General features: G+C 54.3%; 1 protein-coding gene and 2 long non-coding RNA genes across 3 annotated transcripts; all 3 read right to left on the bottom strand.

Annotated features, from left to right (window-relative positions):
* Window positions 1-94,903: 94,903 nt before the first annotated feature.
* Window positions 94,904-104,736, bottom strand: LOC119245319 (uncharacterized). Its single transcript, XR_005125268.2, has 3 exons — window positions 104,536-104,736; window positions 95,848-95,929; window positions 94,904-95,340 (listed from the first exon to the last, which is right to left on the bottom strand). It is a non-coding gene; the product is annotated as an uncharacterized LOC119245319 (long non-coding RNA).
* Window positions 104,737-111,070: 6,334 nt separating this feature from the next.
* On the bottom strand, window positions 111,071-112,136 carry LOC129145805 (uncharacterized). The gene is made up of 3 exons (XR_008551884.1): window positions 112,079-112,136; window positions 111,788-111,919; window positions 111,071-111,140 (listed from the first exon to the last, which is right to left on the bottom strand). It is a non-coding gene; the product is annotated as an uncharacterized LOC129145805 (long non-coding RNA).
* Window positions 112,137-129,363: 17,227 nt separating this feature from the next.
* RBM19 (RNA binding motif protein 19) lies at window positions 129,364-237,287 on the bottom strand. Its single transcript, XM_037511111.2, has 25 exons — window positions 237,124-237,287; window positions 235,078-235,260; window positions 233,397-233,522; window positions 233,210-233,248; window positions 232,734-232,926; window positions 231,442-231,692; window positions 230,376-230,453; window positions 227,479-227,557; window positions 227,035-227,106; window positions 226,556-226,759; window positions 225,671-225,801; window positions 224,825-224,946; window positions 224,352-224,448; window positions 223,656-223,766; window positions 222,906-223,106; window positions 221,962-222,091; window positions 213,312-213,481; window positions 212,991-213,051; window positions 210,321-210,400; window positions 207,860-207,915; window positions 205,222-205,341; window positions 164,075-164,180; window positions 152,287-152,407; window positions 134,716-134,828; window positions 129,364-134,023 (listed from the first exon to the last, which is right to left on the bottom strand). The coding sequence occupies exons 1-25, from the start codon at window positions 237,157-237,159 to the stop codon at window positions 134,015-134,017; spliced, it is 2,889 nt and encodes a 962-aa protein (XP_037367008.1). The 5' UTR covers window positions 237,160-237,287; the 3' UTR covers window positions 129,364-134,014.
* Window positions 237,288-284,092: the final 46,805 nt, after the last annotated feature.

Here is a 284,092-nt window from a genome sequence, read left to right as displayed (position 1 = left end):
TTTACTTGGGAATATACATCGTAAAACCTAGAAACAAAGAGTTTTAATTCAAAACAAAGGGTAAGAGATTGGATTTGCAGAGCTGTGAATAGTAGGACAGACAAAGGCGGGAGGGGGAGGTGAGTGGGTGTTGCTGGGAGGAGTGGGGAGGCTTCGCAGAGCATGAATGCTGAGCTTAGCAGAGGGGAGCACTCTCGTAGTGGAGGGAGGAGCATGCAGACCATCCTTCAAGGATGACGAGTTGACTGCTGAGGCTTCGTAGGGGTGTGATGATGGAGCATGGTGGAGAGAAAAGACTGGAAAGGCAGAAGCATGCCCAAGAAATGTCTTTGTTCGTGATTTTAGAGCAGTTCCTATGTGCCAGGCACTACTTTACATGGATTAAGACACTGAGAATCATGAAACCCCCAAGGAGACATTACTTTAAGCCCCTTTGTGCAAGGAGGAAAGGAAAATCATAGAAATGTCAGAAGATTTGGTTAAAGTCTCTATAGCTGGCAGGTGGTGGAGCTGGGACTTGACCCTGACAGCCTGGCTTCAGAGTCCTCATTCCTTGGCACAACTCGACTCTGTGAACACTTTGGAGATTTTCTCTTTGCAGTAGGAAGTCATAGATGGTTTCAACAGAGAATTAAAGGGTGACTTCAGTCAAATGAGAAGGCTGTCTGCACATCAGAATAATTGCCTTCCCTTTCCTTCCCATTCCAAAAGATTTTCAGGGAGAAATCAAAGGTCATCTAATAGCCAGAGACTAGTAGACTTGAACCTCACCCTTCAACCCTGACTCTTCAGAAGAAGCAAAACAATTCCATTCTCTGCTGCAGACGTCTGGTCTTAATAAAGATAGAGCTGGGGGAGAGAGAGGGAGGAGTTTCTAATTGGGGAAAAAACCCTGAAATTTTATCTCAGCCCTCAGTAGAGATCAGTCATGCCAAAATATCTGTATTATTGATAACAATAACGATGGTGATTATTATATTTTATTTTTCAATTGTGGTAATTATTGTACATTAAATCATTAGCATTCATTATTCCTACAATGTGTAATTAGGACAATGGTGGATAGATTGCTCTTGACTGTAATGAAGTTTTTATAATTGTAATTTATTGGCATCAAATTACCTTTCTTAAAATGAATCTGAACATCACACTCTTAATTCTGGGGAGGGGGTGGCAATTATTTTTAATTAATGTTTCTTGTTTGCGCCACACAGGGGGAGCTGTCTGACCAATCCACTTCTCTGTGGCTGTGAGGAAGTTAACCAAGAATATCAAAGGCGTTCTTGAATCAGTCATCTATCACAAAACATTTTCCTCCCCCGCCTCCCTCACCCGGCTGCCATCATCTCCCCTCCTCCTGAGCTGTGGCCACAGGGAAAAAAAATACCAACCATTTACCAACATGATTAGCTGAGGAGACAAGAGATGGTGATGCAGATTATTTAAGCCAATTTGTTGCTAAGTGTGAGGAGAATATCTTTTTTCTCCTTCAGAAATAGCTGAATAGGAGGACACGGACATTGGGGGTGTTTTTTGGTTTTGTTGTCCATAAATGTTATTGTGAGGTTTAATATGAGGGGACGTGTCCCTCCTCTCTATAGCCCCCCCCGCTCCATGCGATAATTGACTAAGGGGGCCTTTCCAGAAACAGAAATTTACATCTTGTTTCTGGAAAGACGGTGAAGTCTCAGGGCATTTGTTTTACTGTTGTAATATGAAATTGCCTATATTTGACTGACTTTGACCTACAAAGGTGGCAATTTAATAGCTCAAATAAATCTATCCGTTGGGATGGTAATCAATTAAGTGCACCTCCCCAAAGACGATGATTAAAGAGGAGAGAAATATCATATTTTAGGTGGTTGGGTGTATATGGAGGAGAGGATAAGGAGATGGGAGAAGAGGGCAGACCGAGGACTGCGCGGTGAGGAAGTGGCCGCAGAAAGGACCTCTTCTTAGCACATCACCCTCCGGGGACCAAGCATCTAGGGGAGGTCTTTTCTGCACACCTGCTCACGGTGGTGAGAACATCCATTCAGAGCTTCTCAAATTCCCAAACACTTGCATGCATGTCCTGCTGACCCCACCCCACCTCACCCCCATCATGAGATGAATTCTATCAGTCATTCACACCGTAGACAAGACCCAAGACAGACCTTTTGTCTCCTGCACTTGACCTTTGTCTCCCCCTGCCCCAGAAAGTGAAGTTGATTGGTTGAGTTGGGGCGGGGGGATGATATTGGGTTCTGAGGTCCTAATCTCTACTGCCTCTGAAATCCAATCAAGGAGGCAGATGTCTATTTCATCTATGAATGAGGGCTTCCTCACTCTGGTTTGAATAGGCAGCATGTTCCCTTTGTCCGGGAGGGACTTGGAGCCATTTCTATGCTGAGCTTCCAGGACAACACAACCTCTGACACCCTCTATGTACATGGGACAGGTTTGAGAGGTTACCAGCTGCCTGGCAAACATTGTAAAGGGGGACTGAATTCAGAGTCGACCCCTCTAGATGATCAAGATGTGAGGAATCCTGGCAAATTACTGAAACCAGTACTTTGGGTCCAAATGAATTAGTAGGCAGGTATCATGTAAAGAGATGCTGCCTTCAAAGATGCTGAGAGCCATCTGACTCCATCCAGGTCTGCTTCTGAGCGTCTGAGAGGGGCATTGGCTCTTTCAGCACCAAGGACAGAGGTTGAGTTGGGCACTCCCCTCTGACCAGGACCAGCACCAGGGGACCTTCTAAGGCGAGAGCCACACCCAACTCCAGCACTTCTGAGGTTCGCGTAGGGTCATCTTGTCCAATCCCCTGCCTCGTCAGGTGGCATTTTTCTTTCTTGTCTTTCAGGACAAGAACTTTGATCCTTTGACATTGTCTGGGATCTTATTCTTAGCCCTGCCACTTAACTGAGAGAACTTGTGAAATGGCTGAACAATAATCAGGTTGCTCGGAAGATGAAAGAAATTGTGCCTGTAAGAGGGCACAGCACCATACTTGGCTCAGTAAACTCAGTAAGGGACAATTGCAGTTATTGTTCTGGGAACTGGGGAATAACTGTTATTAATAATAACGACAACAACAACTTGTATTTACTGAGCACTTACTGCATGCTAGGTTCTGTCTGAAATGCTATGGGTGCATTATCTCACTCAGCACCCTCGGCAACCCTGTTACAGATGGGAAGTTGAGGCACAGAAAGGTTAAGGGTCTTGGCTAAGGTGACACAGCTGGTGAGCGGCAGGCCTGGGATGTGAACACAGCTGGTTCCGTGGCAGAGCCTCCATGACACCATGGACTCAAGTGACTTGCTGTGGCTCACTGGTGGGCTCTCTGCAACTGGAAACTGGTATCAGGATGGTTCCCCTATTCCTGTTATTATTTCTCTTCCTTCTCCAGTGCATTCAAACAGTAGTTTGACCATGAAACAGATGGGCTGAAGAGGAAGGTGTCAGGAGGAAAGAAAAGGACCCCCAGAGGAAGACATGAGCTTCGTGCCCCCCACCCTGGGAGGAAGTAGAGTTGGTTCCTATCTTTGGGGTGCTTCTGGGCTAGCTGGGGAGTACACAGGTGCACAAATAACCATGGCCTCAGGAGTAGGGAATCAGGGGTAAGAAACCAACACTGGAGAGTCAGGGAGGAGAGTGGTTTTCAGCTGGGGAGGAACTTTATGGAAGTCTTCGTGGAGGAGGAAGCCCCGGTGCCAGCGTGCAGAGATGAAGGGGGCCGGGACGGTGGGTGGCAGGGGGTGCTGGGAGGGTCCTCTCCTGTCCTGGCTTCCTTCCCTCCTCCTCCTTTTCTCTAATTTCCTGTCTTTGTCCCCTTTCTTCACTGCTTTCTCCTCCTGCTCTAATTTTCCTCTTCCTCCTCCGCGTCTTCCTCCTGTCTTCTTCCTCCTCTGCCCCTCTTCTTCTTTCTTTTCTTCCTCCTCCCTCCCTGACTTATTTCCTAATAATGGTTGACTCACCAGGGAATCAACCAGAGCCTCAGACCATGAACCCAGCAAGGCTTCCTCCTACCTCTTGCTTTCAAGCTCCAGACTTGGCATTGAAATAAAAATTGGCATAAAATCTGTTGTGGGTGAGGCAACACCTCTATTGAGGACAAAAGCTCAACACCCAGCCGGGGTGGTAAAGTGAGGAGCGAATCTGCCCAGGCCGACTTCAGGTCACACGTGCGGGTGTCATAGGTGAGCACGTGACCTCCCACGAGCAGCTCCATGTCTGTTTCTGCAAATGTTCTCTTTTCCAGAATTGCCACGAGGGTTAAATGAAATAATCTAAGTGAACATATCTAGCATAATACCTGGCACATAGCAGATGCTGAAAAAGTTCACTTCCCATCTCCGTTAATTAATGAATCTCTATATTTAAAATGGGGTCTGTGGTTCCCGGGCAATATCAAGTCGTGGCGGAGCTGTGCCCGCAGAAGGGGTGGAGGCAGGAAAGAGGATCTCATTTGTGATGGGGTGAAGATGGGCAGTGTAAATCTAATTTCTCAGCAAAAGCTGTGATTTGTCAGCCCTTTTAATTATTATTTTTTATTATGGATACAAATTAAAAATAAACTGTGTGTCTCAATCACAGCAGGGATTAAAATTGTTCCCTAATTGTTATCTTTGAATCAATCTAGCTTCCATTAGCTCTGCTTCCTGAGGTATAATTGAGGTGTGTGTGTGTGTGTGTGTGTGTGTGTGGTTGGTTTATAGAGAAAGCACCTACCTCTATTTAATGTGTGTCTTCCAAACGCCCACTTGATTTTTCCTTTCTTCTGCTGAAGATTTTGAGGGGCATCAGGGATGGAGTTGAGGGGATTTGACCATTATTCCTCAAGTTTTTATTTCAAAACCAACATACAGTGTGTGATATATACTGCATTTTTTGATTGGGCAGGTGTGGGAGTAGTGATGTAAAGTCAATGCATGGAGAACAGCTATGGTCAGTTTCTTCTTAATGATAGAGATTTGTAGACTGTCAACTCAAGGGCAGATCCTTGTCTGTCTTCCTCACTGTGTATTCCCAGAACCTAGAAAAGTGCTGGTGTCTGGTCAGTTCTCATTCCAGAAGAATGTATTAACTCACGCACGTTATAAGCAGTGTATATTATACACACAAACACACACACACTCACACAGTGCACACTACATAGTCGGTGGCAGTGCTCAGTAAAACAGCTCCTATTGTTTTCATCACCGATGTCCAAGCCCAGTGGACCATCCTGAGACTATATTCTACCCTTTTTTAGTTTTTATTTTTGTGTTGAAGAATTAGGGTGTAGACCAAAGTGTGGAGCTGAGAGGATTCACCAGAGAAAGTGGGGAGCAGAACAGGCAGATCTACTGAAGTACACTGCTGAGGGGAGCAGCGGGCGAGACAGGAAAGGTCTGCTGCGCCATGTGGGTCAGCTCCTTGGCTGGAGATCGAACTTAGGCCATAGATGTGACAGCGCTGAGACTTAACCCTTAGGCTGTCCCTTAAATTATATTTTAACTTTCACAGTCTTACTAGTTGCAATTTATCAAGCCCTTGCTTGAATTTTGGGTGGAAAATGAAGGCTTTGTATCCAATAAAATAAGTTCACATGTAGCCCCCAGAATTGGCTGCATGGTGCTCCAGCGACAAGTTTAGCTGCGATTGTATAACTAGAAAGGGGTTAAGCCCCAAGCTTGGAAAAAATAGAGCATTTATTCATTCATACTTGACACAAATATTTTTTAAGTACCTGTGGTGCCTTGGGCCTGCAGGGGGTCCTCCCAGACTCTAACTTTAGGAGTTTATGATATAGCAGGGAAGAGAGAGTTATTAAATTATTCACATACATATATGATTATAAAGTGTGGAAAGATGTAGGAAGAGAAATACTGGGGGATCCAAGAGACTATAACATGGGGACAAGATATCAGTGAGAGGTGGATCGTGTGTGTGTTCTGGAAGGCTTTGCTGGGAAATAGTGGAAGAGGAGGCATTAGCTAGATCATAAGCCTTCTAGGCAGAGGGCACAGAAAAGCTGGTATGAATGGAGCTGAGAGGTCACGGGGACAGGGGTCTGGTTGGCTGGGCCAGATCCACAGGCCTTGGGGCCAGGAGGTGGTGGCACTGTGACTCGATGAAAACCTGGAAGCAGGGGATGGTTTGATTGGACTTAGGTTTAAAGGATTGATCCTCCTGCTTCCTGGAGAGCCGAGTGGCTGTGGGTGGAGAGTGGAGGAAGGGACACCAGTGAGGAGGCAGCTGAAACTGTCCAGGTGAGATACAATGGCTGCCTGACCTCTGGGGTGCAGTGGAGGTGGGGAGAAGATATCAGAGGTAAACCTGTTGGATGCTGTAGGGTTGAAGGAGAAGCATTAAGGTCCAAGAAGAATAGCTGTGTATAAAAAAAAGCATAAACAGGAGTCTCACAGTAGCATGGGTGAAAAAAGCCAAATTTAAATGAGTAGGTACTCCTCCGGGTCCACTCACACCAGGTTCAAGAACAGACCGAACAACTCAATGATAACATACAAGTCAGAGTAGTGGCCCTATTAACTGGGGTACATCTGGAGATTAGAGAACCTAGGGTGTAGGGCACAGGGGTCTTGTGGGCACAGGATGTTTCTATAGCTTCATCTAGGTGGTGATTACATGGTTGTGTGCATTGGTGAGAATTTATTAAGCTGGACCTTTAAAATAACTGTGCAAGTTATATGATAAATAAAAGACAATGACAAATAAAAACAGAAAATATAAGTAAATGAGCTGAACTATTTCTATTTGCTAAGCAGAATGAAAAGAAGTAATGAAAAAATAAAGAGTAAATTAAAGAAAATGTGATTTTAATCATTAAAAATGTAGAAAAGTACAAGAGAAAAATATGCTTGAAGGTTACAATGCCCAATTAACGACACTGAGATCAGCTCTTCTAGTATAATCTATGGAATCCATTTTGAAATGAAAGGTAAGGATCTGTTCCCTTATAGCTACCAGGTCATCTGGGCAGGAATACCTTTGCTATTGTTAAGGAAAGAATAGGGGGTCAACCCCAAGGAAAGAATTTGAATTGCAGATGATGCCTTAGAATGATTTTCATTTTATTATTTGTGATAGTAAAACTCCAGAAATGATCCAAATAATTTTCAGTGGAGGAATGGTTAGGGTGGAATGCTATACAGCCCCTGGGAGTAAAAGTAAAAGACACAGAACTTTATTTTTTAAAAATATTTATGCACTTATACAAACTGGGGTACAGGCCAGAGGTGGGGGGGTGAGAGGACTCACCAAATACAGAGTGGGGACAGAACAGGTGGATCTACTGAAATACACTGCTGAGGGGAGCAGCAGATGAGACAGGAGAGGTCTGCTGCGCCATGTGGGTCATCTCCGTGGCCGGGGATCGAACTCATGCTGCAGTAGGTTGGCAATAGCTTGATAGCACTGAGACTTTAACCCCTGTACCACCAGGGAGGCCCCAAGACACAGAACTTTATATATGGATAGGGACCTCCGTATACAGAGGCCGAAGATGGGCATGCAATGGGCGAAGAGGTCACTAATGATCCATTCCAGCAAATGAGATTATAAATAAGCATTTTTTGTGCTTTCCTGATTTGTATACTTTCTGCAATAACTCTGATATTTTAGAATTTTTTAGAATTAGAATCTATTTTTTTAGAATCAGTACAACTATTGCTATAAATTTTAAAATATTTAATTGGAATCTTGATAAAAGACAAAAGGTCACATGAAGATTTGTCATGTGAAGTGAAGAAATCAGGGTGCAAGATTGTACATAGAATAAGGTAAAATGTGACCATGTCTGCGTGGGAATAAAAAAGACTGAAAGGAAATATGCAAAATTGTTAATAGCAGGCTCTCTGGATGGTAGAATTTAGAAAGCTATCTACAAATTTCCTTTATTTCTGGATTTACCAATTTTCTATAATGGGCACATATTCATTTCTTAATAAGAAACATAATACTTTAAATCTGATGCCAGTACCAATATCTTGATCCACTGTAAAATTCCTCTACCTCCCTTCTCCGCTCTCATATATTTTATTACCATATAAACTTGTCCTTCTCATAAATTGAGTGGTTCTAAAATAGAGCCCTAATTTTGACTTAGTGGTTCTAAAATAGAGCCCTGCCTTGACTTAGTTCTCAAAAAAAAAAAAACCAAAAAAAAAAAAAAAAAAAAAACCAAACAGAAACACATGATTCCAGGCTTCTTGAAGAAAATGAATAGAACCATATTGTTTTCACTCAAAAAAATTAAAATTATTACAGTGCAGACACACAAACCCAGCTGAATGCCAAGAACCACCACCAACACAGCCACGAGGCTTCACGAGCACATTCTGTGAATTGCCAGAACCACTGGCTGCTCCAGAAGAACAACATTTCCTTCAAAGTTGCCCATTTTTTCCAAAGATGTGATCCTAGGGTTGACACTTTCCAGACTGGGCGAGACTATTGTAGGGAAGCAAAACTCTGCACCCCCAAATAAGTCTTGATTTTCAAAGATTTATTTTATGTATACAAGAGCTGGGGTACAGGTCAGATGTGCAGGAGGGTGAGAGGATTCACCAGAGACAGAGCGAGGAACAGAACAGGCAGACTGACGAAATACACTGCTGAGGGGAGCCGTGGGCGAGACAGGAGAGGTCTACTCGTCATAGTGGGTTGCTCCGAGGCCGGCGGGGATTGAACTGGCACTGGAGAGGCTGCGGACAGCTTCACAGCACTGCCTGCGCCACCAGGGAGGCCCCCCAAATAAGTCTTTTTGACAAAAAGTTGATTTCATGGGAAGGGGTCTGAAGGCTGGGTGGACCTGTGAACAAGATACGTGCAGGTGAACTTCTGTAATGCCAACTACTAGAGATGCCAAATCTCCTTGTCCCTTTTCAACAGAGAAGACAGGAATTACATCTGCATACCTTTGTCTACTGTGCCTTCCTTGGTAACCTCCCCCTCGACCCTTCTCCTCCCCAGCTCTCAGGGAAGCTATTTAAAATGACAGCTGAAGGCATGTGTGGGAGCTACCCAGTCATGCCTGGCCTCTCCCCTGTCCACAGGAAATAGACTTGTTATTATTAAACTTTTCTTTTGTTTGTTTTAATTTATTGAGCATAGACAAAAGATTTCTTTTCCTTTTTCTTTTTTTGTTTATTGAGGTAACACTGGCTTACAACACTACATGATCTAGGGAAACAGGTTCGCCATTCCTCATCAATCACATCATCAAAGTACCCATGGTCCTTTACCATAGACCATTGATTCTTAAACTTCTTTTCGCCTTTTTTTCTCTAATCAATCTGTCTGATGCTTGTTGGATCATTTGCCAGCCTAGAAGAACTTAGAGGGGTAGGGCATAGTATCCTTTGTGCCCTGACAATGTTGAAGAGAAGGCGAATCACCTGTGTATCCCTAATACCCAGAACCTCTGAGAGTGTCTGGCACACAACAGATACTCATTCTTAATGTTTGTTGAGTGAATGAATAAACTAATGGGAGAAATCCAGGTGATCCTGCATGGCCCACTCCACACGGTGGCAGGAGGACCCTCCAGTGCCATTTTCATGGCCTCTGGTGACTGGTCCCTCTGCCCCAGGGCTGAATTAGGACATTCATGTGCTCCTTCTTCCATTCAAACTTTTAAAATTATATTTTCAGACTGTGTTGTTTTGTCTAACACTGTTTTGCTCCAGCGTTGACAGATGCCCAAAGAGATGACACTAAGAATCAGCTTTCCTCTGTGTCATTTTGCTTAAAGTTGCCATATTCAAGATGCTCAGAGAGGATGCGCCATATAATCTGGCTGGATTCATGATGACATACAAAGTACTTCTATATTCATTTTTCCTTTTGAGTATAAAAGAAATTAACATTAAAACATTTTCAAGAACCCAAGAGGTATTGTGGGCCCTTAGCATTGCCTCCCCTCTGCCTACTGAAGAATCAGCCTGGTTCTGATCCAGTCCTTTGTATGTTCATTCATTCATTCACTCACTCACTCATTCATTCAGCAAGAATTAAGAAAGCAACTCCTCCTGGGGAGACCTCCAGTCTCTGGAAGTATCTTAGGATCCCATGGAGGGGATAAGCAGCCACTGCTCCCTGCCTTCACACCCCTGCGATTCTAGCAGAGGAGACAGATGCTGACAAGTGTGTCAAGAAATAAGTGTGCAATCACTGGGCTTGACATGTGAGGTGGTTCAGGGGAGCAGGTGGGTCAGTTTGGGAATCTGAGCTACAAGTTACCTCTGCCAGGAGGGTGGAGCTCACATCCAGGGAAGTCCTGGCTTGAGCAAAGGTCCTGAGGCAGGATCTTTGGTAACCAGCGGGAAGCCAGAAGTTTGGGGGAGACAGAAGGGGCGGGCAGGAGCCTCAACTACTTCTTGAGCCCCATTAGGAAGCTACAAGTGTCCCTGGGCACCCCTGTCCCCCTCAGCTGGGGTTCTCACTTTCGCACCCCATCCCAAACCACCGGCAGCTTAGGCCAGCAGGCTCTGGGCACAGAGCAGGGATCGGGGAGGGCTGGTTTGATTAGCTCACTGTCAGCAAGGGACGTGAGGTTAATTGCTATTCTCTTTGTGGGCCCGGCTTGGTCGGGGCGCGAGCTGCGCGGTTGCGTGTGCACCGAGTTAGGCCTGGGGCCTGGGGGAGGCGCAGGCCTGGGGTGGGTTGCACAAGATTTCTCTGCGAGTTCAGAACCTTGTCTTGTCTGGTGTGCAGCAAAGAGAGTACTTAACAAGCATTAAGGGACACAAATAATTCCCCTTTTCTCCTCTCCGCCTATTCTTCCCTCTCTCTTTTCTTGTAAATCCCGTCCCTTGCATGTGAATAGGGGACCGGCTTCATCTGGGACCTTTAATCAGATCCCTGGTAGGCACTAGGAGGGCAAAGTGCCCGAGGGATTACCTTTTATTTTAGGGTTTTTCTCCCCTAGTTTTGCCATCCCCCGCCCCTCCCCCCGTCGTGTTTTCCTCTTTGCCATTTGTTCTCGGGAGAAGTAAGCAAGGCAGGCTTAAAGGGCGGGGGAGGGGGGCTTACAAACTTAAGGGGATCGGGCCCTATTCAGCCGGGCTTGTCCACAGTCTTTCTGCTTTTGTTCCCTGCCTATTCTTCAGCTGATTTCTTCACTCCAGTAAAAGCACTTTAATTCCCTTTTAGATACGGAGAATCCGTCCTCTTCCCCTGGCCACCTCCTCCCTCTCTCCACCCCACACACCCCATTCCACTTTCTCAGACCCTTTATGCTGCGTCTTCGTCGGCCCCAACAAAGACCTGACATCCTCGCAAAGTATTTCTTTCACGGGCCAGGCGGAGCTGCGGGGCGGGCGGAGCGTGAGGGGGGGGGGGACAGGGATTCTGGGGACAGGACCTCCACGCCCCACCCTGGCCCACACCAGGCCTGGGGACACCCCCGGCTTCAGACCCGGCCCCCATCGGTGCCCGCGGTGCTTTGGATCGCAAGGAGAGGCGTGGACGCGGCACGTGTGCGGGGAAGGCCAGAGCGCGTGGCTGTGTGAGCGTGACAGGGGCAATAGAGACATCTGAGGCTTGGGCTTGGTCAGCGCTTCTGAAAGGAGCCGGAGGAGTCCTGGAGAAAGTCCTTGCAGGGAGCTGACCCTGGGCCTTCAGCTCTGTCAAAGTCCCGCAGACCTCTGGGGTCAGCCCTGCAAAACTTCCAGCGGGCCGGCAGCAGAGCCCCCAGGAAGCAGACCTGCAGGAAGGTGGCGGCGGCTGCATTTGAAAAGTAACCCCTAACTCAGATGCGGAGATGCTTTTGCGTTCGTATTAAGGTCTCTGGAGGTATCTCAGGTCAGCTGCACTAATTGTTCAATGCAACATCCACCAGTATTTCATTGCCCATTGCCGGGGGAAACAATTTCTGGGGTAGGTTTTCTTTTCTTTCCACACGTGACCTGATTCCCTCCCGCCTTCCTTCCGGGGCCTGTGAGGCGCACCTGTGAGCCTGCCCAAGCCTGGAACGTGAAGTGGACCTTCTCCCTGGGGGCCCTGCCTTCTTCCAAGCTTCCCTTCTTGCAAGAGGGAGCCAGCTCCTAAGTTTTGTCTTCTCCATCAAAAATCATTTGCATCTCATATTTACACCCCTGAACCAGCACACCTTTCGTTTTCGTCCAGACTTTTCTCACCCTGTACGAAGCTCCCAAGCCTGCTGGACAGGGCCAGGCCCTCCTGTCCAACTGCCAATTCCTTCGTTCCTTGCCATCGACTGACTTGCAAAAGGAAAATGTGAAAAATCCTTTTAGGGCAAAACCAGTGCCTCGTTAGGCTCTCAGTAGCTGTTGAGTGACGGGGAAGGCGCCTTCCAGGTGAGTGTCTAGATGCCTGCTCACAGCCCCAGATGGGCCAGGGGGGAGCCCCACGGTCATTGTGGACTTTGGCCGGGCTGGCAGGTAACAGCTTGGTTTCCCCATCTATGCAATGGGAGCAGCGGATAAGCTGTTCGTGGAGGAGCAAGTGTGGGGGCGCGAGCAAGAGGCAAGCCCACTGCCCCCCACCCCGGAGGGACAGGTGAGCTTTCCTGCCTTCTCTCTGTCTGAGATGTGGGAAAGATGACTCCCTCCTCGCATGTCCGCACACGCCACGGGGCCATTTAAGAGAAAGCGGGCCGGCTTGTAATAGCCCAATTGGGAGTCTGAGCAGCAGAAGGGCTGGCTCCCTCGCCATGCCAGAGCATGGGCAATTACTGCCAGGCATTTTTCGGGCAAAATAGAAGGCAGAGAAATAGCAGGTAGGAGCCTCAATTATCGGGAGTCATTCTCAAGACGAAAATGCTGCCTCATTCTCCCGCTGCAAAAGGCCGTCGTGAAACTGGGCACTTAGAGTGGTTAGGAGAGAAGCGGCCGCAGGGATAATGTCTGGCCTTGCTCAGCGCCAAGGTTGGGCTGAGGGAGGAGAGGAGTGGGTGGAGGGTCTGGGGAGCTAGAATGGATTGCTTTTCCCTCCTGAGCAGCAACAGAAAGGCCCATGCGCCTCTGGCCACCAGGAGGGTTTTGGGCAACCGTGTGCTGGTGACCGGTGACGCCCTAACCAACAACCGGCTCTCAAGCCTCCTCTTCCTCCCACTCCAGGGTCCGAGCCGGATGAGCTTGCTCTGTGAGATTCCCCCCCCCCCCCCCACACACACACACACACACACACGACGCAGGTCCCTCCTTTCCTTCCAAGGCTGGGGGGAAGCCTTGCAAGTTTCTGGGCAAAGCTGTCTGCTCAGGGAAAAGCTGGGTGGAGTCCTGTGGAAACTTGAGTTAGAAATGGCCCTGGAGGGCCTCCCTGGTGGGACGCAACCTATGAAGCAGTCTGCAGCCTCTGCAGCACGAGTTTGATCCCCGGCCAGGGAGGAGACCCACATGGCGCAGCAGACCTCTCCTGTCTCACCCGCTGCTCCCCTCAGCAGCGTATTTCAGTCAGTCTGCCTGTTCTGCTCCCCACTCTGTCTCTGGTGAGTCCTCTCACCCCCGCACTTCTGGCCTGTGCCCTAATTCTTATATGCATAAATGAATAAATCTTAAAAAAAAAAAAAGAAGTGGCCCTGGAGGGTGGATGTGAGAACTCAGGGTTCTTCCCACCCTCCCTGTGCAGAGAAACCCTGAAGTCCAGTACTGGGAGGCATGTGTAGCCAGTGGCACCCCAACATTGGAGCAGAGGTGCTAGAGCAGGAGACCTGGACTTCAGGCAGCCTGTGCCTTCCCGGGGTGGGCGCCTCCACTTCACTCTAATCATAGATGTTTTAGGGGGCCATTTGGAAGATGGGGTAAACGGAGGCTCTGGACAGGTAGCTCCACAGTCCTCAAAAGGCCCGATGTTGGACTCCCCAAAGTCCACCTCCTGCTGGGCTGCCCTGCATCCTGCGTTCAGTCCCCTGGGGCCCTCATGGGCCTAGCACCTCAGGGCCTGGCGGTGAAGGGGCTGCTGGCCGCGCTGGGTCACAGAAGGTGCTGGCAATGATGCCCTTGCGCCACAGGACCACGAAGACAACATAGTAGCAGTCGCCATAACACTGATTTTATTTATAAAATAAATACTATAAAAAGTTATATTTATGAATATAAATAGATATTATTTATAATTATAAAAACAATACTATTTATTAAGCACTTGTTAAGTGCCAGCCACTGGTCTGGGTGCTTCAAACTATTAACTCAGTTATTTCACACGAAGTTTACAGCATGCATGGGGCGGGCAGGGGACAGGTAAAGCTCTGCGGGCAGGCTGCGCCCTTGTTCTTAGAAGAACGCTCTGTGGGAGATGGCTGAAGGTACAACGAAGACAAGAGAGTGGAGCTAGAGAGAGTGAGGGACACAGACAGATGATGCCGAGAAAGCACGTATATCCTGGGGACAGAGGGAGTCTAAAAGGCATACAAGTGTTCACGGGGTTATCATCCTCGCAACTTTTCCATTGGTTTGAAACTTTTAAAAATAAAAACGAAAAACGAGGTGGCATTATTATTGCCCCCATTTTACAGATGAGGAAACTGAGGCACAGGAACGTTCGTCTCCATAGTGCTTGCTCTAGAAGCATTAGCTGGTTACTTTGATGATGAGCTGCAAGCCTAGAGATGTCATGTCGCCTCTTCACCATCACACAGCACGAACATGGGGAGACTCCGGCTTTGAAGGACCCCAACTGTCTCACCCTCGACGGCTCTGTGGACCTCGGGTTCGGAAGAGGCAGGGGCAAGAGTGGGCTCTCTCCATGGCAGTGAGCTCAGCCCCAGGGCGATGCCCTTTGGTGGAGCCCCTTTGCTCTCCCCGGCACCCCCTCAGGATCATCCCCTGGGAACTCTTCAGTCCCCCTTCCGCAGCTCTCCCATCCTCTTTGCATCAGCAGCCCCAGTGGGGGGCCTGGCAGGCTGGGGGATATTTGCCCACAAATACAAGATGTGTGTTAAACACTCTGCCGGCAGCTTCTCCCCACCCGGCCATGTTTGCTCAGCAAACATCACTAATTCCCCCTTTTCTCTGCCTGGCTCTGCCTGGGGGCCCAGAGCAAAGCCTGTTCTCTGTCAGCCCCACTGACAGCGCCTGCATCCCAGCTGAGCTGGCTCTCCTCCCGCCAGGTCCCAAGAAGACCTGGGGAGACAGGCTGCTTCTGTGGTTTGCTGGGCTCTCCAGGCCCCCGGCTGCTTCTCCAACAAGAATTTCTCTCTTCTTGGGATGCTGGGATGTGGGGGAGGAGGCTGGGATGGGCCGGGGCTCTCTCTCCTAGTCTCTGTCAGTGCATCCTCCAACATGTAGGAAGCCAACTCTTTCCAACCCACTTTCATCGATTCATTCAACGAGGGTGTTTAAGATGCCTACTGTGTGCTGAGCAGAGTGGGTACTGGCGCAGCAGCCTGTACTACTACCTCGACCAGCAAACTTTTCTGCCCTGCTGAAGCTGACACAATAAAGCAGCTAATGGATAAAGCAACGGCCATCAGAGAAAATGAAGAAAATGATCTAGGAAGATGATGTAGGGGGCACTACTCGCAAACGGGGACAGACCTGCAGATGTAGGAGGGACATACAGCCAGTGGCTTCTCCTGCCTCAGGCTCAGTATGGTTCAGCTGTGCCATTCGGGACTTCATCTTTATTTTAAAGAGTATCTTGTTTGTCACAGATTTTAAAAAATTGAAATAATACATAACAAAATACTCATAACCATCCATTTCAAGGTGTACACCTCGGGCTTTTTAGTGCATTCATAGTGTTGTGCAACCACATCTCAACCCAGAACCTTTTTGTATCACCCAGGAGGAAACCTGGTGTCCAGCGAGCAGTCACCCCCACCCCCTTGAACCTCTGCTAGCTGCTAATTACTTTTTCTCTGGCTTTGCCTGTTCTGGATGCACGCAAATTCAGTATGTAGTCCTTGGGGGGTCCAGCTTCTTTTACTTAGCATGTTTTCCAGGCTGTAGTCTGCATCAATAATCTATCCCTTGTTAGGGCTGAGTAATATTCCACTGTCTGGACAGCCCAAGTTTTGTTTCTCCATCTATGAGTTGGTGGACATTTGGCTTATCATGGACTAAACATGATATTAAATTTGATTTTTCAAAATTTTATTTATGGGGTACCCAGTTTTTTTAGCCTCCTAAATTTTGGACCCAGCACTTTCCCTAGTCTCTGATCTAGTAGAAGAGGGATTCAGAAAGAAGTAGGAAAGCCTGAGGGCTCTGAAGTGGGACTGGGCTTGAAGCTGAGTATTCATGGGGAGGGAGCATCAGGCAGAGGAAGCAGCAAAGCCAAACACTCTGAGGCAGGAATACACCCTGAGGCAAGAATACAATGGGGAAGTTTGAGGGGCAGAGGGACTGGATTGGCTGGAGAGGGTTGGGGAGAGGAGTTGAGACTAGGTAAGTGTGGAGGGAGATGGGGGAGGCATGGTAGGTGGTTAGATCCCTTGGGGCCTTGGGTTTTCAATTTTAGAAGCTCACCTGGTATGTAGTGGTGGGCAAAACAGGGGACCCTGGAGGGGCCTGTGGAGAAAGTGAAGGTGAGATAAGATGAGACCTGCACCAGGGGGGTGGCAGCAATAGAGAGCTGCAGCCTCAGAGTCTGGACATATAGAGAGATGATGTATCTCTTAGTCATTTGGCAAACAATTATTGAGTGCCAACTATATGCAGACAGAGAGAGAGGGAGAGAGATGATGAGAATAGCAGTGGGGGAACAAAGTTAGATAGAATCTTCAGGGAGCTGGGAGACATGAAACAAGAAACTACAGACATGATCATGCATTAAGGGAAAGACAACATTTTGGCTCCTAATGACCTGTGACTCTTTCCAAAAATGGAATCCACGGGTCAGAGGAAGCCATCGACTTAGTGGGAGACAGATGGGCCAGAGGAAATCCTTTCTCTGAATATGTTGTCAACAGAGAGGTGGTCCCCCTGTCCCTTGCTACAGCAGCGTCCTGGGCAGAATTCTGTGGCCTCCCGAGGGGACTGCTTTGAAGGGGGAGCACCCCGTTTGGATGGTTGAGTTCTGGATTGTGTTAAAAAGGAACCAGGACTCTGAGTCTGTGGCCTCCCTCTCTCTGGTCTCTCGAGGAAATCGCGAGGCCTGCGGGGGCGGATGGAAGAGCCCCATTAGCTCTCCCAGATCCTCCTTCCTAGGGCTCCAGGCGGCCATCTCCCCCGTGACTGATGATGAGTCATGGCAGGGGGCTGATTTGGAAGAAACGAGGCCAGGAGACCCCTCTGCTCTTGCACGGGAGACACCCCATTAATCTTTAACAAACAGGAAGTTCCATGAGGCCGGGCCCTCAACTAATGAGCCCTGGTTCCCAGGACTCTCCTGGGGAGAGGAATTAACCATCAGAGAGAGGTGCTGTGAGCAGGGAGTAATTCCCTGAAGGAAGAAAGGCAGGTTGGTTCCCAGCCTCACTCGTGTGGGGTCACCTTGACTGTCCGCCATAGACTCTAGCCATAAATATCATCATTTCCTTCCTATGTCTCCAGACAATCACGTTTAAAAACAGTTTCATTGAGGTGTAATTGACATGCAATAAATTGCATAAGCTGCAAGTGGACAACTTAATAAGTTTTGATATATCATGCACCCCAAAACCATTACCACAGTCAAGGTAATATGCATACCTGTCCTCTGCAGAAGTTTGCTCTTTCTAAGTTTCTCACCACCTTCCCATGCCCAGGCAGCCCCAGATCTGCTTTCTCTCGCGCTGGATGAGTTTGCATTTTCTAGAATGGAATCTTACTGTGGGTGTTCTTTTTGGGCCTGCCATGTAATCATGCTTTGGAGCTTCATGCTTGGGAGGTTCATCAACACTGTTGCCTATTGTTCATTACTACCGAGGAGTCATAGTCTGTGGCTGGGAGACAGCAGTTTGTTGATTGCGCTGTTGATGGACATTTAGAAACCCTTTCTTTTCTTCTTTTGAATAAACTTTGAATTTTAGAATAGTTCTAGATAGACAGGAAAATTGCAAAGATAGTACAGAATTCCCATCTACCCACACCCAATCTCTCCTGTTATTATCTCCCATGGGCGTGGAGTACTAGGACGCCATAGCCTGTCATTAGCTGAAGTCATACTTGATTTTGATTTCCTTAGTTTTACCCGATGTTCTTCTGCTGCCTCGGAATCCCACCCGTGACACATTACAATCACTCATCGTGTCCCTTTAGATTTCTCTTGGCTGGCGTGTATTTCTACCTGTAGGACCCGAACACGCATGTCTCTGGGGAGTCTGGTTCTTTTTATTGGAGAATGGTCTTAGAAACCAAGATTTGGGTGCCAGGTATGCTCATAACTATGGGGGTTTTAATTTTTCTCTGGCAGAGCAGAGATGAGAGTGTGTACTGATCCTGTTACATTCGTAAATTTCTCTACCGTTGTGTAACCATCTGTATATTAAGCTGAATGGAAGTTTATACTGATGCCTCCAATTCAAATCCATACTCCAGGGATCATTTTGCCTCTTCCCCTTGCTTATCTGAAGACTTTCACTCCAACAGCAAGAAATCTGGCTCCCATCCTCTGCCAAACATTGACTTACCTGTTTAGGTCCGGTATCGATTTCCAGGATACAGTGGTTCAGAACTGTTACCCCCTACCCTTGGGGCAAACAACTTTATCAACGAGAGTGCCATGACATGTACATTTCCCTTAAACTTATAGACTCCATTCATTGCCAGAGTTACTTGGATCAGCTTGCTCGCTCACCCAATCCTTCAGAGATACTGTTTCTTATTTTATAATAAAGCTAGACTATCTATCTAGTCATAGCCCTCATGCCACCTTGCAATCCCTGATCTCCTAAATGACTTTCAAAAACTTGGCTTGCACTTCAGCTCACTCTGTGTGTTGTAAAATCCTAAAGGATTTGGCAAACGCAAAGTTTCAAGTAACCTCCACTATAGGATCACATATTGCTTCACTGCTCCCCCAAATTCCTTTGCTTCACTGACTAAACCCTCACCTTGAGCCCTGAACCCCTGGCAGCCACTGATCTCCTCATTGTCTCTCCAGAAAGTTACATGCATGGAAAGTTAGATCCACAGTTTATAAGGATCTCAGACTGGCTTCTCTCTCACAAAGCAATATGCATTTAAGTTTCCTTCCTTCTTGTCTTGTGTGGCTCGAGAGATTATTTCTCTTTGTCACTGAATACTATTCCATTGTGTGGGTGGGCTACTATTTATCTGTTCCCTATTGAAGGGCATCTTGGTTGCTTCCAAGTTTCAGTCATTATGAATAAAGCTGCTATAAACATTCACAGGTTGGCTAAGGCGTAAGACTATGCTGGGCTTTGTAGAAGCTGCCGAGCTGACTTACAGAGTGATTGCCCCATTCTGTACCCCCAGCAGCAGTGAGCGAGTTTCCCCTCGCTCTGCCTCCTTCCCGACAATTGGCATCATCAGAGTTCTGGATTTTAGCCATTCTGGTAGGTATGTTGTACGATCTCATTGTTTGAATTTGCATTTCCCTGAAGACAGATGATGTGGAGCATCTTTTCATGTGCTTATTCGCCATCTGTATATCTTCTTTGGTGAGTGTCTGGTAAGGTCTTTGGCCGATTTTTAAATGGATTGTTTTTTTATTGTTGCGTTTTGAGTTTTTTTTTTGGTCTATTTTGGGTAATAGCCCTTGATCAGAGGTGTCTTTTGCAAATATTTTCTCCCAGTGTATGGCTTGTCTTCTTATTACCTTGAAACACTGCCCCCCTCCCCTCTTTGATTGCATTAGAAAAAGACATTCTTATTTGCTTATATCTCTGCTGTGCTGGGTCTGTTATAGGGCAGCCCCGATATTGAACGGGTTCCTGGCTGTGGGTCCTCACCTGCGCGCTTACAAGGGACTTATGAATACTCCACTACAGACACACACAAAAGGTTCATAAAAGGTTTATTTACAAGGGAAAAGGAAAGAAGGAAAATGTACAACTCAGGGAGAAAATAGGGAAATAAAGTCTTTAATGCGTCCTACCTGATCCACCGACCTGGAAACCCAAAGTCACTCTCAGAGCTGGCCGGACGCTGCGAGCTGGCGGAGAGCCAAAATGGGGGCTCCCCAAAGCCCACGTGTCTGCCTTTTATATCAACCTGGCTGCTGAACCCCACCCTCAGGTCCCAGCTACCTTCCCTTTGGTGGTGATGGGATTTGGAGTCCCCAGCGTCTTTGGCTTTGGCCTGGGGTAGGGGTGGAGTCCACAAAGCCTGTATGGAATTAGCTTTAGGACAGCCTTTTCCCCCTAACAGGTCCACTTCAGTGACACAGTAAGCTGATCATTCTGCATCACGATTGCTGGAGAGTAACCACTGCCTTTGCTAGGAGGTTAGATAGGATGACCTCTAAAGTGTCTGGGTCTGATATCTTGGGATTCCAAAAGTCTATCATTCTAAGTCTTTAAAATATAGTAATTCCCACACTATATATTTTATTCTAATATTCTATAAGTTTAATATTAAAAAAGTCTATGCTTCCTTGAGCTTACACAATTCTAAAATTCCAAGGACATAAGCTTGTTTTTATAAAGTCATTTGTGTTAATATTCTAGAGTTTTCTAATTCCGAGATTTTACTCATTAAGTTTTATAAAAAGTAATGGTGCTTAGATCCTATGTACTAGGGCTATAAGATTTTAGAGGTTTACTTTTAAAAGATTTCTCTCATTCTGAAATTCTATGGTTGTAAGTTCCTATAGAGTTAGACTTAGAATCTCTTAGTCTAAAATTTAGACTTCTATAATTTTAGAATTCTAAAATTTTGAGATGTTGTTGAGTATCCTAAAATCTAAAGTCACATGGTTGTACATTTCTCTACCATTCTCTGTTACTTGAATATTCTAAGACTTGAGCTTGGGCCTTGAATAGAATCCACTGCTGAAGAGACATCTCTGAAGCCACTGGTCACTTTCCCAGGCATTGGTCTCCAAACAGCCAGCTCCATCTTAGTTTCCTGGGACTGACTAAGATGCACCTGGCCCTGGAATAGTTTGAAGATCGAAAGTTCTAGATGTTTCCTTCGCAGGCCATACTTGGGGCAGAATTTCCCATTTTATCATCCCACATCAGGATACCAGTGGCTCTGCCAAAGCATTGAGTCTGGCACCCCGAACCCCTTTCTCACAGGTCGGAGGCACTGCCTGCTCAAATGAAGAACCGATCCCTGGTAGGTGACAGTCCTTGAGAGGACACAGGGCCCATAACTTGTGCTGAAGCTTGCTTAGCTGGTGGCTCTTGCACCTGGTGCTTCTTCAGAATCTTTTCTACTTTTACTATTTTGAAATCTTTCCTGGACTCAGTCCTTGCTAAAGGCCAATTTTCTTCCCTGTCTACTTACAAGCTACGCTTCTTTGAGATTGCTATCTTTGCTGGGTAATAGAGATGAGAGAACAAGGTGGGTGATCATCTTGGAGCAAGGGGAGAAGTCAAAGCCATTTTCCCTGGTCCTCCCCTCTTCTGCTCACATTCCGTACAGCTCTTGGAAAGGTGCGTAGGGCAAGGCTTTTTCAGTTGCAGATGCAGAAAGCTGCTCTGCCAATAGGATTGTGTTTGGTTGCATGTAACAGAAATGCAAACACGATCGCTTCATCAGCAAGGGGTTATTTTTCACAGGCGACCAAAAATACAGAGATCAGCATTGCATTTCTAATCCAGGCAGCAAAAAGATAGAAGGGCTGAAAGCAAAGGGAAAAGGGCCTTCTCCCAGGGGTTTGTCTTTTTTTGGGGGGTGGGGCGATGACATTTCCCCTGGCACTGCCACTCATCTTGTTGTCTCATGACCACCTGGAGCTGTAAAATGTCTTGCTAAGTATTTCACTGTAGCTGCATTGTTGCCTTAAACAAAATCAGGATTCTGTTGATAAGGAAGAGAAGAAGAATAGATAACGATAGGTGACCAGCAACACCTGCCACACTAATTAAAATGTAGGTGACTTAAAAAAAAAGAAAAAACCAACAAAAAATCCGGGTATAAATAGGCTTCAGGCACAGCTGGATCCAGGGGCTTAAAGCAGGTTGTCATTGTTAATCTCTGGGGTTTCACACCTGGCGGTAAAATGGTGACTTCAAGCTGATCTTCTATCAGGTTAGCGATCCCAAGAAAGAATACTTCTTTCCTGATAAGTCTTGCAGCACTGAGGTCTTTTGTCCATCTCTGGATGTTCCACTATGGCTGGAGACAGGACTGGTGGTGGAAAATATACTCTTTAGGCTAAGGCAGCGTCCCTCTCCTGGAGGGACAGTCCCAGTGAAATGACATGGATGTAGATGGGGTATGTGGGGTCAGGCACAAGTCGGGGAGGGATAGCAGGCAGGTAAAGTCACCTGTTTCTACTTTGTGATGGGCTTGGGCTTTGTCTATTACTCCTACTCAGCATCAACAGAGGATTAGTCAGGTAAGTGGATCCTGAGTCATAAAACATAAGATTTGGGCTTCATTCATTCATTCATCAAATAGCCCTTACTCTCCCTGTGTAATTTCAAGCTCACCATATCCCCTTTTAAAGGCCTAGCATCCCTTCTAGGAAAGGGGCAGACTCTCATAAAATCCCATAATTGCTGAGTTGGGGTCAGTCACCTCCATTTAATGCCAGGATCTATGACCTTGGGCCAGTCACTTTTCCAGCTGGAACAACAGTTTCCCCAATGTCCATAATCCCAGCCGTTCACAAAACTGTTGGGATAAGGATGAACGAGATTATGCACGTAAAGCACGAAGCCAGGTGCCTGGCCCATAGTGAGCATTCCGTACATGGGGACAGGTGTTATCATCATCATCATCATCATCGTCATCGTCGTCATCATCGTCGTTATTATTACCTGCTCAGGCCCCTGCTCCAGGAAGACTCCCATAAAGTCACCAAGCATCCTAATAATTAAAAACAAGGCCCCAACCACTAAAGCTCAGCTCCCCTGCTACCCCACGTCCCACCCCCAAAACAAATCTCCCTTTCCAGTTTTTGCTGGGGCTACGAGAAGGGGCTTCCCCTAATAGGGGGTTGGGGGACAGCACACTGACCCCTTCTTTAAATTCATCTCCCTCTGTGTTCCAGGCCATCCCTGTTGGAAAAAATGACTCTCACAAAAGATCCCTCAGCAGCAATTATCTAAATGGGAGGCTGGGAGGGGGAGAACCATTTAGAATCCACTTCATTTCGGGATTAGCTAATTAATTAACGGTTTCACTGACAACTCGTTGGAGAAGTGTGTGTTAAACAGGAGCGCAGTGGGGCGTGATTTATACACTCTGACACCCCCCATCCCCGGCCTCTCCAGCCGAGCTCCCTCCCTCCCACCCACTCCAGGGCCCCCACCTTCTGCTCACCCCCAGAACAGGGAAGCCTGCCGGGACCCTCTCTGGCGATACCTCTGGAGTCCCAGGGCTGGGCTGCTGGCTGAGGGGGCCACGTGGAGCTGACAGAAGGGCGGCTGGGCAGTGGGGAGGGGGGCTGGGACGACAGGGAGACAATGACGAGATAACAAGGCAGCTGAGGCTCCAGGGGTGGCTGCATCTGCCCCTTGTCCCCAGCCCAGGGCCACTCCATCTGTGCCCATCCTGCACGCGGGGCCCCGAGGACACCTGCTTGGCCGTGGCTGCTTCCTGCCTCCCCAAGAGTTCGGGGTGTTTCAGAGTCCCACAAGCTAGGCGAGGAAAAGAGAGCACTGCTTAGGGAGCCCAGAGATTTGCCTTCAACCTTCTTTGGGTTTTCTGAGGATTTCAAAGAGGGTGCAGGCTGGCAAGGGAGAAGAGACAGGAAGTGAGGGCAGTAAGCATTTGCGGGACCCCGACTTGGGCTCCTCCAGGCTTGCCCCACACAGGGGTACCAAGCCCCTATCACACTGCAGTGTGGGGCCCCAGGGGATGCCCAATTAACAGCCTGATTTTGAATGCCAGGAAGACTCCAAAGCCTGTCTTCTCAATGTGCTGCAGGAGAAAGGCGTATTTGGTGGGTTTTATTTATTTATTTATTTATTTATTTATTTATTTATTTATTTATTTTTATGCATACAAGAGCTGGGGTACAGGCCAGAGGCACAGGAGGGTGAGAGGATTCACCAGAGACAGAGTGGGGAACAGAACAGGCAGACTGACGGAAGTACACTGCTGAGGGGAGCAGCGGGCGAGACAGGAGAGGTCTGCACTCCATGTGGGTTGCTCCCTGGCCGGCCGGGGATCGAACTCATGCTGCAGAGGCTGCAGATTGCTTCATAGTGCAGTGCTTAACCCCTTGCGCCACCAGGGAGGCCCAGAAGGGCGTATTGGCCCACACCTTGAACACGGCAAGGCCGGGCCCTGCATTCCCTCTTCAGGTTCTTTTTGCTCCCACAAAGGCTGTGAGCTAGACTTTGGGTGCGTAGGAGGCTGGGGACCCTCCTGAGGTTGCCAAGTAAGTAACTGCATGTAGCCAGATGGACAGTGCTCTTGGGAGAGGGTGTGGAGCGCCCACAGAATCTAAAATGGGTGTGTGACCCCAGAGGAGGTTAAGTATCTTCAAACAAATTGCTGTGAGTTTCAGGTCCCCTTTCATGATTCTGCAGGATTGGGTAGAGACGGGCAAAACCTCCAGCAGAGGAACAGGCGCTCTCCAAGACCCGCGTGAGGCCTCCGAAGGGCATCTTCTCTTCCTTCCTCCCTTGCTCTCCCTCCCACCAGCACTTGCCTCAGGGACCCCACTTCTCCCTCAGAAGGGGCTTGTTCATCAGCAGCTGAGGCGGGAGCAGGGGGAGCGAGGGGGGTGTCCCCTGAGGAGGTCTTTCTCTGAGGAGATGGACTATTTCACAGGGACCTCGACAGAAACCACCCTGTCAAGGACAAAGATGGACAGAAAAGAGAGGGGTCCATGCCTCTCAGAGCCCAGCACAGAACCTTCTAGAAGAGAAGATGCAATCCATGATACCCAGAGAAGCAGAACGCATGGTCCCCATTTTACGAACGAGATGTGTGAGGATATGAAGTAACAGTGAGTAGTGGATTCGGTAACTATTACACATGATGTCACACATGTATCCTGTAGCTGTGTCCCATGTGTGACAGTAGAAGTGTATTATGCATAGAAAACACCTATCATAAAATTAGGATAGTTGCGGCCACAGAATGAGGAGTCAGAAATGTCACCGTGGTCGTTACGCTTTAGGTGTAGTGACATCCGCATACACACCGCCCCCCAAGAGCCTGACCCCTCACTCCCTCTTGTCCTCACTGGCTCTGAGTCAGCAGTTTATTTTATTTTATTTTTTTAAAGATGTATTTATTTATGCACACAAGAGCTGGGGTGCAGGCCAGAGATTCAGGAGGGCGAGAGGATTCACCAGAGACAGAGCGGGGAGCAGAACAGGCAGACTGATGAAATACACTGCTGAGGGGAGCAGCGGGCCTGACAGGAGAGGTCTGCAGGGCCATGTGGGTCTCTCCCTGGCCGGGGCTCGAACTCGTGCTGCAGAGGCTGCGGACAGCCTCAGAGTGCGGTGCTAAACCCCTTGGCCACCAGGGAGGCCCTGAGTGGGCAGTGGATTGCGCGGACCAGAGACGAGAAAGGCACAGAGAGGCCGGCGACCTCCCCGGGCGCACACAGCTGACACCGAGGGCGCTGGGTTTTCTCGCGGTGGGGGAGGCTGGTGGCTCAGAACCTGGGGTTCCCGGAAGCCCGAGACCCTCATTCTGCTCCCGGCCTCGGAGGGCGACCCGGCGGGCCGGTGGGGGTGGGGGGGCGGCTGGGGCGGGGCTCGGCGGGCCGGGACTTGGGGGGCCGGGACCTGACGGCCGCGGGCGCGCAGCGGGCCGGGCCGGGCCGGGCGGGGCGACCTTGACCTCGGGCGCGGGGCGGGCGGCGGGGCTCGGGCGCGGGGCTCGGGCCCCCGGGCCGGGGCGGGGCGCGGCGCGAGGGAACAGATTTCCCGTTTCACACGCGCACAAAGGCCGCGCTCAAAGGCGCGCCGCGGGCATTGTTCGGCCCGGCGCCCGCGCGTCCTACCTCCGCGCGCGAGTTAACCCCGTCACCCCGCCTTTGTCGCCGCGCACTTCGGGGCGGCCACAAAGGCGCCAGAAAGCCCGGCGTGGGCGGGGGGCGGGGGGCGGGGGCCGCGAGGGGGCGGCGCGGGGCCCGCGGCTGGGCGGGAGGGGCGCGGCCACCGGGGAGCGGCTGGGGCGCGGCGCGGTGGGGGGCGGGAGCGAGGGGTGGGGGTCCCCCGGCAAGGTGGGGGCGCCGGGGCCGGGGTGGGAGGGAGGCGGGCGCACGGCGCGTCCTGGGCGGCGTGGCCGGCGCGGGGCCGCCGCTGGGGCTCGGGCGGACCGCGTCCTGCGCCCTCCGTGCGCGGGGCCGGGGGCGCCTCCGCGCCGGGCCTGTGCCTGCCTGGACCGTCCTCGCCCCGGGAGGGTCTCTCCGCCGGCTGCGGTTCTCCTTCCTCTCCCCGCGGCCTCGCAGGCGCTCCCCACCTCTCAGATCCTGGGCTGTCCGGCTCTGAGGTCTCAGGCTCTGCCTCTGGCATCTCCGAGGCGCCCTGATGATCCGGCTCCTCCTGCTTCTCCAGCGCTGCCCTCCGTGCCCCGTCGGCTTATCTCTTTGTCTCACTGTCGCTGATCATCTGTCTCCCCCTGTGTCTCTTTGCCTCTTATTCTGTCTCTGTGTGTCCATCTGTCTGTCTCCAGGACAAAGGAGGGTGCCCTTGGCAGAAAGGCAGGGCTCCTGCCCTTGGACTGCCCCCCGCGGTCCCCCACAAACAGTTCTGTGGGCACCTGGAGAAAGAAGGCTTGGTGGGGGCTTCATGGAGCTGGGGGGGGGGCCCACGGTAACCTGGTAACCCCTGGCTGGAGGGGCGACTCCACACAGGGACTGGGATCAGACAGCCCCGTCCTTCCCCAGGTTGGAGCTCTTGGTCATCACCCAAGCCTGTGTGAGCACACGTGCGTGCAAACACACACACACACACACACACACACAGAGTTCCTCTTGCTCTGTGGGGAGTGGCACCCATGGCTAAGGGGAGCAGCCACCCCACAGGGTCAGACCTTGCTTCTCAGGCCTTGGCCTCCCCTGCGGGAGGAAGGCAGCCAGGCCCCCGAGGAGGGACCCGCACTCCTAGATGTCCTCTGGAAATCAGCCAGAGCACCCCAAACCAGTCCAAACCTCAGCCAGGGCCACCCCAAACCAGTCTAAACCTCAGGGGCCTTTCAAGATCCTCCTCTACCACCTTCTCCAAAGACTGGGGCCCACCGCTGCATTTGATCCCTTTTCCAGGGACAGGGGTTCACTTCCTGGGTCTAACCTACCCCCCTCAATCAGCACAGCACCTGTGACCTGGTCTCGGGTCGGGGACTGACTCGCCAGCAGAAGCTAGTGATGTGCACAGCCAGATGGCATCTCCTGTGCCGGGCAGGGCGGGGGTGGGGTGGGGTGGGATGTGTGTGTGTGTCGAGGAGCTCCTTTTCCTCATTGCTACCCTGTTAGGGGAACCCCATGTTATGGATGGGGAAACTGAGGCACAGAGTGCTTTCAGTAACTTTCCAAGGCAAGGTATACCACTGATGGCATAAATAGGGGAAGAAGATCTGGCTCCAAAATGTGTAGACGGCTGTCTAGATGTGTGTGTGTTGGTGTTACTTCCAGGTCCGATCTGGTGGAGTAGCGGATGGGTTCTTGCGCGCATTTCTGCCCTTCGAAGCGTCACGACCAGCGCCACACAGATGTCAAGGGATCACAGACACACATAGGAAGTCCTCTCCGCCACTTCCCAGCCACGGCGGCCCTAAGGCCCCCAGCCTGACCCTTGAAGGAAAAATCAAATCATCAGATTGGAAGGTCATTGAAGCTGCCCCTCCAGCTCCCCTTGGCAGCTTACTAAGAGAGGGCTGGATGATGGGGGACCCCCTGGGGCAGGAGGGCTTCATACCAGCACCCAGCGAAGCCCAAGGGATCCTTTGTAATGAACAAGCATGGTTCTCTTATCGCACCCACTCCTTGGAGCCCCGAGTAGGCAGGCCTTGGGGTTCCTGCCATCTGACGGAGGTTCCCCAGAGGTAGAGGACGTGTCCAAGCTGACCAGGCAGTGAGTGATTTCAAGCCCAGATCCTTCGAGCCCCCACTATGAGCGGCGAGCTCCATGTGGCCCCGTGCTCATATCCATGTCATTGACTCTCTGGGGGGTTACCTGCTGAGCTGAGCTTGGCGGCCCGCCTGTAAAATGGGGAGGAGTGTGGGGCTTATAGCACCCGGTGAGCTTATAGCTCAGTGGGCAGAGCCTGGGGTGTCCTGCAGGCGCGTTGGGCTGGCCCATTTGCTGTTGGGTCGCCTGGGTAGGCAGGACCCCCAGCTCCCCAGCCTTCAGCCTCAGGGAGCATGCTGTGCCCCCCCATCCCCAAGGTCACCATCCCCTGCTCAGCCATTCATGTCTCTGAGTCAGGTCCTCCCCGTGTCTGGAATGGTCCTTCTCTGGGCCTCAGGATGCAGGGGGTGGGGCAGGTAGGGGGCAGGGCGAGGGGGGCGCGCTGACTCCTCTGTATCGCCAGCTTCCGCCCTTGGAGAGGCGGCCCCGGCCAGGCCTGCTGCGGGTTAGATAAGGGCCGGAGCCACACAGCTCATCCTCTTTTTTTGTAATCTCCTCCTCCACCACCACCCCTCCCCAGCGCCGACTCCCCCACTTTTTTTTATATCATCTTTATGGCTTTGGAATTATCTGGGCTGACACTGCATTCATTCAGCCAAGGGCAGGTGGGGTCGCAGGAGACAACTTACTCATACGTGTACTTGTGCTGGCCGCCCGGCCCCTCCCCTGCGCGCTGGGGAAGAGGGATTTGGGGACCGGCTGGAGGAGAGGGTGGGGACACAAGTGACAACCAGTTTGGGGCGGAAAAAGGATTTGGAGGGCCAGAAACACTGCTGTGGTCGAGGCCGGTTCTTAGACAACCATGGCCGAACTGACGCCCCTGCTGGCCCCGGGCTTTGCCCAGGAGCCCGTCCAAGGTGGAAAGGGCTGCTGAATGGGAAGGACCCGGATTTGATCTCAGCATGTGCTCTCCTCCCGCCGCCTTCTCTTTTCCTGTCCTGCCTTCCCCATTTCCGAATGTGAGTCGACTCCTGCTTTGAGTCGGCTCTTGCAGTGTGTGACGCTGGCAAGTGGCTTCACCTCTCTGAGCCTCAACTTCCCCATCTGCAAAATGGGTCAACCATGAAGCCCGCTTCGTGGAGTGTTATGCGGATCACGTCATGAGTTAATGAAGGGGGCCTCCCTGGTGGCGTCAGGTTGAGCGCAGAGCTGTGAAGATGTCCGCAGCCTCTGCAGTGCGGGTTCGATTCCCGGCCAGCCAGGGAGATTCCCACATGGCGAGGCAGACCTCTCCTGTCTCGCCCGCTGCTCCCCTCAGCAGTGTATTTTGGTCCTTCTGCCTGTTTTGCTCACCACTTTGTCTCTGGTGAATCCTCTCACCCTCCTGTGCCTCTGGCCTGTACCCCAGCTCTTGTATAAATAAAAAAAAAAATCTTTGAAAAAAAAAAAAAAAAAGAGTTAATGAAGGGGTCTGGAGACGCCCGAGGGCACGGCAAGGGTGGAACCGCTGTGCCCAGCTTTGCTTTAATTGCTTCTTGGGCAGGGGTTGGGGGGTACACAGAGACCTGCAGCTTGGCCTCTGCCCTCGTGGAGGCTCGTGACAGGAGCCCCCGAGAAGCAACCCCAAGTTCGGTTTTGAAAATGGTATTTTATTGCTAGGCAGGAATACAGACGTGCTCGTGGTGCTTGAAAGAAAAGTGATACTGAACTTATGAAGCAGATAAATTAGGGGTGATTATTCTCACACAAAAGGATGCACTACAGGGATTCTGTAAGTGACGAGTCCTCTAATGTTGGAAGCCCGGAATGTTCCTGCGTGCTCTCTGCCTGGCTCTCCCACAGAGCAGCTAATGGTGGTGAAATGAGACAGGGCCTGGCCTGACTCAGTTCTGGGTTCGCACCTCACTACCAACAAGCTGGGCAGCCCGGGCAGGTGGCTTCTCTGAGCCTCGTTCCCCCACCTGCCTGATCAGGCTGCCCCTCCTTCACTTAGCCACCCTTCTTTCCTGCTCCCCTGGACTAGCGTCCCCTACTGCACCCTTTTGTCCATATCACAGCCACAGGCATCTTCCCCAAACCTAAATCCATTTCCCCTGCTTAAAACCCTCCACAGGCCTCCCCTTGTGCTCAGGTCTAAGTCCTGACCTTGGCCTTCCAGGCTCTGCAGAGCCTGGCCCTGTTCACCTCATCTCCTCTCACTCCCTGCCTTGCGCACACAACTCTAGCCTCTTAGCTCTTTCCTGCCACAGGGCCTTTGCACATGCTGGTCCTGACCGGGAAGCAGGTTTCTCCGCTCTCTCTTGTCCTGAAGTTGTCACTTGACCCCCCAGTCTAGCAGAGCCCTAATACCCTTCTCCCTTTGTCTTCTCTGTGTGACCTCCCTCTTCTCAGCACTCTCTGTTGTTGCTTGTCTGGTGCTGGTCCCTCCGCCTCGATGGCCAACCAGGGACAAGGACTGGGTCTCGTCCTGTTCAATTTGCTTCTTAGCAGGGCCTGGGGCAGGCACAGGCCTCTGAGTATTTGTCACATTCATTGTTGGGCCTCGATGCTTCAACACCCTCGTTCTGGTCCATTTTGTTATTCTCAAGTGAGTGAGAAGCATCCTGACTTTTGAAAAATACAACGTGGTCTACATTGGGTCTTATAAAAGTATGCTGCTGAGCGCCTGCTGGCCAGCAGGCAAAGGAGTGGGGTTTCAGGACCCTCACCAGCCCACCCTGACAGAGCACTGGGTAACCTCCCCTGAGGTTTGCGATTTTGACAGCAAGTTCCTGTCCCCCTCGGCAGCTCTGCTGGACTGGTCAGGATCAAGGCCTGTCCAAGCCCCGCCTTGGAAAAATGGTCACCGGCAGCTGGCCTGTGGCTCCACAAGCCAACAAGGGCGCACGGATCCTTGAGTGACTACAGACTCCCAAAGAGTCACCTGGGACATGCTGATAGGAAAGATCTGGGAGGACAAGACTGGGATGACGTGGGGAAGGAGTAGGCAGAGAGTCTGGGTGTGCAGGTGTCCTGTTTGGGGAGGCGAGGATCTCCGATTCCACTCATTTCTAAATCAGAGATCATCACCTGATGACCTAGAAATGATCATATTGAAACCAGTGTGGGAGGGGACCGATATTTGAAGGCCTGCGGAGTCCCGGCCCCACATGACATATCTCCACACCGGCGCATGGCAGCCAGGTAGTGGCCTCCTCATCTCAGACACGAGGTAAGAGGCTCAGAGAGGTTAGGGGACCTCTGGAAGGACACACAGCTAGTAAGTGTTGCAGCTGGGGTTCGAACCCAGCTGTCCGACTTCAGAGCCAGTGCTTGCTTTTTTCATTAAATCATCAAGATGTGCCCTAAACTCAAGGATGAAGACAATGAGGTGCTGGGGCAGGAGAGGGGGGTGGAGAGACAGAGGAGGTGCAATATGGCTTGATATGAGAATGGCGTTGAGATTTTGGAGCAGAAAGTACCCCAAGGAGGGTTGGATGGAGCGGGGTTTGGCTCCAGCAGTGGTGTTCCTCCTGCCCGCCGCCCCCCAGCTCTCTCTGCCCCAGCCTGGAGCCTCTGGTGGGGGCGGGGGGAGGGGAACTAAGCATCATGTAATTGCCCTGGCTCTTCTGTGAAATTTGTTTCGGGACACATTAGTTCCAGTGAATTTAGCTGAACAGCGGGGAGCCCTGAGAAATGATTTGCAATTAGCCGAAGCCCCAAGGCCCCCCGTTGGGACGTGAGACTCTGGCACGAGTGGGGAATGGCCAAGGGGGTGGAGCTGCCGTCCAGCGCTGGTGCCCGGGGCACACCGGGGTGGATTTCCTCCAGCATCTCTGAGCCCTTCTTGTCCTGAGCCTGACGGGAACCTACTTTGGGAGCCTTTAGTCGCTCAAGGGGTTCAATAGGGGCCAGGTGCCCTCCAGTTGTCAAGGCCAAGACTTAACCAGGCCAGAAGGACAGTGGGAAAGATCAAATCTAATCTCCTCCTTTGCAGGAGGGGGCTGGATGGATCCCCAGCCGGGTGCTCTGACCCTGGACACCCCGCCTTTGTGGGCTGGGGACCTGGCGCAGTTCCTGGCAATCGCTGAGCCCGCGTCCTGGACACCTGCTGGTGCGTCCTCTCTGACCATAATTCCTCCTGATCCTCCTGCCCACTGCAGAACGGGGAGGATCCCCCAGTTTGCTGGAAAGAAAAGCACCCAGAGAGGTTAAGGGATTCTTGAAAGTTCCCCCAGGATGTGGCTACCTCCTGCCATGGTCTCGGGGAGGTGGGACAGGGTGGCCGGGAGGCTCTAGAGTCGGGGCAGCTGGTACAAGTGTCAGCTCTGCCACCTTCCTGCTGTGTGACTGGGGGGCACTTCACTTCTTTCTGAGACCTGCTGTCCTCATCTGAAAAATAAGAATACCTCTGTCCCCATCGTGTTTGTAGAATTAAGTGAAAATATAAAGCACTGTGGCAGCAGGAAGGGCTCACGGAATGACATTATTATCGTTGTTATTATTGCGTCCTCATTAGGCCGAACTGAGGGCCGAGATGAAGGTGGGGCAGGATCCCGGGGGTCCTGCTGGTGCACCTGCCCTCCCCAGCACATGCAGCCCCTGCCCTCTGCCCCGACCAGCTCAGGTGGGTGTGGAGATAACCAAGCAGCCCTGACCTCAAGAGCACCCCCTGAGGCTTCTGGAGTGGGCTGGGCAGGGAGAGCTGTGGGCCTTCTTGGCACAAAGAGCCCTCTGTGGATGGGACTGGTCAGGGAGGGCTTCCAGGAGGGGGTGGCCTTGCTTCATAGTGCACTACCCTATGGAGTGCCCTTCACTCCATCACAGTGTGATCCAGGCCATGCAAAGTAGGCCCTGTTCTAACCCCCAATTTCCAATGTGGAGGAAAATCAAGCAAAGAAAGCTGAAGAACGTTCTTTGTCCGTGGTCACACAGCAAAAGATGTTCCTGGATTCTGCCTGTTAGCTTGTTCTAGAATCACCCTAACCACTGCATTTCCTGCCGTCTCCCCCGTGCCTTTCTCTCTCCCTTCTGGAGTCACTAGAGTGTTCTGTTCTCCCCATGAATAAAGTCAGCAGGACAAGAATGTCCAGTGGACTCTGGTGGGACGTGAACCCCAGCTGGTACCAGGTGCGGCAGTGACCCCATCCCGGCATCTGACCTGAAAGCCAGCTGCTTCATTTTGGGTGGGGGGAACGGCCAGGCTTTTGGCTTAGGGAGCCTAGGGCGTCTCAGCAGAGAAGGGAGAGGTGGTAGCTGAGGGGGCAGGTGCTGACTGTCAGTGGCCACTCCTCCCGCAGCCCTGCTCAGTGCCTGGGACGTAGTAGACTTCCAGAAAAGAGAATTTGGCAATTTCAGGGGAGACCTTTCCCACATACCCAGGTATCTGAGAGACTGGCCCAGCCCCAAGTGGCAGCAGTTATAGGAAGCCCATGATTTCCACGCAAACGTGAAGGAAGAAAAGCAGCATTTCTTAAATTGGTTACTCTGTTGTAACCTGGTTCTTAAACAAAGAACCAGGCAGGTGGAACTTCACGGCACATAGAACTGGAGTGGTCAGGGAGGGCTTTTGGGAGGAGGTGACCTCCATCCAGCATTGTCCTGGGGCAATGATCTTGGGCTCCACAGTGCACAGCTCCAGGGGGCTTTCACCTTTTCCACCCTGGCCAGAGAGGTAGGTGTCATCTTTCTTGGGGTTTTACCGATGATGAATCTGAGGACCAGTTGTCCAGCGTCAGGCAGTTGTAGCGTGGGATGACCACCATCCTGACTTGCCTCAACTGTGGGGTTTCAGCATAAAAATTCCTGCCTCCAGGAACTCCCTGGAAAAGCAGAATAGGTTTTAGCAACTGGGCTGGTATTTGAACCCAAGCCTGGCGAGCCCCACAGCCCCTCGGCCCTAGCACCAGCCTGCATTTTCCATCCTGCGCCTCCTCCTGCTTCCGAATGCATTAGCTCTGGCCCCCGGTCCCCGGAGAACTGCCCTGTCCCACGCCTTCTGTGGATTTCCCCAATGCCCAGGGCTGCGCTTGCTCTCCCTTCTGGCTCCTTATCTTTCCTTGTCTTCTTGTGGAAGAACAGATAAAAGTAATTCTTATGGCTGCTCCGGCACCAGCCCCGGCCCCCTCCTGCTGTATTTCCCTGGCCCGGCCAGATAAAGGGTTAGGCCTAAGCGCGTGTCATTTTCTTTGTGTGAAATCAATATTCAGCAAAGTTTATCTGCCCGACATAGCAGGAAGTGCTAATTTCATCCGCGTCAATTATTTTGATGAATGTTCATAATGCCCAGGGTGTGAGAAGAAGATAAAAGAATTACTGGAATAACGCACACGCACTCCTCACACGCACACGCTCAGCCAGGGGTTCACACGGGGGCACACACAGACCGGGCGGGCGGAGGCGGGACTGACAGCTGTCCCGTGCAGCCAGACTGCTGACAACGCAGAAAGGCGTTGGGGGAGCGGGAGCAGGAGGGGTCTGCAGCAGGGTGCCCTTAGTCTCTGATTTTTGGGGTAGACCAGTTCTGGACTAGGAGGCGTTTAGCAAGGTCTGGGGATGTTTTTGGCTAGGGGAGGGAAAATGCTCCTGGCATCTTGTGGGTGGGAGTCAGGGGTCTTGTTAAACATCCCACAATGCACAGAACAGTCCCCCAACACACACACACATGCACACACACACACACACACACACACAGAGTGATCTAGCCCACATATCAGTAATGTTGAGATGGAGAAATCCTGGAAACACGTTTTATTTTATTTCTAAAAGGGTTCCTCTGTTGGGCCTCCCCTGGTGGCGCAGGGGTTGAGCGCTGGGTTGCAAGGCTGCCCGCAGACTCTGCAGCGCCAGTTCGATCCCCTGCCACCGGCGAGGGTCCCACCAAAAAAAAAAAAGGGTTCCTCTGTTAAACAGGGGTCTCCAATTCCTAGGACAGCTGGCAAAGAAGTATGTGTGGGTTTATCCACTTATTTTTAAAAGATAGAATGAAGGGGGCTCCCTGGTGGCCTAGGGGTTAAGTCTATGGCCTGAGTCGATCCCTGGCCAGGGAGCTGACCCACATGGTGCAGCAGACCTCTCCTGTCTTACCTGCTGCTCCCCTCAGCAGTGTATTTCAATAGATCTGCCTGTTCTGCTCCCCACTCTCTCTGGTGAATCCCCTCACCCCCTGCACCTCTGGCCTACACCCCAGTTCTTGTATGCATAAATAAATCTTTAAAAAAATAAATAAGCTTAAAAACAGAAAGAATGAAGAAATGTGAAATCAGATACTAAGTACTAGAATGAAAGTGGACACATTTACTAGTTCATACCATGTCCTGGGATGCCCTACGAGATAGGAAAAAAATAGAATGAAGACAAATCTGAGTTTTAAAATAGTGGCCTGATGGAGAGTCTCACGGTCAGTAAGCCCCACACCCCAGAAATGCCCTGGCTCTACTCTGGAGGCTCCAAGAGTGTTCTGGAGGGGTTGGGGGGCCCCACCTGCTCCTGGTGTCCCTGCCTGGGAGGGTGGAGTCAAGCAGGGTCACATACCCTGCTGAGTCTGATTCTTGGGTTCAAGGCTTGGAGTCTTGACTTACTTTGGGCACTGCTAATTTTTTCTGTTTATTTTTTATTGTCTGCTTCTCCCTGTTAGACATAATTTCCACCTAGACAGGGACCTTTATTTTGTTCCGTTGCTGTATCCAGAGCTCCTAATGGGGCCTGCCATAGGTAGTAGCCCTTAACACGGGGGTATTGCTTGAGTGCATGTGTGGCAGTGTCTTTACCTGTGAAAACTGGGTCATGTCAATGTCATAGGGTAGTTTAAGAGCTGGATAAATGTTGATGGCGATGATGATGGCCACTTCCACTATTACTACCCTCCTCTACCTCTCTATTTAGCCTCTGTGCATGTTGTTCTAGTTATACTGCTGCTGACTGAGTGCCCACTCTGTTGTGGCTGCAAACAACCCCAGATTCTGTGGGGTGTGGATTCAGATCTGAGCACAGTGAGAACAGCCCCTCTCTGCTCCATGATGTCTGGGATGTAGTCGGGGGACACTTGGAGGCCTGGGGTAACATGAAAGCTGGGGGCTAGAATCGTCTGGGGCCACCTCTGTTCCCATACCTGGAGTTTCCTGAGCAGAGGAAGTCTCTCAAAGGGAGCCCCCGGAAAGGCCCTCCCCACGTGAGTTGAGCTTCCTCACAGCATGGTGGCCACAGGCGTTCTGACTTCCCACGTGGCGGCCACTGCTTGAACTTCCATGACCCACCGAGGCAATTGCACAACATCACGTCTGCCACACTGGCTTGGTCAAATGGGCACAGATTGAAAAAGGTCACAGACCCCACCTTTCAGTGGAGAGATGTCAAAGAATTTGGGGACCATGTGTTCAAACACCCACTCAAGGTCACCCACATAAACACAATGTTTAATCAGTATCATTGCCCCAGGACTTGAGCATGAAACCAAATGCCTTTTCTACTTATCCAACCTATACCACATGTCACAGCTGAGGAGCCTCAGGCAGCTGAGTTTGGGGCCTTCCAGCTCCATTCACATCAGCCTCGGGACCTGGAGGAAACATCCCAGCTTCTAACTAAAGTTGGCAGTATTTTTTTTTTAAACCAATATATCTGAGGACGCTCCTTCTAGGAGGAAATGCCAAGTGTCGATCACATAATCTATGATGTTGTGAGCAGATGTCATGATATTATATGATAAAATATTATGAGCAGATGATATGCTATTTATTATGAGCAGGTGATATATGACGCTATATTACGATTATGGATGATGATGTATTGTGTATCCTGGCATATGCGGAAGATTATGTATTCACCCGCTCTGGCGTGAAGATTCTGATTTAAGAACTCCCTTTGACTCTCCGAGCTCTGGCCCTGCCAATCAAAGCCCCCTTCGCTGCGTGGGACAAAGGATTGAAACTCTTCCACGCTTGGGATGAAGCCATTTGCGGACTTGGGATTTCTGGAGAGTTTAGGTCCATGAGTCACACATTTTGAGCATCTGCCATCTCTCCAGGGCTTTGAGTCTGCAAAAGTTGGTTCTCAGCTGTTTGTGGCATGAGTAATATTGAGATTGAAATTGCCACTGGCCAATGGCCGGTTCTAGGTACATCAAGAAAAAAGCTGGGGCCTCCCTGGGGGTGCAAGGGGTTAAGATGCAGCACTATGAAGCTGTCTGCAGTTGCTGCAGGACGAGTTCAATCCCTGGCCAGGGAGCAGCCCACATGGCATGGCAGACCTCTCCTGTCTCACCCACTGCTCCCCTCAGCAGTGTATTTCTGTCAGTCTGCCTGTTCTGCTCCCTGCTCTGTCTCTGGTGAATCCTCTTACCCCCTACGTCTCTGGCCTGTACCCCAGTTCTTGTATGCATAAATAGAAAAATCTTTAAAAAAAAAATAAAGTTTTGTCATTTACTTTTACTCCCAGGGGCTGTAGAGCTGTATAGCATTCCACCCTAACCCATCCTCTGTTGAAAGGAAAACACATACAATTATTGTTTATAAAACAACACACAGAGATTAGAAGTATAGAGGGCAAGTCTGTCCCATGTCCTGGGGTGGATTCAGAGCTGATAACACCACAGCACTGGGGTCAAGGTTACCTTTCTGAAATATTCTCAGTGTTGTTAGTCTCACTCAAAGACCAAATTCTCATCCTAGCCCCTTAACTTCTTTGTTCTGGGGATCCCCAAACCAGCACTCTGTTACCCCATAGACCAAGAGCATCCTGGGAAGTCCAAAGACCACAGCATTTTCCTATTAGTTTTGTTGTTATTGTTGCCCTATTTTTTCAAATCAGGGAATGACAAATGTCATACAAATTACACAATTAGTACAGAATGTAGTTTTAGCCCCCAAACAACACTTGACGCTGACAAAAAAAAGAAAGAAGAGAAACTCAACAGTCTACTGAAGAGCAATTTAATTTAGCAGATAATTTAGAATCTTGTAATTATTTTCTTAAAACCAAAAAATGCTAACAGTATTTCAAAGATCTTATTGCTGTTACTAACTAGGAGAGTGTTTGCATAATTAGCAATGTGGCTCTTTGCAACAGCAATATGTCCCTCTTATTTGGAAAGAGGAGAATGAATTCTCTGTGGTGTCTTGTTTGTTGATGTAGGTTTTTTTTTTTAAAGCATCGCCACTAATATGTTTCTGGACTTGGGCCAGATCCTGTAATGCTTGGCAGCCGTTTGGTGTGGGCAGGGAGGCGGAAGTTTGGTGAAAGGCTGGAATTCTTTCTGTAACCCTTGGTGTTGGCTGGTGAGGACTGGCTGAGTCTTAGTTTCCCAAGAGGTGCCCACGATTGGCCAATGTGTTGGATCACTGTGTTGGGTCACAGTCTCAATATGGGGTGAAGTTCTTGGGCCACAGGAAGGTCCAGGGTCTTGGTGTGTCCAGGACTAATCATTCCTTCAGTGGTATGAAGCGCAGGGTCAAATAGGAACAAGCCTAGATTCTGTTTCTAATGTGTAGCCTTTAGGGAGGAGCAGTCAGGAGGAGCGTCATCAAGTTGCTGTAACAAATAGTCCCATGATCTCATGGTTTAATGGTGAAGGTTCATTTCTTGTTCATCCCACTTGTCCATAGAGGTCGGATGGTATCTGCTCAGTCATACAGTGGCCCTGTGGAGGAGCGGCCACCATCTCCATCTATGTTTCCACAATCTGTGCAGCAGAGGAAAAGGACAGCAGAGAGGAAGCACCAGCAGTTAAATGCACTGGTCAGGACACACCACCGTTTCTTTTGATCATCTTTAATTGGCCAAAACCAGTCACATGATCACACCTAATTCAAGAGGAAGAGAACTTATAACCCCTGAACCTGAAAGTAGAGAGCTTGATATTGACAAACACTACAGATATTCACCACAGGGACCTGGGAATGTCGGTGGTAGGGAATCAGAGATTTCTGGGGTCTGAGCAATTGGATGCCCAAGAGCAGCTTCCTCTGGAATATGAAATTTATTAGTTGTTATTCGTGGCAACATCTCCACCACCATCTTTATTGCCTTTCTACCTCTTTATTTTCTACAAAGGGTATCCACAAACATCTTACTTAATCTCTTCAATAATCATAATCGACATAGGTGCTTTACCAGTCACATCACACGGGGACTGTATAGAAGTTCTCGCCTAATGCTCAGTGTCACTATATTGCTATGAATCCCCATTTTTTTTAAAAAAGATTTATTTATTTATTTATACAAGCACTGGGTAGAGTCAAGCGCGGGAGGGTGAGAGAATTCACCAGAGCCAGAGCGGGGAGCAGAGCAGGCAGAGGGACCGAAGTACACTGCTGAGGGGAGCAGCGGGCGGCAGGAGAGGTCTGCGCGCCATGTGGGACCCTCCTCTGGTGGCCGGGGAGCAGCCGGGGATCGAACCAGCGCTACAGAGGCTGCGGGCAGCTTCGCAACCCAGCGCTCAACCACTGCGCCACCGGGGAGGCCCTGAATCCCCATTTTATAGGCAGAGCAACAGAAGTTCAGAGAGGTTAAGTGATTAGCCCTAGAGGCACAGCTACCAGGAGGCTGAATTAAGATTTGCACCCAGATAGTAAGTAGCCCCACTGCCAGCTCTGGTCACGCCTTTCTGTTACAGAGGGGGAAAAGGATGAAAAGAGACTGAAATGTCTGGTCTTGTGAAACTGGACAGGTATATAAGTTAGCAGGAAAACCTCTTATTTGAACAAGTAGATTCTGTGAGCACTTTGGGAGAAATCTTAATTCCCACCCCATCTCCCGTCTTCCCTCCCACCTGTCTCTAGTGTGAGCGTCCGGAGACAGAGCAGGGTGTGGGGTGGTTTTCTGGATTCGTGTGATGAGGAGGGGGAAGAGGCCTTAAAGAGATGGGAGCAGCCCTGACCTTGGGGAGACTGGGAGACAGGAGCAAGAGGGTCTTCTCTTTAAGGCTCCAGAGGTGGAAGGGGCCCGTGGTGAGCTTGCAGCCCAGAGGTGAGGCACCACCTGCCTCACTGCAGCCCCAGCCCGTCTGTCTCCCTGTTGTCTCCAGAGGCTGCTGACCCGATCCCTTTCCCCAGCACTTAGAGGAAGGAGTTTTGAAACATGCTGTGTCAAAGCACCCCCAGCCCCAAATTGACAGAAATGCTTTAGAACAAGGTCGTTCCACAGAACTTTCTGCAATGTGGGAGTTGTTCTGCACTGTCCGGTATGGTAGCCATGTGGGGCTCTGGCGCACTCGGAATACAGCTAGTGAGGCTTGAGAAGCAATTTTTTCATATCGCTGAATTTCAATGAATGTGAAGGCAAATAGCCCCATGGGCCTATGGCTACCACGTCAGCTCTTGGTCAGCTGGGCCCAAAGAACACGACACTCTCAGGAGGTCACAGGCACAGCTTTCCAAGCTAGTGAATCACACGGTGAGAAGCGAGTCTCCTGTTGTCTTCTCCTCCCCCTACCTTGGCATCCAGGAGAAAGTGCCCCGATGCTGATGGGACTTTAGCTACTTTCCTTTGTCATGAACAGAGAGCAGAAGCTGGTCTGGACGCTTCCCCAGGTGAAAGTGGTGGATTTCCACTTAGTACCACTTAGTATTTTGTTCTTGTTCTTATGTTTAGGGCTACCGTCGAGTTGTGGCGAGAGAAGCTGGTTTTCCCTGTATGATCAGGATCGAGACCTGTCTTTTAAAATAGAAGTTTAGAAGGAAAAAATAGTGACTTCAGGAGCATAGTGACGATTGTTAACAGAAGTGTGCTGCGTACCTGAGCGTCACTGTGGGAGTAGAACTTCAATGTTCCCGCCACAAAACAACAACAGCAAAATGACAATGCGTGAGGTGAGGGATTCCTAACTGACCTCCCTGCAGTAAACATTTGCCTTCTCCACGTCTGTCAAATCGTTGCCAGCTACACTTTAAACTCACTCACGCAATGTCGTATGTAGGAGGAAAACAGAACAGAGAACTAGACTGTAAAATAGACACATTGGGCCTCCCTGGTGGTCTGGGGTCAAGTCTCAGCGCTATTACAGCTACAGTCTGAGTTTGATCCCCGGCCAGGGAACTGACCCACACGGCGCAGCAGACCTCTCCTGTTCACCTGTTGCTCCCCTCAGCAGTGTATTTCAGTCAGTCTGCCTGTTCTGCTCCCCACTTTGTCTCTGGTGAATCCTTTCACCCCCACACCGTTGGCCTACACCCCAGTTCTTCTACGCAAAAATAAATAAAATCTTTAAAAAATGAAATAAAATGGACACATTGTATTCATGCGTTCTATACAATATGGAAAATTCACTCTAGCACCCGCCAGAAGGAATCTCAAAAATTTAATTTTGAACGAAAGAAATGGCAGATGTGAAATGCAAATCCAGAAGGTTGCCTTTATGTAAGGGTTAAAAAGAGGCAAAATTGTACCACTTATAGGTTGGCATGCAAGCGGGGATTTAAAAGGAAAAGAAAGGGGAAGACAGTAAATGTGGACGCTCAGGGGTTAGGAGCTACAAGGGATAAAGAAAGTTCTTTAGAATTGTTGATGGTCAATACCTATAAGCTGGCTGGGAGGAGTCAGACCGTCAACAGACTGTACACACACGTGGAACCTATTCTCATTCATGTTATTCATATGTTAATTACAAACCAATCAAGACTTCAAGTGTATAAAAGAGTTCACCTAAAGGAAAATATCCTCGGTGGGAAAATGAACAAACACGTGGTGTAGAGAGTTGAAAGGTTTCTCCCAAAGGCAATATTGCTGCTGTTTTCAAATATACCTTTTATTTTGTAGTAACTTTAGGTGTACAGAAAAGTTGCGAAGACAAGTTGTGGATTCCCGTAGACCCTTCACCTGGCTCCCCCTGATGTTAACTAACATCTTCCATAACCGCAGCAGTTACCCAGAAATTAGTTCAGAAGTGAATGTTGGTAAAATCCCATTAACTAAACCCTCGGCTTTAGTTGGATTTCACCAGTTTCCCCACTCATATCCTTTCTCCGTTTCAAGGTCCACCCCAGGCCACAACATTGCATTTAGCTAAGTCAGTCTCCACCCTTCAGCCGCCAGAATTCTGGGCCTGTAAGAGGAGGAGATGCTGGAACCAGCTCAGAAGCCCCCCTGTAAGCCCCACAGCCGCAACCTAACATTGGCACAGGGGGTTTCATGGTACAACACAGGTTCAGGACCCTCAAGACTGAAAACGAAAACTTGCCTTTGTTGATCCCCATGAGCGACCATCTGGTGATGATTCTGATCCATCCTGACCAGGGGCCGTTGGCTGGGTTTGTTTGCTTTTTTTCTATTTCCAGAGTCACCAGTTTTGAGGACCCACAGAACCAGACTTTGCATTTATCCCTCTGACATTCACTTTGGTGCATTCAGGAGAACCCCAGGAAACCTCTGCTTTTGGTGAGGGAGGGACATCTATGGGCAGGACTAGTCGGGAAGCCTCTCAGGAGAATGAGCTGCGTCTTAGAAGCTGGTAGGTTCTGGATGAGAAGAAAGAAGCCAAGAGTGTTTTTCTGGGGCTGATGCAAGCTCCTGGAAAGGGAATCTTCATTTTAGGAAGTATTTCATCCCCACGTACTTATCTCTGCAAATCTCTGCTTGCATGCCACCAGGAATGGGGAGATCACTCCCGCCTAAGGAAACACCTCTCATGGATAGCATGGTATTGGGTTCACGGGGTTGTCTCGTCCCTGCTCATTGTCCTTCTTCCGAGTAACAGCCTTTTATATCTTTCAAGACGAAAATATGTTTTCTGAGAGCTTCCCATTTCCAGGTAATCTGCAGAGTTTTGTTCTTTTGTTGCTCCTTACAGAGCAAGTGCTACCCTTGGTTGCCAACATAACAGGGCACAGTGACTGAGGTTAACAAGGGGTCAAGACTGGGAGGGAGGCCTGAAGGGGTGTAGCAATCTGGGCAGGCATCCTGGAGGAGGTGTCCCTGAAGTGTAACCAGAAGCTTGTGAAGAGTAGGGCACTGGGAAGGTTCTCTAGGGCCCAGCAAGTGCAAAGACCCCAAAAGGAATATTGGGCAGAGCAAGCCCAACCTCCTGAAGTACATCTAGAATGAAAGAGAACATAGCAGATGTGGGTTCACCAGTTCAGAGCAGAACAGTGGTTCCAAACCTGGGGTGATTTTGCTTGAATTACTAGAAGGAGGAGCACATAGCACTTAAAACATGTGCAGGGCATGGTCCTAGTTGTTCACATTCAGAGGCTATTTTATACCTCATGAAAACTTGGAGGTGGGTATTATCATCATTATGTCCATTTTACCGATGAGGAAACTGAGGCCTCCAGTTGTGGGGTCACATGACATGGAAGTAGAAAGCGAGGCTGGCTCTTGGCACTGGGTCCTCTGGCTCCAGAGTCTGTGCTCTTGAAGCCACACCAGCCTCCTGGATTTCTGTCTCCCTCCCTGCGGCCTCTCCCTGGCCCATTCTCTACTGAGCTCACCAAAGTGATCTTGTAAAAATGCAAATGGGATACTGTTTGTCACTTCTCTGCATCAAATCCTCCTGTGGCTACTTCTGCACTTCTGATTTAATAAAGCGTGGATGGCAGTTCCCCCCTGCTGTCCAACCTGACCTCCCATGGTCTCCCTTTGTGTCTCTGCTCCTTCCTCTCTGCTTCTCAAACACATCAGCAACATTCCTCTTGGGGTCTTTGCACTTGCTGGGCCCTACCTAGAGAACCTTCCCGGTGCTCTACACTTCACAAGCTTGGGGTGACACTGCAGGGACACCTCCTCCAGGATGCCTGTCCAGATTGCTACATCCCTTCAGGCTTCCCTCCCAGTCTTGACCCCTTGTTAACCTCAGTCACTGTGCCCTGTTGATGTCCCTTATCTCAGTCTCGCAATATGTCCTCATTTTGTGTATTGATTGTCTTTCCTGCTTGTGGCTTAGCCCCCTAGGACTCTGGGGGCTCTGAGAGGGGGCGTGGTGGGGGGGGTGGTGGGAGTTTGCCCACAGCTGTTTCCAATCCCAAACACCCAGCACAGTGATTGCCCGTACCAAGTAATCATAAAATAATAATAACGGCAACAACAAAATGAAGCAGTCATTGTTATTTCTGATTCCATGTTGAAATTTGAGGTTCAGAGAGGTTAAGTAACTCCTCCAATCACAGACAAATAGCATGTGTGTGTGTGTGTGTGTGTGTGTGTGTGTGTGTGTAGGGGCAGAAGGTCTATAGTGGACTTCCAAACTTCAACCCTTAGGCAGGACTGCCTCATCTAGAACATTCGGCCTGTACAGTTTACTCCTAACACACCAGAAAAGCCTTGGCTCAGAAGACACTGGGGCAGAGCAGAGCTGGAAAGGCCCAAGACCCAGCTAAGAAAGGACATGAGGTTGGCCGAATTTGGGGCGTGGGGAGGAGATGGTGGGAGGGGATATTGGGGGGGGGATTTTTCCCATCAATTAACACAGGCTTCATAGAAACGGAAAGTATTCCTGGCAGTCTTGCCCTCTTAATACATCATATCTCTAATCCGCGGCGCCCTCTGACCTTACCCATAATCCCCCCTCTTTTGTGCTGCTGCCTAAAACCTTCCTGCCCCAGGACCCCGTGTTCCCTCCCTGGCGAGGTCTGAGCAGAAGAAAGACGGTGGCCAGGAGCGGGTGGGGGCAGGGAGGTGGAAGAATACATTCTCCCAAGTGTTTGACCAACAAAATCTAGCTAAATTCCCCAGCCCGAGCAGTAAACTGTTCTTCTGAAAGGCCGGGAGCCTCGCGGGGTCCTTGGGAGCCCCCCACCCCCTCCCCTTCTCTCCCTGCTCCCCTGCCGTTGCGGAGACACAAAGCTGGGCCCTGGATTATCTTAATTTCCATATGGAGAGCTGTGTAAGCCAGTTCAATGCATGGCCAGTCATTTTGTTCACAACTTTGCAGCAAGCAGGAGCAAAAGCCGCTGGGAAATTAGCCATTCATCCTATCTCACCTTGTGTGTGCATGCATAGATCAGTAAATAGGCAGGCACGGGAAATCGAGGCGCCTTTGTTAATTACCGCCTCGGCCGGCGCGGGGGCCGCTTCCCCTGACAGCCCCTGCGAGTCTCGATTTTAAAGGGGGGAAAATATATATATGTATATATATTAATATTTTTGCATTTGCTTTTCAGCAGCTTTGGGGCAATACGGCGCATGCATTTGTGTTTCTGGGAACTGGGCAGCAGGAGTCCTAGTGTCTCGGCTGTCTGGCTCCCTTCTATGTAGAAATCCTCCACCCTGCCCCTCCTACACGTCCTCCTCTTACACACACACATGCACACACACGCACACGCACACACACGCGCATGCACACAGGGCTCCTCCCTTCCCCTCTCCCCATCCGCTAAGCCTCTGGTTTGGCTTTTGCCCGCGGGCAGTGCCTCTGGGCCTCTCTCCTGACCCGTGAGGTCTCCCTTCTTCCCTGACACCCTGGGGCTCCTCTTCCTGGCATCATCCCAGCGGGCACCTGTCCCGGAGACCTCCCGGGTCCCCTCAGGCTGGCCTCACAGCCCCCCCTGCTGTCTCCTAGCTTCCCTGCACCTCATGGGCCCCTCTGCCTCCTCCCACCCTCACTGAGCCCCAGCGAGCCGCCTCCCGGGGTGTCTGCCCAGGGCCTTGTCTTCCCCGCCCTGCCAGCCAGCTGGGGACCAAGTCCAAGTGCCCAGGAAGGGGAGAAGAGAGCGAGCAAGGGGAGTTTTCAGGGAGAGGAGGGGAGAAAGGGGGAGAGAAGGGAGGCTGGCTAAGAAAAATAAATCACCCAGAGGGAGGCACTGCCCGGGAAAGCTCCAGGGGGTCCGGAGAGGCTGAGCCAGAAGGAGGAAGGAACAAAGGAGGGGCGCGCTCAGATGGCCTTCTGGGTGGCTGTGAGAGGCCCTGGGGGAGACACTCCATGTCATCCATTGGGGTGAAGCAGGTGGCTTCCTGCCATCACTGGGGCTCCATCCCGAGGCTGGAGAGAGGCCCTGAGCGGCCACTGGCTCCACGGGCCCCTGCGCCCAGGTCACCACTTACCTCATCTGAGAAATGGGCCAGGACAGCACCTCCCTTGGAGGGCGCCTGTGAGGTTCCAGCCAGCAAGTGGCTGGCACGTGGCATGGTCAGTGAACAGGGGAGAAGAGGTGGCGCATCTGCAGCACAGGAAGGCATGCTCGCTGCACTGCCTGCATCCAGCAGGCGCTTAAACACCAAGAACAATTACTGTGGTGGCTGTGAGAGTTAAAACTGCTACTCTGATACTTCTGCTACAGTACATCGCCTGGTGTATAATAGCTGCTTAATAAAGGTAGCTAATACCTGACTGTTGATCAGGAAACCCAGGAAAATGGCTCCAGCACCAGGTGCCCTAACACAGGGTAAAAATGACCCTGGGGACTGGGGAAGTGGGCAAGCCAACCAGGGCAGTTTCCCAGGGAAGTGTCCCAGGGCACATCTCTGTTGGGTCCTGCAGGATGAGTAGGAGTTGACCAGCAAAGGGAGGCAGGGAGCCTCACCCATGTGTGTGGCTAGGAGGACAGGACAAGGTAAGACCAGCTGGGGCCTGGGGGAGGGAGGAGCTTCCACTGTGGCTGGAGGGGGAAGACTGGCTCAGGCCTTGCCCCTCTCCCACCCAAACCACTTCCAAGCAAGGAGGACCTCTGCTTTTGCAGCAGCCAAGAGTTTGGGCTCTGTGGTCAGAAACCTGGCAAGTGACTTTGCCTCTCCGAGCCTCGGTTTCCTCATCTGTAGAATAGGGATGATAAGGGGACCTCTCTGATAGGGCGATGGAAAGAGACCAACAGGGCTGGTGCTATAAAGCACGGAACCCAGGTTCTGGAGCCAGGAAATACAGAGCGGTGGTGTCCTAACTCTGATATTGACCAACTACCCCTATCCCCCAAGAATACCCCATTTGAGAATTTCTGTGCTGACTCATTCATGAAGAGTCAGCACCCCTCATCCTGCACGGCTGATCCACAAACCCACCCACTGCAGAGAACCCCCTATCCTTCTGCTCCCCACCTGGCACCCTCCACTCCACCCCCTGCCCACCTTGCAGGGCCTCTGTCTGGAACACCATTTTCCCCCTCTTCTCTCTCAGATTTGCTCTGCCTCATGCTTGGGTCTGGCTTAGATGCCAGCTGTCCTCGGAAGCCTTCTGGGCTCTGCAAATTAAGGGGTTCCAGGCTCTCCTGGTAGCCCCTGCAGCTCATGCTTCCCATCAAATAGGTGTGACTGTCTCAACTCCGAGCAATAAAAGGCTGGGAGCACACAGTAGGTGCTCAAGAAAACAATGCGCAGGTGGGCACCTGATCCCTGAGGAGCATTTCAGGGATTCTGGACGCCTCTCCACAGACCCCACATAGTGAGCTCAGAGTAATGGCCAGAATGCTTCAGGTTACTACTCTTCCCTGGAGCTCTGTGAAGCTAAACAAGATGCTTTTGAGTCCCCTGTTTGACTTTCGCATCATCTCCCATTCAGCCACCCCCCACACCTCCTCCAGGAAGCCGTCCCTGATGCCCTCAGTGGCATGTACTTGAGTTCCCCGATCTGCCAGAACCTGTTGGTGCGGGTTATGGGTGGTAATAATTCTTCACGCCCTAAGTAGGGGCCTTCCCAACTGACCCTCCCTTGGGAGACCGTGAACTCAGAACAGACAAGAGGACTCTCAGGCCAGGTAATTCTGTGTCTCACTGTTTCTCGAGTTGGAGAGCCAGGACACAGTCCTGGATGGCCTACTTATGGCATCAGAGACCTACGAGGCTACTTACTTAACCTCTGAGTGCCTTGGTCTTCTCATCTGCAAAATGGGGATAATGGCCCCATCTGGAGGACAGCTGGAGATGACTGAGCTCATGCAGACAGAAGGGCTCCCGGCGAGACTCTGGCCACTATGAAGTCATCTTACAGCACGTCAGACAAAGTCTAGCATACAGCAGGTGCTCAATGAATGCCGAAAGAATGCACAAGAAGGAATGTATTATTTTGCTAGGCAGATGATCTTGGGCAAAGTTCTGAGCCCGAATTTCTGCATCTGTAAAATGGGAATGGCAGCTGTCCCTGCCTCGCTGGGCTCAGTTGTTGGCACGCACGGCATAAAGTGAAGAAAACCTCGGGCCCCAGCAAGACCAGAATGAAGAAAAATACCTGCTACTTATAGGACACTCTCTCAGGGCCAGTGCCAGCATGCAGTGGGTGCACCCAGCCATTCACGAGGGAGGGACCATCATCCTCTCAGCTAAGGAAACCGAGGCTCAGCGAAGTCACAGTCATATAGCTTGAGTGGCAGAGTCGAAAGGCAAACCAGGTGTCCACTGCTCGCTGCCTGCCATGATAAATATTCCTTTCCTCCTAGACCGCCAACTCCAGGGTCATGGGGCAGGGGTGGTGGTGGTGGAGTCTCTTATAATAACTGCATTCTCCACGTCTACAAGGTGGGCCTGAAGGCCTCAGACCACATCCTGTGTCCTGATCGTGCCTAACACATGACTGTCCTGCAGGAGAAGTTCTGGGAAATAGCAATAGCATCACTGGGCTTGGGGCAGACAGACCTGGTTGAAGTCCCGGCTGTGCCTCCACTGTGCTGTGTGACCCACGACAAGTGATTTCGCCTCTCTGAGCCTCAGTGTCATGCTTGCAAAATGGGATAGAACAAGCCACTTTCTCTGATAGAACGGGAGCGCCGAGGCTTTTGGCACACCCAAAGAGCCAGAGCCAGCCCCTGCCATTCTGGCTGCACAGAGCTGGGCCCCTCATCCTGGCCAGGCCCGTATGCGGAGGGCCAGGGTGGAGATTCCGAGAGTGGCCTGGCGGGCTTTCTGGCTGCCGCCCGCAAGGTGTCAGGCGGCGGGTGATGGATCGGCTCGGACACACTCCACAATAGCTCGCAGACACTCTATTACCCGGTGATTGTCTGCCCGGCGGCCCCACTCGGGCCGCGCTGCCACAGATAATGGCCCAGAACAAAGATGGCAGCTGCTTTGTAGGGGAACAGATTTGTGGCAAGTTGAGATAAAATAAAGAGGAAGGAGAAAGAGGAGAGGAGCCTGCAGGGGGGTGGGTGGGGGGCAGGGGGCAGAAAACATAAAAGGCAGAGAGAGGGAGTGAGGGGAGGGGGAGAGAAGGGAGGGACCGAAGCCAGGATGTTGCAGGAAGAAGGGCGCTGGGGCTCAAGCTGGTGAAAGAAACCGCAGCCTGGCTTTGTCCAACAGTAATGCCGATAATGACAGCGGTAATAATAATAATGAGGCTAATATGCCCAAGCTCTTGGTGCTGTCCCGGACAGTGCACCCGCAGCTCCGGGAGCCCACCATTGTCCTGCGTCCCGAGGGGCAGCTCTCTGGCCGCTTGCCTGGGGCCTCTGCAAGCGGTGGGGAGGTCCCACCCGTGTGAGGACCCTCTGCCAGGATGAGAGCTCACTTCCCGCCCACCAGCCTCAGTCTAGACCCAGCAAAGGTGGCAGGAGGGGTCAGGGTGGGGTAGGTGAAGAAGCTCTTTTCCATGGGTTTCCAGAGCCCCCTACTCTGCGGCTTTGGCTGACATCTCACGGGCCAGTCTGGCTGTAAGGAAAGCCAGGAAAGGTATTCTTCCTGCTGGCCCAGTACTTTCCAGAATAAACCCAGGTTCCTTAGCAAGGAAGGCGGGGTGATGGCTCCTGCTAGGCGATTAGTGGTCTCCAGCACAGGAGCTTCCCAGTGAGTGTTTATCGAGCATGTACTATGTGCCTGCGAATGCTTCCCCTGGCAAAGAGGCAGCAAGGCCTCCCATGCTGCTGATAGAGCTGCTGAGGCTCAGAGAGTTGCTGCGGCTGCCCAAGGTCACACAGCAGAGGCAGTGCTCGAACCCAGGACCATCTCATGCCAAAGTCTATTACTATCGACACAGTGTGCTTCAGATTTCTGCTGCGTTTCTCTTCAGATGTCCAAAGAAGCTCCGGGTGAGGTCCCCACCTTAATGTTCAGGGCTGGGTGAGAAAATGGGTTTTATGCTTTAAGCGGGAAAAGGGAAACAGCAAGCTGGGCAGAGACAAGGTGCAGCAGTGGGTTGAGGGAACAGCAATGACAGTAATACCTGCTAATCACATTTACTTTTCACATCGCTTCCTGAATACTATCTTGGTTAAGTGTGCAGCGGCCTGAGTGTGAGCCAGGGCAGCTGTTAGCAGCTCTGGTGAACAGATGGGGAGCCGGCAGCAACATGCACGGACCTGCATCTGTCCCTGCGGTTTCTTCTGCTTCACTCTCCTCCTTCAAAGCCAGGTGGGGTGCCCCTTCCTCCAGGAAGTCCTCCCAGCTCCCTCTGCTCCCTCCTGGGTTTGTCCTATTGAGTGAGCAGTGGGCCTGGAGAAGGGCTGTGTGCACCTGAACGGCAGAGATTATGTCTCATTTCTCTTGTGTTCCCATGCCCGCCCGGCCTGCACAGCCCCGGTCCCCAGGGTGGGATAGATCACCTTCCTGATGGTGACTCAGGGACACAAGTCCCACACGCAGGGCGACCTCTGGCATCGCTTCACCAACCTGAGCCTGTTTCCTCTTTGTGAGGATGAGATGAGGGGAGCAGTACAGCCCAGGACTGGCACATGGCACGATAAACACCCACTCTGCTGTCACATGGGCACGAGACTCACCCCACTTCTCAGGATGTGTGGCTGAGCCAAGGAGCCCAGCAAATACGAGCTGGGGTGGAGCCTGGCCACGAAAGCATTCCTGGCGGTCTTGCCCTCTTAACACATCATCTCTCATCCCCAGCACCCGCTGACCTTACCCATAATCCCTTCCTAAAACCTCCCTGGCCCAGGACCCCGTGTTCCCTCCCTGGCGAGATCTGAGCAGAAGAAAGACGGTGGCTGGGAGCGGGCGGGGGCAGGGAGGTGGAAGAATACATTCTCCCAAGTGTTTGACCAACAAAATCTAGCTAAATTCCCCAGCCCGAGCAGTAAACTGTTCTTCTGAAAGGCCTGTGGTCTCGCCCATTCCCCTGGGCCCTGCAACCTGAGCTGCCCGAGGATGGGGTCTGCCCTGAAGGGCCCCCGGAATGCCACCTCTGGGTCCCGGCCTCACCGTCTGGGCCTTTTGCTAACCTTCAGGCCAAGCTGGATCTTGACTCCTGGGCCAAATTCCCTTCGTTGGCTTCACTTCTCAGCGAGCACATGCGTGCAGGGGTCACCTGAACATCCATGGTACCCCGGACCCAGATTCTAAAGCAGCCCCCCCAGAGAACAATGGAACGGAAGTCACCTCCCAGAACCCAGGTGTTTTTTTTTTAAACAAAGTAAAGGAAACAGGTGCAATTCATCTGAAAAATAAGCTTGACGGAACCCAGAAGGGCCCACATATCCTCATTTCAATCTATAATCAATCTTTCATGTTCTTGCCTGATCGTTTTTTTCCCTTCCGACAAAGTTTTCAAAATCCAGTGTGTGTTTTGTGTTTATATCTCAAAGTAGTTCCCCTCATACCTGTCAAGCCCTGGGGACCCACAGCTGGAGAGGGGTGAGCTGAGAGGGGGCTGGGGGGCCCTTCTAGACGAGAATGGTGTTCTCACCGGCCATCGGCCAGCGAGGTTTTGTATGGTTTTTTAATTTTAATTTTTTTAAAAGCAAGTGCTGCAACTGATCTCTGTCCTTTCTGCCCTCCTCTCTTTCTCGCTGTCTCTGTCTGTCTGTCTGTCTCTCTCCCTCTCTCTCTCTCTCTCTCTCTCACACACACACACACACACACACACACATACACACACACACTCTGAGCCACACACACTCAGCCACATATGTATCTAAGCGATGGAGCCAGAACCTTCTTTGAACTGACCCTGATTTGTTTGAGCAATTTCCTAGTCCCAAACAGTGGGCCACTGGGCCACATTCAAGAGAAATTGGGGTGCCCTTGTTACCCCAGAGCCTGAGCGCAGAGCCTGCCTCCTCTCTGGAGAAAAAGATATATAACGCCGAACGCTGTGAAATTTGCCGCTGTGAGAACAGCTAATTTTTCACACCCAGACGAACTGGCTGGGTTTGTTAAAGCCCAAGATAATCAAATAATCATTATAACTCATCTTCGCCCCTCCTGTCTTTCGCTCTTTGTACCATTAATGTCCCAGTGGGGAGCAGCGCTGGTGAGTTCAGACCTCGCTTATTTAGATAACCTTCCGGTTGGTGTTCTGAGAGCAAAATACCCCTCCTGGAGGATCTTACAACAAATGAACCAAGCCTCTAATCTCCTTATCGCTGTAGCCTCTGCTCCAGGCCTGGTTATCTCCCTGGCTTGCAAAAGAGGGAAAGAGAGAGATTTATACATATATATTTATGGTTTATAGCAATTTCTATAAATATATGTATGTGCATGAAATCGTCAAAAGGAGCGGCCCGGCACGGAGCGGGGTTCTTGCCTCGCTCTCTCCAGCGAGGCCCGCCCGTCCACCAGGAGGCCGTGGGGAAGCTTGACAGACCCACGTCTCCTTCCACCTGCTGGGCAGGGCTGGAGTGAGGGCTGGGCAGGTGGCCAGGGCTGGGGCCAGGGCTGGGCAGGTGGGCAGGTGGGCAGGGCTGGGCAGGTGGGCAGAGCTGGGGCCAAGGCTGGGCAGGTGGGCAGGGCTGGGGCCAGGGCTGGGCAGGTGGCCAGGGCTGGGGCCAGGGCTGGGCAGGTGGGCAAGGTGGGGCCAGGGGAGTGAGTACCTCCTTGCAGACAGGGTCTGGGGGTCTGGCCTGGTCAGCGGGTACAGGGGGGTCTGGCACCAATGGGGGGAGCCCCCCTGGGGACTAGAATCCATTTGGCACGAAGGTCCCCCACATTTGGGTCCGCTCATCTGTTCCCCCTTCTTCGTGTCTGCTCCTCTCTCATTTCTGAGTTTTTAAAAAGCTCTCTGGGGCTCGGCCTCCTCCAACTTCTCTCTCGAGCTCCCCGCTCCCCACTTCGTGTCTCCCTGCGCTCTGTCTTTGTCTCCTTCCCTCTCCCGTGTCTCCCGCTCCTTTTCCTGTGTCTCCTTCTTTCTTCCTCTATCCTAGTGCCCCCCTTTTCTCCCATTTTCTCTCCCTCCCTCCCCACCCTCTCTGCCAGCACCTCCCCGGGGTCTCCTCTTATCTCTCCCTCTTCGTCCCCCTCCCGTCCCCACCGAGCCCCCCTCACCACCAGCATCTCCTCACCCACACATCCTCTCCCTCACCTCTCCCCGCACCCCCTCTCACCGGCCCCCGCCGGTGTCACCTCCAGTCCTCTGCCAACCTTAATTTCTGATTAATATGTTCTTAGCCAAGAAATGAGGGGGGGCGGGGGAGAGAGAGAGAGAGATCTTCTAAATAAATCATCTCGTCATGTGGAGAGCTAATCTGCAAAGGACGGTCGCTATTTATCGAGTTTTTAGCAGTGCATGTTAAATAGTGATATGGAGCCTACATTCTAAAAACTCCATCAGCGCCTGGAAAGGGATTTTTTAACTTCATTGCCCAGAAAGAAAAATGGTGAAGACAGAAAAGATAAGAAAGCTTCGAAGCTTTGGTGCTGAGCCATTAGTGGGAGCAATTAGCAGGCAGGGGCAGGGCGTGGGGGCCGCGCTGCTCCCCAGGTCTGGCTCTCCCCCACGTCTGTTTCACAGGTGAGAGCCCAGGCTTGGCGGCGGAGAGGCGGGCTCCGGACCCCAGCCGCTACCGTCGTGTGTCTCACTGGACAGGAAACGCTCCTTCTCCGTGCCTCAGTTTCCCTGAGCCCTCAAACAGGGTGCTTGGCGTTTGCTGGAAAGCAAGTGGTTAGCTCTGATCGATGAAGAGGGACTTTCAGAATCCAAATGGAGGCTACTAGCCAACGCAAAATTACAGAATTCCTCCCAAATTATTTTTCACGGAAAATTGTCTTTAATGCAGGATGTGGGTGCATTTTAATGTATGGGAGATGCGGGCAGGGGGGGCTCCTAGGGCCCCTAGAGTTCTTCAAATAGCCGCGAGGCTGCCACTGCTGATAATAATAATAAAAGTAATAACGATAATTGTATCTGCTTCCCTGTTTATGAGTGTGGGCCACGTGCTGGGGACTTTGCGCTTTATATGAGCTTTTTAATGTGATTTCAGCTTATTTCCTTGCCTCTCCACCTGTCCCCTAAGAGATTAGGTTGAGTTTTTGGTGCCTCACAGGTGTGGAATTGACAAGGGGAGAGATCACTGCTCAAAATGACCCACCTGGGAAGGCCTGGCCAGTGCCGGGTTCTGGTTCTGGGGGTCCGAAGCTGGGTGGGCGGCCAGGCTTGGCGAACACCCAGAGCTGCCATGTGGTGAGCAGGCTTGCTTTGCAAGGTGGGGAGCTTCCCGTCGGCTGGAGGCAACCAAGCTCAGAGGGCCAAGCAGGAATTCCTACATTAAGCATGGAGGTGGGTTAGACTTGGGCCAGACTGATTGGGATTTGAATCCTGGCTCTATTCCGTGCTTGGGGAAGACATTTAAGCTTGCCTATGCCAGTCTCCTTGACTACAAAATGGCTGTGCTGACACCGAGCAGGGAGGGCAGTTGCTAGGGCTAGAGGCGGCTGACACGAAAGGCTCGATGAATGGCAGCGATCATTATTTCTAGGTCTTTCCTCTGCAGGCTGGCCCCCAAGTTTAGTGGAAGGCACAGTGACTGACCCTGATGCATCTAACCTGAACTTTTGGCTCCCACTTGCCCTGGGATCATGCACCTGCTAGACCTCAAGTTCCTCATCTGCAAATTGGGATCATCCTCTGTAAAGTCTGTACTCATGGGATGGGAGGGCCACTGATAGGAATAGTATTAACACCTACCACTTACGGTACATGGGATTTGCAGGTGCAGGCTAAGACCCTGGGTTCATGTCATTGCACTGCTACTTGCTGCTGTGTGACCTTGGGCAAATCACTTTACCTCTCTGTGCCTCTGGCCTTCATCTGTGAACTGGACCTGCCTCATCTGTCTGTTCAGGGTGTTTGTATGGGATCCTTACTGGAGCCTCTGCTCCAGGAGGCACGGCCTAGGTCTTGGACTTCTCTGCATTACTCAGGGCTCAGGGTCAGGGTTAACAAATAGAGTGTTTGTCAATTGACTATTGAAAATATGTGAATAGTGACAACAACCAGAAGCTATTGATTGTCTAGCAAAGCACTTGGCCCACCTGGGCAAGTCCGAGGATAGTTCTTTAACATGCTCATGGCCTCCTGCCTTCGACACCTGCCTCTCTCTGCCTGGGGCAGACAGCCACAGGTGTGAACACGGGCCTCACCAGGGCAGGTCAGTAGTGCCAGGAACTTATGCCCACAGTAGCAACCCTCAATCACTGAGTGATAGGAGTGTCCAAACCAAAGTCCCAGCTTCCTGTCCCTCAGAGGCAGGCTGGGTACAGCCTCCCCCACGGGCTCAGAAGGGCTACACCCCTGCTCTCCCCTGCAGTCACCTGCTCAATGCATCTGTGTTGGTTTTCTTTTTTGCCTTACCTAGCTGTCTCCCTCTGTCCTTCATGCCTCTTGGGATCACCTCCCAAAGAAACTGCCTGCTTCCAAATTTGGTCTCAGGATTTGCTTTGTGGGGAACCAAGCCAAGGACAGTAGCTGACATTTGCAATTCAAATACTCCTAAATTCACCCATTAACAAAAAATATTTTCTCACGTTTTTACATTTGCAACTCTAATTAGTGCTGTGAAGAGATAAGAAGGAGGCTGAGAACTTCTAAAATGTAGCTCTGTCCTGGTCTCAGGCCTGGTCCCCAAAGGGAATAATTTTGAATAGAAATCTGAAGGGAGAGCAGGAGTGTTTGAGGGATTGGGTAAAGGGCATCCCTGACCCATGCACCCTGAGTGGTAGCTTGGAGGAGCAGCCTGTGCAAAGGCCCTGTGGTGGGCGGCACATGGCGCATTTTTATCAGAGAATTAGGGGGACAAGTGCCCCCCAATGTTCTGTATGACCTCCAGGAAGTCACATCCCATTCCTCAGTCTCAATTCCTTCATCTGTCAAATGCTCCAAAGTCACCTGCTCCCTCCCATCACTTCTGCAGAACGGGAATTGGGAACATAGAGGTTCAAAGTCATAAAAGTAACCTGGAAAGTGACCCAGTAATGACAGTTCATGCTCTTTCAATACACTGGCTGAACACCTGTCATTGAGGCACTGTGAAGGTCCTGCCTTGTTCCCTGTTTTGTCTCCAAAGACTTTGTATTCATGGAGTGACATTCTAGTGGAGGAGGGTGTCAAAGAAACACATACACAAATGGCTGCAAAATATTAGATATGCAGTGATGAATTCTAGGAAGGAAAATGGAGCAGCATAAGCATGCAATGGGAGAGAGGGGACTTATTTTAGAAAAACTTGCTGGGAGCAGAGACTTGCAGCAGGTGGAAGAGCCACCATGCAAATATCGGGGGAAGAAGAAGCCAGGTAGAACGAGCAGCACGTGCAAAGGTCCTGGGGCAGAGTGACTTGGTGGCAGGATAAACAGGGCACTATGTTGCTGGGACTCAGCAATGAAGGTGGGAAGGGGGGGGCAATTGGAGTGGAGATCAGAGAGGTTGTGGTAGGTCAGGCCTCACAGGACATGTGGGCCCAAGGTGAAGAGTTTGGCCTTTAACCTGGGTGAGCCAGGATCTAGTAGTCGAAGCCAGGGAATGACATCATCTGGTTTATATTTCAGATCATGCAGCCTGCTGTACGGAGACTACTAGCCTGTGGTGGGGGGGGCAAGGATGGGCACAGAAAGGCCACTGATGGCCCCTCCCCACCCACTCCCCCCTCTGCCACATTGAATCCTGCTTCCCACACACATGTCCTTCCAATGCCCATTCCCAGGCCTCGCGCCGACCAGGGAGTGATGGGCTGAAAATGAGTGGGCAGGCAAGCGCCTCTAATTTCCACATGTGCTGTGGGTAAAGGCTGTGGCGATATGCAATTAAGCTCTGAGCTTTAAAAACATGGTAATAAGGGGATACGGGCCGAGGAGGCAGCCTGGTAATTTAAATGATATCCAGCTCGAATATGGAGTGTCTAAATGTTCTCTTCCTGAGATTTATATCAGCATAGACCTGCCTCATTCATTTATTTAGTTAACTAGCTACTTATGGGCATGTCCTCCAAGTCGCTGTCGGGGGAAGAGACAGAGGCCTGGTGGCTGATGGAGGTGTCTCCATGCAGGGCTGGCCACAGGGTAATGGCACAGTGATCACTGGTCTGTGCTGAAGGCCTACTATGTGCCTTGCGTTTGAAATCTCGAGGGTGAGAATTAGAAGCGATGGTGTGTGTGTGTGATGAAACTCCTGGCACACAGGAGGAAACTGAGGCACGGGGCCAGGAGATGACTTATTCACGATCACACAGCTTGGAGGTGGGCTAGGATGCAGGTTTACAGCCACCAATATCATCTAACATGGAGTGAGTGCCCGTTCCTCGCTTCTGGTCCTGGCATGAGCCACGGTTTCCCATCTAGTGCTTGCCCAGCTCTCAGAATTTCTCCTGGGCATTCTGTGTGCAGACTCACTCCCTCACTTAGACTCTCCAACCTGGTGGAACTTCATAAATCATGCAGTCCAGGCTCTCGACTCAGATGCCTCTGGGGGTGAGGAGGCTACCTAAGAGGGCCATGTGAAGAGAAAAATCAGTGAATTTCTTAGCCTGGCCCTCTTTTTATTTTTCAGTTTGACTAGAGAATAGAGATATAAGATATTTGTCACTTTCACCCTCACCTAAGAAAACAGTACTGAAAGTACAATGGAAGTGGGACTTACCCTCACCCTCAGTGAACTGCTATTGGAGAGGCAATAGGGAGTGGTAGGGACTGTGGCATCCTGGTGGGCCTATGCGGGCTGCTGGCGATGTTCTAGCCAATTTTGCTCCCTGAAATGTGCTGCCCGAACTTCAACTTCTGGAAAGATGCTGGTAATTGCAAAACTTCCTCTTCTTCTTCTTCTTCTTCTTCTTTTTTTTTTTTTTAAAGATTTATTTATTTATTTATACAAGCACTGGGTACAATCAGAAGCACGGGAGGGCGAGAGAATTCACCAGAGCCAGAGCGGGGAACAGAACAGGCAGACTGATGAAGTACACTGCTGAGGGGAGCAGCGGGCGGCAGGAGAGGTCTGCGCAGCATGTGGGACCCTCGCCGGTGGCCGGGGATCAAACCGGTGCTGCAGAGGCTGCGGGCAGCTTCGCAACCCAGCGCTCAACCACTGCATCACCAGGGAGGCCCTTCCTCTTCTTTATTGTCAGATTAACCTGTTAAAAGATTCACCAAATAAAAATATGTCTAGTCTGATTTCAGCTTAAAGGAACACTGTTGTGGAATATCTAGTGTAGCCTAAAATCTGCACGTTCCAGATTTGTTGGCTGAGGGCTGGCAAGGGGATGCGACCTCCCCAAGGTCACCAAGTGACAGTAGAGGTAGAGCTTGAAACTAGCACCAGGGCCCCTTTCCCCTGTTCCACACCTGTCAAGGAGCCTTACTCCACTGTGCCCTTATCTCCCTGGCCCTCACCCAGCCTTCCAGGTCCAGCTTATGTTCCTCTTCTCTCAGGAAACCTGCCTGGCCTCCAAGATCCTACACCACTGCCTCCAACCTTACTCATCTGGGAATTTCCTTCCTGACTTTGACTCTGCAAATGCTACCTGCATTATTATAGACAAAACCTCTTTCTAAATGAATTAAAAAAAAAACCCTCAAGTACATTATTTCAAATGAAAACTTAAGAGAACGGATTGTCACTTTGCCATAAAGAGAAGGTAGAAGACAAATGACATACAGTGAAACCAAACCAATATTATTATATTCTAACAAGATGTGGTTTGGCAAAGGTGCCAAAATTCAGCCCTGTTCTCTCGTTGTTAAAAAAGAACTAAGCAAACGTACGCCTACCCAAAGGGCAGCAATTCCACACCTGGTAAAGCCAGCTGACATAAGCTCTCCAAAAGATGCGCACAAGGATATTTATGGAAACTTTATGGACAACAAAGTCACACTGGAAGCTATCCAAATATTCAGCAACAGGATCATGGGCGGTGTCATTTGGTAGAATATTATACAGCATTGAAAAAGAATGAACAGCAAACACACCATAGTGTGGATGAATTTCACAGACATAATATGGAGGAAAGGAGAAGGAGACCCAAGAAAGGTAACCCTTATCCAGCCACTGATGAATGGGTCAGTCAATATAACGTGGTCTAGCTATATGATGGAATATTATTCAGTCGTGAAAAAGAACGTAGTACGGATACATTCTATTAATAAGACATGGGTGAACCTTGGAAGTATGATGCTAAATGAAAGACGTCCGACACAAAAGCTCACATGTTGCAAGGTCCTATTTACGTGGAATATCCAGATCAGACTAATTCAAAGACACAGAAAGTAGGTTCCTGGTTGCCAGGGGCTGCGGAACACGGGGCAGTTTGTGGCAGGGATGATGGCTGAAGTTATGGGGCTTTGAACTGCTAAAATATTCTAAAAGTGATTGTGGTGTTGTTTATGTTACACTGTGAATATAATAAAACACTATTGAATTGTATGCTTTAAATGGGTGAATAGTGTGGTGTGTGAATTATATCTCAAAGCCATCTTTTTTAAAAAAAAGTGTTACATTTGATAGGATTCCACATGGCTAAATTTCAAGATGAGGCAAAACTAATCTTTGGGGAACAGAAGTCAGAATAGTGGGTATGCTTGGTGAGGATATTGCCAGGGAAGCCATGAGGGGCCCTGGGGACCGGCTTTACCCAGCCGACCTTATGTCAGCTGGCTTTACCCAGCTGTGGAATTGTAAGACATCACTGAGCTCTACTTCTAAATTTGTGCACTGACTGAATTTAAGTCACATCTCAATCTGAACAAAAAAAGAAAAAAAACTAGAAGGTGTTGGGGATATAAGAAATACGTCTATCAGATGAGTCATTCTCTTGGGGGACAGAAGGAGAAAGAGCAATGTGAAGGAATCTCCTTGTCTGTCACTCAGTATTAGTTAATACGCCTAAAGTACCTGGCTCCTGCCCCACACGGGAGAGACTCCCACAGGAAGCACCGGGGCTGGGGGGCGTGGTGTTCTCTGCTCCTCATCTCATTTCACCCCTTCAAGGTAGTTGCCATGATCCTCACTGCACAGATGAGGAAACTGAGGTCAGGAGACTGAAGAACTGGCCCATGACTGAGTGACGGAGCTGGGGTTCGCGTGCCTCTGTCACCCCTCCTCTAGAGGTTGGATGCTTCACTAGAGTGCTGCCAACTGCCAGGATGTCTCACCCCCCCTCCAGGCGGATGTGCTGCAGCTGGATACGGAGCGTCCCCACGGCTTCCGTGTGCCCTGTGAACTCTGGCTACTCCTGAGGAGTCACTGATTCTAGAAGTGACCGATTCTCCCAGCTGGGTGGAGAGAGCCTGCTCTCCTCCCAACAGACCCGGCGGCCACGTCCAGCCCAGGCCCCCCGATGCCGCTCCACCTCCTCCATCTCCTCCTGTCCCCTCGATTCTGCTGCTTCCTGGCCTGAGCAGGGAGTACCTTGTGTTGAAACTGACATCCCCGTAGCCTCCACCCAAGGTCTGGAAACTTGGGGACACCCGGAGGAAGCAGAGCCGAGGTCCCATGTGGAGTCCCTCTGCGTGCTTAGATGAGCCCTTTGCATCACAGAACGGCTTCCCCTTCCAGGCCTGTTCTCTTACCTGGAGCACGAGGGTGAGAGAGGCAGCTTTTTCAACTGTGAGGGTCAGAGGAGGTCTCTGTGGGGCAGGACCGCATAACCTGGCCAGCAGGGAGTGCTGATGGCGCCACTGTTTTAGCTGCAGCAGCAGAGCTGAGACCCTGAGATCTGGAATAAGATGGACCTGGCTCCGTATCCCCTGCTGTGTCTGGGGGCCAGTGGGCGCTCAGAGAGGATTTGCTGGGAAAAGGCCTGGTCAGGCCTCAGCCCCTCAATAGCTGTGTGACCTCAGGCCAGTTATGAACCTCACTGAGCCGTAGTCTCTATGGAGACAGTGAGGTTAGCTCTGCTACACTTGTGTGAGGCTTAAACCTAATGCCTTAAAACGTCCACCTGGGCACGAATCAGCTGTTTTGTTTTGAATGAAGCTCCGGGTGGACTGAGACTGGGCATTTCTAACCAGCTTCCAGGGATGCTGAGGTTGCAGGTCCGTGGACCACACTTTGACATGAAGGCACCTGGTGGCACATTGCGAGTGCTTAACAAAGGCAAGAGGCTTCAGCCAAGACGGGGCATCTTGCAAGCCTTACGTTTTTGTCACTGTGGAGCCTGCCCCCTGCCCCCTGCTCCCTAATTCTCCTCCCTGAAGGACAGTAGGCGCCCTCCTGTTCAGAGCCCCTCCGCCCCGTCCTGCCCGCACACGCTTGCTGGCCCCGTCTCACACCGCCAGCCACTGGGGCAGGTTCCTTCTGCCCGGAGATGCCTCGGGTAGGCTTTTAGGAACAGCTGCCAGCAGCAGAGATATAATGACTGCCTGGAGAGTCGTTAGGAGATAATTAATATTTGCAGCACAGAGCTGTGACTGCTAAGTTGCTCCCGCCCACAGAGCGGGGCCTCCAGCCCTTCTCGGGCACAGGACCCCAGACCCACAGGCAGCAGCATCCTTGGGGCAGTGGGAGGACCCTTGATGCAGGGACCCGAGTGTGGCCAGTGGGGTCTATTTTGGGGGGTGGGTGCTCTCCCTACACCCAGCTGCTAGGGTTGGTGATTTCCAGAGGCTGCCAGGCTGGACACGTCACTGAGTGGTCAGAGGGCACCAGGGCCAGGGCTCAAGGTTGGCCAGGCCCCTCCTCGCACCTGAGGCCAGCTGGCCTTTGGCGGTTGCCATGGTGACGGCCGTCCCCAGCAGTTGGGCAAGGACGTTGCAGCAGCAGCCGCAGCAGCTGTGCATGAGTGTGCGAGAGAAAGACAGTCTGCATGGGCTCCCCTCCGGCTTTCCATCTGTGAGGGGCAGGCAGCTCAGCCACCCCGAGTCGCCCCCCTCGTGTCTGGTCACTGAGTTGGCCTTGGCGGGAGGCTTGGGTGCGGGTCTGCCGGGGGCACTGACTCTGCCAGACCCCAACTGCTTTCCCAGCTCAGATGCTCAGCAGCCTTGGGACCCCGGCAGACTACCAGGCTCTGCAGGGTTCCAGCATCCAGGTCTATAAAATGGGCTCGTTGTCCTGCTCAGGGGGTGTGGTTAGGATAAATGAGACCACAGCAAGTTGAACGCGTGGTTCTCCCTGGAAACAGGACCTCGTTGCTCCCAGGTGATGGGTCCTGGAAGTTCAAAAGGGAAGGAACTCCTTGTACAGAGTGGACTCGTGCTGTTTATTAAGCACTTACTGTATACCAGCACTCTGCTCCCTTGTGACCAATTCCTCCCTGGACCTGAGGTGTCTCATCTAATTCTCACACAAAGTTGCCCTGATCAACTGAAGAAACTGAGGCTCAGAAGGTCAAGCTGCACATACCCTCAAGGTCACCCACGGAGGACAGTGTAAAACTGGCGTCCAACACCCAAACCCACACTTTGTGCGCCATGTGATGGTTCTACGTGGCCTCCGGACTCCCAGGCTGACCTGCCCTCTGGTCCTGCCCCGACCACGTCCTGGCTGTGTGACCTTGGCCAGACAAACTTCATGACACTCGGCTCCCTCTCTGTAGAACGGGGACCCCACTTTATAGGGCTGCTATGTGGCTTCAGCTAAAAGTATGTGGCTTGCAGTAAACACCGCCAGCAGCCACTATTATTTTCACTGTTGTGATCATTATTATTTCTCTACCTCTGGGGGATCAGACCCCATCACTGCCTACTTCCCCGCTCAAGCCCCCAAGCCCACACAGGGATGGGAAGCCCCTGGTCTGCAATGGTTTGGAGTCCAGGCTGGCTCCCGTGGCTGGTGGGGGGCCCTTTCAGCTCTCCTCTCAGCCTGCTTTCTAATCATCTGCCTGTTCCTGCCACGCAGCATTAGTCTGGGTGTGTGAGCATGGAGGGGGGCCGGGGAGCGAAGGGGGGCGGCTTTCCCTGGGAGGCTGCCTTCTGTCGCTAGACAAACAAACACGCAGCACCCACGCACGCTTGGAAATGAAGCGAGGTATTAAATACAAGCAAATAGCGGCGGCCAAGGCTGAGGGCCGGCTTCCTGGACTTCCTGAGACCTTGCTGGCTGCTGCCGCTGGCTCCAGCCACTCGAGAAGCCACTCATGTTCCCCGGTGCCTCTGCCAGCAGCCCAGGCTGACCCATCCCTGCTCCAGACAGCGAGTGGGGCTTCCTGAGAGCTGCGGTATTTGCCTGGCACCTGCCACTGTCCTGCAGAGAGCAGTGAGGGGCTTCCTGAGGTCACTAGGTCCCCCACTTATAAGCACCTTTCCAGACTGGGGAGCATAGCCCTGCAGCATGGCTCACCCATCCTCACACAGCCTGGGGAGAAATCCCATGCTGGAGACAGGCCTGGATCTCACTCCTGAATCTGTCATGTGGATGCTGTGTGACCCCAGACAAGTCACCTGACCTCCCTGAGCCTTCCAAACCTCCCTCTTTGTGAAAAGGCAAGTGTAATAGTATCTCTGCACTGGGTATTAGGGGGATTGAAAAACCAGGAGGTAGAGTTCCTGGCACATAGGTAGGCTTGATCGATGATGTCAGTTAGAGGGATGGTTTTTATTCAAGACGTGATCTCACACAAGTCCCAAACCTCGATTTCCAAATCTGACTGAGGAGGCTAATTACATACATACCCAGAGCAGGTGTTGAGCCCATGTCGCTGAATATATTTTCAATTTATCTACTCCCTCTCCTTGGAAAAGTAGCGGGGTAATAATAACGATAGCTCGGATTCTGCAACACTTATATTGACCTGGGTCTGTGCTGTCCAGTAAGCAGCCATTGTGGCTATTTAAATTAAAATGAAATAAAATGAAGAATTTAGTTTCCTGTCACACGTGCTCAATGGCCACCTGTGGCTCGTGGCCACTGTGTTGGACATCAAAGATGTAAAACATTTCCATCACTGCAGAAAGCTCTTTTGGCCATCGCTGGTTTAGACCTGCACGCCTCAAACGGAGTGCATCCCCTGAGGTTTAAATGCAGATTCAGGTTGGGGAGGTCCGGGGTGGGGCGCGGGACTCTGCATTTCTATCTCCCAAGGTCTGTGGACCAGACTGAATAGCTGCCCACTAGGGCTCTTGAAATACGGCGTGTCCAACTTGGGCTGTGTGGTCTTCAACACACGCTGGGTTCAAAGACAGAGAGCCCAAAAAAAAGTAAAATATCTCATTAATACATTTTACAAATGATCCTATGTTGAAATAATATCTTAGATATACTGGGTTGAATAAAATACATTTTAAAATTTCATTTCATTTTACTTTTTCTTTTCATACGGCCCATGGAACGTTTGGGATTACATATGTGACTCCCATCTTTCTGTTGGACGGACCCACATATTTCTGTGGGTGTCGGGCCTGTGGGTCTTGGCTGGGACCATCTCTTTTCAGATGGATAGTTTTAACCAGTATGACTCCACCCTTGCCCATCCTGTTGCTTTTTTCCCCCTGCCCCTGAATTGTTTCCTGGGTATTTTTCATTCTGACTGAAGGGTAGAAGCCTTGCCAGGAGGGGGGCATCTCCCCCTTCCACCCAGCAGAGCACAGAACTTCGCATCCTCTGTGGGTCCAGAATCACCGGCTCCCCCTAAAATACAGTACCTTGATCTTCCATTTTGGAGCTCTGTCCACCTCCACCACCTCCAAGGGACCTCTTTACAGCCACTCTCCCGCCCCCTTTTCTCCCCGCCTTGGGCAACCACAGATCTCCTTTCTGTCTCCGTGGATTTACAGACACGGGTGGTTCAGATACACGGGCTCACACGACATGTGGCCATTTGTGTCTGGATTCTTTCACTTAGCCCCAAGTTTTTGAGGTTCACACATGATGTAGCCTGTATAGTTTTATGTGCTGATTAACCAAGTTTTGGTCCGTAAACCAGGTGCTCCCTGTGGCTTCCCCACCTGGCCCAGGTGTGTGTGATCACACCCCCTGGTGCTTGCACAATGATGGCATCACCTAGCAACTCATTTCTCAGAACGGATCTCTGTCCTAAAGCTGCACATGACTAGATCAGTACTTTATCCTTTTCACAACTGAATAATATTCCCTGGCCCGGGAACACACATTTTCCTTATTCATTCTCTATTAATGGGCATTGGGCTGTTTCCCCCTTTTGGTTCTTGTGAATAATGCTGCTCTGAACGTGTGTACGTGTCCTTGCGTACCTGTTTCAATTCTTTTTTTTTTTTTTAAAGATTTACTTACTTATTTATTTATTTATACAAGCACTGGGTACAGTCAGAAGCGCGGGAGGGTGAGAGGATTCACCAGAGCCAGAGCGGGGAGCAGAGCAGGCAGAAGGACCCAAGTACACTGCTGAGGGGAGCAGCGGGCGGCAGGAGAGGTCTGCGCGCCATGTGGGACCCTCCTCCGGTGGCCGGGGAGCAGCCGGGGATCGAACCAGCACTGCAGAGGCTACGGGCAGCTTCACAACCCAGTGCTCAACCGCTGCGCCACCGGGGAGGCCCAATTCTTTTTTTTTTTTTTTTAAAGGCATTCTTAAGAAGGAGACCCTCTTTTTTTTTTAAAGATTTATTTATTTATGCAAGACTTGGGGTACAGGCCAGAGGCATGGGAGGGTGAGAGGATTCACCAGAGACAGAGTGGGGAGCAGAACAGACAGATGGACCAAAGACACTGCTGAGGGGAGCAGCGGGTGAGACAGGAGAGGTCTGCGGCGCCACAAGAGTTTCTCCCTGGCTGGCCAGGAATCGAACACACGCTGCAGAGGCTGTGGACAGCTTCACAGCCCTGTGCTCAACCTGCTGTGCCACCGGGGAGGCCCCTATTTCAATTCTTTATGGTCAATCTATAGGAGGGGAACTGCTGGGTCCTACGGTGAGTCTAGAAATATAAATTTACCAAACTGGAACTTTGCAACTATTTCCCACAAGGCAGGATCTTCAAGCCCCTCTGTGGCCACAGCCAGGTCCCTGAGCTAGGTTGGTCTGAGCAGTGGGTGTATTCGGTCAAAGGAGAAAGAAGCGAGAGGTCAAAGAAAGAAAGGGTCAATTCCGAATCCCACGACCTCATTCATTCATTCCACAGATACTTCTTGCACTCTATTCAACAGGAGACACCTAACAATGACCCAGGCAGAAAGCTGCTGACCTCCCCGAAATCATATTCCAATTGCAGGGAGAGAGATCACTTCAGAGTTGCACATACCATGGGAAGAATAACCTGAATCCCATGAGAGCTGATGTTTTGGGGGTTGTGAGGTGAAGGGATGCTTTTGAGGGTGGTGACCTTTAAACCAAGACCAGCAGGGTGAGACAGAGCTTGCTGAGAAGACCTGAGGAAAGAACCTTCTAGAAAGTGAGGATGAAGCCAGAGCCAAAGTTGTGAGACTGGGAGTCCTTAACTTCCTCGGACGTTCAAATTCCTGTGCTATTACTAGTCCCCCCAGAGCAGCCTCAGTTTCCTTTTCTGCAAAGTGGGTATCATAGCCACAATCTCCCCCACCTCCCAGAGCTATTATGAGAACAGAGAGAGGCCGGGATGAGAAGTCTTGTGCTCCAGGCAGTCACACCAGGCGTGGGAGGGGCACAGGAGGCTCTATACTGGGCAATGATGGGGATGAGGGGAGGTGGGGACCTCCATGGTCACCCTGGAAACAGCCTCTGCAGCGTGAAGGAGGCCCTGAGGACCTGAGTCCCTGCCTCCGCCAGAAGGAGCGGAGGTTGTGAATCACCACAAAGGGCAAGTCCAGGCCAGGGTGGAGCTGAGTTTCCTTGATTTTAAATAATGCAAGTGGAGAGCTAGCCGCCTATTACAAGGTGCTTGGTACTGTTTTAAGCATCGGGCACACCTTCTATCGGGGTAATGCTAACCTTGTGGAAAGAGGTACGGCAGTCAGCCCATTGTCCAGAAAGGCGGGGGGCTTATGCCCTCCCGCCCTCTCACCTGATGCATCAGCTTGCCCATTTGGTGGCCGCTAAGAACAGGGACCCTCCCTGGTTTTCGTCCAGCTGCATGCCTGCTCCTAACTGTCTTTGTGCCTGTGCAACCTCGATCCATCTCCTCCACAAGAGTGGCAGCTCTCTGAGGGCAGGGATCTAGTCTCTTTTGTTCATCTCTGTGTTCCCAGCACCTAGCATGGTGCCGGGCACAGAGAACATGCTCCATCAGTACTTGTCAAATGAGAGATTGTACCTCCTTGGCTGAGTTCTTACTGATGGCAGGAGCGAGGTCCTTCAGCCTGTCCCTTTAAGAGCCATGACTTCCCTTCCCCCTTCTTGTCCCCGAAGTTAATTAAGCGTCCTGCCTCAGCAGGGTTAATCCTGTTATCTGCTGCTGGACACACATCAGCCTGTGTTTACCTGTTTATGGTCTGTCTTCCTCCACCCCCAATTAAAGGCAAGGATGCATGGCTGTATCCCAGGGCCCAGCACATAGTAGGTGCTCAATTCATCCATGGCAAAAGAATGGCATCTCCCTTCTTACACACCCCTGCAAGGAGGAGCAGAGCCCCTCACCTGAAGTCTCCAGGCTGGGATGAAGGGAGAGGATCCTCCGGTCCGGTCCGCACAGCAAGCTGGGATTGGATTCTCTGTCTGGGGAGGGGTGCACGACTTTGAGGGGCGCCCCTCGCCCTGACCTAGTGAGAGGCGGGAGCTGACGGAGTGGGGGCTGCATTCCTTCTTCAGCCCAGCACATCCTGCTGGGGGGACGCCATCAGCAGAGCTCTTCTTTCTGGCTGTGACCTTTAGAGCCAGCAGCCCCGAAGCATCGTGGCCGTTTGTGGTGTTGGCAGGTGTCCTTGGTGCAGTGGGACTGCCGGACGCAGCTGCCCCGAGCTGGGGGGAGCCCAGGCCTCCATGTGCCCCGTGCCTGCTGGAACACAGAGTCCCTGGAAGTGGAAGGCCAGCTGGCCCCACCTGATGCGGACTGGGTCCCTCGGCCACCTGAGGCCCTGGCCTGCCAGGCCTGAGTGTGGGTGCTAATGGCCTGCCCCCCAGCCTCTCCTCTTCTTGGGCCTCCTCCCCGGCCTCTGCTTTCCCTGGGACCTCATCCCAAGGGCAGGTCGAGCGTCTTTGCAGGAGCAGGGCTCCGTGACCCAGGGCTGCAAGTCCATACTCTCCTGGGGTGCATCGCTGCACAGGCTGCTGGGAGTTCTCAAGCCGACCTGCTCAGCCCATGGCGGGCCTGCCCCTGGCCGGTGCCCTGCCCCATGCCTGACAGGCATGGTGTCACGTGCCCATGAGCTGTGAAGCTCATCCTCCAGCGCTCCTAGAAGCCAAACCTGGGACACCCATGAGCTACCAAAGCCTGGATGAGGGAGGCCCAGGAAGGACAGGGTAGGGGCTGAGCCAGGCATGGCTCCCCCCAGGGCCAGATCCCTCTGGGGCTCTGGAGCATAAATCGACCCCAGTTTGTACCTCTTTGGGGAAGGTGGCCAGGCTTCCAGACACCCATGTCTGCGGGCCTGTGGCTGCTCCAAGTTGGGGGGCCCCCCCATCAGCTGGGGCAAGTGTCCTAGAAGCAGGCAGCCCTGGGGGCAGCTGGGGGCTAATGGGTCTACTAGCAGAGTGGATGCATCGCCTCCCTTCTGCTCAGGGACAGGTGTCCATACCGAGGAGGTGCCTGGGTTTGGGTCAAGAACTGATGAAAACAGGGGTGGGGGGAGGCATGGTGGCAGAGAGAGGCTCTGACCATTCCCACAGAGCTCCTTTATCTTCAGTGTGACATCCCTGGTCATGCAGGCGGCCCTCAGCCTCTCTTGCAGTGACCCCCAGAGCCCTGCCCTTGAGCCACTGCAGCTGCCTTCCAGGAGGGGCTTTGGAAGAACACCAGTCACCCCCATCACCCAGGGGGGCTCATTCCTATGTGTGGGGGTCAAAACTCCATTCCTTCCCTCAAGCTGGTCAGAGCTCCCAGGCGCAGACCGATGCTAGACTTTACTTCTATTGTGTCTTTGCTGGCCTCCCTGCCAGGCCTTCTCAGCTCTGGGGTTCCATCCGAGACCCTCTATCGTGTGCATAAGAAGCCCCTGGAAGTCTGCTTCAAAGGATCATGCTCAGGGTGCCTGAGACAGGGACTTGAGACAAACCCTTGGATACTAACACATGATACAATCATAAATCGGGTCTAATTACTCTATTTTTGGTCAAGCTTCAGCTTTCTTCTCCAGGGGCCCTGACAATGTTCTGGAGCTCAGAAGCAGTTGGATGTTAACTGACCATTGCGCTGGGTCTACAGTAGGTCCTGGCAGATAATGGGGTACAATGCATATCTGTTGCATGAAAGACTGGAATGAGTAAATATTTCTAGTGCTAGGGACGAGGGGCTTCTGGGAGGCCAGAGAGGGTGCAACAGCCTTCAGGATCTGGCGCAGGCAGGCAGGCTTGCTGGAGGCAGGGTCAGGTGATCAGCTATTCATGGCTCAGCCCAGGATTAGCCTAAGAGGCTGCCAGCCCCCAGCGGAGCACCCAGGCCCGGGAGGGAGCCGTGATCACAGCAAAGATTACAAGAGCTTGTTAAACAGAAATCCCTCCCGGCAGATGGGCAGCTGGCTCTCGGGACCCAGACGTGGGAAGGAAAGCCCTTTTCCACGGGGAATCTCAGGAACCTTGAAACCAGTGGAGCAAATCGTGCCTTTGTGAGTTAACAGCAGCAGTGATAATAATGATAAAGCACTTAGTCAGCAGTTGCCCCCACAGGCACTCTGCCTGCAAGGTGTTGTTTAAGACCCCAGGAGTCCTGCCAGCGTTCCCATTTCACAGATGAGAAAGATAAGGCTCAGTGAGCGGAAGGGACATGCCCAGGTCAGCCCCACAACATGAGGTCAGAGCCTCCGCATGGCTGGCAGGTGAAGTTAAAAGGATTGCAAAGACTGGGAACAGCGAGAGGCACACGAAGCACAAAGACACTGACGGCTCAAGGGGAGACCAGCAGCGGGGGCTGCCACTGTTGGAAGCAGATGGAAGGTTCTTACTTGTTGCCTGTCGAAGCGTGAGGTGGGAGATCACAAAACTGACCCCCACTGTCCATTCATACCCACGTCACCTCCTTTGTGGGGTGATGGTATTGTCCCCAGTCACTGGTCTCTGGACTAGTCGTGCAGCTTGCTTTGGTTAATGGGGTGCTGGTAAATTCGACTTCAGTGGAGGCCAGAAACATTGGCACACTCGGGCTGAATCTAGCCTTTGGGTGGCTGGGAGGACATGCCCAGGCTGGGCTGCCTGAGGATGAGGGACAGGTGCAGGGGGGCCGAGTCACCCTGGTCACCCCAGGGCGCCATCCCAGATCAGCCAACACATGAACGTGCCCAGGGGCTGCCTGGCCCTGACCTCTGCTGAGGCTGGTGACTGCTCATTACGCAGCATCCTTGTGACCGTGGGTGGCTGATGCAGGTTGCCGCGCCCAAGAGGAAAAAAACCCATAACGTGAAGTTTAAATATATAACATACATATTTTATATATTTAATCTAGAAACTACATTCGGGTTTCCCTATTTCCCCCAGTGAGTCTTTTCCTTTCTGACGCTGATGCTTCTATTTCAGCCATATTTTTTTCCAATCAAACTCACTCAATTGCTCCTCCAAGCCCTATCTTCTCCAGGAGCTGCCCTCACCCCCGCAGTCCCCAGCAGGGCTGCCAGGCTCCGTATTTCCACAGCGAGCAGTGCTGGGCAGCTGGCTCTGACCTGGCCCTGCCTGCCATCTTCTTCAAGCCTCACCTGCTATAATCTTGCCTCTGCCCTGAGAGGAAGGTGCTCCTATTATTCTCCCCAAGTTACAGTTTCGAGACTGAGACCAGAGATAGCCAGGCCGATGCTCAAGGCCACACAGCCAGCAAGCTCTGAGATTTGACATTGCAGGTGCCTAGCTGTGCTCCGCCCACCCTGTTGGCTTCCTCAGCTCCAAGCTGGAGGAAACTCTTGTTATCTCTGCTTTGATGGCAGGGAGCCTGCTGCTGTCACTGACCCTGCCTGGGTGTGAAGAGCACATTTCCTCAGCCATCCTCAGAACAGCCGCGGAGGCAGGAGAAAACCGCCTTTAAGGGAGAAATGGCTTGGCCAAGCGCTGTGGCCTGTCAGGTGTGCCGCGGGAGCTGGGACTGGCGGCTCTGCCTCCTGGGTGCAGGACTGGTTCTGCACTCTGTGGACTGGTGCCCCTCTGTGTGGAGACCCTTGATGCACCCCCATGCCAGCCTCTTTGCCTCTGCATGGCACCCACTTCCTCCGAGTATATGGCCTTTTGTCCAGAGTGGACCAGCAGAAATTTGAGGACAAGGATGCTGGGGGACCCCGGGCATGTGTTCTTCCCTCTCTCCCTCCTCTCATTCCTTTTATCTTTTCTCCTCTCCTTCCCTCCAAAATTTATTCAACAAACATGCACTGTGCACCCCCTCTATGCCCGGGGCTCTGACCCTGGAGACAGAACAGGAGTGAAACGGACACGGGCCTTGGCCTTGATCCTGTGACGCAGCGGGGACGACGGGCCTTAGCTAACTGTACACATAATTGACTCATTGCAGCTGGGGGACAGGCTCGGGCTGTGTCAGCCCCTGGCGGGAAGCTGAACTTAGCCCTGTGCTGGGCTGGGCGGCCCCTGCTCCCTTGGCGGTGGCTCTGTGTCTCAGTTTCCCCATTTGGAAATTATGAGCATTAACAGGACACGCCGACCCAAAGCCTTTAGCGCAGAACCCGGCACCTGGGAAGTGCCCAGATCAGCGGGGTCTTCCCGATGGGTATTGTTGCCCCCGTCCTCCTCGCTGGGCCCTGGCCGCCCTCCCCCAGGGCTCCCACCTGCGTGGCCATCTTATCTGGCTGGAGGGCCGGCCTCTCCGCCTGGCTCTGGCCCTCTGAATGATAATCCATCTTTAATGCCACTGGAGGAAGGAGCTTTGAACAGGAACCAGCTCGGGCTGCTCCCGCTGTCCACCGGCCAATCCTCGCCTTTCAGCACCTGATGAGACGGCCAAATCCGCCCCAGGGACCTAATGCGATTGTCTCGCTTGCTTCTGCAGCTCTGGTGGGAAGCTGAGAAGGGGACTTCCGGCCGGGCCAGAGGCCCTGGGAGCAGGGAGACACCAGGGGGCGCTTAAGGGAGACCAGCAAGCCCAGGAACCCAGCCTCAGAGGAGCAGAGCCAGCCTAGGAGGCCTCGCATAGCCAAGCACCTACTGTGTGCTCAGAAAGATTTGGCCCAGGAAGAGACCCTTCCTCAGTGGTCTTGGGGTGGAGAGTCCAGATTCCTGAGCTCAATGCTACCCTATTGGTGGGCTTAGGACTGTCCCACGCTGGGTCTCAGTAGTTCCCACCTGTAAGTCGGGGTCTCTTTTGCAGGGCAGTATAGTTCAGTGTTTAAGAGGAAACTGGGTGCAGATCGCCTGGCTTCCTAGCCATGTAATAGCTGCGTGACCTTGAGTCAGTTGCTTCACCTCTCTGAGATGATACAGTAGCAGTTGTCCTAGTACCTGACTCTGTTGCCTACCAGTGGGAAGACTTCAAACAAGTGGCATCCCCTGAAGCCCCAGGATCCTCACCTGGGAATCAGCATCTAGGGGGATGCTCACTTTATGGGGTTACTGCTTTAAGGGAGATGGGCCAGGCAGAGGGCTTGAAACTACCCTCGGCACGGAATAGCACCTCAGTGCTGATCAACACTCCCTGTCACCTGTCCGTCCTCTCCTCCCTCCCTTCTCCTGGTCTCTGGCCTGCCACCATCACGTCCTGGACACGCGGCTCATTAGGCACCCCCAGGCACTGCAGGCCTCCAGGACTATTTTGAGAATCAAATGCCTCAAATGGGCGCGTGCTTTGGCAACCCCATGGCAGAACCACCATGGGAATGGAGAGGTGATAAATTCACACTGTGGCTCGTGGGGACTTCTTTTTAAGCTCACTCACATCTAGGGTCATTAATTTAGAGTCTTGACTGGGGGTTCTATCTTCAGTGGCTGTGGTGACGTTAATTTGATCTTCACCAGGCTCAGTTACTTGTGTGTTACCATCTTCGTAGTTATTATTTGCCGTAGCCACATGCTGCATACAACTGCACTTTAATATTTTATTAAGCATCATGCTTTGTTTTGAAACTCAGATGTAACCTTAACCTCAGCAATGCTCTCCACGAAACCATGTGCAGGCGCGCCTTAACACACACACTAGGTGATGAAGTGAAATTAAGATACCCTCTCCCCAGAGCACCCGCGTTGGCGCCCTGTCCTAACAGTGGGCTGCTCCAGTCTGCTGGACCCGCTCACTCTTCAGCTAACTGGGAAACCCTGTGATTCATTGCCTTGTCTTTACCAAGTGCTACCTCTTTTCCCCAAGGCTGGGACTTGCTGTCCTATGTGGCTGTCATGACATTAATTTGACAGTGTTGACTTCAGTGACTTGTGTGTCACCAGCATCATAATCATCATTCGACAACTGTGACTCAATAGTTTGTTGGACAACCCCCCCCTTTTAAATTTAACCTCAACCTCAGCAATTATATCTATGAAGTCCTGAGTTCAATGGGCGGGTGATGCGCTGCTTTCTAGCACCCATTAAAACAAACATTTAGCTAGTAAATAGATAAGACACCCATTGGCCAAGCCCCAAAGGGTCTTCGTGTGTGCCATATTGTAACGGGCTCCTGTCCCAGCACAATTACCCTGTGACCTTTTAGCTGGTTAGGAAACTCTTGTGACCATTGTTCATCTTTGCTGTGTTATCCCTCTTTTCTAAGTCTTGAAGTCGAGCAAGGGAAAAAGAGGTCAAGCTCTTGCTTGGGGTGACACGGTAAACCCCAAGACCCAGGATCCCTAGTCCCTAGAGTTCGTCCTGAAGCCACAGGCTACCCAGTCCTATTCAGATCTGTCTTGTGGCTCATTAAAAACCTGGGGATTCTGCTTTTTCATTCTTATCTCTCTCCTCCTGCCACTCGAAGACACAAAAAGGGTTAACATCCATCTCCCACTCTTCTTGACACATCCTACCCTGGGTTCCCATGGATAATCACCAGCTTCCCTTGAGCGATGACCTTGTCCCCCACTGTGGGGGCTATCAAGAGACAGATATAAACACCTCAAAGTTCCCAGCTAGTTCCCTTAATTGGCACCTTTCTGTTCTGCTTTAAATTAATCAAAGCCAGTCCGATATTAATACTGTAGGGGGAATTAAAATCATGCAACGCATTAAAGATGTAATTTAAAATTAATAACTCATAATTATTTATCATGGCGTATCAGTGGAGCTATGAATTTTCCCTTCTAACCCAGCACACATTCTCCTGCCTTTGCTTTTAATAGCATCTGGACCGTTACCGTGCCCAACCTCGGTTCCCGCAGACACCCAACCTAAGAGACGTAATTCATTTAATTTAATTTTGGGGTCTTAATTGTGGTAAATCACTACTTAAGAAAAGACATCTATTTGAAAGGACAAATTGGGATAATTTAATAAAAGCTGGAGTGAGGAAGCCCAAGGACTTAATGATGCGCTCTGGGTTTTGATCAGAGAAGCCCCCCTACTCTTCAACTCATCTAGCAAGAGACACTAGTTTCAGTTTCAAAGTCTTTAAAACAATGACAGCCTCCAAGTGGTTTAATAAACAATGGAAATGACCCACATGTCCATCAGAATAAGATCAAACCAATACACTATGGTCTGTCTATCCTATGGAATACTACGCAGTTGTATAAAAGAATGGGGATAGATTTTATGTATTGATATAGAAGAACTACCAGCATATATTAAGTTAAAGTTATAATAGTGAGTAGCATGCTATTGTGATAAAAGAAAAAAATCATACATAATTATATATACTGTACAATATCCCTGGAAATAAAGAAACTGCTATCCTTAGTTGGAGACAAGATTGAGTAGCTGGGAGACAGAGGAAAGAGGGAGAGTTTTTATTCTTTAATTTGGGAAGCTGTTAGATTTCTGTATCACTTGTAAGTCCAGTCATGCTTTGCTTAACGAAGGGGATATACTCTGAGATGTGTCGTTTAGGCAATTTGGTCATTGTGTAAATGTCACAGTGTAATCCACAATACCTAGAGTGTGATTACACAGAGACAGGATGGCCTACTGCACACCTAGGTGAGGTCCCGGAGCCTACTGGGGGCCCATCCAACATGTGGTCTGTTGTTGACTGAAATGTCCTGACGTGACCCACAACTGTATTATCGATCTCGCAGATAAAAAACAAAAATAGTAATAGTAGGAAGGATTAGCCAACATGGATGTCACATCCTCCATACTCTCACTCTCCCTTCCAGATGCTTCTCTGTGCTGCCTACACCATCTCTAATTATTATAATAACGTGACATGCATCCAGTGTTCTCTTGAGATGGGTTACTATGTGAGCTTCTTCCCGCCTGGTCACACAAAGCATCTAGACTGGCTGGGAAAACTGACAGAGTAAGAACCTTTAGGCCCTGAGCTCCCAGGCAGCCAGGTGTTTTGGAAAAAGAAGAAAGAATTCAACACGCAGCAGAAAGTTTGCATTTGATGAATGAAGCCATATTTTTACAGCAGGTGTGGAAATGGGTTTCATTGTTGAACCCCCCCACCGCCCCCGTTTGGTGAGGACAACCGCACCAGATGTACCTGAGCCACATCCATCTGTGACTGACTCGGGGGTTGTCGTCAGCCCCACCTCGAGGTAGCAATGGACCTGTGACTTCTTGGCCTTGTTGTCCGCGTAGGCCTGGTATTCTGCCAGACACTGCTGGCTTTGTGGGAGGCGCTCAGAGCGCCCTCCTCTGCTAAGCGTCTCCTTCTATTGTTTTTCTGTCATTTCCATGGGTTGAGACTTGGCAGGGACCCAGGTGGCCTTGGGGCTGATGGCGGAGTGCAGGCATTGGAAAGCTTTATGTTCGTGGTCCAGTCTTTGTTTGCAAGCAACTCTACCTGTACCGCCCGAGAGTCCTTGCCCTTGACCGCGTTTTATGAACTCCTGCGTTCTGATTTGGGAAAACCAGTGATTGTAAAAGCTAAGTGGGGGTACTGCAGCCTGTCCCTGCCGCCCTCCATTATTCAGAGAAGGCCCGGATTCCATGGCTCTCCTCCCTGATGATTTTGTGCCCATCTTCTTTGGGAGAATCTCCATCCTCGGCTCTCCTCACTATGGCTTGGATGGAGCTGCAACTCTGCCCTCAGCCTCAGGGTGGACATGAGAACAGTCCTGGCCAATTGGAGCAGTCCACACCCCTGTAATAACTGGATAAAGCATGTGCACATAACACACTGGACCAATGACATTCCATTCTGGTACGCTTCCTGATGAAGAGGTAGTTTTTTTCTCTTGAGTTGCTAAGCTGGAAGAACATCAACCTGAGCCTTTTGGGGGCTATTCTTATCACTATGTGAAGAAAGCCTGCGTGAGAATAAGGTCACCATTGAGGAAAGCACAGGCAAAAGTGAGATTCAGATAACAGCAATAGGGCTCCTGGATCCACATGTGCCTGAAGCTCAAACTTTTGAATTGTGTCATTCAAACAAATCTCTTATGTGCGTAAGCCCGTCTGATGTAGTTCCTGTCACTTGCCAACTAAAAAGTGTTCTGATCTATCAGTCTCAGTGGTGGCAGAGTGAGGACAGGAAGGATAAGAAAGAAAATCTAAGTTCTATCTTTAAAATCTCAGGGTAAAATCTCAGGGTAGGGAGGGAGTCTAGTGCTACTGTTGGGTCTTTTGGTTTTATGACTTGCCCCTTCACCGAATGTCCCCTACTTCATTTCTGGCGCCCATTTTATAACAGAACAACTCTGGTGGCTAGAAAATAAGGCAGAATATCCACTAGGGAGGGAGTGCAAGAAACAAGATGTAGCCTGGCTCCTCCCATTTCTGCAGTCCAGATGGCCTGTTGCAGTGGAAGCCAGATCGCGGTGCTTCCTGCTCAGAAACCCGCCGTGGCTCCCATCTCACTGCAGTGAGTGCCTCAGTCCTCACAAGGGTGCAGAAGGCCCCAGGGGGTTTTACCTGCTGCCCCTCTCTCTCCATCCCATGAGTCACTCCCCCTCCAGTCCATGCTCTTGTTAGGACCTTAGGACTCAAGCTCTGCCCCCACCACTGCAGGCACAGGCCCTCTCCTCACCCACTGCCAATGTCTGGCTCCCCCGCCTCCTCCAGACAGCTCACTCTGTCTCTTGCCTCCTCCAGATCTTTGAGGAGATGTCATCTGTGCCTCAGATGTTACCCTGTCACCCCATTTAAAGTTATTTTTTTCCTTAGCTCTTATCACGCCTGGCCTATTATGTACTTTTCTTATTTTCCCCGTGTCTCCCACAGCTGTATCCCAGTACTTAGAACAGTGTCTGGCACATAGCAGGTGCTCATTAAATATTAGGTGAATGAATCTCCCAGTGATTCAACCTCAGCATTGGGGCCTGGCACACACGAGGTGTCCCGGCCACGCTGAGGGCATAAATGACCGCGGGGTGGGCGCTGGCTTGTTTCTCTCAGGGGTCCCGGTGGTGCCCGGCCAGGCAGCCAGCATCTCTGTGGCCTGATGTGGCAGTGGAGGCTCACCAGCCCCTCTGCCACAGGGACTGTTCAGCAACACCGACACGCTCAGCCTCTCTCGACGGCCATTGACTGTGGCTGGAGGTGGAAGTGGGGAAATCAATATAAAGGGAGGAAGAGGGAGGAGCCTGAAGTCTGCTCACCTCTCAAATTAAGTCAGGGGTTTCCTGGCGGGTTCACCACTGCATCCCCGGCACCTGCGCGCTGGGCCCAGACGCGGGCAGATCTGACAAGGGGTGTGGCACCTGCCCCCCACGATACACCCCTAAACTCTGAGTAGAAGAAATTGGACTGGGAGGACTCGGGCTTGGGGTGTCGTGCGTCTGTGTGAATGAGGCCAGGAAAGGGACCAGCCGACGCTCCGGAGCAAGTGGGCCAGGGACACGCCATGTGGGCAGAGACACGCCATGTAGCCTGCAGCACTGCGCGCCAGCCCTGCCGCCCAGCTGGGGCGGAACTTCACGGGCTCTCCTTCTTCCCTGTGCCTCGCCAAGGTTGTGCGAGTCTGCCAGGTGGCCGGAACCCAGCACCACCCTCTGGGGGCCGCAAACACAGGCGTGTGCTGTGTGGCAGTATGGAGGCTGGGGGTCCAGGTGGGGTGTTGGCAAGGGCGCCCCCTTGAGGGCTGAGAGGGAGAGTCTGTTCCAGGGCTCCCCTGCTTCTGATGGGTGCTGGCAGTCTGTAGCACCCCTTGGCTTGGAGGCACATCAACTCCACCTTCCAGTCTGCGTGGCTACACCCCAGGTTCTGGAGATTGGGGCTCCACCATAAGAATTGGGGGACACAATTCAGCTCCTAACAAAGCTGTGTGGGAGCCCCACCTGGTTCTCTGTGTGGGCAGGGGCTTCCCCCCCCCAGGCTCATTGCTGGCCTGTCCCTGCCCAGACCCTCTTCCTTCCCGGACCCTCTCCCCTTCTCCCAGGCCTGCCCGGGTCTCCCAGGACACTGGCGACTCCAGCCCCTGGAACACTCTTTGTCCCAAAAAGCCTGTATCCCTAAGAAACATTAAAAAAAAAATTGAACGAAAGCAGCCCCTAATAGACTCATTCATTCATTTATTCAACCAACTAACATTCACTGAGGACCCTCTGGGGAACACACCGCAAATCTTCGCCCTCACATCACCCACATTCGCATGGGGGGGAGGCAGGGGTGTCCAGAGCAAACACAAGAAGTCCATCATATATTAAGTTAGAAAGGACGTGCTTTGTGGGGCAGGGGCAGGGCTGGCACTGGAGGCCAAGGACGGGGACTGCCAGGAAGCACGCTTTTATGTAAGTTGGCCGGGGAGGCCTCAGAAAAGACCTGAAAAAGACGGGCGAGCTCGCTGTGAGGGTACCTAGGGAAAGGGTATTCTGAGTAGAGGGAAGCAGCCAGTGCAAAGGCCCTGAGGCGGGTTCCTGGAGCAGTGAGGTCTCCGGTGGCCGGAGTGGACACAGGGTGGAAGTGGGGGGTGGGGCTGGTGGCAGATCATGTAGGACTCGGTGGGAGGACTCTGTGGGAGGACTCTGTGGGAGGACTCTGATAGTTCCTGAGGGAGGTAAGTTCCATGGGAGGGTTTTGTGTAAATGAGGGATGTGGTCTTAGAAGGTTTCGCAATCTCTCTGGCGGCTGTGGGGAGAATGGACTGAAGAGAGGCAGGCTGGGAAGTGGGGTGCCACAGAGGAAGCTACTCCACCTGTCCAAGCGTGAGCTGCTGGTGGTGAGGACCAAGCCGGTGGCGGTGGAGGCTTGGGCGGCACTGGCCTTGTTCTGGATGTTTCACCCACACTCTCCTTCATTCCCTCATCCACTCATGCCCACTCTGCCAACAAACGTTTGTTGAGAACCTCCTCTGCTAGACACCAGGGTAGTGAACACCAGCAACACACAGCTGGACCCTGCCCATGAAGTGGCGGTTTCGTGGAGAAACATAAACCCAGTAAGTTTAAAATCGATGTTCTCACGCTGCCATAGGTGCTAGGAGGAGAGACTCAGGAGTGGAGGAGGTGGGGCTGCAACCGTCTCATCCCAGGCACCCCAGTCTGGGGACCTTCTGTTCGAGCTCCTCATCAGACACACGGAGAAACTGAGGTCAAAGTGGGGTCATGACTGATTCAAGGTCACACAGCCAATCCCTAGCAGAGCTGGGAGTAGAACTCAGCATGTGCTTCCTCCCCCCAGGTCTGCCAGAAGGTGGGGGTCAGCCTCCACCCCACTGCTGAGCTGGGCCTCCCCAGGTTGCAGCATCTACCCCCACCCCCTGAGGTGGGCTCCCCAGGCTGCAGCCTGCACCCCTAATCCTGAAGAGGGGCCTCCCGGCTGCAGCCACCCGTGGTTTATGACCCCCAGAAGCTCCTCCAAGGGCCTTGGCAGCACGGCCTGGGCCCGGGAGACGGGCTGGTCCCCGTCGGGCCGGGCGGCGGCAGGTCGATCGTGCGTGTGCCGCCCTCATACTCCATCTCATTAGGCCTCCGTTTTCATCTCCCGGTTTCCTGGCAGCCTTCAAATTATCCCATAAAATTTATTTACTATTTCATGAATACATAAGCAGCAGGCAGGCACAAGCTTTTTATATATTTACACTGTATATATTTCACGGGAGACTTATAGCTGTCTCTAAGGCAGAGAGGGGGGGAGGGAGAGAGGGGGAGCAGACGGAGCCGGCAGCTGGCGGCAGAGGGAGGGAGGCTGGAGGCAGGCGCTTGGAGGACGGGCGGAGACACGGTCCTCAGGTGCCCGGGGCCACGCTGGGTCAATTCGGCCTGGCCTGAGGCTGCTGGGCCAGGGTGGGAAGGGAGGCCCTACTTCGCGAGACTCATCTGGGGAAGTGGAGGCAGGGTAGGGCCTTAGGGTCTGAGGGTTGGGGCTGAGACTGATGCTGGGCTCTAGTGATTTGGGGCATGAGGCTCCAGCTTTGGATCAGTCTGGTAAGTGGGTGCTAATGGGTCACAGGGGAATTCTGACCCTGGGCAAGGGTTAAACCTTCCTTCTGGCCCCAAAGGAAGTCCTGACTCTTGTTGCGGACAGAGTTCTGGCCCTGATGGTGGGCTGAGCCCTGATCCCAGTGACACCCTGAGCCCTGGTCCCTGAGCCTGAGCCCTTGGTGTAGTCTGAGCCCTGGTCCCAGTGACAGCCTGAGCTCTGGCCCCTGTGGCTGCCTGAGACCTGAGCACAGTCATAGATAACTCCATCCTGCCATCCACCCACCTGCCCATCCGGGCATCCATCCACGGGGCGGGAAGCTGCCCTGTGGGAGTCCAGGGTGTGGAACCTTGCAGCTCCTCTGGGCTTCAGCTCAGGGGCCTCAATGGTTATTGACATGGAGGCCTCACTTCTCTCTCTCTCTCTCTCTTTCTCTCTCTGTCACACACACACACACACACACACGCGCACACACACACTCTTCCATACCTTTTATCTGTTGTTTTGTGCTCAGACTCATCACACTCACCTCACATCATCCTCTGAAGATCTTGTGGTTTGTCGAGCCTCAAAGGATGGCGGGCAGAGCTCGGGGTGACACCCCCTTCCCATTTCACAGGTGAGAACCCTGCAGCCTGCCAAGGCTTTGCTCATTTAGGAGTCCATGGCAAGTGGGGTGCCAGGCACTGTTGGGAGCCCCCTGATGGAACCTGGGAGCTCACTCAGTGCTTCTCAGCCACCATGGAGCATAGGGGCCTCTCAGGGGGCTGCTGGACTGCTGCTTCCTGGCCAGACCCCCAGAGAAGTAAGTGAGCGGATGCCGTGCAGGGGAGAGCCAGAAAGCTGCATGTCAAATGCCCCTGCAGGCCACTGGGGGACGAAGGGTCCTCCAGCAAGAGACTTTGAGAAACACCAGCCCAGATCGAGGTGATTCAGGACAGAGGGAGGTACAGGGCCTGGATGAGGCTGAGGGGCACCGCAGCGTGTGTGTGTGTGTGTGTGTGTGTGTGTGTGTACACGCGCGTGGGGGGCTGGGGGAGGCTCCCTCCAGGGGTTTCTGGACCCAGAAACCTCCTGGTGCCTGGCCCCCTATTCCACAGCCAAGATCTGCATCCAGGCTCAGAGCTGCTTGTCTCCTGCAGGAGGATTTTCGGTGTCCGGCGAAGGCAGAGGCTGGGCCGAGTCCTCCTCCGCAGGATGCTTCCCAGTGACCTCAGCTCCCGGCTTCCACGGTGGGTGCTTGCTGCGCTTAGGAAGGACTTCATAGAGCCCCATCCTGCCATCACCTGGCTGCCGAGGACGGAGTCAGCGCCACGGGCCCCAGGGAGTTTGCCGCCGAGACGGGGCCCCATGTGCGTCTTCACCCGAGATCCTCCTGCTGCCCGAGTGGACAGGACGTGCCCAGAGGCGCTTCCGACCCCGCCGGCCAAGCCTCCAGGCCACCGATGGGACAAATGCCGTAGTCCCCCCCACATTCCGTACCTCCTCACCCCCGCCCCAGGAAAGCCAGCCTCCTGCGCCCCCGCCTACTCCCTATAACCCCCCATCAGAACTCAGCCCTGGCCCCCCCGGCGGGCGGCCTGGTCCTCGTTTCACAGACGCTGCAGCGGAGCCTCCAGGAGCTCCTGAGCGAGGCCAGAGCTTTCATCTACTAAGGGACGTGCAGACCCGGACCCCAGGGACCCGCAGGTCTGGACTCCGTTCTTCCTCGTGGCGGGGTGCAGTCTCCTCCCTGCTGGGCCCCAGTCTGGGGAGACCTGGGTCTCACCACAGGGCCTTGGAGCCCTCCTCGGGTGAGCGGGGTTACCGGCCTGGGGACCCTCACCCACAGTGCGTCCGAAGCAGAGGGGGGCTGTCTCTGGGGATGCAGGCTGCTCCCCCAGTGGCACCGCTCCTGGGAGGGGGACGCATCCGTGGAACTGACGCCCAGAGCAGTGACCCAGGACAGAACACCGGGCCAGAGGAGCGAGCGAGCGAGCAAGCGGGACCTGTCTGGGCCCAAAACCCTTCACCAGTTTCCTCTGCTGTCAGCGGGGAGGACTCAGAACAGCCCCCGCTAACCTGCAGGGCTCCTGCTCAGGAAATGAGCAGATTACAACCCACAGAGATCCCTGGGAACTCAGAGACCCGGCAAGGCCATGGCCAGCTCGGGACCTGGGACTGAAACCACCCAGTTCCGGTGCCACCCAGGCAGCATGCGTGGCCTGCAAATGGTCCCAGGCGAAGGAGATGCGGGGTCCTCTCACATAGCCCCAAACAGGGGAGCCTTATCGAGGGTTCACAAAGATGTCTTCTGGGCCAGCAGCAGTCCTGGTTCAGAGGGATGAGAAGCTGGGGACCAACAGGCAAGAGCTGCCCCCGGGGTAGGAGTCTTAGCAGGAGACGGATTTCAGCCCCGCTGGGTGATCAGGCCCAGCCTCTTCCAGCAGAGAAACGGAGGCCAGAGAGACTGACTTGCTAAATATCCTGGTCTGCTTGATCTGAGAGACACTGTTGCCAAGTGAATGCTTCCCTTTTAAAAAAAACTTCTTTTTTCAGAGGGAAACTTACCTCTGTCCAGCCCCGATGGAAATGATATTCAAAAGTGATTTCCATCGGAGATGTTGCTTTGATGATTTATCATCTGCAACAGGAAAGCAAATCCTTCCCAAGCCCTTTGACTGTCCAAAATACATCCATGCACCTATCTATCCTTCCGTCATTCACCCACCAAACGTCACCTATTCACACATCCATCTGCACCCTCACCACCCACCCATCCATCTATCCACACACCCATCCATGCACTCATGCATCCATCCATCCATCCACCCATCCATCCATCCATCCCCATCCATCCATCCATCCATCCATCCATCCACCCATCCATCCACCCATCCATCCATCCATCCACCCGTCTATCCACCCATCCATCCATCCATCCACCCTCCATCCATCCACCCATCCATCCATCCATCCATCCATCCATCCATCCATCCATCCATCCATCCATCCATCCATTCACCCACACATCCAACAAATTCACTCACTCATTCATTGACTTAAATATCTATTGCACACCTATGCCAGACCCTCTCTAGGCACTGGGAATCCAGTGGTAAACTGTGCAGGTGAGGTCTCTGTCCTTAGGGAGTTAATATTCCCATGGGAATAAACAGATCATACATAATTCAATAAACAAGCAAGGTCATCTTAGTCTCAGTCAATGACAAGTGCCACTCTGAAAACAAAGACATGCCAATGTGCTAGAAAGGAATGAGGCCTGACTCAGACCATGTGGTCGGGGTTGGGGGGGCATGTACATGAGACTAGAGCCAGCGAGAAGCTCTTCCATGCAGGCATATCAACACATCCACATGAAACCCTGCAGAACTTTTTGTCAACCTGGGAATATTCACAGCCAGCCTCTGGTGGTTGACAGGGCCCGTCTCTCAAAGTGACAGGAAAAACACACCTCTGGTAACTATCTTGAACTGATATCAAAAACCATGTGCTGGTGATCACTGACGACGATGACATGCTCATTTGTGGGGTGGAGTGGAGCGCAGTGTGATGGGAAGATCATGGGGTTGGGTGCCCCCCTCTCCCTCTGCTGTTGCCACTTCCAATCCTTTTGTTTCAAGCCACTGACGGCACAGCCTTTAGAGATCCCAACTATAATTCCGGATCTGTCATCTACAAGCTGTGTGACTTCGGAGAAGTGACTTTGCCTCTCTGAGCCTCACTTCCTTCATCTGAAATGGAAACCTTCCTCTGTCCTTGATTCTAAAGTTGCATTCCCCACCCCCCACCCCCATTTTAATGATTTCAAAATCAAGCTAGGTCTTCCAGTGCACTTTCCCTGGCACTGGAAGCTGGGAGCTTGTCAAGTTGCAGATTCTGGGATGGGGCTCAGATTCTGCATTTCTGCCAAGTTCTCGGTGACAGCAGAGTCTGCTGGCCAGCGGACCACCTTTTGAGTAGCCAGGAAGCGGTCGACTTACACATTTAATGTGGTCGTTATTAAATAGAAGGGGCAAAGCTACAGTTGATGGAATTTTCGATTTCAGGAAACGCATTAACCCTGTGTTTCATTTTATTCCCCCAGTAACCCTATAAAAATGTTTGTAAAACACCCAGCACACAGCCCGGCACGTTGAAAACATTAATAGATGTTAGCTCACTCCTTTGAAAGCCTCGAGTGCCGGTGTGGGATGTGAGGCGCACGCTGGACTTTGAGGTCCATCTATAATTGGATGCGATCCCCATGAGGCCCCCCGTGTAGGAGGGGGCGGGCCGCTGGCAGGCTCTGTGGAGAGAAAAATGTTAATTCCTCTCTCCATCCACACATCCCCCAGCTCGGGGACGTGTTTGATCAGGCCTGCATCAAACGACATATTTGCAACAAGACAAAACCCAGCACAGGGGACTAGAGTTGTTTAAATTGATCCCACTCGCGCCCCAGCCAGCCTCACCGACCTCCTTCAGACAGACTCCTGCAAATGCTTGTCTCAAGGCGCAGTAACTGACGAGCACCTGGGCGCGTCTGCCTGCTGTCAGGAACTCAGCGGAGGGAAGGGGAGAAGCTGGAAGGGGGCAGCTGGGTTTTGCTTAGAGACCAGAGTCTGGGAGCAGAGAAACAAGGGCAAGAGGGTGAATTAGGAAGGAAGCTGGGAGTCAGGGGCTGGTTTATAATCCCCAGGCCACTTGTGATAAGAACGATGCCACCTTGCAAATAGCACATTCAAGTTTGTACCTTCTAGTGTAATCTCTCGCAAGATACGGGCAAGAGTGCTAGGAAGAGCCTGCTTTATCTTCCAGCTGAGGAAGTGGAGGTTTGGAGACTGGATGACACTGCCCACTTTCAAGGGGTCACCTGGACTCAGGGGATTTGGAGAGATCCTGGGTGGGGCCTGAGCCTTTGCCATTTAGCCAGCTCCAGATGATGGGGATGGGGTTGCCCCATGGGCTTGGAGCCCCAAGATGACTTTGATATTTAAGAGACACAAAGCAGGGAACTGATGTGCTTTCATGCTAGACACATCCTCTGTTTCCTCAGCCCTCGTGTATGGGGTGTTTCTCGTCTCTCAGGCACCACGTTGGGATACAACAGAGGCCGGATGAGCCTGCTCCCTGGCCTGCTGGAATTTAGACCGAAAGCAAACAAGCTGAGCCCTGACAGGTCGTAATCAGAGTGTCGGTGCTCAGCACCCACGGCAGCACATTACACCTTGGGGAAGGCTGTGATGCTGGAACACAGAGACCCTCTCTGCATACAGAGCCAGGGTGCTTGCAGGGGGGCTCAGGTGCCAGACCCCCCACTCCTGGGTGTCCCCAAGCACACGGGGCCTTGATGTGCCCATAACAGGGGTCATCAAATCAACCCAAACCATGGCATGGTTAGCGTTTCGGATCTTTCTGTTTGGGGAGGACATCCCCTACCCATCTCTGCCATCAGAATCCTCTGGGCATGTGGTTGCCAGATTTAGCAAGTAAACACCCAGGATGACCAGCTAGATGGGAATTTCAGATAGACAGTGAATAATCTTAGGGGATAGAGGTGTATTCCATGCCAAATTTGGGACGGATGTATACTGAAACAATTCTGTTGCTAGCGGAGATCCAAACTCAGCCGAGCGCCCTGTTTGGTCTGTCAACTCTACTTGGGCAGCTATAGAAAATCACCGCACCTACCCCCATCCCCCAAGATTCAGGTTCAGTGGGCACCAGCGTGGGCCAGAGCTCCCAGGCGAGTCCCATCAGCAGCTAAGCTGTAAGATCCAGTGACCTGAAAGCACAAAGGCCTTTACGCTGGGAAGAAGCCGATCCCATGTTGCAACTGCCACCTGGCCTGCCTGCTGCAACCCTGGAAGAATCTAGAATCTCCTGTGTGTGGTTTTGAAAATAGTTTTGTGGTTCAATATACGCTAGGCAATTTTTAGCCTTATGCCAGTGCTTAATAACTATTCTGATGGCCTAGCAGCTATGAATGAGGGTAAAACAGCCACCAGATCCTTGGTCTAATATATAATAATGTCTTATTGTATAAATATAATTATATATATACCCAGTCGGAAGCAAACTTGTCCTCTATTATATATAATGGGATGCCTGTTATTACTACAAATAATAATACAAATATTATTATAGCTAATATTTATTGAACCCTTACTCTATACCAGGTACTCTGCTAAGCACTTTCAAAATATGACTTTATTTATTTATTAACTGTATTACTGTTTTCCAGGTGATGTTGGTTTAAACACTGTATAAGATTTAGGGGTTTATCACACCACACCTACCGCCAAGGCACCCATAGTCTTCCACCAACTCCATTGGGTCCCTTTCCTCTTTACATAGTCTTTGTCTTTCTCTTGATTTATTTCACTTAGCAGAATCCCCTTCAGTTCCATCCGTGATGTCGCAAATAGCAAGATTTCATCTTTTTTACAGTTGAGTAGTATTCCACCATGTAGTTTATTGATTAACCCTTATAGCAACTTTATAGCATAGGCATTATTACAATTCTACTATCAAAAATGAAAACAAAAACTGAGGACCAGAGAGGTTATGCATCTTGCCTAAGGTCATATATTTCTTTAAAAAACCTTATCTCATTGGACAACCTCGTGACTGGTATGGAAAAAAATCTAAGGTTGGTAGAGAGAGGGTGTACTTCCTTTATCAACCTCCCACTGGGCCAGTTCTGCAGAAGATGGCAGTCTCTCTGAAGCTCTGGGCCTCTTGGGAGGGGTGGACAGATAATGGCAGCACCTTAATGCACAACTCTAGCCTTAGCAGCCCCAGAAGACCGACAGCAAAACACAATGTCCCAAAAAGTCTGGAGAAAAGACCGCTGGGAGAGGAAGAGGCAGCCATCTTGGCTTGGGATAGCAGGGATAGCGGGGTCTAAGGACAGGAGTGAAGGCTGTTTCTTGCATTTTTGGTAACAGTAAAAAGGAGGTGTCAAGATTCCAGGCACTGAGCCAACTCTTCCATCTTCCTTGCTCTTCCCTCCTCTCCTCCATCGACCTCCCTCCCATCCCAGGCTTCTCAGGGCCCATTCTCTGCTCCGTGCATGTGGCCTAAGGGACCAGTCTACCAGACTAAACTATCCATCACTAACTAAGTCTACTACCAAAAGCATGGACCAGGGGTTGAGAGATGTATTAGTTTCCAATTCTAACTGGACCTCAGCTTCACCTTCTGAGTCATGCTTCCTTTTTGATGAAGGACAGCACGTGTTTTCAACTGTGTAGTTTCATCAGCCCATTTCCCACCTATAGGATTTTGAGGGTCTGACAACCTTTCATTTTGTCCTCTGTCCTTTTCAGTCCAAATTGGCAATGTTTGTGGTGATATAACATTCTCAAAAACCCTGTGGGTTTCCTATGTATTTCAGAAGGATTCACTTCATTAGGCAAGAGGCTCCTCCACAGATTTCTCTTGGGCAATTTCATTTTTATTACTGGCCTCTGCTAAAAGAGTTGAAGGAATCAACAAGTTACACAGCTAATCTCTTCAAAGAGTCCTCAAGGTGCAGACTTCTGTGACTTTTTGTATCTTTTAAGGCACAAACAAAACATTTTCCTGTTACACCTGGGTTTTATCTCCATAGCATGCTTTCCTGGCAATGAATCTTGTAATTTTAGCATCTTTTGCAAATTTGTATAGTTTGAGAATTTCCCAAATCTAGTCCTGGTTCCTTTTTATTCAACAGTTCTTCCCAGAGTTTATTTCTTTCCCTTAGATTTTGCTATAAAAAGGAAGAAGAAACCATGTTGCATTTTCAACACTTTTGCTTAGAAGTCATCTCAGCCTAATGTCCAAGTTCATTACTTGAAAGGTCTACTTTCCACATGACTGCAGGACAGAGTTCAGCGAGGCCTCCTGCCCCGGTATAAGAAGGCACCCCTCCCCTCTACCTTCCAAAAACATGTTTCCTTCTTCCCTTGGAGTCCTCACCAGCCCTTAACTTTAATGTTCATATTTCCACTGACAGTCTGTTTGTGAGGATTTAGGTAGTCTTTAAGGTGATAAGGGATTTCTTCAATATTCTCCTCACTTTCTTCTGAGCTCCTGCCAGCAACAACAGTAATATCCTAGGCTTTTTCTATCATGCACCTAAAAATTCTTTCAACCTCTACCCATCCCCAACTCCCTATTTTTAAGGTCTATTTTATAGCAGCATCCCATTTCTAGTACCAAAAATCTGTATTCATTCCCTATTTTTGATGCAAAAAAAAATTACCACAAACTTAGTGATTGCAAACAACAAATAGCAATTATCTTACTGTTTTGGAGGTCAAAAGTCTAAAGCCAGCTTTACAGGGCTGAGGCTGTGTCAGCAGTGCTGGCTCCCTCTGGAGGCTCCAGCGGAAAATGAATTCCAACATTTTCTAGCCTTCAGAGGCTGTCTTGGATTTGTTGACTTAGATGTACCACCCCAGTCTCTCCTGCATCCTCACATGGCTTTGTACCCTAACTCTGACCTTCCCATATCCCTCTCTTAAAAACCCTTGTGATTACATTGGGCCACCCCACAGTTATTGAGCATAATCTCATATCAAATCCTTTTTGCCACAAAAGGTACTACCCCTAGGTTCCTTGAGGATATCTTTTGGGAACCAGGATGCAGCTCACCATAGAAGGTGATACACCAGATTATGAACTGCTTATTGAGGTTAGACCTGGGATGGGGGGTGTGTGGGGGAAGGAGTGAGAGGAAAGCAGAAGGAAGGAGCAGGAGAAAAGGAGTAAGGAAAGAAAATCCTTCTATTATAAAAAACATAGATCATGCTAAAACCAGCAAGAATGACAGGAGCCCATTCATTTAAAATTAGTTTTCTGTAAAATTAGATATGCGTGTGTGAGTTCACACACACAGTTATGTACAAAAGAATGGTTGCCAAAATGTGAATAGCTAACACGCAGGGCCATGGGATTTCAGATAACTTTGATTGCCTTCTATTTTGATGAATCATCTGAGTTTTTTCTTTTGATGAGCAGCACCTATAATTTATGTAATTAAAAAACAATAATGCTATTTTATTTGGCAAATAATGTTTCAAAAATTAAAAGTGGAAAAAATTAGATTCTCTATTCCCAACACCTGTGAGAGAATCTGATTGGGCCATCTTGATTCAGGTGCTCACCCCCGGTCCAATCACGTGGGAGGCAGGGTCACATGACAGCAACATGGCTGCCAAGGCTTCCCCCATCACAGGATAAGGGACTCAACCATTCTTAGGGAAGGCGCATTGAACCTCAAAAACATTGAGTACTTTATGTTAGGGATTTTATTAGAGGAGAACACTATACAAGGGTGGTCAAAGTATTATAATCTTGCATTTGCTATTTTTATTTCTGACCAACTCTGAGTGAAGAGCAGCCATCTTGATGGAAAGTCATCTGCGCTCCTCAGCCCCAACCAGACTCTGCTATGATTTCAGGTCTTTCTTCCTTGTTGAAAGCCTGCAGCTTCAGATGACTGATGGTTTCTGCCATCTTTCTGCTTCAATGTTTATCTTGCCCAGATGCCCTTCTGGGAGGTCAGGAGAAGAGGAGGGTGATTTTTTTCTCCAGGTAGCCTCTCTTTTATTGAGAAAAGTTATAGATCTTGGTTTTATGGAGTTACCCATTTCAGATATGCTCCTTTAATTTTTGAACTCTCCAGCACGCCCATAAGCAACTCTGGTTTCCAAGAATGCGACCCTTTTGTTTTTTCTGGATGTTGCTTTAGGGTGGAGAAGTCTGTGCTGACAGATAACCCCTGATGGGGGGTGGGCATTATCCTTTGGGTCTAGGAAGGGTCCTGAAAAGACCAGGTGGTGCCCATGGGGGTCGCAGACAGACTAGAGTTGGGGAAGGAGGCAGGGAAAGACTGGCGATGAAGAGGAGAGAGAGAGGAGAAAGAAGAGCAGAGATATTGAGAGGCAAGAGAGAAAACACCCACTAGGGGGATTGGGGGGGCATGTTTAGAGCCAGAGATAGAGCAGGGGAGAGATGTGGAGAAAGACTGACCGTGATACAGTTGGCATCCGAGGCCAGGTCCCCAGGAACGGTGTTGTGTCATCCAGATTCCTGCCCTGACTGGGCATCCTGGGTGTCCTCCTATAAAGGCTCAGAGAAGTTTCCTTGTTTCCAGTCCTGTTCCTTGCCTTACCAACTGCGACCTTGGCCAAGTCATGTAACCGCTCTCAGCCTCAGTTTCTCATCTGCAGAGTGGGACAGCCAATACCACCTTCCCAGAGGTGCTCTGAGGATGTTGAGGGGAGGGTGGTGATATACAGAAAGCATTTAGCACAGAGGAAAAACTCGATAAATAACCACTCTTCCTTCTTCCTCTTCTTCTTCCTCTGTTTCTTCTTCTTCCTCGTGTCATCACCACGAGCATTCACTAAACACTTGAATACCAGAAAACCCCACATGGGCATCCTGGATGGAGGTGCCGAGAAGACCCTTCAGAGCTGGACACCTGCCTCTCAGTGAGGGCGGCACTTGTGACGTGTGCACTTGGGCTGCAGAGTTTAGAGCAGGGTCCCGAACGTGCCCTGAGGCCAGCAGATGCCCAGCGCTGCCCAGATAGCTACAGGATTCCCGAGAGAGGGTGGAGAGTGGGGGAGGGAGGGGATCGAGGGAGGAAGAGCTGTGGGGGAGGGAGAAAAAGGGAGGAGAGAGGTTGAGTCAAGCAGGCAGGTCAGGAGAGAGGAAGACAGAGAAATGGGTGGAGAAATGGGAGACAGAAGAAGAGACTAGGAGAGACTGAGAAAGAGACCTGAGGGGGTCTCTGGCCCTTGTCCTCCCCCCAACTTTTCTGCCCAAGCCACCCTTTAATCCACCTCCCCAACTCTTCTCTGAAAGTCCCCACCCCCACCTGTCTCCACCCCATAGGCCGGGCCCTCTGCGGGCGTGCTGGCGGCCATTGCTTTTGGATCCACCCAGATTCCGTTGGCCACAAGCACCGTCCATCATCCCCGCCCCGCAGGCCTGCACCCCGGCTCCCTATCGGCCCATCGGAACTATCGGTCTCCTGCCATCACCTTCTGACTGTCCACCGCCTTTCCAGTGGGCCCAGGACCGCTGGGGCCACCAGAGGAGGCTTACGGAGTCGGGTGCTGTCGCTAAGTGACCGTCACCCCCACCCATCTGCTCGGGGGCAGCCCGGGCCCCAGGCCCTGCTGGGGCACCCACGAGGGGCTCGTGTGCTCCTCCTGGGCGGGCGGCACGGCGCTGATGGACGAGCCGCGGGCCACACTCCACCGTCGCCACACACCGCTCGATGCTTCTGGAAGTGGATCCATTTGTACTCGCTGGTAGACAGGCCCACGGGGCGGCCCTGGAGTGGACCTGGCGGCCGCTGCCGCCTCCTCGCTGGCCCGGCAGAGGGAGGAAGGGAGGGCCTGGGATGGCGAGTTGGGCTGCAGCCGTGAGGAGAGGGGGGCAGCCCCTGAACTTGGGCTCCCTGACATGCCAGACACAGGAGGGCACATGGGGGCAGGGCAGGTCAGGAAACACGCACCCCTACTGCGTGCCGGGTGCCATGCTGTGTGTCGGGGATTCGGGGATCCACTGGACACTTTCCATGCCTCTGAGAGTCTCATGGGGTGATTTTCCTTCCTGGACTTTAGGGGGTTCTGTGCCCGCAGGGAGAGCCAGCGCTTGGCCCACAGCCTAGTCCCAGACAGGTCCTGACCGGGAGGCCAGTGTAGGGCTGGATCCTGTCTGGGGTGATGGCAGCCTCACCCCCCACCAGCGATGCCATAAATTCGGAGCATGCCACTCAGGGGCCACAGGCTGTGCACCCACATCCACGGGCTCTGGATGGAGCCTGGGACGGAGCCTCCGGTGCAGCAGGAGGTGAGGCTGCCTGGGGGGCCCTGTGGTGAAGAGGTCAGAGGCTGAGTTAGGGAGCGTGTGGCTTCGAGTTCACCGTCATCTGGGACAGCACAGCTCACGGGTGACAGAGGGGAGAAGGCTAGACGAGGACCCCGTGACGTGGGGGGCGCACTGACTCCGCCTGAGGGAAGGAAGCCGTGGCTCACGGGCCTTGACGTGCCCCGTGTCCCTGCTGTGAAGGTCTCCGGTCAGTCCCTGCTCAGGGTCAGCACGACTTTGGAGAATGTCGCGTGCGTGAGGCTTTTCTCCTCAAGCCCAGAGAGGCCGTCTTACGAGAAGATTCAAGAGGCAGAAAGACCCCATTTAATCAGCAGCCAGTTGGGAGACTACCGCCAGCCCCCCTTATCCACGGTCTCGCTTTCCGCAGTTCCTGTCCCTGGGGTCAACCGCAGTCCTCAGGAGTCACAAACAGGGAGAGACTTTGAGGGAGAGACCACATTCACGTCCCTTGCCCGCCGCGCGCTGCTGGAGCGTCTAGTTCACCGCTCGTGCTGGTTGCGAATGTCTCCCTGCGCCGAGTTTATGCCTGAACACCGGAGGCAGACGGTGCAGAAGCTACGCGGCGCGTGTCGGGAATGGTTCGATCCCAGCATTCAGGCGTCCGCAGGGGCCTCGGGTGTATCCCCCAGGATAACGGGGCAGGATAACTGCTGTGAAGGCGGGGAGGGGCCAGGGCGCTGGGGACATGGACCTTCTGCAGCGCTGGAAGCCCCGTGTGGATTCAGGTCAGAACTACTTGGACCCCAGGGGCACTCAGTCCTCAGCCCCCATCTGGCCTCACGGTTCACATTGCCCTAGGGAGAGGGAGGGCCCAGGGGCAGCCGCCACTCATTCCCTCATTCATTCATCCACCAATACAAAGTGTTTTTACTGAGCAGCTAGTATGAGCCAGCGCCGGCACTGCGTGGGCACCAGCAACCCAGCAGTGCGAAGGGTGAAGTGAGATGATGTCTTAAGGCACCCAGCACAATGCCTAGGACACAGCAAGTTTCCACAAATGTTGGTGACCTTGCTGGCTCCTGGATAAGCTGCAGAAATGGTCACAACAGTTAGCAGCTCCATCCACCAAGCCATCAAGTAGAGGTGGAGTCTTCCCCTTGCACCTTGACCCTCCCACTTGGATCTGGCCTGGCCTTGTGTTGTCTCATAGAATGTGCCAGAAGGAATGTGCCAGTTCCGAGTCTGGGCTGGAAGCAGCCTTGACTCTTCTGCTGTTGGAAGACCGACTCTCACAGGTGAGAAACCCCGGGCCAGCCAGCTGGAGGATGGTGAGAGGCCCACAGCCCACCTGCCCTCATCACCTTGCTGAGAGCCGGCTGCCATCCAACCTCCAGCTGCCCACACACACGCCAGCAGCCCAGCCAAGATCAGCCGAGTCTGCCCGAACCAGGACTTCCCTGCCAGCTCAGAGCTGGGAGCAGAATAGGGGCTATGTTTTGAGCCCTAGACTTGGGGGTGGTTTGTTGTGCAGTGAAAGCACACCCAGGTTCTGCATCTTCATGTTACCCAGGTCAAGCATAGGTGGCAGGGAGTATAACCACCCCCCAAATGTCCACATCCCCCAAATGTTACCTTATGTGGCTAAAGTGACTTTGTAGATCTGGTCCAGTTAAGGACCTAGAGACCGGGAGACTGTCCTGGATTCTCCTAGTGGCCCAAGGTCATCGCGAACATTCTTTTAAGAGGAGGCGGGGGGTGGGGGTGTCTGGCTCAGAAAAACAGTTGTGAGTTTGGGAACAGAGAGAGTGGTCAAAGGAGCTGCAGGACGGAGGCCAGGACCCCGAGGCACGCGGCCTCTCCATGCCGAGCAGGGAGGCGGCGAGGCTCCCTGGCCTCCAGGAGGAATGCCCTGCCAGCACCTCGCACCTCCAGGACGGCGAGACAAGAGATGTGTGTTGTTTTAAGCCTCCCAGTCCGTGGTCATTTGTTGCAGCAATGGGAAGTGGATATAGCACAGGAGGCCTCGGCGGCTATGCGTTCCCAGGTCTGGTTAAATGCAAGCTGGGAATCCGTCTTCCTCGTGCCAGGGGACTGTTCCTGCAGACCGGCGCTGACAGCAGGCACAGCAGCAGCTAAGGGTTATAACGCACGTCGCGTGAAAGGCGTCATGTCTCATTTCATGTCACGCTCACAAAGGGTACAGAGGGAAGGAAGGGCTCTGTACGCATCCCCCCTTCACAGGTGGGAAAACTGAGGCTCAGAGAGGTTACACACGCGCCCAAGGCCACACCACTAGGGCTGGGATTCGCAACCAGCTCCCTCTGATCCCAACAAAGGACGCTTGAACCGCCCCTGGTTCCCTCCTGCAGAAAGGGCTCCTCCTTGCCTCCCCGCCCACTAGCTTCACTTCCACCACCAGCGGCCCCTCCAGCTTTCTCTCTCCTGAGCCGCCACAAAAGCCACTTCCTCTCTCCCTGTGCTGTTTCCTATGGCTCAGACAGGCCAGCATCTCTGAAAGGAACTTTATTTCCTTTTGGCTTTCCCTCAGCTTTGCCGCAGAGAAAATAGAAATTGCAAAAACACAGACATGGTCTCAGAACTGCAGATTTCTGATCCCGAGAATTCCCTCCAGCCAGGATGGGCTGGCACTGCTGACTGGCACCACGCCTGGCTTCCCTTCCTCCCAGCTCCTGCCCCCACCTGCTTGTCGCCCATCCTTGGGAGAGGGCTACCTAAAATGAACAATCCATGATGGTCTATCTGGTAGAGATCATGTGGATTCTTTAATGTTTCTTAGGTTAAAAGCACCCCACTTTTCTTTAGGGGAATGATAGCTTATTCCCTCTCAGACCAGGTTACTGATCTTACCCCCCAGCTCCTGGGGGCCAGTGACCAGGGCAGGTGGATGCAAGTACCCCATCCCTTCTTCCCAGAGTGACGGGGTCAGGCACAGGCACATGACCCTAGATGAGCCGATCAGAGCCAAGGAGCAAGGATGACCAAAGTTTGCTGATGCTATTGGGTAAAGGTTGTTCTCATTTTTGCTTTGGTTGATCTTGCAGCAGCTGGGGACCATCTTTGCCAGTGTGTGAGCAGAGGCCTTCTGAGGATAAAGCCAACACAGAAGAAAGCACAGCTTCCATATTTAAAAAGAGATAAATTCTTGATGAGAATGTTTGAGGACCTGGATCCAGCTGTGCCTGAAGTCCTAGACATAATCACAGACCATTTAGTCACTGAGAAAACAAGTTGGTTTTGCTTGAGCCACTTTGAACTGGGTGCTTATCACACCCAGCTTAGCCAACAGCAAATATTTAATAAGCACTGTCCTAGCTTGGGTTCTCCTGAGAGTAGAGCTTGAGACTTTTGCGGCAAGTGATCTCTGGATACAGGAATGAGGGGCAAGGGTGAATGATTCAGGGGAGGAAGAAAGTTAATGCAAAAGTGTATTACTGAGCAGTAATGCAGTAGCAATCTCAGGTACTGATTTCTCCAAGACCTTGTGAGGAGTGTAGAAAATGCCTTCTAGAATGATCTATTGCAGACCTGGAGGCTAGAGCATTATCCTCTGGTTGCTGTCCTGCTCTGCTAGATGGGTTGACCCCAGTGACAATAATTGTCCCACAAAGCTGTCTATGTCTTTACCCCCAGAAGCTGTGAAATGGCGGGTTACAGGCAGAGGGGAATGATGGATGAAGGATACTAATCTGCTGACCTGAAAACAGGGAGATTCTCCTGGATTATCTTGTGGGTCCAGTATAATCACCAGAGTCTTTATAACTAGAAGAGGAATGCTCCTGAAGAACAACAGAAAGATGACAGTGAGAGAAGGACAGAGGCCAACATTACTGACTTTGAAGCTGCAGGAAGGGACCATGAGCCAAGGGATGCAGGTAGGTTCTAGTCTTTAGGGAAAAAGCAAGGAAGGGATTCTCCCTTGGAGGGTCCAAAAGGGGTTCAGTCCTTGATGTGAGCCGAGCAGGCACCATGTGGGACTTATGATCCCCAGGACTGAAAGCTAGTAAGTGTGCATTGTTCCAAGTCACTGACTTTCTATTTGATACAGCAGCCATGGGAAACTCAGACAACCCTGGGTGGGCAAGCGGCCTGGGCTCGGTTGAATGGGTTCCGTGGCATCAGACCAAAACCAGATCCAGCTCATGTTTGAGGAGGCTGCTGACCACACGGACATGAACCTCAGCTTGCTGGCACAGAACATGCTCTGTGAATATGAACTGGAACAAAGGGCGGGTGAGGGGCTGGTGGCAACTGCACCAGCAGTACCCCTGTGCCTGACACTGAGGGTGCCACGTGCCATGTTTTATTTATGTCTCAAGTCAAAAGAGTTTCTCTAGTTTCCTATGGAAATCCTGGGGCCCCTAAGCTGTCTCCCTTAATGGGGTTTTCACTCCAAGGGATCCCTCTGCAGCACAGCCATGAGGAATGACTTACGGACTCTCACAAATGACCCAAAGACCTCCCCCTACCCCAGGCTGTCGGCTCCATCTGCCTCCTGGACTTTCCCAGCACTAAGACTTCAGGTGCCTCACCCCCATACATTGACAGTTTAATCTTTCAGTAATAAAAACGCCCAGTAACAGTAACACACAGAAACAGGAGCATGTCATCCTTTTCTCTGGGCCTGGAAAGTTCTCACCTGGGGTAGCAGACTTGTGATGGTGTCCCTGCCCATGGCAGGCATCACTAATCAATCCAAGCACTCTTGCTCCCTATGTCCTGACATCCCCCTCAGCAGAGCTCCAGTTGGCACCCCAGCCATCCAGGGTGGGATTCACATCCTGGTCTGTATGGTCCCCCCAAAAAGACACGGAAACCTTCTCTGGGCTACACTCTGCTCCTGCAGAAAGAACCTCTCCCCACTCCATTTGGAAGGGTCAGGACTGGTTACTTCTCGTACACCAATCTTTCTTTCAATAGCAAAACTTCAAATGCCTGTTAAAATTGAGAAGGGAAACTGGTCTTGGGCAAACAACTCTGTCTAAGGGAAATGCTACTTAAGGAATTTCAAATTCTTCCTCATTTCCCTACTACCCCCAAAACTTGCCTCTTCCTTTGGGTCTTCTGACTATTTTTATTCATGATTAGAATTGCTTCCATGTATTGAACACCTACTATATGTCAGGCATGGCTGCAGGACATTCCTGTACATTCCCACAATGAAGGTGTCAGCCTGTCTTTGTTGGTGAGGAAATGGACATCCAGAGACATTAAGTGCTTCTCACTGGCCTAGGGTGTTGGGTGTTGTCTCCTTTTTCATGGGACTCACAGTTTTGTGGGGTGGGGGGAGACCAAACACATATGCAAATAAACAAACAACAAACTTGCAGACTGTGATAAGTCCTGGGAAGGGCACAAGGAGCAGCTGTGATGGAATTGCACTGTTGACTCTTCTGAGATACCTGCTTCCCCTTTACAAATGTCTTCCCATCCAATTCCTGACACTATGGAGTAGACCATCTTTGGCCTCAGTGCCCAGTGGCATTAGGTCCATTTTCTCAAATAGCTAACCAGTGTCTGCTACCTCATCATCATTGCCGGTTCCTTCTCCCTAATCATCTGTTGGATTTCACTTCTTCCTTCCTGTTTTCTTGAAACTTGTCTTTGAGCACCTACTATGTGATGAAGACAGCTGTAGTTTCCTCAGATCCTGAGTTGCCCATCTGTTCTCCTAGGAGCCAGAGCTGTGGCGACTGAGGGGTGGGGTCTACAACCCATATGCTGGTGAATTCCTAAGTCATAAGGGTCTTGGAGGTTTTTTGCAGGGTTTGAATATGCAAATGTCCCCAGTGGTCATGCAGGAACCATGAATAAGTGCAGTGTGGCTGGGGCACATGACAAGAGGGAGTGGTGGGGCCTGCAGTAAGTGGGAGACCACACGCTCTACCTAAAAGGGAAGACTATTCATCTCCTGCAGGTGCCCACCCTGCAGAGGTGCAGGCCCAGCATGGGTAGATTTTCCTTTTTGTTAAAAAACCCAGAAATGCAAATACTTATATGAAATTTTGCAATTTTTAATGTTGGCTGCTAATGCAACTGACAATAAAAACTGAGTGGGGCAGACAACACGCATTGTGCACATGTCAATCTCACTTAGTTTTATAGACGGGGAAACTGAGGCTCAGAGCAGGGAAGTGGTTTGTTCAGGGTTTCACAAGGAGGGTCAGCCTCACCCATTTTCTTAGAATTAGAGACATGGGATGCCTCTTTTCCAGGTCTCTCCCTCCTGCCCAGGAAAGCCAGCCCCAGAGAATGTCCGTGTGGGGGAGCGAGCAAAGGGCCATGGTGGCAAGGCCCAAGCCAGGGAGCTGCCTCTTGCAGAGGCTAGAAAATGATTTGGAATGAGTGCCTGGATCTGGGAGTCCTCTGTCCCTCCGCCTCTGTGTCTCTGGGTGTTTCTTTCTTTCTTTTAAAAAAGTATCAGTTTTTTTTTTTTTTAAAGATTTATTTTATTTATTTATTATACAAGCACTGGGTACAGTCAGAAGCGCGGGAGGGTGAGAGAATTCACCAGAGCCAGAGCGGGGAGCAGAGCAGGCAGAAGGACCGAAGTACACTGCTGAGGGGAGCAGCGGGCGAGGAGAGGTCTGCGCGCCATGTGGGACCCTCCTCCGGTGGCCGGGGAGCAGCCGGGGATTGAACTGGCGCTGCAGAGGCTGCGGGCAGCTTTGCAACCCAGCGCTCAACCGCTGCGCCACCGGGGAGGCCCTGGGTGTTTCTTTCTGTCTCTGTCTTTTAGCAACAAATGTGCTGGCTCTGACTGCTCCTGGGTCTCTCTGTGCCTCCTTTTCTCTATTTCTTGGCTCCCATCCCTGTCTCCTGCCCCGCAGTCTTTCTTCCTCTCCTCCGTACCTTCTTTCTGTGTCCCTCGGTCCGTTTCTTTCTGTCTCATCATCTCTGCCCCTCTGCGCATCTCTCTCTCCCTGTTCTCTCCCCACCTGTCTCTGCTCTTTCAGCATCTCCCCCATTTCTGTCATTCTCCCTTCCTCCCCCCACGGCCCTGTCCCCCCAGGCCTCTCCTCGCCTGCCCTCCCAGTCCCTCTGGCCACCACGGAAAGGTTACTGTAAACGGGAATGAAGCCGAGGGCAAAAGTAATCAACCCCCTGGCTGACCTCCGCTCCCTGCTCCCCACGCCCCGGCTGGTGGAGCCCTCGGTCTCCGGCTGCGCCCCCTCCCTGGAGCTCCCCGGCCCCCTCCCTCCCCACCCCCAGGTCCCCTTGCTGACAAAAGGCCTATCTTCTCTCTGCCTAAATGATTTAAATTCTAATCAAACATCATTTATAGTACATCTCGGAGCCGTCTCCTGGGAGCTGCTCCCACATGAGACGTTGCCATGGCAACCGGGGGGTCTTGTTTCAGAAATGTCAGATTGTATTATTGTCTTCACACTTCTCTGATAACCTAGTGTCTCTCTCTCTCTCCCGCTCTCTCTCTCTTTCTCTCTCTCTCTCCTTTTCTCACACCATCCTCAGGATTTTCTTCTTCCTCTCTCGCTACCATCCTACCCTCCATTCAACAACCCCAGGCTCTTCCTGCCCCCCCGCCACCCATCTCGCCGCGACCCCAGGAGAAAATGGCCTGATCGATTTCATCCCGAGCCGCTCACCAGCCCCGACGCCCCCTCCGACGCTTCTGGCCCTGGGGCCTCCCCGCTTTGGGAAAGGTGTCCCCCCCACCCCTCATCTTTGGCAGACACGCTGCCACCTCTAGGGGTTTGCTGGAGTGTTCTGGTGTCATTTTATTTTGCTAGATATGAAAATGAGACATAGATTTTTCCTGGAGATGCTTGTGTGAAGTTCTAATCTGCCTTTACAGAATTTTTTTCTTTTGTGGGAGGGGGTTGTGCTGGAAGAAACCAAGCTCCTAGCAGGATCCAAAGGGAGGGGGGAGCAGGGAGTGAAGATGTGGGGTGGGGTGTGCCAGCAGGCAGGGACTTGCAGGTGTGTGCTCCTGTGCGTGCATGTGTGTGGTCTAGTGTGTGTAGGTGCATGTTTGTGTAGCTGCGTGTGTGCTCACATGAGCGTGTACACATGTGCCTGTGTGCACCTGTGTGTGTACATGCAGATGTTTTTCTGCATGCAGTTGTGTACTGCGTGTGCACACAGGCACGTGCCCGAGTGTGTGTGCAGGCGTGTTTGCACACAGGTGTGTACTGAGTGTGCACACAAGCACGTGCCCGAGTGTGCATGCTCACATGCATTGTCTGGATGTAGACGGGGCCTTCCCCAGCCTGCTGTTTCACCTACCAGCTCCGAGGATTGGGCACCGGCCTTTCTTCCCACATAGCCCTCCAGAACATAAATGGGCACATCTTGCAGAGGCATTTCACATTCAGGTCCAGCGCCTCACCTGTGTGCTGCTGAGATGCATTAACCCTGCAAATGGCCCAGAGACTTTCTAAACCCAGCAGCCCCCTCATTCTCCAGATGGGTAAACTGAGGCTCCAGCAGGCACAGCAGCAGTTTCAAGGTCTGAAGTGAAGGTAGTGTGACCTACTGGGAGGTGGCACTGGAGCCAGCCTCCCCTGCCAGGTCACCATGACGCCCACTGTGCCAGGCGGTGCCAAGCCCTTTGTAAATAAGCTGTGTGGAGGCTCTGTCATCATCCTCACTTTGTAGGTGGGGAAACTGAGGCTCAGAGTGGTGATGTGTGGGAGCCCAAGCTCGCAGCGCCAGTAAATGGCAGAAGGGGGATTTGAACCCTGAGCTCTGTGGCCCTAGAGTGCACTTTTCCATCTTCATGCTGCTCCCAGTGGGGGGAGCATCTAGAGATGGCTTTGTCCCTGGCATCTGCAGAGTCGTGTCAGGCGGCAGAAGGGGAGCTGGTGGGACAGGGGCCACCACAGGCCCGAGGAACCAAGGTGCAAGAGAGCTGGCTGGAGAGCGGGGCTCTCCTGGGCAGGGCTTTGTCCCCAGCTGCGGGGACCGGAGGAGCAGCTGGGGTGGTTGACCGGGGGCAGAGCAGCCAAAGACTAGATTCACAATCGCCCCAAGCACCTTCCCTCCCCATTTCCCGGAAGGAGAAACAGAGGCTCAGGGAGCGCCGGGAACTTGTGTGAGATCACATGGTCTCAGCGCCCATTTCCATCATGTGGTTATGAGACGGAGGACGTGCTCAAATCCCAGCTCTGCCCCTCACTGACTGGGTGAGCCTGGGCTCCTTGCCGAGCCCTCTAGAGCCTCAGTTTCCCCATCTGTGAAGCAGGTATGACGATGGGTAGGAGGATTCATTAGCCAATTCTTGGACAACACTTAACATGGTGCCTGGCCTATGGGAAGCCCTGGGGCTGTTCTGATTTGCAGTTAAGATTCTGCGGACATATGCCCTGCTCAGTTCTAGAACTTTCTTTAACCCATGGCTCCTTTCTAACAACTGCGTTTGGTCAGCACAGTCACCTCTAAGGAGTTTCAGAACCTGCGATCTCCTGCCCCTGAAATTTTGGGGGTCAAAGCTTTAAGAAATGCCACCTTCCTCCCCTCGTCCCCCTTTTTGCCAGTCTCTGTGAGCCGGCTGAATCTGGCCCTCTGCCGCCTGGACTGGTGCTCACAGGACAGGAGCTGGCAGAGTCAGTGCCAGGCCCCTGCCGTCGGCAGCACCACATCCATGGACTTACGTTTTGAACAGGCCCCCATTTTCGCTTTCCGTTGCTCCCACAAAGTAGGTCCTGGTCCTGATCGAGACACAGAGAAGGACAATCCAGCCTCTCTCTGAGTCTCTAAGGTCTCTCTGTGTGTCTCTGTCCATCTCCCCGGGGTCTGTGTCTCTCCAGATCTGCCTCCCCGGGTCTCCCTCATCTCCTGGGGTCTTTCTCTGTCTCCTGGATCTCTTTTTGTCTCTCTCTCTCTCTCTCTCTCTGGGTCTCTGTCCATCTCTCTGCCCACCCCACCCCGGGTCTCTCTCTCTTTCTGAGTCTCCTGTCTCTCTGTCCCCCCAGTCTCTGTGTCTCCCTAGGTCTCTTTCTGTCTCTCCGTCTCCCCGAGTCTCCCTCTGTCTCTGGGCAGAGACTGACCCGGGAGGCGGTACGGGGCTGCGGAGCGGGCGCGCGGGAGGAGGGCTGGGTGTTTGTCCAAGGCGTGCATTGATCCCCTGCCCGCGGCAGCCATGGGATAAATCCTGGCCGCGGTAATGAACCTCCCCACGCAGCGCTCTCAAAGCACACACCAGCCCTGGCCCCAGCGGTTAATATTTAACTGAATAAGGGCCATAAATATGGAAAATGGGACTTTTAATTAAATAAGCAGCTTTTAAAAGGGCCCTTGGGCGGGAGAGGCTTTTGTTTAAATATGATTGATTTGACATGTCCTTTCTCTCTCACTCGCCCGGCTCTCTTCCGACGACGTTCGCGCTTGGCCCCGGCCTGGGAGCAAGTTGGCGGAGGCCGCCCTGGCCTGCTGGAGGGAGAGCTTCATTGCTGGAGGAAATGGGGTGCAGCGGGAAGGAGGGGACCCCCAGCTTGGCATCAAAAACCCGGCTGCTGTGGCCACCCACATGTGGGTTAAGCCACATCAGAGACCTGAGTGTGAATTTCATCTCTGACAAAATGAGCCAGTGGGGCAACCTTTCTCCAGATCATGGGGTGCAGGTTTCCCAAGGCTTGGGTTTCACCTACCATACAACTATGCACGCTTTGGGGGTCCTTCCCTCTGTGCCTCAGTTTCCTCCTCTTTAATATGGGTCAATAACACTACCTAATTCATAAGGCTGAGTCATATCAAGTGCATTCCACAACACAGTAGGGCCACAGAATGTTCATTGCTCTCCGAGTGTTTGCAGTGATGACACCCTGAGACTGTGTGACCCCCAAGAGGTCCACAGAGGCAGCTTGGAGGGCACAATCCCCCCGACCCAGGCCTGCAGTATTAGGGGATGTGCTTATCCCCATCATGAAATTCTTAACGATCTTTGAAGAGGGGGCCCTGCCTTTTCATTTCGCACTTGACCCTGCCAAGTGCGTAGCCCTTCTGCCTGCACCCATCAGTCTTGTTGCCCGAGATCTTGGTGGTTGGGAGGTAGTGACTGACTTCAGGGGTTTGGAATGCTCCAACTCCGGGGCTGGCAGAGACCCCACAGTCAGAGGTCAGAGGTCAGAGGTCTTGTCCTGCCTCCAAGCTAACGGTCTTTAACTTTCAAAACTACCACAAAATAGGAAGCCATGTCCTATGGGCTATGAATTTAATATTTGCAACGCGCTTTCTACGGGCAGGATTCTGGGTGCGCCAGACCTGGAGCACTGGTGCTCATCCCTCTTTCTGGGTAAGGAAACAAGTCTCAGAGAGGCTGAGCCGTCAGCTTCTTAGCTGGTTGCCCAGCTAAGGGGCAATAGAGCTGGGATTTGAGCCCTGGTCCCAAATCTGAAGTCCCACGCAGCCCATGGGACTGGTGCAAGCCCATGTCCTGGAACTCATGTCTCAGTTGGTCCTGACTCCTCTGAGGTAGCATGGAAGTCACCTCCCTCGAAACTCGGCCACCCTCCATTGCCTGAGGAGGGGAGGCAAAGAGGGTGCGGTGGGGGTGGGTATTTAGTTTCCCCTGACTCTGCCCTACCTCCATTTCTTCCTCTTCCTAAGTTAAATAAGTCTTTGCTAATTCCCATTCATGGTCTCCCTCTTCCAGGAAGCCTTCCCAGATGTGCTGTGCTTGTGACAGTGTGTTGCTTTCCTAAGTCTTCCAGGTGTCTGTGCACAGCATTGCCCACACTGCTCTGGATGAATCCATCCATCCGTTCAGTCCTTCACAAAGTCAGCCACCATTTACTGATGACCTGTTCTTTTAGCCCCTCAACTTGAAGACAATATATTTTTTTCTTTTTAACGTTCTGAAACTGGGCCATGGTGCATCTGTAACACCCACTTCTATTTTCTAGAAATACTATAATTAAACAGATGGTGCTTCTTATAATTGATGGCATTTTCAGAATGTGGAAAGAAGAGTTTGAACACAGTCCCAGGCCAGGTGTTGGGAAGACGGGGAGAAATCAGACAGAGTGACTTGCTAGAAGCTTCCAGTCTAGCGCGGGTTATATTTAAAAGCACCTTTCTTTCTACTTCCTGAAAAGCCCACTTCTGACGTGTCCACTCAGCGCTTCACATGACCCTCTGCGCCCTCGTGCCCCTGTGGGCTCTTCTAAGAATCTCATATTTTGTCTCATTTAATCGTCACGCAACTTAACCAGGTGTGATTTGCGATCACAATGCGGGGTGATCACTCCCAGCTTGCAGATGAGGAAATGAGGCCCAGAGGCAGGAAGTGCCCGGCCTGGGATGGCCGCAGTCTGGTTGCAGAGGCTCCCTCCTTGGCCTCCATTCTCTTGCCCCTTCCTTTCCCCTCCCTCCCCCACCCTGGTGTCGGAGGGGTGGTGGTGTGAATGAAGGGTTGGAAGCTCACCTTCTGGGGAGACTGGGCTGGAGGCCAAGGTATCCTCTAGAGTTTGGAAGGAGTCACAGGGCTCCATCAGAGGCTGACCCGGCCCTTGGTGCCTTTGGTGGTCACGTTCACGACCAACCTTTCCTCGGTGGGATGTCCAGAGCTCAGCCCCACAGCACCAGCTCCGAGCACACGCACCCACTCTGTGGGGCAGGCAGTGGCTGGGTGGGGGTCAGCAGAATTCCCACATCACTGTGCCAGCATGCCCGTTGCCATGGCAACGCCTTGTGGCTGGGTGGGGGTGGGCGGGCAGGGCGAGCAGGGCTGAGTTAGTGCTAGTTTGGGGTGGAGACAACTGGACAGAGGCACAGGGCTGTTCCCGGTTTCTGGAACCCATGGCAGGAACTGGGGTGACCAGTGAGGCACCTGGATTCCTCTCCTGTGAGCTCAGGGCCATGTGGCACAGACCCTAGAGAAACCCCTCCCTACAGCCCTCAGCATGCCCTAAATTTCTGCCTCCCCAATTTTTCTTCTTGCTCCATTTCCCGCTGGCACCCAAATTCAGCCATTAGCGTCTCCCTCCTGGGTGAATGGGCTCCAGCTGGAAACCGCCCCCATGTATGCACGTTCTACCCAGCAGCCAGCTGAGCTTTCTCGAGTAAAACTTCTCCCTTCTGCAAGCAGCAACGCACCGTGCAGCCCCTGCTGCACTCGGTCCAGGCGCGGCCACGCAGGGGGAAGTGTGACTCCCGTCAGGCCCAGAAACCGGAAATCAGGGAGGCAGGGAGCAAAGGTCGGGGTGAGGCCAGCTCCTCTGGCATCAAAGGAGATTACGAGCCCGCTCTTGGGGCTGAGAGCTGGGCCAAAATCAGCCTGTGATCCCAAGTGAGATGAGTTCAGAGGTCGCCAGCTGGCTCCTTTGTGTGTCAATATTAGCACGAGAGTCACCTAATTGGGGTGGGTCAGCCAGTGGACACAGCCAGGGCCCCTCAGGAGAAGGGAAACGGACCTAGGACTCCTCCGGGCCCTGTGTTGGGTGCTCGACACCAGGCAGCCCATCCGTTGTCTCAATATTCCTACTGATAATACTCATGTAGAAGTAGCCACAGAGGAAAGCAGTCGCCACATGTATTGAGTGCTTTTAAATCCAGGCTTGGTTCCTGGCACTGCTAATTAAACTGTCTCTTCCAATCTCCCCATGAATTAGATGCCGATGCTGCCTCTTCCTACGGCCAACGACACGGAGGCACAACATAGGTTAAGTGAGCAGCGCGATGTCACCCCGCTTCAGTGACCTACCAGGGCTTGGCTCCAGCCAGGCTACCTCCTCCCAATGCTGGGAGGCAGAAATGACCCTCTCTGCTTTAGGGGTGGAGAAAGCAAGGATCAGAGAAGGATTGAGCCTATCCTAAGTCATACAGCAATGACGCCAGAGCCGAGCGCTGAACCCTCCAGAACCCAGGGTATCATGGCGGTGCCTTATTTTAAGCTCATCCCTCCCAGATTCTTTGGGCACTGTTCTTGCCTTCCTGGTCCCCAGGGACAGTGAAGTTTTACTGGCTGATTATTGTAAACCTGCCATCATCATGGCTCAGACTGACCACAGAGACTGACGCTCATCTCCCTTGGTTTCAGGTCAAACGGGCCCATGTGGACACTGGGATCGTGCATCCCTGTACCTGCCAGACGCCCACTTTATGGAAGCTGAGTGAGCGGAAACACCCCTGGACTGGAATGTTCTGATAAGAAACTCAGTTCAACAGCCATTAACACAACCACCATTTCTCAAGGGTCTGCTATGTGCCAGGAGCTGGGCACAAAGTGGTGAACAGAATCCCACCCTCTCCTGCCCACCTATAACTTACATCGCCTGTAAAGACACATGGAATGGATGACAAGAGTTACTAAAGGTAGAAGCAGCCAGCTGTGGCCGGCGAGGTTAGAGGAGATAGCCCTTAACAAAAGGACCCTTGAACCGCGAATCTGATAGACGAGTAGATACTAAATCAGTAAAGAGTGAAAGGAAGGGCACTCTAGGCAGAAGGAACAGCATATGCAAAGGTTTAACACATGTTCCTGTTGAAACTGAGGGAGACTTCTCATTCCTATTTTATAGATGAGAAGACTGAGGCTTGGAATAATGGGGTCCTTGCCTAAGTGCACAGCCTTGGTCTTAGTCCTGTCTCTGATGCATGAGATTCTCTCTCTGCTCTTCTACACTGTTGCTTGGAAATGATATCATGGTGGAAGGAAAGCTTCCCCCGGGGAAACAATGCAGGCTGATCTGATATTTGTATCACATTTTTAGGTTGCTGTGGTTGAAACCCAATGCAAACTGATTTAAGCAGAAAAAAAGGAAATTTATTGTCTTATGTAACAAAAACCCAGGGATAGATGGCTTCAGGACGAGCTGGATCCAGAGGCTCAAATGTCATCATGGCTTAGTGTGTCTCTTCTTTCCCTGGTCCCGCTTCCCGGATGTTGGCTACATTCTCAGGCTCCACATAAGAGCTCCTGGCAGTCCCCTGCTCAGCCCACCCTCACTGTTGGCAGTCCTGGAACCAGAGTTCTGGAACAAGAGTCCTGGAATGAGAGTCTTCTTCTCCAAACATTCCAGAAAAACAATCTTGGATTAACTCTCGTTGGACCAACTTACTTACGTTCCCATCCCTGAACCAATCTGTGTAGCAAGGGGTGGAAAGGTTCTGATTGGTTACATCTGGAACACATGCCTGTCCTGGGCCAGTCAAGAGGCCCAGCCGGTCCTAAGTCATGTGATCACCTTTGGATCCGAAGGTGGGTCAGCCTTGCCCAAGCTCTGCAGGCACAGGTGGTAGGAGGTGGTGATGCATCCACAGGAGGACAAAAGCAGGAAAGGCAAAGAGCCCATGGTTGGGTCCCCCCAAAGACCAAAGTAGAAAATGTTTCATCACCCCATAAAAGCAAGCTGGGTTTTGTAGATGGGGGACACTCACAGAGATCATTCATTTGCCCCTTCTGATGGCTCCATGAGGCCCCGTGTTTTTGCTCTTCTGGTTTTTTCCAACACCCCAGATTTATCCCCCCACCACACTGGAATTTTAGACACCCAACACCTCTGGAAGCGGCCATGTCTGCCCTCCCACCCCGATGGCTTTTCTATCTCATCTAGAAACTGGAGACCATAATGCCAGCCTTATAGATGTCAAAGGTCATGTAAATGGATTAATCCAGCCCAGCGCGTGGGTGGTCTGTCACTCATCACTAACATTACGAGCTCTCTCGCCCCGGTTTTGCAGACACATAAACCGAGATGAAAAGAAAGCCCCTCTTGCTTTAGGCCACAGTGAGCGGCGGGAGCAGACGTGGCCAGATGGGGGCTTCCAAGCCTGTGCTTTGTCACCTCGCCTCTGGAGGAGCGATTCTGTCATTTGCTGTGGTCCCCTCAGCTCCTTGACCCGATTCACAGAATGGGGTGCACTATGCCTGCCTCATTTATATAATTTTGATCTGAAGATCCCATAGACATCGATTCAGCCACTGTGGGTGAGCAGAGGAAACAGGCACCTCATTAAAAATTAATACCTTATTCTACTACGTGGACACGAGAGTCAGATCAACAGGCTCGCCCGACCATGGGTGGGAGGGAGACGCCCGCATCCCACCCCGTGAGCAAACACGCTCCAGCCTTCCGCTCTCGGCGCCTTCTGGAGCTCGGACTGAGTGCAGAGCACGGGAATGTGATCTCTGCGAACAGCCCCCCAGGGGGTCTCAGCAGGTGCGCGTGGTTGGGAGATGAAGCTGAGGCTCAGAGCAGCGCGGGGGCTTGCCCAGAGCCACAGAGAAGGTGTGGGGCAGGCATAACCCCTGCTCCTGGCAGCTTGTCCTCCTGGAGAGGGAAGGAGCTGGAGCCTGCGGCAGCAGCCAGCCCAGCAGTTGGGGTGGGGGCTGGGCCCTCTGGCCACGGTGCCAGCCACACCTACCTAGTGCTGGGCACGACCCGTCCTTGCAGCCCTCACCTGCTAGTGGTAAGTGGCTGTGATGTGCTGAGGTTGTAGCTCCACGGCAGTCAGCTCTTCCCGCAGCCCGGGAGGGAGATGCAGCCCATTTCACAGATGAAAAGGCTGAGGTTCAAAGAGGTGCTGGTGGCAGAGCTGAGCTGAACACGAAGTGGCCCCACCCAGGGGCCCCCAGCGCAGTGCCCAGGTCTTGCAACCCTCTGCTGAGCTGTCCATGGCCTTCGAGAAGGTCAGCGGTGTGGGGACCCAGCCAGCGGCAGGAGAGAGCGGCGCAGAGTCCGGGTTAATGACCTGGCATTGTCTGACATTTGGGTTTTACTCTCTGTGGGAAGTGCACTAATTACTCCTGCTCCCTCAGAAGTCCGACTTAACTACCACTGGATTTTATGGAGTTCTTTGGGGCTTCCACTGCCGCGCGGCTTCTGGGACCACGGTGGCAGAGATGGGCATGCCTCCTCCGGTGGGCGAGTCCCTGGACTTGGCCCCATGCGGGGGAAGCCCCCCATTCACTCGCTCTGCACCAGGCACGCACACCCCGGCCTCCCCTGACCACCCGGCTGGCGAACAGGTAGGAAAATGGGTTCTAAAGGCATGAATGACGGCCCTAGTCTGCCTTTCCACTGCACCTCACAGAAAGGGGGGGGGGCCGCACTCCCCTCCACCCCCTTGTTAGGTCTGCAGGGAAGGTACTGAGAGCCCCACTAGACAGGAGGGGAAACTGAGGCAAAGAGCCATACACACAGAGCTTAAAAACATGGACCGTGTGAGGCTGGACTCTGGGTTGGTAGCACGTTTCTCATGTCCAACTGTGTGAGGAGCCTCTCTGTGCCTCAGTTTCTCTATTTTTCCCAAAGGCGAATTGAAATGGCATTTTCCCATGAATGCAGGAGACTCAGGTGAAAAACTGAGGCCACACCTGCCAGGCCCAGCCAGGAGTCGCGATCAGCGGTGACAGAGCTGCCTGGGATTTCACTTGGCTGCGTCCTGAGTGCCTTTGGGGGGCGCTGCTCACGGCATGAGGTGAGACACGGCCCTGGAGGCACAAAGGGGTGGCCCTGTGTCCTTGACATGTCTGTGCTCCCATGAGTTCACGGAGGGGAGGAGAGACAGAGGTGAACTTGCTCGGGGACAAGAGCCATTGGGACCCAGGAGGAAGGCTCCGTGCCAGGTGTGTCGTCACATCTCACAATCACCGGCAGACAAATATCACCTTCCCCAACCTCATGACACAGACGAGGAAGTGGAGGCTCGGAGAGGTCCAGTAACCAGCCTGAAGTCACACAGGAAATGGTTGATGTCGAATCCAAACCCCGGCTCATCTTGTTCAAAACAGGATTCGGGATAAATGCGCGACTGCCTCAGGCGAGCTTGCGGGTCCTCTCCTGGAATGTGGCGCCCAGGACGGGCAGCGGTCACCGCGCAGTCCATCCAAGCCAGAGATGTCGAGGCAGCCTCCACCCTTCTCCTCTCTCCTCGCCTCCCCTGGGCCTGGACTGACGCTGAGCTCAGTCTCTTTGTGCTCCTCTGGCAAGTGGACATCCTGCCCCAGCAGGGGCTCTGCTTCTGCTCCGCCCCCTGCTCGCCCCCCAAATTCCAGTGGCTTTCAGGGCTCCACCAGGCCCTCCAGACAGCTGACATTTTGCACGGTCCCTGCGGGCAGTCCTGGGCGGTGGGAACAGGCTTAGGCCGGTGGAAGCAGATATCTTAATTAAACTTTGGGAGAAGAACAGTCTCCCCTCCTCATCCCAGCTCCTGGGAGGGGAGCCAGGCCCCTCTTGGCCAGGCCCTGGGGGAGTTTAACCCTCTGTCGTCAGTCCCGGCTTAGCCAAAGGCAGCGAGCATCCCTCCCTCCTCCCTCCACCGCCCCATCTTCCGGCCAGGTGGACAAAGGCGCTCACCTGGGAGAGGTGTGACTGCGGAGACCTGCGTCACACTGGAGGGACAAAGGGTGGACCAAAGTTTTTTTGTTCTCATTTAACCCCGAGAGATAGGCCCTATTATTATTCCCAGTTCACAGATGGGGAAACTGAGGCAGACAGGGCTTGCCCTTTGCCCAGCCCCACTTGGGACAGCAGGGGTCTGAACCATCCGCAACTGCTGGCTTCTTCTCCCTTCGGTGAATGGCACTGCTGCCACCCCAACCTTATGTTTTCATGGTCCACATTCTCCAGAATGTTCCCATCTGTTACTTCCTGTGTGCAGGAGGATGCAGGTGGTGAGTGAAGGAGGAAGCAATCAGCCCTGTCTTCTCAATGGGGAAACTGAGGCCCGAGGGATCATGGGTTGACCAGCTGGGGCAGGGGCTGGCCTCCTTTTTTGCCTCTGCGGCTTCCCGCCAGCCTCTCCGGGTCCCTTGATCAAAGTCCGGGCCCCTCTCCTCGCTTCCTCCCTCTCTCCTGCCTCCCCCAGGGCCTCCCCCGGGGAGAGCAAGGAGGACAGTGATGGATTTGGGCCAGCCTTCATTTTCATTCCCGAGCCTCGCCTCTCGCTGCCTCTCCCTCCCGCTCCACTCTCCTCCTGCAGACGGATGACAAGTGAGAATGCCCGTGACCCAGAGAAATTATCTTCCTTCTCTTTCACCGCATAATTTTCTGCCCTCTCGTCTGGACAAGCCTGGGTGATTTTTAGCTACAAAAAAGGGGGAAAATTATCATTCAGGAAAAAAAAAAAATAGAAGGAGGCTCCTAGCTATTCGACAGACAGGCTGTCTCTGGGTGAAAATGAGAATCTCCCATCCTGTGAACTCCGGGGGGTTTCACAGGTGTTCATGCTCGCGGGATGGCTGTGTGCACCCCGAGAATGAGGCCCGAGGCCTTAGAAGATTGCTAAGGATTGAGGCACCTGTGGGTTTTTCTGCGGGCATCCCAGTGCCTGCCCACATGTGTGCACACATTGAGGACTTTGTGGGGGACAGCATGGTTGTGGGCCACCTGGGAGGTGTCTGGCATCTCCTAGCAACCCAGTTTACTGTGCCCAGGACCTGTATCCCCTTCCCACTCCAATTTTTGACCTTCTGGAAGTTTCTCTTCCCATCCCAACACACACACACACACACACACACACACACACACACACACACACACACACACACCCACTAGCGCTGGGGTCTGGAAAAACGGCACTGCCAGATTGAGCTGCTCTAGTCTTCACTGTGCTGTGTGACCTGGGAGGCGTGGCACTGCCTCTCTGAGCGCCAGCTCCACCATCGATAAAATGGGGATAATAGCACGGAGGGCCCTTAGGTAATGTACCTTATAATGTGACTAATAACCTACCTGATAATGTGACTTAGATAATGTACCTGCAGTGACATAAGACCTCTACCCGCAGCTGCTGGCAGTGTTGTCACTGCTGCTCCCATGTGGCTCTGCTGCCTGGCCCACAGGGGCTGCTTCCTCCTTCAGGGTCTAGAAACAAATGTGGTGTTTCAGTGAAAGAAGCTGTTCTGTGGCCCCAGTCTCTTGCAGGCCTCTTTCCCTCCCTCCCTCCCTCCACCCACGGCCATTACTTTAAGGTCAGAGGCAGGCCCATGGGGTTGGTGAAGCCCCCAAATAAAGCACACACACCTCTTTTGCAGCCATGGAAAATGGCTTTCTCTCCCAGTGAAGCCAGTGGTCATGAAACTAAGAGAGTCAGAACTGCTACTGTTTTGTGTGAATTCTCAGAACACCAAGGCAGTGTTCTGAGGATGCAGGGTCCAGAGACCCTCTTAGGGACCCTGTGGGGCTCTCCCACCTTGCATCTTTGTGCAACCAGATTTCCTTCCTTCCTTCCCTCAACCAAATCATCAAGTCATGTCAGATTGAATGTAGAAGTAGGTTTGTGAATCTAGATGTTTCCTTGAAGCCAGCTGTGACAGAGAGCTGTAAAAACACCAAATGAGTACATTTATTGTTGTTATTTGGAAAATAATATTAGCTTTCCACGAAATAGGTTATGTGATTGTCTAATTGATTATAGTAGTATTTTTAAATGAATTAAATATCTTCAGATGTCTCTGTTTTAATTTCTGAACAGTAAATACCAATAGGTGGCACCCACATAAATGATAGCTGTTAGAGGGCCCCACTGCTTGAAGGTGTCCTGAGTCTGAAAAGTTTGAGAAGTGCACCCCTAGGGAAACCTACCTGGGGGTAATGAAAGAGATGGGAAACACCTGCTTCTCACCAGGGTGGGGTGCTATGGGCTCCTGTTTGCTGGGGCAGGCAGAGAAGTCTTGGGGCAGGGAAATGGGGGGGGTGAAGGAGTCTGGCTGGACAATAACCAAAGACCACCATCCCTAAGGGTCATAAAGTCCACAATGGACTTGAAATAATATGGTGAAAATAGTGTTTTCTAGAATTCCTTTTGTGGTATGGAGAGCCTTGTCTGTTCATTGATGAGATACTTGGGGTAGGCATGAGATTCCCCAGTAATTTTTTCAATGAACAAAGATGTTTTCTAAACTGCCTTCTGAGAAGCATGGGTCTGCAGTGATGGGTCACTTAACAAAGGGCTATACTCTGAAAAATGTGTTGTTAGGCGATTTTACTGTGCCAACACCAGAGAGAGCAATTTCACAAAGATGATAGAGTCATGGCATATGAGGCTCTCTATAGCCACCTGCAGTGTCTATGCAGTCCCTTGCTGACCAAAACATCTCTATGTGGCACATGACTAAGATACTAACTGCAAGGCTGAAGAGAATATGCAAGTTTGGGGCCAGAGCGGAATTGCTAAGCATCATGGAGAGACCTATCTTTTCCATCAGGGGGCTGTTTTTCTTGCCGTCTCCCATGAGACTCTCTGCTGCTCCTTAGAACAATGCCAAAAAACTTTCAACAGGTGTTGGCTTGAAGAGACACCAAAGTATTAGCCAGATGGGCAGAGAATTGGAGCTGATTGTGAAGAGAGAACAAATCGAGAAGCAGGTGGAGTCAGGAAAGGGGCAAATAAAAGCTGTGGGCAGAACACGGCTTCTGAGCCCATTGGGGTGAGTTTGTGACACTGTGAGACCCCAAGTCCAAAGTGCAAATACTGACTCTCCCCTCAGGAAGAGAAGTTTGCCCGAGATATCCCAGGAGCCATGTGGAAGGTGGAGACCCCCAGTTGGCCTCTGAAGGAGGCTGGTCAAAGGAGCAGCATTTTCTTGGCCAGTGTGACTCACTTACTACATGGAATTTTTTTCTTAATGGAATAGATTGGAGGGAGGCCAGGGCTGCTCTGAGGACAGTAGCTCCCAGGCCAGGACTGCATGAGAAACTCCATGTAGAGCCATGGATTAGCAGGTGTCCACCCTGGTTTCCAATCAAAATAACCTGAGGAGCTTAATAACATTGTTGAGGTCCTGGAGTCATTATTCTAGAATCTCTAGGGTGGGGGGTGGGTGAAGATCTAGGTAGGTGTTTTGAAGATACTCCCCAGGGAAGCTTCTGGTGCAGCCTAGCTCTGGATGGGCCACACAGCTGGCTTTATAACTGCAGGAACACTGCCTGGACACATCTATCTTAGTCTCACTACTTTCGTTTTTGCGGATTATTTATTATGCATATTTCAATGGTGTTTCACAGGTGTCAACACCTGGGTAACTACCACCCAGATCAAAATATTGAGCATTCCCAGCCTCCTCCAGCACCCCCATCAGTGGCCTTCTCCCCAGGGCAGTCACTGCTCTGACTTCACTGCTCTCCCTCATACTGGACTTCAGACCCACATACCGATATCATGTCTGGCTTCTTTGGGTGTCTATCATCTTATTTTAATTGCATTTTATTCCTTTCTCCCTTCATCTTATACCCCAAATCCAATGTCTGTTGGTAAATGTTTCAATAGCAACATGGCTCATTTAATACATGAAATCTTCTTCTTAAAGGAATAGATTGGAGGGAGGGAGGAAGGAGAGCAGGGCTGCTCCAAGGAGAAGCCTCCGGCCCAGGACTAGGTGAGAAGCTGTGGGCTGCAGTAGGAAAGGGGAGTCAGAACCCTATGGCGGTATACCCTATACCTGCAGAAGGGCCAGTCTTCTGCAGTCCGGGGCAGGGCAGCACCAAGCCCAGGGCCTCTTCCTTCAAATCGCTGTGTCCCCACATGTTGTACACAGCGCTGGGCCGTTGGCACTGCTGGCACATCTGGGGACTTCCTGACATTGAACTGTCATGTCCTGGTTGAGAGGCAGCTGGAAGCACCTATCCTCCCACAGAGCGTGGCAGATAAGATGCTCTTGGTTCTTAGTTCAGCAACCTGGACATCCATCTTTCACCTTTTATGACTCACCTTGGGTCTGAGATGACTCCAGCACCAGGAAACGTGTTCACATAGACCCTCAACAGATGTTTCCTGATTGAGCAGAAAGAGGTGGCTTCAGTATCCACGTAATAGCGTGGTCGTCCCGCGGGCCTGGCGGCTTCTCTTGGTCCCCATGGGCCTTGCTCTCAGCTGGGGTGCAATGAGGGGCAGGACAGAGACTACTCTGCTGCCCGACAGCCCCGTCCCCTCCCTTGTAATTTGTTCTTTCAACCTTCCACGTTTTTGAGGCTTCCACCCTGGGAGAAGCAGCGTTTCAGGCCATTGTGTGATTTCTGTTTCAACGCATACATTCGCTTAACAAGAATTTATGTGGGCCTCTGGAGAGAACACAAAACACCAAATAAATGTTCTTTTTTCCTCCTTGTAACATTGTGTAAAGAATTTGTCATCCTCATAATTTTTCTTTCCTATTCCACAAAACGTTTATTGTCACGATGTGCCTCAGACCCTGCAAACCCAGGGGACCCACGAGGCGCTCTTCAGAACTCGCGCAGACAAACCCCTCCTCTCTCCCACTCGAGTCTGCTCTCCTTTAACCGTCAGCCCCTTCCCCACCTAGACCCGCTGGCTCACGGATTATACCCCAGAGAGTGATCTTTCTCAGTTCGTGGTGTCTTGTCCATCAAACTTGCTTGTGGGTGAAATAAGGATCCATGTCTACCCTGATTCATTGCCATTCAGCCTTTCCCAGTAAACATGGAACTAAAGGCAGAGAGATTTAAATAGTAGGCTCATTGCTAACATCAAAGATGCCTCTCCCACATCTAGTGCTCCATTTTAGAATCTCAAGGCTACTGCTTTTGAGCTCAGTTTCATCCATATTGTTAAGTCACTTCTCCCAGCCCTATCTCTTTCTCCTTGTACCAGCCCAGGAATGCTCTTGACAAGTAACAAAAACGAACTAACTGTCTCTTAAATGAATGGGTCCCTTATTCTCACATAATGAAAAATCTAAAGAGAGGTGACTGGACTATCTTTGTGATTCTCTTGACCCTGCCCTCCACATTACAAAATGGCTGCTGCAGCTCCAGACATCACATCCAAGTTAAAGGCCAAAGTAAAGGAGGAAGGGAGTGAGCCGTGTGGGTTTGCTCTTTTTTAATCAGAAAAGAAAAATCTCTCTTGAAAATCTCCTAGCAGATTTCTCCCTTAGGTCTGATTGACTAGAGTGGTGCCTCAGACACCCCAATTTTTGACAGGGGTTGAAAAAACATGTTGAAGGCAGCACCCGTGAAGAGGAATGGAAGGAACCAGTTATCCCACAGTAACTGCCACCTCCTGTTTTCACCCCTCCTTGAACACCTCACTGTTGCATCATTTTTATGTTCTTATTTTGGTGAATAAGAGTTGCCTCTACCTGCTAAACATCTCGTGAATTCTCCACATCAACCACTGAAGTCCTCAAGGCATAGGGTCTCCCCGATCTGGACCTGAGAAGTTGCTACCATTTCCAGCCTGTGTGGGGGCTGCTTTTCAGCCCCTAAGTCTTGGCTATACTAAAAAGTGTCCTTCCCCAACCACCTCCACCAAAGCTGGCCATTTCTTGGGGCCCATTGCTGCTTGAAATGATAAAGGTATTTGTTCCTGGTTTACTGTCTGTTTTCCCACGAGACCTACAAGGTAAGAACTTTCTGTTCTGGCAGTGTGTCCCGGGCAGCCTCTCAATAAATATTTGTCTGAATGAATGAGTAAGTGAGAGGGAGGAGGGAAGCCATGCGGAGTCTAGAACTGTCCGCAGATGTGGTCAAGTGGGGACGGTGGCTGCAATAAGCCTGGAACGTTCACTGGTTACAGCGGCGCTCTGGCCAGGGGTAAATTGTGTGTGTGTGTGTGTGTGTGTGTGTGTGCACCTTCTCCAAAACAAAACAAAACCAGAAGAAAAAAGCTGACGGGTTTTGAGGCAGCTTCCCCATAGTCCTTCTGCTTAACCCCACCTCGAGGGCCGTGCGGGTGGTGGGATCACGGAATGAACCGCTCGCTGTCACCATGGTTCTCTGCTGTGAAGGCCCCGCGTGCGGCTCGTGAGCTCATGCGGACAGGCCGCAGCGGGGAGGGGCCGGCTGCACGCTGCACACAATCACAAGTGCACTCTGCTTGAGAAAGGCCAGCCTGGGAGCTACCCAGTCTGGCCGAAGGGTCTTGATGCCCGTGCGGTCCCTCGCCCAGGAAGGAGGTCCCTTCTTCACCCCCAAAACCTCCCGCCTCCATCTCCTCCTTGTAGAGGTCACCTCTGTGCAGACTCATTTCTACTAACCGTCGGCCCGCCAAGGCCAGGATGGTGCCACCCCAGGGCCCAGCGCCGCGTGGGTGCTGATGAAATGCTCATTCTCTCCCGTCGGAACCCTGCCTTCTCCCCATCTTTCAGAAGACCCTGCACCTCCCGCGTGACACTTACTCGTTCATGTCCTATTAGCCGAGTCCAAGCTCTTTTTCAGCATCAGGCCTGTGCCTCTGGCCTCAGCCCCAGCCCATGCCTGGCTCATCAGGGGCTCTGCAAACGCTTTCCCCCAGGAGAAAGGGAGGCCTGCGGGGCAGCTTCAGAACACTGGGCGCGAAGTTCCCGCTCCTGTGAACCAGAGCAAGGCAGCAAATACTTTTTAAATTTTTTAAAAAGGAGTTTAAGAAAGATGCTTAAGGACATCTCCCTCCACCCCACTTTGGATTTGAGGGATATCGGCTACGCTTGAAGGGAGACGTGGGCCAACCAAGTGGGGGAGAGAGGAGCAGGAGTCAGTCTTCAGAGACATCATCTGAATCACTCCCAGAGCCTTCTGCACAGCACCCCAGACTGCTCCATCTCCCTCTGCCCTGGACAACCTCAAGCAGTGACTTCCCCTGCTCCACACACAGTGCCCAGCCTTTCTCTGATTGCTGGTTCTTACTCATCCAGCCAAGTTTGCTTATTGGGGGCACTTACCCTCTTCCAAATTCTGCTCTGGTAACTTCTAAGGGTGTCCAGGCAGGGTGAGCTCATGCATTCGGCTCCACACTAGACCATCCCAGCGTGGACTCTAACAAGCCTGCCGCACAGAATGCAGATGTGGCCTGCTGTGCAGGGGGCAGATTCGGCTCTGCACACCTGGGGGGCCCCAGATGAGGTCCACAGGGGTGGGCGTTGCCAGGCAACCACCGTTGGGACTCCGGTGGCGTCTCCCCTCCCTGGGCTGAGAGGCCACGGAGGAGGCCCGGGCTTCTTCCCGGCAGCCGTGCCCTTATCAGAACCCGAGGAGGGGATCTGAATAAAGACAAGAGCGTTGCCCCCACCGCAGTTTCCAGGCGACACGCAGGCTGTTGCGGTCGCTGTCGTACAAACCCTTTCCCGTAAGACGGCGGGTCCCACGGGGAGAGGGGTGAAGTGGAATATTTTATCAGCCGTGTACATATGTAACCAGAAATGGGGCTGAAAAGCAAAACCTGGTTTCCCTGAATAGAGGGAAGAAGGGGGGAGTGGAAATGGCTGGCGGAGGTGGCTGCAAGGGGCTTATCTCTGGGAGGTCACCAGAGAAAACACCGAGCGGGAATTTCACCCTCCGTGCTGTCGCAGAGGAGGCGGCCGCAGAGAGGGCTGCACAGGCACTACGAGCAGAAGGCTCCTGGTTTTTTGCATTTAGAAATAGGGATCCATATACGTAGAAAGGTGAAGGGGGAGAGCATAGGAAATATTGAAAGCCCGCACGGGAACCGAGAGGGTGGGGGATTATTCGAGACCCGGGCCGGAGCTCCCCTTCCTGCTCCTGCTCCGGGCGCTGGTTCCTTGTGGAGCTGCACCCAGAAAGCCTGGCTTTCCCTTCGGGGTCTGAGGAGGCAGGAGGTTGTTCAGGCACATGGGTGGAAGGTGCAGTCTCCCGCGCCGAGCCAAAGGCAGCTGGCCCGCTCCTGTGCCGGCAGGCGTCGTCACCCCAGGATCTCAAGCACAGAGCAAAAAGGATCTACTGAAATCCTTGCTTTGCCCAGAAGTTTAGCATGAAAGTCACCAGCCTCGCCCAGGAGCACCAGGCACTGCCTGGGACGCAGCACTCACCAGGTCTGTCTGGGTGGAGGCTGGTGCCTGTGTGCCGGCTGGGAGTCTAGGGGGAGAAGCAGACCTGCCTGGGGTCCGGGGCCAGGAGCCAGGCGTTATTCTGGCAACCGGCCTGTAAGCACTTTTCCAAAGATCAGGGCACAGGGAACCGAGCTGGCCTGGCCTCCACGGCTCCGCCCGCGCCCCAGGTCGGGCTGCCGTCAGGAGTTCACTCATTGCAAAGTTTGTGAGATTATTAAAGTGAAGCAACGAGGGATGGGGAGAAAGAGAGATTGAGAAAGAGGGAGATTGAGAGAGAGAGAGAGAGGTGAGAAACGCAGAACCCATCTGGGCAATGCATCACATTGAAATTGCCCCGCATTAAAAATTCACCAGCCAGTGAATTTTCAAGGGATTTGTAGTAATTAGATGACAAAATGCTGGCAAATCTCAGGCTTGCCAAAGATGTTACTCAGGGGTCAAAGACTCGACACTTTCGGCTGGGTAATTTGTAAGTGTCAATCACTCGCAGCCATCAGAGAGAAGGGAGCCATCTAAAGGCTGCATTCTAACTAAGTCGAGGCGCCAGCCTCCAGCCGCCGTCTGCCAGCAAACCCCCAGACCCCGGCTGCTGGGCACACGGCAGCGAAGCCGCCCCGGGCTCCAGGCCACGCAGGCCACCCCAAGTTTCCAACTTTTTGCTCAGTCTGATTCCCCTTAACTCGTTTCGAAAGCACAGCTTGCAGGGAGGTGGGCGGCCCCGGCGTGGAGAGGACGTTTCCGTGGTGGCCGGTAGAGGGGAGAGAACAGAGCTGTCTGTCTATACCGTCTTCTGGCCTGTGGAGGGGGTATGTCACCTGGCAGGGGGTTCTGATGAAAGGAGGGGACCCCCGTGCTGCCCACCCTCTCAACAGGCTCAGGCACTCAGCTTGGGGTCCTGGGCGCCAAGAATGCGGCAGACACCAAGAGGACCCATCTGCCTCATGGAACATTCTAGTTGGGAAAGGGAGGCGGAGTGGACAAAGAACAAAGACCACGGTACCCACCACGTGAGAGTGCGGGCAAAGCTGGAAGGAAACGAAATGGCTTTGGGGAACACGACTTCAAACCCCGTGTGAGGGAGGCCTCCTTGAAGAGGAGACACCTGAGCCGCACCCTGGGGAAGACAAGGTCAGGGGATGCCAGCCTGGGCGCCCGCCAGGAGGATGCTGGGCCGAGGCCTGGGCATCATGAGGGACAGCGAGGTGGCCAGGAGAAGTGGGGGATTCTCTTAGGAGAAATTTCTTGAGGCTGGAAACTAGAGGGGGAGGTGGAGCTGGACCGTCCAAGCTGGATGGGTGCAACCCACCCTGGTCCAGTCTGGTCTGGTCCCTAAAGGGGATCGGAGGCTCCTGGAGACGCGCACACGTCCGTTTTCAAGGTGCTGGCGTGGAGGGCCGCTGAAGCCTGCCTGCTGTTTCTGCCGTGGAGGCCTGGGGAGGCCACCACACTGCTCTGAGCCTCAGTTTCCACATCTGGAAAATGGGCCTATGAGCCCCACTCACAGGGGCACGGACGGGCACGGATGATAAGAACCCGGCTTGCGGAGATTCTCAACAGAACCACTGCAAATGCTGCCCGTCCTGGTGTCCCAACCAGCAGGGGTGTTCTGCAGCTGCCTGGCCCGTCAGGGAGCTGGGCTGGGGCAAGCCTGTGCTCTAGAAGGGAGGAGCTGGGCTGGGTGTCTTGGGAGAGTCTGCTGCTCACTCAGTTTGCCAAACAAATGTCCAAAGTGGAATCTATACATGGCGTCTATTTATATATTTGGCGAGCCGCGCTGGGTCTGGATGGTCTACGGCTGGTGCTTGTAAATCAAGGTCACCCTGAGCGCCTCCAGGTGGGGCCTGTTTACAGCAGCACTGGGGGCGAGCACGGGGCTGGGTGCATTTATTCCCTGCCCGGCCCCCGCCCGTGCTGGCTTCCCGGGCCAGATCTCCACCCTGGGCTGCAGCTTGAACCGGACTGTGAAACCGCTCAAGGGGAAAATGAGAAACTAGCCAGTGTTTCATGGAGGCAGCGGACTGCGCCCCCGGGTGCCAATGGCAGGCCCTTGGGGCTGCAGGAGAGTGGTTGGAAGGCAGACCGGGTGGGGAGAGGGCCCGCAGCACCCCTGGGGGCCCTGCTGCACGCTCGTACATCTCCAGAGCCTGCTTGCGATGCAAATAAAAATTAGCAGCAGCAGCAGCAACAGCAAGTCGGCTCATCTCTCCCCCAAGGCCCCTCCTGAGGATCGCCCATCCTTCCTGGCCAGGGGATCTGGAGCTGACCCGGTCTCTGCTCAAGAATTGATGGGATGGATGAATGCAAATAACAGCGACATAACCACCAGGCGGGGACTGCGCTGCCTGAGCACCTACTACGTGTAGGCGCTGTGTTGAGGCCCTCGACCTTCACTCTTCTCCTCCCAAGGATCTGGGGCTTCAGTGACAGGGTCCTGAGCCGTGAGTGTGAGTAGGACTCCCCCTCTGCCCCGGTCCTCACCCGCTCCACCTGCCAGCTGTTGTCTCTGCCTGATGCCAGACGACGTAGTGACTCAGCCTCTGTCCGTCTCGGGCAAGGGTATGAGCCTGGTGACATGGGGGCTTCGTGCCCGCTCCCTCTGAGGCTCTAGAACCTGGACAGTGAAGCTCTTAGGTGACTACATGCTTGCCCCGGGCGGGTCAGGGTGGCGGGGCCCAGAGCCAGGCAGGCCAGCGAGGGACCCCCTCATCACGGGTGTCAGTGTCTTGGCCACCCTGGGCACCTGACTTTGCTGCTGGAACCCAGCCCCACCCCTTCAGCTCTCCTTGACATGCCTTTGTTACAGCTTCCGGGCTTGGAGCTGCGGCGGCGGGCTCTGGAGGATGGTGCATGCTCGCAGGGAGCGCTGAGGCTCGCCTGTTGACCGGCCCTGGTTTGGACCTTGGGCCTGGATGGGGCTGAGTGGCCCCGACAGGACCTGCTGGGAGTCCCTGGCTGCCCTGGGCCACCTGGGAGTCACAGCGCCCTGGGGTTGGGGCCATAGGGTCTGGAGCATCTCCCTGTGCCCCAAGCGGGGCCCTGCTGTTTGGGAGCCTTGTGGCCTTGGACACGTCTCTGCCCCTCTCTGGGCTGCTGACTTCCTCCTTGGAAAAGGGAGGAAGACTACTATGTGCTCCCCAGGGTGGTGTTTATGCATAAATGTGTTCATCCACACAAAGGGCTGAGGACAGGGTCAGCACCCATGAATTAGCGTCATCTGGAAGGAATGGACACTCACATTGCGGAAGCGGAATGGGGCACCTCCTGCCCACGGTGTCACTGCAAGGTGTGGCAACTCCACCTGCATTTCCGGGACAGGAAAACTGAGCAGCAGGATCAACCCCGAGCCTCCCAGGCCGACGCACCCAGAGTCCCGGCCTCACCTGGACACAACGCAGCCTGGGGCCTCTCCTCGACCAGCCCAGTCACTGTCAGCTCTGGCCTTGGCCTTGAACTTGGGGGCAGCCTGCTGCCTCATCCCTCCTGGGTCCCTCTGTATAATGGAGTTAAGGTCAAGACTCCGGGGCCGGGGTGGGACAGATGCCCCCACCGGGCGTCCACACAGGCTTGTTTGTGATGAAGATGGATGACCTCCCCACCTCCCACCTCCCCGCCTCCCGGGTCTCAGATGCTGCTGGTTTTTAAACTCCCTGTTGTGGCAGGAGGTTGCCTGGATGCTGATGAGGTGCCTGGGCCAGCAGAGATGCAGGCCCGTGCTGGGCCCTGGGCTACCGGAGGCCAAGGCTGCACCCAGACGACAGAGCCAGGTCCCGGCCTGTGAACACAAACACGCCCCCACTTGCCTGCAGAGTGGAGCCTCCTTGTGCCCCAGAGCATGCCCCCTCCTGCCTGTCGTGGTCCCTTGGGGCTCTGAGGGTCGGGGCTGTGCTGACCCCCTACCCTCTGTGGCTCCCAAGGCCCTGGGAAGAGCCAAGAAAGCTGAATGAGCAGCTGAACGAGCTCTGTCTCACAAAGCCACGGCTCGGGTAGGGATGAGGCCAGTCTCCTATCAGTGGGTGGCTGAGCTTAGTCCAGAGTGGGGGAGGCAGAGGAGAGAGACCCTCACCCAGTGCTCCCATGCCAGGGGCTCATGCCCACATGTCAGCCTCCTGAGCCACCCAGCAGATGGGGCCGGTTCACATAGCAGGGGGCCCCAACCAGGCTTGCTCCACCCATCCTGCAGTTAAGTGTTCCTGTCACCCCATTTTACAGAAGTGGAGACTGAGGCACAGAAACGCCAGGAAACCTGGTCTCGAGGTCAGAGAGTTTGTGAGCAGTGGAGCCGCTCTCCGCCCAGCCTTCCGGGCTGCTCCCGCCGAGTTCTGCGCAGTGCAGGTTCCGGCCCATGCTGCAGGGAGGGGGGTGAGCCCAGCACCCATGGGAGGAGCTCAGACGGGGGGGTTTCACCCTCAGCTCTCAGGGCCCTGCTTCAGAGATGAAGATGAGGGGAAAAACCCTGGAAATGAGGGGCATTGTCCTCCCAAACATGTCACAGTCAACCCACCTCTCTGGGGCTCCAGTTGGATTCCCCACTGTGGTCAGGGGAGCCTGGAGAGTTAACCTGAGGATCCCGCACTCGGGCCCAACCAGCTCAGGGTGGGGCTGAGCACCCCTGAAAGGCACACCTTCCCCAGCCTTTAGGCTTCTCACCTGCTGGCCAGGGCCCAGCGCCTGCTCCCGCCCCCCTAGGGCGCTGGCTGCTGCCTAGGCTGGGCCTCCCCGCAGTGTCTGGCAGCCCCCGGGGGAGCGCCGACCACCTTGCCGTCTGCAGCTCTGCTGTCAGCTTTTCCAATCTGGTCCGTCGTGCCCGCACCTGCCTGCCGCGCCACACGCCACTCTCCTTCCCAGACCCAGTTTGGGGTGAAAGCCTTGCTTATTAGTCAATCTGGATCCCACTTACTGTGAATTACCAGGCCTGATTGATATTCATGAGCGGATCCAGCTGAAACCTCAGTCAGCTGCCACGTGACTCCCTGCCTCGGGGAGGAGGCCGCTCTGGGGACCTGGGCAGCCCCGACAGGCAGCTGGGGAGAGCGCGCTGGCCTGGGAGTGGCCCTTGGCTGACAGCGGTCTGTCCCCAGCGGTGGCTGGACCTGGAGGCGCTAGGGGGGTGGCGAGAGGGGGCCAGCTGCCCGCTCCACCTCTGCACGGAGTTCCTCCTGCCTGAGCACCTCCTCCCTCTGCTGGGCCACCCCTGCCCCTCAGCAGAGACACCGCTGGGATGTCCCCAGCACGGCCCGAGCAGCCCCAGCTGCGCTCCCCTGAGCTGCTGTCCCTTTGCTGTGCACATGTTGCAAAGGAGCCCAGCAGGGTCCCGGTCGTGGCTTGGGGCTGCCGCCTGTGAGCCTGGCACCGGCAGCGTGAAGCTCAGTATCAGGCCTCCCAGTGCCAGGCCCCGGCTGCGTCTCAGCACACGAGGGCCCTGCCAGCCCTCCAGCACCCTGGGAGGGGCCGGCTCTCCTCCCTGTTTCAGAGAAGGCCGAGTCTAGGTTGTGTGATTTTTGAGCTCTGTCTTCTGGGTTAAAGGGCGAAGCTCAGGTGTCTGGGGGTGGACCCTCATCTCCAGGTGGGTCCAGCAGTTTCCTCTCCCGCAGCCGACTGTGAGACAGGGCGCAGTGGAAGTACACCCTCGTCGGTCACCCCCGAGAAAGTGCCAAGGCTGCCCATGCCCCCTGCCCACCTCCCCACCTGTTTCCTCTGCAAACGGCTTTACTGTGGGGGGCAGGGGGAGGTGGTGTTCTAAGTGGGGCGCTGCCTGGCTGAGTAAAGAGATGCAGGAATTGGGGGCTTTTCAGGTACCAGAGTTAGTCTGGGCTTCTCAGAGCAAAACTCGACCCCACCCCAAAGGAGGCGGTGCCAGCTGTGCGGCCAGGAGTGGGGTGCATGTCCCCAATTCTGGGCTGTGAGTCCAGGCAGGAAGGCCTGGGCCTGGATAGGAAGCAGAATGCTGGAAAATGAGGCAATACCCTAAACTCCTATTTCTAAATGCAAACGTTTGCCAGGGAAGACGGGGTTTGATGGTCCTGGGGACTGTAGTGACCTGGATCCTGCTATTGAGAACCAGCTCCAGGGCGGCCTGCTCGGGCCCCTGGCGGAGGTTGGTGCCCAGTGCAGGGAGCACTCACCGCCTTAGGGTGACTGGGGTGAGGCTGTCCGGCTGAGGGGAGCTCCCTGTGGCCCCTGGGCTGCTCTGACCATGATGGTCAAGCAGACCAGAGAAACATGGGAAGATGAAGAGGGAAGGACCCCATGGTCCGCGCACCCCGGGATTCTCAGGAGCGAGAAGCCCCTGAAGGCGAACCCAGGTCATTTCCTTTGGCTAAGCCAGGTTAGAGAAGTTGGTCTGCATTTCAGGGTTCACAAAATATATTGCTGCGTGTGACCTGGCAGTGAAGTGCTCATAGCCGGGGGGCTGGGCAGCCGAGCTGAGAACAGAGATACTGGAAGAGGGTGGGAGTGAAGGGGCTTGGACCCAAGCTGCTCAGCCGCACACGGGCTCCTCTGGGGGTATGGTTTGAGAACCACAACGGACCTGGTGTCCAGCTGTGTTATGTGGCCCTCCACGCACTAAGTTTCCTTCTTTCTTTCACAGAGCCACGGGGGCTGGAGAGGATGTCTAACTGGGGTGCTGGGGCCAGGTAGGTGCCTGGGAGGGAGGGCCTGCCCCTCCTGGGTTACGCGCCACGGGCAGCTCAGGGGGCTTCCCTGCCTGTGTCCTCACCTGGGCAGAGGGTGAGGCTCTGCCTTGTGCGTCCGTGGAGGCTCAGGTGAGCCGGTGACCCGGGGTGCTTTGTAGACGGCAGCGTGACACGCAGACGTAGGCGGTGGCACCGATAACGCCGCCTGGAATCTTTGCGGGTTCAGGAGAGGAGTGGGCTTCTGATGGTCCCCAGGGAAGGCAGGAGCAGCTGCCATCCAGAAATAGGCACAGCACAAAAATGTTTTCTGTTGGCTTGAGCCCAAGGAAGGCTCCACGGCCCCAGTGGGTCTTCTCCGTGAAAGCTGCAATTATGGGGAAATAGGGTTCATTAAGAAAGCTAGAGGGGCTGTGCCCTGGCTTCTGGCAATGCTCTAGTTAGACTGCAGGGCCCTTTTAGTTTTGCCGCCTGGGGAGCCTGCCTGGGCATGATGGGGGGCACTACCTATGTTGGGGGCTGGGGTAACAACAGCAAATGCTTAACAGTGCTCAGGCTTGCTCACTGAGACGTCCCACCCCCTTGAGTCCAGACTTCTGTTGCTTTCAGCTCCCAGACAGGGACCCTGAGGCACAGCGAGGTCCAGGAGCCAGCTCAAGGTCACGCTGCAGTAAGTGGCAGAGCTGGGATTCAAGCCTAGGGAGCTGGGCCCTGACTGTGCTGGTCCCCAGAGGGAGATGGCCCTGAAGACATGCCGGGGCAGCCGGGCAGAGGGAAGGAGCCGGGAGCACTTCTGCCAGGGACCAAGCCCGTAGGAGCTGCTCGCTGCGAAGTCAGCCGGGTTTGCTTTAGACCAGGGATTGGCAAACACGATGGAGAGGGCCGGCCAATAAATGCCCAGCACACAGTCTGTCGAAACTACCCAATGCTGCCGCTGCAGGAAGGCAGTCTAGACAGCATGGGAACCAATGGCCGTGCCTGCGTGCCAATAAAACTTTATTTACACCAACAGGCAGCAGCTGGATCTGGCCCAGGTGCTGTTGTTTGCTGGCCCCTGGTTTGGGTTGTGCAATCCTCTTCTTTATCACTTCTGTGTCATTATAGTCACATTCTTATCCGATTGACTATTTTTTATCTTCTCATTTCACCTCCTCTTTAAGCCATGGGGAAATCATAGGCTTGATGAGCTGGCTGTGTATTTGTATTTGTAACATGCACGTGAAAAACTCATTTTTTTTTTTTTTTTTAAAGTGTGGCCTGTAAGGGCAGGAATAACCAGGTTTTCCGATCCAGCAGACCGGGTAAAGGAGGAGTCAGAGTCCTCAGCGGTTTTTTGCAGTTCTTTTATTGGGGTTCACCAGGCTTATGGCAGGCAGGGGTGCTGGCTGGGAGGCCTGCCAGCCTCCCAGCCCCCAGCAAGTCTTCACTCTATCTGGGCTCTCTGGCTTTCGTTCTGCTGCTTCTCGGCTTCTCTTTCACTCTGCTCCGGCTTCTTCTCTTTCGGCTTCTGCTGGCGTCCCCATGACACCACCCTTAAAAGCACAGTCTTAGCCCAGGTGTACCCACTTCAGGTGCCCGCCATCAGGCATGCATTCAGGACCACAGGGTTCCCTCATCTATCCTGATGGCGGGAGGGCAGAAAAGCCTGATTTTTTTCCTTACCCTACAGGCCACATAAAGTCACCATATGTGCCATGGAGCCTTGGTTCATGCTTCACGAGACACATTGGGCCAGTGGTTTTCAAACCACTCAGGTGCTGGGGGTGATAGGTATGTAGGGGCTGGGACACACGTTCTGCTTCTGGACAGGATTCCTGTTGCAAGAGTTTGGAACTGTCTAGAAGTGGCTTCAGAACGACTTTGTAACTTCTGAGCTATGTGCCCTACATTATTTCTTAGGCTTATTAAGGAAAAACAGACAATTTCCCATTAGGCCTGTTATGCCTTTGGTCCAGCCTTCTCCTGGACTTGAGACACCTCCACCAGGAGGCCCTCTGTAGGGGCAAGAAGGCCCACTGAGCAGGTTTTCTGATCCAGCAGACCGGGTCAAGGAGGAGTCAGAGTCCTCAGTGGCTTTTGCAGGCTTTTTATTTAGATTGACCAGGCACACGGCAGGCAGGGGTGCTGGGGGGCCGGGAGCCTGGCAGGCCTCCCAGCCCCCAGCAAATCCTCACTCTATCTGGGCTCTCTCTGGCCTTCTCTCTGCTTCTCTTCTTCTCTCGGCTTCTGTTCGTTCTTGGCTTCTGCTGGCGTCCCCGCGACGCCACCCTTATAAACGCACTCTCAGCCCAGGTGTACCCACTCCAGGTGCCCGCCATCAGGCATGCATTCAGGATCACAGGGTTTCCTCATCTATCCTGATGGCAGGAGGGCAGAAAAGCCTGATACTTGTACCTTACCCTACACCCTCCGTCTCCACCTGACAGCTCATGGTCTCCTCCAACTTAAGGTGTTTAAGCCCAACTAGTTTCCCTCTGAGAGCTCCAGCAGCCACCCTATCTCAGCACCCCTCTCTTCTTCCTGAGGCTCCATCCCCAAACCATGGCATCAGCCACGCTGTGTGCACCCCAGAGCCAAACCCTATGTCCCATAGGCTCCACCTTCAACACACCCAGCACCTGGCTGCCTGTCACCTGCCCCGCAGTGGAAGACACCACCTGCCCCGGAGGCCTGCGAGGGACGCCTGTGCTGTGCCTGTGCAGTAGGCTCAGTATGCGTCCCTGGGAGGCACACCCCAAAACACTTTAGCCCAGTGGGGCTGTAATGGCAGGACAGGACACTGTGCAGGTTTCCTGATCCAGCAGACCGGGTAGAGGAGGAGTCAGAGTCTTCAGTGGCTTTTTGCAGGTCTTTTTATTGGGATTTACCCGGTACATGGCAGGTAAGGGTGCTGGGGGGCCAGGAGGCTGGCAGGTCTCCCAGCCCCCAGCAAGTCCTCACTCTATCTGGGCTCTCCGGCCTTCTCTCAGCTTCTGCTTCTCTCTTGGCTTCTCTTCGGCTTCTGCTGCTGCTGGCATCCCTGTGACGCCGCCCTTAAAAGCCCAGTCTTAGCCCAGGTGACCCACTTCAGGTGCCCGCCATCAGGCATGCATTCAGGATCACAGGGTTCCCTCATCTATCCTGATGGCGGGAGGGCAGAAAAGCCTGATATTTTTCCTTACCCTACAGGGGCCCTGTGGAGGAGGCCAAGGGCTGAGGGCTGCCCCGGCCCCCACTCTCCTCCCTGGACCCCTCAGATGCCAGGGTCATCCTGAGCCGCCACACTGGCCCCCGCGCCCAGGATTGATGGAGTGGATGGTATTAAAAAAACAAGCCCTAGCTAGACGGCAGGGGCACAGGGGCACGTTAGGGTTCATCGCAAGTAGGCGCTCAACAGGAAAAGCCTCACGGGGCGGGGCAAGACAGGGTGCATTTCCTTCTAGGTGCCTTGAGGTCAGAGCGCAGCCTCCATTCCCCTGCCCCGACTGGCCTCCCTGGCCTCACATCCCCCCCCCCCCCCTTCATAACACGAGGACGAGGAGCGGGGTAGTGCATTCACCCTCGAACACAGGCTCTGCTGTTTGTTTCTGAGTGTCCCATAAACTTCCCTCCCACCGCTGCTGGGAGCAGGATATGGGGGAGGGGGGTGTTCATTCCTTCATCAGGTATTTAAAAACCTACCGTGCCTCCTACGTGCCTCCTACTTGCCAGGCGTGGGGCTGCGCGGGCACAAACAGGCACACGCCCTGCCCTCCTCGAGCTTGCCTTCCAGGAGCAAGGACAGACCCAGGCAGCAGGTGCCTGGAGGGGCTCAGGGGTCTGGGGGGCGGCCAGCAGGGCAGCTGGCCCCGGGGGCTCGAGGGCTCCGGGAAAGCGCTGATTTCAAAGGCGGAGGCGATAGGGGAGAATCAGTGATTATTAAGCAAGTATTGCATTAATCTTTTATTATTAAACATGATATGCTGGAAAAAAATTCTTAACAGCTTACTAGGCAGGCTCGCAGGAGAGCCAGGGAGGAGAGGACCCCAGCGGCTCTCGGCAGGGGCGGGGCGCGGGCAGGCCTCCTCGGGGTACACCAAAGGGTTAAAGTCATTTTCATTAAAATTTAAATTTCAGCAGCGCTCTCTCCCTGCTCACTCTCCCTCCACCGTCCTTTGAACGTTTGACTGGCAACCATTTCATATTTCAATCTCGGCAGAACAAATTGAATTAGATGTTGAAACCAAACTCGGCTGTGCTCACCAAAGCCTGCATGCTCGGCTTGCGCTAATCCTTTCCTCCAAGCTGCCTAGCACAGCCAGGCGCTGCCGCTAAGACAAAACCCACGGAGGCAGGGGAGGCAAGCAGGGAAAGGCGGGCGCAGGCCGCTGCAAATTGCCTTCTGCCTGGGTGGGGCTGGGCCCGCGCCCCCACTTCTGTCCCTGGTCCCTGGCGCCCGGCGTGGTGCCCCGTGCCTAGGGGTGCCCGATGAGTGTTTGGGGGTGAGTGAGCGAATGGGGCAGAGGATTAGCAGTGGGCTCTGAGGACTCCCTGGGCAGCCTCTGCCCCTCCCCACTCTCCCTGCATGGCCAGGACAGCTCTCCACGCGCTCACCCTTCCCCAGAAGCTGAAGCCCCCCGGGCCCGAGTCCAGGTGCTGGTGCTGCCCGCGCCAGGGCTGGTCCAGGGTCGCCCCACTCCAGCCCCTGCCCCGAGTGCCCACCAGCAGGAGGATGCAGGATGAGGGAGGCAGCTCTCTGGGCCTGGCCCGGCCTCCACCACGTGCCCTGAGGTCACCCTCGGCCTCAGGCTTTTGCCGGTGGGGTGTTGACGGAAGCTCTTTACACAAGCGAAGTCTGCACCCCGGCCAAGGCGTGCTGACCTAGCGGCCTGAGCCTCCCAAAAAGTCAGTTCTACTATGGGAACAAGGGCACCCCTGCCCACGGGTGACCCCAGCATGGAGAGGGATAGGAGCAAAAGGCCCCCCTGGGAACAAGCTCACGTGCTGCCCAGCTGTTCACTTCAGCCGCCGGCGCCGCCGATCGGGCTGGGCCTGTCCTGGGGCTGGAGGGCCACCTCTGGGCCACCCTCCTGGATAGACTCCTTTCTACCATGACTCACCCCCTGGCAAGCTCGGTCCTGCCCTGTGTACCCCAGGCGGCCCAGGAGGCCCATGTCCTGACTTCCTCGGCACTGGGCATTAGGTGGGTGTCCTCTGCAAATGTTCCTCTAACCACTACATTTGCGGAGGGTTCAGAAGGCGTGAGACATGGCCGAGTCTCCTGCCCTGGAGTGTGGACCTTGTCTTTTAAAAAAGCCCACCCGTTTTAAGGTAGCTTTCCACCCATTTTAAGATTTGGAATCACAACAGGAGATGCTGAGACCGGTTGGCAGGCAGTGGGCCGGGCTGAGTGCCCCCTGGCCTTCTGGAGCCTTGGCCTGTGCATTCTGCCCCCACCCCTTCCGTGGGCTCCCTGTCACCCAGCTCTGTCCAGGGTGTGGCTACTGCACTCCAGCCAGGCCCCCTCACCCAGGCCTCTCCTCCCCAAGGCTCAGCCCGTGTGTGAACACCCGGCTCACCCTTCAGGCCTCCTCAGGGCCTCAGGCCTTTGGCTGCCCCAGACCACGAGGCTCCTGCCATTCTCGGGTTGCCATCTGCTGGGCCTTCTGCAGCCCCAGGAGCACAGAACAAATCCTCCCCTTCCCTCTGCTCTGCCCCTCCCCCAAGAGGCAGCTACCTGTGCTCCTTGCCCCGGGGGAGCAGGCCTCACCAGCTCCCTCCAGATGCTCAGATTCCCACTGCCTCTCCAGCAGCTCCAGAGAGGACTGTAGGCCAGAGCCAGCGGCCAGTGGAAGACAGCACCCCCAAACTGTAGGGTCTCAGGGAGGCAGTGGTATTACCAGCCAAGGGTGTGGACTCTCCATGCAGGACAAAGTGGGGGAATGTCCTGTTTCTCCCCCAAGCAACCTGGAGCAGGGGAGCCTGGGCAGGCAGGCTGCAGGACCAGAGCAGAAACCTGGGCGGGCCTCGGTCTCTTTGCCCAGCCCTGCTCCCAAGCGCTCATAGCCAGGGCCCCCACCAGAGCAGATGCCCCCTGGCCCTGTGGCCCCCGGCCTCCTGGGTCTGGCCTTTCTCCTCTTCTGGTGCCTGGCCTGGGCCAGCCTCTGTCCGATCTCTCTCAGGACTCTTTGCGGGCCTCAGACCCCTCTGGTAGTGGACGTGCCTGTCTTCCGCCCCCACCAGTTTGCTTGTGGACCAGGAAGTCCATGGAGACGGCAGCCCCTCCCTGCACGACCTCCATGGTGTGTTTCTGGAGTTTCTCTCCTAGATCCTCTGGCGTTTGATCCTCCAATGTCCTTTCATGCAAACTCAGTGCCCCGGACCCCACCTTCCTGCTGCCTGGTCTCAAAGGCTGGGCTCCCGCACTAGGGTCAAGGCGTTTCTCCTGCAATGTGCTCATGTGGCCCCTTCCCAAGGGGGGAAGGATGGGGACCCTCCTCTGGGCCAAGCTGAGTGCTTTACCCAGGCTCAGGTTCTGCTCCCTAGGATCCGGCGCTTCCTTCCAGAATCACCAGGACTACGATAGCCATGACCACAGCCGCAGCTGCTTCTCCACGGTGAGCTCTGTGCAAGGAGCAGGGCGCGGAGGGGAGAAGTGGGACAGGAGCGGGTGTGGAGCAGGTGCCCTCGGGGAAAGCGGCCTTTCTGAAGAGGACGGGAATCTCTAATGAAGATCCCAAGGGGAAAAAGTAGACAGTCGGGAGAAATGTGAATGAGGGGCGTCCCGGCAGAGGGAGGGCGGGTGCACGGGTCCGCGGTGCGTGCACCGGAAAGGTCAGAGCACTGGGCAAGGGTAGGCAGCACCTTCTTGTCACTGACTTCATTCTAAGTGTGTCCAGGGGGTGGGGTGGGGCCCTGACGGGTTTCAGGCTACAACGGACACACTCCAGTTCACGGATCTTCTGGATCCTCTGCTCGTGCAGAATGCAGAGCTCCTCGGTGAGGGGGAAGGGAGATAAGCGTGGAGGTGTCTGTGGGAGCTAGGGGTGGCATGAAGACAGGGTGATGGGGCACCCTGAAATCTCCACAGGAGTCAAATTACCTGCTCCTATCCCCCCACCCCCGCCACACACGGTGAGCCCAAGAGTAGGGGCACAGAGGCCAGGCTTGGGCAGGAAGGACTGATGGGGCTTGGGGCTGATTTGGGGCGGCCCTCTCTCCTGTTCCTGCCTCAGGTTAACAGCTTCTCCAAGACTGCCTGGCTTCCTGTTGCTCCAGAGCCTGAGGGCAAGGCTGAAAGCTTGAACCTTAAAGGCCTGAGTCTCTGGGGTCAGACAGGTCCACATCCTGCAGGCCCCAAAGCAATCTGGGCCTGCAAAGGGGGTGTTGTTAGCATCACCCCATTTTAAAGATGAGACTGAGAACTGGAAGGTTAAGTGACAGGCCCACATTCCCGAGGCTGCCCAAAACCCAGGGGGGCTTTAACGTAGAGACTGAGCTCAGCCCGCTGACACCAGGGACAGCAAATCCTGCTCTGGGAAGGTTCCAGAACCGCCACCCATCAGTTAAGTCAGTGCCATTGATGCCTCCTGATGCAGGCCCACAGGCAGGTCTGACGCTCTTACTTTGGGTGATGAAGGACCATCCCCTGGGGCACTGGTGGTGTGGACATGTGAATACCAATGTGTGGTCAGCCAGCACTGCCCACCCACAGGCCCCGAAAAAGGATGGGCAGCCGGAAGGAACTGGGTGGAGTCCAGCTGCCCTCCCGTAGACCCAGCACTGTGGAGGCCTGGTCTGGCAGGGCTTGACATTGATGCCCCGAGACACCCCCAGAAGTCTGTGGGCAACCTGCTGTCTGCAGGGTGGCCCATTACAAAGGCGGGGGGCAGGTGCTCTGGGCCTGTGCCTTCGGGGCCGAGCTGCGACTGGTTAGGAAGCATCCCAGCCCAGTGCAGTTTCCGATCTGAAGACTGGGACCTCCTCTCTGGCAAATGCATGGTCTGAGGACTCCTGGAGCCCACTGGGAACCCCGCAGGGAACCTCACCCAGTGTCCCCACAGAGGTAAACACAATGTTGATGAGTGTGTTCCCTGGGCTTTACTGGGACCCACTGATTCAGTCCAAGTGCGACCCCTGGGGCAGGCCGCGCATCACCCCCAATGTACAGAGAGAGGAGTCAAGGTCCCAGCGGGCTTGCCGGTCCAAGGCCGCAGAGCTGGGAATATCGAGGTGGACTCAGACCCCGGTCAGTGGGGCAGACCCTCCCGCTGGGGGAGGCTGACCTCCGGGATGGACAAGGCACGTGCTGGACACCCCATGCCTGGGTGAGCCTTGGGGCACTCTGTGCCGGGGACCCGACCAGCTTCACGGCTGCGGGGAGTGCAGGACGTCTGGTCAGCTGAGCCCAGGCGCAGGGACGGCGGTGGCGCGGGGCCGGGTGCTCTCCGGCAGCCGTGTCGCGGCCCGAGGTTGCCCTGCTGACTCAGCCAGGCCTGTGGTGTTGGTGCCAAGGGCGGGGCAGGGCAGAGCCCAGGCCCAAGCAGTGAGCAGTCCCTGGGAGAGATGTGGCTGGGACCTGCAGCTCAGCAGCCCTGGAGGGAAGACGAGATGAAACTTCTGGAGTCTGCCTGACGCACCCACACCGTGCCCATGTTTTTCATGGGTTATTACAGCATTTTTTTTCTCACTAGAGCCTGGTGAGGTGGGGACCAGTCAGTGAGGAGCATCTTGGCATCTGGGCTGGGGTCCCCAGCCAAGCTGGCTGGAGGAGGTGTGGGCCCAGCTCCAGGGAGATGCACTCACCCCGGTCCTAGCAGGTCTGGGCCTGGGTTGTGGGGATGCCCATGCCGTGGTGCACCCTGGAGCCCAACTTTTCAGTCAGCAGGACGGGGCCCTGTTGGCACCTCAGGGCTGCTGGGAGGGGAGGCGAGTGGGAGAACTTATGAGGGAGCAGTGAGGTGGGGCTGCTTTGTTTTGCAGCTTTGGGGGCGCCTGCTGCTCTGAGAGACTTCCAGGCCTTGTGTGGCCGCCCTGCACTTGGGCCCTCTGGGCCGGGGTGGGGGTGGGGTGTTGAACTTGCCGATGAGCGAGGTGTCGGGCCCAGGGTGCCCAGGCTGTCAGGATATTGGTCCGAGGCCCCTGCCCCCTCTGACCTTGGACCACCAAAGTCTGGGCTGCCTGGCTCTGTCCGCCGGCCCCTCGGTGTGGCCCTGCCCTCCACCCCCCGTGCAGGGAGCAAGAAGCCGGAGCGGCTGCCCCTGTCCCCAGGCCCGGGAGCACGTACCCTCTCGGTGCCAGCGCGCAGCTGAAGGGTTTGCTCCTCGCTGTCGTTTTCACTGTCTTCCAGCTGCTCCAGGATCTCGTCCAACACCACAGACCGCTTTTTCTTCGGGGGCTCTGTGGGAGCCCAGATGGCAAGAGAGGAGAAAAGAACAGCCGAGAGCGTTGGGAGGCAGGACGAGATGGCAGAGAGGGGAGGGGAAGGGATGAGCAGAACAGAGAAAGGAGAGGCGGCAGGGAGCGAGGGGAGAGGGACACAAAGAGGGAAGAGACACGCTCGGAGGAGGAATTAAGGGCAGGGAGAGTCAAGGGAGATGGGGTGCGGAGAAGGACCCTGGTGAGTCTCTGGGGTGGCCACGGGGGAGCCGCCTCCCCTCCACCCCAGAAACTCCAGCTGTCGGCACCCCCTCCCCACCCCAGAGGTTAATGAATCTCTGCTCGGCGTGGGGGAGGCCACGTCCAGTGGGAGCGATGTGGGACGTTTCCTGGGAGGGGTCCCAGAAACGCGGCTGGGGTACAGGAGGTGCTCAAGGATTCCAGAGCTCTAGCGGGGATGACAGAGGTGGCTTTAGAAAAGAGGGGTCATTTGACTTGGGCTTTGAGGAATGCAGAGGAGTTCTCAGTGAGGCGATGGGAAGGGTGCAGACACACGGCACGAAGGCATGGAAGGGCATTGGGGGGAGCTCACAAAATAGATGCCTTCCGGGTCCCAGACACTACTGGCCGACCACCTGTTAGCACGCTCAACAACCCCACAGGCAGGCACTGTTGTCTCTTACAGGTGAGCGGATGGAGCCACAGACAGGTGAGTCTAATAAGGGGACTCAGGCAGGAAGTGGCGAAGCCAGGATCAGACCCGAGTGCAACACTAAGTCTCTCCTCTGTGATGCGCAGCCTCTGACACTGGCCAGAGGGCGCCGCAGAGACACTGGGGGCCAGAGAAGCCGCCCTGGTTCTAGGAAGGGGAGGGGTGGGGTGGGGCTGCCGTCAGTTCCTCTGCTAGTCTAACCACTCGGCAGTGTCAGCGTCACCCACACACGTCACCGGATGAGTACAGAGGCGGCTGAGAGGCTGCCCCACCCCCTGCTCCCCTGCTCCTGTGTAGCCTTCTGGGGAGTCTCCCCGGTGACCTGTAGTCTCTGTCCCCACCGGGCTGGGAGCCCCCTCTTGGGGGTGGGCAGTCTTTCTCCCTGGGTCTCCTCAGAACCCAGCCAAGTGTGCGGCCCAGATGCATACCCCTGGGTCTCTCCTGGGGAGTCTGGGGGGTGCCAGGACCCGAGCTTATTTCCTCATCTCCTTCCTCCCAAGCTGGCCCCTTCTCAGCTCCACGGCTACGCCTGATTCCTTCTCACCAGACTCCCTGCCCCCGCACCCCCACCAAGAACCTTCCTTCTGGGGCAGGAACCACTTCTCTGGGGTCTCAAAGCTCTGAGAGGGACGCGCCCACGACATTGCTCGAGATGGCTTCTCCAGGCCTGGGAAACGAGCCCCCAGCTGGAGATCCCACGTCCCTCCTCAGAGGGGACCCCTCACATGGCACCTGCCTCTCCGCCCCTCCCTGCGCCCCCCACCCGTGCCACAGCTGGGACCCTGCCCGGCTTGCTGCGGGGACCTCCGCGAGGACACAGGTGCTCCCTGGCATTTGCTGATGAGGGGGCAAGCGAGTGAGCAGTCGGGGGACTGGGCGAGGGGGGAAGGCGTGGGAGGCTCTCTCCTGCCTGTCTGGGGAGCCCCAAGGCCTGGCAGCGGCACCCATCATTGTTCATCATGAAAGGGGAGTGGGGCCTGCGGGCGGCGGTGGGGCTGGCAGTGCCGGCTCAGACCCGCTTTCCTGCTGCGCCCTCCTCCCGGCTCCCGGTTTCCTTAGAATCCAGGCTCCGGAGGTGCACAATGGTCTCTGCAAATTGAATTTGTGGGCAGGTAATAGGAGCCAGGAAATGGAAGGGCAACAAAATAGGGGCCTGCCGGTCTGTCACTGAGGGCCCCTCCCAGCTACTAACAATGGGGGGACTAGCTGCCTGGACGGTGGGTCCCTGCTCTCCCGCCAGGGCTGGTCTGGCGTCCTTGGGTGACCGGCAGCAGCAACAACCAGCAGCAGCTGCTGTCTTCCCCTTCGCCCCATTTTTGTTCTCTCCCCACAGCCCTGAGACACGGGTGGGGACAGCACCTGCGCCTGTGCGCTGTGTGGGCTCAGCCTGCAGGACCCCGAGCACTCGGGCCACCCATCGTCCCCTGGCCCGAAGGCTGGGAAGCCTCCCAGAGTCTGGACCCCAATGGCAGGACCTGTTAAAGCCCACAGCAGAACACGCTGCTCCTTTGTCTAGACCCTTCACTGGCGGTGGCGTCTCATGTAAGAGAAAGGCAGCCAGGATGGCCACCGAGGACAGAAAGCAGCCCCGTCCCCACCAGAGCTCTTCCCTCCCTCGCTCTGCTTCAGCCAGGCAGGGTCACACCCCGGTTCCCACCCCCACTGCTCCCACCTCAGGGCCTTTGCACCTGCTGCTCCTTGGGTCTGGGACACTCTTGTCCTTCTCAGAGAGGCCGTTCCTGAACAACTAGGTCAAATCCCAAGTCCCGCAGGTTCTCCTGAACCCACTTCACAGACCCTCCCCTGTTCATCTTCCTCCCCAGCACGGCCCCTCGCGTCGCTGTGTTTATGTCCTCAGCTCCTCATCTGTCCCCTGCGCCGCAGAGTCGGCCCAGGACAGCAGGGGGCCCGGCCTGTTGTGTTAACTGCTCTATATCCCCAGTGCCTGGCACACAGCAGATGCTCAATAAACGTTTGTTGAATGAGTGAATGGATGAATGACGAGGGGAGAGGGTGAAGGAGTTTCGGTTGAGAAGCAGAGACGAGGTCACAGGCAGCCTCTACAACAACACCCTTCATGCTTTCATTCCCTTCAACTCAGCTGATGAGGGCGGCTCTGGGCCCGGCCCCATCTAGGGTGGCGAGGATCAGTACCCTGATGCGGGAGGCACCTGCTCCCCGTCGGGCTATCAGGGCAGCTTCCTGGAGGAGGTGACAGTAAACATGGCTGGAGTCCAACTGGCTCCTAGCTCAGGCCCTGCCAAACTGCTTTGCCAGTCTTTCCACTGGCAGGTAGCTGCACAGATGGCTTCATGGCATCTACTCCCTCAGAAATAGTAGGCACTCCACCTTGCCTCCGTCCCGTGGGCACCAGCACGCCTGACGTCTGCCCAGGAGCAGAGTCTCACTGCTTTAGACACCAAGGAACCAGTTCTATGTCCATGTCTTTGCCAGGAATGCCAGGCCTGTCCTCTGGCTCTTGGAGGGCCCACCTGCCTTGGAACCACCCACCGCCAAAGACTCTCCCCGCCTCGGTGGCAGCAGCACATCTACAACTATTAAAAGAACCAGACGCCCTGGGGGCAGAGCAGCCCACAGGTCCCAGCCCGCATGAAGCACATGCCCAGAACACCTGGAGAGGCGGCCGCAGGAGGTGAAAAGAACCCAAGCCACCCAGGCCAGGGTTCGGGCTCCTGGCACAGGACCCTGGGGGCGCAATCTCCCCTCTCGGAGTCCCCCATCTCCCAGGAGCCCAGCGTGGCTGCCTCGGGAGGGACGAGTTATTGCTGCTCTGGTGCTTCCTGCTCCCCAGGACCAAGCACATCTGGGCGAACTTTCACTGGCGCAAGCGGCCCTTTCTCTCTCCTCTTCAGGTGGGTGTGTGAGCATAGGCACGCTGCAGGGTACCAAGGATACAGCTGAAGAGAAAGCTGCCCTCCACTGCTGCCAGGCTCCCGGGTGGTCATCACACCACCATGCCCAGGTGCTCCCGCAGGTGGTCCCTGGCTTAAACATCGGCGTCTGCAGCAACCAGCACTGGGTAGCAGACACTTGACCACTGGACCCCTGCAGGGGGTCCACTGCAAGGCCTTTTCTCCAAAGGCAGCTGAGGGCCTCTCTGCCATCTGAATGTCTCAGGACTGCCCGGGCCCTGGCCCCGTGACTGTGTCCCAGGGCCCGGCACATAGTGGGTGCTCTGTGATCAGTAACTGGACATAGGTAGGAGTGAATAAATGGATGATTGTGATGATTGCAAGAGAATGAATGAGTCCCGGGGCATCAAGGTGGGTAGTTCTGTTCTGTTTTTGTTTTTAAATGAACCTGCCATTGTTGGGGTAGCAGTAAAACACAGTGGCAGGGCTGGGAAGCGTCCTGGACACCATCTGGGTGGGGAAACTGAGGCCAGAGGGAGAGGGAGGCAGCTGGAAGAGGAAACATACAAACATGCACAGGACAGGCACTTTATAAGCAGTGTCTCATCTGAGCTTTATCTGAGCTTGAGGAGGTGGGAGTTATCACCCCGTTCCACAGGTCCCGCAGGTCCCGAGGCAGCCATGCTGGGCTCCTGGGAGATGGGGGAACTCCAAGAGGGGAGATTGCGCCCCCAGGGTCCTGTGCCAGGAGCCCGAACCGGGGCCTGGGTGGCTTGGGTTCTTCTCACCTCCTGCGGCCGCCTCTCCAGGTGTTCTGGGCATGTGCTTCATGCGGGCTGGGACCTGCGGGGGAGTTGGGGGTACAGAGGGAAGTGTACACCCCGAGGCCCCAAGTCTAACAGGTGGCGGCCCACTCAGCTTTGTTTGCACCCCTGCTGGGGGCTGGGTGGGGGGAGGAACGGCCAAGGCAAATTTGGCTTCTGGCATGGCCATAGGACCCTCTGAAATTCAATTCCCCCATTTCTCCCCTCCTCTGCTGCCACCTTCTGCTGAGCCGCAGGCCCCAGCGCAAAGGGGACAGGTGATCCTTCCTGCAATAGCCTTGCAGAGCACCCCCTACTGCTCAGCACTCGTAACTGCGCCGGGTAAGCAGGTGCCCTTGCCAGTGCCCTGGCTTCTCTGCGCCTTAGTTTCCTCCTCTGTCAAAGGGGCACTACCAATACCCACCCGTGGAGTAGCCGTGAGGACTGAGGAATGAACGGAGCGACGCCTGGTGCCTGAATAGGACTCCAGCACGTCACTTTACTTAAAGGAGTCACTTCAGTGGCCACTGTGTGTGTGTGTGCGGGGTGGGGGGTAGGGGTGGGGGCAGCAAGGGCCCCAGGGTGGGGACTGTCACAGGAAGGCCAGTGGTGGAGCTGATCGGTAGATGAATGAAATGCTTCGGTTTACCAAAGCCACAGGGGGCAGCACCCTCGCTCCACCTGCTTGTAGACTGGGAAGCAGAGGCATGGGGGTATTCACTGACTGCAGGGGAGGGGCATGGCGGGCGGGTTAGGGACCCACTAACTCCATGGTCTTGGAAGTCAGACAATGTGAGGCCCCAGCTCTGCAGCTAGTGGCCGAGCCACCTTGGCTGCGTCATTTCCGCTGACTGGGCCTCAGTTTCCTCAGCTGCACCCTCAGGAGGACCATCTCCTGGGGTGGCTGTGGGCATCAGCGGGCTCATGCCTGGAGGCTGGCATGTCCAAGGGCTCGGGACTCAGGAGCAGTGCTGCCCTGTGGGCCTGGTGGGTCTCGTCGGGTCCCCTCCCCCCTTCCAGAGGAAGCATCGAGCCCCGAGTTCCCACCCAGCGACACCCAGCACCCCCCCACCAGCCCTGCCTGCAGGCAGAGAACCCCGCTCTCAGGGAACAGCTGCTGAAATCCCAGTTCCCCGACATCAAAAGCCTCAGTGGGTTTTCACCAAACAAACACAATGCAGAACTGGAGAAAGGTGCAAAATAAATAAACGAAACAAGCTGTGCATTTTCTCTCCATATTACAGCTGCACCCGAAGATAAACAACAAGTGAATGTCACCAAACATCAATACCCGAGAAATTAACTTGACAAAAAGCTCAGCCAGCCCCCAACAACCCCCCAGTCCTGCCCCCTCTCTCCCCCCCCACCACCATTTTGCATTTCTGGAGTTCCCATCTAATGATTTTATTTTTCAATTAATTCCTTGACAGAATGCCAGCCCGCGTCTCCTTGCCGTCCCTGGCTGGCGCGGCCGCCCTGCGTGGAAGGCACAGGCAGGCACAGAGAAAGGCGCGCGGGGAGGCGGGCGGGGGCTGTCAGGAGGACAAGAGAAAGCGCTTCGCGGGGTTTTGTTCCGGATGCAGAACGCTGAGGAAAGGCGAGCGGGAGAAGAGCGCTGGCCGGGGAGAAGGGAGCGGGAGAAGCAGCCGCCTGGGACTGGGCAGCGAGATCAGCCAGGGAGGCTGCAGCCAGGCTGCCAGGCTCCAAGGTGGCTGCTCCTGGCTGGGCAACCTGGGGCGGAGGCTTCCCCTGTCGGTGCAGTTCCTGAATAGTACCCAGGACCTCCCCCCACACTCCCACCCCCTCCCCGCCTCTGTACTTGAGTATTCGAGAGCGAATCTTCTCCGCCTGCGCACCAGCGCCCAGCACGCTGGCAGGGCGCCACGGAGGTTAGTGCCTCTCCCTGTCATTGAGAGACTCTGTCACTCCCCTCCTATGCGGGGACAGCACAGGACAAACGCAAGGCGCTGTGGGTGGGTGCTCCCGTGCTGGCGGTCACCTACAGCATCAGCAGGCAACTGTGGGAGACACCTGAATCACCCCCTTCCCTCCTCACACCGCCTCAGGGTCCAGGGCTTTCTCTGGCCATGGGGTAGTTGGAGGACACACATTCTGGCTCCCTCGCCTCTAGATGTGGGCCACACAATTTTGGGGGGGGAGAACTCGTGGCTTCTTTCCTCTTCCTCCCATCTTCTGGGGCCCTGAGACAAAGGACGGGAGGGGTTTTGGCAAAGTGTAAAGTGCTGGTCCACGCAGCAGGTCTCCTCTCTCAACTCGGACCAGAGCTGACTGCACAGGCTCGGCTGAGGGTGCGGCTCTCCTGGGCCCTCCCCCAAAAAAGAAGAAGGCCAGTCGGAGAGAAGGGAGGCTTCCTGGCAGAAATAAGGGGTCCACAACCTTCAGACTCAGTGGTCTGCTGTCCCAGGCTATTGGGGGAACGCTAGGAACCTGTCTTTCCCACCTTAGGGGGGCACTTAGGCATCCAAATATGACATCTGGTGGGGACACTTTGAGGGCTGGACTGGGCCAGACCCCACCTGAGCTGGGACCCCCATAGGCAGAGCCCTGAGGCCCTCAGAGTCTGCACCCCAGGGCTCCATTTACGGCGGGCACACACTAGATTGACGGAATAGGGGCGTTTTCAGAGCCTGGCCCGACTGGCACGAGGAGCTGCCTGAGGGCAGGGCGGCCCACTCAGAGCAGGCGTGATGTGATGTGGGGGCCCACACGCAGCCCGCAGGCGGGGCACTGGCCCTGGGGCGCCGGGCGGGAGTTGCTCACCTCCACACCTCGGGTTCCTTTCTGTTAAACAGGGACAGGGCCTGCTCGCCTTATTTCGGGGGGGGGGGGGGCAGGTTCCACCTTCCGTCATTCAGAGCTGAGACTCACTGAACACAGACCGTTGAGCCGGTGTGGGAACATCACGGTGAAGAAAACCCAAAGGCCAACACCAGCCCCGGAGGCCTCGCTGGGTGTCAGAGGGTCCCTGGCCTTCTCTGAATTCCCCGACCTACTTTCTGGGGGAAGGGCGCCCCCTGCAGAGGGGACCTGAGATAAGGTGTGAAAGAGACCAGCTGAGAGCCGGGCGTGCGGGGCCAGACATGCTGAAGGTGATGACAAGCGCTTGCATGACACCCAGAGGACCCAGTCGCTGGCAGCTGGTGGGTGCTGAGGGCTGAGAAGGAGGAGCTGACGGTGCCCGAGGAGCCTCGGCCCCGCAGTCTGCAGAAGAAGGCAGCCCCACTCCCTGGCTGGCTGTGGACTGCCAGAAATCCACCAGGCGGGGACAGTACTGGTCTGTTTCCCTGCTGTGGAAGCAGTCCTTCCAGGCCTTTGGGAAGACACAAGCCTCCCAATGGGGCCTGGTGTCCCGATGGGGGCTGGCTCCAGGGCCCCCCCATCACCCCACCGTGACGCCTGTGGCTCAGCTGATGTCCATAGGGAAAGTGTGAAACAGGCTGCAGAGCAGTGCCCACCTGCCTGCAGCAGCCATTTTCACAAGAGACCACTCATCTTCAATCCTGCTCCCCACAGAACAATCTAGAAATCCACTGATGCCTGGACCCTCCACCAGAGGTGCTGTGCAGATGGTCTGGGGTGGGCACTGCTACTGGGACTGCACTAATCACCGCTGTCCTTATTCCCCGTGCCGGGACATTGGCTTCCTGGGAGGCAGGAGACTGGCGGCAGCAGGTAGGCTGGCCTGCTCGGTGCTCTGGCCAGTCCGGGTGTCCTGGGCGTGTATGCAGCACAGCTGCAGGCAGCAGGACTGGCGGCTCCCCACCTGCAGGGGCTGGCGGCGGCGCTCTGGCCTGGATTATGGTGGATTTAGCCTGTGGTAGGGCTGTGGGGCCCGACTAAGCCTGGGGGCTTTCGGGCTTGGTCCTGCATGTGTTTGCATTAGTTACAGAGGCCGGCGAAGCCTGCACAGGCTGTGAGGAGGGGAGTGTCCAGGTGAAGGTGACTCAGTGCAGAGGGAAAAAGAAAAAGAAACCAGGAAAAGGCTGGAAGCATCCTTGTCCTGGGCCTGGAGGGGTCTTTCCATTTCCAGGGGCTTGGCTGACCTTAACGGTCCCTTTCCTCTTGGTCTAGGACCTGGGTTGGAAGTAGCGGCTGAAAGGGAAGAATCGGTAACATCTCACAGGGCCAAGGTGAAATGAGGCCTGTGCCAGGATCTGTAAATGCAGATCCCCGAAAAGGCCAGGTGGGAATGTGATAGAGTCAGATGGTCCAGGGGGGTGACTATAGGGAGGGCTGGGGACTGTGGCAAAAGAAACACCCATGCCACGGGGCTCCAGCTGTCTCATGGGAATGTGGGCCAGGGTGGTTAAATTTGCAAGACAGGCCAGTATCCTGAGTTCCTAGTCATATCTTCTGGTAGCAAATGGTGGGGATTCATTAAAAAAATAAACTTTTCTTTTTGTATTTTGAGGCAAGATAAAGATCTGTGGCTCATCTCAGCTGATGGCTCACTGCTCTGCGGAGGCCCCTCTCTGCTCTCTGTTTACCAAGCCCCACTAGCATCACTCGTGGTCATGGAGTAGTCTGAATGGCCCCCTTTTCTGTGTTTTTCTTGGATGTCTCGGGCATGGGTCAGTCTACAGTTCAGAAACCAAACCGGCCACCCCCTGCTGCCAGCCAGCACCCTGGAAGGACGTCCACCCTTCACCTGCCCCTATTTCCAGCACTCTGGTCCCCAGGTCCCCGAACCCTCGTCCAATCCGGGCCCAGCCCCTTCCCCTCTCAAGTCGCTCTGAAATTCTCCTTCTGTCAGTTTAATTCCATGATCGATGAGGAAGAGCAGGGGGAATGGCCCGGCACAGCTGGTTTCCCCGTTAGCCCTAGCGGGGATTCCTGGCCTTGCTGGCGATGGCTGAGTGAAATGTTTGCAGAGCGCAGAGAACACAAGTCAATAACAATTTAGCTGGATTGGGAGCAAGTACCTTCCCCGCACGGACAGCCGCTCCCAGGGGAAGGGGAAGAGCGCGCGCAGGATATTGCCCAGGCGCTTGCAAATATTTCCAAAACACACTCACAGAGACCTGGGTTGCGGGGTGGGGGGGGGGGGCGGGCGGGGAGGGAAGCGGAAGGGGACACCTGCTCAGATGGCCTCCAGCCCCTCTCCTGTGGTGGCTTCCTCCCCTCGGCTGCACTGGCACCTTGAGGGCACCTGGGAGGCCAAGATGGCATTGCTGCTTCTCTCGGTTCTGCCTCCTCCAGCTGGGATGGCTGGGGCGTGTGAGAAAGAGGGGTCTCTAGTTGCAACCCCTTTCCCGGTGCCGCCTACCCCCAAGGCTGGGAGCTGGGGGACAGAATAAAACACCCCTTGCACGGGGGAGGTGACCCAAGGGGGATGAAATACCTCCTGAGACCTCCGACGGCCTCTCCTTTGTCAAGACCCTTTGTGGCCACAGTCCCCCCACCCCGCCTGCTGGCGCCTGCACCCCCCTGGAGGCAGGGCTGCCAAAGTGAAGTCTTAAGGAGGGAATGAGAGGCACCCGAAGGGAGGAATAAAAATGAGGCCAGGGGAGCTTACGGGAACCTCCTGTCTCCAGCAGCTGGCACGATCCACGGCCCAGGGATATTTTGAATAATAAATTCTGTGACTTCACATACTTGCTTGAACTTTGCCGACTGTGATTTTTAAAGCCTGATGATTATGTTTTCGTGGCCCAGATCAAGGAGGCGTATTTGCAAGGGCTGGCATGGGGATAACGGCTCTCTTGGTCCCCAGTCTTTGGAAAATGTGCTGTCCTGTGAGTGATTAAGTTAAGGAAAGGGGGAGGGGCTGGGGGCCGGGGACGGCTTTAAATATCATCTGTATGCTGATGACTTCCAAATTTATAACTCAGTCCTGGCTTCGCCCCTGAGCTCCCAACTCGTAGATCTAGTTGCCTGACACCCCACCGGGAGGCCTGAGAGGTATCTCACCCCCAGCAGGCCCAGACCACACCCTGCCTGGTCTTCCCAGCCTTGGAGGCCTCACCCTTCAAGCGCATTCCATCCTCTGAGTGGCTGGGAGCCCACGAGGTGACCCCCACCCCCAATGCCCCTCTACATTCATACCCCATACAGCGTGAGGGTGAGGCCTGGTATTTGTGCCAAGCAGGCCATGGCACTCCCTTCTTCCTGCTGAGGACTCCAGCTAGGGGGTGAGGATGCCTCCCAGACTATGGGCTCTGTGAGGGCAGGGGCATCAGGGAGGGAGACATTAACCTATTGGCCGCACTGCTCAACGCTACCCTTGTGTGAGAGAGCAGCCACATACATGTGAGAACAAGTGGGTGTGGCTGTGTGCCCCCAGAACCCCACTGGCAAAGAGGCTGCAGGCTGGGTGTGGCTGTGGGCTGAAGTTTCTAGGAGCCTGGATCTGACGGGGCTTGGGGGCGGGGGAACTGGGTGCATAGAGAATGGTGCACGAGGGATACTGGTTTTGTAGCGTGTACAGCTGTGTGGTCTTGGGCAAGTCACGGGACTTCTCTGGGTCTCAGTTTGCACCTTGGAAAAATGGGAATAAAACCTCTCTCCAGGGGGCTGTGGGGCTAAAATGAGACTGAGTCGTGAAACCACTGGGAATTGCTCCCTGCACGTGACAGCCTGCCTCTCCTTCCTCTCTTCTTCACCTGACTTGATGGTTAATGAGAAGCCACACAATGGCCAGTCTTCAGGCCCCCGGAGTTCCAGGGATCCGGGTTTGGACCTTCTGGCTGCTGACCAGGCTGCAGGCCTGGCCACGTGCCTCACCCGCTGTGGGCCCTGGAGTGCCTGGCCACCCTCCCCGTGGGGCAACAGTGCAGAAGAGCTGTGTGGACCCTGCAGCGCCCATACATGCTCAGCCAGAACCCGCCACTCTGATGAGTAGTTCTTACTTCTGTTTGTCTATTCACCCCCAACGAGCTAGTTGTACCCCGTCAGGGAAGAGAGAGGGCCCGCTCCCCTGCGGATAAAGCTCCAGGGGAGAAAAGATGTAGGGGTCGCCCCATCCTCAGGGACTCACTCCCGGACCCCAGTGGATGCGGAACCCGCGGTGCGCCAGAGACCTGCAGACACCACGCTTCTCCCCGCGCCCCCGTGACCGAGTCTCGCGGTGAGGCCCGGCAGGAGACGTGCGACAGCAAGTGATAAAATAGCGCAATTATATGGGTGCATGGGGCTTCTCTCTCCCAATACCCTATTCTCCGTGATATTTTCGGCGGAGGTTGACGGCGGGTCAGGGGCCCCCAGGATTAAACATTCACGTGGGTGAACGCCCCGCAGGTCGTGAGGCCCCAGGAAGATGAAGCGGAGGGTGTGGTGAGAAGTCTGAGAGGAAAAGGGGTGTCGGGGACAAGTCCAGTCTGACACTTTGGCCGAGACCTGAAGGAAGGGGGCTGGGGGGCCGCACGGAGCGGCTCCCGGGCCCCGCCTGGTCGGGCCGAGGGGCCGGCGCGCTGCCAGCCACTTGCCATGCCGGTCATGTCTGCGCTCCCGGCTCCGGAGGTGAAAGGTGCAGCCGCTAACCACAGCCCATCAGTCCTCCCAGCTGGAATAAGACAACGCCGGGAAGCAGAGCCGAGCTCCCGGCCAAATAAAAGCCTGTTTGCCCAGGCCTCCCCGGCCGCCGGCGCTCTAAAACAGAGGGTTGTGCGGGCGGATTGCCGCGGCACCATTATATTCTCCGCGGCGCTCGCAGGTACCGCGGCCTGCCGGGCCCTGAAAGCTTCTCGATGCCGCGACCCTGCTGGTTTGTAACACGCTCGGGAAGAAAGGGACACAGCCAGTGGCGGACTTTCCTCTTTCTCCCTCCTTGCTCTCTCTTTTCACCCTCCCACGTGCAAGGCCCCGCAGAATAGCACTTCACCTGGCAGGGGCTGGGGCTGGAGATGAGAAGGCCGGAGGGAGGAGGCGGGAGAGGGCAGGGGAGGGGAGGGCGGGCTGGGGAACGGGGCCGGCTCTATTGCCTTTTCTGACGCCCCTGGTTTGTGTCAAGGTTGCTGCCCACTCAGGGCAACTTCTCAAATGACTTTCAGAGACCTGCTCTTCGCGGTGAGCGGACGGGCATTTCATTAGCACCGACTGGCCGGGGAGGATGTGACGCTCTGCTATGAAGTGACACGGATAACACGCAGGCCTGGTAGGCCTCGCTGGGGGGCTGAACCAGCTCCCCGGGGCTGCCAGTGGGGGGCCCTGGAAGAGCAGCCAGTGTGTTTGGTTCCCACAGCAGCCAGAAGGCGAGTCGTTAGGAGAGCTGCCCTCCTCCTGCTCCTCCCGCTCCTCCTCCTGCTCCTCCTCCTCCCTGCTGGGTACTGAACGCTCCGACCACTTGCCAGGCACAGGCTGGCGCTGAGACACGGGAGATGAGACCAGGGTGGATGGAGAGTCAGGGGCAGTCACACCTGAGCACTGCCCGTGTTAGTTCTTTCTCTCCACTCACACATGTGTGCACACACGCACACCCTCCCCTACTCGGCGCTGTCCAGTCTCATGCAAACTGGGTTTTTCTTGACGTCTCTGCCCCCAGAGCCTCTCCCCTCGCCTGGCTTGCCTGAAAGATTGCACGGTCACCCCATGACCCCCCTTAGGAAGAAGGTGTTCTAACCACTTGGACAGACCCCAGAGCTGAGGCCGGGCAGGTGGGGATGCATGCCGGTGTGGGCAGAGGAGCCGCAGTGCACACCCGAGGGGAGGGCGGGAGCAAGAAAGCACAGGGGACCCCTGACTCTGCCACAGAACTGGGCGCCCTTGGGCAAGGTATCTGCCCTTTCTGTGCCTCAGTTTCCTCAACTGTGAAACAGAGGCGGGTGATGGGAATTACTGCCTAAAATTCTGCAAGACTGTTATCTGTGAAAGCTCTTGGGGGGGACGTGACACAAAGCAAGGCCTCGCAGATGACGACTGATGTGATAATAATAATAGTGAGAACTGCCTGGCTCGCTGGCCCCCTTGATCTAGGCTCAGGGACCCTGGGGAGGACAGAGAGACTGGTCCCAGGGGTTGGGAAGCACCCGGGCGAGCCCCAGGGGTGTGGCGAATGTGGGGGAACTCATACCACTACACCGGCCTCACTGCGGGCTTTGTCTGGAGCCAGAGCTCACGCTCTGCCCACTCCAGCCACTTTCCACTGTCACCGAGGGCAGCTGGGAGGCCACAGGGTTCTCTGCCTGTTGTTCCGAGGCCACAGTCCCCAGAGAGCCCTTGGTCGTGGCCTTGGCGCTGGGGCTGGGCTTCCACCTGAGGCCTGAGTGCCTTCCTGGCAGAGGTCAAGGCGGGGGAGGGATCTGGGCATGGATCCCACCTGCCCGGTGTCCGCCAGCCCCTGGAAGCTCGGCACAATGCGGATTTCGGCATAAATGAGCTCGGCATTTTTCACCACAGGGAAGCGGCACAGAGCGGGGGTGGTGGGGGAGGGTCCAGCCAGGAGGGCAGGGGGCCAGCAGCCCTATTATCACCATTCCTGGCTGCTGGGGCACCTCCTGTGTCCGGAGGAGATTAAACAGACCCTGGGGTGGGGGTGGGGCCTGGCATCATCACAGCACCTGTGTGGCTGTTCGTGACAGTCTGAGTTCAAACCTTGTTTCCACATCTCCTCCCTGGGTGGCCCTGGGGAAGTGACTTCACTTCTGCAGGGGGGCTATGCCGTGAGTGGGAAAGGCACTGCTATGGCTGTTAACCCCTCAAACCAACAGTTCTAGAAGGAGCCTTGTCCCACAAATGAGGACGCAGAGGCCCAGATGACGGTCTTGAACGCTAAGGAAGTGACAGAATCCAGGTCCTGTAGATTCTACAGCTGATGCTCATTTTCCTAAACCTAATCTTTTAGGGACTGGGTACTTCTAGAAAATCTGAAGGAAACCACATTCTTGTGCCAGAGATATAAACACAGAGATGCCAGAGACACCAGAGAGACACAGAGACACACACACACACACACACACACACAAAACAGCATTATTCGGGGTGCTCCCAGGTCCCGAGGCCAGCCCTAGACTAGGACCCAGAAAGAAAAGACTTCATGGATTCTGGTGAAAAATCCCTGTCTCATGTCTTGCTGTGTTTTCAAGACAGCAATCTTTAAAAAAAAGATACCATGTATGTCTTTGTTAAGGAGAACTGTAACCCATGGTAGGTAATTAATTTCAGACTCTTCAGCCCTCAAGCTCTTAACCCACCTTTCTGATGCCTCTTCACGCCCCAGACGGGAGAAGTCAAGCACCAGTGTGCTGGTGGGGGATCCCCCAGATGGACCCCATCATGCATCCCCCCTGCAAGCAGGCAATTCTGCAGCCCCACACCCCATTCCCGGGAACAGTCAGGTCCCCACCCGGCCATCTAGCTGACACTCGTAGGTCACCATATATGCTGGAGGGTGTTGGTCTGGGGTCCCAGGTCCAGCCTGCCCTGCTCTGTCCCTCAGGGTTCACCCCTGGGCCTGGCAGTAAGAGAGCACGGCAGGCAATTCTTCCCATGCTCACCTGTTTCCCTCCACTCCGGGGACTGGGTGTCAATCCACCAGGACTGGGTCTCAGGACATGCCTACTGCCCTGCCCCCACATGGGGTGGGGGTGGGCGGACAGCACCTGCCCCACCTCTAGAAGCACTGTTCCATCCCAGGCTCTTCCTGCCATCCCTCAGGGTGAAATTCCATCCCTGCTGGGTCCTGCCCATCCACCCTAGGGCTGGGGAGGGTCCCTGGGAGTTTGCCTCCCATGCACCTGGCTAGTCAGCTCAGTGCTGAAGGCCAATGTGCCTTCACAGGAACTCAGAGTCAGAACAAAGGGTTTGGCTCCCAAGTGCAACACTGGCCTCAGGTGGGGCCTGATCCCCTCTCTGCAGCTGGGACCCCTCCACCAGGACATACGTGTCAGTTCGGAAGAACCAGAGACACTGCTCGTGATGATTTATTATTCATTTCCTCCATTTCTGGAAGCTTCCTAAGGATTCTGGGTTTGAGGTCTGGATTAGTCAAGATGAAGGAAGCCAGAGTTATCTTCATGTCCCAGATTTCACAAAGGCCCAAGGCTATTCTGAACTGGCACTTGCTAGGGCAATGTGGCATGCAGGGCACTGGGAAGGGGCTCCAGGGAGGCTACAGTTTGGTCTGGAGTCAATCCCAGCTCTGCCACTTTCTAGCTGAGTGACCTTGGGCACATCATTGACTCTCTCCAGGACTGTAAAAGAGAGATGGCGGTCCCTACTGCTGCCAGGACAAATGAGACAAGCATGCCACACACCTAAGACAGACAGACAGACAGACACACGCGCACACACACACACACCCCCATCCGTAAAGTGGGGCCCACCTGCCTGTCTCATAGAGCTGTTGGGGGGGTTCAAAGTGGGGCCCACCTGCCTGTCTCATAGAGGTCAGGGGGGGTTCATGAAAGACATGTAACTAAACTACTGCCTCTGTCACTGTTATGAACATATCTGCTCTGGGCTGGGCCTCGGCCTGCAGGTGCTAAGCGGTCATGGGGACGGCCAATCCCACAGAAATGCTAAGAGCAAACCTTTCCGCTGGGGTGAGGCCATAATGCTGTCTTTGGGACTCATTTATTGAAGGGCTGGTCTCCAGGGCGGGCGAAGTGCTGAGACCGCACGCCTCGGCGGGCCGGGGGCGGTGGGGGGGCTGGGAGAGCCCCTTACACAAACATTTGCCGACGGTGCGTTTGGGCCTGTCAATGACTGTCGATGAGGACAGGTTTTCTGTCTGCGTGTCAGGGTTTGGGGACTTTCTGAGTTGTGGGCTTGCAAATCTGTATTTGGCTCTGATTTCTCCATCTCCTCGGCTGCCTTTGCTGATGTACTTTCCAGCCCCACACTGAGGGCCTGGCCAGTGCCAGGCACAGGGGGCCCAGAGTAAACTGACTGCAGACAAAGATGACACAGCCTCTGCCCGGGAGGCATAGGATGGTGAGGGAAAGAGCCACAAGGACGTAAATGATGGCAGGGCAAGAAGTGTGGGGCAGAGTGGGGAGAACAGAGGGCTGAGCAATGAGGAAGGGAAGGCTTCCTGGGGGAGGTGTCATTGGACCTGGGCCCCAAAGGCCGGATAGACATCTGCCAGGTGAAAACAAAAAATTGAGGGGCAAGACATTCAGAGCAGCAGGGGCCCTGCCAGCATCTGGGGAGCACTGAATTCTTAGCATGGTGGGGGGACTGGGTTGGAAAGGTGTGGGGAGGTGTGTGGCTGAGCCACAATCACAGGGCTTCCATCCTGTCTCTGGAGGTCGCAGAACACTTGTGGGGGACCCAGTGTTGAGATGTCACTCAAGACATTGCTTAGAAGCTCTGCTGGCCCATGAGCCCCACACTCCAGAGGAGACCCCCTGCCTAAGTTGTTGCCTGATGGGAGAAGCTGGGCGTCACCGGCTGGCACAGAAAATGATCACGTCTTGGCTCCAAGTTCCATCGTTACACAGACGAGAGGGGGAAGGGCAGGGTATGCAGCCAATGCCACTGCTGCCTTCCATGTGCCGCATGGCCTCCTCCGGCCTCCTCTCACCCCCTCCTCACCTGACCGTCACACTCCAGCTGCAGAGGCCAGGCCCCAAGCAAGGCGCAAGCAGCCCACCCGGACTTGCGTCACTCTTTCCCTCCAGCCACGCCTGCCTCCTGTCTCCCCGCGCTGAGCGTGTGCCAAGCTCGGGTGCCCTCTGTCCCGGCAGCCATTTCATGGCACCAAGGTCTCATCTGTGCTCAACAACATTCCCAGGACCTGAAGCCACGTCTCTGCTGCCCCCCAGCACTGGGATACTCCAGGGGCTCACTCCCACTTTCTGGGAGGGGCTGAACCACCAGCGGGGGTCAGCATCCATGGGGGCCCTTTAACAAGGTGACTGGGGGGCCCAGTAAAGGGCAGGCAGGGAGGATGGAGATCAGGCAAGTGGTCCTGGGCCAGCCCTGGCCCTGGACAGAGTGCTGGGAGGCAGAAGGCCCTGAGCTGTGCACCATGGTGACAGGCTCAGCCAGAGGGGGGTGGGAGAAGGCATGCTGACACTCCCCCACTCTCCCCAACATCCTGCCAGGGCTCCCAATGACCAGAGCAGAAAGGGTATGGTCCTTCCAGCCCGGGCAGGGTCTCAGGGGGCTCCCGGCAGCCCCGGGGCTCTTACCGTGGAAGTGCTCAGCCGTCTTCCGCCGCAGCGCCTGCAGGCTCACCTCGGAGTCGGCCCACTCCAGCACCAGCCTGCGGCCGTACAGGTGGGTGCTGTGACACAGGGCGTTGAAGGCTCTCTGGGGAGAGGGGACAAGGAATGAAGCAGTGTGTTGGCTAGGCCTGAGCCCCGAACCTCCACCCGCCCTCCTCCTGCCGGCATTGAGAGCTCTGGCCACCAGGTTCCAGCCCTGCTGATGCCTGGTTGGTCTCTGGCGAGGTCTGGGGAGCCGCTGGACACATCATGAGTTAGTGGGTCATGTTCCCAGGGAGTGAGGTGCCAGGGACGGTGTGTCAATGCACTTGCCGCTGTGCCTGGTGCCTGCGCCGGTGGCTTCCCTGCACATCTTATCCGCTCCCCACTCCCTCTCCCCATTGCGGGCAGCAGCCCATGGCCCTGGCTGGCCACTCGAGGACAACCAAGCAGGCCCCTCGCTTGGGGACAGACATGTCCTTCGTGGGCCCTGAGAGTGTGTGCCCAGCGCTCCCTGCCCATCCTGCCCCCACGGGCTCAGCAGGGGCCGCCGTGTCCTCATCTCTTGGAGGGCCCGGCCTGTGCACGCTGCTTTACTCCCCCTTGTTTTCTGTTTCATAACCACTTCATTGAGCCGTGGCTCACACGCCGCACACGGCACACATCTGAAGTGTGCAAGGCAACGGCCTGCAGCATCTTCAGTCGTGCAGCCATCGCCACGATCAGGCTTAGAATGTTGTCAACCTTGTCCCCCCAAAACAAAGTCACTCCCTATGCTCCCTGGCTCCCAGGAGACTGGCTGCCTGTGCGGAGTTGCCCATTCTGGATACTTCACATAATCCTGCCTTGGGGCATCTCCCTGGCACCCCCAAGGGCTGAAGATAAATGTGGGCACAGGGCTTTTCTCACCACTCCGAGCTTTGGAGGCCCCATGTTTGCGGCTGTGAGCTTGCACTCTGGAGCCGCGCGGGCGTGGTGGAGGCGGGCCTGCACTTCCCAGCTTTGAGACCTTCGGCCAGTGAAATAAAGCTGCCAGCCCTCAGCTTCCTCATCTATAAAATGGGAGTGACAAGGGCATTCCGATCCACCTAGGCTGTGGGGTTGGGACCGACAGCTCTCCTGTGGTGCTGGTGTGAGTTTTCTCAGTAGGTCAGTGCTGGGTCTGAGATGGGCGGCTCAGACGGGACTGGAGCACAACGTGGGTTGCAATGGTGCCATCTGGTAGGAACGGAGGGCGGGGGAGCTTCCCTCCTCCTAGGTGATGCTGCAGGAAGCAGCCTAGAACCAAAGAGTCCTGGTCTGGCCTCCACGATGCAGGACTTTTATGGGGTGGCTGTGTCCCCCAAAAGGAGACCTGTTGAAATTCTAACCCTGGTGCCTCAGGGCGTGACCACAGGCAACACGAGGTCTTTGCATATGTGGTGAGTTACATGAAGATGAGGATGCCCTGGAGGCCCCGCCCTGTAAGATGCAGCTGAGCCAAGACAGAGGCAGAGACTGGGGTGACTTGACAGACCTCTCTGGCCTAAGGTGGGTCAGCAGCTTCTCTCCACCCATTACCAGAAGCTCAGAAGGTGGCAGGAAACAGATTTTTCCCTCAGCAGCAGGCAATGCTGCCGACACCCTGATCTTGGACTTCTGGCTTCTCGCCTGTGATGTAACAGATTTCTGTTGTTCTAAGCGCCCCCATCTGTGGTGCTTGTCGCCCCAGGCAGGTGACACAGTGACCACGGGTAAGCCCACAGGCCCAGCCTGAGCACAGTCTCCCTGTCTGTACAGGAGGCTAATTTGGGACTTACAGCAAGCCCCGAGGGTGGGTCCGAGCAGGTATTCCATCAGACGTGGAATCTAGAAGGCGGTGGAGGGACCTATGTCTTTTAGAAACTGGCCATGTGGCCAAATTAAGGAAAGGCTTTGTTCTCCGCTGTGCCTTCTGAGAAGGGCCAGGTGCGGGAAACTTTTCCTTCCCTTTTTTTTTTTTTTTTTAACTTTAATTTAAAAAACTCTTTCTGACTGCCAGCAGAGCCTCTGCATTTTTTTTTCCATGTGGATATAAAAATGCATCTGGACTCCGAGCCGAAATGGCCCATTCAGAGCTTTAAAACACACGCGTTCTCAGCTGGCGAGGCAGAGAAACAGCCTGTGTGGGGGAGCTGGGGGTTTAAGATGGGGGAGAGAGATTGGTGGGGAGTCTGGCGTGGTGGGTATTCCATCCTGGTGCCAGGGTCCCTGAGGAGCCGTGGTCCCGGGGACATGGTAGGGAGGGGGCGACCAGGAGGCTGCATCTGGAGGAAGCTGAGCTCAGTTAGAAGAGGAGGAGAAGAGAGCCTGGGAGGTGGGCAGAGCCCCAGCCTCCTCCAACCCCAGCCTTCAGAACTGTGTTTCTTCCTCACCCTAGGAACCCCATCTTCCTGTACCACTCAAGCCTGAAGAGGTCTCCATGCTTGTAAGAGTTGCCACAAGTTCCCTCTCCCTCACACATTCTCATCTCCACTGGGGAAGGACTTTTCCCTCTAAGAGGTGAGACAGCACAGGAGTCGGGGGTCTTGCACCTGCTTCACGTCCCTGCTCTACCACTTGTGAGCTGTGTGATCTTGGGCAAGCTGCTCAGCCTCTCTGAGCCTGCTTCCTCAGGGAGAAGACAGGCAGCAGCAGAGGAAGGATGGGGGTAGTCAATGAACTATTAAGTTTAACACTTAGAACACCGCCTGGCACATGATACGCCTAAGTGCTGGCTGTTATTATCATGTATGCCCTCCACTTCCCACTCATTGTCACGCTAAAGAGCAGGGACAATGGTAGATAGGACTCGAAGATTCTGTTGTATTCAGAGTTAGAGTACAAAATGTGATTCTCCGAAAATAGCAGAATTGCCCTTCCTGGTTCTAGTCCCCTTGGGTTAATGTGAAATCAGGTTGTGTGCCTGAGCCCCGCAGCCTCAGTGGTGGCAATGTGGTGGCCTCAAACTGTCGCAGGCAGTGAGGACAGTGATTTGAGGCTAAACTTGGCCTGGGGTAATCCAGAGTAATTGTGTTTCATTAAAAGAGCCTAATGAGAGCTCACAGTGTTCCAGGCATCCTAGGAAGCTTGAGGTGGGTGGGGAGAAGATAGCGGGGTCTCAAGGGGCTCTCGGGCTCCCAGGGAGATGCTGAGGGGCAGGGTGGGGCTGGGGGAGGGCAGGAGCAGCCGGGCCTCTCTGGCCTGAGGTGGGCAGGCCAGCAGCTTCTTCCTGTCCCTGATCCTACACTGGACTATGCTGATGCCACAGGACAAGGCCTCAACCTCAGCTCCAGCATGGCCACCTCTGCCTAACCAGCCCTTGGAAGTTCACCGGGGCACCTGGGGATCAACATGGGGCTGTGTCTGCACAGAAGGAGAGAAAGTCACGGCTTCTCTCCAGATCCTGGGCTGCTGCCTCTTCTGCCCTCGGAGTCAAAGAGCTTATGGATCATGGATGCCCTGGGGTCCACGGATGCCCTGGGGTCCACAGAACTCCAAGCACGTGGCCTCAGCCTACGCCTGAGAACATGCTGCTGTCCCGTTTTAGTGAAGGGAAAGCTGAGGCATCGGCCAAGGTTTGTGCATGGGAGTAAATTCCTTCTTCCTCCCCTCTCAGCCTCTTATGTACTAGGTCTCTGGGTCTTTGAAACACCCCTTGTGGTCAGCTTGTGGTGCCCTGTACACCTGCCTTCACTGCAGCACCTACCCATGACTCTTGCTTGCGTGCCCGGCTCCCAGCCCAGCCTCGAACCCAGAAGGGAGGGAAGGAGCTGGCACCATCCTTGGCCCCCCACCCCTGCCCTGCACGGAGCCTGGGGGGCTCAGTCAGCCAATAGCATAAACTGGCATCTCCTTAACCGAGGGTCTTGAAAACAGGTCTCCAGGGGGCAAGGGATGGTCTCACTGTCCTGGCTGGAGCTACGGGTGGCTTAGATGTCCTGCCTCACACTTCAGACCATGAGGGCCACAGGGGAAGTCGTGTTCCATCCTCCACCTCTGCGAGTGGGACACGACCTGTGGTGAGTACAAGACCCGATCCCAGGCTCGGGGGTCTGGCCTTTGGAGGGGGACAGGGACCTGACCCCTTGTGGACTCTGCAGGATGAACTGTAACCTGTGCCACTGGCCTCGGCAGACGCAAACAGCCCAGCTGGGTCACTGCAGAGGCCGAGAGACCAGAAGGGCACACTCTAAGGCCTGCAGAGAGGAGAAAGCCGCTAGAGGGGAGTCCTCTCTGTCACCAGAGTCGATGCCCACAGACTCTATAAATCACTGAGCTTAAGCAAATGGGGAGAACACTGGTCGGAGATGGGAGTTGAGGGAGACAAAGGGACAGGTGGGGGCTCCCCAGTGCTCCCACCTGAAGTATCAAGGTAGGTGTTCACGTGCCTTCAAGGTCTCTTTGGCCTCAGGCCAGTCACGAGCCCCGGGAGCTCCAGCACCCCAGGTGAGTCCCCTAGGCCTGCGTCCCCTTCCATGAAAGCCACTTCACTGGGATCACCTGGGGTGATCTGTTTCCTGACCCTTACACGGGATCAGGTCCCTGTGCCCTGACAGGGGGACAGACACTGCAGACAGCAGGGCTGTGCCCTGGCGCTGCTCCAAGGACCTGAGGCCCGGCAGGGAGAGCGCTCAGCAGGTCTAGCCCGATCACTGCTTCTCTGGCTTGGGGGGCCCGGGATCTGCATCTTAAATCTTCTCTGACCTAAGGTGGCCACCCAGAGCCCTTGCCTCCAACTGCCTTTCCTACGTCTCCCTGGAAGGAAGCCGGCAAAAACAGAGGGGAGCGACAGCCGCGGGCCAGACCGAGAACAGGCCTGGAGCCATCCCCAGAACAGGGGAGGCATTGGAAGGCTGCCAGCGCGGCACTGGCCTGACCTTTCCGCAGCTCTCCCTGGAGACAGGCCTTCTCCTCCTACTGGCAACAAAAGCCCACTGGATGCCCTTGGCAGAACACGCGTCCCGAGGGCTCCTGGGCAGCGCTGAGGACAGGACTGCCTCTGCGGTCTCAGAAGCCCAGGCCCTCTCTCGGCCCTCGCTCTGGCTGGCAGAGCAGGAGGGCTGCTGCCCCAGCAGACGTCAAAGCCGCCTGAACACCAACAGAGCCACCCTGCCCAAAACCACCTGTGCCAAGCCCAAGGTAAGCGTGACCCCAGCTGGCCAAGAACAACCGGGGCACAGCCACCAGCAGAAGGGGAGGGAACACTGGCCCAGGGAATCGTTGGGGGCTGCTGAGGTGTTGAAAACAGGGCCTCCGACTTTTGGGAGGAGGATCCCCACCCTGGAGTTGTCACGTATTGCCTGCCCATGGGTGACAGCCTGTGTTGCAGGGACAGATCCTTCTTGACCCATGGCCATGCCCCCAGAGCTGCTTCTGGCCTCCCCGGGGGAGGAGCGAGGCTGGCCGTGGTCCCCAGAATAAGTGGGGCTCTCTACACAGCAGTGGTTGACTCGAACTGTGGGCCTCATTTAGTCCTTGTCCATCCAAGCTAAGGGCAGAGTCCAAGAGAAACATCCAGGGCCCCACTTTCTGGCTGTCATGTCTAAAATCTTTCCCAATCACTGAGCTCTCTTGCCCTCACTCACTCATTGACTCGGCTCCACCAAACTCATCTCAGCATCCCCGGAGGAACTCCTGGGAACCAAGCACTAAATCAGGGCCACGGGGTGAGACAGCAGCTATGACCTCTGCAGAGTCCCGGGGATGATGCTGTCACAGGCAGCCGAGGGGTCAGAGGCGACAGGGCGTGTGGTCTGGTGATGGTGCGCTCCCATGAGTGCCCTGCTGCTCTGGCTCTGGGGCCTGATGAGAAACCTTTCCCAGTCCCCACTTTCTCTGCTGCCAACGCGGGGTACCTTGGCTGTGGGGCTGCCCGAAAGGAGACAGGAGACAGTGACCACTCCCTAGCCCAGCGCCTGGCACGCAGGGAAGCCTGCTTCCTGGTCTGGGGCTATTGCCTGCAAGGGGGTGGTTGTTCACAGGAGTGACTGTTAAGGCCCCTGGAGGCAGAGAGGGGGTTTGGCTCGGCTGGGCTGGTTACCTAGCCTGGTAACTCGCACCGACAACCGAGGACTCTAAGAGCAAGACATTCGACCCCAGTCCCACTCTGCTGTGGGGCCTCCACCCCCACCTCCCAGGGCCGGGCATACAGTGCGGGGGGTGCTTGGTGGCCTTGCTTCCACTTGGCATGAACAATGTGCACCTGCTGGTGTGAGGAGGTGGCTTGTCCTGATCTGAAACCCATAAATGTGTTGGCTAAGTCCCTGCCTTGAAGCACAAGCTTCAGGATTCAAATACAATTTCTCCGACCCCTGGGCTCCGAGAGAGCAGGACGAACCCTCAATTCAAACACGAGTGCACACACCTGACACACACACCTAGATAGGAAAGTGGGGGCCGGCCCCAGCTCCTGAATGTGCTTTCAGTTAACATTCGGGGCGACAAAGAGCCGCCCATCTGGGGCTTCCAACTGCAGCTCCACTGACCTCAGGGCCCAGGCCGCACAGCCGCCCCACCTCGCGCGTGTGCCTCGGCCTGTGCGAAGCACTTCACACGCACCAGTCCATTTACTTGAGCAGTTGCTTCAAGGACAGCGCGCTCACTGCCCGTTGCGAGGGCAAAGCAGCCTGGACTTCGGGGTATGAGCGCCTTGTCCGTGTGCACGCAACTGGCAAGAGGCGGCGTGCACTCCACTGACCACGCTGCCAACCACTGCCTGGCACGGCCGGCTAGGTACTTGGGAGCCGGGATGACAGGCCCCCAGACTCCTCCTTTCCATGGGGGATGCCCCTTTCAGCCCCACCTCCCATTCCTGCAGGACCCCCACGGAGATGACTTGCTCTATGCACTCAATTAAGCAGACACGTGCAGCGAATGCAACCCCAGATAACCTGATGGCGAGCATGGTTCACCGAGCGTCACCCAACACCCGCAGAGAGGCAGCCCCGCCCTGAAGCGCCGTCTGGCTCGCGGACGGTCACCTCTTTCCACCAGATGTTTTGTTTTGGGGGGGTCTGCAAGGCCACAGCCCCTGAGTGCAGAGAGGCCGAAAGCGACCCGCACACCCCAATACTCGGCACCACCCAACTGGGTTGTGCCTGGGCCGGGTGTCCACGCCACTCCCTCTGCCCCCTCCCGGCGGCGTGTGAAAGTGAGAAGAGAGAAAGGAGACATTAAGCGAGCGGCCCTACAATTAGAGCTGCGCTGTTTACCACTGCGAGAGCGCTCTGCCTGCCAACGCCGCCACCATCACGTCTCCCTACAGCCGGCTCCCCCCAAGTGTTTATTTAAGCCAACACATTGCTCTGCTAATTGGATAACATTCCATGTGAAAATAGACCTTTTAAAACAACAGCAGTGGCGGCAAATAAAAACAGCTGCAACTGCAAAAGTACAAAGGCGAGGCAGGCTTGGGAAGGGGAATTAAAGGCGCAGGCCTGGGAAAAAGCCGGGTCTGGGTTTCTGGGCTGCAGGTCTGTGCTCTGGGTCTTCCCCATCCCCAGACAGGTCCCGGCTGGGCAAAGGGAGAAGAGGCAGGGGCCTCTGAATGGACCCCCTCTTGGCAACTGGATGACATGCCTGGCTGGGGAGCCCAGTTCACCTGTCCAGGTAGAAAGCTGCTGCCTTCGAGGCCAGCCACTGCCCTGGGCTTGGGGGGAGGGGGTTGGGAGAAGACTTCTGCTGTGCTGTGGGGGCTACTATGGGAATGTCCACTCCACTGGCACTGGGGAGACTTGTCCCCGGGAAGTGTTTGAGGGGCAGTTTCTCCCTCCTCCTTCCTACACAATGTCTAATTGTCCTTATCTTTGGTAAGGTGTTAAGGCCGGTGAGCTGACAGCTATGGTGTAAAGAGGCGGGCTGGCGTGGGGGAAGTCCTAACTATGTGGGCTTTGGAATCAGATAGCCCTGCAGGGTTCTCCATGTCTGCCCAGGGCTGGCTGTGTGGCCCTGGGCAGGTGACTTCATTCCTCTGAGCCTCAGTTTCTCCATCTATCAAAAGCTCCCCTAGTATCTCCTACAGTATTGGGAGGTTTAAAATGATGAATGAAAATGCCCAGCAGCATCCCTGCCAAAGACGGGCTTTTTAGAAGTTGATTTTTTTAATGCCAAGATACTGCCTTTCCAGAAATGTCCTCAGGGCCAGAGGACCTAACAGTGCCTGAGACACCAGGGACAGCCACGCCCATAAGCACAGACCCAGGCCACCCTGGACGACCACTGCACTTGCCCTCCTGTCTGCCTCGTCACCCTTTGTCCTCGCTTCTCTCCATCCCGTGCGAGAAGGTTCTTGAAAACACCAGATCATCAACCTAGAGGTTTAGATAATACTGGCACTTTGGAGGGCTTGCCAGTCACTGCCGGACATCGTAGGCTGGTCGAACGTCCTGGCTGGGAGAACACACCAGCTCAGCGAGCCTGTGCCAGGCCCCACCCCCAGCCTAGCATCCCAGACGAGAGCAGGTCCGGGCTTCCCCTCGGCTCACGCACAGACGGAGCTGAGCAAACACTCGCAGAACTTGGGAGGGAGTTATGCAAATCTCCTGCCCGACTCCAGGGGCGGCTGCAGGTTGGGATGAGACAATGCGTGTGCGGAGTACATGTCACATACAAAGCCGGAGCGGTGGGTCGAGGAGCTTCTGGCTATTGTCATCAGTTGCCTGGTTACTCTGAGCTCTCCCACGGCAGCCCTCGTGGAGTCCCGCGCCAGGATTCTCTCTCCTCGCTGGGTGTGTGTGCTTGACCCAGGGGGCGTGCTGGATAACGCGTGTTCACAGCGATGTTGAGAGGGCACATGGGTGTCGAGCAGAAAGGCCAGAGACTCGGAGTTCCTGGGTGCAGGGGGGACCAGACAGGCCCGTGACTGGGGCCCAAGCAGAGCTGCTGGTGCTGAGGGGATGAATTTATGACCAGCTGGGGCTTCATTCTTCTCACTCACTCGGCCAGCTGGCGAAGCGAAATGTTGGATGCTGGGGAAGGAGCACTGCACTGGGAGTCGACATGCCTGCTCAGACTTCAGCGCTGGCGCTGCCCAGAAGCCATGTGTCTCCACTGCCTTCCAGGCACGAGGCTCTACGATCGGCTTCGGCTCCCTCCCTGCCTCTCTTTCCTGACACTGGCCAGCGCCTCTGAGCTTTTTCTCCCCTTCTCCTTTTCTCCTGCCTAAGGACTGCCGGAGCCCGAGCAGGAGGAGGCTTCTGTCTTCAAGCCCAAGTGGTTGCTGATGGCAAAGGAACGGCGGCTGTTGACGCTCAGGAGGGGCCGGGACAGGAGGCGGGAGAAAAGCCGCCAGAGCGGGGAGGGGGACTTGATGGGTCAGGGTTCAGCCCAGCCTCGGGAAGGGTTTCTGAAGGAGGAGTCCTCCCCAACATGCTTCAAAAGAAATGCTGCAGGGGTGCTCACCCCACAACCCTGGGGACGGTGGTGGAGGTCCCGCTTCCAGCCCTGAGATTCCTGTGAATCCCTTCTACCGAGATAAAAAAGGTCTCGGGATTTTTACTGAATGTCTCCTGGCTGCGCTGCTTTCCCTCTGCAAGCTCCCGCCCAGCCTCGAGCTAATAGATATTTACAATATTCAGAATCCTATTCACCCAACACGCCGCGCGCACGGTCTGCGGGTCAGCGGAGAGCACTAAATGTTCCACTCGGAAGACAATAAAGTTCTTCAGGCAGACAGGGAGGAGAGTGAGAAGCTCGGCAGCTTCCCCGGGAAGCAAAAAGAGCAAAGGGAGCTTTGCAGGAGGCGTGCTCCTGGGGGTGCCGGCTTCCCGGGCGCGGGCTGCGTGGCAGTGGGCACAAAGGGCCCTTGTCCTGGCGCCAGGAGAGGAAGAGCCGCCGCGGGGCTGCGGACCAGGCAGAACCCGGGAGGGCTGGGCCGCCGCCTGCTGGAGGCAGAGGCAGGAAGAGCCAAGCTCGCAGGGGCTGAGGGCTGAGTCCTCGCTGTCCTCACGGCCCTTTCTCCTGCTGGAACCCAGAATCAAGGCAGGGAGGGAGGGTAGGAGCCACCTTCACACACGGCCAGAGGGCCGGCCGGCTGCGGAAATCACCTCTGCAGCCTGGTCTCCACTGCCCCGTCCACCTGAGATCCCACCTTCCGTTCTAATGATCCCAGAGAATAATCTGTATCGACCGCAGCCTGGCAAGGGGGCCTGTCTGATCTAACCCGCTGTGCCCCAGAGCCATGTCCGTTTTGACATCGACCTGGGCGGAAGGACGGCTTCCGGGGGGAGGGGCTCTGAAACCCCCTTTCTCTGCTCTTCCTCGCCTCTCTTTCTCAGATTGTCGCCATCAATGCCCCCGTCACTACCCTCCTCCGCCTCCTCAGAGCTAAGCCAGCTCACAGGGGCCAGGCTCCCATCCAGGCCTTACCACAAGTGGACGCGGAAAAGCCCACCACCGTTTTAGAAAAGAGAAAACTGAGGCACGCAGAAAGTGGGCCGCTTGCCCAAGGTCACGCGGCAGGTAAGCAGCGGGGCTAGGCCTTGAACTCAGGCTTCCAAGCCTGTGCTCTGACCACTAGCCAGCACGTGGGCGCCTTAACACGGGTGGGGAGAGAGACCCCCTCACTTCTCCTCCAATCACAACCTCACTTGGGATCCCTGGCACAGAACAGATGGCGCCGGGTCCACGCCTTCACCCAGCAGCTTGAGGATGAGTGCAGCGAACATGGCCCTGCAGTCCCCTTCACTCTGCCACGGACGATGGACAGACAGAAGGATAGACAGACAGCTCTGAGGGCGCTGGGCCGGTGGGAACGAGGAAACCGCTGCTTGCCTGGAGGACCCTGTGTGTCACCTCTCCTCACTCTGTGAGGGTGGGTGGTTTTCATTCCTGTTTTACAGATGAGGAAACCGAGGCACAGGGCAGGGCTAGGGGAGCCAAGCTGTGCTCGGACAGCTTCCTCCATGGCTCCGTCTGAGCAGACGTGGGGACCCCGGGGTGGCTGCCCTGCTGCTGAGTGTCAGGGCTGGGTGGTGTAGGCTGTCAGGGACAGCAGGCCAGGGAAAGGCTGCTGGCCGAGAAGAAAGAGGAGTAGATGTCTGGATAAACATGGCGATGTGTCAATAAAACAGGCGTTTGCATTCAGGTCAGGCTGGAGACAAAGGTGGTTGGCAAGGCTCCCCGAGAACCCAGGGTGCCCTCCCTACCCATGCCTGTTCCCAGGGCCCACAAAGTGTTATTGTCACTCCATCACGCCCTCGAGGGCAGAGACTTAGGGGGAAAATGCACATGAGGACAGAGCCACTGCCGCCTCCCTTGGGGATTCTGTGAGGGACGTGACCAAAGACACAGTTGGAACCCCACAAGCCCTCACATGAGCTTCGTGGCTGGGGGCGGGGCCCTAGGACCCACTCAACATTGCATCCCACCAGACTGCACCTACCCACATCCAGGGAGGCTGCCCTGCTTCCAAATAAAAGGGGTCCTGCAAACTGACCCCCACAGCACCTGGGGTGCCTGGCTCACCTCACCTGTAACCAACACGGCCATCAGCAGGAAAGGGGGAGGCACGCACCTCAACTGGGTGTCTCGTTGCCACCTCTAAGCACCATCCCCTGACACCCTGCAATCCACTTCTGGGGGGGTTATGACCTAGGGGCTTCCTCACTTTGCATCCCAGGTTTGTGTGTGTGTGACGTGGGGGAGGGTGGGACACAGAACAGGCCCTTCCTCCTCTGAACACAAAACCAGGGGGAGGAGGCGGGGGCGTATGGGGTGCTGACACACCCTCACCCACCGTGAAGGTCCAGAGAGGAGATGCCTGTGCCTCACTCACCTTGGCATCCTGCTTGGTGAGGAAGTCCACAAAGCCAAACCCTCTGTGCGCGCCTGTCCCAGCCATCTTCTTTGGCAAGCGGACGGTCTTCAGCTCCCCGAAGGTGCTGGAAACAAAAGGCAGAATACGGGAATATAAGAACCGAGGTTTGGGGGACTCAGGACATTCTCACACTGATCCCGTCTGGATAAAGAAGTGCTGACTGACAGTATGTACACACATACACACACACACACACACACACACAGAGTCTATCCTGTGCTCTGGGACACAAGTGGCCTCCTCCTGCTGGGCCTGGGCCATCAAGCTGGGCAGGCAGGGAGTGGTCAGGCTGGAGACCTTTCAGTTTCTCTGCTGTCCCTCGGCATCCCCTGCCCATCACCCCCCCGCCCCCGAGAGGGGCACACACTCAGCAGGGATCCAGCCTGGTACACGGGCCCAGGACGGGGCCAGGGCCAGGCTCCGTGGGCTCTCCTGACCCTCTAACCCTCCTCCCAGGCTGAGCTGAGGGAGCGGGGCCCCTTCTCCCAGACCCGGGGCTGGGATACTGCCCCAGCACTCGAGGCTTGAAAGATACACAGTGACTCCCTCTAAACCCCACTTTCCCTCCCCAGGGCTTTCGTTTTGATATCTGCTAAGCCAAAGTCGGGCAAAGCTCTGAAGAGGAAAATGACTTGGGCCCCCCGACGGGATCACACAGGCAAACACGGCATCGCACAGCCCCCGGGCACCTGCTCGGAGACACTCCAGGACCAAAGCAGCCGGCCCGCCTGGCTCTCCCGTCTCAGCACCCTCCCTCCTCCACCCTGCCCCGCACCCCTTCCCGATGTCCATTTATCAAACACATACGCACAAATTGCTGCCGATAAATATTTAATGTGCACGGCATCTGAAGAGAGGTATTATTATATTTGAAAACCTACACACACTCGCGGGCGCCTGGCGCACACGCGCCGCGACATCTAGGAGGCTCCAGGGCCAAAGACCGATTGGGTAGAAAACACAGTAAAGGCCCTAAGCGCTCGGGAAATGATATAAGCTAAATCCGAGGCGTTAACCCACAGCCCTGCCAGCATGACCAGGCATCTGCCAGCCCAATTTCTGCAGGCAGGACGGTGTGTAAATGCGGCGTTATGAATCCTCAAAATGAATCTGCACGTCTCCTCCAAGCTCTCCCGGCGGCTCGGCTCCCCCCTCCGGGCCCTCTCAGAGCAGCCCCCAGAAACAGGGCTGCTGGCGGCAGGGCCAGCCTCCTGGGGAGGGCGGGGCCGGGGAGGGTGGGGGTGCAGCCCTGTCAGTCTCGCTGGCTACTGGCTGGAGGCCCATCTGTTGGGGCCCAGAGGCTGGGCAGGTGGAGACAAGCTAGAAGGTGAGGGGACAGAAAGGAGAGGAGCCCACAAACTCTGCTTTATTCTGCCACCTAAAGGCTGACGCTCCCCACAACAGCCCTCTGCTGCCTCTTCCTCTGTGGAAGCCCAGGGGCCTCTGCCAGACTGGCCTGGCTGCCAGGGCGGGGACGGCCAGCTCTTCTTGTGGGCTCATTCAGATCAATGGCTCTTTGGCTCCAAGTTCAGAGCCACGGGTGGGGTGGGGGGGATCCTGAGACCCCAGCCTGAGGTCTGAGAGCAGACAGGCCCAGGGTGTGGAGGGCAGGGCACAAGGGAGCCTTGGCGATCATTTCTCGTGTGCCAGGGCCAAGCCCCCGGATGCAGATTGCTGTAGACACAGGGTTACAGGCAACCTGTGGATGCTCATCTCTTGGCCCACCTCTCCCCCCTGCCTACCTCCAGGCTCTTCCAGCCTCAGCTTAACTGTTGCTGTTTCCAAGCAGCCTTTGCTGATGGGCTGGGTTAAAGCCCTGCTGCCACTGGGGTGCCCAGTGTGGCCACCGTGCAGTGTGGTGGGGAAGCCTAGGGTGCGCTCTGCCACCGTGGAGCCCACGATTTCCTTGCTCCTCCTGGGGTCTGCAGCAAGGAGCCCAGCACCTGGCTGGGAGTGGGCGCCCGATGGTCCAGCTGCGGCTGCAGCCCCAGAAGGCAGACATGAGCACCAGTACTTCTCCCTGCAGAGGGTGGCAGCGAGGAGTAAGTGGAAATGGGTCACGGGCGACCTAAGCACAGAACATGTGTTCATGACGATGAGTCTCACTACCCCCATTTTACAGGTGAAGAAACTGAGGCCCAGGGAGACAGCCCTTCTTGTCAGTGGCAGGGCTAGAAGGTGGGTGGTGTTGGGTCTCGGGGGAAGGCTGAGCTCTTTGCTGTACGATGCTTCCCTCCAGCACTTTCCCCGGTGGACCAGCCATGTTCAGGGTGTGGTCTCTTTCTGAGGTTTGGCCTGTCATGGTGGGAGGCAGGAAGAACTCACGTGGGGGTGGATAGGGAATTGGTGGTGGCGAGGAATACTCCATGTCGCCTCTGAGGGACTCACCCAAAGCCGTGGGGCAAGGGAGGCCAAATGAATGCCAGTTCCTTGTGCCAACCCTCCACCTCTGTCACGGGGACTTCAGTCCTAGGCCCTGATGGTGTCAGTGGCCTCTGCCCACATCTAATTTCTGGAGAGCCAGCCTGCATGTGTGTGCGTGTGGAGAGGGGGAGGGGGGGAGCTGCGGAGGCTGCTTCCTCCCTCTGCAGCGCACTGCAAGCTGCCGACGCTCTGTGCATGGTAAGCAGCTAAGGGTCCGGAGAAAGGCGAGGAAAATAATTAAAAGGTGGAGAAAAAAGCTGATGAGGAGAGGCTGAAGGAGCTGTGCTTCGCGGCCTGGAGGGGTGCACTGCAGAGCCGGGCACGGGGCAAAGACAGGCACCCTGGATCCACGTGGGATCAGGGAGCTGGAGATTCTGTCCCAGCAGCAGGGGGCCGGGGGGGGGGGGGGCCCTTGGGGCATCTCTGGCCTGTCAGGGCTTTTGGAGGAACATCTGCACACAAGTTAAAAGCTGTCTGAAGACTCTAGTGGCTCCCCAAATCCTGTTATTCTTCAGGGCCGGGGAAATGGTTACTGTGAACGTGTTTCTCCCTTCTGAGAAACAGACCGGCCAGAGCCGCATGTCGTGGGATAGATCTTTGAAGGGACTTCCCAGCGTCCGTGAAGCCTGAAATGAATGGCTGAGGCTTCCAGACGCCATATTGCTGCCGTCACCCCAGCTACCAATGAGCTTGTGCCCGTGACGTGCTAGGCCTTTTAAATGCATCGTTCCCACGATGGCGGGGCGTGTTCCTGGCTGTTTCTACAGATGAGAAAAACAGGGCCAGGGAGGCAAAGTGACCTGCCCCCGTCCCACAGCCTGGGACTCGGGGCCAGGCCAGCTCCCGGTCACTCAGGTGGAGAACAAAGCTGGGAGGGCGGGCAGCCCTGTAGCTTCTAGGACTGTGCAGGGGGGTGAGGTATGAGGCTGATACTCACGATCTCAGAGAGATATCGAAAGAGAATTAAAATGAAAAAAAAAAAAAAAAAGGGTTGGGAGGAAAAAAAATCGATGAAGTACCTTTAGCTCCTTGGAGATAAGCGATATATAAATACCAGCCATTATTAAGGGTCTTATCTGACAGCAAGGTCCATGGAGCCATTTTTAAGAGCGGCTTTGGAAGGTAGCGTGGCACGAACCCTGTTCTTTGGGGAGCAGAGGCCGCAGCCCGGCGAGACCGGGCAGGGCCGCTGGGGACAGGAGCGGATGGAAAATCACAGGCACCCAGGAACTCCCCCCAGCCCAGCCTCTGGCGCCCAGGGAAGGAGACGTTACGCTCCCCACTGTGTAGATAATAGAAACCACAAAATAGCAATTACTGTATCAGAAGCTGTGAATAAAGAGGACATACCAGGCTTTTAAACATGGCCCTCCTTCCCTCCCCCACCACGCTCACACTTCAGTAACAAACTCACACCTCACTTTTCCAATTATTCCATTCACCTCGGGTTCACCAATTACTCCCCCACCCAAGCCGCAGCCCCACCCCCTCTGCGGCAGAGCAAGGGCTGGTGGCGGGTTTGGGGGCTTTTCGACAACAGGAGTTTGTTGTCACGTTTCTAATTTCTTTCGAGGTGTGTGGGGGTGGGAGGGGCGGGAGGAGGTGGGAGCGGGCCCTGAGGTGTTGAGCGAGGCAAGCCAATTATGCCCGGGCCTCATCAACAAGTCCGGGATGCAAATGGTGTTTGCACACAGGCCCAGACCAGACACAACACGGTGTGTGCGCCCTGCCTGCTGCTGCTGCAAGCTGGCGGCCCGGCCCGTCCTGCTGCAGCCCCACAGGGCAAGGGCTCCGTGAGACCTGGCTTCTGAGAGGGACGAATCCTCCTCAGCCTGCAGTGAAGTGAGGGGATCAGGGGGACGGAGGGCAAGGAGGGGTGGGCAGAGAGACCCACCCCTCCAGGGATGCTGGGGCATCTGGGTTTGGGGCCTCTGGGTTTGGGGCCTCTGTGGGCAGGTCAGTCAATCCCTCCAGCGCGCAGGCTGACACCAAGGAGGGGTCGGGCCCCCGCTGAGGACCCCGGGGCCGGCTCCCAGGACTTATGTACTCCTCCATCTCCAGTCTGGATCCCTGGGAGGATCCAGATCCCTGCTGAAGTGCCGAGTCACGTGGGGAAAGCTGTTGGCACGACTGGGCTCCACCTGCGCCCAGGGCAGCAGCGAGGAGGGGGACTCAGCCCCCCCAGGGACCCAGAGCCGAACCACAGTGTGGTCTGAACAAGATGACGGGGTGGTTCTGTGATAAGAATAAACTGTGGCTTCTTTCTGTTCTGTCTAGAGGGAAGAATAAAGGTCTAAATCTCTGGGCATGAAAAAGCCGTTCAAATACACCATCACTACCCATTCTCTCTCTGTCCTCTCTCTCTCTCTCTCTCTCTCTCTCTCTCTCACACACACACACACACACACACACACACTTCCATCCCGGGACATCCTCAGGGCTTGTGCCCTGAGTGTGCTGAGCATCTGCTGTGCCTGACCTCACAGGAGCCCCGAGTGTATGGCACCGCCAAGGGATTTTACAGATGGAGAAACTGAGGCTCAAAGACCACTTGATTTCTCCAGGGCCACTCGGGTGAAGGGCCTTGCCCAGGGTCCCACAGATGCTGATGAGCCCAGCTGGGCACGCTGCGGGTGGCCTGTGCCCGAATTTGGGCTTTTCTCTCACGAAGCTTTGCCATGGGGCATCCTGCCTGCCAGCAAACGGCCCGGAGTGTGAGGTGCCCGGAGGGATGGAAGTGGGCTGGACCTTCACCTCTTTCTCAGGGGACTTGCCCTTGGGAGGGGAGGGCCAGCTGGCAGGCAGGCAGGGAGCCCCTCTCTGCCCCAGAGAAACAGGGAGGGAACTGGGGCTCAGAGGGAACAGAGAGATCAAATCCCTCATCTCACCTGCTTGGGGGGTTCTGCTCCGTGCTCTCTGCTCTCCCCCCCGTGCCTGCACCCACATCCTAAAGAAGGGTCCACCCCTGGACCTGTGGACCCCCAGACGAGTGACTGTGGTAGGCTGGCAGCTGTTGGCCCAGTTCTCACTTTCTCCCGACAAGGGTGCCAGTGGAATCGAGGTGGAAAGGCAGGCCCAGCCCCCAGACCTACAGCTGCCATTTCTGCAGGAGGGAGGCGTGGCATAGGACCTGCCCACAGACCTCCCACTGCTGCCAGGCGACCAAGCAAGTCTTTGGTCAAGGTTGCCTCGTTCAATCCACCGACCTCACAAGTTGGGGGAAGGGGGAGAGGATGGAATAAAAGCACAAGTAACAGGCCTGTGGATCTCAGTAGCTGCCGCTGCATGGGGGCCATTGGCGCCCCCCAGCGCCCTCCCTTTTACTGGCTTCCACGCTGTTAGCATAAAACGAGCTTCTGACCTGGGACTTGAGGCACCCTGGATATTGCCTTCTGCCCCCCACCATCATTACTATGGAGAACCTGCGCCCACTTTCCTCCTGTCCCTGAAGCCACAGAACTTCTACCGACCTCAGGACCTTTGACTTTGCCGGGAACTCTCTGGACCGATCCAGACCTGCTCCTCTTGTCACCTGGCTCTTGGCTGAACGCCCCCTCCTCAGCAGCCTCTCCCTCCCCTTGCATGCTGGTCCTCCACCCACCAGCCTCTCTGTCATCCTCAGCACTGGATGAAGTGGCTTCACTTGCTGATTTGTTCTAGAAACAGAAAGAACACTCTAAGACCACAGGGTTCTGGTGTCTGTGGTGTCTGCAGAGCCTAGGACTGTGCCTCACATATAGAAAACTCTGGAGACAGCACCCGAGTCCTCCCTCATGGCGGGTCCTGTCCTTCCAGCCACTACCTCACACAACACATGGCCGCCACCGCAGCCACAGCCGCATGTCTGGTCAGGACACCCGTCCTCCTGTCCTGGACGCTCTTTCAAGTGCTGCAAGCATCAGAGGTGTCCCCCCACGCCCTCTTCGGTTCAATGTTCTTTCAACTACAGCAAGTAAACAACAGCCAGCAAAAGGGGCCTCCTGGATGGTCAATCAAGGGACGGCACCCTGTGTCCTGCTGAGGGGAGAGGAAGCCCCAGTTCCCTCCCTGACGAGCCTGACAGGGCCGGGCTGTAGGAGGCTGTGTGCCCCCCGAGGAGGCTGTGATGGAGGGTGAGTGATTTTAGGCGTGGGGCTCCTCCCTTGTCCTCTCTCCACCTGCTAACGAGTGCCTTTCTGGCTGAACTTGCCCATCACTGGGAGGGGGTGTAGGACGGGGGGACCGTGGCCCCAACAGTGGGATGCTCCCTTTCATCTTTGCCTCTTGGAGGCTGAGAAATAGCCTTCTTTTCAAGAAAGTGAGAAAGGAGGTATGGAGGTCAGCATTGAGCATTTCTCAACAGCCTTTCATGGGGGCCTTTCCAGCAAGCGTGACCCTTCTGTTTCTAGATGAGGATCGTGGGGCAAGTAGTTCAAGGGTGTCCCAGAGGTGGGGCGTGTCCCAGAGGTGGGGCGTGTCCCAGGCAGAAGCTCCAAGCCCTCCTGACAGGCTCTGTGGAGGGGTCCCCATGCTGGGGGATGGGGGATCCTGGCCTGGCTCTGCCTCATCTGCTGGGTGCCCTGGGTGGCCAGTCCCAGGCTGGACTGAGAATCGAGGTATGTGAAAACATTGGGGGAGTGCCACAGCCAAGTCAACAGAGGGGTGGGGAGCAGGTGTAACTCAAGGCCCCCTGAGGCCCAGACAGAAGAAGGGGGAAGCAGGCGAGCAGGGGCCAAAGTGGCAGAAACACCCCAGCTCTGTGTCTCAGGCCCAGCAGTGCCAAGGTCACCCGGGAACCTGTCAGAAATGCAGTCTTGGCCCATCTGAATTAGAATCTCTGGGGTAGACCCAGAAACCTGGCTGCAACGAGCCTCCCGGTACATGTGTTTACTGGGCTGGCCATTCAGGCCTGTCTAAACGGCCAGCCGGATTCAGGGTGGCCCACTCCTCTTTCATCTAAAGAGGCTGGCAATTCAGGTTCTTAGCAGAAAAAAGTCAAAACACCTTCAACACTGTGCCACTGAATACAACAGATGCAGACTTCGGGTGTCCCGTGTCCACTCTGACGTCGTGCTGGGGGATCAGGAGGGCTGCGCTGCAGCTCTCTGGGAACCCCACATTGCATCTCTTTGCCTTCTCCCTCCTAGCCCTGCTCCAGGGTCCTGTGGTCTCCAGAGTTCTGAGCCCTCGGTGTGCCCTACAGCACCCACCCCAGGCGCACACTGGATGGCTCGGTCCTCCCCACCCCCACACCCCGGTCCTGATCTGGTGCACGGTGGGGACAGCAAGGCGTCTTGTGACCCCTGCACTCCGGCTCCTGCACTCTCTCGCTCATGTGACCTGAGCGCCCCTGGTGTGCAGGCAGGGGGCTCGTGCTGGTGGAGGTGGAAGGCAGGTGCGCTCCGGTCTCCAGGCACACGCAGCCTCTTTCTCACTGATAAGCCAGTGGTTTTCATAGCCCGACTCCCTGTCACTGCACAGTCTCAGCCGCAGCAGCTCTGAGCACGCATCCCCGTATGGGTACACTCTCGGTTTGTAAACACGTTGCTCTTCGCTGCTATATACATATCTTTAAAACAGAAAAACCAGAAAACTGAAAAGAGCGAGCGAAAACAGTAACAGAGAAGGAAATGCTGTCTCCTGCTCCTCCTCCTGCCAGCTGCAAGGGTGTCTGGACTCGCCCCTCAGAGGCACACAACGGGCGAGGTGTGTGCCCGGAATATTCTGTGTGTGATCTCAGGCCATCCTCAGCAACCTGGTGCAGGAGTTACGCACCCAATTCGCATACAGAGAAACTGAGGTGCAGGCCGCTTAAGGGATTTGTCAAAACTCAGAAGGCTATTAAATGGGAGGGTTGGGCCTCAGGCCCGAAGAAATTCTAGAGCCAATGCTCTTAGTTATGATGTTGCAAGAGAAGGGGCACGTGCGCGTGCAGCTAAAGGACTGAAGAGGCAACTGAAGGTTGAACCATGTGCTGGCAATAGTCCTTGGGCAGAAAGTGTCATAAAAATAATACTTAAAACCAGAGCTAATATATATTTTTTCAGATGTGTCCTGAAAGGTGTTAGTAGGTATTTTGTGTAAAAAGGCTTCTGGGGTTAAAAAAAGTTTGGGAGCTATCTGGTTCAACAGAGTTCTACAGCGTCTCAGCTGCAGACCTTGTCAGTGCCTTTAAGATATCAGAGGCAGGAAGGCTGTGTCTGGAAGAGGGAGAGAGAAGACACCGTGTTTCTCGAACTCAGCTAGCCACTGAACCCTCCTGGCTCCCCAAACAAGACAAGCTGTTAGGATCTCTCAGGGCACTGGTATTGCATGAAACAAAGATTCGAAGTAGAATCTAGAAGAGAAGGAAGCACAGCACATGTGGCAGGAGGTAACGCCAATTCTCCAGGGACTGTGCAAAGGGGCGCAGCTGCAGGAGCCTGGCCTTGACAGTGAGGGCATGTCACAGACGTTCTGGGCTCAGACCAGGGTCAGCTCCCAGACCTGCACTGACACCACCTGGCTGAGGCTCAGTTTTGTCACCTGTACAATGGGACGAATCACCCATGAGACAGGCTGCTGAGTCCGTCTCTCGGCACGTATGAGGAAGGAAGACGCGGATGCTGCTGTTGTCAGTAATGCCCATGTCTGTTATCTGTGTCGGCAAGTGACAACTCTCGGGCCTCATGGTGTTTCAGGCCAAAGCAGAGGCCTGGCCCCTCCTGGACCTCAGGGGATTCCATAGAAAGCGGAGCTGAGAGGGCCAGATGTGATTGTGAGGCCTGGGGCCCCGAGAAGAGAAGTTCCCCAGCTCACCCACACATCTTACTAGTTCCACAAGATAACTGGAAGAAACTTCCCAAGGAGGCATCCCTCAGGCATGCCAGGCGCCTCTGCCCCGGGAGCCGCTCGAGTCCCCTCTTCCTTGCTGAAGGGGGATTGGGGCGCAGCCTCCGGCCTGGGGTGCACACTCTGGTCAGTCCCACGCCTCTGCCCGAGCAAGTTAATGAAACACACAGTGGAGGCTCTCCCCACTGTCTCCCCCTCTGGTCTTCAGCTGCCTCAAGTACAGCTAATCCCATTACAAGAAAATAAAGTGGATAATTCAGGCTAATGAAATCGTTACAAGAATGTGGCCAGCCAGAGGTGGACGTTCAGAACCAATTTAACACCCTTTGGTGTCGTTACCCTTGGTACAGGCAATGTTTGAGAGGAGGAAGGGAAAAAAGAGAAGAAAAAACTGAAACTCAGCCTCTTTCTTGTTAGCTCAGATCTGGTTCAAGAATTAACCTGCTGCGTGTATTTCAGTCAGTCTGCCTGTTCTGCTCCCCACTCTGTCTCTGGTGAATCCTCTCACCCCCCTGTACCTCTGGTCTACACCCCAGTTCTTGCATGCATAAAATAAATAAATCTTTAAAAAAAAAAATCAAGCTGCTGCATATCTTGCTTGCGGCAGTATTTCTGCCAAGCCCGGGTCTCCAGGGCAGCTCCGGGAGGACAGCGGGAGGCTGAGACGGTGCGGTCGGCCTGCAGCGTGCTGAACCTTGTGTCTAACTCAGCGCCTGCTGCTTTTCTGTCTGCAGCTGCTCTGGGTAGGACCACAACGGGGGTGACCTCTGGGGCCCCCTGAACCTAACCCAGCAATCTCTGATGCTGGACTAAACTGTCTGCCCTTGGGAGGGGGTGGGGTGAGCCCCTGTGCCAAGCAGAGCTGGCAGCTGGACCCAACTCAGGGTGGGCCACTCACTGGGGGCCACTCACTGCGGCCCCTCTCTCCCCAGAGGTGGGGACACGCTGAGTTAGTGCATGTGTGCACCGAGAGGTGAGCAACAGCCACACCTCTCACCCCCAGCCCAGAGACCTGCTCCATAAGAGGTGGACCCATGAACCCTGCGAAGGCTGTCCCGCCCAGCCCTTCCCGCCCAACTGCCCGGGCCTGGCCTTCGCTGTCACAGCTTTGCTCCTCTTCCTCAGTGTCATGTGTTACTTCATGCCCTCACCGTGTGCTCTGGTCGATTTGTTTAGGCTCCCACGGCCCCGAGGGACTACTGAGTGGCCAGTGCCCAGGACAGAGCCATGGGCACCGAGCATGTGGCAGGGCTCAGGACGAATCCCAGTGCCCGCCGACCGAGCTATGAGTGGACACTCATCTTTCCTTGTGTTTCTCTTTCTGGTCCTCACTAGCAGAAACTGGGAGTAGAGTGGGAGGGGACCAGCACTGCGCAGCGCTCCCCCAAGCGTGGACACCAAGCCGGATGCCCTCTGTTCACCTCCCTGAGTGGCCCTGGAGAGCACACGACACAGAGGGAGGTCTGAGCTCCCAGGGCTGGTGTCCAGGCCATCTGACCATGGAGTTTCCAACTCCTATTTTGCCACACTCTACCCCTGCTCTGAGCGGAGGAACCCACCTCTGCCCTTGAGCCCACTCCTTGGGTTCTAGCTGGAGCCTATCGGCCCCTGGGAAGCTCAGGCAGAGAGTGGAGGAAGCAGAAGAGGCAGCAGTAACAATGACAGATCCGGGAGGCAGCATCTGAAGATCTCCGCTTTCTAGACGCTTCTCACACCTGCCATCAGCGGGAGCAGGTCAGAACCTCCTCCCAACCTCCAGAAAACCCACTACAGACGCGCTCCACCCCTTGGCAAGAGTCCCAAGCATCCATCTGGCCCTACCCCTGGTTGGGAAGAGGCAGAATGTGGGCATGTCTCCCCAGGAGACCCCAGACTGACAAGCACTGTGGCGAGGGGACCGTTTTTCTGGTCCAATGGGGTTCAGACGACAGGGTGTGCTCAGATAACCAAGCAGCCTCAATATCGCCAAAGAAGGTCAGGCCTCTTGCCAACCTATAGGCAGTTCAGCAGAAGGCCAGACCCAGGCCCACGGCGCAGGCCATGGGGAGCTGCTGATGCCTGCTGCTGAGCCTGCCAGCCAGGAGCCAGGAGCAGGACAGGCGCTCTCTCGGCTGGGACAAATGTTTTTTTTAAAAGCCTGTGAAGGAAAACAACAGTGCAGCAACTGAAGTTTTGAGGCTTAGGGAATGGTGGAGATGGTTTGTGACCATTTGTTTGGGATCGAATGGGCCTTCAGGGGGTACTGCTGGGGCTGTGTGTGGTCTGGTCCCCCATTCAGGGGAAATGGGTCTGTTCCCTTTGGACACAGGGAAAGGAGGGATGGGTCATGAATGTGGGCGCCTGGCGGGGGTGGGAGTGTAGTGGGGGGAGTGAGAGATGGGGAAGAAGGAAGCTTTTTCCAGGATAAGAAACCCAATTAGGGCTAGTTAGAATCTGGGGTATGGGACAGCCCAGGAGCCCCAGGCAGCGGTGAGGAGAAAACCCAGGGAGTCAGGAGGGAAGAAGCTCCTTCTGCACAGTCATTATCTCACCAGCAACTTAAAGAACATTGCAAAATTCCTGAGGAAGGAAAAGTAAATGCTGGAATTATGTGAGGTGGAGCCTCCCATTTGGAGCCCTGAGAGAATGTGTGGAGCAGAGCCCCACCGACCCACCTCACAACCTGGCTGTGGTAGTGTCCAGGGCTGAGTTGTTACTGCAGCTCCTTGGGTCTGCCTGACTCATCTGGGTATCAAAGAGGATGTGCCCCGAGAGGGATGATGTCCACTGAGCAGTGGACATTCCAAAGGATAGAAGCCCACAGAGTTTTGTTGGGTTGTCCAGGCAGGTGGGTGGAGTCTCATGTGCCTGGCACTTGCCAGGTTTCCTCAGCATTGGCATGACTGACAATGAGGAAAATGTGGCCAGTACTTTTAAACTAGGAGGTTGGCAAACTGTGGCCTCTGGGCACAATTTGGGTGGAATACAGTCATGGCCACTTGCTTACATCTTGTCGAGTGCTGCTTGTAAGTTATAGCAGCAGAGCTAAAGTAGGGGTGACAGAGTATATAACCCACAAAGCTGAAAATATTTATTCTCTGGCCCTGTGGTAGTCAGAATCCTCAAAACAGAACCTATGGGACATATAGATGTATGGAGAGATTTAGTGTGAGGGGCTGGCTCATGGGGTTTTGAAGGCCAAGAGGGCCCACGACCTGCCGCCCGCAAACTGGAGGCCCAGGAAAGCTGGTGGTGTAGCTCGAGGTTCAAATCCGAGGGCCCAGGAACCAGGAGGATGGTGGGGTAAGTCTGGTTTTGAGTCCAAAGACCTGAGCATCAGCAGCACCGCTGTCCAAGGGCAGAAGATGGATGCCCCCACTTCAGCAGAGAGAACATAAATCCTTGTCCACCTTTCTGTCCTGCTGGGTCTTCAACCAACAGAAAGTGCCTGCCACAGAGGGGAGGGCCACCTGTTTGACACTGGCTATCATTTCAAAGGCTAATCTCTTCCAGAAACATCCTCAAAGACACACTCAGCTAGCAGGGCACCCCACAGCCCTGTAAGGTTGGCACATAAAAGGAACCATCGCAGGCTCCTGGCAGAAGCTGGATGACCCTGGTTCTAGACCAACCTCATGCCCAGGCCTCACCTGCAGACCCCTAGCTCCTGCTTCCTCTCAGCCTGTCCTAATCATGTCAACCCTGAAACTAGGTGTCTTTACCTCCTCACTCCCTGAGCTATTTGTTTTCCTTAATCAGGTACTTATTAGATCAGGGGTACTTAATAGAGGCTGTGAGAACATCTGAGTCAATTGGTAATTAGGGAGGTTTGCAGAGAGTGTCATTAGGCCCGGCCGCCTCGCCCTCCCAATGTGCCATTCACCTGAGGGGTCTAATGAGGGGCTGCTTCCTGGGGGCATGCTGTCACAGAGGGCCAGGCTGGCCTTGGCTGCTGCAGCCCCCACCCCTGCTCCTCTCTGCAGTGACAGGGATAAGGGAAAACCCACCAGTCACCCAGTGACACAAGTGACAGACACAGACAGGACAGGGCGCCCCCCTCTCCCTTCTATGAATACACCCCTGGCGCCCAACACACAGCATAGGGACCTCAGAGGGAGGGAGAGTCACCTACTGGGGGGAGGGGAGTAATGTTAGGAAATTGCTTCCCAACTGATCCCTCATCAGGATAAATGATTAAGTACAAAGGAAAAAAAAAAAAAGCCATGTGCAAGAGTTGGCGGGGGGAAGGGCGGGGTCAGGATGGGGTACACAGGTGCATGCATGTGCACGCAGTACTATCTCTGGAGTGAAACCCAAGAAACTGGCTGCAGTGACTGCTTCGGGGAGCAGCGGGTCCACACCTTGTGTGCCCCCCACCTTCCGTGTGGGAGTCTGGGCGGTGAAGGTGGCCAGGTTCCTGAAGACCCAGATGTGCTGTCCCTGCCTGCCACCTGCTGCAGTGGCCACCCATTCTGCCCCAGGGGCCCGCTCAGTCCTAAGTCCCGGGGGCCAGTCCTCAGAGAGCCAGGCATGGAGCAGGGGGCAGGTGGGCGGTTCTGGAAAGCCTTCTGCACACTCCCGGGAGTTTCTGGTGCTGGCCCTGGTGCTCTGGCCTCCCCTTTCCTGTCCTGCTCTCTGCACACCCTCACTGCTGCCCACGGTCGCCAGCTGTACACTCTGTACTGAAGGCTGCATCTCAGCCTCGGCTTTGGGGAGACCAAAGTAAGATGCTATTTTTCCTACACCTTTCAAAAATGACTTTTACACGATGTGTATGTTCTCTATGAAAATAATCACACGTAGATACAGGTACGTGTGAAAATATATACATGCACGTGTATCTTTTATTTTAAGGGGGGAAAGAAGACCCAAGACACTTTAAATGCTAGCTCATTCCTTCCTCTTGAGAATCTAGTGCTAAGAAAATCAAGTTCTCTCTTGTGCCATGAAGACATGTGTCCAGTGGAACCACTTCCTTCCCTTACTCCTTAGGCTTCCAGCAGGGAGCTCCGGCTATATCCAGTATTACTTTGCAGGAGCTTCCTAAGGCCAAGTTTTCTGGTCCAAATACTCCCCTCCCCCATCCTCTTTCCACCTGACCTTCTCCCAGATACCTGTGGGGAGCATCTTCCTGACTCCCCTGTGGGCAGGGGGGAGGGTGAGCAGAGAGAGGGGCTGGGGTACTTCTCCCTCATGTCTTCGTGCTGTGGAGCCCCTTCCCTGGCAGCAGTTCTGTCCTCTTCAGTGAAAGCCCCCCTCTACGCTTGAGTGCAGTGGGGATCCCCCACCCTGGTAGCGACAAGGCCACCAGTTAAAACACAGGACACCCAGCTTTACGGGAATTTTGGACAAAGGAATAATGGTTTAGGACAAGTAGGTCACAAATGCTATATGGGACTCGTATTAGACAAAGTCCACCTTATTTTAAGCTCTTCCCCAGAACCTTGTGGGTTCCACAACCTGCCCCCATCTGTACGGAGCCCCTTCCCTGTGGTATTTAAGCAGTTTCATGGATGCTGTTTCGGGCTGGCACCTGGCAGATACAGAGGCTCTTGCTCTGCCAGTCTTGTCCTGATAAGCAGGCCTGAGGGCTTCTTCCAGGGGCCTCCAGTCCTCTGGGCGGGGAAGGATGCCGGGGCGGGGCAGCTGTACGTGTGGGACCCGGGTCTGACCGAGCTTCCTCAGGGCTGGTGCCGGGCCTCCATCTCTGCGGGGGTGCCCTGCTTATCACTCAAGTCGCAGGTCACAGCCACCTCTTGAGGGAGCCTTCGCTGCCCTGCCCAGCCATACTTTCAGACACTGCCAACTCCATCACCCTACAAGTCAGCACAGCTGTATGGCTCCGACACCACCAAGTCAGTGTTCAATTCGCCCTACGTACATCAGCTCTGCCAGGGCGGGGGTCTCCCTGCTCTTGGCCACCAAGGCTACAAGCCCCCCCTCGTGGCCCTACCATGTGCCAGGTAAGTCAAGAAGCAAATGAAGAGGGTGAAAATCTGGCTACAAAAATCAGGGGCCCTCCCTGCCTCTCCCTGTCCTGAAACACCACGTCACCAAACCTCACTTAGCCTGCGGGGCCCTTGAGTCTGGGCTGTGGACGTGAATACCCAGAGCACGTACTTGGCGTCCCATCCCCCAGCACGCGTCGTGAAGCACGCCGGGCTGGCCCCAACTGGGCCGCCGCGTTAACAGGCAGGTGGGGAGGGAGCGAGCTCTGGAACACGGACTGTCCTGGATTCCCCACCCGGCCCCGATAATGACTTTTCTTGACCAAGTTTCTCGGTGGTGGCAGCTGCAAAAGAAAGTGACAGAACCAGAGACAGGTACAGTTGCCATGATACGGCCGTCGGGGTAATTGAGCTTCAGAGCTCCGGCTCCCTGGAATAATTTAACGATCTGTCATGGGAAGGGAGGAAGGAGGACAGGTGTCGTGTGGCTTGATGTCCCCACCTCCAAAAAATCATCTTAGTCCCCGCAGCCAGCAGAGGCCCCCAGTGGCCACGATGGAAGAGCGTGAGCTGCTCCCATCAGGACCAGGTGGGCAGCCTTACCTCTCTGCCTGGGGGGAGGGAAACAGTGAATTAGAAAAGCCACAGGGACAGCTACTCCACACCCACACCGAGCCTTCCCCCGGCTGCCAGTTCCGCTTTCGTGCGATCCGGAGCCTGCAGGCTCGCTCTTTAGAGCCAGAGCTGTCCAAGGCCTTTGACTGGCTTCCTCCCTCCTCCAGGGCCCGAGCGGAGGAGGGTGAGGCCGCAGCAGGGCAGGAGGGAAGGCTGCCTTCTCGGACAAGCAGCACTTTGCATGCGGGTGTGGACAAGCAACGTGGCTGCTTTTGGGCCCCACGACCTCCCTGACTTGCGAGGAGGTTGATTTTGCAGTCAGGAGAGAACCTTGCCCTCCACAAACCACTTGTTGCTTCCTCCCACCACCAACTCTTGAAATAAAGGGGTGAATATGCCTGTAGGGCTGCAATCGCCCAGGAGCAGGCCACCCTGCACACACAGGGATGCGCACACACCCCATAACAACCCGGGGCTGCAGAAGCTGGACCCTCTCCTACCCCAGCTTTCACCTCAGAACCCTCCAGGCTGCCACCAGGGGGCAGAATGCAGGTGTGTCTATCCCCTAAACCTGAGTTCCCAGGCTGGGGTGAAAGACCACATTGCTTTTGGACTGGACATGGGCAGAAGGCCTGGAGCAGGCCTGGTTCTATGGTCTAGACACAGAGCTGTGACTTGGGGCAAGGTACCCGCCCTCCCACTGCCCGCAACATGGGGCCTGGACAGAAGGTCTGGCCCCACCATGGGGGCTCCCACAGGGTGCCTTGACTCTGGGTTCTGGCAACACTTCTTCTTAAAGGTAAAAAGTGGCATGAAAGGAGCTTGAAGCTTACTATAAAAAGAGGTCCAGACAAAGGCTGGGCACAGCTGGCTCAGTTCCAGAGGAAATTAGCTTTAGAAGTTTCCTACCAAGGGATCAGCGATTCTGAAAGCATGACTGTGAAGGCTAGGGCTGGGCAAGCGAGTGCACAGGACGGTGGCAAGGCAGGCTTCTCCCACCTAGGAAGGGAGCTGCGGATATGCCATCAGGCAAGGACTGAGCCTGTCACGTTACCTGGACTGAAGCTGGGGGGTCAGTGTGAACTCATGGTTTTGACAGATACAAAGACATGAGTGGCCGAAGTGTGCGTGCCTGTGCGTGCAGTATATATGGGTATGTGTATTTATTCTTCCTAGGTCCGTCTGTGAAGGGGGCCTAGCTCTTGACCAGGGGCAATTTCATTCCTGGCCCCACCTCCTTCTCTGAGGACACCTGTCTGGAGGTACTCCAGTTGTCACAAGTAGGAGGAGGTTGTTCTGGCATCTATGGGGTGAGGTCAGGGATGCCCCTGAACACCCTACAACTCACAGGACAGCACCCCCACCCCCAACATACAGAATCACCCAGACCAAGATTCGTGGGGCCCTGGCCTAGAAACAAGGAGACCCCCTGAGCAATGAGCACGCCTGGCCCCACCCCATCTTGGTTTCTAAATGCCATCACCCAGGGGCTCCTGCGGAGGGATGGATGATGCCAGGACTGGAGTTGAGGAAGGTCCAAGGTGAGCCTGGGGTAGCACGCAGGCCAGGCAGGAAGGAAGCACTCAGGGAAAATGCCAGGACGCAGCCCAGCTTGCCGGGGTTCCCACCAGCTAAACTGGGGGTCATTTCAGCAACACAGATAATGACAATGGCCTAGAACTCCTTGAATGAAACAAGCCCTGAGTCCACACTAATAAGGGAATAAACAGATATGGGGGGGCCCCTTCTCCCAGGAGGAGAATGCCCACTAGTGTATGGGAAGAGGGGTGACTGCACTGCACAACCCCCATTTGGTAACAAGCCCAGTAATGAACAGGCGAGAACTACCAGCAATGCTAAAGCAGTAAACTAAGTGCTCACAGAGGGCTTCCAGTCCTCAAGTGCCCCCCGCAGATACTAGTTACGAAAGGCACAGCGAGGTGACGGAGAAGGCGCCTGCAGAACTCAGCCTGACCACAGAGGAGGTGAGTTGCCAGCAAGGGGTGCGGTGAGCTGAGCCCCCTGACACTATGCTGTGGGGTGTTCTAGGGTAAGGTAAAAAAGGTATCAGGCTTTTCTGCCCTCCTGCCATCAGGATAGATGATGGATTCCTGCGGTCCTGAATGCATGCCTGATGGCGGGCACCTGGAGTGGAGTGTGGGCATGGTAAGTGGGTACACCTGGGCTGAGAGACTGGGCTTATAAGGGCGGCATCACAGGGATGCCAGCAGAAGAACGAACAGAAGAGCAGAAGCGGAGACCCCCAGAGAAGGCCGGAGAGCCCAAAGTGAAGACTTGCCAGGCCTCCCAGCCCCCCAGCCCCCCTGCCTGCTGTGTACCTGGTAAATCCCAATAAAAGCCTGAAAAGCCAAACTGAGGGCTCCAGGACTCCTCCTCCTTTACCCCATCTGCTCGGGTCATAGAGATCCTGCTCCGTGGCCATCCTGCCACTGCAGGTGTCACTTCCGGAGTACTGTCCCCACAGAGCTGTGACCCCATCTGGTCACGAGTAAACCACCCACAAACCTCTTGGGGGACACGAACAGAACAATACAGTACGCTGCAAAACTGCGCGCCAGGGAGAAGTGCCAGGTGATGTGTCTAACATCAAAGGAAAAGCAAAGAAACGTGACGACTAAGTGAACTCGACTAAGTGAACTCAACGTGTGATCCTGGGCTGGCTCTCGGGTCAGGTCATTTTCCCCATAAAGGAGGTTTATTGGGGGACCGGCAACCTCTGGTTACAGTCTATCCACCTGTGCGCATTTACTCATTTTGACACTTGTACAGCAACGACAGAGCCTCGTTTTGAAAGAGACACACGCTTACATAGTCAGGAGTGAGCAACCCGTAGGTAACTTACTCAAGTGGTTCAGGGAAAACTAAAGTGTATGAACACAGGGAGGAAATAATAAAACTTACGTTCATCTGGGGGAAGCTGAGCGAAGGGCAGATATATGGGATTCTGCGGCCTTCTGTGTGTCTGAATTTATTATTCTTTTAAGGTTCCAAAAGTTCACTGCCATGCTTCGTGCTCTCACTTCCTCTCTCCCGGCTTTCCCACTTGAGCCAGCGACAGGCCCAGGCATTAAGCTCGGCAAAGACTCCCCAAGGGCTTTTCTGAATAAAGAGTCTGATCAAGGAACCCCAGCGCTGCACACTGGCCTGCTCCTGCGGGGGGAAAGACCACAGGTTGTGTCATCGCCCACCCCTGCCGGCCAGCGACGGTCTGACGCTAAGGCACTTTTCGCCGTGTTTTGGCCAGAGATTTGCCCTTGTTTTTTGAGGGACCAAGACCCACTTTCTTCCATGGGGAATCCCAAGAGCTCCGTGAGCTCCTCAAACAGTGAGCACAGGAAGGTGAGCAGACAGGCAGCATTTGCTCATCTGGTTCTCAGTGGGTTGAAAGCGGATGTACGGGGGGGCTGGAGGCGGGGGGGGGGGGGAGGGCTGGCTCTGTGCCCAGCCCCGGCTCCAGGGAACAAAGAGCCTGGGAGACGAGGTTCCTCACCTCAAGGGGCTTACAGCGTGCTGGGGACGCGGGGAAAGCACAAAGAGCGAAGCACGCAAGCGTTTCACGCAGGATCAGTGGCAGATGCGTGCGATGAGGACAACTTACACTTGGAGTGGACAAGGAGGATGGAGAGGGCCAGAGGGCCAGGGCCGTGCTTCTCCGGGACAGAGGATCCCGGGCACAGGGAAGAGCAAGTTCAAGGCACCGAGTAGGGAGGAGGCCAGTGTGACTGGGCCGTGTAAGGAAAATGGAGTTACTTAGGCTTTTTCGCCTCCCGTCAGCAGCCTCTACACCTGCCACCTGCGGCTTTGTTTTCCTCTCAGGTTGCATTACCCACACACGATATCTTGTTGAGGCAAAAGGCGCTTGGGAGCAGAGCACAGGGCACACACACCTATGATTATGGACACCGGGCTGAGAAGCTGGAGGGCACGGGGGGAGGGGTAGGGGTGGTGTGTGTGTGTACACACCTGGGAGGGCACGGGGGGCCCGTGGGGCTGTGGTGTGTGTGTGTGTATACACCTGGGAGGGCACGGGGGATGGTGTGTGTGTGTGTGTGTGTGTTACACACCTGGGCTGAGAAGTGAGAGATAAAGCGGCGATTTGCAGGGCAGGGGCTGGGGGTCTCCGTCGCTGCCTCCCTGCCTGTTGGTCTGCTTGCGTGTCTGGTCCCCTGATTCAGCATTAAAGGCGTGTTGTACCAAAATTCTCTTTGTCTGCCCGAATCAACAATGAACCTGACCGTCCTGGGATGTTGCACAACAGGCTGATATTAATGACACGGGCAGGGAGGGCTGCAGCCGTGTGGGGCCACACCGCCCAGGCCAGAAGGAGCTGGCCAGTGGAGGAGAGAGCCGTTTTCTCAGAGAAATCTAGAAAGTCTGCACTGGCAGAGAATTTAGTTCCAACTCAGCCCGTGGACTAAGAATAGTTTTCACGTTTTTAAATAATTGGGAAGGGAAAAAGGAAAGGAGTTTTTCATGACACAAGAACGTTATTTGAAATTCCGACATCAGTGTCCATAACAAAGACTACTGGACCTGCCTCGCCGGCACATCTTGTCCCCAGCTGCTGCCCAACTACCAGACCAGGGTGGGACAATGGGTCAGAGGTCACCCGACACCCAAAGCTGAAACGATTTATGCTCAGTTCTTTCCAGAAAATGTCTGCTGACCCTTGGTGTCCACCACTCCTCGCGTGTGCCCCACCCCCATCTCTACTGAGGAGCTGAGTCACCTGGGAGGGCTTGATATTAAAAGCCAGCACCCAGAGACTCCCACCGATTGTGCCTTGCTCCCTCGGGTCTGGTCAGGGGCAGGAGTTGCATTGGTAACACCCAGGTCATCTTGGCCCCAAATCTGAAAGCAGCAGCCGAAACCCACAGGGACGGACAGTATGAAGGTCTGGGTTGATCAGGGAATTTTCAGTGGGAGGAAGCAAGAAGGACACGCGTTGTCCCTTGCCTGGTGCACAAAGATTACATCCGGCAGTCGCTGTGCCTCTGAGGCTCCCCCAAGGGTCCTCGATTTAAGGCAGAAATGGACTCGCTTCCTGATCACAAAACATCTGCTTTCTGATGTCGCTGACTTTTTTTTTTAATATTTAAAAAAAAAAAGAAAGAAAGAAAAGAATGAATTTTAAAGTGCTTAGGTAAAAGGCAGTGAATACGAAGCCTTATTTCTTCCCCCGCCTGGATGCACAGCACTGGGAAGGAGACACACGTGCAACGATTTATATTACAGGGAGAGAAGACCCTTCAAGCGAGAAGGGAAGGCACGCCCAGCGCCGGCTCTCCAGCCAAGCAGAGGGGAAGAAAAGGAGCCATAAGTGATCGGAGCGCCCCGGCCTCAGGTGGGCGCAGCCCCTGGGCTCCGTGCTGGGGTTGCCTCCACCCAGGCTTTGCGGGCCCACGACAGCTGGGAGCCCAGGAGCGGCAACCTCGCTAATTCAATAAATGAACTCTGACAAGCCTAAATGGCTGTTTGGATGGATCCTCTCTCATTGGCCCCTCCCTCGCTGCCCAAAACCTCAAATAAAATAAATAAAACACGAGGCACAATCTGAGTCTTTTATGGCCGCCTTCTCTAGCGGGAGTCAGAAAAATGCTAATGATCCGGAGGCTGGGGCGCGGAGCCGGGCTGGCTCTGGGCCGGAGTGGCCAGCGGCCTCCCCCCCTCGGCCCTCCTGTTTGCTTTGCCTCCCTCGGTGCCCCTGTCCTCCCCGCTCTGCTGCTCGCGCTGGCGGGGGCCCGGATGGGCTGGAATATTATTCAGCGCGCTGCCATAGGTGTCTTCAGCCAATCGGAGGTGATGGCAGCCGCTTGCACCTTGCTGACAGCTGCTGTCAAAATACTCTCACAACCAGCGGCTCGATAATAACTCGAAAATGAGATACAAATGAGTGACTCTTCGTGAGTGGGAAGGCGCCGCCGTCCCCCACCCCCAGCGGCCTCTGAGCGTGGCGGGGAATGTGGGGAGTGAGGGGAGAGATAAGCTCCTGCCACTGTGGGGAGATGGGCTGACAGCCACCCCGGCCACACATGGAAGGCTGTCCCCATTCCGTTCACCTCAAAGGGGGTTCCGTGGGGCTGCAGATCTGGCCTCCCCCAAAGGCTGCTGCACATGCCAACGAGTGACTCATAGGCTGATGGAATCTTGGAGGGGAAACCACCCGGGGGCACTGGCTGGGCACCAATCTAGGGAGGCCACATCAGAGCCCCCAAAGGAAAGAGAGAGAAGGTGGGCGCCTTCCCAGCCTACAGCACCCGCGGCCCCTGCCCCTGCCAGCATCATTAGCCCGGTTGTTTTTCTGTTTTTATTCGCCAAGCCAACTCTTTTCCTAAAACTTGGGCTGTTTCTCCCACGGGGAAGTCAACGTTAGCACAACTTGTTTGGAAAAGCAAAAATAAACCCCGGGGACTACAAAGCGTGTGGTCAGCACTTCCCGGCTCCCTGACAGAGGGGGTTCCGATGGACAGTGGGGGGGTCGAGGCTGCCTTCTCCCTCACCAGGATCGGGCCTGCAGCTCGCTCTCCACTGGCCCAGGCAGGCTGACAACGCGGGCGGGGCGGATCAGCCAGGCGGAGGGGAAGCAGGGGCTGGAACATTCATTTACTTGAGGACACAGAACGCCTCCGAGAATTCCAGAGCACACACCATGGATGCCTTGTAAAAAAACCCACTTTTTCTAAACTGTTGTGGGTTGAGCTCAGCTATAATGAGAGAAGTTGAGGTGATAGCTCGGGGGGGTGGGGGGTGAAAAAAGGAAAATTTTTAGGAGGAAGCCGGTAAAAGGATGTTATTTTAAATTCAGGGTAGGCAGGGTGTGTTGGTCCCGCGGAAGGGCGGCCACACTGCTGGGACTAAAGCCTCTTCCACGTGACTCTTTCTTCCCACTCGTGTCCCTGCAGAAAACCTTTCTCCCTCCATCTGCGCGTCGGGCAAATATTTGGCTTATCCCATTTGCGTCGGTGTCACCCGTGCCTACTTTCAATAGTAAACCCCCTTAAAGGATCAACCCCGTGTACCTTACTCTGGGAGCTGAGCCATTCTAGAGGGCTTTTCAGCGCTACGCTCGGAAGGACAAGAGGCTCTCAGCATCCCATGAATAGGTGAGATGCCCATTTGGGGGTTACATCAAACCTCACCCAGAAAGCCAGGGAAAGACACAGACTAGAATTCGGGCTCAGGCCTGCCCGGTTCTGCCACTTCACCAGCTCTGAGACCCCAGGCGCGGCACTTAGCCCCCTGACCCGCAGCCTCCTCCTCTGTGAAATGGCGATATTAATACCTGCCCTGCCTTGCCAGGCCGGGGAGAACGGTGTGGGGAGAAGGTCCGGGACCGCTGTGTCCTGTGAGGGGATGCGGGTGGTTTGCTTTGGCTCAATCTCCCCAGGTCTCTGGAATGAGGCTACTTTTCTAATCAGAAGCAAGAATTATAAGAGTAAAACTTTGATTTGCTAATAAAGGAGAGAGATTCAAAAGAGTCTTGAGCGTGAAAGACTTTTAAAATGATATAGGGACTGGGTAAAAATCCACTAGGGTGGTATTGTCCTGGCTTCATTTAATGCAATTAGATTTTTTAAAAGCACTGCAGTTACAGAGCCATCCTGAACAGACATGGGAAAGAGATAAGAGCCACTTGAAAGGTTTATTACACATGAACTGGGTGTGGAGTTTGAACTGGAGTATTTCAAGACCCCCCCCAACCCCCCCCCCCCACAACTCTAAGGGAGCAAGAGATCATTGTGTTATTTGGAAGAAATAATTTTCCTTTTACAGCGGTCTCTATGCTCAATTTATGCAGCTTGTCAAAGCCACATGAAAACAGAGGAGGAAATAATAAGCGTCTGTAACTCAACAGTGACTGTGGTTTTGGTGCATTTCCTTCCAGTCTTTTTTCTCTGAGTGTTTTACTCAGTAGTCACACTGCAGTTTCTACTGAGATTCTCGCTTCCTTCACTGTGTTACTGGATCAAGCCTTTCCCCTTGTCAGTCATGTTCTTTACAGGTGCTGTTTCCTCTTCCTGGCACTCCATCCATAATTTATTTAGCCCACCCACTCTGATCATTGAATATTAACATATTTCTAATATTCTGTCATCATAAACAACAAACCTTCATGGAAGATCCCTGCCTATGAAAAATTTGTCCAACTCTGCAAAGATCCCTTTAAGATAAAGCTCTAGAACAGGGTTACTAGGATTCTTTGCTCATACTGTGCTGGCCAAAAGGGTAGCCACCAGCATGTGCCACTATTTTTTTTTAATATTTATTTATTTATTTATACAAGCACTGGGTACAGTCAGAAGCGCGGGAGGGTGAGAGAATTCACCAGAGCCAGAGCGGGGAGCAGAGCAGGCAGAGGGACCAAAGTACACTGCTGAGGGGAGCAGCGGGCGGCAGGAGAGGTCTGCGTGCCCTGTGGGACCCTCCTCTGGTGGCCGGGGAGCGGCCGGGGATCGAACCGGCGCTGCAGAGGCTGCGGGCAGCTTTGCAACCCAACGTTCAACCACTGCGCCACCGGGGAGGCCCATGTGCCACTATTTAAAAGGAAAAATGTTCATTTTGCAATTTAAGTTTAATATTAAGTGAATTTGAGGTTTAGTTCCTCAGTTGCATAAGCCACATTTCAAGTGCTTGCTGGCCAGGGGGGCTTGTGCTACCACGTTGGATGTATTTCTGTTGCTAAGGAAAGTTCTAGCACATGTGACAAACTGACAGTCTGGCTGGCACAGGAAGATAAAGCTGGCACTGATGACAGGCACTGGGCAGCCACCTTCTCCTGATCTGGCGCCATCTTCCTTCTTTCATCCTCCCTCTACCCCGTTCCTACTTCCTTCTCTCCACTTAGAGGATAAGTCAAAACTTCTCAGAACTCCCCAGCAATGCACCTTATTCCCAAGCAGCAGATGGAAAAAACACGCCTTGTGTTTACTTTAGCATTTCACATAAACTGCATTCTACGCCATGGGGCCATTTCTGTGCAATGTGTTTTATTACTGAGTAAAACACGCTGCAGGAAGATGGTCCTTGTTCATCTTGTGGGTTTCCTATGTAGCATGAAGACAGAATCTGATTAGAGCTTGAGAATCCCTGCCAGCCGCCTGGAGAGCCCTCAGGGAGAGGCATCTCTTTAGAGGACAGTTGGTAGATTAAGAATGACTGGACACCGGTGCCTTTTCCCCTTCTTACTTTGGCTGGTAGGAAGCTCAGACTCAAGTATAGTGGGCCTTTCCTGAAGTACTCCTCAACCTGGGAGTTGGAATTTTCTTCCAATTGCGTTTTTCTTAAATTTCTGCATTGCTAAATCAAGGTCTTCACCCTTTTGGAAGCAGGTGAGGAATCTATTTGCGAACAAGGAAGAAAATCACGAGGAACCCTCACAGACTCCTACGTGAGTTGCTACAATCTTCAAGTTCTGTCAGCTGGCAGAGCTTCCTTTGCCCGAAAGGGGGAAAAACCGAGCAGCTGCTCCTCCCAGCGAGGAAGGCCTGGGCCCAAAGCACTAAAAGCCAGAGCTGTGTGGCCCGGAGCTGTGGCTGCCAGTGCTCCAGAGGCCCAAGAGGACGCACCTGGGGAATGATGTTCAGGCCATGGCGGACGGAGTCAAGCACTCACAGACGTCCCTGAAGTTTCTGGTACGGGACCAGGGCTCTGCCCGCCTCCCAGTCCACTCTTCTGGCAGATGAGAGCAGCTCAGGCTGCCAGCCAGGAAGCCCCATTAGCCGAGGTTCTGCCCAGCACGCAGTGATAACTGATCTTCGTAATGATGACCCTGAGCCCTGCAGGCCCTGAATCGCCTCTGAATGGTCAAAGATTCGATTACACTCCATCGAGTTCCAATGTTAAGTATATTTTATTCTATTCTAATTCCTTGGAAACTGGCCATCCATGGTATCAATGGTAACTCTCCATTAACCCGAATGGTGGGCCTGCCAGGAGGCCCCATCCCTCAACCCAGCTAGGGTTGAGGGAGAGGAGCGGCTGTCAAGGGATGGCAGGGCAGGCTGCTGAGCTCTGGGCACAGGGGAAGATATGCTGCTGGAAGCAGTTCAGCCTGGGCCGGGAGCAGTCAGAACCGGAGGTGAGACCACGCAGCCTGCTGTTCTCCAGGCTGGCCTCCATTTACCTCACCTGTAAAATGGGCTGCCCAACCCCTGGGAGTGAAGAGGTAACTGTATGGGTGGCAAGAACAACCAGGCGGAGCTCTATGGATTAAATCAGAAAGAGCACCAAGACTCGCTCCGAAGGAGAGAGAGAATCTAATGATGGGTAAGAATCACGGCGCTGTTTTTGTAGAAATGGACCCAACACAGCAGCCTTGTTTCTACAGGTTAATGCATGTATGAGATGCACAGAGAAAAGATGATGCAGCAGAGTCACCAAATGAACAGCATGGATTTCTCTGGGGAGGAAGGTAACACTGAACTAGGGGTGTCGGAGGATGAGAGGGCCTTCAATCTTTCTTTCAACAAGGAAAATTACACCTAGCTATGTAATCCAATTGTGTTTTTTTTTTTTTTTTAAGAAAAAAGCCACACACACACATACACACAAAAATTCCTCCCTTTCCGAAAGTTCCAGCTACACCATTTCACTTTTAAGAAAGGCCTACACCAGTACCTGCTTTGGCAAGCCAAAAGAAATCTGCAGAGGAGAGTTCTAGGCGACAACTGAACCTAGCACTCAGCACTGGTTTTGCAGCAGCTGCACCCCACAAAATGCAAGTGACCCTGCCAAGCTCCTTCTCCGGGAACCCCCCTGTACTGGCTGTGTTTATCCTATCACGTCTGCTTTTTATTGCATGCTGGTGTTATTTTAGGTTTTATGTGCTATTTGGTATGATTGGTAGGTTATTTTTAGGATCTGGGAACACTCAAAAAATTTTCCATGTAAATGAATGGTGACTGCTGCTCCGCTTTCTGTCATTTCCGTTTCCAAAGGTTTTGTAGTAATGCTCTACTTTCAGAGAACGGGGGGAACCTGTGTACACACGCAGCAAACAGTGCTAGTTCTCTGCTAGGGGTTCAAGAAAGGTAGAATCATTGCTATTAGGTTGAACTAAATAGATCAACGATGACCACATTTTGACATTTTTAAATACAGTTTAACCTATTAACTGCTGGCTAAAGAGTACCCCAATCCATCAGATGGTCAGAGGCGGCAGGAAGGAGGCAGGGAATGAAAGGAAACCAGTGCAAACCAGACACAAGACCCTGGGCCCCAGGTTCACATATTACACACCGCTGCGATGTGCTTTGTCCACTAACCCCAGTTCAGGAAAACCAAGCAGATCCTCCGGATGCAGCAGCGCCATCGCAGAAAGTGGTACTGAGAGCTCAGAGGGATTCCTCAGCTGGGGCCACATGCTCTTCAAAGGCTTAGGGCATCCAGGCTGCCCACCGCAGAAATCAGCCTGCGTGGCCAGGGTCCCGCCCCCTGCTGGGAGGAGTCACCGGCCCTGACTCCAAGTCCAGGCTGTGGGCTCAGGCCCTCGCTAGCAGCACTGCAAGGCATGGACCTTCAAGTGAATTAATTTTCTTCTAAGACACTTTCATGTTTTGGATGCTCTGGTAACACCTTTTTTGAGATGGCTGCGGATAGCCTGGGGTTGTTCCAAAATCAGCTGGGAAATCAATGTTCTGACATGCGTTTTACAAGTGAAAAGAGGTAAAGGGAGGAGAGGCAGGCGCCTAACAGCCCTGGGTACCAACCCCAGGCTCTAGGTTGGTGAAATGAATGAAGAATGTAAACAAAATGGAGACTTGGGACCAGATGGCCTTTCTGGCCACATGAGAATAAAAATAACATTAGGTCTCAGGTTCCCAAACTTGTGTGGCTGATGGTGCCCCTTTTCATGGCATCCTTCGACCAAAAGAAATGCCCAGTAGTTATGTCATAACAATTTACCAGTCTACGCTATTATTAGGGCTACATAAGTAAACAGCTGAGTTGGCGCCATCTCTTGAGATGCCACTAGGTTTCTCTTGAAAACCTAAATGTTCCCAGGTGCATCTGTGAATTCACTTAGGGGCCACAAGGTGCCATGATGCACAGTTTGGGAAACAAGGCACTGGGCTATCTGTTTTACTTTCATTATTTTACTGAATCCTCCCGATAACCCTGACAATTATGTACTATCGTCCCCACATTACAGATGCAGACACAGAGGTTCAGGGTATTGAAATGACTTGTCCAAATCTGACAGCTGGTGAGAGAGGAGCCCACATTTCAATACCGATCTGATGGACTCCCTGGGTTGCCCCATTCAGTTTCACAGGCTGAAATTTTAGAGGGTGCACCCCATAGGCTGCGGAGCTGATGCTCTGAATCACAAAGCCAATAGCCTGCTTTAGATCTGGCTCGAAGCCTCCAGCTGTCACAGCCCCTGCATGGGCAGCCTCTAGCTCTGGCGTTTGTGGTCCCCTGGATGGGGCCTCAGCCCACGCCACTTTCCCCAGCGATTCAGACTGGCAGGACATGCCAAAGAGCTCCAGAAGCTTTGATTAACCTTGTGGCCAAGTGACAAAATGATCAATTCCAGGAGTGCAAACTGCATAGAGGTTGGTGGCCTTTCAACCCGAGTGGTTCTGGCAGGAAGAAGATCTTCGGGTCTGTGGCCCCCATAAGCTCCTTGAACCTGAAGCTTGAGTTTCTCAAAATCAAGTCGGTGCCTCTCAGATAGGCTTGGGCCTATGTGTGTGTGCATGTGAGCGAGGCTGGGGTAGTGGGGTGGGGAGGATTATTTTATAGGATATTTTAAAAAAATGTTTGTATTGACATGACCTAGTTTTCTCCCATGTGGAACTACACATGCTCCCATCACAGAGTCGTGAAGAGACGTGGCACCCAGTGGAGTGAGCTGTGCCTGAGTAGCCCTACCTGCCTTGGGGTGCACGTGGACACCCCACACCTGCCTTTACTCGCACCAACTCCTGACAAGAGACCAAGTGGCCAGGATGAATAAGGAAACATTTTCCTGCCCTCAATTCTAATAAGTCACTGGTTATCCATTCACCAATCATTTCAGTAACACTATAATGTTCACTTTTATTTTTAAAGGCTCGAGAGGGCCTTACAGAGCCAAGAAGCCACACTGGTTGGCTAAGATTTCGATAAGCAAGAGGTCTGGTTATGCTGAACTGGCAAATGCAGTCCTGGTGTGGGCGCTCCCCGCTCTGCAAGTCCTCGCTTATGCACACCCGCGTTCGCTGCACCAGCGCTACCGTCTGACGTGGAAGTGGCGATGCAGATTATGGATTTGGACCCGAGGCTACATCTTTCTAATATTAAAACCCACATTCTGAATTTTGTTTCTGCAAAAACAACATCATCCATCATGCTAAAATAATGTTGTTAATTTGAATTTTATTGATTTTAAATTTTGTTTGTATTTAATTTGAGAATGTGTTTCGGTTTTATAGTCCTAAGAGAACCACACGCATAAGTTGTCAGTTTATCCTGAGTTTTACATTTGTACACAGTTAAGTAATATAATAAAAATATTTTACATCATAACTGTGTGTATGGGGGGGGGTGGGCAAGGCAGGGCCATGAGATTTTTCCCTTTTCTTTAAAATAATTTTATTTTACTTATTTGTTTACAGTATTACTCAAGGTCTGAAAGACACTGTGATGGTGCCTGAACTTAGGAAACCTTTTCGGAGACCAGCATGTTGCTGAGCCCTTGGCCTGGAGTAGGTTAGGAGAAGGCTGGGGAGTTAGGGCCGGTCCCCCTTCTCTTGGTGTCCCAGGCCTGAGCCTCTCCCAACACAACAGCTCCCCTAGGCCTGGAGAGAGGCCAAATGCTTCACCCACATCACTGACCTTGTCCTTACGGCAAACCAAAGCAGACAAAGATGCTAATCTTGCCCCTTTACAGAGAACGCCACCCAGCCATCTCTGAGACCTTGTCACCAGACCAGCGACTGACACTCAGACATATTCCCCACCCGAGGGCTTGAGGGGAGGGAAGCCTGAATCCTCTTCCCTCCACCAAGACCCTCCCTTCCCTTCCCGAGTTCACATTTGTTTCTGTAACCCAGCACCTGGCACAGTCCCTGCCTCATTAGAAATGCTTAGTAAATATTTGCTAAACTGTTGAGTTATTTCTTAACTAAAAAGCAGTGTGTTGCGACCTCCCCGTTCCATGGAAAGTTCTGAGACATGTGAGGAGACAGAAGCTGCTCCTGCTTGGAAGCGCCCAGATATCCCGGGGCTCCCCGCTGCTTCTCAGCACCCAGGATGCCAGGCGCAGGCACAATTATCAGCTGCAACAATAAGCGGCCGGCCACCCTCCCAACAAGCCCAGACAAAGCGCGGAGACCTTGTAACTGAAAAGGCACTGAATGGAGAGAGGAGGTGTGAAAGCGGGGTCGGAGCAGGCTGCGGGGACGCTTCCCACTGCAAGGAAGGCACGAGGGCGCACAATGCCACCCTACCCCCCAGGACCTGCACGTCCTCACCAGGCTGCCCCGTTCCACTGTCTGGGCCTTTGTCACCTACTCCACAATCAGTGTAGGCATGGAGCAAAAGAAAACATGAGCTGCAATGGAGACCAAGTCCACGGGATTGCAAAGGAAGGGAGGAAACAAAGAAAAACCTTTCTTGTCTCTGTTGATTATTCTGTGTTAAAAGAGAAAAATCAAGGCATCCATGTGGGCCCTGGTTTGAGACTGCTCTATCAGTGGGACAGAAATGGAAAAGCTCTATCGATATGGGATAAATACCATATTCGTAGATGAACACCCACAGCAGCTCACCTAATGCAAATGCTGCTCCCATGTCTGTGGCAGACATCACTAATCAATTACCATTCCCCTTCCCATGGAGCCCAGACATTGAAGCCTAGCCTCACAATCCTCCAGTACGGGGTTCCAGGCAGCCATGACTGATGGGTTGGCATGGACTTGCAGGGTGGAGGCTATCTGCCTGTCTGGCCCTGCCCTGCCCCTGCACTGATTCATTCAACAAACGGAGTCCCTGAGGAGTCACGGAACTGCCCAAGGTCACGGAGTGGGTACAAGGCAGACATGGGTCAGGATTCAGGTCTCTAAACTCCCTGGCTGGCGCTCTCCTCATTTGGAAAATCACACTGCCAAGCTGACAGTCACCTCCTCATGCTGGAGGGACAAGGGCAGCATGAGAAACGAGAACTCGGATCAGCTGAGTCTCTCGTCTGAGCCAGTGGTGCTTCGCCACAGTTGCTTTCACAGCCTCTGACCATGCCCTGGTGGACATGTCTGTACACAGAGAGCAAGTCAGTGACAAAGGAGAAGGGATCTGGAATGGGATGTCTGCAAGGCGGGCCTCTGTAATGAAGAGGAAGCACCCAGTGCCTGCCCCCCACCAAATCCCTTGGGGATCTTCAATGGGGATAGGTATGGTCTGGGAATCAGGGCCTAGTGCCCCGACAGCCACAAGGAACATGTGGAGGGACACAGATGGGCCAGGGCCCAAGGAAGTTATGCGCTGGCTTCTCAGCTCTCTGAGAAGTCTGTGGTTCCCTCACACCAAAAGCCACTGAAGCTTAGTGTCTCCCACGTTCTCTATAGCACCGGGTTCACACATGAACCTACTAAATAAAATTAGATCCTAGGAGATGAAATATACTTACTAGGCCAGCCTTTCCATTTCCCTGTTAGCCTAGATTCCCAATTAGCCTAGATTCAAGTAATAAAGTGTATATATTCTTTACAGAGTGTGAAAAAGTTAGGCTATTGTCCCCCGTCCCTGCCTCTCAGCTGTTAACTGTGAGTCTGCTAAGTGTTCATTTCCTTCTGACCAAAGATCAGACCAGTGAAAGCCCAGAAGCTTCACTGCTCTCTGACCTCACACACTATGCTAACATACTCTGGGGTGCAAGTGTCTTAAAGGGAGTGAGTCTGACCTCTCCCTCCATCAGAAATCCCTTCACAACATCCTTAACAGTCGATTGTCTTAGCCTTGGCTTGCTTACCTCAGGTGACGGGTAACTCACCACTCGGGAAGTGGCCTCTTCTAATCTTTTATGGATTGGGACTTGGTTTAAAACCTTTCTATTCTGAGTAATACAGACTCAAATGCAATTGTAAGAAATAATCAGAGTGATCCTTGCCCAGTTACCCCCGGGGGTAACATCTGGTAAAACCCTAGTATAATATTCCAATCGCAAAATCTACTGATAGGGTCACCAAACTTACTGGGGTTTCAGTTTCACATCCTTCATGTGTGTGTGTTTAATTTTATGCAGAGTCCACAATCTTGGCATTCACAGAAGGTCATATAAATGAGACCATGAAAATCTGGGAAAAGCTTTTCCACTCAGTGTTATTCTCTAGTGATTCAGCCACCTCATTGCACAGATCGGGCTTGCTCCTTTTCACTGCTTAGTAGTATTTCATGACCTTCATGCCGCTGAAGGTCATAATGAATAAAGGTGCTATGAACACCTGCGTTCTCCACCCCTCCTCCTTCTTTCCTCCCCTTGTCTTTTTTTGCCCATCCTCATCCCTTCCTTCTACAGCTTCATTGAGACATGATTCGTATGCCACATATTCACGTGCGCCACTCCATAGTTATCATCTCTGCAGAGCTGTGTGAAGCCACCAGCCAGTTTTAGGAAATTTTCATCGGCTCAAAGAGAAAGCCTAGATCCTTTAGCTGTCACTCTCAACGCCCTTCCCAATCCAGAGGCAACCACTACTCTTCCTCCTCACTCTCGTTGCTTTTTCAGGGCATTTCATACAGACAAAATTGTATCAATATGGGGTCCTCTGTGAGCATAGTGTTTCCAGGGCCAAGGGGGCAGCAGGTGCCAGCACTTCATTCCCATGACGGCGCCTCCTGTCTGTGGAGAAACGCATCTGGGTGACCCCTTCACCATCAGGTGATGGCACGTCCATTGCACTGGCCGGCTCAAAGGGGGCAGGGGTGCGGGCTTGGTCTAGACTACACTGCCGAGCTTCCCCCACCGCATGGGGCCACCTGACAGCAAGGTGAGAATGACCCGTATCTCTGCACCCCCCCTTGGCAGCTTGTGTCACTCTGAGTTTTTATTTGAGCCTTTCTGACAAGTGCGTACAGTCACTGGTTTTTATTCTGAGCAGAAACCCCAAATCCCGGCAACTCTGCTGTGAGTCTCAGCCCTACGCTTCCTCTGGTCGGCGCTCAGCCCTGCTCCTCTGGCCTGAGATGATCTAGTCTGGTTAGTTCAAGCTTTTCCCTCCTAATCCAGGGGCCCCAAATTAGAAGCTGGATTCAGGGTGTGGTCAGGAGTGGAGGGGGGTTGGGGGGCTGGGCATTAGGACCCCAAGGGTCTGTTGAGCTGTATTTCATGGCTGGCTATTGTGACTCTGGAATCCACTAACGTCCCCAGGTCTTAAGGGAAGAGCACAGGGGTGGGGGAGATGGATCACAGGGGTTAAGGTGGTGGGAGAGCTATGGGGACTACACCTGAGGAGAAATCAAATACTGTCGAAAGACTAACAATGAGGGGGTCTCCCTGGTGGTGCAAGGGGTTAAGTCTCAGTACTGTGCAGCTATCTTTAGCCACTGTGCAACTGTGCCGAGGGGCTGGCCAAGCACCTCCGTCACGTGGCAGAGGGCCGGCTGTCATGGCCACGGTGATCCCGGCAGACGTCCTGGGAGGCCCACAACTAGAAGTGTCCCCAACAGGACCCCAATCATACACACATGCACGGACAGATCAACCAAGAAGCTGTGGCTCTGCCACTGTGGCCAGGGGTTCCGTGGGGAGCATCATGGGCATGAAGGGTGGGCCCTTTCCTCGCACTGGCCAGCCCATACCATCCAGTTAGTTGCTTAGGGCCTGAATGTGGGTGCTGCCCCTGATTCCCATCTGCCTTCCAGTCCTCGTTATAGCCATCAACAGGATTCTACAAATGCATCCCCACACTGACCAGGCACCCCACTTCTACCATGGACACCAGTCAGCTCTTGCCCCGGTGCCACAGAGACCTCTTTGCAGGTCTCCCCACACCCACTGTGCCCTCACTTCTTACAAAATTGTTTATAAATCACCCTCCACTCCCTCTGCTCAGAACCTCCAAAACCCAAAGACTCTAAGTGCAAAGGACTGAGAGCCTAGGCTCTCTCGGTGAAGAACAAAGACGCCAGCCAGCCGCTCCGAAGCCACAGCAATTAAGACCCTGTGTATCGGCACAGGGGTAGACAAATAGGCCTGCAGAACCGATGAGCGAGTCCCGGAGCTGGTCCCCACATACACAGCCACCTGATTTATAACAAAATCAATACTGCGGAGCAGAGGGGAAAGAATGGTCTTCACAATAAATGATGCCCGACCAACTGAATATCCATGTGGGAAGAAAATGTCCCTCGACCTCTACCTCACGCCATACACAAAAATCAATTCCAGATGGACTGCATGCCTAGATGTGAAAGGTCAAAACCCTTAGTGAAAATGTAGGAGGCCATCTTCACGAGCTTGGAGGATGCAGAGATTACTTAAGACAGAAAGCTCTACCCAGAAAGGGAAAACATGAAATGCTGACAGACTTAAAACTGAGAGCCATTGTTCATCAAATGACCCCAGGGAGCTACTCACAGGGTAGGGGAAGGAGAGAGGACAATCACGTATCCACCAAAGGATCAGGATCCAGAATATGGAAAGTTATATAAAATTAAGACAAAACCAGACAACCCAATATTGAAAAATGAGCAAAAGACTTGAAGAGGCCATCCCCAAAGAAGATACAAATACTCATAAACATAAACATTTAAACTTCTGATTTTCTTAGTCATTGGGAAAGCACAAATTACAACTACAAAATGACAGTGCCATTCCATATACCTGCTGCAATGGCTAAAAACAGAAAGACAGACAATATCAAGTGTTGGCAAGGACAAGGGTAAACCAGAACTCCCAACCTGATGGTGGAACTGCAAGCTGATACAACTATTAAGGAAGCCCACCTGGCAACATTTACTGAAGCTGAAACATGCACACCCCACAACCCAGTGATTCCACCCCTATATGCATACCCCACAGAATGCACACGATCACCAAGACACACCCAGGAATGCTCACAGGAGCATTCACTACTGGAAAGAGAAGCCCTAACACATGTATTTAGAAGTCAGGAGAGTGATGGGTGGGGCCTGAGTGGCGGTTAGTGGCTAGACGTGGGCATGGGCAAGGCTAGGTTCTTTTCTCCAACTGGGTGCCAGTTACACCGGTGTGCCACCTTTCTGACTTATGATCACTTACGACATACATGCTTTTCTCTACAGGTCAACAAAGTTTGAAATAACATCCAAAGTTGTCATCACGGCCTACATGATGAGGACACGGCCGGCCCACCACCTCATCTCAGCACCGCCCCTCTGTCCAGGCTCACCCTATCTGTTCCCCTACTGGCTGTTCCCAGACCTGGATGAAGCCCCACTCTCCCACACTATCAGGTCCTTGAGTGTCCTTTCTTCCAGGAAGCCTTCCCTGACCACCCCATCTAGACACCCTGAACTGGGTAAACAGTGACTGCAAATTCAAGTCTGCAGAAACCCAGATGTGAATTTGGAGGTCACTTGGTCTTCAAGATGTGAACAAAGATGAGGTCACGCTAGCTGATGGTGGACCCTAAACCCATGACTGGTGTTTTCACAAGGAAAACAGACACAGAGAGAGGAAGGCTGTGTGGAGACAGCAGCAGAAACGGAGCCAGGACTGCCAGCCACCAGCACAACTTCAGAGGCAGGGAGGGATGCTGCCTCAGAGCCCCCAGAGAGAAGAAGGCCCTGCCCACACCCGACCTTGGACTTCTGGCTCCAGAACTGTGAGAACATGTTTCTGTCTGTCATCTAGACCAACGGGAAACTGCTGTACCTTTCTCTCATTTTGTCATGAACCTAAAACTTCTGAAATAAAGTCTTAAAAACCAACAAAAAGAACCTCAGCAAAGAAGGAGCAGCAGGGACATCCCCAGGGAAAGGGGTCAGCTCGCAGCCATGAACACAGGCGCCGCTGAGCTGGGACCTCGCGGGGCCAGGCCGGCGCTGGAGCTGTCCCTGACATGCTTGTGTATATTAGAAGGGAAAAAAAAAATACCTCTCCGAGCCAAGAAAACAGAACAGAAAAAAACAAACCCCCGTTGGAGCCCAGGGCACCAGGGTCCCCCGCAGTGGCCTCATCTACGCAGACCCCTGCTGCACTCGGTCCAGGGCTGGGCTACCTGCCCAGCAGGGCCCACAGGCCACAGCTGATGGCTCGATGTCACCACTACCCAATCGCCACCGTGTGCGACATGGCCATGGACAAGTGGGGACGAGAGTGCTGGAGGTGGCTGGATTGCCATCCTCTTCTGGGATGGTCTGGGCTGGTTTGTGGTAGCTGCCTCAGGCTATTTTCTGCAATTTCTTCCCCGAGAGGCTGGTGAATAGGGAGGGGCTGTCTTTCAGGTCCCCTCTGCAGAGAGCAGGCTGCAGGGCCCGCAGCTCACAGCTTCTGGAAAAGTACTGCTGACGACTGGAGTCAGCTAGGCAGCAACCCCACACCTGGGCGAGGGGGACTCTGCAACTTGTGGGAGGAGCTGGGCAGGCAAGCTGTCCTCAGCCCTCCCTCCACGGTCACGGTCATGGTCACGGTCACTGCCAAAGGCCGGGGACGGACGCTGTCCACAGAGCAGGCACAACAGGTGTGCAGGGAACAAGAGACGCAGGCTGTGTAATTAAGGCCTCCACACACCTGTTGGGAGCTCACCCATTCACACCCCTAACAGGTGGCTCGCACTTCCAAGGAAGAAAATCACAAGAACAGCTCAGATGAAGGAGAAAAGCTCTCTATGGGGAGCCTGCAGCCACCGGCCCAGCCTGTCTAAGGTGACACTGGTGCCAGCAGCTCCCACCTGATACCCCAACCCTTGGGGACAGTTCTAGGGGGCTGGGGTGGGGCTCTAGAGTGACAGAGCACAAACTGCCAGGTGGTGTGACTCTGGGCAAACTCCTTGTTCTCTGTGAGCCTCACCTGCCCAAGCTGAGCAGGATTCTAAGGAGTAGGGCCTGGTGCAGTGGGTCTGCATACTCAGCAAACATGGATGAGCTCCACTCTGTACCAGGGACCCCGGGACACGGCCAGACAGTGTGATAGCTTACAGTGGGGGTCGGGGTGCACCACACAGTGAGGACAGCTCTCCAGGTGCTGAAGGAGCAGTGACGGGGCTTTGGGAACAGGGCAGGCAGCAGTGATTTCCCCCTTGAACTGACCGACCCCTGGAGGGAAAGAGCATTTCCTGCTTGGCTCACTGGGAACTAGGCAGGTGCCTCCTGTCTATTGACTCACTCTACCATCCAGCTGTTAGGCAGGTTCTTATCCCCACTTTACAGATGAAGAAGCTGAGGCCTTCAGAGGTAAAGTGACAGGGTCAAGGAAGATAGGGCACCATCAGAAGCCCAGATGGTCTGTGGAGAACAGTCCAGGAGGGTCTTCCCTGGAGGGGCGGGTCTGAAAGGCGGTCCTCACAGAGCCACACGGGCAGTGACAGGTGTGTGGGACACTCCAGGTGATCACAGCCGCTCTCCTACTGAGCCACTTGCTGCCTGGGGCAGAGGGAGGCAGACGCAGGCAGGGTTTCCAATCCCTTCCTGCAGACAGGGGGACTGAGGCAAGCTGACAGCCGACCTGCACCATGGCTCCCACCTACTTCTATTGCTTTACGGACACGACTGGCTATGCCATTTGTAGGGCCTCCAAGGAGACCACTGCCTTCCAGAAAACCCAAGGAAGTCCAAGCCTCCAGGCAGTCCAAGAAATGGGCAGGCTGAGGGTCCATCCGGAAATAGCCCCTTTACCTTGTGGACCTCAGCTCCCTCACTAGGACATGGTGTGCAGCAGTGCTACCAGGCTGGCAATGGTGCAGATGTGCTGAGGCCATGGGCGCCTGAGTCATGGTTGGCCCAGGGCTCGATGCCCCAAAGTGCCCAAGAGCAAAGGGCATCTCGCTCCCACGGCTTCTGTGCGGCCTCGGCACATCCCTGGAAAGGTGGGCAAGAACCGTCCAGCGAGAGCTTTGGCTCTGTGGCAGGCGCTGTGTGGGGGGAGGAGGGGGCACCGCGTGCAGAAGCTTCAGGTGTTGGAACAGACCTAGACCACTGAGGCTTCCGCGGGGCTGATCTATGAACCCCTCTCTGTGCTGGGGACTTTCAAAGCCCAGCTTTCTGATGAAGGTGTAGAAAGAATAAAACATAGAACTTGGCAAAAAGCACGCACACCCCCAGAGCAGACCCAGGCTGCAGGGAAGCTGGGTCCCCACCTGTCTTCTGCAATCAATACTAGCTGGAGGCGGCAGACACCTGCGGGGTGAGCCCAGAGCCATCTCCTTCCTGGCTGGGGCTGGGGGTGAGGAGCTGCTCTTGCACACCCCACATGTGCTGTCACACGGGGAGGGAGCCGGGTGCCAGCCCCAGCCATCTGAAGACCCAGTGGCAGGAAGGTGGGCTCTGGAGCTGTTTCTTCACTGGGAAGTGGAGACACAAGCCCTTGCCAGGCTGTCTGGATCAATGGACCCTGAATGACGCAACCATGTCGGCCCATAGCACCTGGCACCCAGGCTGGGCTTGGAAAATATACTTACTGATAATAATGAACACACATGCTTATTACTGCATCATTATACATTACACGTGTCAGCGCACCAGGACCTCCCTTTTATGCCAGGGAAAACTGAGGCCCAGAAAGGGAGTCTACTCTCTTGAGTTTCCTACAGAACAGGAAACTACCAGAAGATGAGCCCTTCCCCTTGCCCCCAAAGGTGGGTCTGTAGTGCCTGAGCTCCTGCCTGGTCTCTACTGAAGCAGGTTTCAGGTCAGAGTGGGGTGCAGTGAGGTCTGACGGGGAAGCTACTGTTCACAGGAGGGTGCTGGGCCGGGGAGGGGGGAGTGCTGCCCACGCTCTCCACAGCCTATACACCAGGGCATCACCGGCACTCTCTTCCTAGTCCTCCACGGAGAGCGAACCCCTGGAGAGTGAACCCTGTGTCTCCCCTGACCACAGCAGGCCGGGCGCCTAGCACAGTGCCTGGAATGGGACATGCTCGTGGGACAGGGATGCCACTGAACTGGCCTGGGGATGGACAGCTAGCTCGCTCCCCATCCAGGACAGGCTGCAACCCCGGCCTGGCGGTGGGTCCTGGGCAATGCACGTCATCACCCCTTTTTCCTCAGTGCAAAGGAGATAACAGCACCCCTCCTTGACAGGACTTAAAGAAGCTGCTGCAGGGGATGGCAGACCACACAGTGCCCACAGCAGCCGGGGCCGTGTAGTGGAGAGCTGTGATTTCTACGGCACCTCACCACACTGCAACACTAGGACCAGCCTCCAAAACCCGCCTGCCAAGATGGCCCAGGCCACTTCCTCAAGCCCAGGACCCTCTCTGTCTCTGACCTTTGCTGGCCACAGGCTTTGTCTGAAACAGGGCCTCTGGGTTCCTGGGCAGGCTTCATCTCCTCGAGAAGGCTCACAGCGCCCCCTGCTGTCGGCCACGAGGGCCGGCGCCAACCTCAGCCCAGGGGCACAACAAAGCCAGCTCAGAGGGGCTCCTCCAGGGCCTGCAGACCCCGTCAGAACAATGGCAGGGAGTAGAGGTGCGGCACGCAATTAAGTCTGGGGGATGCTAATCCCGTCTTCTCAAAATAAAAATAAAACTCGAGATCGAACAAAGCGCTTTCCCCTGTCATGGGCCGCCTTTTGTTTCCCGGATAAGTGTCATCGGACGGCGCTGTGGAACTGAGCGGGCTGGCGTTTCCACCGGACGGTTTCCAGATCAGCACGTGCTGTTCAGGGCGATCCCACTTTGATCTGGCAGTTCTTAGACTGGACTCTTTTTGAAACAGCAGAAGCACGCTGACACGGACACGGGAGGCTGCGGAGCCGCCTCTTGGGCTGAAGAGGCCCTCACTGACAAGCAGCGACATGGAACCACCCCGAGAACGCCTCTCCCCAGACTGGGACTGCCATGCAGGGGCCCAGGGCCACAGCTGAGGCCCAGAAACCAGCCAGGACAGCACCTGCACCAGCACTGACTCCCCACCACTGTGAGTCACACAGACAGAGGGGGCAGCGATTTCTGAAGCGAATCCCCCAAAGGGCTCCCCATTCTTTAATCGACCCAGTGGGAGTACAGAGGGTAGATTCCACACAAAGAGTTCTTTCTAGTCTCCCACATACAGCACTTATGTTTTGCATCCACCCTTGGCCTCCCAAGGCACGAACGAAACAGGGACTCAGCTTTTCCAACCTCCAGGCTAGAACTCAACAAACATGGGTGAATGAATGGGGCTTACATGGGGAGCCTTAAACATTCACCCCGTGCAGGCCGAGGAGCTGCAGTTCCCCAAGCACTTGAGGTGGCGTCAAGGCTCGGCCAGCAGCCCAACCGGGCTGCCTCATCCTTCAGAGGCACAGCTCCCCTGCTCTGCCCCACCCAGCATGCGTCTGGGGAGCACACGGCTTTGAACGCCTTCCCTTATGTGCCCAAACATGGGGGCTTCCCCACCCAGGGCACCTGGCTGATCTGAAGATCCACAGTGCCACCAGCCGGCGCGGGGCTGCACAATGGGCCCTCGGGTGCTATCTGGCCACGGACTTTGCCCTGAACGCTGTTTGCTCTTAGAAACTGAATTAGTTGCCAGCTTCCTCTCCCTAAAGATCCAGATCGCCAGTTGCTCTTTCACAAACGTGGGAAAGACCGGCCTAATGAAGTCTGCCTGCTTGCCGGGCGTCACAGACAGGCTTCCGGCTCGGCTCCCCCACCCCACCTCCTGGCAGGCCCCTTCCATGCCAGGCCCCAAGAGATCGCGAGTCTCTGACCTCTGAGTAGCAGCAGCTGATGGACTGCAGCACCCTCATTCCAGAGTGGGCTCTCCAGAGATGGCAAGCAGGCCAGTGGCCCCTGATCCTGACTGGACAACACGGCCCCTCGGGAATGCGGTCAAATACTAATGTCTAGGCTCAGCCCCAACCAGCAGAATCCAACTCTCCAGGGGCAGAGCCTGAGCACATACAATTACAAATGCCGCCAGGGGATTCACATGTGCCGCCCCCAGGAGAACCACCTGAGGGGCCGATCGCGAGGACCTGGCCGTCAACCACACAGGTGCTGGCCCTGTCCTCTCGTGAAGGGCAGGAGCAGGCTGACCACCTCTCTCACCTCACCTCTGAGGTGATGGCTCCCGCTCAGGTGCTGTGACCCGGGTCTGGGATTAAGGCAGATACATCACAGGCAGCCATGAGGCTGCGCGGGCCTCCGTGGCACAGGAGGGCTTCCCCACAGGCTCTGGCAGGCCCGTCACCCACCGTCTCACCTGAAGAGCTCGCGGATCTCCCGGCTGTTGGCCTGGAAGGGGATGTTCCGCACCAGGATCTTGGAGGTTGTCTGCTTCCTGGCAATTTGCTTCTTCCGTGTGGTGGCTGTCACGGCTGGCCTGCAGGGTCAGGCACAGGTGCAGGTTAAGTGGGGTGTCAGCTGTGGTGGTCCATGCTGACTCCATTCCCCCATTTGTCCCCCTACATCCCTCCATCAATGCTCCTGTCCTCTGTCACACACCCTGGGGGACCAAAGGTCTTATTCAGGGCCCTGTAACAATCTCACTGTGGAGATGCGTATGGAGTGTGGGCTCCAGGTCACCCCAACAAAGGCCTGCCTTCCCTGGGCTCTGATCCTGGGGTCACCTCTATTCCATGGAGGCAGGGCGGGGTCACAAACAAGGCTGCACCTTAACAACCTGGGCGTGAGAGCCACACTGGCACCTGAGGATTGGAGGGATATGAGCAAGTGACTGGAACTCTTGGCCTGTTTCCTCAGCTATGGAACAGGCAGGCCCCCAAACAGTGCCAACCTCATCAGATTGTCGGAGGTTTTGAGTGAGGACATGACAAGCTCCACGCAGTGCCTGCCACGAGGCCTGTGGTGAACTGACGTGGCTATCGGGATAAAGGCTCTTGCTGACTCACTTCCTTCCAGAATGTCCCAAGTCACCTCCTCAGAGCCTGTCCCTCACTGTCACCACTAAAACAGTGACCCGCCTTTATTTTCCTTCCTGGCACTCCCTGGGATTTGATAGCATGTTACATATTTAATTCCGTTTCTCTTGATGGTCTGTCCTGCCCAATATGGCAGCCCCTGGCCACACACAGGTAGTCACATTGGAACGAAAAGGAAACAAAAATCCCAAATCTAGTTCTTCAGATGCTGGGGTAGCCGGCCTCCAAGATGGCCTCCAGTGATGCCTGCCCCTCCCTCCCCCCGCCACAAGAGTCATGCTCGTGGGGAGCCCCCTCCCACACTCCATCAGGACAGGGTGTATGACGGACAGAAGGCCGACGCAGAAGTGACAATGTGCCACGGACACTAGGTTTAAGGACACTGCTGCCGCCTCCTGGCCCTCTGGGTCACTTGGCCTGGGGTGGCTGGCTGCCCTGCTCTGAGGACCCCCACCCCACCTGCAGTCCTAGGGAGAGGCCCGGCCTGTATGATGAGGAGCCGAGGACTCCGTGAACACCCGCATCAGTGATGCATTAGGAGAGGCTGCATCAGGCCCAGGTGAGACTTCAGGTGAGACTGTAGCTCTGGCTGCCATCCTGACTGAGGGCCTGTGAGGGAGCCAGACTCCCTAGAGTAGCAGACCCCCAAACTGTGAGATAATGATTATCTGCTTCCCATTTGGGGGTAATTATTATGCTGTGATAAAGCACACAAGTACACTTCAAGGGCCCGAATGCCACGTGTAGCAAATGGCTGCCATGCCAGATAGTACAGATGGAGAACATTCCAGAACATTTCCATCACTGTAGAGGGCCATGGAAGAGCCCTGCCCTCGAGTGGAAACTCCATCCTCAGCACCCTCAACAAGTTGGTGTTGAATGAAAGACCTGGGAACTGAGAGCTTGCAAGGTGACCTGGCCCACCTCCCAGAGACAGCACTAGAAAGGAAGGGGGCCATGCTGGCTGCATGCGCCCAAGCTCGAGGCTTTCTGTGTGACCTCTGGGGTTGCAAGGTTGGCTGCCCAAGGTCACAGCGCTCCTGGACAAACCCAAAGCTGTGGGCTCAGAGCCTGGACCCCACACTCACACGGTTGCTTAGGAACCCACCAGACGACAGAGGGCCCCTAGGTCAGGGTGGCATAGCCCCCAAGGGATGACCACCATCAAGGTGGTCCCAGCCAGATCCACAGGAAGCAGCTGAAAACAAAGCTGGGGGCAGGGAGCTGCAGCAGCTCACCTGCTCAACACTGCCCACTTGCCAAGACCACCAGCTGATACCGTAAAGCAGCCCTGGGACCACCAGGGGTGGTCATTCCAACACCCGAGGCGGCGGGTGATAACGACAAGGACAATCATAACAGTGGTTTCCACTGGGCTCGTTACACGCTAGGCCCCGGTTGAAGCCCCTCAGGTGAAGGAGTTCATTTCAGCACACGAGCAGATGGAGGTGCAGGAGCACAATACAGATCTTAAAAACAAGGCCCCTCCTTCAGGAGACCAGTCGCTGGGCAGCCTGGTCTGGGCAAGCGTCTAACACCTGCTGAATCGCTTTCAGATTAACTGGAGGCATCTCTGGGCGCTGCTGCCTGGGTCCCAGAAAGCACGGCCTCTGAAACGAAGGTCGAGTCTGTATAGCCTTTCTGGGTTCATCAGAAGTAGCAGCAACATGCAACTCCTCCTTGCTTTATTTACACCTCCAGGAGGAAGTGGAATTTGCTGGTTTCTCCTGCACATGTTGCTTTTGTGGTAATAAATGTGCACTGAATATTTACTTCAAGCACTGGCCCAAGCCCGGGACAGCAAGGAAATGTCGGGGTTGGCAAATGGGACACGATTGGCAGTAGGAAGCATCCCAAATGGGTGTGCAGTCAGCAGCGAGGACATCAAGGGGCCAGGAGACCCCCTCTGGCCTGCCAGTACCTGGGCAGAGTGAGGGGAGAGGAGACAAGAGGACTCACCTGGTGGCCCGCTCCGAGAGACGCACCTCCAGCTGGTGGCCATGCACGACGTGACCCTGGAGACGAGACAGCACAGCTGACCCTCTATCACCCGCGTCCGGGTCCTGCCCCTGAGCACCCTCAGCTGCGGGAGGGGAAAAAGCATCCCCGAGGGAGCTGCTCCCCAGGCACAGGGGTTGGGATGGAGGGCTTGGGCATGGCATTCCTGGAAACAGCTCAGGCTGAGCCCCGGCAGCAGCTGGTGGCCAGAGACCCAGCCCTGCAAGGGCCTCTCGAGCTGTGAGCGGGCCTGGACCGTGACGCCATTTGAGGGGCACAGAATTTTCCGTTGTTTATCAGTGTTTCCAGGCAAATAAGCCCCGCTTCCGCCTGGCTAGCAGTGAGCTTGGTTTAGTTTGTGTGCTCTTTAAAAAAAATTCTAAATCACAGTGGAGCTGCAACTAAAGCCAGGCTCTAGCCTTGGTCCCTTAAGGCAAAACTGGCGTGTTAGCAAAATTACCCTCGGAAATCCCTTAAATCTCCCATAAAATACAGCACACGAAGCTTTGTATAAACAAGTCCTGGTCACGGTAGGCACATGTGTGCGCCGGCCGTGAGGCACAGATGGAATCGGGCCCATGTGCAAAGTGGCATTCCGACTTCTAGAAGGGGAAAGATGGCCTGCTGAGTGCACAGGGCGCAATGCTGTTATTTCTGGGGTCTCTTGAAACAACAACAAAAACTGGAGATCCAATGTGGTGGGGGCAGGGGAGCCGGGGGGCGGGGGCAGCAGCTGTGCTTCAGACAGGGCAGGAGTGCCAGGCTGTGTTCTGCAAACATCCACCTCGCTCGTGCACCAGCCCTCCCACCCCCCGCAGGCTTCTGGCTTCTCTGGCTCCGGGAGTGGAGGAAGGCAGAGAGAGACTTTCAAAGTGAGAGCAGAAGCCCAGGGCTGCTTCCTCTCCATCGTCCCCAGGCCCAGCTTAGCCCTCTGTGGGGCTGCCGGGTCCATGGAAGGAGTCATAATCCCACAGACCACTGCACGGGCCACGGGCCACATTCTGTTTCTTATAACCGTCAAGGCCTTGAAACTGACTGGGAAGCTCCACTGGGAGAGTCACTCACCTGGAGGTTCCCGGGGAATAAAAATAGCTCCCAAGGGAAGGTGGCCCTGTGTCCCACCCAGGCGGGCCTGGCTGAACACCCCTCAGAGGTTTGGCCTTTTTCCCCCGTTCTGGCCTCAGCTGGGAGGCCCGAGTTAGCTGCCCTGCCTCCAGGGGACACGGGAACAGCACACCATGCTCGTGGCTCAGAGCGCCCTCAGCCCCATGAAGCCACTCTGTGGACCCTGGCTTCAGAAGCCTGTTCTGGGGGCACCATGGGCCCCTGCCTGGTCACTGTGTCACCTTTTGCTGAACAAGGGACAGGACGCACCATGGGGAGCAATGGGTATGCAGAGGCAGCGGCCTGTGAGAAGGCTCTGTTCCTCATTCCCGGACCCTAAAGGACCTAGGGCGGTGGGGAAGGGGCTAAGAACAACATGTTAAGCTGAACCGGGTTCACTTCGAGGTGGTCCAGGCCTCAGGCCCCCAGCTATGTGGGGCCTCAGCTCCCTTCCTGCCAGGGAAGGCTCCATCTGTTCCTGCACTTGGGGCATAGCCAGAAGGCATTTCTCTCTACTGTGTAAGCGGGGGGCGGGGGGGGGGGAATCCAGCCCCTTTCCCCTGCCTGCACCACCTCACCCTGGCCACCATCCTCTCTTGCCCCAAAGACCATGGTCTCTTAGCTGCACTCCTCTGATCCATTCTTCAGACAGCAGCCGAAGAGACTGTTTTGAAGCAAAAGTCAGACCCTCCCACCATGTGCTCCACGATGACATCTCACCTCCTTTATTCTGAATTCCAGTCCTTAATGGTGCACAGACTCCAATCTTGACCACTTCCTATCTCTCACACTGCCCCTGCTGCTCTGGCCTTTCTCTCCTCTAACACACGAAGTTCACTCCTGCCTAAGAGTCCCTGCCACAGGCTCTTTGCACATGCCACTCCCTCCTCCTGGACTGCTTTCCCCCAGAGCTTTATGTAGCTGGCTCCTTCTTGTCACGTTGGTGCCAGCTAAACAGGCACCACCTCAGAGAGGCCTCCCCCACCGTGGCACCTGCTCCAGTCCATCCAAGCGCTCCCCATGCCCCCGGCTTATGGGTTTATTCCCAGGCCATCTTTGCCAGTCTCCCCCGACACCAACCGGACCCTTGAGAAGGAGCCATGGATAGAGTGAATGCTTTATGACAACAATGGGGGACCGGGGTGGGGGTGGGGTGGGGCATGTTTTTCTTGAACCATGTCCCCCTGCAGACCTGGAGAAAATGACGGGCCCAGGAGAATGTGAACTTAACTACATTCCACTCCAGTTCAGAGGGGTGATGGGTCCCCTTAACACCTGCCAGGGGCCCACTGGACGTTGGGGTGACTCCCCACCTTACCTGGAGTTGCTTGAGTGCTTTCTGGGCCTGCTCTGGCTTCCTGTACTCCACAAATCCAAAGCCCATGGACAGCAGTGCTCCTGAAAGAGAGGGACAGCACGGGCGTGGTGGGCGGGAGGCTGAGCACCGGCCCAGCGCAAGGCCTCGACAGCCACCCACGACTGCTTCATGCTCTTCTCTCCCCTCCCCTCCTCACTCCCAAGAAAAGTCCAGCCCCTGGCTTGCCATTTATTACAAGTCATCTTGACGAAATCAGCCGAGGTTATACAGCCGCCACCTGAGGCCCGGCTGACTATTAATTAACAGATGATTGACATGATAATTAACTTCGTAATAGAATTCCGCCTCTGGGAGGGAGAAGGCACGCGCAGGGATGACCACTGGATGACAAGCTAGGAAACCTCCACCCAGGCCCCCCAGACGCAGCTGCGCAAGCCAGGCCCGGAGCACCGCAGGGCTCCCCCACAGCTATTTCTGGCCACCTGGTTATGTCCGGTGCCCGAGTTTCAGATACCAGGTTCGGACAGGGAGAGCAACCGGATAATCCCTGTTCTAGGTAGGGAGTAGCATGAGATTGGCCAGCGGGACATATCTCAAAAATGTCCTGTAAAGTGCTGCTTCCCAGCTTCCGACACACGAGACCCAGCTACAGAGACGGGCGTGCACACGGGTCAGTGTGGGCAGGAGATGCCACAGGGAGGGTAAGATCTTGAACTGCATTTTGCCCTTTGGATGTAAAATGGGATACATACTCCCTCCCCCACTCCCCAGGTATTGACCTCATTCCTTATTTCCGTCACAGCTGAACTCAAATAGGATTGGCTCAAGATCCACTACTCGTGGACTACTGTGCTGATTGTGAGGCAGCGCCCCTGCCAGTGCACCTGCATGCAGGTATGGCCAGTCCCGGCCACATGTCATAAAGTGCGGCCAAGGCAGTACAGGGTTCTCTGGACTGCCCAAAAGGCTCTGGGGGTGACAGGAGGGAGGCTCCTCTGTTAGCTGGTGGACAGTGCCACCCCGTGGTGACTTAGATGTTGCCTCTTCAGCCGACATCTCAGCGGTCCTTGGGACACTCAAGGTTGGGGGTGTCAGGTGGGCGATGTCTTTGTGCACAGGGTGTTTACAAAGTGCACTGGGGTGGTGGGAAAGGCAGCTAGAAAGGCGAGTCCATCATCCAGGTCCTGAGGCTGATCCCCTGGCATCAGGGCCGCCCTCTGTAGCTGACCTACAATGTCCCCACGCTCTGGGTCTTCTGGTTCCCGTCGGCTTGCACCAACGGGAAGCCCTGATCTGGGCTGGTCAGCAACCAGTGTGGCTTCCAGGCACCCACTGCCTCCCTGCTCCGGGCTAGTGCTGGTGATGCCCACGTCCGAGCTACACCCTCAGCTCCACTGGTGGCAATTATGTGGCTCTGGTCACCCCCTTCCCTCCCCTCAGTTCTTTGGGTTTAGTGGGAGGAGGGCCGGGACAAACCCTGGGGTCCCCAGTCCGCCCTCACATGCTCCTTTCTGACAAAATCTCTTCAATAAGCCCAGCGGAGTCAGACACTTCCCTCACTGCTGCAGACGCTGTCTAGATCTCCCTCCCCTCAAAACTGGGATGGATGAGCCCCTGAGAACAGGGCTCTCAAATGGAGGCTCTTGAGAAAGAGAGCACAGGTTTCAAGAGCTGCTCGCGACACTGGGTGCTCAGGTAGCTGTTTCTAAAGCTGCTGAAGAGCGCTCTGGGGGAGCAGGCTCGGGGGGCAGCGGCTGGCAGGAGGAGACCCTGTACCACACAGGGCCCGTCCAGGATGGAGTGTGACCTCAGACTTGCAGCTTCCAGGCTGTGAGACAGTTAATTCTCTGATGATGAAGCCACCTAAATTGTGGAACTTCATCACAGCATTCTGACTACAAGGGGCTCCCCACAGCACGCATCTCCCTGACACACTCTGTGGCTCCCTACGGCCCTGCCCTGCCTCCTTCCTCCCTCCCAGCCCTGTGCTGGGTCGCCCCCCGGGGCCGCTAGACCAAGCCCCTGGTTGTACTCGGGGTGCTGTGCCCACCAACTCATTTGTCTCTCAGGACACACCCTGATGTCATACCCAGACATCCGCAGTGGATATCTGTGGCTTCCTACACAAGGGGAGGGCAGGACTGTGTAGCTGTGGGAAAACAAGGGTGGGGGGCCTGTCCATCCTCTGCAGGGAGCCAGGGCTGGAGAAGACACCGGGGAGAGGTCTGGGGACTCCTGACAACACCCAAGGGAGAACAGAGGTAAGGGTGGAGTGTCCCAGGAAGGTGCACGGTTAGTGGAATGTTTTAGATGTTCTATGTCTGGATTATTAATTTTGCTTGGAAGGGAAGAGGGAGACCCCAGTATCAGTCATTTCCTGTTATTCCCAAGGAAATTTCCAGAACTCAGCAGTGCTGGAGGAAAGAGAGGCTTCTGCTCCTGAGCTGGCGCCCTGAAGCCCACTGCTCAGCCTCTGACAGGAGAGGTGGCAGAGCTGCTTCTCCTGAGAATAGGGCCTCCAGGGACACAGAAAAGACCATTCTAGGTGAGCCACAAATGACCAGAGGAAGCCACCAAGGATGACCTTCAAAATCACCAGCAGAGCTAGCCCGATCCCACCCGAAGCACCACCCTTAGGGAACCATTTCTGTCAAGATGTCATGTCGTTACCTGCTTTGTTCTTCTTCCTGGAGACAGAGCAGCTCTTCACCAGCCCCACCTTGGAAAACACCTGGAAAAGAAGGTAGACAGGTACCAGCAGTGTTTTGGGTGCGTCCTGCACCGGGCGGGGGGCCCAGGGCTGTTCCCCAGCGAGCCTCGCCAGCGTTCTGACCCGCAGCGTGCCCCGACCACAGCTTCCACATTCACGTCCCTGCCGGTGGCCCCGGCCGTGAACACGCGTCAGGACCACAAGCGGACACGAGCAGAGCCTGGGCCAGCCGAGGGGCTCCCTATCGCGCCCCTCCCGAGGGGTCCCGAGGAGCCACTCACGCCCTTCAGTGTCTCCTCCGTTGTGCTGAAGTTGAGGTTTTTGATGAACAGGGTGCAGCCGGGCAGGGTCTCGTCCTCCTCCTCGTCCTCGTCCTCGTCCACTGTTGCCGCAGCGGTGCCTGCTCCCCCCTCTGCTGGCTTTTCATCTTCTGGGGTCTGCTGGTCTGGCACTGCCCCACCCCCAAAAATAAATCCATTCAATGATGCTTTAAATCCTCAGCTCCGGGGCTGAAAGCACAGAACCCACTGGATCATGGGGTTTACCTCTGCAGGGGACCTGGCACCTCACTTGTGCTGGGTTGTGGGGGCAGCGAAGGGGGCAAGGGATGCAGCCACTGCCCTGTCTGTGGTGAGGAGAAAGGCTCACGAGACACAGACCGAACTGAGCCTTCAGCTGCACTAACCCTCACCCACTGGACCTTCAAGACAAACTTCTGTGTGAACTGTCGTAATGAAGCGCAACCTAAGCAACACGTTAATTTTCCTCAAAAACAGCACTCAGTGACCCTGAAAATTGAAACTGCAACTTAAGACTTGCCAAAGATTACAGAACGGGTGAACTGGTGGTAGGAATTTTATGGGGGCTCCACTTGAGAGGAAAAAGCAAATATTGTACAAAAATGAACAATGATGTAAAATATATATAAGAATATATTTACAAAAAACAAAATTACAGGGCCTCCCTGGTGGTGCAAAGGGTTAAGAACTGCACTGTGAAGCTATCCGCAGCCTCTGCAGCACGAGTCTGATCCCCGGTCGGCCAGGGAGCAACCCACATGGTGCAGCAGGCCTCTCCTGTCTCGTCTGCTGCTCCCCTCAGCAGTGTACTTTGGTCAATCTCTCTGTTCTGTTCCCCACTGTCTCTGGTGAATCCTCTCACCCCCACATCTCTGGCCTGTACCCCAGCTCTTATATGAACAAATAAATAAATCTTTAAAAAACAAAAAACAAACAACAGGAGAAGACTTGAATCATTCTAAATATCCCTCACACCTAAGGAATTGCACATTCAATCAAAGTTTCCAACATACACACACTGAGCAGGTTATGCACACAGTACATACATGAAATGACAGTCCCTGACATGTCAGTGAAAAACTGGCGGGGGGAACCCACATTACTTATTCACAAACAGGAGAGATCAGGAAAGTTACAGTGCATTTTACATTTAATTTTTCTTTCAATTTTTATACTATAAGCATTGCTTTTAACATTCTTCAGAAGCCTCCTTTTTGATGACTGCATATTATCTCAGCTCTTGGTGGCACTGTAACTTTCCTGATCTCTCCTGCTTGTGAATACATAAGTGGGTTACTGAGGTGATGGTGCACGGGCGCATTGGTGAAGGAACTCTATGGGGACTACACCTGAGGGGGTGGGGGGAAGCAAAAATTGCTTAAAAATGAACAATGATGTACAAAATTTAAAAATTAATAAAAAAAAAATGCACCATAGCCCTAACCCCACACCACACACCAAGTTTCTGAGAAACAGCTGCAAGAGAAGACCAGAGGGAGGCACGAGGGCTCAGGGTCACTCTCAGAGGCGACGGCAGCCACGCCAGGCCATCTCTCCCGCGAACATCGGAGTGTAGCTTCACATGGCACCCCTGCTGGGCACCAGGCATCTTTATTTTTTTTAAGATTTATTTTTATTTATTTATGCATACAAGAACTGGGGTGCAAGTCAGAGGTGGGGGTGTGTGTAAGAGGATTCACCAGAGACAGAGTGGGAAGCAGAACAGGCAGATCTAGGGGAAGACAGGAGAGGTCCGCAGCGCCACTGGTCAGCTCCCTGGCCGGGGATTGAACCAATGCTGCAGTGGCTGCCGATAGCTTGAGAGTGCCGAGACAATCCCTTGCGCCACCAGAGAGGCCTGGCACCGGGCTTCTTGGTACAGCTAATCGGGCTCACCAACCTGTATTTGGGCAGATGGTGGCTGGAACGTCGCTAAGGTGCCTGGCTGTAGGGAGGCTGTTGCTTCGCCCCGTTACCTCTACCCCCCTGAACCACTCCTACTCTGAAAGGAAGAGGGAGGAGCAAATGAGTCACTGAGGGGCAGGTGTGGCTGCAGTGCAGGGACACAGGAGCCGGTCAGCGTGGGGGTGACTTTCACCCAAGGGTGACTGGTGTCACCAGGTTGGGAACAGCGTCCCCAGCTCTTGTGAAGGCCTGCTTCCAAGAAATAGGCTCCATTAGGTTCAACCTTCCCAATTTCCTCCCAAGTCACATGATTGGAGTCTTGGGAGAAATTTCCTTCCACGCACACACTTCCGAAGCTACTTCCCACGCTCAGGAACTCAAATCCCATCTCGGCAATCCTTCAAGGTGGCCAGACTGTGGCCTCACACCCTTCACCCTCATGATTCTGAGCAGGGAGGCCCGGCTGTCCCTGTTCAGAACCTTGCACCCCCTGGCAAGTTGTGCAGGGAGCTCTGAACCCCAGCCTGGAGCTGGGAAACAACCCCGCTCTCCCGCACACATCTGCACGCCTATAGCTCAAACACAGCCCAAGGGGCCTTCCTGAGGTCCCAATCCATTCCCCCCGCTCCGAGGCCAAGCGCCAAACCGTCTCTGTCTCCCCTGTCCTCCCTGACGTCGGCCTAATGCTGGCAAGTACTAATTAAGCTTCAATCGCCTTGTCCTGAAACAATCCTTTAAACCCCATGGAAGCAGCTGCAGTGATAATGTCTGTTTCACATCAGCTGAACAGGCAGCCTTCACCCCTCGAGCTCCCTCGGAGATGAGCCCAGAACTCAGTCTCTCCCCCCAGGACAAAAAGAGGAAATCTACACAATGGCTCCTTCCCACCGAAGGAACTAACACAATTTACCCAACAAGGGACTTCATGGCGGGACCACTTTGTACTCAAAACCCAACTTTCAAAGCCAAGCCGGGAGGAAGAAGTGTTGCTAATGATGGGGAAGCAAAGCAAAGGAGCTAAGAGTCCAGGTTCTGACCCAGACCTCAGTGGAGATCAAAGCCATGACCTTCAGCTGGGAAGGACACAGCCACCCCCTGGCACTCCTGGCTTCAGAGACGGAAGGAGGAAGGTGAGCAGGCTCGCTGAGTGGCCTCCCTCAGGCATAGCCCACAAAGCAAGAGGCCCAAGGAAATTCCTGGAGGTGGCTGCACCTGAACCCTAAATCCCAGCACCTTGAGGCTGGTGGAGGACTAAAATAAAATAGAGAAAAGCATGGTTGATTCTTGGCCTCTAGGCTAAGAGCACATGTAGAGAAAAGACCGTGGGGGTCCTGGTGACTGGAGGGTGCTCGTCCTAGGCCCCAACTGATGGTGGCCACACGGGAAGGTTAAACCAAGGTGTTGGGAAGCTCAGATCTTTCCAGAGGAGCTGAAAATCCAGCTCTTTATGGGAAAACCCACAGGTCTGAAATCTTGGTGACTAAGTAAGGGGTGTGTGGTTCCCAAACTAGGCGGTGGTCCACTGATAAACCAGCCTTTGCCTCTGTGCGCTGCTCCTCACGGGCTGGGTGCTGACCGCTGACCTTCCCCTTGTCTATCCTGTGAGCCTAGGACCCAGACAGCTTCCAGTTTGTCTTTCCAGGATCCGAACCTCATAGGGTGAGCAGCTCAGAGGGCCCAGGAGCTGAGAGCATGGTCAGAGCCCACTCTGCCTGCTACCCTAACCCCTGAGCAGAGCGGATCCCCTTCAATGAGCTTGTTTGCGGCAGCTGCCCAGGAAGGGGTGAGGTTTGGGTTTGTGGCAGAGTTGAGGGTAGGCAGCCCAGAGCAGGTGGTCCCTGCCTAGCAAGAATGAGAGGCGACAGAGATGGCCCCCAGGATCCACTAGCTGCCGGGGTGTGAAGCTCAATTGACTCCTCCCACTTCTAACAGTCTGCACCTCTGACCCCCCAAAGCTGGGACGAACATCTATCTGGCTGGAGATGAAAGATGTGATTACCAGGGCCTGGCCTTCCTCCACAGCAGAAATGTCCCTTATTGCCCTAAACCTGTGTGTCCTCAGGAGCGATCTCCCTGTCCCAGGGCTCCACGTCCCTGTGCTAGAAGAACCGAAGGCATCCCGTCTTCAGATCTGCTGAAAAAAGGGGGGTTGCAGAAACGAGTGGGGACCCCAGACTGCAGGCAGGAGGCAGCACAGAGGTGAATAGCACATGGCCTAGAAATGAGCACAAAGGAGGTCAGCGCCCTGGCCAGCATGTGGCCTCACACCCTTACCTGCAAAAGGAGTGGGACACACACATACCCCCTGCGCTCTGGACATGGAGGTGTCTGCGGCTGTACCCGCACACTTGAGCCCCGTCCAAGCCACCTCCTCCCCACCCCAGGCACCACCGGCTGAGACTGAGCAGTCCCCTCACCGCCCCCGCAGCACCTGTCCCTGGCCCCTCTCCCCGCCATTCCAGCTGTGCTGGCCACTGTTCTGATCACCAAGCCTGCCGTACCCATTTCTGTCACAGGGCCTTTGCACTTGCTGTGCTCGCCCCCTCTGTGCACCACCCACCCTCCAGGGCCCAGATTCTTCCCGTACGGTCTCAGCTCAAATACTCCCGTTAGAGCCCCTGTCCACTCTCCCTCCGGGGGGCACCACCGGGCTATCACCTTCGTTGGCTGCCACTCCTCAGAGCCTGGGCCTATTCAGAAATCACCTTATGGGCTCATTTCTCTGTCTGTGTCCTCCATTAGATGGGGGGGTTCCTTGAGAAGGGGACCAGGACTCAATCTCCATTGTGTCCCCAGCACCTGAGGTCCAGAGTGGACCCTCCAGAACTGTGAGTGTACAGAACCCAGTTGGTGCCCAGCAGAAGGTGCTGATTTGTAGGAGAGGAGCTGAGCATTACGGCTACGAGCTGCACTGGGAGCCGGCAACAGTGGGTCACATCCACACACACCTCCAGAGGCTTGACCTTGCACAGCTCACTCAGCCCCTCTGTGCTGCCTTCTTTCCATCTAAAAAAGGGGGACAAGCTTCAGTGCCACCCATACGATGGCTCTGAGAATTAACACACAGGCCTGCTGGACGGAGCAGGGCCTGGCCTGGGGGTCAATAACATCACCTCTACTGCCCAGACTGTCCAGCCAGGCCTTGATGGGAAATCCAGAGAAAGTGCCAGAAGTCCCTTATCTAGGGGCCAGAGCTGAGACAAAGGAGGGCGGCAAGGGGAGCCTGTAGCTCTCCCTGCAAGGAGATCCCCGCCCACAAGCTTCTCAAGACATCCAGTGCCACACCTCTGAGTCCGTGGGACCAGTCCCCGCCGGTCACATCCCCCGAAGAGCTTCTGCTCCCAACTGACTTGGCCAGGCCCCGCTGTGGCCCACGCCCTGTCCAGAAAAGTGTGGAGACAGGCAAGAGCCAGGGCATGGAAACTGAAGGTCATTTTCAAAAACACTTCTGCTCCTGGCCCCACGAGGGGAGACGAAAGGGAAGACTAGAAAGAATGCAGTACTGAGGGACTCCAGCAGAGGTTGGCCAACAAAATCACCGGGAACCAGAGAGAGGGAAGAAGTGAGACCTGGAACAGGGCGGGGTGGGGTGTGGGGCGGGGGAGGTCTGCAAAGCAAGGTGGGCTGGAGGGGCTGGAGAGGCAGGCGGCTGTGCTGCCATCTGTAGTTAGCACAATCAAATCCAGTCACGCAGCGCCGCATGCGGCTTCATTATAATCGGGCACAGAATTTACCGCGGCGCCCTCCCTCCCGGCTCCGCGGAGGCTGGCGCGAGGCTGTTATCAGTGGCAAGCAGCTTCTCAGGACCTCCCCACACTCTGAGCCCTTTATCTGGAGGTGAGGGTCTTGGTTGTGGGGAGATAAAAAACACTGTCCCCCTCCCTGGAGACTGGTACGGCGAGCACAGGGCTCTGCAGAAAGAAAGGGGGGGTGAAGGGAAAAGCTAGGTCCATTCCTCCTGCTGCCTTCCTCTGAGCCCGAGCAGACCCAGGGCTTGTGGGGCGCTGAGTCCCCAAGAAGGGGGTGGGAGCTGGAGCTTCGGGAGCAGTGTGCGGGGGTAGGGCTGAGTGGGGAGACAGGGCCTGGGGACCAGGGAGGCTCTCTGTGCGACATGTATAAGAAAAGGAGCAAAAAGGGCAAACAGAGGCCCTGGAGAGGGGCTGGGTGGGGATTCACTGACCAGGTGGGGCGCAGAGGGCTGGAAATCAGTGCAGACGTAAGGGACTTCTCTCCAAACCCACCCCCACCCCGCCTGCAGCTGGCCCCCTCCTTAAGGCCTCCTTTGTGTGAGTCCCCTTGGGCCCTGAGAGTTGGGGTCAGCAGGGAAGGGCAGGCTGTTCACGATGCTCTCAACACCAGAACAGACCAGGGCCAGGGGACAATGGGCAGCACTCCAACTTCAGACTCAGATGCCTTATATCTGACAAGCCTCTCCTCCTTGGGTTCCAGAATATTTCAGTGCCCAGGCCCCCACCCGTGCTCCCAGCAGCACCGGGGGTTCAGGGAGGAGGTGGTCCTGAGCCCATCTCGGTTACCGCAGTGTGCAGCTGCTCTGGCACAGAACAAGGGACATGAAAGACTTAAGGGTCATCAGGCCCACTTCAGAGGTGGAAACTGGACCTCGGAAGAGGAGGGCGAAAGGGACCAGAGCTTACTGAATCTTAGGGACCCCCAGGAGCACCAGCAGACTTTCCAAGGGACCCCAGGGGCTCAGTAGAGTGTTTTGTTCAAATGCTGCTTTGCCCTTAGATCCACCCCGAACCCACTTACTGGGCTCCTCCCCAAAACCTGGCAGGCTCTGGGTGCTGAGCAGTGAACAAGCACCTCTGTGTGGAATGCCCATTGCAGGGGGGCTCAGACAGACAGATGGACACTAAGGAAACAAGGCTGTCTGTGATGCACCCCTGGGAAGCGGAAAGTACTGGAAATAAAATTAAGGGTGATATGGGTGGTTAAATCAGCACCCACAAAGGGAGCCGTGGCCTTCCCCACGACGGATGGTGTCCCATCCCTGGTTACACTCTGACGCTGGGCTGGCAGCGGAGGGACCGCTCAAGGTCACTGAGCTCCTGTCCAAGCCAGAGGCTAAGGACACAGTATGGGCAGCCCGCCCCTCATGGGCACAGAGGGGGCAGAAACGGGCATTCTGCCCTCACTCACCCCTCAATACACGCTTACCCGGTGACCTAGTCTGGGGCCTCGCTGGGCCCTGGCACTCAACCCTGAGCAACACACCTCACTCTGCCCTCGCGCTTTACTATCCAGCAGAGATTGACAAAAAACAATTGGAAGAAATGGAGTGAAGGCCGTTCACAGCGAGTGTCACAGAAAAGAACCGAGCGCAGGAAAGGAGGCACCAGGACTAAAACAAGCGAGGCCCTGAGGAGCAGCCACCCAGGGAGCTTGGGTCCCGCCAAAGAGGATGAAACGCCTCCAGGCTCGTGTCCGGGGCCCCTCGCTCCTGAAAAATCGCTGTCACTTTGGCCCAAAAATAAAAAAAGGTTTGAGTTGAGCAGGTGGTGTAAAAACCAAGGCAGCTGATGATTTGGGGGTGATGGCTAGTTAAGAGCAAAGCAAGACTATGGGGTAGAAAACTTTCTGATGAAAGCAGAGACAGGTTTGGAAGAAGACACCCCGATCCTATCTATGGACAAAAGTAACTCATGAGCGGGCTGGCGAGGTGGGCGCCAATGACCAGATGCTTTCAGGAAAGAAAACAGAAGCATTTTCCTTCCTGACAGAACAAAGCTTCTAGACCAATGGCTCCCAAATGCCCTGCATCCACCGGGCAGGTTCTGATGGCCTCACTGCTCCACGTGAAGCAGAAATGCAGACACCGGGAGGTGTGTGGACAGTGAGGCCTATTCCAGGGGAGAGCTGTTCCCTACTCTGAGACCTTTACCGCCCCCTCCCCACAACACACACCCATCTTTGATGAAAACAACAGAGAAGGCGCCTGGAGACTTACTTCCTGACCCTCATTTTAATAAGCTGCTAACCCAATGTGGGGCGGGGGAGATAAACTAATGGGCAAAATCTTAACCTCTGGGTAAAAAAGGTCACCTTGGTGCCTTTCAGAATTTTCCTGAAAGTCCTTGATTTTAGATGGGACATGGTCATGGCCCCAGACTAAGTGGTTCCCACTGTGGGTTACACCTGCCCCCTGGGGGTGGAGGGAGCTCAGGTTGTCATACCACACAGGGGACACTCGGGATGCTCAGCAGGTGAAGTCTGCATAACAGCCCCACGGGACAACTCTGAAGTCCCAAAAGCAGTGCCGGGCCCAAGTGTGAAGCTAGAGTGGGCCACACCCTTCTCCCTCCCTCTTGCTGCCTTTGCAGGACACAGGGGGCGCTGTGCCAAGGACCCTCCTCTGCCAGCCACCTGCCACGTCTCTCGGGGTCGGGGTGGCGGGGGGGGCACACTGCTGGAGAGAGAGGACCAGGGTGTTTGCACTTGCTCTGTCTGAATCTATTAACAGAGTCTACTGTGTTTTTAGCTCCTTTAATTAACAAACTAGAAAGCTGACCACTTCATGCTGCACCCGTAACTTTTATTCTCTCTGTTTCTAAGGACAATTTACATGTCCATAAAACCCAAGAGTCTGAGGCCCCCTGGTCTTCAGGATGAATATAAACTTCAAGCCAAACACCTGATAAATGATTCAGCACTCCCAGCCCTCCCCGCCATGCCGCCCCAGGACACCCTGAGCTCAGATCCACTGTACCTGCTTCTGGCTCTGCCCTGTCCTTTTCCACAGGATCTGCCGGGGTGTCTTGGGGTTCTTTCTTCTGGGGGGCTGAGCTGGAGAAGACGCCCACTGGAGCCCACTCCAGGTACAAGGGGATGTGGTGAAACTGTAGAGACAGGGGTGGGAGAGACACCTCTTACACAGACGGAGAGACAAGATGGGGCGGGAGGTGGGCTGAAGATAGACCCAGCAAAAACCGACTCCACGGTCTAACCCCAAACCTACGAACGTGATGAGATTTGGAAAAAAAGGTCTTTGCAAATGTTAGTAAGGGCGGGATCTGGAGGTGAGACCACACTAGATTATCGGATGGATCCTTCATCCCATGACAGTGTCCTAACAGAAAGGCAGAGGCAGACTGGAGTGACACAGACACAAGCCATGGACACCTGGAGCCCCCAGAAGCCAGAAGAGGTCAGGAAAGACCCTCCCCTAAAGCCCTTGAGGAGAACACGGCCCCGTAACACCTGGACTCAGACCTCCAACCCCCAGACCTGGGAACTGCATGACACCATGTTTCTGCTATTTCATCGCTGACTCTGGGGCTGCTTGTTACAGCAGCCATGAGACGCTAACACACTGCCGTGCACACGATTGTGTGTCTGCAAAGACCCTATTTCTTCTTTTTACCGAGAAACAAGAGGCAGGCCTGTACAGAACTGACTCAACTCACCACGGATTCAAGATGGCAGAAGCATGGCGGAGAACGTTCAAGTTAACGTGGGAAGGGAATGCCGAGGAAAAACCTAGGAAAGGCAGAGCCTGGCAAGGAGCCCAGGCTGCTCCCTGGAGGGTGGTCTGTGAGGGTCTCAGGGTGGGAAGGAGTCACAAGCATGACAGACGAGCGTTTTCAGCCAGCGCCTCCCCCACGCCAGGTCTCCGCTCCCTTATCCTCTCCCCACAAAGCAGGGCAACCCTACCTTGGAGTAGGCCAGCTGTCGGAAGGCCTTGCGGGCCTCCAGGGGCTCCAGGAACTCCACAATGGCAGTGATGCCACCTTCAGGCAGCAGCACACGGCCCAGGCTGCCAAAACGTCCGAAGGTCTCCTGGAGCTCAGCTGCCAGGGTGCCGGCTGGGAGGTTCTTCACTAGAATCACAGTCTGGCTTCGCTCTGCGGCTGCCTGTGGCAAGGAAGGGACAGCATGGGGCTACAGCAGGAAGGGTCCTGGCCTGACACCAGCACGGCTCTGTCGGTGACTGCAGACCATGTGGGTGCTCCTATGGGGCCGTCCAGGAGACTGAGACCCCTTGCAGCAGATAAGGCCTCGGGCTCCAGAGCGCACTCTGGTGAAACCCTGGCCCCTCCACTCCCGCACAGGGGCCCAAAGGGGAGGTTGGAAGTGATCTGACCAAGCCTCCAGATGAGGTTTCTGTAAGCCTAAGAGCTCCCGCTCCTGCTAGGTGGAGAGGTCTAAACCCCCACAGACAAGGGAGGTGCTAGGCAGGGGGACAGGGTGCTCAGGGCCCCTGAGGGAAAATGGTGGGTTACAAGGTAGCCCTCTTGTATGAGGTCCCTGGTCTGGGCCCATATGGTTTTCTTCTTTCTTTAGAGTGAACTATTGAGACATTAATGGCCCTTGCAAAGCCAGATCCTCAACCGCAAACCCTCCTGTGTCACCCGGTCTGGAGCTCCACCCTGGCTCTCCAGGCTCTGGCTCCCTGGTACCCACCTGGCTGAAGGAATCCAGACAGACCCCATGGTCCAGGAGGAAGCGCCGGACTTCTTGGACGAGCTGGGTCTCCCCCAGGGCCACACGCACGGCCACGCTGCCCCTGGTCTCCTGCAGGAGGGGACAAAGGAAGATGCCCAGTCAGCTGGCGGGCAGATGACGAACCAGCCCTCCCAGCGCAACAGCCCAAGGCAGTGGCCAGATGGAGACAGACCCGCTGGCGTCCTCACCCCCCACCTCAGCAGCCCTAGCTTCCCGAGGCTCAGAGGCCTGAGGCCCTGTTCACTCTGCTCACTCATTCTGAAGGAAAGTGTGGGCTCTGGAGGGGCGGTTGGGGTGGTGGGGAAGTCAGAGGACAGGGCAGACTTGGAGAGGAAGAGCAGGGGATGACCCTGGTGGGTGTGAAGTGAAGTCAGGCCAACCTAGTGCCACCCCACTTCTGTCTCTTTCCAGATGTGAACCAGGCCAGTTACTCCATGTCCCTGGGCCTCAGTTTCTCTATCTGGAAAGTGGGCACAGTAAGAGCCCTTCCTTTACAGGGCTGTGGAGGAGCACGGCCTCCCACTCATGGCCGGCGTGGAGGGCGTTACCAAGGCCCTCCCCTCTGGCTCCACTCCACACCTGGGGCCCACAACTTGTTATAAGAGGCCCCGGGGCCCACAGGTGACCCCTTTCTGCTGCCCCCCAGTCACTCACATGGTCAAACACTTGGCTCTTGGAGGCACTGTACTTCTGTGCGATGGCATCAGCCACGGCGTTCGGGCCCATGAAAAGGGTGTTCCAGTTGTGGGAGCTGAGAGGCAGAGGCAGAACTGGGAGGTCAGGGGGAGGGCGAAGGAGGGGAATCTTCTCTCAGCTGCAAAGCCACCTCCTCCCCAGAGGGCCAGATTCCCAGTACCCAGGGCCTGAAGAGGACAGGGCGACATTAACAACCCAAACACTGGTCTAGCCCGGGTCTGATCACTTAAGGAATATTACCCATCTGATCCCACAACGGGTTCAAGTAAAACACCACTGTGACTCCCCCCAGTTTGCAGATGAGGTCACGAGGCTTAGCAAGGTTAGGGCCGGGAGGTTAAATCCATCCCAAGGAGTCAGAGCCCCAGGGAGCTGGGAGGGCTGGGTGGGAGCAGCAGAGCCTGGCCTAGGTGGTGGGGGCGGGTAAGGACCTGGCGCTGTTGGCTTTATCTTTAGACTCTTTCTTCTTCTTGTAGGACGATGATCCAGGTGCGTCAGCATCTTCGCTGGCTTCCTTCTTGATGGTGGAGGGTAACACGTGGAGCATCCTGCCCTGGTGGGGGCGAGGGGGAAAAGAGAGGAAGCGGGCAGGCGTGTCTACATCCTGCCCAGGACCTCGGCCTCCATACTGTGGGGGGAACCCAGTGCTGAAACCCCCGGGAAAAGGAGGGCCCCTGGGTAGAATGAACACGTGGTCACCCTCCACCCAGAAAGGGAGCCTGGCCATGCAACTTGGCGCCTGCCCAAGGGGACAGTGATCAGCCTGGAAGGAATACCGGCAGCACCCCCTGCCCCCCAACACCTGGGCCCCTCCTGTCCCCGCATGTGCCAGGGAGAGCCTGGGCCCCACGAGGCAGGGTGACAGATCACGGAGGAAGGAATGAACAAGAGCAAGGGAGAGGAGGAGCCTGGGGCACCGGCACCAAGCACAGAACAGGGCGACACTGGCCGAAGAATTTTTCGTGGTCTGTTGCGGTTGTTAGTGTGGCCATGTTTCTGGAAGGATGGCAGGTTTGATTCATTTGGCAAATATTTGCTGAGTGCCTACTATGTGCCAGGCCCTGCTCTGGGTGCTCAAGACAGACCTGACCCCTGCTCTTGGGGAGCACCTTCCAGGCACTCCTGACAAGAGGTAGCTGGCAGGCCAGTGGGTGTGATTCCCTAGGCCTGAAACATGGGCACATATGTACATGTATGTACACACACACACACACACACACACTCTCAGCCTTTCTCAGTCACGTGAGCTCCACAGCACCCCATTCCTGAGCACTCACCTGGAACACCTGCCCATCCACTTCCGCATAGGCCTTCACAGCATGTTCAGGGAACATGAAGGTAACAAAGGCAAAGCCCTTGGGTTTCTTGGTCAGGCTGTCGATGGGGTAGTGGAGCTCAGACAGGGGACCTAAGAACGGAAGATGTGTCAGTGGGCCGGGACCAGGGCCTGTGCGCCAGCGAGAGGGGAGCCAGGGCCCGGCCCAAGTGGAAGAATCTGGTATGCAGGAGGCAGGCTGGGAAGTGACATAGTCTGCCCCATGCAGAGACCCCTCAGGGGCTCCTTGTTACCATACGGGCACCCACCAAGTACTCATCCTCTGCACCTCATAGCCAGCCTCCAAATAGAAATAGGGAGACTCTAAAGGCCTCACCCTGACTTCCTTCCCTCAACTACGGTGACCTCACAAGCAAATGCAGCTGTGCATGACCACACTGGGCTCCAGACTTCAAGTTCTTGTTCCAAGAACAAGAGCCAGGACAGTACAAATGACCCTCACCACCAAATCTACTTGTGCGCTCAGTTTGGGGAGGGCTCAGTTTAGACAGGAGAGGGCGTGGCCCGAGGAGCACTGTCTGCTCACACCTACAGGCCACGGGACAGCTCAGGACAGGATTTCCAAAGCTCTTTGGCTGTGTCTTCTGAGGTGAGAGCCTGGAGGACCTTTGCTAGGCACCCGTTAGCCCCCATGTGTCATGCCCCAGGCTTCAGAGCAGGACAGGGGTCACCAGCCCCAATTTATGGATCAGGAAAGTGAATCGAGAGGGCTGAAGTCACCGCCTTGGGTGAGGCTGAGGGGAGACGAACTGGGACTTGAACTAGGCCGGCAGGTCTCACCCCAGACTGAGGGGTGCATGCAGTGAGGGGGGGGTCACACCCCTACCGTATTTGGAGAAGAGCTCCTGCAGGTCCTCCTCGGAGCTAGTGTAAGGCAGGTTTCGCACAAAGAGCCTCCCAGAGTCAGCCAGGTCCTCCTCCTCTTCGTTCTCCGCAAGCGTCCGTCCTTGCCAGGCTTTGGCGCTGCTCCTTAGGGGTCCCTTGGTGACGGGGGTGCTCTTTTCCCTGAACACCTCGATGTAGCGGCGACCTGAGAGGAGAGTGGTCAGGGCTCCCACGGAGGCCAGGACTTTCCAGCCTCTCCTTGCTTCTTCCATGGCCACAGTGGCTGTTGGCCCGACACCAGGCCCTGGCCGGACCAGAAAGCCCTTTCAGATCCTCACTCACCCTGCGAGTTCAGTTTCAACCCAGTGCCTAGGACAGTGCCTGGCACATAGCTGACCCTCAACAAACATTTATGAAGCTAATGAATGAGTGGCTGAAGCCTGCACCCACAGAGCACCCCAGCCCCAGCCCGGCCCTCACCCATGTACTCTCTGTTGCACTTCAGAGCTTTCTTCACTTCCTCTTCGCTGCCGAAATCCACAAAGATGTACCCTAAGAAAGCACAAGGACAAAGGACAATCTGTAGGCCCTGTCAACACCCACACCATGCCCGCTGTTTGGGGCAATCTGAGCAGAAACTGGGGGGAAAACAATCACATTTTTGCCAAATCTCCAAGATACAGACTCCCTCTCACCCCTCCACCAGCTCCCCCATCCAATTTCCCTCTGCAGGGGGTGATCAGACACAGCGGCTGGCTGCTTTATCCATCATATATAGGTCTCCACCCCCAACCCCGGAGCCTGCTCTGGAGGAGACGCATGCGGCAGGGAGGTGACCCTGCTCCCTAACTCAGCTGCCCCTGCCCCGTCCTGCCCAGTTTCCCATCTGCCCCTCCAACCTGCCCAGATATGCCCAGGTCCCACCTGTTTTGTTGCCATGAGCATTTCTCACTATTCGAATAGCCACTGGTTTCAGGGGGGCCAGGAATTCTGTAACATTTTTCTACAAGGAAAAGCAAAGGTTTTTTCCTCTTCATCAATCCAGTAATACAAGGACAACAGCACAAGGTCAAGTTCTGTATTCAGGAAGGTCACCAAGAAGTGCTTCATCCTCCTTTGTTTCACTCCTTCCTCCCCTTCTGCATAAAATAAAACTACCTTGGGGTAGAAGGGGGATTTTATTTTATAATTGGATTAAAAAATGAAGGATGTAAGGAAAAGTGTAAAACTGTGACATCACCACCAGCCATTTAAGGCAGTGTCGCATCTTTTCATCCTAAGTGCTTTGTTATACATATTGGGGTTAAGTTTATCTCATTTCACTTCTCATTAAGCAAGAATATTTGTCCCTGAAACATATTAACGTAAATGTCCTACTGTAGACAGTCCCCAATTTTCTTAACGATGTTTCTACTTTTTTCTTTTAATTATGGTCTTTTTTTATTTTTGCGTAGAACTGGGGTACAGGCCAGAGATGCAGGGGGAAGAGGATTCACCAGAGACAGAGTGGGGAACAGAACAGGAGGATCTACTGAAATACACTGCTGAGGGGAGCAGCAGGCGAGGCAGGAGAGGTCTGCTGTGCCATTTGGGTCAGCTCCCTGGCTGGGGATCGAACTCAGGCCAAAGCAGTGATTAGCACTGAGACTTAACTCCTAGGCCAACAAGGAGGCCCCACTTTTACATTCTAAGAATGCAGCTTTCTGTTTATGTAAGCATTCTTTCAAATCCCTCAGTAGGACTGAACATTCTCTTTACACAGGACCTATAAAACTTTTACTAGAATGCCTATAAAGCCTCCCTTCACACACACATTCCATAATATTTGCTACAGTATCTAGAAGCAGGCTTTCCTTTGAGTCGACACAGAAAAAAGAATCTTTTCTTCCACTAGAGTTTCTTTGTTTTTGGAAAGAAGGGACTATTTTTTGTGGATTAATTTTGCAAAAAACCAACAGTTTACCTATTTTCTCAATTACAGCACGGGACTTTTGGAATGGCTGGTACTGAAAGAATTCTGACCCTAAAGAACTTGATAGTTCAGTCTCCTACAACCCAAATGCTTATGACTCAAAAGTTGGGTAACTTTTATTTGAAAAAAATGAGCAAATATATAGACTATCCAAAGACATGAAACCTTCACTAGAAAAGAGGGTAGAAGTGTTTACTTCGGCAGCACATATACTAGAAAAGAGGGTAGAAGAGACACTCGGACCATCTGCAAAAGAGGATATAATAGAAATGTGAAAGCATTTCTATTATGTCATTAACAATTTGAAATATAAATTAAAATGAGAGGCCCTTTTCACCTGTTGCATTGCTAGAGGCTAATCCCCAGGGTCCTAGAAGCAAGCAGCTCATACTCTGCTGAGAGGGCACACTGGTGAGACTTCCAGAGGACAAGTGACAGCTGTTTCACAGGCTCCCAGGGCACGGGCATGTGCTTGCATAAGGTATTTATCTGCAACAAGGGCTGGCAAACCATGGTTACCAGGTCCAGTGGCACTAGGGTTGCCTTTGCTTGGCCTATAAGCTAAGAAGTGCTTTTGTATTTTTGAAGGGTTATTAAAAGGTAAAACAGAGGGCCTCCCTGGTGGCGCAAGGGGTTAAGCTCAGCACGGTAAAGCTATCTGCAGCCACTGCAGCCGGAGTTGGAGCCCCTGCCAAATGGGGAGCTGACCCACATGGCGCAGCAGACCTCTCCTGTCTCACCCGCTGCTCCCCTCAGCAGTGTATTTCAGTCAGTCTGCCTGTTCTGCTCCCCACTCTGTCTCTGGTGAATCCTCTCACGCTCCCCACCTCTGGCCTGCACCCCAGTTCTTGTATGCATAAATGAATCTTTAAAAAAAAAAAAAAAAAGGTGAGAAAGACTGTGATTTAGAAAGCCTAAAATGTATACTAGCTAATAATCTTTACCGAAAAAATTCTGCTGACCTCCAAGCTCCAGGGATGCTGCCTGTTATTACTCATGACAGCAGACAACTGGGAACAACCCCCATGATCCCTTTTAGGGTCACATAAGCGCATCACAGTTCCTGCTGTACATTGCTTTTTCAAAATAAAAGACAGAGGTTGATGACAAAGAAGAAATGTCTGAGAAGGTAAATCTGGAATTCATTAGTAGTTGGCATGAGCAGGATGTGGGGTGGGGGAGGCTACCCAGTTTGCCCAGGACACTCAGGAATTACCCCTGTATGGACCCTAGCTGGTCACCACCTGGGGACTCTCCCCCCACTCTCAAAAGTTTGGACCATTTACAGAGTCATGTTGGCTTGAGGAGGTTTTTATCTTACTTCTTTTTATCTTCCTACATTTATAAATGTCCCACAGCGAACTTTTATTAGTTTCATAAAGAGGGAAATTTAAAAAGCATTCCCTGCTGTGGACCCAGGGTCAGCAAACTATGTGAACCAAACCTGGCCTGTTGCTTGCTTTTATAAATAAAGTTTTATTGGCACACAGTCATGGCAATTTGTTCACTGACAGTCTGTATAAGCCTCTGCTGAGGCCAAAGAGCTGAGTAGCAGCAATAGTGACCCTACCGATGAGAAAGTCCTAAATCTTTATCAACTGGTCCTTCTATTTTAACAGAAAAATGTTCGCCCATTATTAGCGCAGATGGTCAGGGCTTAGAGCCTGCTCGTCTTGTCACAGTTGGCCGTTTCCTGGCCCCGATGAGCTCTGAGATCAGTCTTTTAGGGTCTGTTTCCATTTAGCTCCACTGATGCTAAAGCCCCCACATAGGAGAGGCTCCTGGCATCCCCATCCTTGCCTCATTCCTTGCCAGGGGCTCCTAGCCCTTGTCCCCTATTAGCACATACCTCTGTGACATTGAAGGGCGCGCCCCGCAGCTTCACGGTGTAGGGGGTGGTGGGTTCCTTCTGGTTTGCTGGTTTCATCTGAGTGGCAGCAAAGAACAGAAACCGTCACAGTGCGGTCCCTGGGAGCAGCAGCAGGAGGCTGGGCAGGCATCTGGGGCCCTGTGCCTGCCTGGCCTGTGTGGTGTGGAGGTAAGGGTGGGCTCACAAGAGTCCCAGGCCAGGAGGGCCCAAGGGCAGGGGCAAGAGCCCCAGGGCACAGTATCACTGCTGCCATGGATTCCCGCCTGCTCTCTCCAGGCAGTTTTCAACACCACCCTCCTGTAGAGTCATTAATCTTACAGAGGTCATGGGCTCAGGACTTCTGTTGTCATTCTGGAAGCTAAACAGCTCTGAGAAACCTAAATGTTTCCTAAGCCCTTCAGCAACATGGCCTGCCTGATGTGAATTCGCTGGCCCCCAGAGCTGCTCTGAGCTGAGGCGAGGCAATCTGGGATGAGCATTTATCCCATGTAGCAGAGCGCATTTCAGATATTGCTGTGGAAATAGTCACATACTCCATCTGGGAGATTTGGATGCTCCCCATCACCACCCACATGTACCCTCGGGCAATCGCTTGCCTCACCTAAGCTTCAGTTTCCTCACCTGTAACACAGGACAAGAAGGATCTCAGTCCCCCGAGATTGTTATGAGGCTCAATGACCAATGACACTGAACCCAGCATGCAGTAATGCTCAGTTACTCTTATCTATTATCAGGAGCTCACAACTCTCTGTCCTGGTACTAAATACACAGTGTAACACCCATGTATCCACCAGCAGCTCATTTACACCCAGACTTGGAAGGCAGGTGACCTCCTGTGTCAGCCCCAGCACACGTCCCAGCCCAAGGTCACACAGCCTGCAAGCGCCAGGGCAGAGGGGAGAAGCCAGGTCTTCAGACTCAGGCTCAATCTCTTCTCTGTGCCACCTCCCCCACCAAGGGTTGCAGGGACACGGTGGCTCAGGTGGACCTCCCCTACCTCCCCAGGCTTCCGGGAGCCCCCAATCCCAGACCCCGAGCCACACACCTCACTGCTGGCCTCCCGGTGGCTTTTACTTCCCTTGGGAGCCCCCATCCTCTCTCTGTCCTGCTGGGTGGAGGCCTCACGGGAATTCTCCTCCTCTGCCTCACTCCCGTCCTCACAGTTTACGGCCTCATCTTCACTTTCCTCCTCCTCCGAGGACGATGGAGACTGGGCTGTCACCATCTTGGACTTGAGGTAGTCCATGTCTGACAGCTCCTTCTGTGCAGCGGCCTTGGGCTCAAGGCTGTTGTCCTCTGCAAAGACGGAAAGCGGGGGTGTGTGTGTTTGTGTCTGTGAGCATCCAGTGAGCCAGAGGCCTGGGCCCACTGACGGCCAGGCAAGACACTGTGGAGTGATTCGAGGTGCCAAGCCCACCGTGACCATGAGGCCCCAGCTCGTCCTCTGAGAAATAACATGATGTGGTGAAATGGCAGACTGAGCTATTTGACGTGGCCCAGGCTGAGCCTCCTCAGGTCATTCTTCCCAAAGGCCTGTTGGATTCTGGGAGTGTTGCTGTTCCACCATGAAAACCCTGCAGGGATCTCCGCCACTCTTGCGGTGCCAAGCCTGTGCCAGCGATTCACAGCTCCAGCTACCCCAAGGCCCTGGGAGCGCCCTCTAGCTCCTATACTCCTGTCTTCTGCCAGCCTTTGCCACGCTGCTCCCTCCACCCTCCCTGACCAGGTCCCACCAACCCAAGGATGCCTTCAGATGCCAGCTTTGCACAGAAGCGTCACCAGGCGCAGAATTCCCACCGAGTCCATTCTCCTACCTTCATACCCAGATCAACTCCCGCTCCTCGCCCACCACACTCACCAGCGCTGCAGACACTCAGGTGCCCAGCTGTGTCCCCAGGGCTTGGCGGCCCCTCTGAGGACAGAGGCCCACTCCCCCACCTCCTGTGGGCCACGGCCCAAGGGTCACTTCCTCAGAGGCCTTCCCTGCCAATGCTCCGATGCTGTCCCTGCTCCCTGTCGGGGCAGCTGTCACCAGAGACCAGACAGAAGAGTGTGTTCTGGACAGCTCTGCCTCCTGTGTGCGGTCGGCAGCGCCACCAGGGCAGGAGTCTTGTCTTTTGCTCCCTGTTGTGTCCCCAATGCCTAGAGCAGTGCCTGGCACAGGACAGAGGCTCCGTAAACACGTAACTGACTAAGTGGACACGTGACCAGAATCCGTGAAGGTGCTGTCCCTTGGGGTGGGATGTTCACTCCACTAGGGAGCAGTCTCTGCCTCAGCCCCCGTGTCACACACACACACAGACACATGCACAGGGGAGCACACAGGCACGCTCTTACCTTCCCCGTCCTCCCCAGCTGCCTCCTCCTCACTTTCCTGCCCCGAATCAGAGTCGAAGTTCAGGTAGTCGCTGGCTGGCTTGCTCTTGCCTTTCACGGACTCGGAGGCCAGGGCGTCATTCGCCCAAGTGGCCGCCTGCGCCCGCTTCTGGTGAACAGACAGGAACTCCTGGAAGCTGGTGTCCTCCTTCAGCTGGAGGCAGCAGAGCGGGTGGCGGGAATAGAGAAGAACAGACAAGGCTCAGGCCGGGCTCACCCTCCCAACTGTCAAAGGCTAAGCGTGTCCTCCAAGTCCATGTCCCAGGCCGGGTCAGTCCCGGGGAGGGCAGCGTGGAATCCTCATCAGACAAGACAAGGAAGCCACGGAGATGTGACAGGGGGGATGCCAGGCCCCCTCTGCTTGTCTGGCCGGACTCAGTCTCCTCCTGATTCTCCTCCCAGGAGCCCCCAGGGCCCTGCCAGCAAGACAGACTCACCTTGTCCAGTTCACTTGCTGCCTTTTTCTTCTTGTCACCCTGAAAAGAGGCAGTCAGTGAGGGAAGAGTCTGCCTCCAAGAACCACCCAAGAGGGATCCTCAGGTCATGCCCACTCCCGCTGCCGAGCCCTCCCGGGTGACCACCCTGCTGACACCATGGACACGGCAGGAGCGACTCTTGACGCACTTTCTTTGTTTCGGGGGGCACGGAGTCTCTGTCTTTTGAAGACTGCTTGGGCTGGCTGGGCTTCTGGGCGTGCTTGCTCCAGGCTCGGGGCTTGGTCGGGTCCCCGAATGACTTGCAGAACTCCACCTGCATGGCAAGAGGGTGGGGTGGAGAGATTCCATATGCCAGGGGTCTTTAGTGGGGGGACCATTCCTCTCCCCACTTCCAGATGGGACACTGAAGCACAGAGAAGAAACTGCATAATCACCCAGACAGCGGGTGACAGGGGTGAGGGGACAGGGTCCAGAGTCAAGTTCTTAGCCATAGCCTCCAGGGGCGATGCGAGGGAGAGCCAGATGACACAAGCACAGGCGACACCAGTGAACTGCTGACAATGCCCCCCAATCATGTGAAGTGAGCTCCACGGGCCCCAGAGAGAAACAGGGAAGGAGAAACAGGGTGAGCACTTGGGTGCAGGAAAGGTGTGGGGTGTTAACCTGACACACCCCGTTCCCACCAGGGCCTTTGAGAGAGGTGGTGCTGGGAAACACCAAGGACACACGCAGCCACAGTCAAGGGGGCTTGGCTGGACACACGCAGCCACAGTCAAGGACAGTGGCCCACAGTGGCCTCTGTCACACTCCTTTAAGCGGCTGCTCTAAACAGCTTTTTCCATAAAAATGGGGCACTCACTGCCTGGCAAGAAAACATTGTTTTTTTTAAATCCTAATTTCTATTGCCCAGAGAGAGGAGTCAATATTTGGATAGAAGCCTCCCACGTGGCTCTGTACACACCACACATGCAGACGAAGGGTTGAGACTACACATTTGGTTTTTTCCTTAACAATGTGTTACAGGGCCTCCCTGGTGGCGTGGGGTTAAGCTCAGCCACCAAGCTATCACCAGCCACTGCGGCTAAGTTCAATCCCCCGCCAGGGAGCTGACCCACATGGCGCAGCAGGCCTCTCCTATTTCCCCGCTGCTCCCCTCAGCTGTGTGTTCCAGTAGATCCACCTGTTCTGCTCCCCACTCCATCTCTGGTGAATCCTCTCACCCCTTACACCCCAGTTCTTGTATGCATAAATAAAATAAATCTTAAGAAAACAATGTTACAGATGCTTTATTAACTAAAAATGCACCTGAGTGTCACCAGTGGGACCTCCTCTTCCAGGAAGCTTGTGTGCCCATGGGGCTCCCCAGGAGCGAGTTGAGATGAGGCAGGAGTCTGAGCGTGCTTTCCAGGGGGACCTGACCAAACACTGACTCCAACACATCCTAGCTCTGGTGCTGTCCCATCACAGCACTGATGATGCTGATAACCAGCAGCCTGCTTATCTGCTGGCCTGTCTTCCACTTGCCTGTAGGCTGTGAGGACAGGGGCCAGGGGTACCCATTTCTCTAAATCCTAACACCACACAGGTGCTCATGGAGGGCTTGCTATGGGTGAGGGAATGACTTAGAGTGGGGTTTGGGGAGAGCAACATGGGCACCATCTGTGAGCTGGTCCCACATGCAAATTCTTGTCCCCAATACTGAGTCAGGAAGCCTGGGATTGGGGCCCAGGACCTTATTTTAACAAGTTCTCCTGGGGATCTGTAGGCATACAAGTTTGAGAGTCCTCGAAGACCTAAGGCATCCCAGTCTGAGAGGGTGGGAAAGATCAAGCGGGGTCCCTATGTGTAGCTAGCCAGGGGAGACTCACCGTGATCCGGGAAGTGTCAAGGAAACTCCTGTGGAAGTGGTCCTGTGCCCTCTGGGCCTCCTCCTCGGACTTGAAGCCAATGAAGCCGAACTTGCGAAACTTGCCATCTTTGGTGAACTTGAGGCTGCAGTCTGTCAGTGTACCGAAGGCGGCGAATAACTGTCTGAAACGCTCTTCCTTCATCTGGGACAGAAGGAGCACAATGAGGGAGGAGCTAGGAGTCCTCAGAGCCAAGGGGACAGAAACCCTAAGCCATTGGGACAGAAACCCTAAGGCATGGGGCTCCCCAGGAGTGAGCTGAGATGAGTCAGGGGCCTGAGTATGCTTTGCAGGGGGACCTGACCCAACGCTGACTCCAACACGTCCTAGCTCTGTGGCCCTGAACCTGTCCCTGACCCACGTCACCGATAAGGACATGAGACCTCACAATGGCGGCAGTGAAATCCTCCTGTACTCTGGCAGCGAGGGGAAGGAGGCTAGCTGTAAAAGGACCCAGCAGTGCGGATGCTACATAGGAAAGACCTAATAAGTGTCCTACCACACACACAAGATGCCTATGTCCTAATCCCTGGGACCCACAACTGACGCCTTACAGATCAAAGGGGATTTTGCAGATGTGATTACATGAAGGATTCTGAGATGGAAAGATGGTCCTGGATTACCAAGGTGGACCCAATAAGGAATCCCTGAGGAGAGGGGGTGGATAGAAGCAGAGTGTGGGAGACGCTCTGCTGCTGGATTTTTTAGATTTAGGACATGGTCATGAGCCAAAGAAGGCAGGCAATCTCTCCAGAAGTTGAAAAAAAGGCAAGGAAACAGATTTTCCCCTAGAGCCTCTGGAAGGAACGCAGCCCTGACAAAACCAAGATTTCAGGATCTCTGAGCTCCAAAGCTGTAAGAAAATAAATGTGTACTGTTTAAGCCACTCCATGTGGCAGCAACAAAACAGGGTGAACATTTGGTCAAGGAGCATCACACTCTGCAAAACTGGCTCCTGGCTCCCCACCATTCTCACTCCAGCCACTCTCACATCTCTGGGACTTTTCTAAGCAGCTCTGGGGAGATTTGTGTGTGTGTGTGTAGGGTAAATGAAAAAGTATCAGACTTTTCTGCCCTCCCGCCATTAGGATTGATGCTGGATCCTTGTGGTCCTGAATGCATGCCTGATGGCGGGCACCAGGAGTAGGGTGTGGGAATGCGTAAGTGGGTACACCTATGTTGAGAGACTGGCTATAAGGGCGGCATGACAGGGACACCAATAGAGCAGAGAATAGAAGCAGAGAGAGCCAGAGAGCCCAGAAAGAGAGAGGAGTTGCTGGGGGCTGGGAGGCCTGCCAGGCTCCCCCTTCCCCGGCCCCGCCTCCAGCACGTCTGCCTGCCTGCCGTGTACCTGGTAAATCCCAATAAAAGCCTGCAAAAAACACTGAGGGCTCCAGGACTCCTCCTTTACCACGTCTGCTCGGATCATAGAGATCCTGCTCTGGCCCATCCTGCCCCCTAAAGTTTGGTAGAGGGATGGAGGGGCACTCTGGGCCCCACAAACAACCAAAACAAGTTTTAAAATTCAAGAATTCAAAAGTCTTGACAGCCCAGTTGGAAGGAAAAAGACATTTCCTGAGGCAAGATCTTAACAACTCTCATCTCACTGCAACCTCACATTCACAGGTTGAGTGTGAAATTATCTGCATTGCATAGCAAAGGGTGTTCGCAGAGGATAAGTAATCCATGCAAGGTCTCCAGAGCCAAGGCCTGTGCCCCAGGCAGTGCATCATCTTCCCCAGAATCTGAGAAACCGCGCTCAAGTCTGGCCCCATCACTTCACAGTGCCCAACACCAAAGGCTGTTAAAGTACAACGGGAGGTTGTTCAGGACCTGGTCCCGACCCAGCTCCTCGGCGGGTCTCTTGCTGAAAGCCTTCTCGCAGCCTCCTCGGCTTCTCCCCTCTGAGGTCTGTCTCCTCTGAGTGAAAGCCCCTCAATTCTCCCCATCCGCTTCCTCCCAACCCCAGTGATCGGCTGACCCCAATTTCATATTTTCTTCACTCACCCCATTCGGGAGGTTCTTCACGATTAGTCGCGACATGGCGCACGGTCCCCGCGGTTCTGATTCCGGCACGACAGCACACGGTCGTTTACAACAACTTTCACGCTACAGCTATGGGCGCCGCCATCTTTGACGAGGCGGAACAAAGTCACGTGCTCCCGAGCGAGGCCGGCCCTCCCCGGAAGTAGGCGTGGCCACACCCGACCGCCCCAAGGAAGTCACCCCCGCACGGGGCGGGCCTGCGCGCTTGCACCCTGCGCATGCGCGGGCTGTTCGGCGGCGGCCGGAGAGACCAATTCGGGGGCGCCGCCGGCAGGGGGCGCTGCTGCCGGCCATTAGGGGCAGTTTGCCCTGGGGGGCTCCGAGCGCGGCGAGCAGGAAAATCATTTCGGTTCCTCTATTTTATTATTGAATCCAAAAACTTCTTTTCCCTGAGCTGGGGAGCGGAAGTAGCGATGGTAGCGATGGGGACACGGACTCAGGAGGACACCAGGCCCCAGGACCCCATGGCTGGGCATCGCCCCCAGCTGTCAGGGGGGTGTTGGGGGTGACTGTCTCCTGTCTGCAGGGAGCAATTGCGAACCCCACGAGCCCAGCGGTTTGCTCCGAGTTCTGCAGCTATTAGAATTAAGTAGCATTAATTAAGGTGAGCGGGTGATGGGCTGCCCTGGCTGCCTAGGCCTGCTACCACCAATGACCTGCCAGAAACGTAGCCACGGAAAATAACAGAACTGTATTGTCTCCCTGCTCCAGAGCCCAGAAAACACAGAATCAGAGTGTGGGGCGGGCCCGGCTCCCCGGGGAGATGCCGTCCTGCTGCCAGAGGCGCCAGGCGACCTGGCCCTGGCTGTCTGGCTCCAGCCTGCCCCCCACTTCAGTGACCCACTCAGATCTGCCTCCCTCCCTCTCCTCTCACCTAGTAGGGCACCTGCTGCTGGATTTCGGGCTTATCCTAAACCCAGAATGATCTCATGTCGCCATCCTGGACTTAATTCCATCTGCAAATACTCTCTCCCAGATAAGGTCATAGTCACAGGTTCCTGGGATCTGGGCGTGGGCATATCTTTTAGGGGGACACTATGAAACCCACTCTGTGAGGGTTTGCTTGCTTTGCAGTGGGCTACTCTAGAGATTAAATTTCACCTTCTCCTGTCTTAGGGAGACTGTCTACTCCACACAGGTACACGTGTAAAAATGTACCCTCAAGCTTAGAGTAAATGTCTTAAGGGGTCACTGTGTTTCGAAGTCGTTCGTTTGTTCAACAGATACTCGTGTATGAAAGTGTTCTTTAATTAAATGACAATTAGGGGTTTGTTTTCTGCACATGGCGACCCTGGGCCGGACAGGCTGGAGCAGGCTTTACAAGGCAGCTCTGAGATATTAGTCTTTTATGAGAGGGCAAGGCACTGCCCAGCCAGGCCTGGTTTCATGTACTTTTATTTTATTATTTTCATGAACTGCCTTTATTAAAACGTGCAACTAAATGTAGCCTTCCCTGAAGAAATTCACAAATCAGAAGGTCTTTCAAAGGTATTTAAAAAAAAAAAAAAAAAGGAATGCTCTTTGCCAATCCCCAAGTCCCAACGCCAGGGAAATATGGTCGCCACATGTCAGGGGAAGGAGGGACGCTTCGGGGCTGTAGAGTCCCATGAATTTAATAAACAGTCACCTTATAACATTATGATTAGTCTCCCTGCTCTCCCGCCTTCCCGCTTTGTCTCCTGCCTCCTTTTCTCCCCCAGCAAATATAATCCAGGGACACCTGGACCCCATGGGACTGACTACCAGTGACATGGGGGATTTAAAAAAAACAGGCAGGTGTAAGCCAGTTCCACCCATGGCCTTCAGGAGTGATCTTGGGGTACAAGAACTCATGAATTGCTCCTGAGGACTAACATCCCACCTTTGTCAGCAGTGGGGAGAGATCATAAAGGGGGTGGGAGAGGCAGGATGGAGAGAGGAGACTAAAGTCTCGATTTCTCCATGTGTCACTTGCTCTCTGTCCCAATGGATGACACCAGTGTCCACCCAGCTGCTCTGACCCCCAGAAAAATGGGGGTTGTCCCTAAGTCTCTTCCCCAAAGCTCATGTCGAATGTATCTTCAACTTCTGCCTACCCCTCTCCTAAAGATTTGACAAAACCGTAACTACCCCATCTCCACCAACATCAGCAGCCTGTTCCAAGCACCAGGGTGTTCATGCCCCGCTGCGCCTCTAACCCATCAGCACAAGCCTAGTGACTTCCAACCACACATGCTGTTGTGCGCCAGCACTGAGTTCAGATGCCCTGCGGTGCAGGTGGGCAGGGCGGTGTTCTTTCCTGAGACTCCGCTTCCTGGTCTCCGCCCATGTCAATAGCCCCTTCCCGGCTCGTGGCCCCACCACCCCGTCCCCGAAGCCAGCAGTGGAGCGTCTACCCAGCCCTCCTGTATCTTCTCGTCGCTCTGACCCTCCTGCCCCCTCTTCTGAGTACTTGGTGACCACCCTGGTTCCCCCAGATCATCCTGGAGAACCTCCCCATCTGGGGCTCTTTCTGTTAAAACCAAACCCAGACCTGTCCCTCCTCTCCCTAAACCTTCCTGGGGGTCCTGCATCTGATCCAGAGCACACGCTCTTATCTTGGCCCGTCCCTTTGCTTCAGCCATTCCAGCCTCCTGCTGGTCCTCAGCCCTGCCAAGCGGCCTCCTGCCGCAGGACCTTTGCACTTGCCATTCCCTCTGCTGCCACCAAGCTTTCCAGATACCCGCCCAGCTGCCTTCAGTTCTCTGCTCCCCAGAAAGGCCCTTCCTGGCCACCCTGTCTGAAATGGGACCCCCATGCCTTCCTACCCCACTCGCACCCCACTGCCTTCTCATAGGGTCGTCCCCTCCTGGCGCCTGAGTGCCTGGTGCTCTTTTCCTCCCTACGGGACACCCGACTCCATCTGAGCAGAGATTGTGTGTGATTTGTTCATGGGGGACTCCGGCCCCAGCCCAGCGCCTGGCCCCGATGCAGAGGCTGAGCATGGCGGGAGGAGAAGGGAGGTCTGCTCCCTGGGTGCAACTCCTGGCTCTCCACATCCCAGCCAGGGGGCCCTGGCAAACCGCTGGTCTGATGCAAAACTTGCCCTCTTTCTCTTCAGCAGACAAAGGCTTGGCAGATCGTGGATGAGCGCGTGCGCCTGTGCGGGGCGGTGGGTCTGAGCTGTTTTCTTTTGTGTAAAATAGGGTAACAGTGGTAGCCGGCGGCGAGGCATGCGGTCAGAGTAGAATCTAACCGCGTGTGTGCAGGGCCGTGCTCGGGAATTCCTGTGTGCGTATCTTGACTATAATCTAAAAACACAATTGATCAAAAAAGAAAATTTTTAGGCAATACCTGCATCTCCTTCCCCAATTCACAGAATATTAACATTCACCCCCTTAGATGGGGGTGATTGTTATGAGTCTTTGTGATTGTTATGAGTCATCTGTGCTTACCTTCGCAGACTCCAAGGCCTTCACCCCCAAACTCTCCTCTGGGAACCCCATGCGTAAGCACAGCGCAGTCAGATTTGGGGAATTCAATGTCGATAGTTTTTATCCATTCATTTCCACAACCTCCCAGTCTTCGTGTCCCCAGAGCGTGGTTCCTACAGGCCTCCCCCACTTTCCCTGCCCTAGCAGATCCATCCCCCCTCATGGGACACCCCTCGGGGATCTGGAGGCCACGGCTGTCCCAGCCCCTGCTCCTCTGGCATAGCCTCTGAGCCTCCCTAGATTCTGGCGATGATACCCCCCGCCCCCCAAGATTCCCCTGTTATGAAAGTCATTTATGGGCTTTACAAAGTTCGCCAGTGTGCACAAAGGCTCCAAGATCGTCCACTTTCATTTTTATAGGTTCTGACCACAGGTCTGGGGAAACGGTCTCCCCCCCCAAAACCTGGGGAAACTGAGGCCCAGAAAGGCACCCTGTGCTTGTGATCACACAGCAGAGACCAAGGCCAGGTTGGCGTGGGCTCCTCTTGCTTCTCCTCACGGGTGAGCATCCCGGGGCCAGGGAGTCAGGGAAGAAAGAGGGGTGCTGGGTGTCACCCCGACTCATTCTGTGCGGCCGCAGAGTGGAGAATGGCAGCTAAATAGACGGGGCAAGGAGAGCGCAGAGTGTGACAGGCCTCCCTGGGGCTCCGCCACCAGGAAGGGACAGGCCACACTGACCACTGTGCCATGCAGCGTGGACACCGCCCCTTGAACCGTCAAGGTCAGCTCGACGCCGCTTTGGGAGTTTGGATCTTGGTGTCCCAGCGCTCTGGCTGAAAGTCCACCCTTTGCTGCCTTTTCTAATTGTCTGGGAGTCACCCCCACGCCCCCATCTCTGCCTCTGGGAGAAAGGCTGCCTGCGATGGTACAGATGTGCCAGCAGGCAGCGCCAGAGGATCGCGTACAGAGCCGCGCTGCGCAGCCCAGTCCTCGCCAAAGACTTGTCCCCGCACTGGCTTGTCCCACAACAGATGCGCTTACTCCTGGTCCCACCCCTTCAGGAAGCTGGAACCCTGTCTCCTTGCCTGCAGAAGCCCACGCAAAACCACGCCTGCCTCGAGTAGGTCAACGGATATTTCTGGATAAATAAAGGTATTGGAACCAGAGCCAGGTAAAGGAAAAAAGTATCCAGAGGGGTTTTATGCAGCCAGCAAGAGGGAGAACAGGGGAGGCAGGCAGGGGAACTCTGTCGAGAGGTACCCAAGCAGGGCAAGGTCACTGAGTTCCCGGATGTACTTTGATGGGGGGGACCCCAGAGTTGGGGGGGACCCCAGAGTTGGGGGCAGGTAAAGGAGCTGCCAAGGATCTCAGGGCACCAGGACCAGGTCACACGCTGACAAATGCCTCCCCCCCACATGTCTACACCTGAAACTCTGTAGCCTGAGAATGTTACCTGCTATAAACCCCCAAAAGAGAGGGGGTATCTCTGCAGATGTAAGGATTTTGAAGTAAGATTATCCTGGGTTATCCGGGTAGAATCTCCTAGGAGAGGGACGGGGAAATGGATTTTCTCCCAAAGCCTCCGGAGGGAGTGAGACTCTACTCACCCGAAGTTTCAGACCAGCAGACCTGACTTTGAACGTTGGATTCTGGACCATGAGAAAATTCTTTTGCATTATTTCACAGTGTCAAGTTTGTGGCAACCATTACAACAGCCACAGGAGAGGAAGACAGAGCCCTTGCTACCCCTGACCCAAAGGGGGGACATAACCCGGAGAGTAGCCGTGGGCACAGACACAGCTGGCTGTGTCTCCACCTGCAGCTGCCTGGCGTCCCTCCTCCTGAAAGGGCAACAGTAGGGAAGGAAGCCCCAGGTGGTGGAGTCTGAGGGGCCAGCCTCCTGGGCACAGAGCTGGGCGGGGTTGGGGGGGTCTGTGGGCCATAGCCAGCACCCCCTCTGTGCCCGGCAAGGGCGTGCAGGGAGGCAGGAGCTTTCCAGGACAGCGCTGTGGTCTGGAGAGTTTTCCTCTCTTCTTCACAAACAGCTTAGGTGCACTGCACTGTGGGGCTTTGCAGCTCTCCTGGAGGATCTCTTTACAGAATGGGTTACAGGCTGGCAAAGACGAAAGGAGCATCATCATCAGTCCTGGCGAGGGCGCTGGGGAGACACCAGTCTGTGACACCTTGAGAACAGTTGTGCCAAGTGGTACAGAATCTTGGCAAGGTTAGTTCCTTGGCAATGACCATGAGACTTTTTCTCAACAGTTGCCTTACTTGGAGCTGACTCTAAGGAGTAATTGAACACATGTATGAGAGCTTCCAGTTGTCAATAGTTGTGAAAAAAATCAAAGCTATTGAAATGTCCAACAAGAATTGCTTAAAACTTGAAAAGAAATTTAGAGCCATGGTTTAGCTACACAATGAAATTCATTGAACTCTTAAAAATAATGCCAGGAAAAGAGGCTCAGATGTCTATTAATTGGGGAGAGAGATCCACATGCAGAACTCTATGGGGGTGTGATTCCATTTTGGCTTAAACATCATACTGTACATTTTTATTTTTACTAAAGTATTTTGGCAATGACTTCATAGATGTATATGGCTTTTGTTAGGCTATGGCTTATGTGGAAATATAACACACACACTCATGCTTATACATGCACAGATCTATTCTAGAAAGACGCCTAATAACTGGCAGTGATGATATTTAGAAAGAGGTTGGTGATGCCTGCCCACACTTCCACCCACTTATGTGGGCACTTATACTCACATCCCTCATCCTGGGGCTCACCCTCAGGCTCCCATCCCAGGGCTGCAGATGGCAGAAGTATTGGGGAGTTAGGGCTCAGAATCCTCTTCACCCAATGAAGTTGATGGGTAAATGTCCCAGGTTCCTTACCCCTAGGTGAGATGGATAGCTGTGGAGAGAAATTTAGTCTCCCAGATGCCCCCAGCTGAATAAAAGATCCCAGCAGAGCCCATTACTCTCGTGGGTCCTTGGTCCATTTAAAAATAACATTGTGGGGGTCTCCCTGGTGGCACAGGGATTAAATTCTCAGTACTATGACGCTATCACTAGTGACTACAGCACGAGTTCAATCCCTGGCCAGCCAGGGAGTGACTCACATGGCACAGCAGACCTCTCCTGTCTCCCCGCTGCTCCCCTCAGCAGTGTATTTCAGTGGATCTGCCTGTTCTGCTCCCCACTCTGTCTCTGGTGAATCCTCTCACCCCCTGCACCTCTGGCCTGTACCCCAGCTCTTGTATGCATAAATAAAAATAAATCTTTAAAAATAGCATTGTGTATATATGTGTGTGTGTGTGCGCGCGCACTATGGTGACGATATAGATGTATGTAAATACAAGCACACATACATCCACAGGCATAATTCTATTATATAGAAGCACATCATATATGTGCTCTATATGTTACGCTATACATTTAGTCTATAATTATATGTGGTATACATATATCTTATAAATATTTGTATAAATATATTTATAGTTATATATGTATATAGTTGATAAATACTATATTTGATAAATACATATTTAATTTATATAGTTATGCCAGGTGCTAATAGATGATAAATCCTTGTAACCTCATATGTATAAATAGAGCTATGATAATGGCCACATACCTCTTTTATGATGTTGTATAAAGTAAATATAATCCTGGTTTGATTCACTATGATGTTCAATTCCAGTTCACTGGTATTAAAAAAATATTTCAACTTGAACATCCTCACTGCCAGAGTGAGTTGTGTGCTGCTGCTAGCAGAGAAATTGCTTCCTGGTCTCACACTTTAAGTTAAAGCCTGAAAACCCAGCTATGGAAGCGACATAAAGTGTTTCTAAACTGCACCCCATCAGTTCAGTCCTCCTGCCTGGAGAGGCTAATGGCAGCTCATCATGTGGTCATCTGTACAATAAATCATGAACCTGAAAACAAATTTATTTTAAATTCTACGTATCAAATCAACCAACCAACCAACCAACCAATCAATCGATCAAATCCAGAGGTCGCTTTGCCTTGTAGCTCACCTGCTTGTGGTCTCCGATCTCCAAGTCGCTCACATTCCACACACAAGACGACAAACCAAGATCTCCTTGATCTTAGGTAATCTGTAGTTCTAGGGCTCAAAGGGTGAAATGACTTGTCTCAAGGCCATTGCGTTGATGGAGAAGCAAGATTTAAACTTGGCTCAGCGTCACAGCCCAGAGAACTTTCTGATAGTCCCGACCGGGGTGGCTTGAGCTTCCTCAGGCCCAGGTGGATGTCACTTCTGAGGAGAGGTTTCGTACAAGAGAAAACATGAAGGTGATGGTGGTGGTGATGACGATAGTGATGAGGGCGGTGAGGTGGTGATGATGGTGATGGAAATGATGGTGATAATTGGGGGATCCCCAGCCCTCCTTGTTCTCAGGGCTGTTGTCTTGGTGCCCAGAGTTCTTGCTGGTCACCTAGGCAGTCAGGCAGGAGCCTCTCGGGAGGCTGGTATGAGGAACATACTGGGAGACCAGTATGTGCTGACAATAGTGAACATTATGGCCAAATTAGCAAGATCAGCTAAATGCCTTCCTTGTAAGGATTAGCAGAAACTTAGACAAGAATAGACAATAGTGATAACATGCTTTGAGGAGCAGGAAAAATGGAGCCCCCCACCCCCCGCAATAGCCCCTGGTCACTCCCCCCAGCTTCCATCCCCAATAACACATCCCCCAGGCAGGTGCGCTCCCTACTGCCTGCCCCGCCTTCTTTGTACTCGACTCCAAGAAGCACGAGGCTGCCTTTGGAAGGGGCTGCTCATGACTGCCCGGGGCAGCGCCTCTGGGCTTCTCATTGTGCCCCCTGGACTTGGGGTCTTCTTTCCCTCTCCCACCATTGCCACGCTGCGAGGGGCAGATAATGATGGTGATTCTGAGGATGGTGATAGGATGGGGGTGATGCCGGTGGTGTGTTGGCGGGGGTCATGTTGGTGACCATGGTGATGATGGTGGTGATGATGGTGGCGATGAGGACGGACCGCGGAGAAGCGCGCCGTCGCCAAGACAAGAGCATGCGATGCGGGTGTTCTCAACAAGGCTGGAAAAAAGATGTGGCTTTTCAACCTGCCAGAGAGAGCGCCACACCTAGTGGCTCCCTGGATTATTGGGTGTGGGGTGGGGAAGGAGAGTTTCTGAAATTCCAGGCTGTGAACCCATCACACCATCTGTCCTCAGGCATCACACATGGTGGCTTCTCCCCCGTGTGGTCCCACTGAGCACCTCCCCTCTATTTCTCTTATGGTTTTCTGATAGGAATGTGCTCAGAGAGGGGGAGGCGAGGCCTGTGGCCACACAGCATCCCAGGATGCTTCTGCTGCAGATTGTGATGACAATGGAAATCCTGCTGATCATCCCAGAATCTGCTGAGTACTGTTCTAAGTGCTTTGAAGAACTGCCCTTCGTTAGTTCTCATATTAATGTCCCCTGCGGGAGATGCTGCGATGATCCCCATTGTACAGCTGAGGAGGCCGAGACAGAGAAAGAGCAACGACTGGGCCACGGTCACCCAGCCAGGCAGCAGTGGCTCCGCCTGAACCCTGACCCTGCGACGCTGTTTCGCAGCAGCCTCTGCCTTTCTCACAAGCAGACCCAGAATATTTGCTCAAGGATTTGCTAAGATCCTACCTTTTTCCAAGTGCCCTTTGACTGATCTTATTTATTCCTATGCAAATTCCTAGCATTAAGATGGAGCATTATGCCCATTTTACAGATGAGGAAAGTGATGCCCAGAGGTGGAGTCGCTTGCACAAGCTCACACGGAGGGACGTGGGAGAGGCAAATTGGACCCCAGGACTCTGACTTTGAGCTTGGACTTTTGCTCTGGATGCTGCCCGCAAGGGCAGCAGACTGGGCGAGAGGGGAGGACAGGGGTGTTGGGGGGGGGTGAAGTGCCAAGCCCAGAGGGCATGAGAGCGCCGAGCCCAGCCTGCCTCCTTCCAGGCTCTCTCAGCCCCTGGGACGCAGGCTCACTCACACGTCCACAGCTGCCAGGGATCAAAGTCCTCTCCAAGACGTATTTGCTGTGAGTTCTAAACAAAAGGGGTGTTCGCTTGTAGCTGCGCGGGACATTCGGAGGACACGGTGTATGAAAGCCGGCTGGCTTTAAAGTCCCAGTGATTGATCAGCACCCTCTTCGGTCTCATGCTCTACGGGGGCCAGGACGGAGGGGTGGGGAGGCTCAGACCCTGGCGTCATCGCGGCGCTAGGTATCGGGTACCTCCATGCTGCCCAGTCCGTCTCTCCTTCTAACTTGGGGAGAACCTCCCCCTCCAGCCAACAAACCCATCAAGCCAACACACACAAAGTAGCGATAAACAAGTACCATTTTTTGAATGATGCTGCTAATCATGCTAAGTCTTTACCTGCAATGTCCCTTTTAACCCAACCACAGAGCATGTATCTTTAGGGACTTTTCCAGAACCAGGTGAAGAGCACAGAGCCGGGAACTGTTGAAGCTGGATCCCACTCAGCACTCAGCAAATACTGATGGATCAGGAGCGAGGGAGCAGTTCCTACCTCCGGTTGCTCACATGGCTGGGGAGACAGAGAAATAGACCCAGATATTTGATCCAGCGTGAGAGAAATAGGCCCTGATATTAGATCTAGCGTGAGGCAGGGCTCAGCAGCTGCTCAGCTGATGCATGGCCATATGGGTCGACCAGTTGTTCCCTAGATATAATTCCTTCTCGTTGAGACACAGTCGGCCGTGATGGTCATTACCCCCCAAACCTCCCTGGTTGGTGGGTATTTTGAATATCGCTCATTCTTTCACAGGAGAACCTTCCATGACATGAAGAGGCCCTTCTCTCTCTGGGTTGGTCAGTAAAGACAAACCCAAAGGAGGTGAGAAGGGGACACCAGAGTTAAATTGGATAGAGAGGAAGAGGCAGGTGGTGAAGGGAAGGAGAAGGTGGTCCTCAGGGGGACACATGACCTGGGTGTGCGGGGTGCTTGTCTGGCCAGAAAGGAGAAGAGTGGGAGGCAGGAGAGATTACACTGGGGCGGGAGCCTGGGTCCAGCCATCAGCCCCTTGACCTTGCTGAAGAGGCTGGACACTGGCCAAAATGCTTTGGGCGGGGGAACCATGTGGCAGATCTGACCTCAGCCCCTGCACTGTGCTCTGTTCCCAGGACCGTGAGAAGTGGCTGCTTGACCAGGACGTGGTTCTCACGTCCCAAAGTATTTTCCAGGACTCTTCACCGCTGCTTGCACATCTCTGGGAACAGCAGACGGGGCTGAGGGCAGGTCCTGCATCTATGAGACCACCGGGCCTGTGCTTTGCCCTGTGACCTGAGCGATGTTTGACCTTGACTAGGCGAATTGGGAAAATGGGGAGGGGGGGATCTTCCTAACGTATTTAGGTGCCCAGGCACTACTGTGGGGCACATATGAGATGAGCCCCTGGCATATGTGCAGAGCGGGCTCGGTAAGGGGAGTGTGTGACTGTGAACTGCGCATCCAGGGGTGAGCGCGGGACCTCAGCATATAGGCACAGCAACAGAATGGGGTGTGGTGCAACCAGTTTGCATTTCAAATAGAACAGCATCTCTGCTTATGTGAAACTTGCATTTTCTTTCTCTAGGTACCAGAAAGACTTGGTGCCTGCGGCTCTGACGCCAGGGGAGCGGGACAGTGTGACGCTTTGATGGGAGGCGGTGTTAAGCAAGCATTTGCCAATTTCCCTGGTATGAAACTTGCCACTTGACCCATGAGGGAAACACAATGTCCCTGAATGTGAAGTTGGCAAGTACAGCATTCTGTGATATTTCCACCAACCGGACTAGCCTCGAGCAGACACTAGCACAATGTAGTGAGGCAGTTAGGAAGTGGAGATTTGAGTCTTTCCTTGGCTGATCATGTAACTTATTTAATGGCAAATTTATGTAATTTCATTTTGAATAAAGGCTGTGCTTACCAACTGATAAACAGGGCCTCCACCAGGACTGCCCCTCCAGGGCGGCCTGAGTTCTATCCTCAGGCAGGGAGGAGCCCACATGGCGCAGCAGACCTCTCCTGTCTCACCCGCTGCGCCCCTCAGCAGTGTATTTCAGTCAGTCTGCCTGTTCTGCTCCCCACTCTATCTCTGGTGAATCTTCTCGCCTCCCACACCTCTGGCCTATACCCCAGATCTTCTACGCAAAAATAAAATATTTTAAAAAGAAAAACAATGACCGATAAACAAAGTTTCTAAAAATCTAACATTCAGTGCTCACGCCTCTCTCATCTTGGCCCTTCCATATCTGAGGTTAGAAACTCCGTGCACAACTCTGCACCCACAGACCCCACATTTCAGAGGCAGCTGCCATTGTCTGGGGTCCAGTTGGAGTTTGCAGCACTGGGGGTTCGGAGGAGGGGAACGCAAGTTCCTTGGACACCATATAGATCCACTGCTTTTGTGGGCAGTGGAGATCGAGTGGGGTGTCTATTGTGGGGAGGTTACCACCCCGCCAGTCAAGCTGCAGGTTCCCGGTGTATTTCAGCCTTATATTTAATCTCATCCAATCTCACCTCTTCTCATCTAATCTTATCTCATCTCTCTCTCGCCCTGCACCCCCAGCTACAGAGCTGTACCTATCTTGGCCTGTCTTTATGATCATCTCTTTATACAGGTACAGCTTGTCCTTTAGTAATCACGTGTAGATACCATTTTGCATCTGACTTAACATTTTAAATTCTTATTACTAAAAAGCCATGTGTTAGCTGTGCAAAATAGAAATAAGCTGGTTTCTGGAATCCGGAAAACTTTTAATAAATCTTAGGCACGATTATTTAAGAATATGCTCATAAATTTTGTTGGATCAACCAATGAAGAAAAAACTAAAAGGAAATGCTCCCCCCCGCCCCCCCCCCCCAGATCTGGTCACCACAGACTTTCTGGCGTGTGCCTCTCCCTTTGCCCCTATTACTGTATTTTAAAAAGTCTAAACTCACAAGATTAGTTTGTACATACGACTTCGTATCTGTTCTTTATGCAATTAATGTAAACATAATTGGAGTCTTGCACCTGGAATCCCTATCAGCCTCAAAGATTTGGGCCACTCGATTGATCTGAGATTCACCTCCTGAGGGTGGGTTGAGGCTTGGCTGGCTGTGGGGCGCGCCAACGTTCTCAAAGGTAAGCTCCTGGCACACCTGTCCAGGTGGGTGGATCCGGGGTTTTCTGATCCCAGCCATGACAGGGCGAGGCCTCCCCCAGCCCCGCCCCGGAGGAGTCCGCCTGTCAGTCACGTGTCTGTCCCTCCCACCTTCCCCTCCCTCCGACGCCTGTCTGTGATCGTGTGCTCCGGGGGAGGGTCCAGGCAACAGCTGCCTTTGATCAGCCCAACATCTGGGGGACTCGGCACTTCAAGAACGCTGCCTGGTGATCAAAGGTGGGAGCGCAGTGACAGCCCAGACTTGGCAAGGACCCAGCCTGGCTAAATGCACGTGGGGGAGGGGAAGGGAGAGGCCTTGGGGAGGCGGGGAGCCCCGCACCCCACCCCACCCCGACCACTGGGGCCTGGCCCGAGGCCGCAGTGAGGACCTTTGCTTCTGTCACCTTGATACCCTGTGCCTCAGTTTCCTCCTCTGCAAAATGGGGCTGGTGAGGACAGAATCAACTAAGACATGGAAAGTGCTGAGAACAGAAGGTGGGGCCCAGGGAGCCCCTAAACGCCAGGCCCTGTGGCTCTGCTCATTCCTGGCGTGGGTCTGGGAGGGAGTGACCCTGTCTCTTCTGTCCCCCAAAGCTTTAGTCCCTGCTCGTCTGGAATGCATCGTCCAGGGCCTCGGCTTCCCCATCAGTAAAATGAAGAGCCATAACGAGATGGTGATCCGGCAAGGATTCCTTCCACTGGACGGGAGAGGAGCTGATGGTTCAGGTGAGACACCCCAGCAGCTGTCCCAAGTGCCCGGATGGGAGGGCTGGGCCGTCGCTTTTTTGGTTTTGTCTTTTGCAGTCAGTTTCTTTTTTTTCCCTTCCTCTTTTCTTATCTTCACACTTGCCAAAAATTCTCCCACTTTCTCCTACAGGTTGGGGTTTAACACCTGCAAGCAGCACCTGCATCGGCAACAGGTAGTTTGATTACTTTGGCTTTGAATTTCTTATCAAAGAAAAACATCTACTCGGGAGGGAATGCACCCTGAAATGTCACAGGCCGTCCCACCCCGGAGCCAGCAGCCGGATGGAAAAGCAAGACGTTCCTGGACCGCCCCCCCATCCCCTGCACTGCCCCCCACAAGCTCCTGTCTGGCTGCTGCCCTTGCATGGAAACCATTCACTCTTTTCATTGGCTGCAGCTCCCTAGGAACTGGGCGAGGCAGGAGACCTTGCAGGGACACACTGATGCCAGCACGGTCCTGGCCCCATTTACAGATGAGGAGACCGAGGCCTAAAGAGTCTGACTTGCCCGGGCCCACTCCTGTCGCGAGACTTCAAAGCCTTAAGCCCTGGCTACGGGACTGGGGCTCTTACCTTCCAGGGACGCTGGGTGCTGGGGTGGGTGGGCAGGGAGGTGGTTTTTAATAATATTTGGGGGAGGATTATTGGGGAAGCAAGTGTCACACAATGCTGTGTAATGGCTTCAGGGCTTTAGGAAGTAGGGCTGTTCAGTGGCCCTCAATGCTTCTCAGAGGCCCTGGAGCTCCTGGTTAGCCCCAACTAGTGTCTTGCCCCTGCGATGGTCACTGTGGCCTCCCAGTCCCACTCCTGGGTGCGCCATCAGAGCACATGGGGACCTGCTGATGGCTCCGGGGAGAAGCCCACCCCTCTTCTTTGTAGTTTGAGCCTGCAGGACTTCTCACCCTGTGTAGAGCAGAGCCTGAGACGAGGAGTGATGAGCAGGCCGTCTGCTGGGGCAGATCCCAGGGAGCACGGGTGAGCCGCAAGCCACAGGACAGAGGCCCCAAGCATGGTGGCCGGCAGAGCTGTCAAGTATCCCTTGCACCACGCTAGTGACAGCTGGCCAGGGACAATCCTCATCAATGGCAGGATACGAGGCAGCTGAGTGGATGGAAGAAGGCACCAGAGGGTCTGAGCACTGGGCACCCCTGGGAAGACTTCTCAGAGCCCGAGGGCTGGGGCTGGCTCAGTGTCCCCACAGCTGACCGGTCACCCTCATGAGCCCTCCCCTGTTCCTTCCCACCCCTCCCTGTCACCCTTTGCTGCTGCCCTTTGTCCTGCCACCATTCCGGGCAGTGCCTTTAGAGAGCCTTAAATTGCTGCTCAAACACTCTTAGGTGGGCGTGCTAACCCCTAGCACCTCAGAACGTGACCTTCTTAGGTAGTGGGGTCTTCCAGAGGTGAGTAGTCCAGACCGGCGTATGTCCTGCATCCTTGCGAAAGAGTCACCTTGGACACAGTCTTGAGCACAGGGACAGTGGCTTGTGAAGATGGAGGCAGAGGGGCTGGAAGTTCCATCAGCTTGGGAGTGCTGGGGCTCTGCAGGAACCCCCCGGAAGCCAGCAGAGAGGCCCAGAGCCAGCAGGTCCTCGCCCAGCCTCCAAAGGAGCCTCCCCGGCCCGCTCCTCGACCTCAGACTTGGGCGAGGGTGGCTGTTGTGTCAGCCCCCTGGTCTGCGGTGCTTTGTCACAATGGCCGTGGCAAACCAACAACCCCCCCAAATGGACACGTCAGCGCAGGAGAGGGGGGAGCGCCTGTTTTCGGGGTGCTTGGGGGGGTCAGAGGCCACCTGGCTAATCAAATGAAACACATCCTCTCTATAAGAAACGCGTGTCCACATGGCGTTTGGAGACAGCATTCGGAAGTTCTCAGATATCCCCGAACCCATCTGTGGCCCAAGACTCGCTCTGGAGATGGTTAACGCCTCCCAAAGGCAGCACTGGCAGCAGGCGACGAGGACACACCCTGGGCTGACGAGGCCAACCGGATTGGACACTCAGATGTTCTGCTTATGAGCAACCTTGGGTGAGACATAAATCACGAGGCAGCAGCCGTGCCTGTAGCCTTAGGACCACCGTGGGCTGGGGTTGCGTCCGTCACGCCCTTCGAAGTCCCGTCGCAGCTACCTGTGCCCGGTGGTCAAGGTGGGGGACCAGCCACGCTGTCCCTTTCTGCCAGCCCCAGAGGAGAGGGACTCACGGATCGGAGGACGCCCGAGTTGTGCATATGCCCTGGCGCCTGGATTTGGGTGGAGTTGCAAGGTCAGCGCGACACCAGTGTCTCTTCTTTTGCACTTTCTGCGAGCTTCCGTTTCTTGCAGCTGCAACTTGGTTGTATTGTCCGCGCCTCAGCTACCGGCCTGCAAGACCAGAGGGCTGTGGAGCCAGAGAACAGCAGTCACCACACACAGCTCCCGCTGACTGGTCCAGAGGCCCGGGAGTCTGAAAGCTCAGCTGCTTTGCTCCGAGTTATAATTTACACTCTGGAGCTTCCCACAGGATCGGACAAAAAGTGGAGGTTTTGCTAAATCCGCCCCCGCCCCATTCCCGCCTTGGCTGCCTCCCTCTCTCCCGCTCCCCACCCCGTTACTTGCTAGTCCCTCTTGGAGCATTTCCCCGTAAATCACTGGCATGAGACTCTCGAATAAGACCCAGTGTCAGTTCCTGCTTCTGGGAACCTGACATAACCAGGGTGGGTTAATCCACACAGAGCATCCTGCATATCTTCTCAAATATCCTGGGCTGCCGATTACGGGCCTGGTCCAGATTTTACCTTAGGGATGCAAGGAGATCGAAGAGCAAGAGATGTGAGAAAAAAACACAGGGGAGATCATTACTTAACGAGGTGATCAGAGCAGACGCTCTCGTTACATGTTTTCTCGACTATCTTGACACTACTGACACTCGGGGCTGGATAATTCTTTGTGGCAAGGGCTGCCCTGGGAGTGGAAGGATCTTGGCAGCTTCCCTGGCCTCTCCTCATTTGATGCCAGTAGGCCCCTCTAGCTGTGACCACTCAAATGGTCTCCAGATATTGGCCAATGTAGCTCAGTTCAGAACTATTACACTCAAGCAAGATCTGAGTGATGCGTAGGACTTAGTAAGTGAAGGCAGCATTCTGGGAAGGGAAACAGCCTGTGCAAAGGCCCTGAGGTAGGAAGAACTTGGATTCTTATGTGGCGAGTGTAATGACCCAGGGGCAGAAATGGTAAATGAAAATAGAAGCACCCCTCCCTCTTCCCACCCCGCCCCCCGCCCTGTTCAGTATGTTTATTAAACTTCTACTCGGTGCCAGGCAGAGTCCGAGCCACAGGAGGACTTTCAGAGGAAGACTCCCAATGAATGGCAAGGCTTCCTTAGTATCATGACACCTGCCAGGACCGAGTCTGCATTTCTTCCCAACTCCACTGGCAGGCACAGCATTCTTAGGTTTAAAAATTGGCCACAGAAGCCCATAAATACCACAAATGAGGACATGGCCCTGTGCATGCTCTACCCACGAGTAGAGACAGTTTTACCTCTTCCTTTCAAATCATGTTACCTTTTTTTTTTTCCTAATTCCCTGGCTTCCACCTCCAGCTGAATGGACGCTGTCGAGTGGCCATCTTCATCTTGCTCCTGAGCTCCAGGAGAAGCTTCCATCTACCCTCCAGTGTGTTGCTAGCTACGGGTTTCTTGCTATCAGGAGGAGGAGGTTCCCTTATTGCTGAGGTGTTAGGTATTAGCCTCTTTTTCACGAAGGGGCCATTCCATCCACAGGGTTTGTAAAGAAGGACGCAGCCTTGAGAGGGCAGAAACATGGAGCGGTGTGACCAGGTGGGGCAGGGTCTCCAGAAGCAGATGAGGGAGGGTGTCCGAAGCAAGGGACTTATTGAGGGAGCATCTGGGGTGGGGGAGGCAGGGTTGGGCAGGTCTCAGGTGGCTTCTAGCCTCAGCCTGACTTTGGGTGGGGGCCCCTGGAGTGTGACCTGCCTCACAGAGGGCCCCTTGCCAGTCAGCGGTGGCCACCCCCAGAGAGGACTGGAGCAACCCCCGGGGGCCTGCAGCCCTGGGGGAAGAGCCTGGGCTCAGCCAGCCCAGCTCCCTCCTCTGGCAGGTCGCCGTCTGCGGGACGCCACCTGGTGGCCACGGAGGGTGGCTGCCCCAGGAGTCAGCAAGACGCATCAGGCAAGGGCATTTATTGAACTTTCTGGAGCCCAAGGCTCAGCTGTGGGGTCTAGCAGTCAAAGCGCCCAGGATGCGGGTGAATCACTAATGTTCTTGGGGAGATCAGAAGTGGGTGAAAGGCGAACATGTGGGCGGGATGACTAACCCCGAGGCTTCTCCCAGGAGGTGGGACTTTCAGTACTAGCATGAGGGCACCCCATGAGTGGAAGGGGTTCAGGCCACCTGACACGTAAGGATCCCAGTAAAGTGAGCTTTCCCCGCCGACTGCAAGTGACTCCCCTTTACAATGCCTGTTTCTAGCCTCTCTGCGGTGCCTCCTCCTCCGGGCGTGACCTAACTTCCCTGCAACAGGATTTGAAGATGGCAGTTTGGGGGGTTGATGGCAGCCTCTGTGTGGGGTTGGGGGGCTCGTGCCAAGCACTCAGCTCTTCTGAGCCTGGCCCCTGGCCCACAAGTGGAAGGGCCAAGGGCCCCCTCTCCTGAGTCTGCCTCCTTGTTGTCAGCAGCTCAGGGGGATCCTGGCTTCCAGTCTTTCCACGTCTCCCTCCCCTTTTTTTTTTTTACCCTGTATCCTCTCGCTCACGCTGGGCCCTCTCCTGCAAGGAGGGGACAACAGATGACCTCGTGACTTGACTATCTCCCAGACCCTCCCCCCTGCTTTGCCAAGATACACAGTCTCCGCCTTTCCTCCAGCATCGTGCCCAGCTGTCTCAGAGAGAATGAGCCACTTGTGCGTCCCGCAGACCAGCCCTGCCCGGGATGGCCCCTGGCGCGGCCACGAGCCTGACCTCCTCTGCCCCGGGCCCAGCTGCCTGTCCAGGGCTGGCTGGATCCCCTCCGCCCAGAGGGAGCCACACCAAATCCCACCCTGCTCCGTGGTCTGAGTTTTCTTGGAAGCATCGAATGATGATTTTCAAAAACCTTATTTTACTTCTTTTCCAAGAACAGCCCATAAAACAATCTCACAGCCCAAGGAAACAGATCTTGCTGGGGGACCGCGCATGCCCAGGCAGGGTGACGAGCAGAGGCTGGTCCTGGCCCTCCCTGCTTCTGCTTGAGGAAGCTTGACAGCAGCTTGGTTGGCTTTTTCTCATGTGCCACGTTCCTCATCCCCAGGACTCTGACCCCGGGGACACTGCAGTTCACATCCTCTCTTCCATGGGCCTCTGCAGGCCCAGTGGCGCTCTCAGTGCGGGGGGGAATAGAATAGGAACCACGTAAGACACAGCATGCTGAGGGCGGAAGGGACGCGGAGGGTCAACCCCGCACCGGCTCTGACCTGAGTCTGTGACGCTGAACCAGCAGGCTCTTTGCCCACTGAGATGGCACAGCGCAGGGGGGCGAGATGGAGGTGCTGCCTGCCCCCACAGGGGAAAGTTGCAATGCTGGGTGGGTCAGGATGGAGCCTGGGAAAGCTCCCTGTCCTAATATTATCGGCTGTGGCTGAGGCCAGCCCAACGGAGCACGTCACACACATGAAAACGACCTCAGCCCTGAGCTGGGACAGATCAAAGCCTCCCATCCGTGGGTGGGGTGGTGTCTCTGCCCGGCCTCCCCCAGAAGCGGAGCCTGCGCCAGGGAGTCCAGTAAAAGTTTTTTTGGGAGATGGGGCCGGACCACACGGGCGGGGGGTGAGGGGTGCATTGAGATGGGAGATAGAACAGCTTGGAGATGGAATCAGCCTGAACCCAGAGCCCTCACTGCTCATTCTACTCCCCAGCGAGAAGCCTGGCTCCCGTGCCTGCCTAGCCTTGCACAAAACCAAACTAGGGGGTCCGGGAAGCAGCATTTTCCAGATACGTGCCTGATACTGTATTTGTTTGCTCCCCTGCGTAGCAAAGCATTGCAGGCTGAGTGTTTTACACAGAAAGATTCTCTCCGCACTCTGGAGGCTGGAAGGCCAAGATCATGGTGTCCGCTGGGCTGGTTTCTTCTGAGGGCATCACCTGGGAGCTACGGGAGGGGGGACCTGGCTGCACATGGCCCAGTGTCTCCATGTCGCACCTCTCTCCCCTCTGGCGTGTGCCAGCATCCAGAGTCCCTCTTATAAGGACGCCAGTCATGTGGGATTAGGGTCTGCCCTAAAGACCTCAATTACCTCTATCACCAAGGTCTCCAAACACAGTCACAGTCCTAGGTCCCAGCGTTAGTATCTTTAACCTTTGAGTTTAAGGGGGAGGGCACAAGGAGATGTCCATAACAATCCGTCCATAACAGATGTCGAGCCTGGAAAGTGTATTCCAAACCAGGGAAACCCCTAGGCCTAAAACTGGTGCCTGAATTTCTTCTTTGTCCTGTGGGCATGTTTATTCTTTACAATGCAGCCACTCACTATATCATGGAGTGGTTTTTGAAGAAGCTTCTGGAACGTGACCTCCAGCACATGCAGTGTGGGGGAATGGTTACTAAATCCTGGGGAGAATTAGGGGCTGAGGTCAGTGAGGAGGTGCGTGTGCCCGGGACCTTCCACATACAGGGGTCTAGAGTGCTATAAACCCATGGCCCTCAAGTTGGGGTGCAGGTCGGCTCAGCAAGGGAGCTCTGACCCCCCACCATCCGCACCAGTGATTTTGGGGCCCGGAGCCCAGGAAATCTGTGTAATGGGTCTGGGTGGTTCTCATCTAGGTGACTGATGTGACCTCTGAATACTTAGTGGCTCAAAGTATTTGAGAAACCTCCTATAATATAGAAGCTGTTACTTCAATATATTGCAAATTATTCTTGTCTAATCATTTTCTTTGGGGGGGAGGGTTGTTTCTGTGCCTCCTATTCAAGCACAGGAAGTCCCCTGTGCCTGTGTAAGTCACCTCCCGTGGCTGCTTCCCCCGCTCTGTATGACCCCCTCTGTTCCCCCACTTCCCACCCTACCTCACTGTCTCTGTCTGGCCCTGTGTCCTGTGTGAGCCATCACTGGGCACCCCTGCCTTGGCATCTGGTTGACATGGGCCCTTGCCAGGAGCAAAGAAATAGGAGAATGAGGTCCAGGTCTTGGGATGACTTTGAAGCTCCACCCCAGCACTCAGCCTAGAGGGGGTCCTCCGGGTCAGACAAAAGACTGAATGGGAATAACCAGCCAGGGGGCCAGCCATGGGAAACCTGAGGTGCCACGTGCTACGCCCCATCCTGAATCTCCAGGGGAGACCTGCCCCTATTCACAAAGCTGCTTAGGATGTGTTTTCAGCAGCTATGATAAGGCACACACACCCAGGAGTGACTGCCCCGAAGGAGAAATTTTGTACCCACTGATTCCTGGATGCAGGTTAAGTTACAGGACCCAGGGCCATGCAGGGATCCAGGGGCCACCAGGAGGCAGGGAGGGGATGCTGTGGGGGAGACAAGGCGGGCTAAGTAGGCCAGGCTGCCTAGTCTCAACACTGGGCAGGCTCTGGGCTGTCTCCCGCTGTCTGGTACCTGGTCCTGGGTGATTAGGGCAGGGGGCTGGTGGCCTGAGTGTGCGTGCCCAATAAAGGAGGTGGTTGGTTGGGGTGTGGGCTCTGGACAGGCTTGTTTGCCGTGACAGCTACACTTGCAGGCAAGTCCTTCACTATTTTTAGGAATCAGCCAGGCCTGGGAGGGGCTGTCTGTCTAGGATCAGCAAGGCCCCAGATGCCTAAACATCAGAAAATTTAGAGAATAAAAGCACAGGGAAAGCATCTATCTTGTGGCACCTTGCAGGGCGGAAGGGGAAGGCTGAGTGGCCTCTCCCAGGCCTGGTAGGCTGTTGCCTTCAACTCCACCATCTGCTAATGTCCCTGCAGGTCCCCGGTGGCACCTGTTACCCAGGCCTGGGGAAAGGGTAGGGAGGACACAGAGGGAAGAGACAGCAAGGGAGCTGGTGATAGTTCAGAGGGGCCGCAGAGGAGCAAGGAGCAGCATGTCCAATGGCCCAACAGGATACTAGGCATCCAGGGGACAATTCCCAGACAGGGAAACCTACCTCTCAGGGACCCTACAGCCCTGAGGCTTCTAATGTACCAGGTGACCCCAGAGCAGGCCAGCACCCAGGAAGGGATGGAGTGAGAGAGAGAATGCTGGGCGGCTCTGCAGGCTACAGGATGGGATGTTAGAACAGAGAGGGGAGGGCAGTCACCGACCATCACACAGCGAGAGTGAGGTAGAGCAGACTGGGATTTGGGGGTCCCTGTGGGTTCCCCAAGCTCCTTTGATGCACACATCTGGATGTCTACTGGAGGTGCTGCTTGGGTTTCCATATGAGAGGACCCCGCCAGCTCCATGGTAGGCCGGGGGACCCTCCTGCCGTCTCCCTTCCCCTTCCTGGTAGCGATTCCCCTCCTGCAGGAATTGCTCTCGAGTGAGGCAAACTTTTGCCACAAGGGGGCCCCCGCACTCTTCAAGCAGAAGCGAGCCTTGCAGGGTGGAAAGGGTTGGAGAAGCCCTGGTTGTGTCCTGGCTCTGCCCCCGCTTCCCTGGGGGCTTGACCCAGTGATGAGGCCTCCCTGCACCTCAGCTTTCCCATCTGGGAATTGGGGAGAGCAGTCCTCTTGCCTCCCCCAGCCCTTGTCAAGTCTTGAGGCAACCTCGCAGGCCGGGTGCCCGGCTCCTCATGCCACAGTTCCACTGTCTTCCTCCGTCCTGAAGCGGGGGGTGGAGCTGGCCCGCAGCTCGTGGGGGTCATGGGAGGATGAAATGAGGTCGCCCATATAATGGACGCAGCCAGTACTTTTAGTTGATGACATTTTAACTTTTTAGCTGTGAATCAGTGACGTTTCTTCTTTTCATGGCTGCAAATCCTTGTCCTGACGCTATAGAAAATGATAGGAGATAAATTCGGCCAAGCTTCCGACCCGGGGTCAGAGGGGCCTGATCTTTCTCGGGTCTAGGGGCTGATCCCCCAATTCCCACTTCCTCTGCCCCCTTCCCAAGGTCATCAGCGGTTGAGAAGGTCTGAGGGAGCCGCCACATCGGCCACCCCGGAGCAGCCACTCCGGGGCTCAGCGCTCACCCAGCAGGGGTGACATGGCGCCCCGCAGCTGCGCAGCAGAGAACCCCACGCCTCGCCCTGCCCCTTCCGAAAAACAAGCACAAACTTGCAGGCCAGTGACCTCTCAGCCTCCTCCGCCGGCGGCCTTGTCTCCTTGAAGTTTTTCCAAGCGGCCCCTCTTGTTGCAGCCACACTTCCCACCCGACACTGACTCTCCAGGGGGCAGTGAGAGAGGGGCCCCTGCCAGCCTCCCTCGCCCGCCACCATCTTGGGAGACTCGTCTGCAGAACCGGGGTGCAGGCTGAGCTCAACACCAGAGCCCTCCTGTGCTCAGCACAAATGACAGGGACGAGTTCGTGCTTAATGTGACTGTTCTTGTCGTCCGTCTGTCCATCCCTCCCTCCTGCCCTATCATCTGTCTATCATCCACCTGTCTACCTACTTGCTCATCCATCCATCTAGTTATCTCATGTATGTGAAATTTGCACATATGCACAGACAGGCAAGTAAGAGACTATGTGCGAAAGGAGACTGTATCCATGAGGACGCGTGGAGATGAGAGGCCAGAGCGCCAGGACACGCTGTGACTAGATACAGACACACGGGTTTCAGCCTCGTGCAGTCATCTCATCCTGTCACACCCCCTAAGGAGGGCCCTGTCACCATCCACCCCACTTCTCAGGTGAGCAGACCGGGCCCCAGGGCGGAGGCCTCTTGCTCCAGAGTCTGTGCTCGAAGGTGCGCCCCGCTGAGCTGAGACGTGGGAGCTTTCCATGGCCCAGCTCAGGGCCTGGCCCGTGGTCAGCACCCAGCCCTGGGCGAGGCTTGCAGACACCCCGGCAGCCACGGGGGTCCTCACTCGCGTGCTTTCTAGCTGACCTTCTGCGGGGTGGGGCGCGGAGCTGGCTTATCTCGCTGTGGCCTTTCAACCTCTCGGGGAGCCGGGGTCAGGGCGGGGGCAGCAGGCCTGCCGAGAGCCGGTGGGCTGGACGGCAGGGACCCTGTCAACGTGAGGCTTCCCAGGAGGACAGCTGGGGAGGGCGCGGGGGCAGCAGGGAGGGCAGGGGGAGGCTCTGCAATCCGCATTCTGGGCCAGGAGAACAGAGCGGGCAGAGGGGCCGTGGGGTGCCAGGGGTGAAGCGGGTGCTCCCCCTCCATGTGCTCCCCTTCAGAAGCTCGCGAGAGTCTTGGGGGGTGTCTCGTCCCGTCTCTGAGCTCCCCAACTGTAATCCTTCCATGGCACATGCCTCGTCCTCTTCACCCTTCACCCAGGACATCGGAATACATGGATTCCCTTTTGCAACGTGCGTTTGCACCAGCACGTCCTGGGCACACTTCAGGTTGAAAGCAGGAGGTTGACCTGATTTCCCAGCCCTGTCCTGCTCTGACGGTGGCCAGGACACCCTCACGTGATCACTTCCTGATGATGGACATGCCCGTCATACCGGCTTTCTTCATGGCACAAATGTGCCACAATTCAAACCCAAGCCCTTGGCATGTTCTTGAGTATTTAGTCAAGGCTGTTTTACTGGATCATTCTGGAAGTGGATTAATGGCAGTAGAATTTTGGAATTTTAGTGGATTCGGTCAGATATTTTTCCAGAAAGACTGAAGTGCCCCTTTCACACTCTGAGTCTGAACAAGCGTGCGTGCATGTGAGAGAGAGAGAGAGAGAATGAGAATATGAGTGTATCAAGGCTCCCCGAACCTGGTAGCTGGCTCCCCGAACCCACCAGCTCTTATAAAGGTCAAGGTGTTCTTGTGGAACCACACCTTGTTTCCTGAAGGGGGCACTGAGCTCCTGCAGGGAGGCCGTTGGTAGTGGGACGTGGACAGTGGTGGGAGGAGTGGTCAGCCTGGGCCTCTGGGGCCTGTTCAACTTGAGGCTCACATGGACTGGGTGGGTTCTCCTGGGATGTGAGCCAGCCCCTGCCTATCTACCCAGGCCCCTGGGCCCCTTTCACTTGGCCAGTGCCCCTGCCCCCGGGCATGGCACTTGTGAGCTCCCAGGAACCTCCACAGGGAGGTGGGAATATCGGGGATGTTAAGTTCCCTGGAGTGGCCCTTGCAGAGTGGCCAGAGGCGCAGAAGCCCGGGTGAGCTTGCCTGGGGTCCCAACGATTTCAGAGGCATGATTCACCCCCAGGACCAGGCTGACACTGAAGTGGTTTCTCCGGGGACCAGCCACCCCTAAGGCAGCTGTGCACAGAAGCTGGGCCTCCCTGTCCGTCGATGGGGTGCTCCACAGTGGTGGCTCAGGCACTGGTCACGGGATTTCCGCACCACACACGGCCGGGGTGACAGGCGGCCTCACAGAGGCCGTGGGGGTCAGAAGCCCAGGCGCCTTGTCACTCACTCTACATGGAAGAACACAGCCAGGAAAGGCAGCTGTCACCTGAGCCCCAGCCCGGCAGCCTGGCGTGATTTGCTCCTTCACAAACCTGTTTCTTCATGGTGCAGCAGTGAGGAGTAAGATAATGCGTTTCAGGGCTCTGTCCCGGGGTCCAGGGGAAGGGGGAACACCGAGTGAGGCTGTTGTGTGTCCTGCCCACAGCTCCATGGGCTTTTGTCCCCCCTAACCAGGCACTGAGGAACTGTCAGTCGTGTGACCGGGCATGAGCGCCATTCACCTGCTGGTGAAAATGCAGGGTCTCCGGAAATGGGACAGTGAGTGAGCTCCACGGCAGGTGAACCCGTCACGGCGCACCTGTTCCCTCTATGTCATGCCCGGGCAGCGGATGACACGCGTGAAGGCAGACGAGCGGGCTGGGGAGGCCACGGGGCAGCTGCGGGGATCGCGAGCTCAGAGCTCAGGAGTGCGCTGTGGGCAGCAGCAGAGCCCGAGGCCGCGAGAAGGCGCTGCTGTTTTCTGCCACAGAGCTCAGAGGCGACTCCGTGATCTTGAGAAAATTTTCAGCCTGCAGCCTGGCATTGCGCTTGCGCATCGTGATGGGTGAACCTCCCCTCCGCCCACCTCTTGGTGGTTTCTTTTTTTTTTAATGGCAAAACTGAAGCTCTCCCCAGTCACCCCAGCCCCCTGGCCACTCTGAGCCCCCTGCGAATGGAGGCTTACAGCATTTATCTTCCCATCCTGTGTCTTTCTGCATCCTCACGGCCTTCTGAAACAGCAGACGACGGGAGTCCCCGTGGGGACAGGGGGAGAGTGGGGGTTAGGGGCTGCGTGACTTGCCTCGGGGAGCAGGGGGATCACCTCTGAGATCAAGGTCCAAACTCCCAGAGGAAGGAATGATTAGTTTCCAAATACCCCAGCCCCTCCTGGTGCCTCTCAGAGAAGAGGTTCATGTTTATTGAGTGAATAACCTGTGAACTATTTGCTAATAAATTTGCCCAGGCAAGAAGGGGATTCCATGAAAATACACGATCTGGCAATACCACTTCTAGGATTTATCCGGTGACCTCGGATCCCTCCCCATGTTCACAGCACTGTTCAAATGGGCAGGACGCGGAACCATCCTCCACGCCCATTGGCAGGTGACTGGGTAAAGAAACGGTGGTTTAGCTCCTCAATGGAATACTACTCAGCAGTTAACAATGATGAAACAGTGACTTTCGGGTCCATATGGATGGACCAGGAGGTTGATGCTCCAAGAAATAAATCAGAGTGAGTCACCAGATGGTTTCACTCATTTGTGGAATATAAATCACCAAAGAACACAGTCTAGTAAGAAACAAAAATAATTCAATTATGTGAGATCTACGCGGTGGGGGAGGGGGGTTATGTGGGGTTGGGGGAGGCACAAGTAAACGGGAGCCCTTGTGCGGGTGTGAAACTGTACTCCCGTTAGTTTTGCAAACAAATGATAAATCAGTGAAATTGGATTAAAAGAATTAGAAGGGGAATCCACAAGAGAAAGCTTTGGTAATAGAAACGTGGTGGCTTTAGTGAAATCCAGTCAGTTCACAGAATTCACAAAGCATCCTCGGATCCTGCCAGGCCTCCCGCTGTTGTCCCAGCAGGCGCTGCTGTGCTGCCCGGGGGGAGCAGGTGGGAGTAGGGTGTGGGTCTTTTAAAACAGAAGCTCAGAAACGCACTTGGGTTCTCTCTCCTAAAAGACAGCACTGCAGGGTATTTCTGTGCTCTGGTTAATCAAGATATTGGCGGACCGTCATTAATCACTAAACACATGCTCACCTTTAAAAGTAGGGATGTGTAATTTCTTCCGATCCCTGCCCTCTAGAAAGCTTAATTATGTTTTTTCCCCCATCAAACCAGGGGCCAAAGGCCTTTTCTTGTCAAGGGCCAGAGAGGGAATATTTTAGGCGTGGAGGGCGCTGTGGTCTCTGCTGTAGCCACTCCAGCCTGCCTGGTCATGTGGCGGCTGCCAGAGCACTGACAGGAGCAAGCGAGCCTGCTGGGCTCCCATGAAGGTTTCTGCGGGCACAGCTCTTGCTGGTGGACTCCCGAGTTATAACACTGCACTGGTCTTGGAACCCCAGGGCCTGGAACCAAGTAGGTGTCCCCATCTCTGGAAGCAGGACACAGACATTTCATTCTGCTTCCCTTGACTAGTTGCCTGGGAAACTCCCTGCCATGAGATCAGCTCTCTGCCTCTTTAGGGGGGGGGGGGGGGAGGGATATGGGGGAAGGAAGAGGATGACTAGAGAGGTGAGCGCATTTCCCCTTGGTCCTGCCCAGCGGGGTGGCCAGCGGCTGCTCTTCCACCAAAGATGCTAAGTCCCTGGCAGGCCTCTCCTCCCTGTTCCAGGAAGCACTACCCTCTACAGCTCGGGCTGCTATCGCAAAAATACTGTAGACTTGGGGAGCTTCATGTTTACTGCTCAGTGCGATAGAGGCTGGGAAGTTCCCAGATCAAGGCGCCAGGAGATCCGGCTTCTGGTGAGACCCCACCTCCTGCTTCACGCGTGACCTCATCTGCTAATTCCCTCTCAGAGGCCCCGCCTCCTAATATCACTGGGGTTAGGGTTGCACATACAAAGGGGGGGCAGGAGAGTATTGAATCTACCACCCCTTTACCCAAAAAGCAAAGGGAGCACTAATGTGTCCGCTAGTTGCTAGCCCCAGGGGCTTCACCAGCCCCCTTGTTTCCCTGCTCGTTTTTCTAGCCTTTGGGGGGGGGACTTTAGTGAAGGAACCTCATTTGAATGTGCCATCTGTGCCTGCTGGGGCCCTGAGTGCTAGAATTAGACAGTCCGGGCTTTCCACTATGAACTTCACACACATCAGCTCCTTGGTTCCCACCTACGAGTTGGCTGAGATGGACCCCAGGAGCCCCACCTCCAGGTGTTCATGACCTTATAAAATAGCCCCTTGAGTGTGAGTGGGGACATACGGCTTGCTTCTAACCAATAGCCAATGGCCACTGGACAAGGGATGTCATTTCTTTGATATGTTATGGAGTATAACATCCATCTTGCTGGCACACTCTCCCCTTTGCTGGCTTGAAGAAACAAGTGATCATATTGGGAAGATCCAGGTCGTAAAGAACAAAGGGCCGTGCTCAGTCTTACAAACTGCAAGAAGCTGAATCCCAAAAAACAGCTTGGGAGTAGACCCTTCCCCAGGTGAGCCTTCAGATGAGACCCCAGCCCCGGCTGACACCTTGATTACAGCCATAGCAGATGAGGGTCCAGAGGACTCAACTAAGCATTGTGCTCATTCTTAAAACAGCCATATTTATTCTCGCAGTGCCTGTGGGTTGTTTTTAGCAGAGTTTGAGGCCAGCTGTTAAGCAGGAATATGTAACTACACAGCAAGATAATTGCCTCTATTTATAAGTGAGGAAAATGAAGGGACACAGCTAGGGTAGGGAATTGGAAGAAAGGGTGGTCAGGCCTAGAACTCTTTGCCTCTAGTATGTGCACATATTTCCACCAAGTGTGGACGCCTTCTCAAGTGTCACTGTCCTTGGTGAATCACTTGCCTCTGAGCCCCTTCCTGTGCTCCCCAGCACCACCTGGGGAGCAACAGGAGGCCAGGATTTGTAAAACAGTATCCAGCTGTCAGCACTGGCATTTGTCAAAGGAAGTGACTGCTCTTGGGTCCCAACACCATTCCCAAAGTGGACACTGCTTTTGAAAAGTGCTAACGTACAAGCTTGTCAGGACCAGCCTTGGGGGGAGCTGGACCAGCAATCTGATGCTGGGGGACAGATAGGAGAGAGGAAGTTGCTGCAGAAAGCTAGGCATCACTCTCCCTTGCCCGCCTCTTGCCTACAACCATAAGCAGCCTTTCTCTCCAAAGTGCTCAGGGGGTAGAAGCTGGGGAGCAGGGAGAGCAGAAATCACTTCAGGTCTTCCTCTTCCTAGTTCCCAGACTTGATGAGTCAGTAACAGACACAGGCATCCTCTGGGAATCAGTGACAAGGAAACAGATTTGGAGGGTATATCTGCTCAGTGCTGATTGGAAGCTGAAAGATCTTTCCTATTACAGTGTAGGGAAAGCAAACAGAATTGGGACCAGAATTTGGGGAGAAGGGAGTATGTGAGCCTCTGCTGCCTGGTTAAGTGTGATGACATTACCACATGGCCCTGCTTCTTGGGTCCTGCTTTCCATCACTATTGCCTGACTGCCCTTACTAAACAGGAATAGGTAACTCCAGATAAAGGAGTACACAAGTTGTCTCCAATCAACAAGAGGAAAGGGAGCTTGTTGCCTAGGAACTGGATAGAGTGTGATGAACAAGACACCGTGTTTACTTGAATGAACAGCTTTCCCCATCTATTGACATATTTAAGCAACTGCTGAGTTTCAGGTACTATGGAGGTAGAGGGATATAGTGGAAGCAGAAAAATCAAGTCTTCTTGAGGGCATCAAATGGTTGAGGTTCTAAGTTGGGGATATTTGTCATACAGTCAATGCCGATATCATTTTATGAGTGGTCTGGCATTCGAGGGTTCAGTCGGTGCTTCTACCCTGAGTGTTGTCAGTTGCATGTGCTTGGTGGTTCCCATGGAATGCCAAGAGGGTCCCATCCTACCCTCTACATGGGACATCATGGAGTGGTCTGGCTTGGACTTACTACCCGGTTGCTGGACTTTGAGAAGGGGAAGCAGCAGCTCAAGCCCTCTTAAGGACTCAAGGACTCAGAAATCACATAATGTCAGTCAGTTCAGTGAGGAGTGGCTGGTGTGTACAGGGAGGAGGCGGATTGTTGATGGCCAGTTTTGGACACCATCTTTTTTGTTGGCAGAGTTTCAGATAATGATACACTCCGCAATGATAGAAAATAACCTGGAGGGTGATGGATGCTGCTTACAGGTGAGGGATGGGTGAGCTTTTCTATTGTGCCTACAGTTGATATTTTGAGGTGATGCATAGTTAAGCATCTATGATGACTTAATCCTTAGATAATAAATGATGAAAGTGTTACCCTAGGATACACATGAGGAAATTGAAACAGGGAGATGAAAGCGACTTAAGGTGACAGCAAGTTAGTGGGGGCCTGGTATTTGGAACTAGAGCATCATAGGCTATGCTGTTTTTGAAAAAATATTCTAGATATAAGTCTAACTTGGCCTATTTGTGGAAAAGGAAGACAAGTAACTAAAGGGTAAATTACTTGTAAATTGATAACAGGTATATGAAATGGTGGCAGAAGCTTGACTCTTAACAGATGACAGATGATTGGAAGCATGTAGGTAAAAAAACATCCTATAGGTACCGGGGAGAGCCATAAGAGACAGATATAAGAAGTGTAACTAATCCATCCATGTGGGTGGGAATGATCCCATGTGGCTTTATCTGTAACTATCTGCGGTAGTTACAACGCTCATTATCAAGAAGACATGAGACTCCTGGGTCAGAGATAAGGATGCTGTTACAGCACAGCAAGCAGCATGGGTATCACAGTTTTGCTGGTGTCCCTTCTCCCCAAAAAATCATCCCCAAAAAACTGTACCCTCAGTGAGTTTGCGTCCTGGCTGAGATACCCTGAGGCTGGGGACCCTGACTCCTCATGGGCTGCAAGTGTACTATGCTCTGGACACCAAACAAAACCACCCTGCTCTGAAGGGAGAGCTGATCAGACATTCTTGGAAAGGTTGCCCAGGATGAAAAGGGCAAGTAGCTCCCCACTGGCGAGATAGGGGTTCCCCATCCCTCTTGCCCTGGGCCTGACACTGGCACCATGGTGCCAGGCAGTTCTGTGGACTTTACTTGGCCAGTGGCAGGGAACCTCACAGCAGTCCTATGAGGCAGGCACTGCCATCCTACCCTCGAGTGGAAGACCCTCACCTTCCCAGCAGCAGGAGGCAGAACCTGACTTGGGGGCACTCTGTCGGCCTTATGACAACTCTCACTACCATAGCACACAGGATAGATGACAGCAGGTAAGAGGTAGGAGCTTCCCAAGCACCTTATCTCAAACCCTCAGAGCTGCCCCGTGACATGGCCATCTCCTCATGCCCTCATATAGATGTCTAGGGAAGTGTGTGGCTTGTCCAAGGTCACACAATGGTGGCTTTGGCATTCTAATACAGGGATGGCCCAGGTGCTTCTCACCAAATGGCATTGGTTCTCCCTGGCATCCCTTTGCATGAAGGCAATCCACATCTCTCATCTGTTCACACGTAAGCAGACATGCATTCATTTGCATGTAGATGATGAATATGCATGTACTTAATAGACAATGTATTCGTAGACACCCCATATATCCCACAATGTATACTGTGTGCCTGAATGGCTAGAACATTTACAAGCACATTCAGTCTATACTGACAGGAAAAGGCCGCAGGTTTGATTCTGTCAGTTTCCATTGGGCCTACAGTAGTCTCTATCCCCGGTGCTTCTGACCCTTTGGGCTGGAGGCTGGTTATATGGTAAATGACTGTCAGGCTTTTCTGCCTTCCTGCCATGAGTGTTGATGGATCCCTGAGGTCCTGAATGCATGCCTGATGGTGGGCACCTGGAGTAGGGTGCGGGCATATGTAGATGGGTTAACCTGAGCTGAGAGACTGGGTTCATGAGGGTGGCATCACGGGATGCCAGAGGAATGGAACCCCAGAAGAGAACAAGAAAGAGAAGGAACCAGCAGAAAAAGAGAACAAAACCACGAGAGAACGCCAGAGAGCCCAGGAAGAGTGAAGATTCAACGGGGGCTGGGAGACCTGCCAGCTTCCTGGCCCCCCAGCACCCCTGTCTGCCATGTACCTGATAAAATGGCAATAAAAGCCTGAAAAAGACACTGAGGGCTCCAGGACTCTCCTTTTCTGTTCTGCTCAGATCATAGAAAACCTGCTCTGTGCCCTCCTGCCACTACAATTGGCATAGTCTGCAGGGTGATTCAACGCAGATGGGTATGGAGCCCTCTGAAGACCTCAGCAGGGACGGATGAGTAGCAGGCTGAGCCTGTGACAATGATGGAGGCACTAGGGCAGCACAGGTGGTGACCAAAGTCCAGGCGCTGCAGGAAGAGCTAAAGATGCTGCAGGAGCACAGGAGGTGGACAAAGTCTGGGAGCTGTGGGACGGGACCCACAGTGGAGGAGTGGAGTGAGAGAAAGTGGAGAGAATGGCCTGAGAGGACCAGCCCAGGACCCCTGAGGTAGCAAAATTGTAGAAGAAAGAGTGCCACGATTTGGCGCTCACTCAGTGCTGACATAAGGGAAAAACGGAATCCCGCTAGAAGGCAGAGGAACAGGCAGGTTGATGTTATGTTTTGGGGACCCTGTGAGTGGATGGTATCATTTGTAAACCGCAGGAGATGAAAATCAAGGCATGGCTGGTAGGCCTCAGTGGCCAAAACCAGTCTGTGCACTGCCTGGCACTCCCAGGGCCACGGCCCAGAGAGACCAGGGCCAGAGTAAAGGAAGGGGCAGGCATGAGAAGAGCCCACGGTTGGCTGAGGGAGGAAGCCCTCGCCAAGTTCTCTGCAGCCAGGCAGCGAGGTATCAACAAGCCAACTCAGATAAGGCCTAAGCTGGTGCTGAGACTGGGAAGCCCTGAGAGGCAGTTAAGCAGCTTAAGTATGTTCAAGGCCAGTGAGTCTCTTAAAATCACCTAGGGTGATTCCCTGCTTGTTGTCGAGGGTGAGGAGCTGAGGAGCCCGTCCTTGGGGGACGGGTGGGGACCGTGGCTTGAGGTGGAGCCCACAGCAGAAGAGGGGACCCAAGAGAGGCCACATGTGGAGCTCGTACCCACGGATCCCTGACCCATGTGCATGTACAGAGGGTTGGCCTGAGTGCAGGGTCTGCATGTCACATTGGTGGCTGTAGGGTAAGGTAAAAATATATCAGGCTTTTCTGCCCTCCCGCCATCAGGATTATGATAGATCCTTGCGGTCCTGAACGCATGCCTGATGGCGGGCACCTGGAGTGGGGCGTGGGCATGCGCAAGTGGGTACACCTGGGCTGAAAGACAGGGCTTATAAGGGTGGCGCAGCAGAGTGCAGTGCGAGGATGGAGCAGCGGAGAGTGGCAGAGCGCGACCGAGTGCAGCGACGATGAACCGCGGAGAGCATGAAGACACCATGGCTGCCAGAGCCGGGAATGAACCTGTCTGGTATGGGGTGGTTGCGCTACATTGGCATAGTTGGCAGGATAATCTGAAGTAGATGGGTATGGAGCCCTCCAAGGATCTCTGGAGGGACTGAGGAGTAGAAGAGAGAGAGGCTGTGACAACACTGGAGGCGCCATGGCAGCAAGGAGATGGACAAGGTCTGGGAACTGCAAGACGAAACCTTGCCTGGAGGAGATAACACCCGAGACAACCAGCCCACGACCCGAGGCAGCAGACTCATCGGGGAAGAAAGGACCATGATTCGGAGCTCGCCAGTGCTGATGCAGGCATCAGAGAGCGGCATAATGAATTGCTAAAGCAAGGCCTGAGCGCTAGTGCCCCTGCTCTGACCCTAGCCGGGTGGAGCCGACGTCTGTGGGATGTGCTAGAACACGAAATGAGAGGAGCAGGAAAGGCGGCCTGGCCGCAGGGGAGGCGTTGCTGCATCGTGCTGCTGCTCCCATTCAGTTGCAGATACAAACTTCAGACACTTTGTTAAAGCCTGGATTTGGACAGCCGGGCCACATTCTATTGCCAGCCCCAACTGGAGTGGACCCAGGGCAGACTGGGCTGGGAATGGCCCTGGACTGTGAAGTTTCCCCACATGCGCTGGGCGGCACTGATAGCCCCTTGGGGTCGTGGCTCAGAGGCCGATTTACAAATAACACCGTGGGTGACTGCACAGTAGCCGCCACAGGTGGTGTTACCCACCCTGGGGTGGCAGGTCAGCAGGCAATCCAAAGGGGACATTTGCAATGACCCCGTGGCCTATTATGAGCTCTTCACTCTTGCTACATGTAGAGCCTCTTCGCTGGCAAAGCGAGTGTGATACTCACGACCTGGAAGGCCACTGATGCCAGCTACAATATTATTTCCTGACACAAAATTGGCGTGTATATTGCCAGAAGGGAGGGATCTCCCATTGCTGGTACCAATAACTTCTTTATCTTTCCACCCCTAGGAGAATTGAACTTATATGGTGATGTATGCTGTTGGCTTTTGTGGGCCATGGCTGCAGTGTTCACAAAGACTGAGAAACATATGGACTGTATGGCAGGAAACTGAGGGGGTGGACTGTAGGGTAGGTAAAGTATCAGGCTTTTCTGCCCTCCCGCCATTAGGCATAATGGCAGATTCTTGCAGCCCAGAATGCACGCCTGATGGCGGGCACCTGGAGTAGGGTGTGGGCATGCGTAGGTGGGTACACCTGGGCTGAGAGACTCTTGTAAGGGTGGCGCAGCTGAGTGCAGTGTGGTGCTGCAGTGCCGAGGATGGAGGAGAGCGGTGGAGAGAGGCAGAGCGCAGCGGAGTGCAGCGATGGCAACCGTGGAGAGCGTGAAGACAACATGGCTGCCAGAGCCGGTCATGAACCTGCCCGGTGTGGGGTGGTTGCACTACAATGGCTATGAAAGCTGAATGTTGGAGTGACCACAGACAAACCCTGAGGACTGGGCGATTACCCCCGAAGTACAGAATCACCAATCCAAGAGTGAGTGCACCCTGGGGGTGGATGCTGTGTGTGGCTTGTGGCGGAGACCACAGTCGGAGGCCAGGAAGCCTGACGGAGTCTGGCGTGTGACGGCAGATGCCCGAGTGGTTCCCCCCGGCGTAAGCAGCGCCTTCAGCAGCAAACCTGGTAGATCATCTGCTGTGCCAATAATCTGGTCTTTTGCCACTAGGTTGGTGCCCTGCCTGGGCTTAGCTGTGTTCTGCTGTCGTATTGTTTCAGTGTTATGTATTCATTTGTATTCCATTTACTTTTGTGGGCCCTGGCTGCGGGGTTTATATTTGCCAAGGGAAAAGTGTATATAATTTGTATATAGACTATGGCAGAAAACCCTGAGGGGGTGGATTGTCTGGTAAGTGGTTGTCAGGCTCTTCTGCCCTCTTGCCACCAGCGTTGATGAGGGAACCCTGCGGTCCTGAATGCATGCCTGATGGCGGGCACCGGGAGTAGGGTGTGGGTATGCGTAGGTGGGTTCACCTGGGCTCATAAGGGCAGCGTCCTGGGGTGCCAGAGGAACGGAACCCCAGAGGAGAACAAGCAAGAGAGCTGAAGGAACCAGCAGAAAAAGAACAAGGCTACGAGAGAACGCTAGAGAGCCCAGGAAGAGTGAAGATTCGCCGGGGGCCTGGAGGCCTGTCAGCCTCCTGGCCCCCTCAGACCCCTGCCTGCCCCGTACCTGGTAAAATCCCAATAAAAGCCTGAAAAAGCCACTGAGGGCTCCAGGACTCTTTCCTGTTCTGCTTAGTTCATAGAAAACCTGCTCTGTGCATCCTGCCACCACACGGTGCACAGGGAGCTCTTGGGCCCTTTTCATGAAAGAGGCGCTGAGAGCCTCAAATCCCTTCCTGGGGCAGGGGCAGGGTTTCTGTCAGTCTGCAGCCCAGGAAAGGGGTTTGTTTCTTTTCCTCCCGGATTGTGCTGCGGTGATCCTGGTGGAGGAACAGGGCCCTTCAACGGCCATACAGCAGGCGGTGCTGAGCGATGGGGAAGCAGCAAGTCGCCGATCCTGCGCTCCACGGCTCAGGGGCGGCGCGACGCGGGTCCAGAGCATCGCCATCCATGAAATGAGGGTCCCAGCCCCCACGAGGCTTCCCCCACCACCACGAGGCTGCTGTGAGGAGTGGGTGAAGGAGGCACAACTTCATGGTTCCAGATGCATATTTGGGGGAAGCTTCATACAGGGCGGCCAAGAGTTGGCTTCTTCCTGTCCAGGGGCGACTGGTGCACCGTTCCCTCCATGCCCCCCACCCCACCCCACCCCCGCCCCATCCTGTGCACACAGCAACCCACAGAGTCCACCCTCTACCCTCTTCCATGGGGCAAGGCTGCTGGAAGACCCCAGCCCCAGCCGCCCTGCAAGAAAGCAAGGGGAACTGCAAGTCTCACAGAGATCCCCAAAAGGCAGCCTCAGGTCTGCAGCACCCCAGCTGCCTCCTCCCCACCTCTGGAGACAGAACTCTCCTGGGGGGAGGGCAGCGTCTTGGGGCAGTGGGAAGTGCTAGGTAAGTTCCCCTGGTCTGCAGCGATCCCCACCCCTTACCCCTTGGGGTCCTTGCCTGGGCAGGAGCAGCAAAGGTGCTGTGGATGCAGCTTCACAGAAGACCCCTCCATTGTCTGGGGCCTGCTCTCTGGCACCCCGACTCTGGCCCCGCCTGCCCCCAGCCTCCCTCCTTCCACCGGCTGGCCCTGCAGTCTGTCACCGACAGGACGGCCAGCCCGGGGCCAGCCGACCTTTCAAAGACACCGAGATTTGTTTAATTTTCAGAATTCACCTCTCTTTGCTTCTTATCTAGGCAGCGAGGCCCCAGCGAGGGAGGCTGCTTGGCACCTTTCCCTGAATTTTGAAACAGAGGGGCTGGGGCCTTCACAAAAGGAGACCTTCCTTCTCAGCAGGGAGGAAGAGAAAGACCATATGACAGGTGGGGATGGCGCGGTCTTCCTGCTGGTGGTTACAGGTTACGTTTGCAGAGTCCAGGTCACCTGCAAGCACCGCCTCACGGAGCTCACGGTGGCACCTTGAGGTCCTATTCTCCCCATTTTACAGGTGAGTAAACTGAGGCACAGCCAGGGACCTTACGGCCAAAGCCACAGTGTGTGGAGGGATCAGGGTTTAAATTGAGCTCCCTGAACTCCAAGTCCGGGCTTGGAGCAATTCTAGGTCCAGGATCCCCTTCCTCCCAGTAGCCTGGGGAGGGGGCCGAGATGGACCCTCCCCTTTCTAGTGGGTTCTTCTGAGTCATTTTCCCATTGCACAGGACAATGAACTGTCTGCACAGTGGACAGGGAAGCCGCCGCCACATTTGGCTGGAGTCCCAGCAGCACGACCTCGCGGTGGCTGGAAACTCAGGCTCAGGGGTAAAACGCACGCACCAGATGCTCTGAGCAAAGGTCGGAAGAGGATGAAATCCCAGTCCTGAGCCCTCGTCCCGCCACACCCCGTCCTCTCTACCCTGACTGGCCCCCAACCCCCCACATTCCCCTAGAAACCATGGTGAGACTGGTGCAAACTGGAAACACGCCTTCAAATAGGGAATAACAGGAAGAGAGATTTTCTAGAAGAGGCCCCAAGGAAATGAATCATTTACTTTTACTTCAAGTCCTGTTAACTTTTATTTAAAGTCTTAATTTTTATTTCAAATCTTAAATTTTTTAATTAAAAATTAAAAAAATAAATAATTTTGCTAAAAATAAGTATTTTGGCTCTAAGGATACATTTTCTGACTTGAATTTATGGAAAAGCCAGAAAATCAAGATGTCACATTGGCAATGTATTCGTATTTGTTGTAGCATATTACAAATTATATTACAAATTATATTACAATATTAAAGTTTGTTGCTTCTCATGTCATTACAGCTGTTACGTTTTAAGTGATAAAATATAATTTTTAAATAATTTATATTTTATTTAAATTTTTACATTTAATTTGTAAAAACTTTTTAATCTTTTTAAATTTTAAAATTAAACCAATAAAAAATTTTAATGTTTTTATTTTGATGGAGGTTAGATTTGCCATGGAAAACAAGCCTGAGAGCTTGGCACTGCCCATGCTCAGACGCCCCCCACCCCGGGGCATGATGAGGAGGGCACTGGTCTTGCTCAGGAGGAAGCTGGGAGGAAGGCTCCTCTGGCCCAGCGCCGGAACCCTGGGAAACAGGTGCGCAGAGGGCACTTTGCCTGGAGTCCTGCTGCCGTATTCCCAGATGTGCGGCCTTGGAGCCCGGAAGCCACGTACGTAGGCCCTTAAAGGACTAAGGAGCCAGCAATTCCACTCCTGGGAATCGATTCAAAGGACACAAAAACATTAATTCAAAGGATATCTCCACCCCTATGTTTACTGCAGCACTATTTACAATAGGTAAGCTATAGAAACAACCCCAATGCCCAAAAATAGATGACTGGATCAAGAGGATGTGGTGTATCTACACGATGGAATACTATTCAGCCATCAAAAAAGATAAACTCATGCCATTCGCAGCAACATGGATGGAGCTAGAAGGGATCATGTTCAGTGAAATAAGCCAGGAGAAGGAGAAATATGGAATGGTTTCACTTATAGGAGGACTGTAGGGGACCCACATAAGGGACCAGGAAAAAATGATCGTAATAAACCAACAAAACTAGCAGGCAGCGGTGGGTAAGAGACATCACATGATGGATGGGGAGGAAGAGGGATCAGGGCTGGGGAAGGAGTACCAGGGACCTGTGGGGATGGTTCCCGGGTGACCTGGTGCTGGGAGTTTCACCAGGAATTCAGTGATGGATAAAGCTAGAAATAAAAAAGGACCAAGAAGCCCAGAGGAGAGACATTTCACCTCAGGGTCTCATTGTTCCACCTGCATTTTCCTTTGACTTCATACCACGATGACGTCATTTACCGACTTGGCTTATGCCGTGTCGGCTTTACGCCGATTCTGATGGGAGATTTGTGGGCTTTGGGAGTCTCGTTGAGTAACTTTGCAAGGGGGAAAGGGAGAAGCATTTAGTGAGCATGTACTACGAGCTGAGGGGCTAACCCCGAAGAGGGCCGACTGTGCCTCTCGCCCCAGCGAGGGTTATCAGGCAGCTGTTGATAGCGAGGCAGGTGCTGGGAGAGCCCACAGCTCAGGGTCAACCTGCCCAGGAAGCTGTTCCACACTGCTTCTGTTATTCTAACCTCTGCGACTTTCATCGGTCTCTTTAATTGGGTTTATTTTAGCCTTCATTAGGAATGTTATCCATTTAGTTTTATTCTCTTTTGATGGACTAGCCAGGCAGGAAATGTAGACATAAGGGTGAAGGCAGCAAGGAGAGCCCACACTGTCATCAAGGGGTTCCCTCTGCTGCCCCTAGTAACTCCCCCAAACTCTCTCCCTCTCCCCCCATAGTGATGGTAGGTTCCAGAGCAGGATAGGGCCAGTGTAGCCAGAATGCAAAGGCCAGCCTAGCAAGAGTGTGGTGACCAAGACTGAAGGGAGTCTTGGTAGCATGAAGTCAACCTGTGATGGCCCTGATTCCAAACTCTGGGATTAAAGGGCTAGGATTTAGAGGTCATTCAGGTACCAGAGGTCCAACCCCCTGTGTGGACAAGGGCAAGTGCTTATCACCAACCTAGGAAGTTCACATGAGACTGAATAAGGTGAAACTCAGTTTGTGCCAGCTCTGATGGCAGATTTCCTTTTGGGGGCCCCTCTCCTGCAGACCTCCTACCATGCCCACTCTAAGTGCTGTCCCCCTGGAGCCACATGAGCAGCTCTGGAGAAATTCCGAGATGGTGATCTTTAAATCGCTGATGAGTGTCTGCCAGTGCTGCCCCTTCCTTGCTCTCCCCCCAGCGGGGAAGGCCGTGTCACATAATGGGTATGGGACTTGCCAAATGGCTCAAGTTCAAGCACAAGCCACATATTAGCTGTGTCATTTTGGGCAAATGATTTGACCTTACGAAGTAGTTGCTCCCATTCCTCAGTACAGATGAAGCAACACCTTTAGAGAGGTTGTCATGGAGATGAAAGAGGTTGTCATAGAAACTAAAGTTAGTGCATGGAATCTATTTAGCACAATGCCTGGCACAGACCTGATATGCATGTTAGAATCACCGGGAAGCTTAAAAATCTCAATGGCCAAGTCACATCTCTACGATTCAAATCAATGTCTAGGTATGGGAGCCAAGCATTTGTACTTTAAAAAATTATCCCAGGGTGCAGCAAAATTTGGGAACCATTGATTTAGCATCATTATAATTTCCCGAAGTCAGGTCTCGGGTGCCCAGAGCCTCCACCTCTCAGGGAGGGTGGCCGCCGGCTCACACAGACACCTATCTTTTTAATCAGCTCTGACTGCAAATCTTTTCTTAGGTGTGTAAGGGGAACTCAGTGCACTGATGGTCATTGCCAACAAAACACATCGCCAGCCTTGTGCATCGCAGCTGGTGGCATAGCCAACGCCCAGTTGCTCAACCTTGGAGGCTGCCTTGAGTTTCCCATTGGCTACACTCAGTCAATCTGGCTCTCATGGCTGTCTGTCAAGGAGAGTGAGAGGAACTGTCATCATTCTCTCTCAAGTTATCATCACTCTCATCCCCCATGTGGACAACTCCAATAGCCTTCTGCTCTCCTGGCCTCCATGGTAGGCCCCAACCCCAGGCACTGGATTTACACCCTCTGGGGCATCTGGATAGGGATCAAACTCCTGTTCCTGTCCTGCGAGTCTACCAGTTCCTCTAATCTCATTCCGCCTACCCTTTGATGTCTTAGTTCTAAAGGAATTGAGCCTAGAGCATTCAATTGCCTAGAGCAATTCCTTGAATACTTCAGCCCCAGGACCTTAGCACATGCTGCCCTGTACCACTTTCCTCCCCAAACACCTTTCTCTGAAGCTGCCAGCTAGTTTACATGCCCTATTGGCTACTCCTAGGACTCTACTTTTTTTCTGCCATTTCTCCTTACTTATAAATGATTGAAATGTGCTCAACACCCCAAAGCTGCTGTTAAATGCTTTCCGGTCCTAGAGTCTAATACGTTGTTGGCGCTTGCTCCAATTGAGACAGAAATATCTGCATTACGCTGCCTCTCCGTCAGGCCTGCATTCACCTCTGGCTTCACTAGACTCTGGCCAGCAGTAAGCCCTCTGTGGTCTTTGAATGCCCCCAGTGAGGAAAGGGAAGTAGAAAAGCGTCCTCTCTACCCCGGATTGGCCCAAGCACCCACAGTGGAAGCAGAGGCTGCACAGCTCTTAGGTGCATGGTGCACCCACGCAGCACCTCTTCACCCCGGCCAGGCCTCTGCTCCAGGGAAGGAACCTTCCCCTGGCCCCTTCCCCGCGGCTGCTTGGGGTCTCGGAACAGAACCACTGCACCAATTCATCAGGGGACGTCAGCCTCGCCGAGCGGTGTAGGGCATAAATCAAACGAGGAGGAAAGGTTTAAAAAAAGGTAGTGGGGAGGGAAAATTCAGGGAAGGGGGTGGGGAGAGCGAGCAATGGAAGGGGGACGAGATCAAAGGCAAAAAATTCATCAGAGATAACGGAATTATTTATTTTTCCTGCTCTCAGTCTTGGGCCTTTGAGGCCTCTGCACTGATGTATTTGGACGTCTTGGGGGCCGCCTGTTACAGGAGGCCACCCCAGCCCCTCTGCTCGCGCCCAGCCCCCCAAGGCACGTCGGTTCCATCAGCAGCAGCTGCCCCTCGGCGGCTGCCACGGAGCCTTTTGAAGTGGGTCCTGGTGGTGTTTACTCGCCCGCGTGTAAGAAACGTGGGCGCGGTGCTGTGGCCGCAGCTGCCCAGCAGCGGAGGGGGGAAGGGGTCCCCTCATCACTCATGAGCCTGTTTATTTGGGAACCAGAGCGGCCCTTTCTCCAGTTATTACTCAACGTCCTCTTCAGACCAAACTACCCTCATTCCTGAAGGTGGGGCAGAATAACAATCACGGGGCTGCCCGACGCCCCACTGAGGGGTCCTCTGTGCACTTGGCTTTCGGGGAAGACGCAGCTGGGCTGGAGCCAACCATGACTTTCAAGTTCCAGCCTCTTGGGACGCGACACCCGTAGGCAAGTGAACTCACGTCTCAAAAAACAAAAAACAAACAAAAAAGCCGGGGAAACAGAGGCTCAGAAAAATTAAAACACCGAAGAACTTGGCGGGGGGGTGGGGGGTACACACACTCAGGAGGTCCCCCTCCCTGCTATTTGCAAATGTGCAGCTGGCGAGGAGCTACAGGGCATTAAGATAGTTCATTTCCTGAAATACTAGCTTCCTCTACCCTGGTTTTAGGGTAACAGACATGGGCTGAGTGGTTGTGGGCTCAGAAGTCAGTGGGGTGAAGGTGAGGAGTTGGGGTTGGTGAGTGGTGTTGCCAGTCAAAGCGATGCCATTCAAGGAGAAAAGCTATCTTGCCCCAATTCCCCTTCAAAGCCCTTAACCCCGGTATTGAACAGGGTAGCCGGGCAGAGTCCCATGGCCCAAGCTCCAAGTTGAGGCCGTGTGGCCCATGAGGCAGAGACCGCTGCTTGAGCACTCCTTTGTCGCTAAAGCGAAGATGGGGTTCCTTCTCCAGAAGGAATTGAGGATTCAGTGGGGGCTCATCAAATGACACTTATAATCAAGATGTGCCAGGCACTGGTCTATGCTTGATAAAATATTTAATCCTCAGCAATCCAGTGAGATAGGTACTTAGCCCATTTTATAGATGAAGAAATGGAGGCTCAGGGTGACCAGGTTTGCCCAGCAACTTTGCCAGGGGCACCCAGGCAGGGCATTCAGAGGTTGGACACAAATTATAGCTCATATCTTCGAAAACAGTTCAGGGCTGCAATACCCAGCTTCTCTGGGCTTGAGCCCTCGGCATGTGCTTCTAGAACAGTCACCTCCTCCTTTGTGCTGGTTTGCCTGAGGAGGGGGAATAGGAGGATGCCAAGCCATGGGGCTGCAGTCTGGAGATGGGCAGCAGGATCATGTGGCCCAACCTGCCCTGGCTCCGCCTGACCCCATTCCTGCTAGGAGGGCTGCGAGCCAGCTGACCCCCATGGTCAGGCCTCTGTTCTGGCAGGAGCAGAGGGAAGTGGGTGCTCATGGCAGTGTGCAGACAAGGCCCCTCGGGAAGTGATGAGAAGCCAACACTAGAGAGTGGTCCAACAGCCCCACTCTCTGCAGTCCTCTTGGGGGCCAAGCAAGGCTCTCCTGGAGCTAGAGAGAGAGCTGGAGTTTCTGGTGGCACTGGACCCAGTTTCACACCATCCAGGTTGCCTCCACCAACCTAGTCATCAACCCCAGGACCCCAGAGCCAACTGGCAGTGAGCCAACTGGGTTGCCCATCTACTCCATTCTATTAGTACTTTTTAAACAAATGTGGGTGGCTTCACTTTCCTCTGCCACTGGAAGATTCCAGAAAGCAAATGCTCAGACTTCTCAGCTTGCACCCTGCCTCCCATTCCAGCTTGGGGTGATCCCCCAGAGGAGCAGGACCAGAGAGATGAGACCTCAGCGCCTTCCCTCCCTGCTCCTGTGCAGAGAGTGCGGCTGGCTCATGCCAAGGAGGAAACGCTAGAGGAGCCGTTCTCTGTCTACACATCCTAAAAGCAGCTTCTCCGAAGACTCCCAAGACCCCCAGCACAAAAACCAGCAGGCAGAGGGGAGGCTGGTGCTGGGGAGATGCTCCCGGGCAGGGGGGAGGCGCAGTCTGGTTTCCATTAAGCGGCCGTTACTTCCTTGCGGCAGGAACAATGCTGGGAAAGCAGATGTGGGCACGTGACCTAAGGTTGGTGTGAGAACCAGAGCCCCAACACCCAGAAAGTCACCCGCGCTCATGTGGCCCCCCACTCTGCCATGTGAGCCCGACGTGGCTGGGGGACCTTCTTGAAGTCCCGTGCTGACCAACAGAACTATCGCAGGGTTTCCTGGCTCCTCTCGGGGATTGCTCAGATTTAGCCTTTCGGCCGACAGGCTACCCAGGGTGCTCCTGAAGCTCTGGCTAGTGACAAACCCAGGACCTCAGATTCCAGACTCTTTGGGTATACCACCACTGCACTCGTCTGCAGCACAGGCCAGAAATGAAGGCATCAAGAATTGCAGCCTTCCCTCTCCCCAGCTCAGGCAGGGGACTTTATAGCAGAGTATGGTTCAAGACTATTCTCCACTGGGGATAATAATGGTGCGTTTCAGGAGTGGGGGCTGTCACATATCAGGTCTTGGCCTAAGACTTAATGTCTTCATTTCAAGCTTAATCCATTCCCAACAGTGCAGGAAGCAGCATCTGCACTAAAAGGTGAGAAAATAGTGCCTCGTGAGGCAAGTTCCTGGAGACCTTACAGCAAGGATGTGGCCAAACTGGACTCCAGACTGCAGGCTCTGAAGCTCTCTGCAAGGACAAGCCCAGTGGTCCCGTGTCTTCATGACCGTGCTTGACACAGGACAACTTAAACCTGGGGTCTCAGCTGCCCTCTGGAGCTCCCAGACAAGCAAAGTTTCCAGCTCTGCTGTCGGCCAACAGGAGGCGCTGTGAAGAGCCATGTTGGGTTTTGTCTTTTGTCCTCTTTCTCTTAATTCAGGGAACATTCAGATGAGCTGAAAGAGCCAGCCTGAGGGGCAGCCTCCCACAGAGGCGTGGTCCTCAGGACAGACGTGTCTTGGATTGTCTGCTCATGCTGGACCTCACCTCTGGGTAGCCACTGAGTCTCTGCAGGTATCCCAAGCCACTTGGGAATTCGGGGACCCTCTTGGGCACCACCCCATTGTGTTTGAGTCTCCGAACAGCCTCCCTCTCAGCCAAGTTTCCTGTACAAACCAAGCACAGAACCAACAAGCATGCAGATGGATCTCCTTGCCCTTAGAGAAGGTGCACGGGTGTAACTACGGCAAGGTTTCTCCTAGATTTTAAAGAGAGTCTCCTTGTCCACGTCCACCTGGCTTCCCCTAGTGCGTTTCACCCCCATGGGCATTTATCAGGACAAGATGGAGCCCCGGCTCATTGCTGACAATTCACTCCACGCTTTACCTGGATTTCAGCAGCGTTCCTAACACTGTCTTTTTTTTCTTTTTAATATACTACAGTCCTGTCATGGAACAAAGCCAAGCCATCCGTGGCCCGTGCGTCACTGACTTTCGTCTGTCGCCAATCAGAACCAAGAGACCTACCGTGGTACCTGTTAGCCAAGGTGGTGACCCCAGGTCCATCAGTGACAATTAAGTAGAATTAACATTCGCATTTCAAGGCTCAGTAGCGCATGCCGCTATGGCTTTGGCCACTGAACAGTGCTGTTCTGAAGTCATTTTCCTTGGGGTTTTCAATAAATCTGTATTTAAAGACATGCTTCTTTGCAGTTTTCATGTAAACAGCAGGCTGCATTCCACAGTGTTTCGCCTCCGCGGTCTGTACGGAGCTTGTCTGTTTTGGCCACTTCAGAGTGACCGTCGTGTAGTTAGTTTTATCTCAGTTGTCCCCTCTTGGTGGACACTTGGGGTGTTCCCGATTTCCTATTACAAGAAGGCTACAAGGAGTGTCCTTGTTCCTCTGAACACACCCCATCTCAACCTAATTCAGGACAGGACTCCAACCAGCAGTGCGCTCCCCGCAAACTCCCTCTGTCCCATCAAAACCAGGCCAGCGGCTATGCTGGGTGACACTGGGCGCGGGGATGGCTCAGCCACACTGCCATGTGCTTGGCCCAGAGGTCAGGCCCTTGGGGGCGCTTGGGAGATGGGAGCCACAGGTACCCCCTGCCCATTCACAGATAACAGGGGTGATAGGACCAGGAAATTATATTCAGCCACTCACCATGGGTTAGGCTGTGCGGCTTGGTCAGCAAATGCCAATTGCTTGGGAACAGCAGTAGCCAGTTTTATAAAGCGGTGTGCGCTGACACCTTAGTGATGTTATTAGTCAAGGGCAACTCGGCTAGGTAGGTCCTGCCACCACCATTTTATAGAAAGAACAAGGAGGCTCCCTAACCCATCACCAGCTTTTATGTGGCAGAGCCAGGGCACACATAGACCCTGGTCTATTTGTTTTTAAGATTTATTTATTTATACAAGCACTGGGTACAGTCAAGCGCGGGAGGGTGAGAGAATTCACCAGAGCCAGAGCAGGGAACAGAACAGGCAGACCGACGAAGTACACTGCTGAGGGGAGCAGCAGGCAGCAGGAGAGGTCTGCGTGCCATGTGGGACCCTCCTCCGGTGGCCAGGAAGCAGCCGGGGATCGAACCGGTGCTACAGAGGCTTCGGGAAGCTTTGCAACCCAGCGCTCAACTGCTGTGCCACCGGGGAGGCACGACCCTGGTCTTAATGTGGGCAGGCCATGCAAAGGTAGTGCCCCTGACCGTCTCCCCCACCCCACAGGTTCCCCTATGTTAAATACACCAAGGTAGCTCACTTGTTATCAAAGCTAAGTGATTTTCACTGGTTTATGACTGTTAATGAAACTCCAGACGTGCTTTGAATTGCAGCCATTTGACCTGTCTTCTCGATGCCCGCAGTGAGAACGAGCTTACTGAGCATCTACCTGAGCAGCTGCTGCTGTCGTGGGCCTTTATTGAGAGGGAGTTGTGGTCCCCACCTCAGGCCTGGCCACAGCCAGAGAAGGGGAAGGGGATCTGGGGGGCAGCCTGTGGCCGGGCCTTCCTAAGTGCCCTGGAGCAGCTTGGATCCGAGTCTATATTTAAGGGTTGCAGGAATGAGGTCAGCATCTCGGTAAGAAATTTGAATTGGGCCTTAAGACAGAATGGAGTGGGGAAGAGACTGGGAATCACAGGATTTGGGCTGTGTGCCCCTGTTTCAGGTACTTGCCTGCCCCCCCCACCCCATACAATTTTGGGTAGAGAGACCTGGTACTCAATGACTGAGAAGCCCCAGGCTTGGAGGTGTCAAACTCCTAGGCTGCGGTACTTCTGATCAAATTCAGCCGGTGATGCCTCTGTGAGCGAGGCTCAGAGGAAGCACGTTTGCTCTGCAGCCTGCCCAGCAGGCGTGGGAGGGCCCTTCTGCCTCAGCCAACATGCAGGGACCCCGGGTCTAGATGGATCTCCCGAGATGCCAGAGGCCACAGCCCACCTGTGCACCATCTCTCCCAGCATCCTCGAGGGGGTGTGTCAGAGCAGAAAGATTATTTTGTTGTAGTTTTGATTCCACCCTCATTTATCATGGAGGATGGCTAACAATGGGCTCCTGCCATAGGCAGGCCCACAAGAAATGGGGTTAACATTACATTCCAGTCCCCCGCGAGCTTTCAGAGCATCCCTGGGCCTGGGCCCCATGCCAGACCCACTGAGATCAGCCCCTAGGCTGGGGCTCTGGCCTTGGATCCTTCAGCCAGTGGAGCCGCGCCCTGAAGGTATTTCCCCAGGTGACTTTGCAGGCATCTTTTCAAGGGATCCTTCAGGGAAGGGGGTGTCTTCCAAGATAACTTGGGGCCTCGGCCCTCAGTGCACCTCCTGCACCATCGCAGTGAAGCCCCCCCTTTCTTCTCACCCAGGGGTCTGACTAGGGAGGGAGGACGCATCCCACCTACTGAATGTGAGGATTCAGTGATGGTCCCTTTCAGCAAAGTCCCAT

This window comes from Talpa occidentalis, unplaced genomic scaffold, assembly GCF_014898055.3.
Source record: "Talpa occidentalis isolate TD23 unplaced genomic scaffold, MPIMG_talOcc4v2.1 talOcc4.14, whole genome shotgun sequence".
Taxonomy (NCBI): domain Eukaryota; kingdom Metazoa; phylum Chordata; class Mammalia; order Eulipotyphla; family Talpidae; genus Talpa; species Talpa occidentalis.
The sequence above is the reverse complement of the archived record's forward strand: the minus strand, read 5'-3'. Positions and strand labels throughout refer to the sequence as shown.

What these genes read in the sequence shown, in the direction of transcription:
- RBM19 (XM_037511111.2), bottom strand. Translation starts at nt 237,159, where the DNA reads ATGTCGCGACTAATCGTGAAGAACCTCCCGAATGGG. An exon ending in TGCCCCCCGAAACAAAGAAA is followed by an intron (nt 233,249 to 233,396) that starts GTGCGTCAAGAG and finishes GCCTCTTTTCAG; the next exon opens with GGTGACAAGAAGAAAAAGGC. An exon ending in AGAGCCAAGTGTTTGACCAT is followed by an intron (nt 223,767 to 224,351) that starts GTGAGTGACTGG and finishes CCCCTCCTGCAG; the next exon opens with GAGACCAGGGGCAGCGTGGC.